Source organism: Vipera ursinii, assembly GCF_947247035.1.
Source record: "Vipera ursinii genome assembly, chromosome: 1".
Classification (NCBI taxonomy): Eukaryota; Metazoa; Chordata; class Lepidosauria; order Squamata; family Viperidae; genus Vipera; species Vipera ursinii.
In genome coordinates, this window is record NC_139512.1 from 97,158,600 (window position 1) to 97,446,957 (window position 288,358).

The 288,358-nt window shown below is 40.2% G+C and overlaps 2 protein-coding genes across 7 annotated transcripts; one reads left to right on the forward strand and one right to left on the reverse strand.

The window, feature by feature from the left end:
- The first annotated feature begins 5,303 nt into the window (after window positions 1-5,303).
- DKK3 (dickkopf WNT signaling pathway inhibitor 3) lies at window positions 5,304-111,457 on the forward strand. Of its 2 annotated transcripts, none has more exons than XM_083355865.1 (8): window positions 5,304-5,371; window positions 69,388-69,624; window positions 84,000-84,134; window positions 85,172-85,252; window positions 95,762-95,854; window positions 99,144-99,288; window positions 105,457-105,613; window positions 110,027-111,457. In XM_083355865.1, the coding sequence occupies exons 1-8, from the start codon at window positions 5,309-5,311 to the stop codon at window positions 110,250-110,252; spliced, it is 1,137 nt and encodes a 378-aa protein (XP_083211991.1). In that variant the 5' UTR covers window positions 5,304-5,308; the 3' UTR covers window positions 110,253-111,457. The 2 variants fall into 2 exon arrangements, with proteins under 2 accessions (XP_083211991.1, XP_083211992.1); XM_083355866.1 differs by lacking the exon at window positions 5,304-5,371 and adding an exon at window positions 65,516-65,728.
- Window positions 111,319-177,230, reverse strand: USP47 (ubiquitin specific peptidase 47). 5 transcript variants are annotated; one of them, XM_083355782.1, is made up of 29 exons: window positions 176,939-177,230; window positions 164,291-164,350; window positions 153,416-153,619; window positions 152,681-152,794; window positions 151,517-151,655; window positions 150,202-150,298; window positions 149,377-149,522; window positions 148,482-148,561; window positions 143,723-143,872; window positions 134,065-134,160; window positions 133,817-133,969; window positions 133,134-133,301; window positions 131,551-131,682; window positions 130,273-130,349; window positions 129,378-129,433; window positions 128,406-128,518; window positions 127,368-127,472; window positions 126,585-126,792; window positions 124,667-124,782; window positions 124,461-124,580; window positions 123,512-124,292; window positions 121,712-121,887; window positions 120,352-120,432; window positions 118,252-118,367; window positions 117,647-117,765; window positions 116,981-117,111; window positions 114,884-114,931; window positions 114,058-114,188; window positions 111,319-112,781 (listed from the first exon to the last, which is right to left on the reverse strand). In XM_083355782.1, the coding sequence occupies exons 1-29, from the start codon at window positions 176,975-176,977 to the stop codon at window positions 112,607-112,609; spliced, it is 4,131 nt and encodes a 1,376-aa protein (XP_083211908.1). In that variant the 5' UTR covers window positions 176,978-177,230; the 3' UTR covers window positions 111,319-112,606. The 5 variants fall into 5 exon arrangements, with proteins under 5 accessions (XP_083211908.1, XP_083211911.1, XP_083211910.1 ...); XM_083355785.1 differs by lacking the exon at window positions 176,939-177,230 and having other exon boundaries at window positions 123,512-124,004; window positions 124,134-124,292; XM_083355784.1 differs by lacking the exon at window positions 176,939-177,230 and having other exon boundaries at window positions 123,512-124,007; window positions 124,134-124,292.
- Window positions 177,231-288,358: the final 111,128 nt, after the last annotated feature.

Sequence of the window (288,358 nt, forward strand, 5' to 3'; positions counted from 1 at the left end):
ATTACAAACCAGGGATATTCTGCAGGTCAAGCATTATAACAATTATGATATTGAGAAAAAAATATAAAACAATCCGCATCAGACCTTTTTGAGGAAAAGCTAGAAAATGAAAGAATGTTTTATTAAATTTTTTTAAATTCAGAGTTGTTGTGTCTGTATATATTTTTATATATAAATTTAATTATTTGATTTTGTTTACAGTATGTATAAAACATTGTTTGGAATGATTCAGTTTTTATGTAAATAATTTCAAATGACTAACAAGTAACCCGACACACAAAATTTATTTGGAAGTTAGAGCCATTTCATTACCTCCTCTTTCCTCCTTTCACCATAACTTAATGCTATGCCTTGAGTTATTTGTAAAAATAATAAAGTCGGGATATAAACAGACAAAGAAACAGAAATCTTAACAGTATTTCAAACTATTCTTTAAACAAAGATTTTGGGTTTTGCTAAAAGTGTCTTTAGAACATGGAACAACCACCATTTCTGGTTAGCTATAATTAAAATTTAAAACCAAATTTAATGACAACTCAAGCTGTAGTTGAAGAGCCACATAGGTCAGGGATGAGTATTTAGCTGTATTGTGTGAATATAGTGCCCAAGTAAAATGTTTTAAAGGAAGAAAATGTGCTAGTAATAAGCACATGGCTTCTACTGTAATTCAGTTGAATTGTGATGGATGCATAAGCTCATGATGAGCCAATGTTTAAAATTTCACAAAGATTTCTGATCAGATAAATGGATAAATAATGATATAAATTCCCATAAAGTTTTATAAAGTTAAAAGATGGTCTTTCTTTAACTTATAGATTAAAGCACAAAGTAAGAATAGCAAAAGTCCAACTGAGGAAGAAATAGTCATATAATTTATAAATGATTCACAATATGTACCAAATATATTTTATATAATACTGCATTCTTAGGCACATTATCCTGAAAGTAAAATCTGTTGAAAACAATGGACCATTCAAGTCAAAACTTCTACCTTAAATATGTTAAGATATTGTCACACACCTACAAAATGCATATTTGTTACCAGATATTGAAACCTTTTTCAGCTGCACTAATGGCCTTTTTTTTGTTTAGTGTAATGAGAAGTATTAAACACTGACAAAACATTCAGTTTTTTTTCAAAACACCTTTCTGTCATATCTATGCTACGAGCTATGTGGCTCTTTGTATATGTTCACCTTCCATAGTTATAAATGGATTATTACAATCTATTTAATATCATATTCTCTGTGTCACCATGAGATCTGAACTTTATAGTTTAAGATTTTATATATACTTTGAACTTCTCATAATGTACCTGGAAGTTCAGAGTTTATTTTTTTAAAATTTTTATTTTATTTTATTTTATTCAAATACAAATACCGTAATACAAACATAACACATATAAATGTAAATAAAAACAATATAAAAAACTACAAATACTACAGTACACCCACACACCTGGAGACCATTTTTATTACCTATATTTCTTCTCATATATATCAAGTAACAATATACAATATATTTCAATTGTGCCCTTATCCTCTCCAAAATAGCATATATTCTTGAGCAGAGTTTAATTATTAAGCACTTGCTTTCTAAGGAAGGTGACTCCGCAGCTATACCTGTATATGCAGGATAAATGCAACACAAAAGAGTTTGTTTGTTTGTTTGTTTTTATCAAGGAGGTGATAAATAGTCTAGTCTAAATGCCATTGCCACTCTTCGTAGCAAGTTCTAATTAGTACTGTTCTTGACAGGTTCTCAAAAATATTGAGCTTAGCAGTGATGGCTATTAGGCAGGGACCGATCTTTGGAAGCCAGCTACCATAAAAGCATATTGTAGCTCTTATGTTTGATGCCATGCTGCAATTTACAATAGTGGAGTTGTAATGAAGAGAAGTGGGCAGCTATATAGGAGCGGTGGTGGTGTAGTGCTTAGAGTGCAGTATTGCAGGCTAACTCTGCCCACAGTGAGGAGTTTGATCCTGACAGGCTCAAAGTTAACTCAGTCTTCCATCTTTCCGAGGTCCTCAAAATTGTTGGGGGAAATATGCTGACATGGTAAACCACTCAGAGAATGCTGTAAAGCACAGTGTGGTGGCATATAAGCCTAAATGCTATTGCTATTACTATTACAATATTAGTTTGATGAAATGTCGTTTACATTGTTATTACTTACATTTCCAATAATCTATTAAAAATGTCCTTCAGGATTATTTCAGACAGCTCAAATTTTAGCTCATTATACTTACACTCTTAATCTCATGAACTTAATTCTTTTTCTTAATTGTGGCTTATTCTCAGGGATTATATTGTCAAAATAATTTCTAGCTTATGTGTGGTCTCACAGCAACATTGCAGCTGAAGCAGTTGTAATCTTGCATTGGGAAAAACATAGTTTAAAACTCATAAAGATGCTTCTAATAAATAGAGGAAAAGTCCATGGAAATTCAGATTTATAGTTAGTATTAATCTCAGTTTTCTTTGGAACTGCAAAGAGCATAACTGTTAAGAAAGAGCCAGATGAAAGCTTCCCAAATGACCACTTCCTTTTCTTTCTGTAGGCAAATAACAGCTCCATGGAGACATTAGACTTTTTCTTTCTTATCATTAAGAAAGCAATGATGTATTCATGTCTGCTGGCTCAGTCTGACTGTTACAAGTTGCAAACAACTGATTAGTTTAAATTAAATGTGTCATTCAGCTGCAGAATACACGCTACTTCTGTATTCAGAAAAAAACACACTACTTCTGTAATCAGAAAAACATAAATTGCATTATATTTGTTCAAGGCTATGTTTTCTGGTTAGTTCAGATGAGAACTAAGCCATATTCTGCATTTGGGCTAAACATGAAATCCAAAATTAAAGGTTCCCAGCTTGGATGTCTTTTAGATATGTGACCTTTAATTTCACCAAGGGCATTGCCTGAATTGTAGTTAAGTCCAATGATTACTCGTCCCAGCTTCTGCCAACCTAGCAGTTTGAAAGCATGTAAGTAGAAAAATAGGGACCACTACCGTGGGAAGGTAACAGCGTTCTGTGCGCCTTTGGCGTCTAGTCATGCTGGCCACATGACCACGGAGACATCTTCGGACAAGCACTGGCACTTCGGCTTTGAAACGGAGATGAGCACTGGCCCCTAGAGTCAGAAACGACTAGCACGCATGTGCGGGGGAACCTTTACCTTTACCTTTTACCAATGATTTGGATGACGCCAAGACTGAGAAAACCTGCTCTGTACTCATGATTATTTTATTTTGTTCAGTTTTTAAGTTACAGAATAACTCAAAGCTACACACAGAAAGTTAATAACAACCAAATCAAACCAAAACACCATACCAGCGACATACAAACCATACAAAAGAATTGAAGGGCAAGATCACAAAATGCTCTGCCATATTTTTAGAACCAGTTTTGTTAAAAAAAAAAAGAGATCTCCAAATGGACCTTGGGCAGCAGTCTTAAATGAGGAAGTACAATTCATCCAAGATTAAAGACTGAGATAGCAAAAGAGATCTGTGGGTCCCTGATATCAACAGCTGCTTACATCATGAGAGATGTATTGGATTTCAGTTTTATTTTATTTATTTATTTTATTTTATTAGATTTATATACCGCCCCTCTCCAAGGACTCGGGGCGGTGTACAGGGCAATTAAAACGCTAACAACACGCAAGGTATAAAAATTAAAATAAGATTAAATCAATAGCCCTAAGTAATAAATACAATCTAAAATTTAAAATTTTTAAAATTTAAACACTAAAATCCAATCCCTCAGTCCAGGCCAGCCTTTTCAAACAACCAAGTCTTCAGGTCGCAGCGAAACAAGCGAAGGTCGGGAGCCATCCAGAGCTCAACCGGAAGCTGATTCCAGAGGGCAGGCGCACCCACAGAGAATGCTCTCCCCCTGGGGGCCACCAGTCAACATTCCTTGACCGATGGCACCCTGAGGAGGCCCTCTCTGTGGGAGCGCACAGGACGATGGGAGGTTAACGCCGGCAAAAGGTGTTCCTGTAAATAACCCGGACCCATGCCATTTAGGGCTTTATAGGTCATCACCAGCACCTTGAAAACAGTGCCATGTGTGCCTACGTAATACAGAATACATATGGGTCCAGATGGGGAAAGTAGTTCTACTCGTTTAGCAGGAAGGAAGCTCTGTTGTGTATAAATGGGATGCCCCTCAGTACAAACTTTTGCTCTGATCAAAGGCATTGTCCAGTTGTAAGTATGGGAGAACGATATTGCTTCTTGAAAGAGGATGGAATTTCAGTATATGTCTTTTTGTTTTCAGTAATTAGTATTAAGAGAATAAATTTTGCAAAAAAAAATACTTGTGATGTATAGGTGTGAAAACTAATCTTAGACTCCCAGGTGACAATTCCATACTCTTTGTATCATCTGGCCCTTCCTGAGCATCCTGTTTTCTTTCTGTCACAAGTGGCATTTCTTCTCTAGACTTTTCCCTAATTGGGAGAAATATAATGGGCACTGGGAAAAAAAGAGAGAACAGGCTCAGGTGAGGATGAATTGCACTCACCCTTCAAAATCTGAACTGGGTTTCTCACACAATCAAGCCACCTGGCTTGATTTCCTGTCTCCAGTGAGCTCAAAAACGTATCCTGGGAAGCATCCGGTTCTCACTTGTGACTGCAATCCAAAGGGACAAGCAGAAATGACAGATAAACTGTCTCTCAGGAAGCTCAGCCCTATGACGAGTTTTCCCTCTTGATGTATTTTTTTTAAAAAAGTCTTTATAGCCTGCCCCTCTCCAGAGGAACTCGTGTCAAGCTTACAATCCATAGAAATAAAATAAAATGTAAATGCAGCTCAGTTAATTAATAAATTTTAAAAGCCCTGCAGTTTCAAATACAAAATAATAGTTTATGCAGGCACTTCAGGGGCAAACAAGATGGGCGGGCTCTGAATGATAAATTCTAAATCTGGGAGTAAATGGTCAGAGTAGCAAAAGAGAGTTTGTACCAACAACAGCCTGGCCCCCAGGAAGGGGGCATTCTAAAGCCAGGATGCCACAGGAGGCAAGGCCCTCTCCAACAGTCCCACACAATGAACTTCTCTCTGTCATAGGGTGCCAAAGATCTTAACACAGGATGCCTGTGGATCTTAATGTGCTGAGAGATCTGAACAACAATTTTCCTGCAGGTACTGTGTTTCTAAACTGCTAATGATTTTAATTGCCATTATGGAAATCTTGAAGTTATGCAGTTTCTGACAGGAGCCTCACTCCCTCATTCTGTAATAAGCTACAATTCCTCTGTTATAGGGTACAGAAGATCTTAACACAGGATGCCTACAATTTCTAAGTCCTCTTTGAGGATGGGGTTTGTTCTTAATGCACTGACTATTTGGGTAAGCAGTGCTGGCATTGATTGATTGATTATGTGTCATCAAGTCATTTTAAACTCTAGTGATCACATGAAGAGATTTTCTCAAGGATATCCTGGCATAGCTGGCTGAATGTAACCCAAGCTACTAATGCCACATGGGGTGAAGTCACTTTCGTCCCACTGAAATATTTTTTTCCTATTTATGCAGTCACAAACTCCAGATACAAGGTACAATCTCTCACATATGTTGGGTTGATGAAGAATTAAGAGAACTGTATAATGATCAGTGTCCAGTCCCATGCTAGCCTCATCAAAATGAGGTCTCAGCATGGACATTCATAAAACATCTGAGACTATCTCATCTGCTCAATACATGCTAGAACTGTAGGGTTTTCATACAAGAACAAGAACATCTCAACAGATAATAAACATTGGTCTACGTAGTCCAGAGCTTTTCAACCAGTGGTATGGGTACCACCTGTGGTACATTGGCACCTGGCAGGTGGTACGCAACCATCCTAGAAAAGTAGTGGGGGAGGGGAATGAGCTGAACTGGTGGCAGCACCGCAGAAGCCTGAGTGAGAGACGACTGGAGCTGCAGGGCTGTCAGGGCTTAGTGGAAGCGCCAGGATCAGCGCCAGGCTCCAGCTGGAGCTCGGCGCTGATCCTGGCACTTCTGAGCCCAGAAGAAGCGCCAATCAGCTGGAATGTTGCAGCATCTCCAGGGTCTTGTGATTTACATTCAGATGCTTGGCAACTGATTCATATTTATGATGGTCACAGTGTCCCAGGGTCATGTGAAGTGACCAAAACCTGCTGCAACCACCCAGCAGACGGGGGGAATAAAATCCAAACACCCTACACCCCACCCCCGCTGCCAATCTTCAACAGAAATGCTCACAACAATGAAAACCTCGGACAGGAGGAAGAGCGCTGCCGGGCAGTCAGGCAGGTGTCTTGCTCGGCTGTGGCTTGGGGGGCACTTTTTTCAGTGCCATTGTAACTTCGAACAGTCACTAAGCAAACTGTTGTAAGTTGAGGACTACCTGTACTTCATCATTTTTATTTTTATTTGGTCATCACGTTTTTGACACCTTGCTAGGCAACTGGTTGTACTCAGATGTTGCCATATCCTAAAAGTGGTACAATGGGTGAAAAGGTTGAAAAGCCCTGACGTAGTCTACACATAGAAAGAATAGGTGAGATCAACTTCAAAACTCTCTCACCTAGACTTTAGTAATAGAAGTAGTTCAACCCTCTGATCTAGGAGACTGCTTCCAAACTGTCCTAGCATTTGAAAGTAACACTGTACAACCAGAAGGCAAACTGGCCTGGAAAACCTAACCTTGACAGGGACCAAAATATAAGATACTTTTGAGGTTTTCTTAACTTTTTGCCTAGCCTCTCTCCACTGCCATAGTTCTCTTCCTAAATTCAGATCAATAAATATACCCTCAATATATTGAGATTAATAAACTAAAAGATAATTGTCATGTTACAAATAAATATAGTTTAAAATATAAGGTGAAGAACAGTGAATCTATACAGTAATAAATTAAGATCCTAGCTTTGTTGTTTGAGGGTTTTCTAGTTCTTCCTGTTGAGGCGGGCAGGTGTCCATATTCAGAACATGCCAAGGTCTCTACAATCTTCATCAAACCACTAGCCAAATACCAGAGCAAAGTGACGGATCAGATGGTGAAGGCCAACTCCTTACGTTATCTGTTTGGAAATAATCTGGGATGGTAAAGGTCCAAGTAGGGGAGTCTGGTAAATGTCACAGATAAATGCTTGAAATTCCTTGAACCAAGGACAAAGAACCTGACATACAAAAAGGGTACATATAATCTTCCCTCAATGGAAGCAGAGATAAGCAGCTTGGGAAATGGTGTAAGCAATCTAGCTTACTGTATAACCTAAACCTACCAAGAAAGCATTTCCTTGGAAGCTTTAAGATTACTGCAAAGAACCAAGCATAGTCATTGGGTCATGTGGACAGGAGAGTCTTAGACTATCTGCAAATGTAATAATGTTAGCAAAGCATGTTAGTAAAGCAATTCTAGATAAACTTACTTCTTAAAATTTTATGATACATTTGTTGAGTGTGTCAGCACTTTGAGGTAAGCCAGCCTTTGAAATCAAGGATATGAATATTAAAACATCTTTAATTATAGGATTACAGTATCAGAATCTTGCATATCTGAAAGCACCACTCCCCTACTGCCTTTATCTACAAATGAAGTAGGGAGGTCTTTTCTCAAATTACATTTGTTTTGGACTCACATTTCTTTAATCTGACCCTTGTTTTTGTTGTGTATGTAAATAGTTATTAACAAGGCAAGTAAGAGATTGCAAACACATTGCAGCTTAGCAAGGTTCAGAGCGGGAAATTAAGGTGCATTCATTGGACGCCACAACCTAGGAGCGGGAAAAGAGACTCCATTGATTGGTTACAGTTCAAAGGCTTTCTCTATAAAAGGGTTGCAACATTTGACAGTTGACAGTTGACTTTGTGTATTCAATAAACTCGTTCATTGTTAAACCACTCTGAGTCCTCGTCAATTAGAACCAAACAACTGGCGACGAAGGTGGGATTGACAGAAGACCAGAGAATTGGCGGAATTGTCGCGAAAGGCGGCAAATTCAGAGCGAGTCACAGTCAACCGAGCGGCCGCGGCAGAATAAGAAAAAATTCTCCGAATGGCGCAAATCGGGTCATTGAAGGAATTCGACCCAAACTTCCCCGAAGATTGGGAAGAATACATCGGTCAAGTCGAAGGGTTCCTGTTAGTGAACGGAATCACAGACGACCGTAAAAAAGCGGCGGCATTATTGACGATCTGCGGCACACCGGTCTACAGAGTCGCTGTCGGACTGTGTCAACCGCAACCAGTCTCTAGCGTGCCTTATGCCGACCTCCTCGCTAAATTAAAGGTCCACTTTACACCCCGAAGGTCCGAACTCTTTTGGCGGCGCATCTTCGAAAAGAGGAATCAGAGACCGGGAGAGTCCATACAAAAATTTGTCGCTGCCGTCAGGGAAGCCGCAGTACGATGTAAATACGATAATTTAGAAATAAGAATTCGGGACAGAGTAGTACTGGGCTTGCGTGATGAACAACTACAAAACAGAATAATCGCCAAACCCACCGGCGATTTGCAGGAAGTGCTCGACGAACTTCTAACTTACGAGTCAACCGGGTATCGCGACCCCCCCCCGCAGTAGCATGGCAGCAGCGCCCGAGATCAACCAAGCGGGCTATGTGGACTGCGGGGAGGTGGACCAGCAGTGGGAGGAAGAGATCGCCGAAGTCTCCAGGCGATTTGGGAAGATGGCACCTAGACAACCCAGAAGCGAGGGGCCCGAACCTGGCCGCCGTCAACAACCCGCAACTCCGCAAAGACAACCGACCGGGGCACAACGACCGTGGCGGGACACCGCAACCAGACCGCGCGACAACGATAGCCAGAACCGATGCGGCAGCTGCGGCGGCAACCATCCCCACGCATCCTGCCGATTCCGTACCGCCAAGTGCAGGGCATGCGGCAAGACCGGCCACATCCAGGCCATCTGCAGAAACCGCGCTCGCGACAACCGTCTGAACGAAGTCGATGTGTGGCCTGAGGGTAAGGTAACCCCTAATGCTAGTGGCAAGGAGACCCCTAAAAACCGGGTTAAAATTCCAAATCTAGGGGAGGTGGCGCGAATCAATAGGAGAAGGCTGGGAAGTGGTCACAATTTTCCGGATGGAAAATTAAAAATCACAGTCCTTCTGCAAGGGGTCCCTTGCAGAATGGAAATTGACTCAGGGGCTTCAGTGTCGATAATTTCCACTGAAACCCTTGAGAGAATTGAACAAATAGTGGAAAAAGAATTCCACTTAGTCCAACAAATATTCAATTAACGGACTTTCAAAAAAGTCCAATAAAAGTAAAAGGAAAGACCAGCCTTAGTGTAAAATTTAAGGGGTTCAAGGGGGTCTTAGAACTAATAGTTACAGAGGGGAATAGGACTAGCTTAATCGGACTTAATTGGTTCCCTGCCCTGGGAATTTGGATCGGGGGAATAAATTCGGTGATTAAAAATAAGACCCTCGAATCCGTCTGCAATGAATTTGCAGACGTATTCGATGGATCTCTGGGCAAGTACAAAGGGCCCCCCATTAACTTCAACCTAGACCCCTCAGTAAAACCAATCAGGCTTAAAGCCTGAAGGGTACCTTTCGCCTTAAAGGGAAAAATCGAGGCCGAGCTCGACCGGCTTGTAGGCCAAGGAGTATTAGAACCTGTTGAGGGCGGTTTGTGGGAAACGCCGATTGTCACACCCCTCAAACCCAATGGGGATGTGAGAATCTGCGCTGACTACAAAGCCACCCTCAACATTGGAATGAAAAAGCATGCTTACCCGGTCCCGACGGTGAAGCAGGTCCTCGCCACGATCCAGGACGCCGCCATTTTCGCCAAGCTAGACTTGGCGCATGCGTACTTACAGTTGACTGTTTCTAAAGAGGCTGCAGAGGCACAGACGATCGTTACCCACAAGGGGGCGTTCCGAGTCCACAGACTGCAATTTGGAATTGCAGCAGCTCCAGGCATCTTCCAAGAAGTGATGGAGAGGACCTTAAAGGGCATACCTGGAGTATGCCCTTACTTCGATGATGTCCTAATAGCTGGAAAGGATGAAGGAATGTTAGTAGAGCGGCTGGAACAGGTACTGGGTAGATTTAGGAAGGCTGGATTGAAACTAAAGAAGGAAAAATGTAGCATAGGGGTTAAATCCACTGATTTTTTGGGGTTCAGGATTGACAAAAGTGGAATCCACCCTACCCCTGAAAAAATTAAAGCAATCAAAGGGGCCCCAGAACCAAGGAACAAGGCGGAACTACAGGCCTTCCTTGGCTTGGTAAATTTTTACCACACGTTTGTGCCACATAAGGCTGCCATTGCAGAACCCTTACACAGACTCTTAGATAAGAAGACCCCTTGGCAATGGCAGAACAAGCACAAAGTGAGTTTCCAAACTTTAAAAGACATCCTTTCCAGTAATTCAACTGTAACCCACTTTATAGAAAACAAACCAATCTACCTGGCGTGCGATGCTTCGCCATATGGCGTAGGGGCTGTGATCAGTCACTTAGACAACCAAGGAATACAAAGACCCATTGCATACTACTCCCGCACACTAACCAAGGCAGAGCGGAACTATGCGCAAATAGACAGGGAGGCATTAGCCATAGTGGCAGGAGTTAAAAAGTTCCACGACTACCTGTATGGTAGGAACTTTACTATACTGACGGACCACAAACCCTTGCTGGGACTGTTTACCACAGATAAACAGACTCCCCAAATTATGTCACCCAGGATGCTGAGGTGGTCCATTTTCCTCTCAGCATACTCATTTTCCCTCCAATACAGACCAGGTAAGGACATGGGTCATGCAGACGCTCTTAGCAGATTGCCCCTAAGCACAACAGAGGAGGACCCTGCCCCAGTGGGACAAATAATGTCCCTACAGGACATTCCTGATTTGCCCTTAACTGCAAAAGACATTGCTGAGGCAACCAATAAGGACCTCACCTTAAGGAGAGTAATGGCCTGGGTCATGAGCGGTTGGCCTAACACCAAACCGGACGAAATATACAGTCCATATTTCAGAAGGAAAGATGAACTGTCAGTTCATTTGGGATGCTTACTCTGGGGAACTCGTGTAGTTATTCCAGGAATCCACAAATCAGCTATTCTACTAGAATTGCATGAGGGACATCCTGGAATAGTAAGGATGAAGGCGTTGGCTAGGAGTCACTTGTGGTGGCCAGGACTGGACAACGACATTGAGGAATGTGTTGCCAATTGCCATCTGTGCCAACGTTCCAGGCCTGAACAACAACATATCCGCACACATAAATGGGAACAAGCTAGGAATCCTTGGTCCAGGATTCATATTGACTTTGCTGGACCCTTCCAAGGGTTAACGTTCCTAGTAGTGGTTGACAGCTACTCTAGATGGCTAGAGGTAGTACCGGTCAGTTCAGTAACTTCAGGCAGAACCATACAGGCATTAAGGGGCCTCTTTGCCACTCACGGGTTGCCGGATTTAATTGTGTCTGATAATGGGCCACAATTCACATCTATTGAATTTCAGGATTTCCTCAAGGCCAACTCGATTAAGCACAAGACTTCAGCACCCTTCCACCCCTCCACCAACGGATTGGCTGAAAGAAATGTGAGGACCACGAAGGACGCTTTAAAAAGAATTATTCGAGGTGACTGGCATCAGAGACTGGCAGAGTTCTTGTTGGCTCAGCACACGACCCCATGTTCTGCTACAGGGAAAAGTCCAGCTGAAATGAGGTGGGGCAGGAGACTATCCACCAAATTGGACAGATTGCACCCTGACAGACTGCAAACAAACATTGAATTAGACATTCCTAACAGAACATTTAAAGTGGGGGATTTGATCTGGGCCAGAAACTATGCCCAAGGGGACAAATGGATTCCAGGGGTGGTGACTGAAATCTTAGGTCCCCTGTCGTACACTATTGAGGGGGAAGGGAACAGGATCTGTAAAAGACACATAGACCAGCTGAGGAAAAGATCTAGTGGTTGTGTGCCAGTTGAGGGGGACCAAAGCATAGTAGGGGGAAACAGTACAGATAACAACAGGCCAGAGAGTGGCGTAGAGGAGGGGCAAAATGACTCATCCCCTCGTACCCAACAACAACAATTCAGTCAAATTGAATGGGAAATACCCCTGCGAAGTAGGCCAGTGACCACTGAATTACAAACACAAACTAATACACAAGACAGCACATCTGAAGCCAGTAACCCAGAGCCCAGGCCCAGCAGTGACAAGCTGCCAAGCAGTCAACCAGGAAGAGGGGTCCCTAGCAGCCAAAGTAACAGATACCCTTCTAGAATACATAGGCCACCAAAATACCTAAAGGATTTTGTAAAGAAATAACATCAACTGGGGGGTAAGGGGTGTTGTGTATGTAAATAGTTATTAACAAGGCAAGTAAGAGATTGCAAACACATTGCAGCTTAGCAAGGTTCAGAGCGGGAAATTAAGGTGCATTCATTGGACGCCACAACCTAGGAGCGGGAAAAGAGACTCCATTGATTGGTTACAGTTCAAAGGCTTTCTCTATAAAAGGGTTGCAACATTTGACAGTTGACAGTTGACTTTGTGTATTCAATAAACTCGTTCATTGTTAAACCACTCTGAGTCCTCGTCAATTAGAACCAAACAGTTTTGGTTGCAGCTTTTCCTTCTGTTCTTCAAGTTCATTCTTACAACTCATTACAAGTGTAGGCTTAAACACAGAAATGAAATAGATCACTCTGATAATTTCTCCCAGCTGTTTTTATTTCATGATTCTTTTTAATTCCCCAGTTCTGATTCTTAATTATCAAGTGATGCTTTTGTTTTGTTTTTGTTTTCACATTTTGATGTTTTTGGCTATTTGTTTTTAGACCAGTACATTATTAGACTAATATTGTGAAGGATTCCAGAAGCTTGTGGATTTCATTAAATCCCCCCCTCTCCATTTAAAATATGCTGTCAACTTTTTCTGGTAGGTGGGTAACTCTTGAGGTGCACTTCCGACATCTTGTTTGGTTGTAAGAAGAGAGGGAACAGCATAAGAGAGAGAGAGAGAGAGAGAGAGAGAGAGAGAGAGAGAGAGAGAGAGAGAGAGAGAGAGAGAGAGAGAGCTTACATGAAGCCTATATAAGTAGTGAGTTCTAAAAACTCAAATTAAAAATCATGTTTTTTTCTGTTACAAAAAATACTCATTCAACACTGAAACACTCTTTGAAATTCTGACATACACACGATTTAACTGCCAAATTTAATTAGACAAAACCTGACCTATGACATCTTTCCCTTTATTATTCTCTTGGTTTTTTTACATACAAATGGTATAAGGCAGGGCAGTGCTTTTTTTGTAAAAGAAAAAGGTGCCGGAACTCACACATGTCATACAACCCGCCTTGCCTACCCTACAAGGTTCCATCCAAAAAAGGTGCCGGAACTCCGTTCTGAGCGTTCTATGAGAAAAAAAGCCGTGAGGCAGGGGTGTTAAACTGCCGGCCCATGGGCCGGATACGTCATGCCGAAACCATGCCCACCCCATTGCTGGCAGTGGAGAAAAAGTCACGATATGTCACAACACACCATGTGACATTGCAAGTTTGACACCCCTGGTATAAGGAAACCACAGATAAAACATTTTAAAACAACTATCCCAGTTGTTCCTCAATGAATAGTGTTATATCATCATGGAAAAGTATCAAGTACTTGTTTGTCTTGGAAGACAAAGCCTTTATTTTTGGCATATCCTTTGTTGGGTGGAGTATTCAATTTTGGGTGGGGGGGAGGTCCTACTGAAACAAGGTTGTGAAATAATCCAAATTATCTTATTTATTTAATTAGTTCTGATGCCAACTCTATTCAAAGTTATCTAAGCAGATTATCTAGTTTAACACAAATTAAGTTATAGAATAAGAGTTGAAATAATTCACATGTGAATATTATTTTTCCACACTAAGAAGGAAAAATTCCATCTCTGTTGATCTCCATTCTTACAATCAGGAATTGCTAAACTCATATGGATATCTAATCACTTGTAAGCTTCAGAGTTCCTCCTCCTGCAAGACCAATGAAAATACTGTCCCCTTAACTAACTGATGATAATTTACATTTACATATCAATCAGATTCATAGATATTCCAAACAATGGTTTGATTTAACTACAGTTTATTGAACAAAGTACAATCATCTCTAAGCAAAATACTAAACCAAAATTAATAAGTGAAGCCGGCCTATATACTGGAGCATATGGAACTTTGTATGTTATGTTCCCTTTTGCTGTCAAAAGATTTTGCCAACCTTATTAAAAGAGGATTTACTTATTGTTCTGTGCCTGCTAATACTGATTTTACCACAGAACCTACTGGAATACCGAAGTTACATTGCTGTGACTAGGCAAGCAAGAAAACACTATCCTTTCGAGATTTATAAATTGAATATTTAAATAAATAAAATCATAAATAATAACTAGCTGCAGTTGATATTCCCTTGGAATGAACTGCTAGACTGTTTTCAATTATCCTGAAACAAATGAGTGAAGCTGTTTTTTTCCCTTTCTTTTTCACATTTTCTAAAACGTCAAAACTATAGTTGGAACCATATACACAGCTCTGGATCTCAAGTTTACGGAAACTGATGAGTATGCTAAAAAAAATATCTTATTTTTGTAACCTGGGTTGTCTTCTGTACTACATCCAAGTATTAACTATAAACAAGCAAATAGGGATTGAAATCAAAAGCTATAGGACTGTGCCCCAGTGAATCTCCCAGCATTTAGTGTTCTAATTTCAAGAAATGCAAGTAAATTTGAACTAACTGCCCTTCCTCCTATTGCCACTGAGAAATATTATATTCAAATGGAAGTCATCTCTTACCAATCTACCACAAAAGAAAGCTCTGAGGCAGTTGCTACTATCTTACTACATTTTATTTATTTATTTATAAAATTTATAGGGCACCCATCTTATCTTAAGGTACCATCAACATCAATTGACCGGATGATCAAAATATCTGGCTCCTGTATCTATAATGCATATGTACAAAAAGAACATTAATAAGGGCAATTTTTCTCATCTTCTCTTGACTAATTTCCTCCGTACATGGCTTATTTCTTGAAAAAAGGCTTCCTGTGGGTTATGCCATCCTAGTAATGGTCAGTTGGTGATGTTCACTTACGTATAGTAATGAAGTAGCACAGGACAATATTATTATTTTAACAGGTGCATATATTACTGCTACAGGTCCATGTCCATGGTTTAAAAACTCTTTAAAAAAGGAATGCATAGCAATGCAGGACTTTGGCTCATGCATAATTCTACAAGAATGGGCTTCAAAAATATCTTCCCAGCAATATTGAGGGAGAGAAGGTGAAGGCCAATTTGCCAAAATGCATGCATCTTAAAAGCATGCACTCACTATAGTGTGGAAGATTGTATTAGTACTGAAATCTGATGAAAGGAAAACTTCCATTTGTTTGTTTGTTATTTTAATATAATTTCTGGTTTCAATTCTGGTAACTATTCTTGCTAAAAGCTTGTAAAAATCTGCTCCTCTAGGGGAAAATAATCATCAACACGTGTTATTTATAGGCTTGTCTCTGAAGCCTTTTGCAATCTACTTCCTATTTAGGCAGATGGTTACTCATCAGAAAGTGGCTCAAGAATATATCCTGTTCCTGATTTTTTTTGATGAGAAATTTTTCCCCTCAAAATTACTGCCTACTGTATATTGCTAGATGTATTCTCTAAGCCCAGGGGGCCAGTAGGCAGCTCAGCTGTAAATAGAAATTCAGGTGAAGTTCAAGCTGAACAAGAAAAGTCTATTTCCTTATGGAAACCAGTTTAGAATTGCTGGTATTCTTTTTGGTGCATTTTTATTTTGTATTAAAAAGGTAAAGGTTCCCCCGCACATGCGTGCTAGTCGTTTCCGACTCTAGGGGCTGGTGCTCATCTCCGTTTCAAAGCCGAAGAGCCAGCGCTTATCTGAGAACGTCTCCATGGTCATGTGGCCGGCATGACTAGATGCCAAAGGCGCACGAAGCGCTGTTACCTTCCCACCGTAGTGGTCCCTATTTTTCTACTGGCATTTTTATGTGCTTTCAAACTGCTAGGTTGGCAGAAGCTGGGACGAGTAACAGGTGCTCACTCTGTTACGCAGCACTCGGGATTCGACCCGCCAAACTGCCAACCTTCTGATCGACAAGCTCAGCGTCCTAACCCACTGAGCCACCGCGTCCCTGTTTATTTTGTATTACTGTATCCTAAAATAATGGTCTGACTCAGTTTTCTCCAGCTTGCTGACCTCCGGAAACTTTAAACTGTTCCTTCCATCATCCCTGCTCTTGACCAACCTGACTAAGAGTAGCAGCTGTAAATAATCACATTTATGCTCATGTCTATAATGATTTTCTCCTGGAACTATTTCCTTTCAATGGTCATGCATTGTGTTTATGAATCATGAGTATTCTCCAAGACACTGTGCCGTTTACAGTTGTGGATCACTTGCTTTTGTCTTCCACCAAATTGATCATATGATATTTCACCATGAACCACATCACAGATAGGTTTTCTGAAGCCAAGTGTCCAAAAATGGGATGAAGAAAAAATAATCCTTAGGCTTATAGGGTAACTTTCAAAAGATTTGTTCTTTCCAACCACAGACCTTGGTCTAGAAATTAGCAGTACACATTGTTCTGGACCTCCTTCATATTTGCAATAGTGGCGAATATCTGTAGCTCAGGTGTAGGATGAGGGTGAAGGTTTACTCTCCGAGCTTGTGAGTTGATTTCTGAACGTTTCATTACCAGGCTAGCTGACATCCCCTAAACTCAGCAGAGTTTAGGGGATGTCAGTGTCAGTGTTCTTCTGTTTATAAGTGCTTCAAGTGAGGGTCTTGTGATGGGTCAGGTGTGAGTCATCAGTGAGTCTTGTGAACAGCACCAGTTCAACTGGAGCAACACAAAAATCATCGGCCATGCTACCACCCGCCACGCTCACGAGTTCATCAAAGCCTGGCACTCCACAAGCAATTCCGTCAACTGACACATTGACCTACAACCAGCCTACAAACCTGTCAGAATCCAAATCAGCTGCACAGGCAACCAGAAACAGCATTGACCCTCAACCAACCCATGCAAGCCCACCTCCCCCACCAGCAGTTCACCTCCCAATGATCTTGAACTGACGTGACCTCCCCATCACAAGACTCACTGATAACTCACACCTGACCCATCACAAGACCCTCACTCAACACATCCACACCTGAAGCCCTTATAAACAGAAGAACACTGACACTGACATCTCCTAAACTCTTCTGAAGATGTTACCTAGCCTGGTAACGAAACGTTCAGAAATCAACCCACAAGCTCGGAGAACAAACTTTCACCCTCCTCCTTCATATTCCCCATGTTTCTTCCTATCATAGGACTTTACACTGGTTTCCCATTAGGGCCAGAGTCCAATTTAAGCTCTTGGTGGCAGAATTCAAGGCCCTCAGGTTAGCCATTCTTACTCTCTGTCCCAGCTCCTACCTTGGGATGATCTTCTTGTACTGCAGCATCAGAACATAGACTTTCCATTCCCTTTTCACATTGCTGCATCTTGTTCATGTGAATTGATAACCCATTCTATTCTGGAATTTGAAACCCATGCAACTTAAGAGTTGCCATGGTTGAGAAACATTGATCTAGACCAGGGGTCAGCAACCTGAAACAGTGAAAGAGCCACTCGGAACTGGTTCCCTCACAAAAGGAAAAACTGGGAGCCGCAAAAAATGTGTGCGCATGTGTGTACAGGCGTACATGCGCAGAACAGGGTTTGACTGAAGAGTGGAGCCAAGGCGAGATATGCACCTACCCTGCATATTTGAATTGATTGGTTGAACTTTTTTAGTCCCACTTTTTTTTTTGGACTGCACATGGCAGAGGACTGGGAGCCGCAGGAGACGGCTGAAAGAGCCACATGCGGCTCTGGAGCTGCGGGTTGCAGACCTGTGATCTAGACTAAGTAGTCTGGGATCAGGGATTTCTCACTCAAAAACATTATTCGTGTTATTACATTACAGCAGGATACGCCAGAAAATGTGTAATCAATGTATTTTGGAAAGAATTTCAAATTTCCCTTGCACAGACACATGTCGACTTGAGACCTACAACATCAACAACAGTCATTTTTTTGAGCACGGGTGGTCTCCATTGAAAAGAGTGGTTCCAAGACCCTAACCAGATCGTTTGCATTTTTGCCTTTCTTGAAAAGAATGTTAGATTCTTAGCTAATTGTTATGGGACTTCCCGCCCCCTTTTTCTCATTTTATATGTGGATGATTGGCCGTGTATAGTGCTTTAATTAATTACTGGATTTTTAAAATCTAAATTTACCAATATTCCTCCTGTCCATGGAAAAACAAAGAGTTTTGGAAAAGTCAAGAGTTAGATAGAAAGAAAACAGCATTTTCCTTGGTCACTATGTTCATCAGAAAGCACCTATCACCTAATTCACATATGAATACAGCTGATGTAATTTCTGCTGTCATCACATCTTATATTGCTCTTTGCTGAGCCTCAGCGTCAGGACTTTGGACCTGACATGGTGATTAAACACCCTCCCTATTCCACATTCGCAAATGACTGCTAGAAGGTTAGATAAGTAGATTCCTTGCAGAGATACATAAGCTCTTCCTTATCAGCATCCTAGAATCTTATTTCTGGTACAATATATATTACTCCTTAGATTTAAATATGGAACCTTTTCCTCCCACATTTTCAAATGCCTGGCCAAGTGTTGCTTGTTTCTCAGACTTGAAGGTCTGCCATCAGTCTTACCAACTTTACAAAAGAACTTTCGCTGCCATTAAAAAAAAACAAATTCTAGCCTCACCAGTTCTCATCCCTTCACTTGGTCTGAGCTTAAAAGTGTTGCGTGAATCACTGCATGCCTTTTGATCCCATTTATTACAATGTCATCTAGGTCAAGTATATCACCAATAGCTAGCAAGCGATTTCTCTATTGCAATCAATGCTAAGGACAGCAACTGGAACTGTTCATTTTGCAGCATTCTTGGACTGACCTCCTACCCATAAAATCAGTTCTCAGTCATGGCCTCTCTGGAACTCCCTTTCCCAGTGAGTCTTTAATTCCTTCATTCCCAATAGGACAAAAACCATTGCAGCTGCCCAGAATCTTTAACCCAGCCTTGCCTAGCATGAGATACAATCTCCAGAAACTCTAGTAAGCAGCGTCAACAGGTCTAGAGGATCCCGTTGGGAAATTTGGGTTAACCCCTCATTTCTGCCAATTTTCTCCGTGATCTATTCAAAAGAATATTGAATAGAATATTCAGTATTCTCACCTAAGCTTTCTGAAAGAGATGAAAGAGTAAGGGTAGAGTTTGATCTAAATGCCGTACAGTCTATTAGGATTTTGCAAATTCATTAAAAGCCATTCAATATGAGTTCAGGGGTGGGGAGAAACTGGGTTTCCAGTCTACAATTTTTTCCCCCTTCAAATATTCTCTTTAAAATTTGGAGGAAAAAAGTATGAAATAAACTGTTTGGATGTTCATATGAATTTCTGTCTATTGTGTGTAGTTGTTGGCAAGGTACTATCTTTCACTTTCCATCAAGATTATTATGATAATCCTCAGCTGTCTATATGTATCCGTAAGAGTTTTTGTGTTTTTATGGTTTTAATTGTGGTCATATTTTTTGCCCCCCAGAATCAATTGGATTGAGATGGACAACTATAGAAATTGAGCAAATAAATAAAATAAGATCCTTTTGTGTGGTGCTTTCTGGAATGAGGCATATGATTGCATGCTGAATGTCTCAGGAAGATGTTAGTAATTAGCTTCAGCTTTCCTTTCCTGGCCTATAGTTGGACTGACATTGGGCTCCTATACATTCAAGGCAGTTTCCCTCAGGTTGAGCTCAAATCTGCACAAAAAGTTGATTGCTTTGGAATTTTTTTTTCTTGGCTCGTCCATTTAGCCAGTAGTTTGTTATTTCTCCTATATCCAAATATGGTTAGATTTTTTTTCAAGAATGGCAAGGTGGGATACATACTTGGTAAAATGTCAATGTCCCATCTCCGTTCCCATCCTTATTCCTCGTCCTTTAAAAGTAGGCTAAACTATAGGCATTACATTTCCTACTAAAAGTATTTGCCTTCTGGAATTTATTTTTATATAAACTTCATTAAATTTCTAGACCAAAAATAATCCTAAAAATGCAATACATAAATGTAAACCTACAAGTACAAAACTAAACAGCTAACTTAAAAAAACACTTTTCTCACAGATCCATTAATCATATCTTATACATTTATACAGTTGTAATCACTATTTAAACTTTCTGTTATCTCTCCTTATTAAATCTATAGAATCCTTTATCATCAAGCTATTCCTTTCTACTTTAACATCAAGATTTTTTCCTCCACTTTTGTAATAAAGACTCCAGACTTTAATAAATCCTCTGCGGATTTCACCCTCATTAGACACATCAGTTTTTCATTTCTGCCAAGTTCATAACTTTAAATATCCAATTCTTCAACATGTGACATTTATTTTTTTCCATTTTTGCAAATATAATAATCTTGTCTCAGTGACCATATTTTTTTTTTTTTTACTGAGCATGCCCAAGATGGCGGACGTGCTCGGCTAAGCTCCGTTTGGAGCTCCAGCAATGTGACGACCCTGGGAGCCTCACAGGAACATTCTTTTCTGTGAAGGACTTGGATGGGGGACGAGGACGAGGTGAGCCTCTGTACTGTTGTCTTTTGGCCCCGTGAGCCCTGAACTCTCCGAGGTTTTTCCATCTGAGCCCGGAAGAGTTTTAGAGGCCTTAGAGGATGCGGAGGAGCTGAGCAGCGCTCTGTGCTGCATGATCAGCTGTTCGTCGGACCAGCTGTTTGTCGGGAGGCTTGCGGACTTGCGAACTCTAATGGAGGCTGCTGGAGTGCCTGGAAGACCCAGATATTCTGCGGAGCTCTACTCTACGCGGTGCCGACCAGCTGACTGCGGATCCGGGAGGCATTCTCGAAGCCTGTGGAGCCCGGGACATCTTTTTAGAGCTTGGCGGTGTTCCGGAGCGCCCTTCAGCTGCTTGGGGGAGCCGCGTGTTGACTGATTAACTATGAATCGCGGCTTGGAGCAGCGTTGGCGTGGAAATGTTGAAGTGTTTGTCGGCTTTTTGGAGGGCCCCGGCTGCTCGGAGGAAGTTTGGGAGAGCCGTGTGGGCCCGGAAGATCTGATTGAGCCCCGTGTTGAATTTCTCGGCGCCGACCAGCTGACTGTGCTCCGCGGTGCCGACCAGCTGTCTGTCGGCTTTCCGGAGGGTCCCGGCTGTTTGGAGGATTTTGGGGAGAGCCGTGCAGGCCCGGAAGAACTGGCAGAGCCTTGTGCTGTGCTTTTTTGGCTCCGACCAGCTGTCTGTGCCCCGCGGTGCCGATCAGCTGTTGTCGGAGCCCGGAACAACTTGACGGAGCCGGTGACCTTGAGGAGAACCTTCCAGTTGCTCAGGAGCCGGATGCTGGTTGAGTTACAACTGCCATTATGAACTACGGTTTGGAGCAGCATCAGCGTTTTAAGCTGGAGTGGTGGAGACGGCCCTGGTTGGCGTCTGAGATGGTTGGCGGTGAGGGGGTTGGAGTGCCGCGACCGTCTTGGTACGGTGACTATGGCTGGGTGGAGTATGGACTTTTATGCCTGGACATCTGGAGGCATGGACTATTATGCCTGGACATCTGGAGGCATGGACTATTATGCCTGGACATCTGGAGGCATGGACTATTATAGTCCTACTATTATTATATCACTGGACCATATCCTTGAGCCCCACTCCGTGACTTTATGGGTTTTTTACCCTAATCCATCTCGCTGACTGGTTTCCCCTATTGTCCTCCCTTTTTCCTTTCCCCCTGGGCTGTGGAAGGTGCCGGGTGTATAACCACTGTGAGAGAGTGGTTAAGAGTTAAGAGTTCCATCTATTCCGTCTTAGAGGTGAGAGCTCTAGGCGGTATCTCTCTCCCCGGCTGTATATCTCAGGCTGCTCCCCGGTTCTGACCGTTGTGAGAGAACGGGGATTGTCCCGGGGTTACCCAGCTCTAGTGGCAGAAGAGCTGGGTTTGCAGTCTGGATACTCTCCTTCCATTTTTAAGATCCTCCCTTTTTATTTATTCGATCTGGGTCTGTTTTTGCTGTATTACCCAATTTTACCATGGCTTTGAGGTACTCCAGCACGGTTTTACTCGCTCTCAGGGGTGCCCCCCCATCCTGGGAGCGACCCGCCTTACCTTTTAATTTACCTCTTGATGACGGGTCCGACTGTTGGGACCCTGAGAGATGGCCGGGCAGAAACAGGGGCCTAAGATATAAATTTAATAAGAGGCCCCTGATTACTTTTTTAGCCAAATTTTTTGTAGGGTTAGGGAGGGGGGAGGGTTGTGGTTGGTTGGAGAGGGGGGGCAATCTGCCAACTGCTGTTCAGACCAGGCCTAGGATAGATCGCGTTGGGGGGGAGCCGGGGTCGGTCATCTCTGGAGCTCCGGAGCGGGTCGTGGGATTGCCAATTCCCACGACGATAGGGAATGGCAGCAGGTGTAAGATCAGAGGGCCGTATCGGTCTCCGGGAGGGCCTCTCCGCTACCTACAAGCGGTGAGGCGCTCCGACCCTCTGCTTTCGACCCAAGGTTCTGGGAGCGGGGATGTGCAGCCACCTGAGCTCCGACTGGTGTACTTGAATGCCAGGTCCGTTGCTAATAAGGCTCCCCTCGTCCGGGATCTAGTCGAGGGTGAGCAAGCAGACCTGGCTTGCATCACGGAAACCTGGTTGGGCCCAGAGGGTGGTATCCCCCTGGTTGATCTTTGCCCACCAGGCTTCCGGGTGCTACACCGGCCTCGGACTCAGGGTAGGGGTGGGGGAGTGGCTGTGGTTATGAGGGAGACCTTATGTCCGCAGGAGGCCACCGTTCCTCAGATAGTCGGGTGTGAATCTCTCTTATTGAGGTTTGGTCCTAGGGCGCAGTTGGGCTTGCTGCTCGCGTACCTTTCGCCTAGTCGCGTAGCAGCAGTCCTGCCTGAGCTTCTCGATATCCTCTCAGGGCTGGTGATTGAGTTTCCCAAACTTATGGTTCTGGGAGACTTCAATCTACCATCCCTGGGAGGAGCATCTGAGTTAGCTCGGGAGTTCATGGCTTCCATGACGGCCATGGACCTGACGCAGGTAATTCATGGACCGACCCATGAGGGAGGCCACACCCTTGACTTGGTTTTCTTATCTGGTCGGTGGTTAGATGATCTTGGTGGGGGCTCCCCAATTGTTATGCCCCTGTCATGGACCGATCATCATCTCCTGCGGCTGGTCTTCCGTTTTGCCACTCCCCACCGTGGGGTTGCTGAGCCAATTAGATGGTTCCACCCCAGGCGCTTAATGGACCCTGAGAGGTTTCAGGCAGCGCTGGGGTCCCCACCTGCCTCCTCAGCTCACAGCTCGGCAGATGCCTTAGTGGAAGCCTGGGAAAGGACGGCCACGGAGGCACTTGACCGAGTTGTACCCCTGTGGCCCCTGACCCGGCGCAGATCCCAATGGGCTCCATGGTTCTCTGCGGAGCTCCGGGTGATGAAGCGTCGGAGACGGGGCCTAGAGAGCGTTTGGAGGTCCAGCCGATCTGAATCCGACCGATTGCGACTAAGAACCCATATTAGGTCTTATCTCGCAGCGATGAGGGTAGCGAGATCTAACTATTACGCTGCCCTCATCGCGTCCACAGATAATCGCCCGGCCGCCCTGTTTAGGGTGACCCGCTCCCTCCTTAACCAGGAGGTTAGTGAGGAACCCTTGCAGGGGCGTGCCAAGGAATTTAGTCAACATCTGTCGGACAAAATCGCTCGGATTCGGACCGGTTTGGACTCCGACTGGGCAGTATCGGACGATCAGGACACGAGTGATCTTGTCAATGTCACCTGGGAGGAGTTCGATCCTGTGACTCCGGAGGAAGTGGACAGGATCATGGGGAGGCTGAGCTCCACCACATGTTTATTGGACCCGTGCCCTTCCTGGCTGGTTTATGCAGCCCGGGAGGGGACACGAGGCTGGTTCCAGGCGGTTATATCTGCTTCTTTGAGTGAGGGTAGTTTTCCCGCCGCCTTGAAAGAGGCGGTGGTGAGACCTCTCCTCAAGAAGCCTGCCTTGGACCCGGCTGTTTTGAATAACTTTCGTCCGGTCTCCAACCTTCGCTTTCTTGTGAAGGTTGTTGAGAGTGTGGTGGCGCATCAGCTCCCTCTGGTCCTGGATGAAGCGGATTATCTAGACCTGTACCAATCGGGCTTCAGACCCGGGTACAGCACGGAGACGGCATTGGTTGCGCTGGTGAATGATCTCTGGAGGGCTCGGGACAGAGGATACTCCTCTGTTCTAGTCCTATTAGACCTCTCAGCGGCTTTCGATACCATCGACCATGGTATCTTGCTGCGGCGTCTCAGGGGATTGGGAGTGGGAGGCACGGTTTTTCAGTGGTTCTCCTCCTATCTCCTGGGACGCTCGCAGTCGGTGTTGGCAGGGGGGCAGAGGTCGACCGCGAGGCCTCTCGCTTGTGGAGTCCCTCAGTGGTCGGTCCTCTTGCCCCTTCTGTTTAACATCTACATGAAACCGCTGGGTGAGATCATTCGTGGTTTTGGAGTTGGGTATCATCAGTATGCTGATGATACCCAACTATTCATTTCGACCCCAAACCACCCGTGATGCCCTCGACGTGATGTCCCGGTGCCTGGAGGCGGTCCGGGTCTGGATGGGGAGGAACAGGCTTCGTCTCAACCCTGACAAGACGGAGTGGCTGTGCATACCGGCATCTCGGGACATTCAGGATATCCCACCCCTCATTATGGGGGTTGAGTCATTATCTCCTGTAGATAGGGCTCGCAACTTGGGAGTCCTCCTAGATTCACAACTCTCCTTAGAAGATCATATTGTAGCTGTGACTAGGGGGGCGTTCGCCCAGGTTCACCTGGTGCGCCAGTTGCGGCCCTATCTAGACCGGGATGCCTTGCGCACGGTCACTCATGCGCTCGTGACCTCTCGTCTTGATTACTGCAACGCTCTCTACATGGGGCTACCCTTGAAGACCACTCGGAGGCTCCAACTGGTACAGAATGCAGCCGCGAGAGTTGTATTGGGAGTTTCCCGATACTCCCGTGTTACACCTTTGCTCCGCGAGCTGCATTGGTTACCAGTTGTCTTCCGGGTGAGGTTCAAGGTGTTGGTAATGACCTACAAAGCCCTTCATGGCATGGGTCCAGAATACCTTGGGGAGCACCTGCAGCCGGCGTCAACTTCCCTCCGCCCAGTACGCTCCCACAGAGAGGGCCTCCTCAGGGTGCCGCCGGTCAAAGAATGCCGACTGGTGGCCCCCAGGGGGAGAGCGTTCTCTGTGGGTGCACCGGATTTATGGAACCATCTTCCGGTTGAGCTCCGGATGGCGCCCGATCTCCGCTCCTTCCGGCGCGACCTTAAAACCCATCTTTTTAAACAAGCGGGCCTGGCCTGATGGGACGGGTTGGGATTTTTATTAATAACTTCAATTTTAAATTTGTATCATTTATGGGCATTGTTTAATCATGTTTTAATAATTTTAATTTTAATTTTTGTATTTAACTTTTATGTATTGCCCTGTTCACCGCCCTGAGTCTCTTGAGAGAAGGGCGGTATATAAATTAAATTAATAAATAAATAATATACAACAATAAGACACCAGGCTTTTTACTCAGGTTTTCTCCTAAACACTAATGAGTACAGCTTTGGTTTCTTCTGAAAAGGAATTCCTTTTATTTTCACCAACCTCTTGTGGATCATCAAACAAAAATTTCTGGCCACTTCACAAGTCCACCACATATGCTAATAGCTTCCTTTTTTGTACATTTAAGTGTCAAAAGCCATCTAAATATCATTTTATTTAAAAAAAGTTCTCTTAAATTATTTCACAAGATAAATTTAACATTTCTCATTCACATTTTCCCTAAATATCCATGCCAATACTATGCCCAAAATATAGCATTGTCTAATATTACATTCTTTAACCTGCTCAGCCTCTGTATCATATTTTAACAGCAATTTATAAATTCTTTTTGTCATCTTTGCATAATTCTATTTCAAATTCATTATTACTCCCTCCTTTACTTCCTTGTTGTAACCCTTTTCAAATTGTGTCTTTATTTTTATATAGGCAAACCAAGTCAAGTTTATACCTTCTGTATTTAACTACACTCCAGTCTTAAGTGTAGGTTTGCAAATATAAATAGCAGCAAGTAATTATAATTTAACCTTTTTTCTTGGCCTGTTGCTGTGAAAACTTCTTTAGCTGAAGTGTATCCTGACAATTTCTGGGGCAACCTTTTCTTAAAGGGCATCTCTGACATAGTGATTTTTAACTCAACATTTACTTTAATCTTGTCATACCAGATGTTAAATAGTGGGTTCTTGGTGCAGGAATGACAACACGAGGCTGAGTACAGGATAACTCATAATTTTATTTCTTGCTGGACTGTACTGAAGCAAGGGCTGCAACCAGCCGCAATATATAGTCTAGCCTCCTAGGCAGTAGCCAATAGGTTTGAACCAACCATTGCCGCCTGGGGCTAGCCAATTGCAGGACAGGAGATAGTTAGTCTGGGTTGCTGGAGAGCCGTTAGCTGCTCCAGCAACCCACGTGGTGTATCACAAGAGCCCAGTACATAACTCCAGAGGCACCCATGTAGACCATATCTGAGTTTGTGCACCGCCAAATTTAATAACTCTCTTCTTCTGAACAAGATCCACTCCTATAACCATAACAGACAGCTTGCTGCAAAATATAATTTCAAATTAGGTACTGCCAAACCTCTTCTTTAGCACAGCTGTGCAGGTTCTGAGGTTTTGCTTCATAAAAAATACAGGAAACCAAGAAGTTGCCTTCAAGCTTTACATTTTTATTCTGCTGAACAAAGACGGGCTTCTCTAAAAAAGAGAAAAGGCCCCAAATATCAGAAAAGCCCTTATTTGTATACCTCCTTTGAATACATAAGCAATTCACCCAGCAAAGCTGACACACATAAGATAAAGACATCGCCCTTTAAGGCTGGCACACTATAGATAAAAAGGAAGAAACCAGAAGTAGCTAAAAATGTTCCCTTTTGGGTGTTTCCACCCCAAGACACCATATGTTCCCTTTGGGGTGGTTTAGGTGTTTCCCTAAGACAGCATATGTTCCTGGGTGGGTTAGGATATTGGGTGTTTCCTTTGCTGTCCTTTTATGACCTTGCATTCATGGTTCTGCAAGTGGCCAGAGATAGTGGGGCCATCTGCATGTATTCACAATTGATACTGTCCCCTAAGTCCGGGTCAACAGCATCTTCTAATACTTTAATTTTAAGTTGTGTTTTTCCGCTTCGCCATATGAATTTACTGAGATCTTTTTGCCATTGGGTACATCATTTTCCAAGATTTTGGCCTATTTCTCAACATTAGAGACAAATGATTTTTTTTGTACCTAGCAAGACAGCTAGAGACAGAAAATTATTGACAGAGTAGTTGTAGAGGAATCATTCTTAGAAGTCTAAACAAGGGGCAGAAAGCATCTAGATCAGGCATGTCCAACCCACAGCGCATGGGCTACATGCAGCCCTGGACAGTTAGTAATGTGGCCCCACAGGTTTATAAACTTTTAATGTTATTGTATTATTTATATACATTAAGCATGTTATATACTTTATATGCTGTCTAAAGACAATTCCTCTTCATTCAATGAGACCCAGGCAAGCCAAAAGGTTTAGAGTATGGTCTACGACGGGGGTCCCCAAACACGGTAATTTTAAGACTTGTGGACTTCAACAGTTTAGCAGTATTCCAATATTATTATTATTATTATTATTATTATTATTATTATTATTATTATTATTAATAATAATAATAATTAATAATAATAATAATATTTTAATTCCATTTATATCCTGCCCTTCTCCGAAGACTCAGGGCGGCTTACAAGCTTAGCAGTAGCCTTCATTCTATGTATATGCCTGCTTATTAGGGCTTTCACACACACACCCAAGCAGCATTATTACAAAGTCAGCTTTAATAATAATAATAATAATAATAATAATAATAATAATAATAATAATAAGAAGAAGAAGAAGAAGAAGAAGAAGAAGAAGAAGAAGAAGAAGAAGAAGAAGAAGAAGAAGTTGGAAGGGACCTTGGAGGTCATCTAGTCCAACCCCCTGCTCAGGCAGGAAACCTTATACCATTTCAGACAAATGGCTGTCCAGTCTCTTCTTAAAAACTTCCAGTGTTGGAGCATTCACAGCTTCTGGAGGCAGGTTGTTCCACTGGTTAATTGTTCTAACTGTCAGGAAGTTTCTCCTTAGTTCTAGGTTGCTTCTCTCCTTGATTAGTTTCCATCACAAAGAAGAGGGGGTCAACTTATTTTCCAAAGCACCAGAGGGCAGAACAAGAAACAATGGATGGAAACTAATCAAGGAGAGAAGCAGCCTGGAAACTTCCTACCAGTGGGAACAATTACCGTGTGGAATGGCTTGCATTCAAAAATTGTGGGTGCTTCATCACTGGAGGTTTTTAAGAAGAGACTGGACAGCCACTTGCCTGAAATGATATAGGGTCTCCTGCTTGAGCAGGGGGTTGGAATAGAAGACCTCCAAGGTCCCTTCCAGCTCTATTCTGACTTTGACTTAAACTCCCAGAATTCCTCAGTCAGCAATGCTAGCTGGGAAATTCTGGGAGTTGAAGTCCACAAGTCTTAAAATTGCCAAAGTTGGACACCTCTGATCTACAGGGTGGCCACCTGAACTCTTTTCAAAACCTTGACCAGCAGTGACCATAGAAGCCATCTGAACATTCTTCTGGGTAATGAAGTACTGTAACATACTGTGTGTGTGTGTGCGAGCGCACGCTTGTGCACACACACACACAAACATTTATGCATCTGTATGTCTTCTAGGTTTTTTTCTCTGTGTTACTTTTGAGTGTCTTTGTATCTACACAAATACTGGGGAATGTGAGTGGAAAGAATCAGTAGCTTGTTGAGTCTGCCTAAATGGCTCTCCTGTAAGGAACTATTGCAAAATTTCTTTTTCCAGGTAATTTTCCCCCCTCAGATCTTTACTGGATCCTTCCATTTTACTTGTTCTTTCTTTTACCAACTTTTCCAGCCAATTAAATTGATTCCTGTTTTGTTCAGTTTTCAGAGAGTTATCCCGCTAGCAGACAGAGTTTGAAGCTCCTTTACATAATTTCTTTCCCATATATTCCATTTGAAAAGAAGGAAGGCGATATTGACAAGGCCTTTACAACAGAGGTCCCTAACCTTTTGGGCACCAGGGATCGGTTACGTGGAGAGAGGTTTTTCCATGGACTGGAGGGAGCATGGTTTTGTGTGCTGTCTGCATCCTGTAAATGGGGCCTTCCTTGTTTGTGCGGACCGGTTGTTGGCATGTCATGGCCCGGTACTGGTCCACGGCCCGGGGGTTGGGGACCCCTGCTTTACAACATTCTTGTCCTTAAAATGAGCAGGAAAATTGTCCATTCACTGACAAAGCAGGAGTGCTAGCCACATGGAAACTTTTATTTACATTCAAGTGAACTCAATTAGAAGCTCTCTTTGGACCTTGAATAGATGGGGACAGGTATCTTGGGTGTTGCATACCTCATACAAACAATTGGAGAGCCTGCATGATGTCTAACTAAATAAGGACACTTTTTGCTACCTTATGTAAACTTGGATACAGCTTTAGATAGCTTTAAAGATAGATTAAACTCATTCATGCAGATAAAGCATATTTTCCCAAGGTCAGGCAGCAATAGCATAAGCTGCTGTGTGAGGTCAGAAAAAAACAACAATTGCTTTAAGGTGTAGCCGACATGTTCTATGCATGCCAGCACATGCTCTGAATCATATTTTGCCCTTTGAAGTGATACTGTATTATGCACACTTGCTGAAGAGCTACAGGGGTGAGGACCAATATTTTGCTGTTTTGCTTCCCATAGGCATCAAGTCAGATATTGTACATAATAGATGCTGGATTTTTACCTAAGCTTTTCATATGTTGTTTTAAAAGATTACCAGAGTTCTGTATAGATTCAGAACAACATTGTGCTAAAAGTCTCCTGCAATTTTCATTTGATGGAAAAATAATTCAGTTATACAGTACATAAACACATACTCATTTCGGGCAGAATCTCATAAATAGGGTGTGAGGTTGAGAGCCTTTATCTTAGTTATAGGGTGATGGTCTGTCTGAGTGTCACTGTGTGTAGAGAGAATAGAGAATGGCCTTAAAGGACAGGAAGAGAGCTGCTAGCAAGGCAACAATCAGACAATCACAGCTTGAGTCCATTCCAAGAAACTGGTTTGAGAAACATCTTTGACAGGATCTGCCCTAACTCACAGTAAGATAAAATGAAGGTGGGGGGGGAGCACATTTTAGCTGTTATGATTGTAGTTATTTGTATCCCACCTCTATTATTTTTACAAAGAACTCAAGGCAAACCTATACAAATATACATTTCTCCTCCTATTTTCCCCACAACAACAGCTCTGTGAGGTGGGTTGGGCTGAGGGAGAGTGAGTCGCCTAAAGTCACCCAGCTGGCTTTCATTGCTAAGGCGGAACTTGAACTCATGATCTCCTGCTTTCTAGATATAATATGATATCTGACCTGTATGGCATTGGTTTCTTAGTCTGGTCTGCCTTATGGAAGTGATACTGTGCGTGTATCTCTCTAACCATTTGCAGCCTTCCAGGCTTCGCCCACTTCAAATAGATTCCAGGAATTCCCTTCATGGACTTTGGGATAAACAGGGAGGCTTCAAAACAGCAGAGATGTGTGAAAAGCAGCAGCAGCTCCTGCTACTTGAAAGCATGAAAAAAAGCTCCAAATGAGCGTGCCTGGCTGAGGAATTCTGGGAGTTGAAGTCCACAAGTCATAAAAGGGCCAAGTTTGAAGACCCCTGATCTAGAAAATCAAGTCACTCTCAAAGCAGGAATTTCAGATGAGAAATTTCAAAACAGATGAGTTCATAATACTATTCTGTCCATGACAGTAGCTAAGACATAACGCCAATACGTTCCATGTGTGCTTTTTAAGGCCATTTCATCACTAGTGATTAATACCACTTTATGGCACCACCTAGCTATCTTTGTATGGTATCAGCAGAACAAGGCTTGGATGATGTTGTAAGGCTATTTAAATCACTGCTGTAAATCTGTATTTGCTGCTCTAGCATGGGATAAAAGCAGAGTTTCAAGATCAGGACTCAGTGATGAAATTTTCTCACTCTATAAAGCCCTTCATTAATCTTTTCTGAGCCTATCCTTAAAGGCAAGAGTAACAGAACACAGACTACAAACAAGAGACATTCACTGAAAACTGTACAGCTACCAGATTTGAGTTGCGAAAATTCATGGGGACCATTACAAGGCAGCAAAGTTATACAAACTCCGAGTTGTTGTCATCTAGTGGCCATTTGGATATTTGTCGTTTAACTGTCTGTAATCCTAGAGGTCTGTTTCTATGAGATATTAAATCTGAAGATTCTGGAAGCATCTTTTGAGACCAATTTTATTATAAAGAATATGCTTTCATACCCTATAGTTTATAGCCTTGTAATAAAAATGGTTAGCCTTAAAAGGTGCTTCTAAGATCTTTTGATTTTTGGCTACATGGGCTAATACAGCTTTTCTCCTGCAGTACAAATACAGAAGGAACTTTAAAAAGTACAAATTGTGCAGTCTGTGATATTCTGAGCTTGGTTGTTTGCTTACAGATGTTCCATTATTCAATTAGACCAGGGGTCCTCAACCTGTGGTCTGCGGCCCACTACAGAGGGCTGGCTTGCGTGCGCTTACACACAAGTGTGCAAGGGTCACCACAAGCGTCATGGGCATTCATGGCCCCACTTGCACAAGCATCATGGGTGTTTGCGGCCCCACTTATGCAAACATTGCCAGAAGCATCACTGGTGTTTGCGACCCCATTGACGCGAATGCCGCTGTGAGCATTGCAGGTGTTTGCAGCCCCACGCATGAGTGCTCACGTCACTGCATCGCCGGTTCTCACAGCCCCACTCACACGAGCAACGTTTGTGTGTAGGTGCGCATGTGTGCATGCAGGCATTTACCCCCCTCCCACAAAATCATGCCCCTCCCCGGGGCATCAAGTAGACAATATCATTTGTGCTAGTAAGTGTGGGTTTTGCTCTCTGTCTATATACAGTAGCTTGGGATCACCACTCTCAAGGTAATAGCAGAGATTGTAATGCAGCATCTAGAAAAACTATAGCACTTCCATGCATCAACCAGACGTATGGATCCAGAATATGCATGACATCATCATAATAAAAAATAGGGAAGACACATGAACAGCATCTTGAAAGGAAAACTGCACCCCCACCAACACTGGCAGGGCAAGCTACTGTGTATAAACTAAGAACAAACCCACTCCTTACTACTAGCACTGACGATGCTGCCTAGTTGGGTGATAAAACATATGCAAGCAAACAACCAAGGTCAGAGAGCACCAAAAACTTCATAGTTTAAACCAGGAGTAGGCAACCTCGGCTCTTTTATGACTCATGGACTTCAACTCCCAGAATTCCTGAGTCTCAGGAATTCTGGGAGTTGAAGTCCATGAGTCATAAAAGAGCTGAGGTTGCCTACCCCTGGTTTAAACCCTGAGCTACCAGTATCATCTTCTAAAGCAGGGCCTTTCAACCAGTGGTATGGGTACCACCTGTGGTACATTGCCACCTGGCAGGTGGTACGCGACCATCCTAGAAAAGTGGTAGCGGGGGAGGGGAATGATCTGAACCAGTGGCAGCACCGCACAAGCCTAAGCGAGAGACAGCTAGAGCTAGGCGACTGGTGGTACTCGGAGGTTGCCATATCCTAAAAGTGGTACAATGGGTGAAAAGGTTGAAAAGCCCTGTTCTAAAGTATACATTACCAAATCCAGTAATAATGTCATACCAGGAGGAGACTGGTTGCACCTTTTCCAATTAACATATTTTATTAAAAGGGCTCAGCTTTTCTGAATGACATATCACTGACTGCATAAGGTATTACTGGATTTCTAATGTTTTGCTGACACAGAGCAACCCAATTCTCCTTCCATCCCACCCTTCCACATGGAACGGTTACAGTGGATGTTAACATCAAAGCTAATTTAATCCATCAAATTTCAAAGTCAGCTTTGGAAAATATGAAGTAATAAAAGCATAAGGACACTAGAATGCCTTTTTTTCTGGCTACTGATCTCACCACATGCACTTCCCACACATTGGCTGCCTATGACTTCAGGTCAGAAAAGATTATTCCCAAACAGAGGCGTTTCATTTTCACTGTGAAGCACTTCACCCTTTGATCACTATTTCACTTAGCTTGCCAACTTCTTAAGAGATGCTGCTGTATTTCCTTTAGGAATTCCAAGGTAGCATGTTATTATTAACAAACAGCCACTGTTATCTGCTGCTTTATTTTTATTTTATTTTATTTTATTTTTGATATATTGGTATGTTGGAAGCTAGTATGATGGTTTGCTAAATCTTGTTTAGAGACCTCAGTCACATAAGTGTAATGTGATATAGGTAATCCTCGGCTTACAACCACAACTGACCCCCAACATTTCTCTTGCTGAATGAGTCAGTTGTTAAGTGAGTTTGAGGCCATTTTACGAACTTCCTTGCCACAGTTGTGAATGGCTGCAGTTGTTTGTAACACGCTTGTTATGTGAATCTGGCTTCCCCCTTGACTTTGCTTGTCAGAAGGTCACAAAAGATGTTCACATGACTCCGGGACACTGCAACCGTCATAAATGTGAGCCATTTGCCAAGCGTCCAAATTTTGATCATAAGACCAGGGGGAATGTTTCAACAGTCATAAATGTGAAAAATGGTCATAAGTAACTTTTTCAGGACTGTTGTAACTTCAAATAGTCACTAAACAAAAGGTTGTAAGTCGAGGATTACTTGTACCTAATTCTGCCTTAGCTTGTGGGTGAACTGTGAGCCATGATTTAGCATGTGTGAATCCAGCTGACTGTGGTTTATTCAATCAACAATGATCTGCCAAATAATGGTTTAGTATGATCAGAATCAGAGTCTTCTCACTGATTGCAATGAAAAATAACATAAAATGACCTAACCATTTCACCTTCACTTATTATGTGACTGTAATTAGTTGGAGGGGTTCATATGTCACATTAAATCATGATGTGCCATGATAATCTTTCTATCATCTGTCCTCCTTCATAACCTTCAGTAATTAAATGAATTAAATCACAGATTCTTGCTGTACCCAAACCAGGAAATTATGATCACATCCCTGCATCATAGCCTAGGATTTACTTAATCATTATAATCTGATGAATTATTATTATTAAATGCCCAGAGTTTCTGGGAGTCGGGCAGCATATAAATGTAATAAATAAATTTGCTGAATAAACTATAATTAGCAGAAATTCATATCACACACTAGCCATAAACCTAGATATGCAATTCATAGACTGCATTCATACAGCACACCGAGACACTAAAACAAACTTGTTTTGGTGGTATGAATTCTAACTGTGTCTTACAAACTGGAGCTGTAAATTATAATTTAATCATTGTTTGCAAACTCTTCACTTTAAATCACAGTATGCCAATCCCCTTGTAAGGGTAAATTTTAGTTTGCACATAGTAGGAAGTAATTAATTTGAAATGAAACTATGAGCACTGGATTCATTTCCATAATTTCAAACACAATTATATTTACAGTTGTGATTACAGTACATTAAGCTTTTGACACAGAATGTCTTAGGAAACGAGCAAGATACAATTTATATAGAAAAGTCCTTTATAAAGGTATGGCTTAGTACAACCTTTCCTATACCCTGCACCCCTAGAACGCTTCTGATATATTCTCGCACCCTTACTAAAAGTTCAAAATAATGGCAATGAATTATGCATATACACTACAATTTTGAAAACACAAGTTTTCGCACCCCCTGGAATATCGTCTCGCACCCCTGGGTGGGAACCCCTGGCTTAGTACAAGGGTGAACCTGACCACCATTTGGCTTGTCTTATACAGGTAAATGGCCAAAAGACACCTGCCTGTCAATGACCTTATTAACCTCTGTAGATGATTTCAGATGTCACAGGCAGTTCAGCAGCAGCAGACAGGGCGAACAGATAGTTCTCTCATTCTTCCAAAATACGAAAGAAAAAGGGCAGATGCCCCATACAGTGAAGTAATGCATAGCAAAATGCAAAAGTTATTCCAGGTAAATCCTCTGAGAGGGTTGGTTTTTTTTTGTTTTGCTAAGCATTTTGGTAACATTACCTTTCCATTGCAGCAAAGCTCTTACATGCACAGAGGAAAGATTTGAGTTTACTCACAATGGACGAATGGATGGTAAAGATGATAGAACTTGCTGAGATGGTCAAAACTGATAGGTTTTTTTTAAAAAAAAATTAGAGATAAGGCATTGTTCAACTTTAATGTTGATTAAATTGGCTTTTTGAGTGAAACAGAAAAAAACCCGCTGAAATTATGATGCGTGGTTTTGATGGTTAGAAAAATTGATTATAGAAAAAAGTAAGAAATGCTATAACCATAGAGAAAAGGCCTAATTTAGATTTATACTTATAAGTGCTGTAAAAAAATGGAAGTATTTTTTATTTTTTGTTTTGCACTTTTGGCTTAGTTCTTATTTCCTTCTTTTTTATTTTCTCTTCATTCTAAATATTAGTTCTTGTTAGTTATTTTTCATCTTAAAAATTTAATACAATATGTTAATAAGTAACATTATGTTTCTGAAACTGTATTTAAGAAAGCCCAGTAATTCAAATTGTTTTTAATTGAAAAAAAGAAAAATGCCTTGGGTTTCACCATAAAAACAAAGAACTGGGAACGTGGCTGTTTAAAAATATAACTAAAAATAAACACAAAGTAAAATAGAAAGATTTGAATAGGTACACGCACTAATTATACTGTAAGTAGTCATAAATTTCTTTTTTGTGGGCTTAGAAGTGGAAAAAATGCCCCCCAAACCGTTGAAAGTACTTACTTTCAGCTATAAAGACCACTCCTCTCAGTATGTCATATCAGCACATAAGGTAAGGGTAAGGGTTCCCTCGCACATGCGTGCTAGTCGTTTCCAACTCTAGGGGCCAGTGCTCATGTCCGTTTCAAAGCCGAAGAGCCAGCGCTTGTCCGAGGACGTCTCCGTGGTCATGTGGCCAGCATGACTAGATGCCAAAGGCGCACGGAACGTTGTTACCTTCCCACCGTAGTGGTCCCTATTTTTCTACTTGCATTTTTACGTGCTTTTGAACTGCTAGGTTGGCAGAAGCTGGGACGAGTAACAGGTGCTCACTCTGTTACGCAGCACTCGGGATTCGACCCTCCAAACTGCCAACTATCTGATCGACGAGCTCAGCATCCTAACCCACTGAGCCAAAAACTCAGGAACGTATATATTACTTACTGACCTAAAGAAGCTTGAGATTCCAGCCCAGAAGTAGAGAGTTAGATCCTTTTCAGTACCATGAAAAACAAGTGCTTGTGAACTTTTTCCATAAATGGCAAAATAAAATACTGTAAAACTATTTCAAATATTTGAAATCAATTCTCAGATGAGTAAGGACCAAATTATGAACACATTCTGAGCCAGGCAGGATATAAGTAGCTGCAGCAGTTATTCCAAATAAATGAAGACTCACTTTGGATTCTAATATTATATTTAGCAGGGATGACTACCATTATTCCTTTCCTCCCATTATGAGTAACAACAAGATCTGTTCTATCAAGAGGCACACAGAGCATCGTTACAGACTACTTGTTATTAAAAAAGAGGGCATCACAAACTGAATTGCCTGCTTGCATAGTAGTTTATGTGGATTAAAGTAGTATTTACACAGCATTGGCTAAAAAAAAATAGGATGCTTACTTTCATTTTGTTATATCACATGGATTCTATTCTGAAATACTATGATGCACAAAATCAGGATATTTACCAAACGATGCAGAAGAACACAACATTCCATCTATTTTTTATTTCATTTTTTTGCCTAGAAAACTTTTATGCCTTTGACCAATTCTATCAGAACCCTAGAGAGAAGCTGGCAAATTCACTCCAATTCAGGAGTTGATCCTAGCTTGCCCACAAGCAGTCTGTGCTTGGCAATATTTTCTTGTTTTTCCCATTGAGCTTTATATGGGCTTGTCTCTAAAGACTATATAAAAGATTTACCTGGTTCAAGATACATCGTCTTGCCTACTTGAAGGGAAACACAATGTTACTTGGATGATAAAAGGGCTTATGCTAAAATATCAAGTAATTTTGATTGTTTTCGATTAGTGAATTGTTCATTTGCATACCTTTATTTTGGAAAACGTGGCTAATGGCTCTATCTAATTATAATTTATCAAATTAATTGACCCGTCCAGATGCCAACAAAGGTTATATAACCGAACAGAAACCAAGGCTGTTTCTGTCTCATTGGCCAGACCTGAAACCTGACTAGAAAGGATCCAAATAATCCATGACTGTCTGAAGTTGAATTGACATCAACCTTCCTCCAAAAGGTTGCAGGCAAACAGAGACCGCCACCAAGGCTCTTTTCAACACTTCAAGGCCACCTTCTCTGCAGTGGGGTCTCTCTGTTGCAACTGGAGGCTTGGAGGTCCAGAGGATTTTCTGCTCTCTTTTCCATGATCACCAGTTTTGCAGCTGCCAATTCCTCAATAGCAGCAGTGATGAAATCTCTGGAAAATTCATGCAGCAGCTCAACATCTTACTTGTCTCGTGATGATTTTCAAGGATGAGAAGTTTCCTCTGGGTGTGATCACAACTAATAGCGCTGGATCTGACCAAGTCTCTTCCCTTTGCCATCCACTCTTTGTCCAATTGCTTCCACTCCTGTCTTCATTAATTCAGGAACTATTGTTTTTCGTATACATTCACACATCCACTTCCCTTTGTCTCTTCCCTAATTAACCACACTTGAACCCTCTCACTTCCATTACTCCTCTTACCATTCTCCTGTCTTTTAAAAACAGACAAATGCTAAACCTGCTTTGTTACTCCAATATTCTCAGGAACTAAATTACTAACTGTAACTATTGCTCCCCCTCACCAAGAGAAATATCTCACGAGAAATATCCTGAGATAGAGATATATACAAATCCAGGATAATAGTGATAATACAAAAACAACAACAACAAAAGTCCAGAAACAAAATGGTAATTACCTTCTTAATAGTGATAATTACAAAATGGGTGAAATTTTTCAATGGTGAACTGATGAAAATATATCTCTATTCAATCAATGGGAAATAGCACAGAGCCTCTCTATGTATTCTAGCTGAGCTGTTTGGGTTTTTTTTTTAAATTAAGCTGGCTTTTTTCTTTCTCCTATGCTTAGTTTTAATATCTTGCAAATAAGCATGTGGGCGTCATTTGGAATGCTTGTAATTTAGGCCAAGTTGTCTCCAGTAGCACACAGGCCATTAATCCTAGCACTGGGTTGCACTGCATCAGAGAGCAAGCAGAGGCTCGGCTATTGGGTACTCCTCAGTACATTATTGTCCCCCATCTTTCTTTGTAGAGGAAAGTGGTTAGGTGAAACATGAACCTGGCAGAGCTGCTGGCACTGATCTCCCTCTGGAATACCTCTTAGAGCAGGGATGGTGAACCTTTTAGAGACCGAGTGCCCAAAATCCTCTCCTGCCCTGCCTGCCCGCAGGGCCACCCACCGCCTCCACGGACCACCACAGCAGATCCCCCAGGCAGCCCAGCAGCACCATGGTGGCTGCGCGCTCCGCCTGCGTCCCACAGCATCATCTATGCACGACGGGACGCAAGGGAAGAGTCTTGTCCTTGCTGCTCGGCTGCCATGTCCTTGGCTGCACTGCTCTGCGCAGGCCGCATCCGGGGATGACTTTCCTCTGGGGGGGCTGCTGGTGAGGAGAGGGCTGTAGGGGGAGGCGGGGCTGGGGCAATGGTGCGTGTGCCCACAGAGAGAGCTCTGAGTGCCCCCTCTGGCACATGTGCCATAGGTTCGCCACCACTGTCTTAGAGGGCTATGAATTTAGAGCTTCATCTTAGAATGGACATGGCTCTCCAGAATGGCTCACTGACTCTGGTTCTTCACAGAGAAGATCCAGAGGGTGGCAATAAGGCAACCCAGTGAGCAGGGGGTGAAAATAAGACTGCTTTCCACTCAGTTTCAATTTCTTTATCTACCACCTCAAAATGGTACTTGTGTCTATGTTGATTCATATTGTGGCAACCAACAGGAGCCAGGTAACCAACTCCATTGCTATTCAGAATAGAAAAGCAGGATACTTTGGAAGCTCTGGTAAGAAGCAAAGCTTGCTGTGTAAAAATATAGTCCTGTGGAAATATTTGCTGACCTGTTAGATCTGATGGGAATTTAAAACCAATTAGATATAAATAGGTTGAATCTCTATGCAACGTCTCCGAAGTTTTAAGCACAAAGCGTACTCATACCTAGTCTAGTTTTCTTTATTTTTTTTTAAACTAGCTTTGACTGTGGGTTAAGTATTATTTAAGTATGTGATCATATTTAATCTGTATATATACGTATATTTTATACAATGATATACAGTGTTGTGGAAGCAAGCTGGAATAAAAGAGTTAGCCAAGGAACTGTCATACAATACCTAATAGTGTTATATTCAGAATGGAGAAATTACTGCATCTCTTTACGCCAAAGCAACACTTTGAAATTTGTTATGTTACTACTTAAATTGCGCACTTAAAATTTCTAACAATGTAAATTTAAAATCCATCTACTTCTCTTTCTGTAAATACAAACAGTTGTTTTAATCCTACATCCCACAAATTCAGTCAATGTTAAAGAATAACACAAGCATTGCATAAGAGCTTTAAGCTCTTTTTATAGGTTGGTGTACTGTGCAGTTTGTAAAATTTAGATTGTGAAATACAAACTGTTTCACAGTACCACATGCCTGCTATCGGAAAATTGCCTCAACAGCAAACACCATAGCTAAAAACATGCTCTGCTTTTCACTCTCTAGATTAATTTCACGGCTGTGACCCAAGCAGACTCGGTAGCTTTTTACAGAGGAGTTGATGGATTGTGTGACTAAATGTGGCCTCATCCTTCCAAGTGCAAACTCTGGATGATATGGCAACAAGAGAGATACATAATGTGTTTTTTTTTCAAAGCAAATATGTAAAATAAGGTTGTGGACTATAGGAAGAATATAATTTGTGAAGTGCGAGAGAGAAAACAGTTTATTTATCAGGTATGTAGCAACAGCTGCTGAGACCAAATAAAAAAATGGTAAACTATTTGCTCCGGATTCAGTGACAAGAAAATTACTATGTACTCTTTTGATTGATAATTTATGAAGCACTTAGCTTTAAATGTATCACATTTTTCACTGGAAAATTTGTATGATATCTTGTACAGTGTTGGATTTTTTTCACTTTTTTCTCCATATTTTAGTTAATACTAAAGATGTAGATCAGGGCTCTTCGAACTTGGCCCTTTTATGACTTGTGGACTTCAACTCCCAGAATTCCTCAGCCAGGCACGCTGGCTGAGGAATTCTAGGAATTGAAGTTCACAAGTCATAAAAGGGCCAAGTTTGAAGAGCCCTGATGTAGATTAACAGTTGGAAAGAAATGTTAGAAAGTTTTAAAACTAGCTAAGTAAAACTTCTTCTTGCCCTAGTCTTATCAGATGAAAGATGAATGGTCTTTACATTCCTTGCTGCAAGTTTATACCAATGAGACTTTGCCCCCGGTGCCTAAGATGTCAATGGGAATGCTCATAACATAACCAGACACCACTATTATGATCTGAGCTGTATCATCTGTTGCTTACAGGTAGTCCTCAATTTACAATGGTTCATTTAGTGACCATTCAAAGTTACAACGGCACTGAAAAATGTGACTTATGATCATTTTTCATAATTATGACCTTTGCAGCATCCCCATAATCGTGTAACCAAAATTCAGATGTTTGGCAACAGGTTTGTTTTTATGACCTTTGCTGTGTCCCAAGTGATCACCTTTTGCGACCTTCTGACAAGTAAAGTCAATGGGGAGGTCAGATTCACTTAACCACCATGTTGTTAACTTAACAACTGCAGTGATTCACTTTACAACTGTGGCAAGAAAGATCATAAAATCGGGCAAAATTCACTTAACAAATGTCTCGCTGAGCAACAGAAGTTTGGGGCTCAGTTGTGGTCGTACGTTGAAGACTACCCATTGGTGGAATTCAGCGGTTCCCACCACTTTGGCAGAACCGGTAGCTAATTTTTTTGTTGCCCAGGCCCAGAATGGACTTCTGGAAGCGGCATCCACACACAGAACCGGTTGTTCACATATTTGAATCCCACCACTGGGACTACCTGTACTTTTCTTGGAGACAAAAAAAATAGAAATCATACTCAGATTTTATCAACAAAATCTATGAAATTTTTGCATTTATGTTAATGCAGGTCCCATCCTGTAATATTATTTCTATTTGGCTCTGTAATGTGTGGATGAAATGGTTGTGCTTCTGTGCATAATATATGAGCATAAGAGAGAGAGGATAACATGGCAGATTTTTATCAAGCTATATTGAGTTTTTTAATACACAGAAGACGGGCTGTTTTCAGTGATCAGAACCATCAGCTTCTCTTACCTGAATGTTGGGTTTATTTTATTTTTCTTAATTTTAATTCCATTTATATCCCGCCCTTCTCTGAAGACTCAGGGCGGCTTACAAGCTTAGCAGTAGCCTTCATTCTATGTATATGCCTGCTTATTAGGGCTTTCACACACACCCCTAGGCGGCATTATTACAAAGTCAGCTTATTGCCCCCAACAATCTGGGTCCTCATTTTACCTACCTCGGAAGGATGGAAGGCTGAGTCAACCTTGAGCCTGGTGGGACTCGAACCTGCACTAATTGCAGGCAGCTGGTGTTACTTAAGGAGGCATCAGCCCACTGCTCCACCAAGGCTTAAAACTTGTCTCATTTTTTACCAAACATGAGCACAAATAACACACTCAAACCTAACTGATGGATATAATCTAAATGATAAAGGGTTAATACATAGGCACTTCTACAAATGTAGTGAAAATAAAAGACTGCTTGATTCAAAATAAAGCTTATCTTAATAACTAGCAAAAAGCTTGTTATGAACAGCATGATGCCTCTGCTACCTAGCTATGGTTAAAGAAAAGGTAGATTAAAAGATAGTTCATTAAATACAATGACTTATAGCAAAAGAATCATAGAGTGAACAAACCGATTGTAATGGGAAGGAAACTTGGCAAAAAGACTGGAAACTAGAATGAGAATGAATTTGAAGAAGCACTTAGACTGGATTTACACATTACCTTAAGACAAATCTGTTTACACTACAAACAGCTGGATTCTCATACTGCAGGACTGAGCAAAGCACATTTTCCTATAGCATCACATATGAACTGAATTATGTCAAGCTCAGATGACAAGCCAGTTGATCAGTTTAGTTAATTTAGTTTAGTTTCTTAGACTTATATACCACCCTTCTCCCGTAGGACTCAGGGTGGTTCACAAGGTTTTTTTTTAAAGAAAACAATACAACAATTACAAAAATTAAAAACAATTAAAATGATTACATTAACCTTGAATATAAAAATCCCAATTAAAATCCAATTAAAACCCCAATTAATACTCTCAGTCCAGGCCAGAAAGCTCGAAGAGCCAGGTCTTCAGGTCCCGGCGGAATGAACGGAGGTCAGGGGCAGTTCTAAGCTCTACAGGCAGCAGGTTCCAAAGGGCCGGCACACCCGCAGAGAAGGCCCTCCCCCTGGGTATTGTCCGCCGGCAATCTTTTACCGGTGGTACCCTGAGAAGACCATCCCTGTGGGAGCGCACAGGACTATTGTATAGTGGGTCCGACGCAAGAGAGACGCCAGCCGGTGTGTGAGTTCAGCTCTTTATTGGAAGGGGAAGTGAACTGAGGAATGAGGGCTACCTGGCCTCCTTATATACCTGGCCAGGTAAGCTAACAGCCAATGGGGTTGGCCCTAGGTTTCCCGCCGAAACTGTCCAGGCCAACGCCCCCTGAGGGCTGTTGCTATGCAAATGCCTGCATACATAACAGGACGAAGGGAGCTTGATGCCGGCAGCAGGTGCTCCCTCAGTTGTTTGCACAAGCAACAGGTTACATTTGGTTGACCCAATAAAGTGGATCCTGCACCTCCAGGGAAAAAAAAACCTAGTGCTCACAAAAGTTATTCAGATATTTCTATTTAAGTGAGACAGTTAACAAAAAAAAACGAGTAGCAAAGCATCAAATAAGAATCAACTCTTTAAGCATTATAACTAGACAGCTGCTGATAAATTTATCCCTGTGAGTGGAAGACAGACTTCAGTTATTCAGCTTTTCCCTGTCCCTCCCTCGGTCCCTTCCCACCCCCTCTTCAAAAAAAAGTGAAGATGAAATACTTTGCAGATAATTTCTGAATCTTTTGGAAGTATTCAAGACAGCTGTGGAAGGGACCGGATTCAATTCTACTTTCAAGAGAATCCCACTTCACTTTGAAAAACACAAATTCCCTCTAAAGTGAGAGATTCAGCTGGGACCATCCCTACCATCCCATCCCAACAAGAACGAGGTGTGGGGAAAATTCTCTCCCCTCATTTTCGAAAAGATGTGCCGCCAAATGATGGAAAGAATATTATGTCATCTTGTTTCCACCCTGTAGAAAGAGTATATAGCACTGTTGTTGTTCTTAGCTAGTAATTGCATGTTTTTTTATTCATGCTAATGTCAAGCAATAATGTGAGGTCAAATTAGGATAAGATTATACAACAGCATCCAAAAGGAACTTCATCAAGTAAACATTCATAATTTCCACCAAATGCAACAATCACACACATTATTGATGAAATATGTTTGGCAGGTCCACCTTCTGTGTTAGCTTTATTCTTGAAGAACCAACTATCTGCCTTCAGAAGTGGGGAATGCTCCAACACTGGAAGTTTTTAAGAAGTGACTGGACAGCCATTTGTTTGAAATGGTATAGGGTTTCCTGCCTTAGCAGGGGGTTGGACTAGATGACCTCCAAGGTTCCTTCCAACTTCTTCTTCTTCTTCTTCTTCTTCTTTCTTCTTCTTCTTCTTCTTCTTCTTCTTCTTCTTCTTCTTCTTATTATTATTATTATTATTATTATTATTATTATTATTATTATTAATATTATTATTATTATTATTATTAATATTATTATTAATATTATTAATATTATTATTATTCTACAAGGAACCTGGCTGCAGTCATCTTTGTTGTTCTAGGTTGCCACAAGAGGGGGAGGGGGAACAAGGTATTTTTGCTAGTCTAAAAATGAATAGATCCTATGGGAACCAAGGTTATTCCCACACCGTAGTGGAGAGGGAGGGACAACTTGCCAGAAAACCTGCCCAAGTAGTTCTATTGGAGAATGTGATTTATGCCTAAATGGTGTTTGTGTGAGAATTATTACATTGATTTACTCTGATCTTTTGGAGGGGATTTTAGATTTGATTTCATTTTTGACCGTACCGACATCATGTATCCAATAAACATGTTCTTTGAGGAATTCTCGTCCCTCAGAGTTTTGTTTTATTTGGTTCCATTGGTCGGAACCTTGACACCATCATGTCAGCACGGCTCAAGTCTCAATCAAGAGAAATCACTTCTCGCCCTGACGCTGCACCCTAGACTCTTGGGTTTGGTTTATTCTTTGCCTGTCTGAAAACAGGTAATTTAGAAGTTCCATCTGACCTGTTTTTGTCCCAGCAAAGGGCAAGCATGGCGTAATATTCCAAGCAATCTAATCTTACTCTGGAAAACATTAAGTCAGGGGCCGGTTGCTGCCTGGGAGGTGGGATTGAATGACCTTTATAAAATTATCACACCTGTGATCAGGCACCATTGGAAAGACAGGAACGGAGCCAATGCTCTTTTTCCTATAGATAGTCAGACCTTCCCTGCTGCCAGAAAGAAGCTCTCCCACTCCACATTGTCAAAAACATTGCTGAAAGCCCAGCCTTCAAAAGAGTAAAGGCTGTCCCTTTCACCCTTTATCAGCAAAGACCAGTGGTTTTTTTTGTCAAAGAAAAAGGTGCCGGAACTCACACACGTCATACAACCTGCCTTGCCTACAAGGTTGCATCCAAAAAAGGTGCCGGAACTCCGTTCTGAGCGTTCTATGAGAAAAAAAGCCCTGAAGACTAATTGAAAACAAAGAAAATGATGCACGTGTTTTGTAAACGAAGATGCCTAAGAGAAATTGTGCTTAGGATTAAGTGTCATTCAACCCAGTTGTATTTATGTAATTGGAATCCCCAATCCTTAATGCACACTTTTCTAACTAAATTAATTTCCCTTATTTATGTGTAAAATAACGCTATAAATCTTCTCAATGCTACAGCAGAGGAATGCAAGGTAAAGCTATTCAGTATTTATTTAAATACTGCTTCATATCAGGCCAAATATATATTGCATTGGCACGTATTGTGAAGGGTAATATAATTCATACAGCTTTACCATATGTATATGAAATACTGTAAATCCTGTATGATACCCAATCAGAATAAAACATTTTAACTCTTTGAGCAGAATATTCTTAAAAACCTTTAAACAATAAGTAATAGAAAGTTCACAATTTATCATATGCTAAGCAAAGACAAAATAATCCAACGCTCCAGGTTTTTGAAGGTGAAGAACCTGGGTGTAATTACTGTAAAACTAAATGCAGAATTTTATATTTGCTTTCACGTACCTTTGAAGAAGAGAAAATTTAACTTTTCATTCTACTGTTTGGCACCACCCACTGGATTTTTGTAGAATTATAAGGCTAGAATTTTATTCTTTTTAACTTGAAATGTGCTGGCAAAAAATCCTTTGGAGGTTTTCAGATCGATATGTTGCTGATCTTTGGTGTTAAAGTAACAGTTATACACACTGTACAAAGTTGAAATACTTAACGATCCTCAATCATTGGGTTGAATTCTATTGTTAAATTTGAATATCCAAAATTGCTAATTATCTTTCTGTAGTCTTGTTTCAATGTCTAAGTAGTCCTCAACTTACAACCACATTTGGGACCATAATTTTTGTTGCTAAGCAAGGGGGCTATTAAGTGCTTTGTACTTGGTTTTGTGGCTTTTGCCATGGTTAACTGAATTACTGCAGTTGTTAAGTAAATCACAAAGTCATAAAGCAAATCTGGTTTTTCCCATTCACTTTGCTTATTGGAAGCCAGCTAGGAAGGTTGCAGAAACCAATCCCACGACTGTGCAATGCTACAACCATTGTAAATGCACACCAGTTGCCAAGTGTCTGAATTCTGATCACATGACATGTGTTGGCTGTAGGTGCTGGGACTAAACGTAAGTCATTTTTTTTCCAGTGCTGTTGTAACTTTGAATGGTGGCTAAATGAACGGTTGTAAGCTGAGGACTACCTGCCCCAGAATGGATGGGCAAAGACTCAGAATGATGCTAAGGGCTCCATTCTAAACCTTGTTCCCTCCTGGTCAGATGTGCCAAAGCAGTGAATGCAGTCTGTTCTGTCCTTCCCAGTACACACATACACACAATGTGTATATGTGTGTGTGTGTGTGGGGGGGAGACAGAGCATAAACATCCCCATATGTTACTTAGATACACAAATAAAATGCAGACTCCTCCCACAGCCCTACTGATATAGACTTTGTGAAGAATTCCAGAAACCATGCTTTGCAGATTTTACCCACCATGTTTCCTTTGGGTTTATGTGATACTTCTTGCATTTTTGTGTTTTTGCAGCCTTAGTGAAAATGCTTTTCATCCTTTTCAGGAGCCCCTTCTGACTCTGGGAGTTGAAAATTGCAAGTAATCCCCTGCCATTTTAAAGTGTGTTACAAATGAAAAATTATAGTGTGAACCCTTAAACTAGTGTATTGGGAAAAACAGCTTAAAAGTGAAAAACCTGATGGCGGTGACAAGAAGTACTTGCAAATTAATAAAAATAAAAATGGACGCCACTGCCTCCCACAGCCTCAGTTAAATTTGGCTTTTGCTCAGAACAGTTATCCACTCCTGTGCTAAGCCATAATTGTTTCATGATCATTGGTTAAAAAAACATAATGGCCTGATCCACATGATATGCTGTGGATGTATACTATGATGTATAAACCCTCGGGTGTTGGAATCACAATTTCATTCAGTCAAAGGATGTTGTGTGAACCTAATTGTGTAATGAAACATTTGTACTAGTAGTGTTAGAGCAGGGGTGTCAAACTCGCAACATCACGTGATGTGTCATGGTATATCGTGACTTTTTTTCCGTTGCCGGCAATGGGGTGGGCGCACTTTCGCCATAACGCATCTGGCCCAGAGGCCGGCAATTTGACACCCCTATGCTAGAGGATAGCACGCTGAACTTGCAGACTGAACAATAAATTTATCTAAAAAGTTATAGGGTTTCCTGAGCAGGGGGTTGGACTAGAAGACCTCCAAGATCCCTTCCAACTCTGTCAGTCTATTATTCTGTTAAGTTAATCTGAAAATCTGTGTTAATTCCACTCTTGCTTGAAAGAATCATCTTTCATCTTGCTTGAGTCATTTTGCTTGAAAGAGTCACCTCTAAATATATTTCTGCTAGGTGGTTTTGCCCCACTTCATTTTTGGGATGTAGGTTAGATTGTCCATCAGCCCCACATGGATCTGGGTTGGCTTTACACCTGGGACTGGTATAGCCACTACACCATCAATGGAAAGAAATTGTATCCTGATGATCTTATTACAGCTACCAGCAGCATTTGTGTTATAATCATTTGATCATGAGCTGTTGGTGACAACTTCAGGCAGAACAGCTGTTTGCACAACTGCTATGGAAAGATACTCCTTATTAATAGGCAGGATGGCCTTCTCAACCTAGATCTGTGGTGGTTTGTGACCCCCTACAGATGTCTCTTATTTGAACCGAAGGATTTTCCTTTGTTCCTGTTTGGTGAATAACAACAAAGGAAAATGAGATGCCGGATCACATAAATAAAAGCAGCTCCTTCATTGCACGTAACCTCCTGCATCACTAGATTTATGAGGCATCTCTCTGCTTTGAGCATTTGCTTAAAGTTAAGGAGTCATAATATTAATTCACTTGGCTAAAGATTTGCAAAATGTTCTAGGCACGGAGTGTTCCAGGCAGGGATCAGGCAGTATCGAGCAGGTTTAGCCCAACAGCAGTACATGTGTCTTATCTCTATACAGGGCACATTTATATGCCCACCCATCTCACCAGAGGCAACTCTCAGTGGTAAATGGATAAAATAGATGAAAATAGAAGCAAAAATATAAAATCCATTTTTAGAAATATTATAAAAGCGAGATATGCAAAGCCCAGGTGAGAGAAGGTTAAAAATGGCCACCTCATCAGTGAAGCCAGCTGAGCAAGTCTGTGGTTGTTTGGAAGCCTCACGACTGAGAAGGTAGCCAGTTTTTAAAGGCTTTTTGGAATATCAAAGTGGATGGAGTTGATCTAATTTGGGGGAAAGAACATTCCTTAAAGGTATTGCAGCACAGAAGGCATGTTTTTAAGGACCTACCAAATTAAGGTCCCTAACTGATGGTACTTGCAACATGCCTATTCTGCCAGATTTGATGGGGCAGGCTGAGGTAACAAGGGAGAGCCCACATAACCTCAGATAACCCCGTTCTATGCCATGTTTTATACATGGATGTGGAGCATATCTATTTCAACAGGGATATTATAGGGTTGGAGACAGCGGGAGAAACAAATGGCTGATGGCAGATGTTAACAGAAAGGCCGAATGGATGCATGGAAGAAGTGGGGAAACAGAAGTGGGGAAACAGAAGTAGTGAGGTAGGGTGGGTGGGTTGGGATATATGATAAAAGCGTGCACAGTAATTATAGTATTAAAATATGTGCCATGCTTGAATAGTGGTGGTTTGGGAGAGACAAGGGAGAAGGTATTGGGAATATTGGCAGGCAGGCTGGCAACAAGACATATAGAGGAAGATGGGGGGATTTTTTTTTAATCCCATTTATATCCCACCCTTCTCCGAAGACTCAGGGCGGCTTACAATCTAAAGCACAAATCAATGTGCTTAGCAGTAGCCTTCATTCTATGTATATGCCTGCTTATTAGGGCTTTTGCCCCCCCCCCAGCAGCATTTTTACAAAGTCAGCTTATTGCCCCCAACAATCTGGGTCCTCATTTTACCTACCTCGGAAGGATGGAAGGCTGAGTCAACCTTGAGCCTGGTGGGATGTGAACCTGCACTAATTGCAGGCAGCTGGTGTTACTTAAGGAGGCATTAGCCCACTGCTCCACCAAGGCTCTTGCTAGTCTTGTTTCATTTTCCCCAAAGTGTTCTTCAGATAGACTTCCATTAAAACCCAGATCACCCTCAGAGAACTAGGTTTCACTTTGAGTAGACCTGACTGAATGGTCCCATTGAATTTTTGAGATTCAGCGTGTTTGGTCTATGTAAAATAAAGCACATTTTTTTTCACTCTGTGCACATTCCTACTTGATATTATTGTGATCCTCCATGAATCAATATCCACTTATCGTATACTTTCCTATCAGGAAAGGCACCAAGCTACAACATTCTTGCTTCGTTACCAGGAAGAGGAAAATACCTTTTTCTATGATATATTGTCGTCTTTTTTGGAGGTGGGTGGTGATTCATGTGCTCAGCTGGAGGAAGCACGACCCACCAAAGTGGGGAAATTAAAAAACAAACAAAACAAAACACAAAGCAGAGTGCGGGTAATTGAAAGTAGTACAACAGTCCCTTGTGCTTTGGAAGTAAAGTGAAGCATCATTTGACTTTCTGAACTCTGATTCAAACAGATGGAAACTTTGCTTGTGTGTCAGCACAATTTTTAGATATGTACTGGCTTTGCAGTATGCTGCTGCTGATGGTGTCATTTGAAGATGTGTAAAGGGCCAGCCCTCGCAGTTATTTCTGGTCTGGCAACAGGGTTTGTGATCTTTGGAAGAAGTGACAGAGGAAGGCAGAGGCTGCATAGCACACATGCCAGAGATTGACGATAATATGCTTTGGCAAGACAGAGATGAAAAACGTGGCACCTGTCCACTGCATAGGACCCTCTCTGTTTCATATCCACAGCTTAACATTCTAGGAGGCAATTAGAAACTACACCTCCACTAACAAATTTCTCCCACTTTCATATAACCTCGGATACAGAAGTCCATAAAGAAGTTTTACCTCTTTATGTAACAGGGTTTTCTGTCCAATTAAAGGTATAGTGACCATATTTTCTTGGATTTTTTTTTAAATCCCCTCCCCAAAAGGGACAAATCTGAACTAAGTGCAGGAAAAAACACGTCATTGTTTATAACTTTGCTTTACAAAGGAAAATTCAAGAGCGAAACCAAGAAAAACTGTACAAAACATATAATCTACTAAAAATACATGGAATCAAACAGTATACGTAAGTGTATTTAAAAAAGACAATTCGTTTTCTCTATTTTTCACATGTGAATGTGAAAGACTGCAAGGTAGTCCTCGGCTTATGACCGTAATGGAGCCCAGAATTTTTGTTGCTAAGTGAGAAATTTGTTAAGTGAGATTTGTCCCACTTGATGACTTTTCTTGCCAGATTTGTTAAGCGAATCACTGCAGTTGTTCAATTAGTAACATGGTTGTTAATCTGGATTCTCCTTTGATTTTGCTTGTCAGATGGTCACAAAAGATGGTCACGTGACCCTTGGACACTGCTACCATCATAAATATGAACCAGCTGTCAAGCATCCAAATGTAAATCACGTGATCCTGGGGATGCCGCAACCATCATAAGGGTGAAAATGGTCATAAGGTTTTTTTTCAGTACCATTGTATCTTTCAATGGTCACTAAATGAAGTATTATAAGTCGAGGACCACCTGTATTAAGTGGTCCCACTTAAATGAACATAATAAAGGAGAAAATGATTTTTAAAAAAATAAAAATAAAACAAAACTAAAGGACATCTTTTTGAGATAAAGGATTGTCCTTTATAATAAAAGATGTATGGTCACCGGATTTATAAGACAAAACAAAGCTAAGTTCCAAGAACTTTGCATTTTTTCTTAAAGGTCTCTGTACCTGTGGATTTATACAAATGCCTAAAAAGTGAACAGATTTCTTTGTAGAAACAGGACATTAAATTTCTTCATAAGCATTTAATTTTAATCGAATAAATTAGACAAGATGTTTAAGGTTTGCAAATTATTAAACTATATAATAAGCTCACAACTTATAATTTGGTATAAAATTATGTTATTTCCTGCAGTAAGATGATTTAAGCTCATGATCCTGATACAAGAATACTTACCGTACATCTTTATGCTAGCAAGATCCATTTTAGAGTGTCAATATATATGTCTTGTGCTGTAAACAATAGTGATGCAATTATATGGCATGTGAACAGAATTCATATGTTCAAATGCATTGTTTTCCTAAATGAGCTTGCGATGTTTTTCTGTAGACAGATATCTGAAAAGTTGCTTTCCAATTAAACTGTATAATCATTATTTTCTGCTGCTGTTACATATTTATGCAGATCCATGACTGAAATAAAAAAATGATTTTATTTGACATTCTACGGATGTAAACTCATTAGCTACTCCATTTTGACATTTTGCAAATGGCACAAAGAGTAGTAAGGAAAAGAAATTAGATGGACATAGGGGAAAAGAATTAATTAGTTTACACCTCTCTGTATCTCTTTGTATCCTTGCAAACTATCCTTGTTTCTACTTATGTCTACCTTGTCTTCTGTTCTGTAAATTTCTCGCCTCTCACCTTGGTGAGAAGGGCTGAGTTGGTACTGCTGTAGATTCAGTTGGGTTTTTTTTTGTAATTGCTAATCACAACCCAAGTGATAAGATTAAAATTAGTTGCCATTAAAGTATTTTGATTATTTTGACAATCTTGGGGACTGAGTTGGAAGGATCTAGAAATAAGAAAAGGCAATAAATACTGCCAGAGCTTGACAGCTCAAAGATTAGCAAGCAACTAAAATTAGATTACACAGTGTGGCTTTCCTAACAATTTCTCACCTCATCCAACTATAATTCCCTTTCAGTCTACTCAGTCTTCTGTAAGGCATTTGTTCTGTAATTCAATTTTCATTCATTGTCTTTATATAACCAAACCACCTCAGTGTGCTCAATCACTTATGCATTCAGTTCACATTCATTCATGTAATGTGGGCCCTATCTCTTGTTGTTTTCCTTCACTGAAGTATTCAGTGCATTTGTTTGTTTACCCGACATACCCAACTCTCATTTACAAATAATAAAGACAGAAGCACACTTATATACACAACTCCTTTTAATTTCATATAATTCAATCATTCATCCATCATATGGGTAAACAGGAAGTGGTGATTAAATGGCATCAAAACCTTGTACATAGAATCCACCAGATGGCACTGTGTTGTAGTTTTAATACTTTCTGGGTGCTTTTCCTTTTTTTTTTTTTTTTTTTAAAAAGACTGCTTTTATGAATTGAATACCAAGAAAAAAAATACTGTAACTGTTGTGTAGTGAGTTCTTTGGAGGCAGGAAGCAAGACGAGAGGGTTCAAACAGGAACATTTCTTTATTGAGGCAAATAGGAACAGAACTGAATCAGAGGCTTCTGCACAGCTACTTATACGGTTGGCCACTAGGCGGTGGCCAAATCATCCAATGATCTTCTTGGAGACTGCATGTCTGGCAAGTCAGCAACTGTTACACAGACACCTTACTTAAGCAACCTTAAGCAGCATTCAAAAGACACGTGAAAGCAGTTAAAGTAAAATCCCAATACATTACACCCCTCCCCCCTAGAATGTACACACATTATTAAAATTATTTGAGTATAAAGTCTTGCAAATATGGTGGTGGTCTGCGTGACCTTGCAGACTGCCTGGGGGATCCAGGCAACTTTCGGTCTACCAGTTTGCCTGCTGGGTTGGGTAGACCAGGACTCATGAGTTCACGAGAGTCAGATTGACTCGAGTCCCTTTGGCTGGCCTTTCCAGGTTGGCCCAGACGAAAGTCCAATGAAGAAGCAGAGTTAGCACAGCGGCTGTCTTGTTCGGGTTGACTTTCCCCATCAGGGGACTCATGCTGCACTGCCAGGCTTTGCACATCTACAACCACCTCCCCGTTGTACTGACTGGTTGAGTCCTCAGAGCATGTGAACTGCCCTGCTTGGCTGCCGGTTTCTGGCTCTCTCTGCGGACCTGCGATAAGGTGCTTGCTTAGTGGCCTTTCTGCAAAACGCTTCCGCAGCTGAACAATATGGTGGCAAACAACTTGCCCCCCCCCCCCAGCCAGAGCCACCTAGTAGGAAAGTGGTCTCAAAATTTTGACAATTTTACCCGGCACCCACTAGTTCCCATGCCCATAATTTTGGGCCCATACCCCATCACCCACTTGCAACCCCCTTGGAGCTTTTGGGCAAGAGGTGTCTGCTGCCATCCAGTCAGGGTACAACCTGTCCAGTTTCGTGATGAGCCTTCTTCCCCAGCAAAGCTCTGCTGGGCTCTTGCCTGTTGATGTACAAGGCGTAGTATGCTGACAAAGGAAGAAATCAGCCAGCCTATGGTGCCAATCTCCAGTCACTATGCGCTTGAGTGACTCCTTTGTTGTGCGTGCCATGCGTTCGGCTTGCCCGTTAGTCGAGGGGTGAAAGGGAGCCAATGTTGCAAGCCTTATGAGGTTAGTCCTCAAGAAGGCTTGAAACTCTGCAACTGTGAACTGGGACTCATTGTCTGAGACGATGATATCTGGTAGGCCATGTGTGGCAAAAAGCTTTCTAAGCACCTGGATGGTCCTATCAGTAGTCATAGTTGCAATAGGAATTACTTCCAACCATTTAGAGTGGCTGTCGACCACTATCAAAAATAGCTGTCCCTGAAAGGGCCCAGTAAGGTCAATATGAATCCTTGACCACAGTGTACGAGTTTCCTCCCATCTGTGGACAGGAGCAGGTGGCATTTCTGGCCGGGACTGTTGACACGTGTAATACCCGTGTACTTGGGCCTCGATAGCCTTGTCTAACGGTGGCCACCATAGGTAGCTTTATGCCAATGCCTTCATCTGGACTATGCCCGGATGTCACTCATGCAGAGACTGAAGTACACGGTGCCTCAATGAACTGGGGACAATAACCCTGCTCCCCCATAATATGCAGCCATGTCTACCTGTGAAGTAGCTCTGGAACTCAGGTCCAGGGCTATTTTCAAGCCACCCAGTGTGAATCCATGCCAAAACTCTACTTAAAACCTTGTCTGCAGCAGTTTCTGCAGCCACATCTCCAGCATGGAGGGGAAACTCAGGCAAATCCTGAATTGACAAAATGCAAGCTGCTGGAGCCGGATCTAGCTCCACCTGTGGCAATGGCAACCTGCTAAGGCTGTCTGCATGGCCCATGTCTTTGCCGGGTTTGTGAACCACCCTGGAGCTGTAGGCTGACATGAAAATGGACCATCTTAACATCGTAGGAGACAAAATCTGAGGTGTCTGTCTATCTGTAGTAAATAGCCACAACAGTGGCTTGTGGTCAGTGAAGACCGTGAATTCCCTGCCATACAAATAATCATGGAATTTCTTCACCCCAGCCACAATGGCCAAGGCCTCTTTGTCAATTTGAGTGAAATTGCACTCAACTGAGGACAATGTCCTTGAATAATAGATGATTGGGACTTGGGGCCCATCACTTTCCAAATGGCTTAAAACAGCCCTATTTATGGTGCACTTGTAATCAGCGCAAATTCTGACTTCCCCGTTGGCCTTAAGTGGCGTGACAATTGGGGTTTCCCATTCACCCCCATCTATGGGCTGTAGTACCCCCTGGCTGACTAACGTATCCAGCTCTGCATCAATTTTATGTTTAAGCGCAAATGGCACTCTACGGGGTTTGATCCCCATGCGCATTATGGCAGGATCAAGTTTAAAGGCTATCGGAGGGCACTTGTACTCCCAGGTTTGTGTCAAAAATGTCCGTGAACTCCTCGCATACTGACACCAAGTTTGCCCCTTGTGTCCGGTGGATTCTGGTGACTTGGATGCCCAGAGCATCAAACCAATCAAACCCAATTAAGCTCGTTCTCTGGCTCTCCACCATAATCACATCCAGGGCCCCCGAAAACCCCTTGAACCTGACGGCCAAGATGGTCTCACCTTTGATGGCAACTCAGGAGTTTTGGAAGTCAGTCAGGATGATGTTGGATGGCCTAAGCTTGACGCACCTCTTGCTACGGTTGCAGATGAACCAGAAAGTCTCCAGAGAAATGATGGACACCGCTAAACCCGTGTCCAATTCCATCCTGCAAGGGATGCCTTGCAGCTTGATTTGAAGCCGAAGTTTGGGCTTAAGGGGACGGCGACTCCTGTGCGGCAAATGCTCCGACGGCTGGAGCAAAACCCTACACTATGCTGCCCCGGGGCCCCGGTACCTCTCCTGATCAGAATGTCCAATTGGCGGTCCTTCTGGCGACCTCTGCAGACTGATGCGATGTGGCCTATCTTCCCACAGGCCTGACACATGGCTGTCCGGAACCTGCAGTCCGCTCGTTGGTGGCGGCCACCACAGCCCGAACACTGAGGGAAAGGAACTGCCTTGTAAGGAATCTTCAGTTCCTTGTTGTGGTGCCATTGGATCTTGTTAACTTCATGGTCGAAGTCGACGTCTTCTGGAAGTTCAGCGTCCTCATGGTGGACGGCTTCCTTGTGCTGAGTGCTTTTGATGGGCCGCATGGCCTTTACGGCTCCAGCGGCGGCTTCGTCTGCCATGATTTCTTTTAAGGCTTCCTGGAGCGAGAGACTCTTTTGCAAAGAGTTTCTGTTGCAGCTCTCTGCTCCGTAATCCACAGATGAGTCGGTCTTGAAGCCTTTCTTCCAAGTCCAAAAATTGGAACAGGCGGGAAGCTTGTCTCAACACCACGATGAATTCCACTGCTGTCTCTCCGGGTTGTTGAACTCATTGTTCAAAGGCGTGCCTCCATGCTATCACTGACAACTTGGGCTGGAAATGGTCACCAAGCCATTTCTTCAGGTCCACGTAAGTAACGGACTCCAGCTGCGCTGGTGCAACCAAGTTCTTCACAATATCGAAGGTTGCAGGCCTGCAGACACAGAGGAGTGTTGCGGCCTTCAGGCCATCTTTGGTGACTTGGTTGGTGCAGAGGTAGTTTTCGACTCTCGAGATTTAGGATGCCCATCTCTGTGGGTGACTAACATCAAACTCCTCAAGCCTTCCGACTTTCGCCATCTTCGGGAAGTCTTCGCGGCTTGGGCCTCTCGTTGCCTCGTCCTGCTTCTTCTATAGGCCCTGGGACTAGTCCGCAGGGCGGGGTGGTTGCTAGCATGGCTTGCTAGGCTGACCATGGGGGGGGGAACGCATTCCCTGCCAGGCGCTTTGCTGGCCTCACCCCCTAGTGACTTTCAGCTCTTCTGAAGAAGCAGCATCCCACCTTTGTCACCAGTGTTGCGTAGTGAGGTCTTTGGAGGCAGGAAGCAAGATGAGAGGGTTCAAACAGGAATATTTCTTTATTGAGGCAAACAGGAACAGAACTGAATCAGAGGCTTCTGCACAGCTACTTATACGGTTGGCCACTAGGCGGCGGCCAATAGGTTTAAAGGAGCCCATTCCCACCCCAAATAATCCTATGATCTTCTTGGAGACTGCATGTCTGGCAAGTCAGCGACTGTCACACAGACACCCTAATTGAGCAACCTTAAGCACCATTCATGTAGCATTTGAATAAGTCTTCTTTCTTTTTTTTTCTATTTTGGTTTTTCTATATATATATAATATTACTAAGGTTTGTTTTATCCTATATAAGCTAGAGAGTGATGGATTTTAGAGTTTATGGTTGTTAGTATATGGTTGTTTATGATTTTTTTTTATATATACCTTGTATTTAGCTCTGGGAAGTCGGGGGGGAGGGGGGGAGGGGGGAGAGGGAGGGGGGAGGGAGAAGGGAGGGGGAGGGGGGATTTCTAAAGAAAAAATTGTATGTTAAAACTTTTCAATAAAATAAAAAAAAAGAACTGAATCAGAGGCTTCTGCACAGCTACTTATACGGTTGGCCACTAGGCGGCGGCCAATAGGTTTAAAGGAGCCCATTCCCACCCCAAATAATCCTATGATCTTCTTGGAGACTGCATGTCTGGCAAGTCAGCGACTGTCACATAGACACCCTAATTGAGCAACCTTAAGCACCATTCAAAAGACACGTGAAAGCAGTTAAAGTAAAATCCCAATACATTACAGTAACAATACAGAAAGTTATAAAGAAAAGAGGAAGAAAAGGGAAAAAAAGAAAGAAACCAAAAGAGAGGACAGCTAGTTTGGTGTAATGGTTAAAGGTACCATGCTAGAAAATGGGAAATTCTGAGTTCTAGTTTGCCATGAATTATTGTCCTATTTCAATATTATCATACATAGTTCATTTACATCGATAATGATTCATTTATATATAGCTAATAGCATTCTTCTACAAACCAAGAGCAAGTCTTTGTACTGTGAATAGGGTATTGAGAATCTGCTTCCTTTGTCCATTATTATCTCAATAATGCATTCCTGAGGGGGGGGAAGCATGCATGTCTGTATATTCTGTATGTTGTTCTAAATCAGACATGTCAAACTCGCAACGTCATGTGACGTCGTGCAACATATCAGAGCTTTTTCTCCATTGCTGGCAATGGGGTGGGCGCGGTTTCCTGGTGACACGTCCGGCCCACAGGTCGGCAGTTTGACACCCCTGTTCTAAATGCATTAAACCACCAAGGGGATATCATACTTCCTTGTAATACATCCTGATCAGCTAACCATTTGCTAAGTATTGCATTTATTTTGTTTATCAAAATTATATAGCTACCCATCTCATTGATGTAATTTTTGGCAGCACGCAACAAAAACAGAATAAAACACATTTTAAAATAACCTATAAAATGATTATATTGGCTTTACTTCCATCATAATCATCTTACTGCACTTATAAATTAATTTTTTCATAAGCATGCAGGACATTCTATAATTCAAGCCTATTCATTTTGATAGGCATCCAGTAAACTTTCTCGCATTCATCCATTGCTAAGATCTCCTGAAGATCTAAGATCTTCACAATCCCTGACTGGCATGAAGCCACACCATACTTTCCATCCTTTACTCATTGTTACTACACATACTCTTCAGATCAGAATTCTTCCAAACTCTTTTCAGGCATTTTTAACAAGCTAGTCCTCATGCCATTTTTGCACTCACTCTTGCTATTTTGTACACTGTTAGAGGATCAATAATCTTATTCTTCCAATTGTCAGACACAACTGTAACCTTAAAAAGCTGCATGGGTCTTCCATAAACATTCATAATTTAATGCTTCTACAGTTATATCAGTTATACCTACAGTCTTAAAATATTTTCAGTAAAATGCTATTATTTTGTGGTTTTAATTCAGGTCACCCAGAACTGTAGGAACAGATGAAGTCCTTGGGCTACCCCACTATGTGATCAAGTGGGAGGTGCATTTCCAGTTATACATGAGAGATCTACATTCCTTTTGCATTCATGAAAACTCTAAAGAATTAAAGTATGACCAGACAGTTTTTAAAATGGAATTACTAATCACAGGACACACTATGTCATTGTCTTAATGTAATTCAGAAGGACTGTTCCTATTAGGGTATTGTGGAGCAGCCATTCTGGATTATCATACTATTTATTAATATCCTTTCTGCTTCACTATTTTTAACTTCAAAGATAAGAAATGAAGTGCTTGGCTCCCTCTGTTTTCACTGGCTTTACAACGAGAGAGATGTTACCAATGACACTTTCATCAGTGAAACTTTTGCTAATCCAGAGATCAGGCATCAAGCATGACACTGCCTGATCATTACTTCCTGTTTACTTGAATGTGGCAGGTTTTGGAAAAATTTTTTTTCTCATTTTAATTCCATTTATATCCCGCCCTTCTCCGAAGACTCAGGGCAGCTTACAAGCTTAGCAGTAGCCTTCATTCTATGTATATGCCTGCTTATTAGGGCTTTCACACACATCCCCCAAGCGGCATTATTACAAAGTCAGCTTATTGCCCCCAACAATCTGGGTCCTCATTTTACCTACCTCGGAAGGATGGAAGGCTGAGTCTGAAGTCAGAACTTGTGCGTTGACTTTGTGGTAATTCTTCATTTATCTAGTGTCTCAGTCATTTTAATATTTTTATCTGATCATTTTTAAATATCCCCTTGATATTCTAAAACAGCAATGAACTCTTTAAATGAGTACAAAGATTCAGACTCACAGTACATGATTACAAAATACATGTAGAACAGAAAACCTTCCTCTCACTTCCCATATTGGTCACAGTTCAACAGAAGCTCAGAATGTTTTGGTTGTTCCAGGTTTTGACTGAAACAAAATTGGGCAGACCCCTGTGAGATTTGCTGGACAAATAGGGACGATTAGTGTGTTCCAACCCCTTTCCCACATCTACGGGGACACAGTCGTGCAGAGACTTAATGATGCTGGATGTGTTGAGAAATTGCCAGCACTTTGGTGGTTCGAGTCCAGATCCGCAGGACAGAGTGAGCTCCCATCTTTTTTCTAGCTCCTGCTCACCCAGCAATTTGAAAGCATTGTTTGCAAGTCGATAAGTTAAGTATGGCCATTTTGGCGGTGGGAAACTGCTGGCTGCACTCTGTGCAGGGAGTTGGAGCCAGTGCTGAATCTGCCTGGACACAATCGGCAGAGGAGCATGGAAGAAAGTCCCAGATGAGTTCCCTCTGAGAATGTTGCAGCCCAGCTGGTGTGAAGCTACTTCGCCCTCTTGTGGTGCACCGGTGCAACAAACAAGATTAATAATTTGGCTGCCAGGACTTCTACTGTGTGCATAACATTGTAGCTTCCTTGGTCTCATATGCCATTCGCTAAATAAATAAATCCCACAATCCCTTTGGCCTGCCTGCATGCCAACCCCATTTCCCAACACATTCTCTGCCTTCCCTTCTCTGCTCCATTCTGACACCCAAGTCCCAGTGCAGCATATCCCATGACTTGTTCCTCCTGGATCTACCGGCATCTTTTCTTCCCTCTCTCCCCTCAGTTGCCCAAGTCCAACTGCAGCATATTCCACCCTTTCTGAACCTTCCCAATTTCCTGCCTCTCTCTACCAATTAACCAGCCTGCGTACCTCCCCCTTTACCAGAGGTTCCCAGCATGGCATGTCCCATCAACTCACCTGCCTCCTGCTTTCTTGTGTTCATTTTTCCACTGATGCTGTACGACACTGCAACACAGTTGGCCTTTCCAATTCTCTCATGTTTGTTTTCTGTTGTGTCCACTCAGTTGCCACACTGATGGCTGTGCACACAATTGCCAAAGAATATTGATCACTCCTTGCTCTTTATCTTCTCCAAAAATGTTTCTGTCCAGAACCACAATGAAGTCCTGCATTTTTTTCATACTGTAGATCAAAACATCCAAACCATGCAATTTTTAGTTAGAGCACAGATTATTCTAACCTAGTTGCTTATACATGGAATGTATTTGCATTCATGCATTGCATTTATACAGTTGCCCATCCCAAAACAATGACTCTAGGGAGTAACGGAAGAGTACATAAAAAAACCCAGAATACAATATAAAATACAATACTGTATTGCTTTTGAAGCTTGTTATCTTTTCAAGAAAAACTAGAAGACATTTAAGGGTATGAACTGTAAACATACTACTCATACTCTTAAAAGGATAACAGCAATGCGCTCTACATAGGGCTGCCCCTGAAGAGTATCTGGAAGCTCCAGTTGGTGCAAAATGCAGCAGCCTGCATTGGTTTTGTGCAGACTTCGGTGTGCACGTTTATCACCCCTCCTGCAGGAACTGCATTGGTTGCCAATTGGCTTCCAGGTGGAATTCAAGGTGCTGGTTTTCACCTTTAAAATCTTTTATGGCTTGGGACCAGGTTATCTGAGGGACCGTCTCTTGCGGGTCACATCTACCCGGCCCACTAGAGTGGGGAGCCAATGAATGTTGCATGTCCTGTCCCCTAAGAAGACACATCTAGTGGGGCCCAGAAGAACGGCCTTCTCTGTGGTGGCTCCCTCCCTCTGGAACATCATCCCTCCAGAAATTAGACTGGCCCCCACTCTGATACTCTTTTGGAAGGCCCTGAAGACATGATTCTGCCAGCGGGCCTGAGGAGCCCAGAGTGGGATGGAGCCCATTAAATGGCTGGTATGAGTGTAAGTTGTTGTTGGTTTTGGGGGGGTTATTATATTATTTTTCTTATTATTTTTACTTCTTTTATATGGTGTTTTTGTATCCTTGTAAGCCACATGAGCTTAAATGGACTCCAGAAGATGGCAGAGGACCGGAAAGCCTGGAGGAACATTGTCCATAGGGTCGCGATGGGTCGGACACGACTTCGCAACTAACAACAACAACAACAAGCCACCTTGAGTCACCATGTGTGAGTAGGCAGCAGTATAAATTTTCTAAATAAATAAATGAATAAATAAATAAATTTTAGCTTTTGATACAGCAACAGGGGTACTTTATGCCAAAAATGTTTTAAGGAGCACTTCCACCACATATAACAATACACTTTTAGCTGACATGGAATTTCAGCACATATGTGTTGCTTATAGTAAGAAAGGAAGAATCTACTTATTCCTGAACCATGCCACTTGCTATGGCTCAGAATAGGACACAATGGTATATGCTAGAAATATTTGGGGGAAACTGCATTTTCAGTGGAATTAGCATGAAAATATGTGAGCATCAAAATATCACAGCAGCACTGTGGTACTAGAGATTATGTATATCAAGAAAGAAATACAGAGTTACATGGGTAGCAAATGTTTTCAGTATAATTTTATATATTTTTGTAGAAGTACAGGTAAAAGTAGAACAAAAAGGGGTTGACCAAATTATAAATACAATTCAACCGGTTCAACAAAAGCTAGTAAAAAAAATAAACCACATTAATATAAGCTAGTTACTAAAATAGTTTAAAAAATAAAAGAAAAAATAAGAGTGTAATATATAAAGTATAATAATATATAAACACTCTATATTGTTAGAATACAATTTTTTTAATATTTTTTTCTTTGTGTTAGAAGTACCTTCAAATTATAAACAGTTAACATCCAACACTGAACAAATAAGATACATTAAAAAACACCACTTTTTGGTCTAATAAGTTAATGCAAGATAATACAGATCAACTTTTAAGCAACAAATGAAATCTAGAGCATACAGAATTCTATTATTCAATCTTTCTTTTTTATCAAATTTCCTTTAGAAGGTTCCTTTAGAATGTTTAATTCTTCTGAGTGCATAGTAATTTTCCGCAATTCATCCACAATATATCTGAGATACCTGAGAGATGAATTCCATATTTGGAGATATAATTTAATCAATATTAAAAACTTCCTACCAAGAACATATAGGCAGTCCTTGGTTACCAACCACTTGTTCAGCAATTGTTCAGTTATGACAGCTAATGGTCCTTGACATTGCAGCTGTCAGTGCCCCCATGATCACAATTCAGGTGTTTGGCACCAGCATGCAATTATGAGTCACAGCATCCTGCAGTCATGTGATCGTCAAGAAGTCAGTAGGGAAGCCGGCAGGAAATTGCAAGTTGAGATCATGTTTGCCCTTAAAAATTCACAATGATTTGTTTAATGACTGCGGTTATTGTTATAACTTGTGCAGGATCATATGATTTTTCACTTTATAACTGCTTTGCAGTTATAAAACAATTGCCAATCCAAATTATGGTCAGTAAGTGAGAACTATCTGTAATTCACCACAGCATTAATGCCCAAGCAATAAGGAACTAAGGAAGTAGGGATGCATGATTACGTTGTGCTTCTCTATCTGGTTCCCCTCACTACCCAGAGTAAGAACCAGATACGATGATGGCCTGCAGCAATTAGTATCCTCATCCAGTTTCTTCCTGTTCATCCAAGTCACTTACTGCAGCTGTGCATATCTGCATCTATGCCCCCTCTTACCTTTCATCCCTTATCATAAAAAATAAGTAGTACACTTCAATACATTTTTCTAGTTCAGGTAAAGCAGAGGTCCCCAACCTTTTGGGCACCAGGACTGGTTCTGTGGAGAGGTTTTTCCGCGGACCGGATGGGGTGTGGTTGTGTGTGCTGCCTGCATTCCGCGGATGAGGCTTTGCTTGTTTGTGCAGACCAGTTGTTGGCATGCCACGGGTACTGGTCCATGGACCGGGGGTTGTGGACCCCTGAGATAAAGGATATATTTCCCGGAAAAGAGCAGCCGGCCTCAAGGTGAATTTTGAACAACAGACATTCCTAATAGTAAAAATCAGTGTATTACAATTGGAATTTTGTCTATAAAATTTTTGGATCCATAAAATTATTGATTCTATATTTTGAATGGTTCAAACTTGGCTATCATCAAATTTCTTCCATATCTAAAAAAAATCATCATGAAAAGAGTCACAATTTCCTATGACCATATTCCAGCTGCCAGGTTTCCATGGTTTGGCAGCCAGATAATTATTCCAAGAGAAGTTTAATATTTCTTCTCAGTATGTACATGTGGCTCACAATTCTGAATTTAGGCTTAGCTGAGAGGAAAAAAAGTGGAACAAAAATCTCCTTCAGGAATTTCAGCTGATTTTGCAACTGTCTAGAGCAGGGGTATCAAACTGCAGGCTGGTTGCATCATGCAGAGGCCACACCTACACCAGCTCCGGCAATGTGAAAAAAGTCACGATAAGTCACTTGATGCCGTGAGTTTGACATCTGTGGGCTAGAGTGATTAAAAATGTGGAAATTAATTCTTCTGGGTCACTTGGAAGATACAGATTACAGAAAGATTGGTGCAAAATGTTCATTGTCTACGCATTAATGCTCAGCATAAAGAAAATGAACAAGATGAGTTTGAGCTCTTAAATACAACAATCTTATTTAATAGATAAAACAAAGACCTGGTAGGAAAACTCCCATGACTGGACTACAACAATGAAAAATGCAATTTTTTTCAAAACACACAGAACCAATTTTTTTCATTTCAGTTTCCGTTTCCAAGTTAATAAAGTCCGTTTCCAATTTAATAACTGAGCTCCATAAATGTTGTTTGCTATTCTCTTGACATGTTGTGCAAACAGAAGAAGGGTGGCAATTTTCTCAAAGACAAAGCCATTAGGTAGGGTGTGAGTTTATGGGTGTGTGCCTACATACACAATGCAAACTATTGCAAATTTATATTAGTCCCTTATTCATAGCTTTCCTCAACCTGGTGTCCTTTAAATGAGTTGGACCACAATTCTTGGCATCGCCTGTAGGTTGCTCAAGCCTTGTGTTTTCAATAGATCTATCATCTATCTATCTATCTATCTATCTATCTATCTATCTATCTATCTATCTATCATCTATCACCTATCTATCATCTATCAATCTATCTATCTATCTATCTATCTATCATCTATCTATCTATCATCTATCTGTCTGTCTATCTATCTATCATCTATCTATCCTCTATATATCAGTCTATCTATCTATCATCTATCTATCTACCATCTATCTATCTATCTGTCTGTCTGTCTATCTATCTATCTGTCTGTCTATCTATCTATCTATCATCTATCTATCTATCTATCTATCTATCTATCTATCTATCTATCTATCTATCTATCCTGAATTAGGTTAGTACTTAACAAGAGATTTCCTGCCCTGAGCCTCCTTTAGGAGCGTTTTTATTCAAAAAAGTTAAAAATAAGAAATGTCCTTAAATCATGGTTAGTCTGGCAGTCACAATAGCCTGTGGCAAAGGAAAAAAAAATACTAATAAATGTATTCTGCCATAAGCTTCAGCGTGCCTCGGCTTACAAAGAACACTCTGCCTTTAAGTGTAGAACTGATGAAATGTTACTTTAAGTCTACATCCCTTTGGAAAAAAGCAAGGACCACGCTTGTTCCAGAGTCGGATCACTTTCCAGCTCCTCTTCGAGAAAGCGGCATTTTTAACCGAACTTGTTCAAAAGTAAGCCTCATTAAAATCGACGTTTCCCCCCCCCCGTACAAAAAAACAAACCCCGATCCCTCTCCCGCCCTTCCCGTCTTTCTAATCTAAGCGCTCCCGTTTTTATACCACGCAAAAGAAACGTGGTTTATGGCAAAGGGGGGGTGGTGGTGGTGGTGGTGGTGGAACAACCTCGCAAGCCCGTCCAAGTCCTGGCAACTCATCGCTTTCCTCGCGTCGCCATCCTTCTCGGGATGCAGCCCCGCAAAGACAACACCTTCCGCTCCCAGGGAGCTAATTAAAGTGGCGGGCGGGGGAGGGGGCTGCGTAGGGACGGGCTGCTCATTGGCTCTTTCCTTCACCAGCAGTTTTCCCCCCCTAATCCCGTCCACCTCCTGGGGCTTGGCGCGTAGGTCTCTTTGCCCGGGCAGCCAATAGCCGTGAACGCGCGCGGGAGTTGCTGGAGCCGCCGCCGCTGCTTTTTTTTCCCCCAGGCTTGGCGCGAGCTTCCCCAAAGGCTTTTTCCTCGTCCTCTCCCGAGGGCGGGTGGCCCAGCCAGTCGGCGAAGAGGAGGAGGAGGTGCGGAGGTGCCAACGCATCCCTCGCTCAGGCGCACCAGGGAGAGCGGCTGCAGAGACCCGGCGAGGCAGGCCTAGGAGGAGCTGAGCGCGCTTTTTCCAGAGCCAGGAGCTGGGCGGAGGGCAAAAAAAGACCGGTTTCTTCTAAGGCTGGCGGGTAGGCACGCAGGGCTGTGGGAAACCGGGCTAGGGTTGGGCGATGGGGCAAAAAAAAAAAAAAGCTCTTTATTTACTCATCGGTCCTACGTCTAAGCTCTCGCCCTGTGCGCTCGGCGAAGGCGTCCCCTGTCGGGTCGGCGGCGAGTCCCGAGAGGAGTGGGAGGACCGGGGGTCAAGGAGCTTTTGGTCTCCACTCTGCTTAGGGCCGGGATTTGGGGGAGGCTTCTTCGAGGCTCAACCTGAGCCTGTCTGGGTTAGCCTGCATCCTTCTCGCCGCCTCGGTAATCTGTTCTTGGCGCGGCTGAGGCTGCTCAAGACGGGTCCGCGCTGGGAGCCTTCGGGCCGCTGTGTGTGTGTGTTTGTGTGTGTGTGTGTGTGTGTCTCGATGGAAGGTGCCTTTTTGCAAGAGCGGCTGGCCCGTTCATTTTCTGCCCGCTTAGGAAATGGGTTGTAACGGTGAAAGAGGCTGTGGCTGCAACCTCAGGGCAACTGGGTCAAAGAGCCGCTTCCTGGACTTGGACTCTTTTCTCCTTAAACTTTTTCAAGGCTACTCTTTTTTTTTAAAATGATTTTAGTGGTATAGTTAGTAGTTAAGTGCTGACTCTAGTCTAGAATTTTAGTCCCGTCTGCAAGCATGAAAGCCAGGTGATGATTCTGGTCAGTCAGTGTCTCTCGCCCCAATCCACCTCGCAGGGTTGTTATTATGGGGAAATTAGGAGGTGGGAGTAACTCACCTTGAGTTGCTAATAAAGAGTAATGAATAAACTCTTTACCATCTAAAGAGTTGAATGAATAAATAAATTCACTCCAGTAAGAATTCTTGGGCTTAATATCTGGGGGAGGAACAGATTGAGGCCCCAAACTGCCCCAGAAGCTTTTCCTGGTCTGTAATACAGTGTATGTAACTATGTGGATGAATTACGCATATGCGGTGCACAGTAAACTAGTAATGCATCCTGAAAATGTTCTTCATGCAAAACGGGAGGGGGGTCACTTTGAATTAATGTGTACCCCTGCTGACTGCTTGGGCAAGTCTCTGTAACTTGACAGCATTTTTCCAGAAATGATTTTCCATTGCCTCCTTCATAGGGCTAAGAGACATTGACTGGCTCAAAGTTAGGTCAGGTGTTGGGAGAGAGACTGAGACTGGCTGAGGGGGGGGGGGGAGAAGTCAAATGGGGAAATAGTCTGGAATTCCTATGTGAATGCAGTTGAATCTTATCTAGTCTTACCCAACTATCAGTCTGAGAAGATTCCTGGGTATAGGCATCATCAATAAACCAGCTATTTGAATTCTTCATCTGTGCATCTGGTTGTTCACACCTGGTGCCTTAATCACTATGCCTAATTGACTTTCTCTTCATACATATGAGGATAAATGACTGATTATCTATCTATCTATCTATCTATCTATCTATCATCTATCTATCTATCTATCTATCTATCTATCTATCTATCTATCTATCTATCTATCTTTATGAGAAAACTCTAAAGGGAAGGTAAAAAAGACAGCAGCCATCTCAGAAGATTGCTTATTTGGACTTCCATCCCCAAAACTGTGCCCTGGAAAATATCATAAATGCTTTCTATTTACTTTTAAATAATATTGAGCACATTATTCTTTATACTGCTTATAAGTCCCTTTGGGAGAATATAAGATATGAATAATTATAAAAATGAATAAATAAATTATCCATCTGTATCAGGTACTGTTGAAATTCCCCTAAATTGCTTGTGGTACTTGAATCTGTTCACCATATATTTTGGATTAAAAACTTTAGTACTGATATTCGGGACAAATTAAATCCTTCACTAGTGGGTCAGAATTCAAGTATGAATTAAATTTGTCATGTATATGGGGAATGGTTGTATGGCTAGAGTTGTCCATAGAAAGACAATGGTTCTTGAGCTAGAAATGTGACTAACATGGATTCAAAAACAGATACATCTGGAATATTTTCTATTTGCCCTGATTGCAGAGATCACTGGAGTTCTTTGTAGCCAATTCTACATACTGTTACTTCCGTGGAGATGGAAATTGGAGAATATCCATATATAGAAAATGTACAGTACATAAGAAATTAGCTTTTAGGATAGGGCAGTATCTCTGCCCTTTTGTTTTCATTTAGCAATTAAAATGCTAAACAAAATGTCAGCAGGCAGCAAAACTGTAGAGCAGACATGTCAAACACAAGGCCCGGGGGCCAGATCCGGCCCACGAAGTGGTTTCATGCGGCCCGCGAAGCCATCCTGGAAACAGTGAGGGAACGGCCCCCACTGCCTTGGCCCTGGCCCAGAGACCCTCCTTCTGCCAGAGACCCACAGATCTGTCCCACTCCTGCCCAGGCCCCCATAGGCACCCTTGATGCGAACGTTGTAGAGCTGGCCACGCCCACCCAGTAGGCCATATGCACTCTAACCACGCCCACCCAGTAGGCCACGCCCACCCTGGCCATGCCCACCCTGCCCCTTGAGGGCAACCGCAATGCTGATGCGGCCCTCAATGAAATTGAGTTTGACACCCCTGCTGTAGAGGAATACTTCTAAGCATTTATAATTTAAAAAAAGAACATTTGGTACATTTTAAATACTTAAATACTGTTCAATTGTCCTCTATATTTGTGGATCAGTGTGATAAATCAACCATGCAGTCTGAAGCCGCAGGAGCTACTCATTTCCTCAAAAGAAATAAGAATTCGTTCTTATGTAGCCAAATTGGCACCATTCACTCAAAGTTGGCTAGGCTTTATCTTAAGAAGGTACTTCATAATGTAAAGATGATGTAGTTTTCCTTAACAAGGGACTTACCATCATTTCCACCTCAAAATCTATCTGGCCTTGTATGTGCTAGTATAGGCTGAAACCTCTTCTAGTTAATGGAACTCAGAAGCTTGGGGAATCTAACAAGCTGGTTTGCTGTTAGAAGAGAGGTTGTGTACAGAAAGTTGTATACTAGCAATTAAAGTGGGGACTGGCAACTCAGTTGTTAAGCAAAGCAGTTGCCAGGTGAAACTGCAGATGTGTTTATGATCTTACTTTTAGTGTTCCTTTGCTTGCAGACCTGCAAAGCAAGGACTGGTCATAAAGTTACTTTTTTCATTACTGTTGAAACTCTGAGCAGTCATTAAATGAGCCAGTCAGTAAACAAGGACTACCTGTAGATATTGCTTCGTGCAACAACTTTAAAACTCTACTATCCATGCAAAAGGATGGTATTATAGGCTTGGGAAAACACCAGGGTTTGCAGAAATCACCAAAAGAATCAAGGAAGGCAAGAAACCTATAGGGCAATTATCCTCTGAAAGAATTTAATGTTGAGTGGCAAACTTCTGCGATAGATATTATATGTATCCAGGTGTGAGAAAAGAGAGATGGGAAAGAGAAAAGATATTTGAGTACTTTGTCACAGCTGGAATTCTGGAAAAAAAATCAGTGTTGCAGCATTTTTGAAGGTTACTCTTAATGTAATGAGCAGAAGATCCAGCTTTTGAAGAAAAAACTCGATTCATATTCATAGAACTTGAATGTGTCATTTCTTGGCTTTCAGTACTGATCATCTAATATGTGTAATTAGGATCTGGAAGTTCTTTTAAGACGTGTTCTCACTGGGGAAAAAAAGATTGAGGTTTTTGTTCTGTTTTGTTTCTTTGCCTATAGAGACTTATTTCAACAGCTCTGAGGATGTTTCTGCGTGGCTCGACAAGGCTGCTGTTCTTGCCGGCTCTTCTTGGCCTGGTCTTTTCAGCTCCTGCTTCCGACACTAAAAAAAGGGAGCAACCCCAGGAGATAGTTCTAAGCTTTCCAAAGGATGAAACTAGCCTGAATGAAATGCTCCAGGAAGTTGAGGAATTGATGGAAGACACTCAGTATAAGCTGACCAATGCAGTCAAAGAGGTAAGACTTTGCCCCAAGAGTTGGGGAAAGAATTTAATGTTTAAAACTGATCGAGAACTTTACTACACTATGCTTTTTAAGGGGTTTAGGGGTTTAGATTAACAACAATAAAATTAAAATATAACATACCAGTGCTCCTGAAATGATTACCATTTTAACTGAATACCTGAAGCAAAGGTATGTGTATGTGTAGTGAGAATAATGTAATAAAATGGTGGAAAATCTACCTGCTCAGCCTAGTATGGTTGCATAGATTAATTTGAGTGACTTGTCTAGACCAGAGGCCGCCAACCTTTTGGTCACCAGGGACCGGTTCCATCGAGAGAGGTTTTTCCGTGGACCGGAGGGGGGCATGGTTTTGTGTGCTGCCTGCATCCCATGGATGGGGCTTTGCTTGTTTGGGTGGACCAGTTTCTGGCATGCCGTGGCCTAGTACCTGTCCACGGACTGGGGGTTGGGGACCTCTGGCCTAGACAATGAGCAAGACAGAGTGTGAAATGTTAGGGGAGTGAACTCCAGACTGCCCCTGACCTTCGTTCATTTCGCCGGGACCTAAAAACCTGGCTCTTTGAGCTATCTGGTCTGGACTGAGGGGTTTAATGTTTTTAAATTGTGATTTTATTTTTTTGCGGCTAGACTTAATTTAATTTTATTTTAATTTTATATTGTATTGTTTTTAAATTTTGCCTTGTAAACCGCCCTGAGTCCTTTGGGAGTAGGGCGGTATATAAACCGAATAAATAAATAAATAAATAAATAAATGTTTTATTTAAGTACCACCATTATCACCATTATTTTTATTCCACTAATACCGGTATTTATAAAGTTTTAGACCTCCAAGAGTTATTTCATACTTTAGGGCATGCTTTATAGTTGCTGTGTATTTCTGAAGGACTGAAATGTAACAGCATTTTCTAATCTGATCGTTGTCAAGCGAATTAATAAATGTCAAAGGCAAAGAGGAGAGAATGAGGCAGAATACAGAATATCTGTAACTCTAAAATACACACCAAAAGAATTTATTCACATTTCTGTAGAAATTTAATTGCAAATCTCTTACAAAGAAGAAATTAATTTTTGATCCTCATTTATACCTAATCTTGTTTTCTTATCTATGCTTTTGTTTTATATAAAAAGAAAAAAAATTAATGCAGAGTTTTCGAGCATTTTACGTGTTGAAAAATGGAGAGATTTAATTTGGCACATTTTCCTGTTGCTGATCTTCTAATGTTAAATCAGTAACTGTGGAAGAAAGTCCATCTGCTTCATTAAATATTACTGGCAGGTTTGTTGCTTTACAGACTAATTAAATATACATATATATAATTTTGGAAATGTCTTTGTGTTTTCCCCCCTTTACTGATATAGGAGATATTTATTGTCTAATAATCTTGTATCTCATATTCCCCCCCCCCCACAATACCCTTCCACAAATATTCTGAATGTGCCATTTTGGAAAGAAATGATATTATTTCTTGCCAACCTACGATTTATGCATGGACCGGACTGGAAGCATAAATTCTGGTTTACAAAACACAGTGGTTTGTTCATACAATCCACATCTAAATAAACTAAACTGACATAGCATAATGTGCACATCAAGCTAATGAGTTCCAATCCCATTTGATTTGATTTGGAGCCTTATCCTTTTCACACTAGTCAAGCTCCGAAAAATAAGCTGCATACCAAACACTCTTCGAAGAAGTAAATCCTGTTAAATAGACACTTTATAAAATAGTTACATTTCTAGTTGTTGCCTAAGTATGTCTTTTTAAATGCTTTTTTTTTACTTCTGAATGCTTGTTGTTAGTTGCAAAGTTCTGTCCGACCCATCGCAACCCCATGGACAACGTTCCTCCAGGCCTTCCTGTCCTCTACCGTCTTCTGGAGTCCATTTAGGCTCATGCGTACTGCTTCAGTGACTCCATCCAGCCACCTCATTCTCTGTCTTCCCCTTCTTCTCTTGCCCTCAATCTTTCCCAGCATTAGGCTCTTCTCCAGTGAGTCCTTCCTTCTCATTAGGTGGCCAAATTATTCATCTTCATGGGGCAGCAAGGGGGAAGGGCGGGGGGGGGGGGCTTAGCTCATTGTGTCCTTAAGCTGCTCCTGTCAGGTGCTCATGCCAACCTCTCTTGGGTAGCCAAGAAAATTCTATCTGGGCTGAGATGCTTGGGCAACAGCTTGCAAGGTATTCAGTCCAAATGGCAGGGTACCACATTGTCCCACTCTTCTACCCCTTGGAATTAATTATTGGAGCGTAGCTGCTAAGAAAATAATAGTTGAGGCATAAGTTGAAACAACAGCTTGGAAGAGACCTAGGTCTGGCTTCAGAATGGTTTAGATGCTACTGTTTTATAAAATTCATAGCAGCCTACGTGACCCATGGAATTCAGTTAAACTTTTTTTTAGTAATTTTTGTATTAGTTCAACAACCTGCTAACCAATTGTTCTTATGCAATAACGTTTTATGTAATTGGTCCAAATAATTAAGTCATTTTCTTGAATCTCAAAAACATGGCACAACTGCAGCATGATAGAAGGTTTTCTGGATTTTCTTATTTATTTGAAACGTCTGTATGCCACTTCTCATTTAAAAACAAACCAAGCTCTCCCCCACCCCCCTTTGATGTGGTTTTGGATAAATTCCAACAATTCAAATATGTTAAAAATAACTGCAAATATATACTAAAACATTATATTAAACACATAAAAGCAAAGTAGTGAAAATAATAAAATAATAATTATGCAGAGTAAAAACATCAGTAAGGAAGTAAGGTTGTAATGCTGGGAAAGAGATGAGGAGCTCAACCAGCAGCAAGGTGGCTGAACTCAGTTACAGGGGCAATGAATGCACCATTGAGAAACTTGAAAGAACAGATTAGGGATAGATCTTCATGGATCTATCTATATGGTTTCTAGATGTCAAAAGTAAAAACAAAACATTGAGGAAGTTAAAATGTCACACAGCACTAAAACGTTATTCAAAAGCCTGAAAAAATAAATGTTTCTTTGCCTGACACTGAAAAGAGAGAGTTTCTAGGGCATAACCTGCTTGGAATGGTATTCCTTAAAGCTGGGGTCCCCAATCCCCTGTCCGTGGACTGGTACCAGGCCGCAGAATGCCAGCAACCGGGCCGCACAAATAAGCAAAGCCCCATCCGCGGGATGCAGGCAGCACACAAAACCACGCCCCCTCTGGTCTGTGGGAAAATGTCTCTCCACAGAACCGGTCCCTGGTGCCCACAAGGTTGGGGACCTCTGCCTTAAAGTAAGGCTTTATAGGTAAAACCAGCAGCTTGCCTTGGGATTGAAACCAGACTGGGAGGCAGTGAAGATCACATAGAAATTGCCTGGCACATTCATACTGATTCCAGACAGTATTGTAGCCTAAATAGAATAGCCATGGATATTAAGATGCCAATGTTCCAATATCTAATGGGATGCCACAGAGAAGAAGGGGCCAACCTATTTTGAAGGCAGAACAAGAAGAAATAGATGGAAACTAATCGAGGTGAGCACCAACCTAGAACTAAGGAGAAATTTCCTGACAGAACAATCAATCAGTGGAACAACCTGCCTCCAGAAGTTGTGGTTTCTCCAATACTGGAGGTTTTTAAGAAGAGATTGGACAACCATTTGTCTGAAATGGTATATGGTCTCCTGCTTGAGCAGGGAGTTGGACTAGAAGACCTCCAAGGTCCCTTCCAACTGTGTTATTCTATTATTTGTTTCTTTAGAAATCAGCTAGAGGGGTTGTTGCTGAATATCTCTCTTGGACATATCATCTCCTACTAATTTGTGCACTATTTATGATCCTTGGGTAGGAAACTCATTCTCTTCTGTTTTTGAGTGTCATGATCTATGCTTCCCTGGTTCGTTTGTTCATTCTTCATTGTGAATTATGTATCTGCCAGTCAGCTTGACTGTTTATGTCTGGGCTTCTGAAAAGAAGTATTTGTTCTGATGATCCTGAATCTCAAAGCAAATTTGTATCTATTATCCATTTTCTTTTTCCCTGCCCTCCCCTTGGCCACGCTCTGGGGGAAAATACTTTCATGGCTCATGTTTTTAGGGAATGGAGACAAGACAAAACAAGATTCTGTGGTGTAAAATCAAAGGTTTTTTTTTAAAGAATAATTTGCTCATGGATTTATTCCTCTCGCTCTCTCCCGACACACTCATTTATTCTGATCAAAAAAGCTGTTAAAGTCTGTCTTCAGTATCCTTGATATTCTTGGTGTAGCCCAGCTTTTATTTACATAGCTGAAAGTGATTCAGCTGTTTTGAATTTGCTTTCCTGACAGGCTGAAAAGAATGTACTTGTGGTTTCCTTTGTTCTGAGATCTAGTACTTTGTACTTTCACAGTTAACTCTTCTCCCTAATATTCTGTATATATAACTTTATGTTGTGCTTGAACCTGCAGTTTGTCTCCGGGCCTAGAGTCAAGGCTTAGATTTGGTGGACAGTGAGTGCTGTTGATTAAGAGCAGAGTGTCCTCTCACTTGCAGATGGAAACAGTGGCTGAGGCGGGCATCTGGGATGAAGCAAAAACAGCTTCCTATCAGAAGACGTGTCTGGGCACGGGTGGTGCCGGTGCTTCAACATTAGAGATTAAGCATAGCCTGTTTATAAAACAATCTCGTGTTTTTCTGGGATACAGCCAGCCTTGGTGTGATTCTGCTTCTGATTTCTGTCACTGGCACATTGTGCTTCTTGGACAAATGTCACTGGAATCAATGTACTTTCTTTATATTGACGTGTTGAGAATTTTTAATTGCTGTAGAGAGCTAGAATTGCATTGATGTACTTCTCCCACCTTCCTTTCTATCTTATGATAAGCAGCAACAGCAAGAATAAAACCTTTCATGTCGGATAGACTTATAATAAAGGGGATCTCTGTACTAATACAGGTGTTCTCACTAAACTATAAATTAGAACATAATGGTTTGATTTAATGGGTCCTTGGTGCTCTCTGATCTTTCTTGTTTTCTTGCAAAGGTTTCATTACCCTAACTAGGTAATATTATCAATGCTTGTCACTAGCACTGATGATGTTACCCTTCATTTCAATCCTGAGCTACAAATATTCAATATTCAACTATAATGAGCCCTGGTGGAGCAGTGGGCTAATGCCTCCTTAAGTAACACCAGCTGCCTGCAATTAGTGCAGGTTCGAGTCCCACCAGGCTCAAGGTTGACTCAGCCTTCCATCCTTCCGAGGTAGGTAAAATGAGGACCCAGATTGTTGGGGGCAATAAGCTGACTTTGTAATAATGCCGCTTGGGGGGAGGGGGGCGAAAGCCCTAATAAGCAGGCATATACATAGAATGAAGGCTATTGCTAAGCACATTGATTTGTGCTTTAGATTGTAAGCCGCCCTGAGTCTTCGGAGAAGGGCGGGATATAAAGGGATTAAACAAAATATTCTCCTTCATTGGTTTGATTTAAACTTCTGGAAATTATACCTCTAATTAATTACGCTGGTCCTGATCATATAGTTTTGTGTCAGTGCATAATGTTACGTGTTGATTCTTATAGATCAAGTAGTAATTCAAGTATTAAAGCGGAACTGTGGGTGCTAGTCAAAGTTCTTATTTTGTTTGCCAACTGTAAAATGAAAGTGAAACCTGACTGCCTAAGAGCCTTAAAATGATTTGCCCATTGCCTGTCATAAGAATGTGCTGTGGGATAAGCCCAAAGCTGAAAATTAACGCTGCAGTTAGGGAAAGATGGGACAGTTCTCTTAAGAACAAAGTTTGACTGGTATTTGGCAGAATGATCTATGTTGCCAATAAGATCTGGCCTGGAGTGTGCCATTTGTATTCAGATTTGATCCTTCATTTTATGATAATTTTGTTTTTCCTTCCCAACAATTTTATTCCTCTGTGATTGGTTAAATTGTAAATCTTTAGCTGTGAGTACAGTGAGAATAAATAATTGTGGTAACTTGTTTATTTATTTGCAAAATTTCAAAATGATACCTGGCAGATCACAGTGAAAATTTTTTTTTAATCTCTTGAAAGGAAATATGAGCAAATAGGACAGGCCAGTTCTCCTTACAGGAGATGGTCTTGGACAGGGCTTTTCAACCTTTTCACCCATTGTACCACTTTTAGGATAAGGCAATGTCCGAGTACCACCAGTCGCCCAGCAAGGTGTCAAAAGCGTGACCAAAAAAAAAAGGGAAAAAATGATAAAAGTACAGGTAGTCCTCAACTTACAATTCTCTTAGTGACTGTTCAAAGTTACGACAGCACTGAAAAAAGTGAATTATGACCATTTTTCACACTTATGACTGTTGCAGCATCCCCAGAGTCAAATGATTTACATTCGGATGCTTGGCAATCGATTCATATTTATGACGGTCACATTGTTCCAGGGTCATGTGATCGCCTTTTGCAACCTTCTGACAAGCAAAGTTAGTGGGGAAACCAGATTCACTTAACAATCATGTTACTAATTTAATTTCTCTCTCTTCCTCTCTTTCTCTCCCTCTTTCTCCCCTCTCTCTTTCTCTCCCTCCCTCTTTCTCTCTTCTCTCTCCCTCTTTCTCTCTTTCTCTCTTTCCCTCTCTCTATTTCTCCCTCTTTCTCTCTCTCACTCTATTTCCCTCTTTCTTTCTCCTCTCTCCTTCTTTCTCTCTCCCTCTCTTTCTCTCCCTCTCTCTTTCCCTCTCTCTCTTTCTCCCTTTCTCTCCCTCTATTTCCCTTTCTTTCTCCTTCTCTCCCTATTTATCTCTCTCTATATATATTTCTTTTTCTCCTTCCCTATTTCTTTCTCCTCTCTCTTTCTCTCTCTTTCTCTCCCTCTCTTTTTCTCTCTCCCTCTTTCTCTTTCTCTCCCTCTCTCTATTTTTCTCTCTCCCTCCCTCCCTCTCTCCCATTGTCCCTTCCTTCTTTCCTTCCTTCCTTCCTTCCCTCCCTCCCATTGTCATTTCTTTCTTCCTTCCAAATCCATTTTTTACCAAGAAAACTGATGCCCACTTAACTCTTTATAAAGCACCGGAGGAAAGTTGGGGAAGATCTATCAATGATACTTGGAGGTTGCTAGCTCATTTAATAAACTTTATTCCAGCAACAGAAACACCTCGTATTTGCTCAGAGTCAATCCACACACGCCAACAATGCTGCTGTGGACTGTGGGGCAGGAAGGTTCCCTTCACATGGGAGGGATGGAAGACGCACCAAAGCACCCTTCGCCCCGCTTGTCTTCTGCAGACGTGGCTGGAGTCCTGGGTGGGGGGGAGATCCGGGGCTGAGGTGCACTCAGGGAAGCGCATGCTGGCAAATCACAACCAGCTGCTTTTGGGGGACGGAGGCACAAAGCCAGCCAGACAAGACTCGGAGCGGTTAACCGTCCCAGACTACAGCTGTGCTTTCATCTTTCCCAGAGCGGCCCCCACAGTGGAGCGCAGGGCAGGGCACCAGCATGCCCCACTGCCACAGAAGCGGTCTGCCAGAGCAGACCCGACTCCACCCCTGACAGGCCCTCGTCCCGGAGCCTCCCACTGCTGGAAACATGTGGCAACCGCATAGCAGCGCTTGTGAAAAGCGGGGCAGGTGGCGGTGGTTGCTCCTGGTGCCAACTAAGGGCAAGCAGGGCAAGGCCGCTCCTGCTCGAAAGCCAGGATTTGGCGGCCAGCGAGCCACTCGCGCGGGGCTCTCCCGGGGCTGGCGGGCCGAATGGGGACCAGCCTCTCCCTCTCTGCGCTAGATCAGCACCCGCGGAGGCGGCCCTGCAGCCTGGCTTTCTCTTGCAGAAAGCAAGCTGAAACCGAGCGAGGGAGATTGCCAGGAACGCGAATCAGTGCATGCTGAGAAACGCCGATCTCGCGCTGCTGCAATCTCCCTCGCATGGTTTCAGCTTGCCTTGCTGAAAGAGAAAGCAAGCTGAAACCGAGTGAGGGAGATTGTAGCAGCGCGAGATCAGCCGATTCGCGTTCCTGGCAATCTACCTCCCTCCGTTTTAGCTTGCTTTCTCTTGCAGCAAGGCAAGCTGAAACCGAGCGAGAGAGATTGCAGCAGCGTGAGATCAGTGTTTCTCAGCACGCGCCAATTCGTTCTCCTGGCAATCTCCCTCGCTTTCCACTTGCAGAGATTGGGGCTGGCCATACGGATTAGCTGGTGATTCCATACGGCCGTCCCCGACCTCCGACAATGGGATCCAGTCGGCGGAGGTCAGGGCCAGCTGTACGGAGTTGACAACAGGGGAGGAGGGAGTCGGGCGCATTTTTCCCTCCACACCTGTGTTCTGATGTCTTCACTTGCCCTGGTGTGCATCAGGAAAACAAACGTGGGTCTCAATTCCCACCTGCTGCCACAGGATGGATCCTTGGGGAGGGTGCGCACCGTCTGGCCACTTTGCTTTCCCATTTGCATTGCACATCGGGAAGAGGAGAGGGGGAAATCTCTCGAGCCCCGGGAGGGAGGCAATGTGAGGGCCGTGAGGGGTATCGCAACCTCACGGGGGGGGGGGGGAGGAAAAGAAGATGGACGCGAGTGGATGCAAACACCTACCTGCCGAGGGAGTGGATGGCTCTGTCCCCTTCAGGCTCATGCTTGCTTCTGGGGGAAGGACAACATGGTTGCTGCACATTGAGTCCCAGGGGAGGGTGGGGCCTTACTTTGCGCCTGTGCTCTTCGCGCAGCCTGGTAGGTTTCTGCAGCAGCATGTTTTCCGGCAGCAAGTAAGCTGGGAAGGAGCAGGGGGGAGAGGGGGGAGGCAGGGGGAGGAAGGCGATGCCGCGGACCACCAGCCAGGTGCTCGCATACCACCAGTGGTACACGTACCACCGGTTGAAAAGCCCTGGTCTTGGACATAGCTAGAAGGCAAGCCATGAAGAGCTTTTTAGATGAGTGTTTGGTAATAGATTATAGATGGATAGTAAACTCCTTAGGTTACCGTGTGGCTGTGTTCCTGCCTCAGATAGCTCAAAATAAGCAGCACCAGATTTTTCCTGTTGAAGAGTAGTTATTCCTGAATATCTTTAAGCAGCTCTTTTTTCTTGATTGGCTTTCTGCGTATTTGCTAAAGGCAAACACGATATGTTCATTTGCTCTTTGGGTTAGGGCAGGTATTCAAAATTTAAAAGAAGGTGTGGACTAATTTGTCCTAGAGTTCAAATAACAAGCATTGCCAGCTGTTCCTTTTCAAAGATTGAATAAGATAGCAGAGAGGACAAGTAATTTTATATTTTTTCTTTACTGTCTTTCACGAATCAACATTTATTTAACTCCACGTCGAATGTGTTTTCCTCCTATGATAAAAAGTATAAACTGCAGTATTTTTAGTTTTATCATGATCATTATTGAAGTAGTAATATAAATACCGTATATACTTGAGTATAAGCCGAATTTTTCAGCCCACTTTTTGGGCTGAAAAATTCCACTTCGGCTTATACTCCAGTCAACAAAAAAAACTTACCGAGGACTTGTGCGCGGCCGAGGCTTTGGTGCTTCCGGGATCGCCCGCACCTCTCCCAAGCCACCGCCGTCCGAGACCTGCCGAAGTTTGGGGAGGTTTGGGGAGGTGCGCGCGCACCTCCCCAAACTCCGCGCCTTGCCTGCCTGCTTCTTTCCGCAGCGGAAAGAAGCAGGCAGGCAGGGCGCGGAGGAACAGAGACTTGCCGACGTTTGGGGAGGTTTGGGCGCCTCCCCAAACCTCGGCAGGTCTCCGTTCCTCCGCGCAGACCTGCCGACGTTTGGGGAGGTTTGGGCGCCTCCCCAAACCTCCCCAAACCTCGGCAGGTCTCCGTTCCTCCTGCCGACCTTTGGGGAGGTTTGGGCGCCTCCCCAAACCTCCCCAAACCTCGGCAGGTCTCCGTTCCTCCTGCCGACCTTTGGGGAGGTTTGGGCGCCTCCCCAAACCTCGGCAGGTCTCCGTTCCTCCGCGCAGACCTGCCGACGTTTGGGAAGGTTTGGGCGCCTCCCCAAACCTCCCCAGGTCTCCGTTCCTGTTTGGGGAGGTTTGGGCGCCTCCCCAAACCTCCCCAAACCTCGGCAGGTCTCCGTTCCTGTTTGGGGAGGTTTGGGCGCCTCCCCAAACCTCCCCAAACCTCCCCAAACCTCGGCAGGTCTCCGTTCCTCCTGCCGACCTTTGGGGAGGTTTGGGCGCCTCCCCAAACCTCCCCAAACCTCGGCAGGTCTCCGTTCCTCCTGCCGACCTTTGGGGAGGTTTGGGCGCCTCCCCAAACCTCGGCAGGTCTCCGTTCCTCCGCGCAGACCTGCCGACGTTTGGGAAGGTTTGGGCGCCTCCCCAAACCTCCCCAGGTCTCCGTTCCTGTTTGGGGAGGTTTGGGCGCCTCCCCAAACCTCCCCAAACCTCGGCAGGTCTCCGTTCCTGTTTGGGGAGGTTTGGGCGCCTCCCCAAACCTCCCCAAACCTCGGCAGGTCTCCGTTCCTCCGCGCAGACCTGCCGACCTTTGGGGAGGTTTGGGCGCCTCCCCAAACGTCCCCAAACCTCGGCAGGTCTCCGTTCCTGTTTGGGGAGGTTTGGGCGCCTCCCCAAACGTCCCCAAACCTCGGCAGGTCTCCGTTCCTCCGCGCAGACCTGCCGACCTTTGGGGAGGTTTGGGCGCCTCCCCAAACGTCCCCAAACCTCGGCAGGTCTCCGTTCCTGTTTGGGGAGCTTTGGGCGCCTCCCCAAACCTCCCCAAACCTCGGCAGGTCTCCGTTCCTCCGCGCAGACCTGCCGACCTTTGGGGAGGTTTGGGCGCCTCCCCAAACCTCGGCAGGTCTCCGTTCCTGTTTGGGGAGGTTTGGGCGCCTCCCCAAACCTCCCCAAACCTCGGCAGGTCTCCGTTCCTCCGCGCAGACCTGCCCACCTTTGGGGAGGTTTGGGCGCCTCCCCAAACCTCCCCAAACCTCGGCAGGTCTCCGTTCCTGTTTGGGGAGGTTTGGGCGCCTCCCCAAACCTCCCCAAACCTCGGCAGGTCTCCGTTCCTCCGCGCAGACCTGCCGACCTTTGGGGAGGTTTGGGCGCCTCCCCAAACCTCCCCAAACCTCGGCAGGTCTCCGTTCCTGTTTGGGGAGGTTTGGGCGCCTCCCCAAACGTCCCCAAACCTCGGCAGGTCTCCGTTCCTCCGCGCAGACCTGCCGACCTTTGGGGAGGTTTGGGCGCCTCCCCAAACGTCCCCAAACCTCGGCAGGTCTCCGTTCCTGTTTGGGGAGGTTTGGGCGCCTCCCCAAACCTCCCCAAACCTCGGCAGGTCTCCGTTCCTCCGTGCAGACCTGCCGACCTTTGGGGAGGTTTGGGCGCCTCCCCAAACGTCCCCAAACCTCGGCAGGTCTCCGTTCCTCCGCACAGACCTGCCGACCTTTGGGGAGGTTTGGGCGCCTCCCCAAACGTCCCCAAACCTCGGCAGGTCTCCGTTCCTGTTTGGGGAGCTTTGGGCGCCTCCCCAAACCTCCCCAAACCTCGGCAGGTCTCCGTTCCTCCGCGCAGACCTGCCGACCTTTGGGGAGGTTTGGGCGCCTCCCCAAACGTCCCCAAACCTCGGCAGGTCTCCGTTCCTCCGCGCAGACCTGCCGACCTTTGGGGAGGTTTGGGCGCCTCCCCAAACGTCCCCAAACCTCGGCAGGTCTCCGTTCCTGTTTGGGGAGCTTTGGGCGCCTCCCCAAACCTCCCCAAACCTCGGCAGGTCTCCGTTCCTCCGTGCAGACCTGCCGACCTTTGGGGAGGTTTGGGCGCCTCCCCAAACGTCCCCAAACCTCGGCAGGTCTCCGTTCCTCCGCGCAGACCTGCCGACCTTTGGGGAGGTTTGGGCGCCTCCCCAAACCTCCCCAAACCTCGGCAGGTCTCCGTTCCTCCGTGCAGACCTGCCGACCTTTGGGGAGGTTTGGGCGCCTCCCCAAACGTCCCCAAACCTCGGCAGGTCTCCGTTCCTGTTTGGGGAGGTTTGGGCGCCTCCCCAAACCTCCCCAAACCTCGGCAGGTCTCCGTTCCTCCGCGCAGACCTGCCGACGTTTGGGGAGGTTTGGGCGCCTCCCCAAACCTCCCCAAACCTCGGCAGGTCTCCGTTCCTGTTTGGGGAGGTTTGGGCGCCTCCCCAAACCTCCCCAAACCTCGGCAGGTCTCCGTTCCTCCGCGCAGACCTGCCGACCTTTGGGGAGGTTTGGGCGCCTCCCCAAACCTCCCCAAACCTCGGCAGGTCTGCGCGGAGGAACGGAGACCTGCCGAGGTTTGGGGAGGTTTGGGGAGGTTTGGGGAGGCGCCCAAACCTCCCCAAACAGGAACGGAGACCTGCCGAGGTTTGGGGAGGTTTGGGGAGGCGCCCAAACCTCCCCAAAGGTCGGCAGGTCTGTGCGGAGGAACGGAGACCTGCCGAGGTTTGGGGAGGCGCCCAAACCTCCCCAAATGTCGGCAGGAGGAACGGAGACCTGCCGAGGTTTGGGGACGTTTGGGGAGGCGCCCAAACCTCCCCAAAGGTCAGCAGGAGGAACGGAGACCTGCCGAGGTTTGGGGAGGCGCCCAAACCTCCCCAAAGGTCGGCAGGAGGAACGGAGACCTGCCGAGGTTTGGGGAGGCGCCCAAACCTCCCCAAATGTCGGCAGGAGGAACGGAGACCTGCCGAGGTTTGGGGAGGTTTGGGGAGGCGCCCAAACCTCCCCAAAGGTCGGCAGGAGGAACGGAGACCTGCCGAGGTTTGGGGAGGCGCCCAAACCTCCCCAAAGGTCGGCAGGAGGAACGGAGACCTGCCGAGGTTTGGGGAGGCGCCCAAACCTCCCCAAAGGTCGGCAGGAGGAACGGAGACCTGCCGAGGTTTGGGGAGGTTTGGGGAGGCGCCCAAACCTCCCCAAAGGTCGGCAGGAGGAACGGAGACCTGCCGAGGTTTGGGGAGGTTTGGGGAGGCGCCCAAACCTCCCCAAAGGTCGGCAGGTCTGCGCGGAGGAACGGAGACCTGCCGAGGTTTGGGGAGGCGCCCAAACCTCCCCAAAGGTCGGCAGGAGGAACGGAGACCTGCCGAGGTTTGGGGAGGTTTGGGGAGGCGCCCAAACCTCCCCAAAGGTCGGCAGGAGGAACGGAGACCTGCCGAGGTTTGGGGAGGCGCCCAAACCTCCCCAAAGGTCGGCAGGAGGAACGGAGACCTGCCGAGGTTTGGGGAGGTTTGGGGAGGCGCCCAAACCTCCCCAAAGGTCGGCAGGAGGAACGGAGACCTGCCGAGGTTTGGGGAGGTTTGGGGAGGCGCCCAAACCTCCCCAAAGGTCGGCAGGTCTGCGCGGAGGAACGGAGACCTGCAGAGGTTTGGGGAGGTTTGGGGAGGCGCCCAAACCTCCCCAAAGGTCGGCAGGAGGAACGGAGACCTGCCGAGGTTTGGGGAGGTTTGGGGAGGCGCCCAAACCTCCCCAAAGGTCGGCAGGAGGAACGGAGACCTGCCGAGGTTTGGGGAGGCGCCCAAACCTCCCCAAAGGTCGGCAGGTCTGTGCGGAGGAACGGAGACCTGCCGAGGTTTGGGGAGGTTTGGGGAGGCGCCCAAACCTCCCCAAAGTTCGGCAGGAGGAACGGAGACCTGCCGAGGTTTGGGGAGGCGCCCAAACCTCCCCAAAGGTCGGCAGGAGGAACGGAGACCTGCCGACGAGCCGCGGCCACACAGGGTATTCCTGTGTATTCAGGCTTGCAAAATGGCGGATCGAGCCTCTGCTGGCGGCAGAGGCTTGCAGAACGGCGGATCGGCTTATACTCGAGTCAATAACTTTTTCCAGTTTTTGGGGGTGAAATTGGGGGTCTCGGCTTATACTCGAGTCGGCTTATACTCAAGTATATACGGTATGTATTTCATATTCTTGGGTTTACCTCAAATATCTTACATGAAAGAATATTCATACACATTAATTTTTGGTATAAAGGCTGGAGAGCAACTTTTGATTATATCTATTCATATTCGTAAGAATAACATAGCTCTGTAATTTTACTAAATTGGTAATATAGCATCAGGAAATTGAAGTTTAATTAGTAATTACCATGGAAGTAGCATAGAAGCTCAGAATACTGGACAAAGAACTGCAGTTTCCAGAGAAAATAATTAGGAATAGAATCTTAAGAAAAAATTGCTTCTGGTTTGAAATTTCCTATTGCTGCCAACTTGTTCTTCTTTTCCAAAAGATCACCTTTCACCTTCAAAAGGATATTCCATATCCTCTGCCATCAAAGCTGCATAACAAACTTCTCTGTATTGGAAAATAAATATTCTGCAGTTTCAGACATGGCAGACAGTACCACAAATAGTAAAGTTTTGAATGAGGTTTGTGTATGTTTACATTGCTCTAAATTTAATAACTTTGCATTGTTCTTTGCATAGCTGAGTCTATCTGGAAATATATATTTAGTGATGTAAATGTTTACATAGTATTTGTAACTTTAAATATAATTTTTCTAGATGGAAGCAGAAGAAGGCTCTAAAAAGATAATGGGAATTGAATTTCAGAAGCTTCCAGCCAATTACCATAATGAATCCTACACAGATACAAAAGTTGGAAATAAAACTATACATAGACATCAAGAAATTGATAAGGTGAAATGTTTTTATTTATGCATTTGTATATGTATTTCATATAGTCTTCACTGATTTTCTTCAACTTAGTGTTCACCAGATGCATTGGTAGTATAAATTTCAGAAAGCACCCATCTGTAGTTTTTTTAAAGATATGTTTGGTTTAAGAAGTTGAAGAGTTTGGAGTCTTATTTTATCATAAATTTTGAAGCACCTTTTTGCCTTCAAATCTAAACTATTGCATAACTAATAAAATTTTGTGACTTGGCCCTCCAGTTTCTGGTGAGATCTCTAGAAGCTATTTTAAAGCAACTGTGGGCAACATTTTTTAACTGACTGCATACTTGCTGGAATGGCTCCAAAAGTTGTATAGGAGAAAGGTTTATTAAAGGTAGTGGTGGGGATATTGGGGCCACTTTGACAAATTTTAAGGGTAAAAGTGAAATGTTTTTCCTCTGAGGCCTAATGTACTGATTCCGGCTTTATTTTTTTCCCCAAAAAATAGTAGAAAGTTGCACAGCTAAACCTTGGCCATTTTTCCTCTAGAAATATAGATTAGAGATATTTCATAGCTTCTGCAGGCTGCTCTAAAAACCCTCTCCAGTTGAAGCAGACCACTGCCTATAAGGGTTGACCAGCATTAAGCAGCACATCTAAAGGGCACTATTAACTCCTTTTCAACAACATTAAACAAGTAAAAAATAGTCTTGGATTGCCACAGATCCCTCTCTGTAGTAAAATCAGTTTCATGACAGATTAGTCTTTTTTCTTTTGCAAATAGTGGTTATGTTTGTAACTTCATTAACATGTAATTCCTTCAGATTTTTTATATATAATACTTTGTCTAGGGATACTGGATGGTGTTTTGTGAGAGACTAAGGTCAAGTCCCATCTTCTACTCCAAACTCAAATTCCACCAGTTTCATGACACAATTCAAAAGTGTCTGATTCATAATAATTATAAAGTGATAGCTCTGTTCATAGAGCTAAATAAAAAAACAGCACTGGAACATTATTTAAAATCATTGCTTTGCTGTGTACCTGTTTTACTCTCTTAGGTAACGGATAATAAAACTGGATCTACTAGCTACTCTGAGACTATTATTACATCAATACAAGAAGACAGAAAGAGAAATCATGTAAGTAATTCTTGTTTTGTAAAACAACTTATCAATAAATTTGTTGAGTAAAAGTTGTCAAAACCTATATGGCATAACTAAAACAGGATTGTTTGAGTCCATTATAATATACATTATTTATATTTATAGGCTACTCTGGTGACTGTAATTTGTCAGTGATTGTAAGACAAGCCATTTTTCCAGCCATTTTGTCATACATTTTAAAGTAATTATCACTAAATTCTCTAAATTATTAGGATGCTTGGTTTTGCAAATTGAAGATACTTGGAGGGAAAATTGCAATATAATTAATATTGATTTTAGCTTTCTTGTGGCTTTGATATGTAATTTCCGATTGTATGGATATGAACTCTTTAGTGCAAACAGTATTGCTTAAAGCAATATGGAATAATATTAATATAATAACTTAATACAAGACACAGACGTGATCAGAAATTAGATTTGTACTCCTTGCTTCTGATTACAAAATAACCAGTAAGCTTTTCTCTGGGTTCCCTGATAAGCAGAGAAAATATAGAATAACCACCCATCCTTAAATCTATAACTTGTGTAACTTTCATTCACATGTTTGGAATTCTCTTGAATTTATTTGCTTTTGGTGTCAGTAGACAACTGTTTAGACAACTATCTTTGCGATGTTTGAGAAAACCTGTATCGTATCTTATGTTTCTGCATATACTGATAAAATTGGTGAATCGGACATCTGCCACCTTTTTATAATTTCAAAAATACACTTTTTAGGGCCTATTAAAAATGAAGTATATTTCATTACATGTGAGAAGATCAGTCACCAGAAAAATTACGGTATTAGAAATGATTTTGATGAAATAACTTGAGAGACTTACCTCAAGAAACTAAATTATATGTACCTTAGGCTTTAATTTACTTGAGAGATGTTATTTTTTCTTAAAATAATTTAAAATAGGAAAATTGTACTAGATTTTATGAGAATTATTTTTTTCAGTCTAATCTGCCTTTCTTGGGGAGATTCATCTTTAACTCAGGTCCATTTTTCTTTCAAATAAATAGGTAAATATCCACGAATAAATTAGGAGTGTAGTGGTTTATGAATTCCTGGGAACTATTAACTTATGTATGGTATTAAAACTGATGGAAAAAAGCACTAAAGTTTTCATGCATTTATCGCTTACTGCTTACCTCAAATTTGATTTCAAATCTGCAGGTATAAACAATTTTGAAAACTGCAGCTGCTGTAGTCCAGAAAAAATAATGCTATCACACTAAAATGTTTTATTACTTGCTGTTTTCACTTTAATAAGAAGCCAAGTCTGCTGTAATATGCTCTCAATGTAATTAACAAATCAGTGCTGAAACAGAAGCAATAGAAACTAAAAGCAGCAAATTAAAACCATACATCCATGTATTTTTTAGAAAGATGCATGTTTGAATGTAATTAAGATGGATAGCACATGGAGGACAAATTAAAAAAAACCAGAGTTCTTGCCATGGAAAAAATAATTGTAGCCGATTGTACCATCCTTTGACTGTCACTAGAGGATTTTAAATTTCACTTCCATGAAGCATTGAAGATATTACCTAGTCAGGTAATGAAATGTCTGCAAGAAAACAACCCAGTTCAGAGAGCAGCAAATACTCCATCAGCCTCTGATTAAGCCACAGTGATACCACATTAGTAGCATGTGCATGTTACTGTCACTGTAGAAGTGGCCCAGTTATATATTTTATTTTTAGTATGTGACAGCAGTTCACAAGTCATGTCATTTCTCTGATGATGTCATGATGCACATGTCATCATTGTCTGCCCACTAGCTTTCATTACCAAACAGGAAACTTTTAAATTACTTTCAGTATGATAAAGGTGTACTGTAAAAGGGTTAAATAACATCTCACTTGGTTTCTTTGTATTTCTTTACCATACAGTTAAAAAGTAGTTTGTTCTGTCATACATTTTTTATATAAACATAATCCATATTCCCTGAAATAGGCTTATTTCTCAGTTATGTTTAGAATCATCTTTGCCTGCTCCTCTTGTATGTCGGAACTAATCTTTTTTATATGATTTCATTTTGCACTGTTACTTATTTCTGTCCTCGTATTTTCCAAATTACATAGGAAGAGCTTGGGGGGAATTTGAAAGGATTATTTTGTTGACTGAATGCAGTCTGCTATATTATATCCTGTTCTTCACTAAAAGAAAAGTTTCTACTATTTCTGCAAGTCACCCTGTGTTGAATTAAAATACAAAGCTTTGGATTGGAATACTATACTCAAGTGATTTCCAAACATTGCTGAACTAAAATCTCAATAACTTTTTTCATCTTTTGTTACTGTTTTAACTTATTTTTGCCACTAAAAATACTGAGAAGTTGTTTGTCCTTGTTTGTATTTTCTTTCTTCCAATAATGGTTTCATTCCCCATTTTATGATAAGAAAAGAAATTAATAATGGGGGCTTACTATTACTTTTGCATTTCTGCCCTACCTTGTTTGTAAGGATATGTCTTAATTTTCCTTTAAATAGTGTTTTCAGTAAAAACAAAAATTATTTCTCAATAATTTCTCACCATACCTCAATTTTTGTGTTGAGTTTAGGAATGTGATAATGAGGTTTTTAACAGAGGAAAGCATGTAAATCATAATAACAGGGTTGCATGGGTAATGCATGTGTAGAAAAAAAGCCTTTACACTTTAAAGGTTTAGATCAGATGTTATAAATATGCTCTGGTGTCACATGGATTCCATTTTATATCTGTTGAAGGATATCTCTTGAGGGCCCCAAATTCTTATTGACTACAGGGTCTGCTATTAATTGCCTGCAGATACTGTCATATTTGTTCCATAGAGCAGTTCAACAGAATGGATTTCTCTGAGACAAATGATTCTATTTATGATTCTATCTCTGATTCTATTTATGATTCATTGTTGCTTAATGAGTGCTCTTTCTATGACTATTGTGTGCATATTGTGTATCTGAGCAGAAAAAACTGGTGTGTTGATTTTTAAAAAAATGTTTTTGAGTTAGACTGGACCAGATATTTAGGATTTTATGACAAACATCTCATCTACTAGATGAGAAGAGGGAGTCAAGCTATTCTCCAAAGCGCCTGAAGGCAGGACATGAAGCAACAGATGGAAACTAATCAAAGAGAGAAGCAACCTAGAACTAAGGAGAAATTTCCTGACAGTCAGAACAATTAATCAGTGGAACAACCTGCCTCCAGAAGTTGTGAATGCTCCAACACTGAAAGTTTTTAAGAAGAGACTGGACAGCCATTTGTCTGAAATGGTATAGGGTCTCCTATACCAGGAGGTTGGACTAGAAGACTTCCAAAGTCCCTTCCAACTCTATTACTATTATTACTGTTATTGTTATTATTTACTATGATTCTGTCTTACAAATTTTAGTGTTTGTAAGGAGGGTGTCTTTTCTTCTGATCTAAGAAATAAGTTGGAAACCTCTTTTTAGACATTTAACCTATACTGAAGGGAAGTAAGGGCCAGCTTTTCGACATAACAAAAACATGTATTCACTTTAATGGTTGAGAGAAAAGAACTCTGGTCTTATTGGTTAAACAGTATATCACTTTGTTAATAACTCCACATTTGGCTTTATTGTCACTAACTTAGCAAAGCTAAACAGACATAACTTTTTGGTGTATCTTTATAGGAAAAAGGATTTTTTATTCATTCTAAGAGGCACTCTCCACACCTGGATTCTGCGACATGCTGCTATAAATATAATCAGCATAATGAGCAACATGTTTATGCAGCCCAGCAGTTGAACAAAAAAAGATGAAGTAATAAAATATGGAAATATTCTTCATGTTCTATATTTCAGGGAATGTAGCATTGCAAGGATCTAAAAAGTCAACTTCTTATTTTTAACCAGAACATAAAATATTTGGGACAATTCATTTTTAAAAAAGTCATCATTTTCATTGCTTTCCTTTTCTGGAAGGGATAACTCACAACTGGATGACAACCACTAACATAGTTGTGTCTCACTTGTGGAACTGCATTGAATTAAGCACAGTTGATAGAAGGAGACCAGGTTTTTATTGGTTTCTAGATTGTGACTAGCATGTTTGTTTTGTCCATCCATTTATCCATCCATCCATCCAGGTTGGATCAAGCCACAGTAATTGCACTTGTAATTTGATCAATACTGCATTTTCCTGAAAGTAAGTCCCGGTCTTATTTTGCCTCCAAAAGAGGCATTAGGTCTTATTTTCAGAGGGTGTCTTATAATTTTCATGACACCTGTCTTGCCTCGAGGTGGCGGCACCAACAGCCCCATCCAGCAGGAGCCCGCATGGCTGCTGGCCCACTTCTGTGTGGCTCCTCGTGGCAGGAGGCCGTGTGGCATATTGCACCACTGGTGCCACAATGAGGCAAGGCAGATGGGGGAGGGGCTGGAGCTGCCCCATGCACCCTGCACCCTCTTCCTTTAGGGTTCCCCCAGTGACCTTCCCTTTCATTCCCTTCCCAAGCCGGACTGTCATTTTGGAGCCGGGGTGTGTGTGTGTGACAGCGAAAGACTACGCTGCCGCTATCTGCTGCTGGAGGGGCTTTCTTCATGCTTAACCCCACAGATCACCTGCCTGGCGGCAGCTGCCACCTCCTCCACCAACTCTCCCGTGGCTTGTGCCATGACTGGGTGACACAAGCCTCCGCCGACACCTCCCTCCACCAGCCCTCTATCACCGCCATTAGAGAGAATTGAGAACGGGGAGCAGAGCGGCTCTGTGCAGTGATGCAGAGCAGAGAAGAGCACTTGCTTGCCGCCCTGCATCGTTCCACATCACCCTGGAAATGGCAGCCCTGTTTTCTGCTGATTCTCCTCCCAAAAGCAAAAAATTTCAACACTAACCTGCTTTCCAAGTCTGGCACATTTCTCTCCTGCTGCAGGGAAACGGAGCTTGTGGGACTAAAAGTAGTTCAGTCACACTGTCCAACTTCTCGCAAGATCTTTTTTTCCCCTGAGGAAAAAACCCCTCCCCCCTGGCTCTGAAATGGCATAGGGGACCAGGCCTAGCCTGCCCATCCTCCATAGCATGGCAGCCTGGCTTGGGAGGGAAATGAAAGGGAAGGTCACCGAGCAAGGAAGGCCTGCCTGGGGGAACCTTGAAGGAAGTGGGTGCGGGGCTCATGGGACAGCTCTACCCCATCTGCCTCGCCATTGTGGTGGCAGCAGCGCGATGTGGCGGCAGCGGTGTAATGTGCCGTGCGGCCTCCTGCCCCATTGCAGCAGCAAGGTGGGACAGAGTGGGTGGGGTCCTAATTGTCTTATTTTTGGAGTAGGGCTTATATTAGGCTCACCCCCCAAAATCAGAGTAGGTCTTTTTTTGGGGGGGTGGGGCTTATTTTCGGGGAAACACAGTAGTAGCAACTATGCTGCCTCAGCAGGTAGCAACCGCTACCTGAGCTCAAATGATCTTAGAAACTAAGTAGGAATCAGCCCTGGTTAGCATTTGGGTGAAGGATGCCAGGAATTTTAGTGGAGTTAACCAATTTGGGAAGTTGTAGAAACCTTTTAGAAGAAGGCTGTGGTGAATCTTTTCTGTGGATGCTGTCTTCAGGAGATAAGCTTGATTTGAGGGTGTCTTTACTTTTGCTTCTTTTAGTGAACGCATTTGACTTTTATCCATGCATGCAGTTCTTATGCTCGCTACATAGTTAGTAGATTTCTCCATGGAGAGTTGCTGAAACCCTGCCTTTCTTTAAAAGGTCTTGCAGCTAAAGTTCTTTTTTGATTCTTACATGAAACACAGCATATTTTCATATTCAATCCATATTCAAATGTTCAAGATAGTGCCTTAAAAAAATAAATCAGAGAAGAAAAGGCAGGGGGAAAAACAGGTTAAATATTTAGTCTTCAGATTAGCCAAGCAGAATAAATGGAAAACTTAATAGCTATCAGCAGGAGACTTTTGGACAAGAAGAAGCTGCTGCAAAGAATTAAAATAGACGTGATTGCTTTTTTTTCCTGTCAGAAGAGAGCTACCTATTGAGACCGACAACATGAATGCTGGCCATCGAGCCAACATCAGGAATATAAATCAGACTTTATGGGAGGAGGGCTTTTGGAAGTAACTACTACTTTGTGGAAGCATGGCTAGGAAAGCCATAGATACTCAAGCATGCCTAAATAAGGCTAATAGTAATAGGAGTAAAAGTTTAAAAGGAGAGCCAAACAGGGAAGCCACTCTTCAATAGGATAAAGCCTTGTTTTACCCAGAACTGTTGGGCTTCAGTTCTCATACCACTTTGTCACAGGGATTGCCAAATGTAAACGTATTTGCACAGCCTGACTTTGTTCATAATAAGGATGCAGGAAATAGGTGGAGAGGCTCACTCTTTATTTATAATAAAATCCAAGACACCTTGGCTCTGGCTAATCCATTATTTCCTTGGTGTGTCTTTAGGGTTCAATCTTCAGTTTATGCAACAATAAATCAATAACCATGAATCAATAACTTTGATTGCTCAGTGAAATTCTTGATCAAATTTAAATCGTTTCACCTTTTTGGTATAATTTGGAAGTTTAATCACTAAATCAGTGTTAGGGAAAATTTTCTTCAGTACAATAAGTTACTGTGGAATGTATTTGCTATGTGCATATAGTTCTTAACTTTTGAGCCTTGAATTTCGGACTAAGTTGTTGCAATAGTAAAGTTGAGGCACCATGTGATTGGACTTGTTATGTGAATCACATGGCTGTTAAGCAAATCAATTTTCTGAATGGGCAGTTTTTGCATTGCAAATCACGGTGTCATGGTTCCAACAGACAGAGACAAATAAAGCAGAACTCTGGAGGCGTGCAAGTTTATTAATACAAAGTATCAGCACGTCAAAAGTGAAACCAAGTCTGAATAGACACGTAACAATCCCCAATACAAAGTTAAGAAATCCCACCCTAAAACTATGCAAGCTACTATGTTCCCCAATACAACTTCTTGGCGGGCTTTTCATGAAACGCCCAGCCTGCAGTTCCAGGAGCAGCCGATGACCTTCGTTCCCATGGGAGAAAATCTGTTTAGTCTAGCGATGCACCCGGTAACCCCCCCCTCCGTGCTGTGTGTCAACCGAAAATAAGTAGGAAAATGGCTGCAGCCACACTCATTTTCAAAGTTGACACATAGTTATGTACCGTATTTTCCGGCGTATAAGACGGCTTTTTAACCCCTGAAAATCACCTCAAAAGTTGGGGGGGTCGTCTTATACGCCGGGTCGTCTTGTACGCCGGAAAAAAAACCAAATCAGTCGAGCGTCCCCATTCTTGCAAAGCCGGGCCGCCGCACGCAACTGAGCTATCTCCGGCGTGGCTCCGGGACACGGCTTGGCGGGAGCGTCGGGCGGCTCTCCCCACGGGAAGGCGGCGCTGCCTGTCGGCTCTTGTCCGTCGCAGAGGAGGCGAAGGCCCGACTGGCCCCGCTGGCCCTCCCGCTGCTCCCGCGCTTCTGCCGGCCCCCGAGGCGCAGCGTTTCCTGGGCGGCAGGCAGCACCGGAGGGCAGCCGCCGCCACGGCCGGCGCCCCTCCTGCTTCCCCCCCCAGGCCTTGAACTTCTCCCATTCGGCGCAGGCGGGGCAGCTCCGCCCGCAGCCTCTTTTTCATGTGCCGCTTCCCTCTCACCGTCAGCCGAGGCGTGCTCGGCCCGGGCTCCCGGTCCCTCTTCCCGGCCGGCTTCCCGCCCTGCCCCTCATGGAGCTGGGCTGGGCGTGCAGCCTCTCGGTGTGGCTGCTTTTCCTGGGCAGCCTGGCGGTGCGGCTCCTGCGCTTGGAGCTGTTGCTGAGCCGGGGGCTGCTGCTGCGCGTGGGGCTGCTGGCCGTCCTGCAGGCGCTGGGCCGTCCTGCCGCTGCCCCTCAGCGCCGCGCTCACGGCGGCTGCCTGCTGGCTCGTCTCGGCCAGCACCGCCCAGCGGAAGCTGGTCACAGGTGAGTCCGGTGGGCGCGAGGCCCTCCCCTCGGGCAGTGGCAGGACGGCCCAGCGCCTGCAGGACGGCCAGCAGCCCCACGCGCAGCAGCAGCCGCAGCGAGAGCTGCAAACGCAGGAATAATGCGTTTGCATTCCCTTCCCCCGTTTCACAGAGCCGAAAACCCCGTGCCCCTCCTGTTTAAAAAGTTTTGATCTTTGCAAATGACCTTAGCAAAACTTCTGCGCAGCAGATGTGGGAACAGCGGGGGCGTCTCATCTTTCCTCCCGCTCCGGATTGATCCCCGTCCCGCCGCCCCTCTTTTTCCAATTTGAGGCCGAAGCCAGTTTCTGAACCAAGAAAGGGGAGTTCAGTGCAAGGCGCCCCAGGATCGAGCTAAATTGCCGGTTAATGGAGAACGGAGAAGACGGGAAAAGTTCCCCAAGAGTTAGAGCAGGAAAGGCGAGGCAACCACTGTCCAAGGGGATGGAAATCGTCCGAATCCACGCAAGCGCTCCTCGCAACTGCTTCTTGCCCTGCTTCACCCTCCCCAAATGAAATTAAAACAACCTCTTACCGCCTCACCTGAGACGCAGGCTGATAAGGCGACGGCGAGCACCATCCACACGTTCCACATTATTCCTGCGTTTTGCAGCTCTCGCTGCGGCTGCTGCTGCGCGTGGGGCTGCTGGCCGTCCTGCAGGTGCTGGGCCGTCCTGCCGCTGCCCCTCAGCGCCACGCTCATGGCAGCTGCCTGCTGGCTCGTCTCGGCCAGCACCGCCCAGCGGAAGCTGGTCACAGTTGAGTCTGGTGGGCATGAGGCCCTCCCCTTGGGCAGCGGCAGGGCGGCCCAGCGCCTACAGGATGGCCAGCAGCCCCACGCGCAGCAGCAGCCGCAGCGAGAGCTGCAAAACGCAGGAATAATGTGGAACGTGTGGATGGTGCTCGCCGTCGCCTTATCGGCCTGCGTCTCGGGTGAGGCGGTAAGAGGTTGTTTTAATTTAATTTGGGGAGGGTGAAGCAGGGCAAGAAGCAGTTGCGAGGAGCGCTTGCGTGGATTCGGACAATTTCCATCCCCTTGGTCAGTGGTTGCCTCGCCTTTCCTGCTCTAACTCTTGGGGAACTTTTCCCGTCTTCTCCGTTCTGCATTAACCGGCAATTTAGCTCGATCCTGGGGCGCCTTGCACTGAACTCCACTTTCTTGGTTCAGAAACTGGCTTTGGCCTCAAATTGGAAAAAGAGGGGCGGCGGGACGGGGATCAATCCGGAGCGGGAGGAAGGATGAGACGCCCCCGCTGTTCCCACATCTGCTGCGCAGAAGTTTTGCTAAGGTCATTTGCAAAGATCAAAACTTTTTAAACAGGAGGGGCACGGGGTTTTCGGCTCTGCTTAATGGTATGTGAAACGGGGGAAGGGAAGAGGAGAGAGCCATTATATTTTTATTTGACGGGTAGAAAATGTTTTTTTCCTGCTGGGATTTTTTTTTTTGGTGGGGGGAGCAGACTTCTGAACTCGAGGGGCCTTAGTTTTTTGTAAAGACTATCGATAACTCTTGGGATACGTTTTTTATTTAAACAAAAAGCTGTCCGAAAATTGCAGATGGAAAGAGATGGGATAAGAACATCGAAAGACAGGACCATGAAAACAATCCTTTGAAAGGGGGGGGGCGCGTGAGTGTTAGAGTGGTGATTTAACACTCCAGTTAAAACTGTCTAGCATATTTTTCATTCAAACCTCTCCTTAATTACTTCAGTCTGTTGAATTCAATGGAGGACTCTAGGAGAACATGATACCATGGTGATTCTGAATGTGACAGTTTTGGATCTGTTTGCAAATCCAGTCTGGCATCACTGAGTTGTGTTTGATTGATCCAAACGGAATTTTGGATTATGACGGACAGGGAGGGCAGGGCATGTAAGTATTTTCCGGCGTATAAGACAAAAAACCTTGAAAAACTTCTTAAAAGTAGGGGGTCGTCTTATACGCCGGGTCGTCTTATACGCCGGAAAATACGGTAACTACAGGTCACTGTAAATGTAAGCCAGTTGCCTAGTGCCCCCCCATCACATGACTGCAGATGAGGGGGAGCTGTAGTTCTAACTTTGAGGATGAGTTGTAAGTAGCTTTTTAAAAGTTTGTAACTTCAACCAGTTGTTAGACTGCCTGTATTTTTTTATTTATTTGATGTATGTATTGAAAAAAGTGTAGACTCTTTTTGTGTTGTTGGAATGTTTGATTTTATATGATTAAATAAATTAGTCCAGTACAATGTTAGGCAATCAGTCAGGGAGAGCCATATACACAAACCAGTTTTTCTTGTTTTCATGATGGAAGAAATGTGCACTTTCTATGTATTTGGTCTGTAGTCTGGGGCATGTAATTTAGAGAAAACTCATCAAAGAGATAGCCTAACGCACTTTGAAACACTAGGACCAGATGGGCTATATAGAAACACTGTATATAATTCATTGTTTTATTACTCTTGTTATGTAATGCAATATTGAGACACTGCTATCCTAGGTGCCTTTGGAGCAAAAATGCATCTTTGGTTGCATGCAGTTTTACTGAATAACCACACTTTTCTTTTACTGAAGATTTGTTATTCTTTTTCTCAGGAGTGCATTATAGATGAAGACTGTGAAATTGGAAAATACTGTGCATTCTCTGATTTGATGTACAACTGTCACATTTGCAAACCTCAACGCGCAGTGAGCATTTCATCTTTATCCACTTTTTTTCTATCTATAAGCTGACCCTAAGTTAGGGTTAAATTTTAGAAGATTGAATATCAGGCTATGTTTGTTGCATTATGCCTACACATAATGTCTCACCTGAAGGTTCCAGGACCTGACAATTTTGTGCATAAACAAGAAAGTTTCTAAAGTTGGAAAAACATGGATAAAATGGTTTCTGAATACTTGCACTTTATTGCCCAATTCTGTAAAATGTAAAATATGTTCTAGATCAGTGATTCTCAAACGTTTTGGTTGCAGGACATCTTTATATTATTAAAAATTATTCAAGACTCCAAAGAGATTTGGTTTATGTGGATTATATCTAATAATATTTTCTTTATTAGAAATTAAAGCTGAGAAATTTTAAAATATTTATTTATTTGACTTCATGGATTTCATGAAATGGTCTCCCAGGACAATTTGAGAACTGATGTTCTAGATCAATCACCAAATTTTGATGCCTTCCAGGTATATAGTCTTATAAAATTCTCAGGAATCCCTATGCTGATAGTGGAAATCCATGCATCTACAGAATATGCAGATTGGGAAACTGTATGTCTGTTTTAATTCAATGTTTAATAAATTGGGGACTTTTCAGATAAAATGAAGCTTCTAGGACACAAGGAGAAGTATTCTTTATTCTGGTTTAAACTAGCTGGTGTTTTATCTAGTGACACTCAAGAGGAACTGTAATTATAGTTATAGGAACTTTAATTACTTTCATATGCTTTCATATACAGCCCATGGTCTAGTTTTCATTTTCTAGCTAGAATTTTGATACAATTATCTTATCTTCTTAAGTAGATTAAAGGGTTTGAAAAACCCAACAAGTCCTTTTAAAATTTTAAATTGAATTGGCCTAAAATGATTATTAGAATATGATTCATGAAGATATCTTGTTAGTCTTATTTAAGAACTGATAGTTCAAATTGCACTGAAATAGTCTGAAAAATATTTTAGAAGATATTTATTGACAGAATAGCTAGCCTAGGATCTAGAAGGGAAAACTCAATATTTTTTGTCACAAATACTATTCTTTATTATAGTCAGAGCCTGCAAAGATGAAGTGAGGAATGCTAAGGCTCAAAATGAACTAAGGCTTGTGACAAAAGAAAAAAATAACAAAAAAGCTTTTTTCAACATATAAAAAACAAGAAAAAAGTTAAGGAAATGATTGGTCCATTAGTGGGAGAAAGTGGCAAGAAGGTGACAAGCAACAGGGGGAAAGCAGAACTATTTAGCTCATTTTTTCATCCGTCTTTACACAAAGAGAAAGTATTAGAAACAAGTTAAGATCAGCAAGAAAATGGTAAGTGAGTACCTGTCCACCCTAGATAAGTTCAAGTCACCCAGGATCAGATGGATTACACCCCAGGGTTCTGAAGGAACTGGCAGATGTTATCTCAGAATCACTGAACTATATCTTTCAAAGATCGTGGAGCACTGGGGAACTACCAGAGGACTGGAAAAGAGCTGATATAGTTCCCATCTTCAAAAAAGGGAAAAAATAGATCCAGGAAACTAGAGATCTATCAGTCTGACCTCAATACCTGGGAAGATTCTGGAAAACATAAGCAACAGAGAACACCTAGAGGCAAACAAAGTCATTACCAAAAGCCAACATGGGTTTGTCAAAAACATCATGCCAGACAAATCTTACTGCATTCTTTGACCAAGTGACAAAATTAGTGGACCAGAGGAATGCTGTGGATATAATTTACTTAGACTTCAGTAAGGCATTTGATAAAGTAGATCACAACCTACTACTTGATCAAGATAGAAAAATGTGGGTTAGACAGCATCACCACCAGATGGATTCATAGCTGGCTGACCGGCCGAACTCAGCGTGTGGTCCTCAATGGAACTGCATCTACATGGAGGGAAGTGTGTAGTGAGGTGTCCCAGGGCTCTGTTCTGGGCCCAGTGCTCTTCAACATCTTCATCAATGATTTGAATGAGGGTATAGATGGGGAACTCATCAAAATTGCAGATGACACCAAGCTGGTAGGAATAGCCAACACTCCAGAGGATAAGCTTAAGATACAGAAGGATCTGGACAGACTTGAACATTGGGCGCTATCTAACAAAATGAAATTCAATGGTGAAAAAAGTAAGGTTATACATTTAAGCAAGAAAAACCAAATGCACAGGTATAGTATAGGTGGTAGCTTGCTCAATAGTAGTAACTGAGAGGGATCTTGGAGTCCTAGTGGACAATCACTTAAATATGAGCCTGCTGTGTGCTGCAGCTGCCAAAAAAAGCCAACACAGTCCTAGGCTGTATTAACAGAGATAGAATCAAGATCACGTGAACTATTAATACCACTTTACAATGCCTTGGTAAGGCCACACTTGGAATACTGCATCCAGTTTTGGTCACCATGGTGTAAAAAAGATGTCGAGACTCTAGAAAGAGTACAGAGAAGAGCAACAAAGATGATTAGGGGACTGGAGGCTAAAACATATAAGGAACGGTTGCTGGAATTGGGTATTTTTAGTTTAATGAAGAGAAGGATGAGGGGTGACATGATAGTAGTGTTCCAATATCACAGGGGCTGCCACAAAGAAGAGGGAGTCAAGCTATTCTCCAAAGAACCTGAAGGCAAGACAAGAAGCAACGGATGGAAACTAACCAAAGAGAGAAGCAACCTAGAACTAAGGAGAAATTTCCTGACTTAGAAAAAATAACCAGTGGAACAAACTGCCTCCAGAAGCTGTGAATGCACCAACACTGGAAGGTTTTAAGAAGAGACTGGACAGCGATTTGTTTGAAATGGTACAGGGTTTCCTGCTTGAGCAGGGGGTTGGACTAGATGACCTCCAAAGTCCCTTACTACTACTTCTACTTCTTCTTCTTCTTCTTCTTCTTCTTCTTCTTCTTCTTCTTCTTCTTCTTCTTCTTCTTCTTCTTATTATTATTATTATTATTATTATTATTATTATTATTATTATTATTATTATTATTATTATTATTATTATATTATTATTATATCATCATTCTTGTTTGCTTGAAATTCTTCAAAAATAACTTGCTTTCCATTTTGCACAGGTGTCTTGTACTATAGTGAATGTTTACATCAGTTTAGCAATTAAAATAGCATATTACATTAATTCACTGGAGTATATTTTCTTTGGGTATTATTTAAGAACATTTTTTCACTTACTTAAATCCCACCACTGCTGTAGATCCTTATTAGATCAGATCAGAATGCTTCCAGTAAGTTGTTCCTGTGGGCTTTTTCTTTTCTTTTCTTTTTTTAAGCACTGTTCTCGGGATGTGGAGTGTTGTGGACAACAGCTCTGTGTATGGGGTGAGTGCATGAAAGCTGTCTCAAAAGGAGAAAATGGAACAATTTGTGAAAATCAACATGACTGCAATCCGGGTTTGTGCTGTGCATTTACAAAAGGTCAGACACTTATATTCTTTAATTTTTTTTCTCTTGTTTCCTCTAGATAATTAGCAGAACAAGCTACAGCACCTGCATATGTGTTTGTATTTCTGTTAAGATATTAAATGTTAATATTTAAGTACTGCTTTGTATCAAAGAGAGATGGCCTAATGTAAGATTTCCTTTCAGCGAAGAACAGATTCCTTGCTTAGGGAATTCAGCAGGGGAATTTAAGAGGATTCTGTCACAATCAAGAATTTGTGCTTAACCTGAGAAAAGGACAAGAACGAATAGTATACAGGCAGTAGAAAGGTTTTTAAGAAGATGGACAGAAATTCCATTTTGACCCACATTTTGCTCACATCATATTTTGCTGCCTGAAAAAAAAACAAACCTGGCATATATTTGCATCAAATCATGCTTGTTGCTTTCCTTGAAATAAAAAGTCCAAGAATTGGATCGATGAGAGATAATATTTCACTTGTAAAAATGTGAAGTGGATTTATCAGTTCAAAGAAAAGTTCCATGGCAGAAATGTATAATGGAAGCATTCCTCCATAAAAAAGGCAGATAAATAGAGCTCCATAGTGCAGTAAATGAAAGTAACAGGCAGAAGCAAGAGACAGATGGTCTATTCTTCACTATTGGAAATCAGGAATGGCTTTCAGGTCCTCGTATGAAATAGACTGAATGTTCAGAGGGAGAAAAAGACAATAGAAGAAGAGGAGGATCATAAATCTCCAAAGGATAGCTATGTCCTAAACTAAGATAAAGGCAAGAGTTGTGATAGCTGGTGATTTACTATTGTAAGAAATTGTATGGCATTTGGGGCCATTGGCTTGTGAAATTATTGTCTGCCAGAGCAAGAATAAAAGTATAGATAGAATATTTTTCAAATCTTATCAAGTCTGGTGACAGTTATTTTTTCCTGCTGACATATGTGAGGACAAGAGATACTGCAAAGAACAGGCACAGCTATATTACTCTAGAGTTCTTGGGAGAAAGTATAGGATATTGAGTTTCTTACTATCCTTCCAGTCCATTGAAGATGCCCAGAAAGAGAAACCTGGGTAAGCAAATTGTGTCAACCACAGTAGTCTTTGTTTATTGATGATAATTGAGCTCGGAATTTTGGTTGAAAGTTGTTGCGGTCGTTAAGATATCCACATGACCACTTCATTTAACAATTGCAATCCCAGCTCCCCCAGTTGTGGTTAAGCAACCATGTGGGTTATTGAGGGGATGGAGTGAAACAAATGCTTGCCAAAGGAGGGCAGCTCTTTCTCTCTGGCACAGAAGGGAACCCCTTGTGTTGGCAAGCTGAATGGGGATTGGATTTTTGGGATCCAAGTTTAGTTGGTCCAGAACTGGAGTCCCCTCCCCACACTCTCAGTGCAGAGAAGGATCTGTTTAGCCAGCGTACTTGACAGCAAAAGCATTGCCTTCCAGATTAATTTGGCCCTGGGCAGGTGGACTCTCTGCCAAGTAGCCCTTTCACTTTCAAAAGAGGCTGGCTGAAAAAGGTCTGCCTATACTCTAAGCAAAAATCCAAACTTGAGTTTCAGGGTGGACATTCTTCAGCCAGCCTCCAGGAACCAGTCAGATGGCAGTCGCTTACAACCTTGCCTAACAGATGAAGCTGTCAGGGAAGATTGCAAATGGTGACCACATGATTGCAGGATTCTCGGCAACCTATCAGAAGTGTGAAGTGTTGTCAAACACTCAGATTGCAATCATGTGATAATGGGGATGGGGTGGGGACGAATGCTGCAACAGTTGTAAATTTGGACATGGATCATAAGCCCATTCAGTGCTGTGATAATTTTTAATGGCCACTGAACAGATGGTCATTTAGCAAAGAGTTATATTGCACGTTTGAATATCCATCCTTGCTAAGCAGTCTAAGTGAATTAATTTGGCAATGTTATAAACCTATCCAACCAAGGTGAACACAAGGATGATAGCCTCCAAACACAAATCGCAGATAGTTCAAAGATTCAGGAAGGAAGGAAGCTGAAACTGATTAGAGCCAAACATAATCTTGGACCTAAAAAAAAAAAGCAGATGGAAATTCCTAAACAAGGAAGTGGCTACTCACAAAGCTTAGTGAAGCTTGAAAACAAGAATGCAGAAAGAGGGATAGATCACAAAGCAGGTCACATGGGCCAGCATAGCGGAGCTGCTGTCAGCATATGAAAACTCGAGAGATTAGCAAAAGATTATAATAATTAAAAAAGGTTTTGTGGGAAGACAATAATCATTGACTTTGTAATAATGCCGCTTGGGGTGTGTGTGTGAAAGCCCTAATAAGCAGGCATATACATAGAATGAAGGCTGCTGCTAAGCTTGTAAGCCGCCCTGAGTCTTCGGAGAAGGGCGGGATATAAATGGAATTAAAATAAATAAATAAATAAATAAATTGATTCCATTTATCACTCATGTCATCCGCATACAGCTTAGCTTTAAAACCACGGGCAAGGCGAGAGAGAATTGAACTCTGCATAGCATGGGACTCAGGTTGCGGTCAGGGTTAAATCACTCTGTGGATCTGAGGAAATTTCAGCCAATAAACTGGGTGGCAGTTAGGTGAACGAATGAAAATAAAAGGCTTTTACATTGTGAGTAGTTATAGCCTTGCCAGCAGCAGCTGAGCATGCCAAATGGGGAACAGCTTAATCAGTAGATTCAGCTTACACAAGGCTCCGGCTGGGACCAGCCAAATCACACCTGCTGATGGTGAGAGAAGCTCAACTAAAGTAAACAGCCACCAGTACAGTCCAACAGCCTTCCAGTCCTGCTGAGCAACTGGGAGCATCCACTGACAAGTGATAAAGAAAGGGATATTGAAGGGAAATAGAGAGCTTCAAGAAGTCCCACGTTGTAGATCTCTGATTATAGTAGTACTGTACATGAGAAGGAATAAGGCTAGAGAAGAAAAGAAATACATACATAGGTACTAGCTTGGAGAAAGCCAACTTCTAAAAATCGGGGGCTCACACCAGTGGTGGCAGTTGGGCAGGCACCACCCTTCAAGAAGGAAAGAGAACTCTCTTAGTCCAAAAGTTCAGGGGGCAAGAACTTCCTGAAGTGGCAGGTTAGTTGTCTCCATACAAGTATCCAGTGGAATTAGGCAAGCTATCTGCAAGAGGATATCCTGGTTAAGTTCTTCATCCTTCATGAATAGGAGTAAAGCTTAGCTTCTCAGTAAGAAATGCAGTCCGGGAAAACAGCCAAAAGTGAAATAGCCCAGATAGAGTTGGAACAGGTGCAAGTTTGGAACAGTTCCCAGAAAGTTCATTCAAAATGGAAATGGAAAGTCAAAAGCATTCTTCATGTCTATAACAACAGAGGAGAAAATTTAACCTAGAGCTGGTCTTGTGTATTGCCTGAATTTTTGTACCATCCTGAATCTGTGACAAGCTTGTCGTCAGAATAAAAGGAAAAGAATTAATAGACTAGCTGCTCAGCAAGAAAAACAAAATGCTAACAAGTAACAAAGGAAAAATAGATCTAGATTCTAGTCAATTCTTATTTTGGTTCAGTTTTCTTTGTGTTCCACAAGGCAATGTGAAGGGCAGGAGGAAAGAAGAAAGAATCATAGAAATATGATTAGGAAGTGTGTCTTCTGAGTGAAGTCCATTCTCAGGGACCACATGAATTGCATACTAGGTTACTGGAGGAACTAACAGACTATCCTTGAGAAGTCCTGAAGAACTGATGAAAAGCCAGATAACCAAAGGAGAGTATGTATTTATAAAGATTATCTTATCTTATTTCTATCACCAAAAAAGGGGAAAAGAATGATCCAATGAACTGCACAGTAATTAATCTGACATCGATATCTGGGAAGAATCTAGAGGAGATATAAAGATTTTGTTCTGTAACCACCTTGCCAATCTGGTGGTAATTAACCAGAAGTCATCATTATGGATTTGTCAATAACGTACCTTGCTAGATTAATCTTGTCATAATTTTGAGATTTATTTCTGAAATAACTCTCAGAAAGCTGTAGGCATAGCAGAGTTCAGTAAAGCATTTCATCGAGTCAGCTGTGTCATGAAACTTAGCAAACTATTTAAGCATGTACTTGATTGGATAGATAGTTAAGCAGGTAGAGGCTAACCTGAAAATTGTACAGGTTGTCCTCAACTTATGGCCATAATGCAGCCTGCCCTTTATGGTTGCAAGTGGTGATGGCTATTAAGGCTGGATGGGAAGTAGGCCTAGCCCTATAGAACCTGACTCTTCCATGTGCTGATAGCTTCTGGCAACCAGCTTTAGGCTTCCTTGTATGGCTTAATGGCCAGGTTGGGAGCAGGTGGGATGAGTGGGGGAAATAGGGGGGCTGCAGCATTCCTGCATTGAGTCATAAGTTTAAACAAAGATGGGGCGGCACTACAGTGGCCGTAACTTTAAAACCAGATGATAAATATCTTTTGGGCAATCTATTGTAACTTCAAACAGTCACTAAGCAACCAATTATAAGTCGAGAACTATTTGTATTCACTGAATACTTAACAGTGGCTCATTATCAATCTAAACAGACATAGCAAATAGGTCCCATAAAGATCAGCCATGGATCCTTGATACTTTATTAAGATTTGGATGAAGAGGTAATACAAATGCTTATCAAATTTACAGATGATACTGAATTGGATGGGATAGTGAATACTGTAGATGAGTTCAAAATGTTCCTAATAGATTGGAGCAATGTGTTATGAAGAACTGCTTTGGTTAGATTCCACTTCAAATACTGTGTTCACTTTTGGGCACCACATTTGAAGCGGAATTCCAAGAATTCAGAGAACTGCAGTGAATATGATTGGGAACTGGAAACTAAATCCTGCAAAGAAAGATCAAAGGATCAGGATGTCTGTAGCTTGTGAACAAATGATTGAAGGGGGAACACCTCTTCAAGTAGATCAGGGGTGTCAAACTCAATTTCGTTGAGGGCCGTATCAGCATTGCGGTTGCCCTCAGGGGGCCGGGTGGGTGTGGCCAGGGTGGGCGTGGCTAGAGTGTGTATGGCCTACTGGGTGGGCATGGCCAGCTCTATATCGTTCACATCAAGGGTGCCTATGGGGGCCTGGGCAGGAGTGGGACAGGTCTGGGGGTCTCTGGCAGAAGGAGGGTCTCTGGGCCAGGGCCAAGGCAGTGGGGGCCGTTCCCTCACTGTTTCCAGGATGGCTTCACGGGCCACATGAAACCACTTCGTGGGCCGGATCTGGCCCCCGGGCCTTGTGTTTGACATGTCTGAAGTAGATGAAAGGAAAGCTATGTTCTATTTTTACTCATTTCACAGTGTGGGATAGAGAATTCCATATTTTAAGTCAGAGAGAGGCATCTTCCAGTTTAATGTTAGAAAAAGCTTTCTAAGAGTGGGAAATTGACAAAGGAACCTAAACAGCGGTAGATACTATTTCATTGGAATGTTCAAACAGAAGCTTAAAATTCCCGCACTGAGCAGGGGTTGGATTTAATGGTTTAAAGAGCAGCTTCCAATTCTCTGATTCAGATAAGTTTGTTTATAAAAGGAACATTATCAGCATCTAAGGCTGCATAGCAGTTGTGAAGCTAAGTATGTGTGTATGTGTCAGTGGCACTTCGGGGCAAGATTTGTTTTGAGCTTCCTTGTCATAAATATTGTATTGTATTCATAGCTCAAGTAAACTCGAAATCTTTTTCTGAAATTAATAATAGTCGGATAAAATATCTCCCATTAATTTGCAGTTATAGGTTGTTATGGTGTAATCTTAAAAGTGATATAAATAAGGAATAAAGAAATTACGATAAGGCCTTAGTAATATAGTAATACTGACACACATACGCACAAACCATCTTCCATCATGCAAAATGGAAGAAATTAGAAGCATAGTTCTCCCAGTGCTTCAGGAGCAAGATACTACTGAAGTTTTTTAGGATTATTATAGTAAAGAAATCCTTAAAGAGTGGTTTTGCATAATGTTCTTTTAAGCTTCCCTTTCATAATACTGTTTTTGATGTTTAGCATTTTGGATAGAATGTTTATTATTAGGGAAAATAACAAAGACTAGTATTTATAAGCCAGTTTGGGGAGAGGGCTTGAAAACTTGAAAAGTGGCCCAAATTAAGTAACATGAATAATATAAGTAATTCAGCTTTTGCATGTAATAAAAAATAACCAGGCTGTTCAACTTTTCTCGGCAGATCTTCTGTTCCCCATATGCACCCCCTTTCCTGGTGAAAGAGAACCTTGCCATAATCCTTCAGATGGGCTTCTCAACCTAATTACTTGGGAGCTGGAACCAGATGGAGCTTTTGATCGTTGCCCATGTGCTCATGGGTTGATTTGTCAGAAGCAGAGGTAAAATTTCAGATTAAAAAGAATTAAACTCTTCCCAGAACATCATTGGAAAATTAAGATCAGACTAGATATTTTAGTTTTGAGGAACACCTTGGTGCCTCTTAATTTAGCGTTTTGCGTTAAGACTGCACAAGTGTATTGGAAGCTGGCAGTCAAGGCAAAGCAGAAATCAGACTTACTCCTTACTAGCTGCAAACATAAAACAATTAAAATGCTATGGGGAATTAATCAAGGTAAATTAAATTACTCAAAAGGTAAGGTAAATGTCCGTAAGAAATACAGTTTAAATTGCCTGTAGCAGTCAATGAAATACTATCTTTTGGTAGAAGTTCTGTTTTCTTATTTGAGGGTGATAGAAGTTGGTAGTAGATGAAATATTTTAGAATAGCTCAACAAAACCGTGATGTGACTAGGCCACGCATATTTGAAATGTTTCCTTAAGGGCTTCAGATCTAGTTGTTCCCAACTACAAGCATTAAGGCTGTGTTAGGTTTTGGAAGAATACAGTGGACACACACAAACTTGTAACTAGCAGTAATCAAGAGCAGTTTTGTATAGTTTGAATTTGAGTTTGTAATAGAACAAGACATTTAATTCTTTGCCCTGCCACTTTCTAAGTTCTTTCTTTGTATTTCAAGGAAAGTTTTCATTAATGTTGATTTTCAGGAGAAACATAAGTATGAAGACAAAAACAGAAAGCATTGAAGCTACATAGAAATACACTCTGGTTAAATATTAGGCGTTTCCAATGGTGAAAGCTGTAACCAAAGGCATAGGGCGCCTCATGGAGGTCTTCAGAGGATGGAGAGCCATCTGTAAAAAATGTTGACTTGGATATCTGACCTTCCACTTTTATGAGTCTGCAAAATGGGAAAAATAAAAGGAAAATACCCTTTTTCTATTTACATAGTCCTAAACCTACCTAGATTGTTGTTATATAACAGAGGTGCACATATTTGTCACATTTGTAGTTTGCAGTCTGATAGTAGGATGGTCAAAGAGGTTTAAGGATCTGCCAAAATACAATGTGATCATTGTCTTTTTGTGAGTGTCTCATTGTGTTTTACTTAGGGGTTTTTTGTGCCAGCCTGGACTAGTTCTGCAGTTTTCTTGATAAGGTTTTTCAGAATTGGTTTATCATTGCAGCCTTCTTCCTAGAGCTGAGAGTGAGTGACGGGCCCAAGGTCACCTACTGACTCCATGTCAGGGTGAGAGTGGAACTCTCTCCTAGTTTCTAGTTTTGTGCCTTTAACCACTGCACCAAACCAGCTTGCTTTGCTTAGGAACTATAGAAATATTTCATTGAAAGGTAGTTGATACCCAGTTAATCTAATTCAGGAATATAGAAGCATTTTATAACCATGGGGATTAGCACTCTTAGCCTGTTCATGTTGTTATGCCTGTACTGAATGCCCTTGGGGAACTGAGATGGAGATGTACTGCAGGGTTTAGCCTGCTAGATAAGCCTGTTTTCAGTTCATGATATGGCCTGCCGTTTCCCTCCTGGCTGGTCTATGCTTCTTGGGAGGTTACACGAGGCTGGCTCCTAGCAGTTATTAATGCCTCACTAAGTGAAGGGTACTTCCCTGCCGCCTTGAAAGAGGCGGTGGTAAGGCCCCTCCTCAAGAAACCTGCATCGGATCCAGCTATTTTAAATAACTTTCGTCCTGTCTCCAACCTTCGCTTTCTTGCGAAGGTTATTGAGACCTTGGTGGCACGGCAGCTCCCTTTGGTCCTGGAGGAAACTGAGTATCTGGATCCATACCAATCGGGTTTCAGGCCCAGGTATAGCACGGAGACGGCATTGGTTGCGCTGGTGAATGATCTCTGGTGGGCCCGAGATAGGGGTTATTCCTCTGTCCTGGTCCTATTAGATCTCTCAGCAGCTTTTGATACCATCGACCACGGTATCTTGCTGCGTCGTCTTGAGGGGTTAGGAGTGGGAGGCACCATTTTATGGTGGTTCTCCTACCTCTCGGACTGTTCGCAGACGGTGTTGGCAGGGGGGCAGAGGTCAACCCCTAGGCCCCTTAGCTGTGGGGTGCCTCAGGGGTCGGTACTCTCGCCTCTCCTGCTCAACATCTATATGAGGCCGCTGGGTGAGATCATCTGTGGCTTCGGGGTGAGGTATCATCAATATGCTGATGATACCCAGCTTTTCATCTCCACCCCGAACCAACCCAGTGATGCCCTCGATGTGATGTCCCGTTGCCTGGAAGCGGTACAGATTTGGATGGGGACGAACAGGCTCCGGCTCAACCCGGCCAAGACTGAGTGGCTTTATGTACCGGCATCTTGTTTAGACCAAGAGGTTCCATCTTTGGTTATAGGAGGAGAGATCTTACCTCCCGTTGATAGAGCACGCAATCTAGGCGTCCTGGATTCACGACTCAATTTTGAAGATCATATTGGAGTCGTGGCTAGGGGGGGCATTTGCCCAGGTTCGCCTGGTACGCCCCTTTCTGGACCGAGATGCCTTACGTACAGTCACCCACGCACTCGTTACCTCCTGTATAGATTACTGCAATGCTCTCTACATGGGGCTGCCCTTAAAGACCACCCGGAGGCTTCAGCTGGTTCAGAGTGTGGCCGCGCGGGTAGTGATGGGAGCACCCTGATACTCCCATATTACACCCCTCCTGCGTGAGCTGCATTGGTTACCGGTTGTCCTCCGGGTGAGATTTAAGGTGCTGGTACTTACCTTTAAAGCCCTACATGGCTTAGGCCTGGGATACTTGCAGGACCATCTGCTGCCGGGAACGACTTCCCATTGCCCAGTACGCTCACACAGAGAAGGCCTCCTCAGGGTACTGTCGGCTAGACAATGTCGGCTGGCAACCCCCAGGGGGAGAGTCTTCTCTGTGGGAGCGCCAACCCTATGGAACCAGCTCCCCCCTGAGCTTCGGATGGCCCCAGATCTCCAGTCCTTTCGCCGCGGCCTCAAAACACTCCTTTTCCACCTGGACTGACAGGGATTTTAATTTATGTTTTTAATTTTTAACTCTAATTTTTAATTTATTTTAATTTTAATTTATTCTACAGGGGCCATTAATTTAATTTTTATTTTAACTTCTGTATTACTGTATGTTATTGTTGTTAGCCACCCTGAGTCCTTTGGGAGATAGGGCGGCATATAAGTCCCAATAATAAATAAATAAAAACAAGAAGGTTTCAAGAAGAGTGCAGCAGAGACTGGAGATTTCTTTCCTTCTTGTTAAAAATGAGGCATTGCCTGTTATCCTGTGAAGTAAACAGATCAGTCTGAGTTGTTGCACTGAGATTTACTAAGGACCATAATTGATGGATGTAGTTTTCATTTGGGTAGCTATTGTCATGCAATTCAGCTTTTCAGGATGGGTTATTTGCAGATATGGGTTGTCAAGACAGGGATGAAGTGGGCCATGTAAGACTAAAAGCTGCCAAATTAAAAAATCTGAAGTCCCCCCAATTCATCCTTTAGAGAGAAGCACATGGTCAGAATATGTTAGACTCCTTAGTTACAGTAGTGGCCAAAATTGTGGAAACCTTTTGGGAAAAGCGTATAGGAGAAATGCCACCTTTGGCTAAGTTTCCACCAATTTTTGTTCTAATTTCTTTTTAACTGTAGCCTTGTTCACTTAATAATACTATTTTACATCATTTTCTGGGTAACAGTCAACTCTTTGCACCATTACTTTATTACATTTTACAAGCTCACCAGATGAAAGAAAAAAAACACACCAACCAACTTGATAGCGATCACATAACACAGACAAATGTCCTCCTCTCAGCTTCAGTACATGACCTCAATAACTGAATCCTACTGTGATCTGATTGGCTCATTGCCAAAACAAGATGACACCTGATTGGCTCTCTAAACAGTCATGCTCATTGGCTACAATCAGATGAGGAAGTTGTGCTTTTTCTGGTTATTTGGCTATAATTTTTCATAGAATACAGTACAGATAATTGAACAAACTATGTTGCATTACACTCTTGATTATCTTTCCATTGTTATATAATTATATGTTACTACTCCAAAAAAATAGTGTTATTAGCCAACAAACCTCAAAAATATTTTCCCAAAAGGTTTCCACAATTTTGGCCACTACTGTACATGAACCAAAGCAGAGCTTTTAAGAGGCTGGAAAGAATTCCAAAAACTAGGTTCTCTGTGTTGCTTCCTTTCTATGCTTTAAATCATAACACAACCAGTCCAATTGCTAATTCATGTTCAGGTTTCATTGACATGTACCCACGATTAAAAGGTTGATGTCTGATCTGTAAAAAGAACATTTGAAGGACATAAGCCAGTGTAAATGTTGTCAGATTGTTTAAATGTAGGTACATTGAAACATGTAATTTTAATCATATACATATTTGTCCAACTAATACTAATATATGATGCTGAAACTTGGAATTTGTTTTTTCCAGTCATAGCAGCGAATCTCTTTGTGAATTATCGTTGAACAAGACCCAAAGTGAGGACAAAAACCAATTACTAGCAGATGAATTATCACATCTGGACTTTGTAACCCAAGATATTCCTGATGAATACGAAGAGAGACTGATCAAAGAAGTGCAGAAAGAACTGGAAGATGAAGTGGCTGATTTAGGGAAATTAGCTATGGGTAGTGACTTTTTTGGAGAGGAAATATAAGTCCAGCAAGTTAACTGATCATACATGCACTATTATTGCTGTTTCAAGTTATCATACACACATGGTATACCTGGACCTCCTCTTTGCTGCATAGAAATGCAGTTAACTCCACTGCATAGATTCATAATGGGTAGAGATCCCTACATTTTAAGTACTGTTTTGAGCTGGCTAAGAATTAGGGTTCAATTTAATTAAGACTGGTGGTTTGAGTTATGTATTTCTTGTATATATTGCTCCTTTAAAAAAATCCAGCTATTTTTTGCTTCTTAGTTCAACAATAATGAAGGATGCTATGTATTTTGTGACTAGAACCTGCAGGAGATTGGTATGTGTGTGTGTGTGTATACACATATACACAAATATAAAAAAATGTTCATAGAGTGTTTTAGGATGTATGACTTTTCCACAGTATTCTCAAATTTAAGTGTAGCTCCACGAAGGGGAAAATGCAGTTATAGTAGGTCTTTTTTTGGGTGTGTGTGTCTGAATACTGGAAGATTGGAGCTCTTGATTTTCTTTTAAATAACCATCTTACTATGCCATATAAATCTATTTTTAACTCTTACATTTTTAGCAGCATTGTGTAATCCTTAAAAATATATTGGAGTTCTGGTCAAAATTTTGTCAGAGTGACAGTTTCAAACATTGTAGGAATGAATGTGCATACTGGCCTTCTCTACCACATCTGTTGTCTATTCCCCAACCTTTGGTTGTTATCTCAAAGGCCTCACTATGAACTACTCATGTTTTCCCTGAAAAATTGTGTGTGTTTTTGTGTGTGTATGTATGTATGTACCTTGGTTCTGGATCCCTCATGAATTGGAAAGGAAATTAATCAAACTCTTCTAATCTTATGCAGCACTAACATCTATGCAGAATAAATCTTCACATATTCAAATACCTGTGACATCCTTCCACAATTAGCTGCAAGAATTCATGGCAATTTAAGATCCACCAGCAAAGAAACATTTGGAAGTCAATTCAAAAGGCTTTTCTTCCATCTACATAAGAATTTCTCACAAAACAATCCTGTATTTTGACTATTACAATAAATTTCAAAGTGTGATTAAAGTAACAACAGAATGAACAAATGTTTTATTTGCACGTTCATGGTTGTAAACAGCATCTGGCATGGAAAGTTTACCAAAACCTTTGACTGATATAAATTAGATAGCATTTTCAAAAAAAAGAAAAAAGAAAAGAAACCCCTCTATGGTATTGTTTGTAATTGCTCTTACGTAGCAAATTAAAACTCATATATGCTTTGCAATGAAATCATATGTACTGCATCAATCTGTACCACATGTTGAACTACTGCAAACTATACTGGGAGGTGTTAAATGAAGGCCATTCATTTTAAAAAAGCTACATATAAAAACTGAATCAACTCCAAAAGTGTGATTTGCATTGATGCTAGAAAAAGCAAACTCTAAAGAATCCCAGTCCAAAAATGTACAAAAATAAGTAGCTAACCAAACAAAAAACCCTGGAACTCATTAACAAGGAAACATTACAAATCTACCCAACGTTGCCCCCCCAAAACAAAAGGGATACAAATTTAAATAGCCAGCTATACTCTTAAATGTACACAGTGAATATTGATATGTGAAAAGAAATACCATAGTAAGCAGTTGAAATGTATTTCTGCTAACTCAGCAGAGCAAAATAGTATTTACACACTGAGCAGAAGTGACACTGCCATTATTCATAATCTAACTAAAAAAAAATCAGTTACAACACTTCTGCAAAATAAACACCACCTGCTGGCAATGGTAACTTACTAAAAATACTTTTTTCTCCATGTGTCTTGCTTCATGGAAGATGAATCCAATGAGACTTAAGTTAAACCTGTAAGCTTTAAGGGATGAGTTTTGCCAATTTTATCACATTTTTAGTCCATTTCCACAACTTTGCTTTTATAAAAACCACTGTCACATTTACTTCAGAAGTCAATGAGGTAATGTGTGTATCAGTGAAAAAACCAAAAATCATTCATGGCCTTTGCACAGCTTTTATTAAGCTATGAATATCCTATCTGGCTAGTTGACTAGCTACTGCTATGTGCACATTTATCTCCAATTTTTGCCAATTGCCCTCCCCACCATGCTTTTCTGTGTTTTTATTTGCACATCCCTTTTCTCTTTACAGTACATTTGACTACAGTGCACAACATGATTGATTCCAAGTCAAACGGGGACTTGACAGGGCACTGAACTGGACTGGGCTGTCCTTTACCAATCAGTGGCGGTTCCTTTTCTTTATACCTAATGTCTTACCTTAATGGCACTACACAGTAGTTGTGTACCTTTTTCACACTTAAGAAAAATTTCCCAGAGAAAATGCTGAAATAAATATCAGTCTTGAGTCAAATCTTTATTTGGCGCTCCATCAAGATATATTTTTAGTGCTTTTTCTTTACGAGGGGAGTAGGTCACACGATGTCCAGTTTTCTGAAGTCTACTGCTTTCTTTTTTCATGAGTTCATTTCTCTGTTCTTCAGTTAGTTCCACCATTTCTTCGGTTTTATCCCTTATATTAAAAAAAAGGATTTAAATTCTACAACAAACACAAATTTACACATTTTTAATTGGGCAATATCAATATCAATACATTTGATGTCCTAACACCTTCTGAACAAGATGAAATCACCCGTATTCCCATAAGTCACAGCTTTTAATGCCAACTCAACGCACAGAATGTACTTCAGAGCAGCCAATTCATAGAAGATGAGAAAATGGAAAAGATGCAAAAGGAGCAGGTTAGCAAACTAATAACTGGCCATTTTTAAACTACATTATTCCTGTCAATAATGTAAAGTGGTTGATCCCACAAATGCTATATAATAATGTGCACATATTTGTAAAAATATAGGCAGCTTTTAAAATTATTTTAGTACAGCAGGCTTATAACCTGGAGGTTTTCTAGGATTCACAGCTCCTGCTTGAACAGCGTATGGAGGCCATGGCTAGTAGGGCCTTTGTATAATTATATCTAAAGTACTATTGCTGCAGCGGGGAACATTGTACACAATTTCCAGTGCCCCCCATCACATTGTGGCTGGCCTGTTGCAATATATTATTCAGTAGGACTCTGCTCAATACTATTTGGAAGCTTCAGCTGGTACTGCATATGGTACCTAGGATAATTAATGGCCACCCTAGATTGGCCCATGTGGCACCAGTACAACAGGAGCCACCTTGGCTGACAATCTGCTTCTGGGTGAATTAGAGAAGCTGGTCATCGCCTTGAAAACCCTCCCAAGGGTCAGACCCTGGATACCTTTGAGATCATCTGCACTGAGCTGAGTCTTCCTGTCCAGTAAAAGCTATGAGGGGCTTGTTAAAAATCCCTTCTCTGAGAGTATAGCATTTACTAGGACCTTGCAGTCAGGCACATACATCTCTTGCATACTGATTAAATTTATATTAAACATTATTTCTGTATTACTTTGTTTAGCTTCAAATCTACTGGCAGGCATAAAACCTAAATTACTTTAGATTGTGCTAGCCTACAGCTACAAGAATCTTGAAAACATTAAGAGTAAAATGTTTTATTCTTAAAATTTTCACTCCTAAAGAGTGAAATGTTTATGCTCTGTTTATCTAAGTAAGCAGCTGAAATGCAAAATTCTGACAATAGAGAATCAAAACTTATGCAGTCAGAAAATGTACAATATATGGTTTCTTCCCGAGACATTTCTCATTCCTGATTTATTTAAAGCACTTTTCTACAATTAGTTTTTTCATATTGGAAATTTATGCAGGGTTTTTCAATATATAGGAGGTAATGACCTAAAAGGATATACCTATAAAATATCACTGCTCCATCATCACAGATGTAGAGAGGCCATACATTCAGTGTGGAAACCTTCGGATTCCAGTCCAAATCTTGATGTATCTCTAGAACGGAGATCTCGCATGGAAATGTCCCTCTACCCTAGAAAGGAAAACAGAGCATCTTAGTAAAATGTGCATATATACCTATTTATTTGATTTATATGGTCACCTATCTCACTAATGGCAATTCTTGGTGGCATACAATAATCATACCTATATACGTTATGGCCCAACACAATTATATGTACTCAAAATGTAAGTGTGATATGATCATAATCAACACTGTTTTTCATGTCTCTTATTTCCAAATCAATCATTTCTCAAATACATGACTTGATTACATTTTTCAGTTAAGTGTAACAAATCCATTCCTCAATCTCCCTCAGTCCTCCTAGAAGCCAATTTGTCACTTCTCCGTTCAGTCAGGCTTCTGTATTGTAAAAGAGTGCAGTTTTGAACTTCAAAGAGATGTATGTGATCAGCCAGGTCTTGGTTACATTTACTAATGCTATATGAAATTAAAAATTAAATCAAATGGACTAGCCAATTGATGGGTGTTTTTACCCACTTAAAGAGACAAGGACTTTCAGTCTACTTGGAAGAGAGAAAATTGATAGAAGACAATGTCTTTTCCTCTTCCCCTGCCCAAATTCACCAATATCCCCTTCAGAGGATTCAGGTATTATAGCAGAAAAAGGGGATATCCATTAGTATTTGATCAGCATTTTCTGAACAAATCTCAGCTGAGAGGAAATCTGAACCACTTTCAGCAGCTTGAAGAAATAAATAACTTACCTTTGCAAATTCAATATTTTCTGAGGGGATTCCACTTATTGCGTTAAGCTGTAAAAATATGTATCAAAAATTGAGTTTGTTTCCAAAAGGTAAGGTATATGAAGTTTCATATATTCTTGCTGGTTGTTTCCCAGTTTATGTTCTGGGTTATGTGCAAAAATTGGTATCTCAACTGATACAGATTCCTAGATTTTTATTATTTTTATATAATTTAAAAATCACTTTTAGTTCAACTAGTAGTCTCCAAACAAAGGCTAGATGCCATCTTTGATAGATGCTTTTTATACTTATTTTAATGCTTTTAAAATAACAGAAAAAAGCAAAAGGAACAAAACACACAAAAAAATATACATTATTCAAACAAACAAAACATAAAATGTTTAAAGAATAAGTAGTAGATGCTTTAGCAGATTCTGAAATGAACAGGGCTTGAACTAGATGGCCTTTAAATCCTTCTCACTCTGACTTACATTTTTATAAGAAATGTTTTAAAAGTAAGCAGAACTGTATTTATCTAATTTATATAGCATAGTAAGAGTTCCAACAATTTGAGATAACAGCTTTTGCTTCTTTTGCTCAAATTCTGTCATTTAGCTCTTGCCATCCTACCACCTTGGGTATTATAATCTATATATTACTAAAACTCGTGTCTGTTTGTAATCCTCAAGTAGCCCAAACATTTTTTAATCAAGGTATCTCAAATCCACTGACTTAAAAGAATTTGTGCAAAATCCAGGACCCATTTATTCCCATGTAATTGAAATTTCAAGGATCTTCACATTGATGTTATTCACAAAGCTGTGCTTACTGCAGTGTCATCATGATTAGCTGCAATCATGTGATTGTAATTTCCAACATTCCCTGCCAGCTTCCCTAAAGCAAAATCAATGGGGAAGCCAGCAGGAAGTTGGAAATTGTTCCTGTTCCCATTGCTTTTTTGCCTGCCCAAGGTCAATCTATTGCTGTTTAGGTAAGGAAATGTCTATAAAAGGATGACTCAACAGGGGATGGGTTATGAAGTGTACTTTTAAAGTAGAACATTTAACTTTACTGCCTAAAGTGTAACAGATATAATTCTTTATAATCAAATAAACCCCAGACTGAGGGGTTTTGATTTAATTTAATTGGGTTTTAGTTTAACTTCAGGGACTGTAATTTAATTAATAGTTTTAATTGATTTTAATTTGTATACTATGTATTTTAATTTCCCTGTAAACCGCCCTGAGTCCTACAGGAATAGGGCAGTATATAAATTTAAATAATAAATAAATAAATAAATAAATAAATAAATAAATAAATAAATAAATAAATAAATAAATAAAGTGTAGAATATTGAATAAAATATATACTGAAAGCACTTTGGAACATACTGTTTTCTCATAAACAATAGCAATTGTATCGTTCATTCTTGAACTCATTCGTGGTAAATCTTTAATTACACCTAATACAGATAGAAATGAGACATTGTCATATGGCTATCTAAGCCATAGTCCTCAGCTGAATTTCTTCATCTATTTAGGCTACAATTCCCACTTGCACTGCCCGCTAGGGCTGCTGTGAATTGCAATTTAAAACATGGGAAAAATTAAGCTGGAAAAATGTTTATTTAGACTTGCTTCCTTAAATTATGTGAAGTAGAAGTGATGTACTCTAAAAACCTAACATATCTTTTCAGGAATAAATTAAGCAGATATTTTATATGACCAAAGATAATTGGTTCATACATTCTGCTGGAACATAGTTTAATCATTGTTTATGAATAACCCACATGTGAATCAATTTATAGTAGAGGATAAGTCAAAATCAAACTGCATTATGGCACAGCATAGCAAATGAACAGACTTTAAATACCAGAATTCTCAGAAGTTGCTACACTGGTTAGAGAATTATATATATATGTTACTCAAAGTTCGGGAAAGTTGGCTTTGCATATTGTATAATTCTTGCTACACTATGGCACAGCATAATGTTTGAACCCCAAAATGTTCTTTTAATGATCACTGTGACTCTGTTTAGAAGCTTTTAAGAGTTTCACAAAAGAAAGTTAACTATGAATTCTGTAAGGCAGGGATATTTATATAAATGAGGTTAATTTACCTTTTCTTTTAATTCATCAACACTGCTGCTCTCTAAAACTACTTCTTGAAAAGGATCTAGCTTCATCTCTGATGGCCTCCATCTTCTTGATAGAACAGCAAGTTGTGACATCGATTTCATTTGCTCTGCTCCTAAAAGTCATTTGGAACGTAAGAGTGTTCAATATAATATTTCAGGAAGAGCTACTTAAATGTTTATTTACAGCATTTTCTTTAAGAGGGAAAAATGTCTGGTTAATTGTGATTGTATAAACTAAATATATAGAAAAAAAATAAACATTTGTAGAACAAAAATGCAATTAGAAAAACTTAATTGGTGTTTTATGGAAAATAATGCTTAAAATCTAGTTCTTGGATAATGCTGTATTTTTTACTCAATTCATATCCTTAGTTTAAGGCATTCTACATGAAGCCAAGTGCTTTCATAAAGCCTCTCAACTTTACATTCTGAGCTACAATAAAATTTTAGAAACACACTCTGTTGCTTTACTAAATCTAGCCCTAACATTTGTCATCAGGCTTTGGATTTATTTTTCACTACATGTATATGGAATTGCACTGTAATTTTTTTTTAAAAAAGTATTTTTAAGACAACATGGTTAATTTTTATATAATTTAAAAACACTGTAAAGCTTAATTAAAATAATTGATTTCGAAGTATTGATACCTTCAAGAATTTCTAGGAAAACCTCCCAGTTACTTGAAATATTAATATCCTCTTCATAGACATGATAATCCAGAAACACAGTTCCTGGGTTTTTCCAGGTCTTTTTTCTTAGGCGGAATCTATTGAAAAAACAGTAGTTAAAAGTATTAATATATGTTTATAAACTAATGTATAAAACCTAGTCACAACCACATTTAATTTTGATAGTGTTTTCCTGAAATAGGTATAAAGTATGTTTTTATCAGAAGAACTTAAGAAGCCAGAGCTAAAAGCAACAAATTAAAATTTTCAGTCACGTTCCTTCACTTTATAAGGAAAAAAACCCCAAAGGAATTATTGGTTGTTCAAAACTAAAAGTTTGGTGCAAGGATTACTACGATGTGTACATATTAGAAAGTGTCAATAAATGCCGGCTCATTTCAGTTATGAAATACAAACATAGCAAAATCAATAAAATAAAGCATGATTACAATGATTTACTTGTGGCAACAAACCAAAAGAAAATAAATGTATGACTCTTTTTTAAACATGGTAAACTCAACAATTCTTAACTCTTTTTCAATTGTCAAAATAAGAATTTTGAGATTCATTTTAATAATGTTTACCTGTCCACAGTCAAATTCAGCCCACATTGCTCCCTGAGCTGAGGAAGTAACTCCTCTTTTGATTGCCGCACGGTCATTCCCTTAGCAAAAACTGAATCTATAAGAAACTTGCAGGGCTGTGAAAACACATTTTAAATGGATAACTGTTAGAAAGCTTTTATATTCTGAGTATCCCTGCTTTCTCTTTGCACAAAATATATCAAAGATTTTTTGCCTGCAAGCAGCACTGAATTTTGTGGTGTCCATGTGCGTTTGAAGGGGAAAGGAATGCAATGTATCAGGACACAAAAAAGAAGTAAATGTGGACTACTTATTTGACTAGTAAATCTCCTTATTCCAGATCAGTACAACATACAATATAATAAAAAACCATTAAAAACTGAAGCTATAATATTAAGGAGAAACTTTCTGAAAGTGAGGACAATTAACCAGTGGAACAGCTTACCTCCAGAAATTGTGGGCTCTCCACCACTGAAGATTTTTAAGAAGAGACTAGACAAGTCACTTGTCTGAGATGGTATAGGTTCTCCTGCTTGAGCAGGGGGCTGGACTAGAAGACCTCCAAGGTCCCTTCCAGCTCTATTCCTATTCCTATTCCATTCCTAGTGTGGCTATTTTTCTAGTTATTGCATCATCAAAGGCCTTCTAGAAAACACCGTTTTTAATTATTTCATTAATCTCTGAAAGGCGCCGAGTCTGGGGGAAGGCATTCTTTTCTTGTGGTAAACTGTTTCAAAAGAAGAGAGCATCCACCAAGAATACCTACCTCTGCATTGCTTGGCATCACATTTCAAGAGATGCTCCCTATTTAGCCAGATTGAGGAACCGAATATACCTTATATTAGAGCCCTCTAAAATATCCAGGTATTGAACCACGTAAGGCTTCCAGGTAATCAAAAAGAGTCTTAAACTGTCCTCAGAAACAGACTGTAACAGGTTGAAGTTTTCAAGTGTCCATGTACAGCAAATCTCAAAAATACAGGCTCAATACTCCTGTGGATCAGATGTCCTTTAACAATGATTTTGTATAGCCGGTAAATATTAACAAGGATGACCTGATATTTAAATCAAATATCAAAAAACCTGATAGTCTGGATGCCTTCTGATTCAAATAACTGCAACTTCCTTTCTTTAAAATACCGTACATTTTATTCTGATCACTTAGTTAGAAATAATTATTTATTTTGCAAACATTTTATTCTACCAACTAGTTTTATGTTTGAATTCATGCAGACATATACATCTTTTTTTAACTTAAAAATGCTTTCCAATTATTGCTTTAATTAACATCCACTCCTATTTTCTCCCACAGAATTCTTTAAATATCCTCACAAGCAAGTGGGGAGAACTTCGGAATATCAGAATATCCTCCTCATATGAGGCTAACAAAAATCAGATGAAAATGGGATGCCCCTTACTTTTCGTACAGTTGTCAGAAGTTTCCTTTGGCAACTAAAACAACAGTTTTCTGCTACTTTAAAGAATCATGTCCCATCAGAACAATACATATACATATAGGAAAAATTGTGCATTTGAGCATAAGAGTATATTTCCCAGAGAACCTATTTTGTTAACTGCTTCTAAAACTTGCTAGCAACATGATGCCCATATTGGAGCTGTGGAGCTTTTGCTAAATCTTAAAGGTAAAGGTAAAGGTTCCCCCGCACATGCGTGCTAGTCGTTTCCGACTCTAGGGGCCGGTGCTCATCTCCGTTTCAAAGCCGAAGAGCCAGCGCTTGTCCGAGGACGTCTCCGTGGTCATGTGGCCGGCTTGACTAGACGCCAAAGGCGCACGGAACGCTGTTACCTTCCCACCGTAGTGGTCCCTATTTTTCTACTTGCATTTTTACGTGCTTTCGAACTGCTAGGTTGGCAGAAGCTGGGACGAGTAACAGGTGCTCACTCTGTTACGCGGCACTCGGGATTCGACCCGCCAAACTGCCGACCTTCTGATCGACAAGCTCAGAGTCCTAACCCACTGAGCCACCGCATCCCTTGCTAAATCTTACTTCTCAGCTATTGGCTATACTGGATGCAGAAGGGTCACTTTTTAATAGTTACATTGTTCAAGATGTTTTAGGAGTTTCACATCTTACTTACCTCTGGATCATTCACCAAAAGTTGGAAAACCTTGACTCTGTATTCCCCTTTCTTCAGTGCTCTTCCAAACCTAATCGTTATCTTTAAATTAAAAAGAAAAAAAATAATAAAAAGCTTGCAAGAGATTACCTGTCTCTTATCCTTACCACAGAATGCTGGCAGTTAAACAATCAGTAAATGTTTGTGTCTAATAATGTAATGCACTTCAAAATTCAATGATCAAATTTGAGCAAACTGGATGTCTTTATGGATAAGCATCTCAGAAATTGTCAGCATAAGCATTTATACACTTCTGTTCCTATAAAAGTATTGCATTACTCTTGAATGAAGACGAAAACTTTACAGGAAAAAGAATGAGATGCAGGCAAGGACAAATGTTAACTAAATTCATACAATATTGATTACTTTTAACCACCTTCCCACCACCCCTCTACAATTTGACAACACTCTCCTAAAGTGTTTTCAGTGTCAAGAGAACCATTAGAAGGTGAGTAATAGGGTGAGAAACCAGTGAGACAGTATTTTGGTTTGACTAGAAATGAAAAAAACAACAACAAACACCTCCAGGTTCAAATAGTTGAACAGCACGACTATGGAAGAGTTCAAAAAAGATAGTTCAAAATGCAGGGATTAGGAAAGCAGCATCTACTGGCCTCTCATTAAAATGGGATATGGGACTTTTTTATTACATATCCAAATTTCGATGATGCAATTATAATGAAGAACAGTTTAAACTCTGCAGTAAGTATTCCGTAACTGCAGTGCACTGGGAAGATTTTAAAAATATACAGGTAGTTCTCACTTACCAATGGTGATTGGGACCTTTGCAAAGACTTACAATAGCAGTTCTGGCAATCCCAATTGCTGTTGTTAGGTGAATCCTTCAAAGTTTCAGTGTCCCATCATCACATGATTGCTATTTGCAACCTCTTGCTGGCTTCTCTATTGAATTTGTTTGTCAGAAGCTAGAAGTGAGGATCACAAATAGTGATCATGTGACTGTGGGACAATGCAACAGTTGTAATTGTGAGCCAGTTACCGACTGCCCAAATCACAATCATATGACCATGGGAATGCCATGATGGCTGCAACTAAAAGGACCCATCATAAGTATCCTTGTTCAGCACCATTGTGACTTTGAACAGTCACTGAACAAGTGGCTGTTAAATGAGGACTGCCTTGTATACAAAATATTAAATATTGAGTTGCAGGTGGTAGATTTTTAAAAAGATAAATACTATCTTTTATATTAATGCAAGTAATGCAATTAATGCAACAAAACATTCCCTTGAAAAATAATTGGGCCAATCATTACATTCTAAATGCTTTCCACTAGTATTCAATAGCATATTTTGCTAACCTTGTTATCATCTGAGAAGGATGAAAGAGTTTCATTCAATCGGACACTCTCAAATTCTTGATTGCTGGCATAAATTCGAAAAACCTTAAACTGAGAAGATGGAACTCCAACAAATGGCTCCAAGAGTTGTTTGAAGGCAGAGAGTGTAATTCTTTTATCAACAAGAATCAACAACCCTAAACGAAGAAAAAAAATAACTTGAAAAATGCCACATATATAATCGCCAATACCATTTCATTTGTGTAATTAATAGATACACATATTCCCTTTTCTTGTTTTCAAGTTATAAGACTTCAAGTGATCAGAGACATTTATCATATCCATTAACACTGTATTCTGTGTAACTTCACATATAAGGAAATTATACAGCAGATGATTGGGGAATGTGTGACATTATAAACAATAATTTACTAAGCTATACTACTTAATATTTTGAAAAGAAGGTCCATCCAAGAAAAAGTAAATTTTAAAAGTATGCATTAGTTAAATTGCATCTTGAAACTGCCTTCTTCTTAACATTAGTTTATACTCAATGCTGTTATACATTTTCAGAAAGTATCATGTTTAGCAACTGCACATGGTGTGTTACAGATGCACAATGGAATTGTTAACAATTTATTGGCAAAAATCTATCTTCTCTCACAACAAATATATTGCCAAAGAGTTAATTTGCCTTAACGGTTATTGATTTATACTCTGCATTTCATTTAGTTCCCCAAAGTGGTCATATGATCACATGTGTGTTTGGCAACCAGCTCACATGTACAACGGTTGCAGCACCCTGTGGTCATGTGATCATGATCCCTGACCTTCCCAGTCATCTTCCAACAAGTAAACCCAGTGGGGGAAGCAGGATTTGTTTACTGACTGCATGATTCATTTAATAAACAAATTATTCACTTAACATCCACATTATTTAATTAATAACTGCATCACTTAACAACTTAAATTCCGGTTCGAGTTGTGGTGGTAAATTGAGGAGTACCTACATCTAGAACAGGGCTTTTCAACCAGTGGTACGGGTACCACCTGTGGTACATGGGCACCTGGCAGGTGGTATGTGACCATCCTAGAAAAGTGGTAGCGGGGGAGGGGAATGAGCTGAACCAGTGGCAGCAACGCACAAGCCTGAGCGAGAGACGGCTGGAGCTGCAGGGCTGTCAGGGCTCGGCGGAAGCGCCAGGATCAGTGCCAGGCTCCAGCTGGAGCTTGGCGCTGATCCTGGCACTTCTGCTGAGCCCAGAAGAAGTGCCAATCAGCTGGAATGTTGCAGCAACTCCAGGGTCTTGTGATTTACATTCAGATGCTTGGCAACTGATTCATATTTATGACAGTCACAGTGTCCCAGGGTCACGTGAAGTGACCAAAGCCTGCTGCAAACACCCAGCAGATGGAGGGGGGAATAAAAAACAAACACCCACCCCACCCCACCGCCAATGTCTTGGGGGACACTTTTTTCAGTGCCACTGTAACTTCGAACAGTCACTAAGTGAACTGTTGTAAGTCGAGGACTACCTGTACTTCATCACTTTTTCCCCTTTTTTTCCCCCCTCATCAAGTTTTTGACCTTGCTAGGCGACTGGTGGTACTCAGATGTTGCCATATGCTAAAAGTGGTACAATGGGTGAAAAGGTTGAAAAGCCCTGATCTAGAACCATCTTTCATTTCATGCAAACAAACAGCAAGCCTGCATATATAAATGTATTTTGCGGGAATGTATACAACATATATAAATATAAATAAACAATCAATCTACATTTCTAGAAAAATACCTTGCACGTTACCATATTTCATACATACATTTCTGCCCCTCTCCTGAACCTTCTTCTGCGATGTAGGGCTCTGCCTTGAAGTACATAAACTGCGCTTCTGCCCTGCTTTTCCCACTTTCGTCATATTCACTGTCGGTTCCAGAATCCTCTTCAGCCGTATCCCATGTTTCCTTTTTCCCTTCATTGGCTTTGGATCGCCTGCTGCTTGTTATGCTGTGTGAGTCAAGTCCATTCGCCAAGGTTATAGCGGCATTATCGACATTGCATAACGTGTCACTGCTGTGGCTGGAACTAAGAATATCACTGTCCACTGAACTTGTGCTCCTGTCGTTGTTCAAATCGGAATCTGACCGCTCTTCTGACTGGAAATTTTCTGTGTCAGACACCTGAATTTGGTTTTCAAGTTCCTGGTTTTCTGTTGATGCTGATGAATCTGCCTCATTGGAAGGTGATTCGATAGTTTCAAAGTCACTGGCCTCTGTGCTCCTGCTGCTGTCACCATTATCTCCTTCCTGCTGCTGCTGCTGTAAGGACAAGGTTTTAAGTTTTTCAGTGCTCTCTTCTAGGATAGCTTCTACAGATTTTGTATTAAGTAAAGATCCTTTCCCTGCTTCACAAATTGCATCTAAATTGCCTGAATCTCCACTCGCCTTTTGAAATATTGTCCTCCTGAACACTGATCCAGGAGACTGTTCTGGTAATGAAACATACAGTCTGATTGTATTTGCATGGCGGTCTAGGAGTTTCCATAACTGAGAGTCTGTAAATGGCAGCTGTCTATCTTGAGAATCTGAACTTTCAACGAATACCTAAAATGTAAAACAGAATAAATACACAAGGATTTAAGCACATAAACACAGAAAAAATGTGACATCTGTAAATCAGGAAATTCCTATTGAACAAATAAATTATATTAACTCTTACTGTCTGACATATAGTAAACTTTGAAAGTAAAACTAGGAGAATAAATATCTTACTTTATTGCTCCTAAAAAAGCCTTCAGCTTTAAGTGTTTTGTTGGCCACACCGAGAAGACGCAAATCATTATAGCAACGTTCCAAAACAACACGCATTGTTTCAGCAGGTAAATGTACAGCCTAAGGTAACAGGAGAAGCAAGATAAAATGAATGCTTTTAATACACTAAAGAGAGAGAAAAAAAGAACAAGGTGCAAATTATTTACCTTTGAAATGAGATACTTGAACTCTGTAACTGTCTGGTTCAAATAAGCACGGACACTAACTGGAGGAGCCACTGTGTCCTGTTTTAGGTCGACAACATGAACCTTTACCATGACTTCTGTCAAAATAATAAATATAACTCATGAAGAAGATATAACAAACAAACAGCAAAAAAGATTAAAAAGAATACTTGCCTTATAAATACTCAATTTAAAGATAATATACTTACTATAAGTATACAAATATAATAATTAAATTAAATTAAATTAAATAAGATACGTGCTATAATGTACAGGGAGTGCAGAATTATTAGGCAAATGAGTATTTTGACCACATCATCCTCTTTATGCATGTTGTCTTACTCCAAGCTGTATAGGCTCGAAAACCTACTACCAATTAAGCATATTAGGTGATGTGCATCTCTGTAATGAGAAGGGGTGTGGTCTAATGACATCAACACCCTGTATCAGGTGTGCATAATTATTAGGCAACTTCCTTTCCTTTGGCAAAATGGGTCAAAAGAAGGACTTGACAGGCTCAGAAAAGTCAAAAATAGTGAGATATCTTGCAGAGGGATGCAGCACTCTTAAAATTGCAAAGCTTCTGAAGCGTGATCATCGAACAATCAAGCGTTTCATTCAAAATAGTCAACAGGGTCGCAAGAAGCGTGTGGAGAAACCAAGGCGCAAAATAACTGCCCATGAACTGAGAAAAGTCAAGCGTGCAGCTGCCAAGATGCCACTTGCCACCAGTTTGGCCATATTTCAGAGCTGCAACATCACTGGAGTGCCCAAAAGCACAAGGTGTGCAATACTCAGAGACATGGCCAAGGTAAGAAAGGCTGAAAGATGACCACCACTGAACAAGACACACAAGCTGAAACGTCAAGACTGGGCCAAGAAATATCTCAAGACTGATTTTTCTAAGGTTTTATGGACTGATGAAATGAGAGTGAGTCTTGATGGGCCAGATGGATGGGCCCGTGGCTGGATTGGTAAAGGGCAGAGAGCTCCAGTCCGACTCAGATGCCAGCAAGGTGGAGGTGGAGTACTGGTTTGGGCTGGTATCATCAAAGATGAGCTTGTGGGGCCTTTTCGGGTTGAGGATGGAGTCAAGCTCAACTCCCAGTCCTACTGCCAGTTTCTGGAAGTCACCTTCTTCAAGCAGTGGTACAGGAAGAAGTCTGCATCCTTCAAGAAAAACATGATTTTCATGCAGGACAATGCTCCATCACACGCGTCCAAGTACTCCACAGCGTGGCTGGCAAGAAAGGGTATAAAAGAAGGAAATCTAATGACATGGCCTCCTTGTTCACCTGATCTGAACCCCATTGAGAACCTGTGGTCCATCATCAAATGTGAGATTTACAAGGAGAGAAAACAGTACACCTCTCTGAACAGTGTCTGGGAGGCTGTGGTTGCTGCTGCACGCAATGTTGATGGTGAACAGATCAAAACACTGACAGAATCCATGGATGGCAGGCTTTTGAGTGTCCTTGCAAAGAAAGGTGGCTATATTGGTCACTGATTTGTTTTTGTTATGTTTTTGAATGACAGAAATGTATATTTGTGAATGTTGAGATGTTATATTGGTTTCACTGGTAAAAATAAATAATTGAAATGGGTATATATTTGTTTTTTGTTAAGTTGCCTAATAATTATGCACAGTAATAGTCACCTGCACACACAGATATCCCCCTAAAATAGCTATAACTAAAAACAAACTAAAAACTACTTCCAAAAATATTCAGCTTTGATATTAATGAGTTTTTTGGGTTCATTGAGAACATGGTTGTTGTTCAATAATAAAATTAATCCTCAAAAATACAACTTGCCTAATAATTCTGCACTCCCTGTATGATTATCAAAAATAATTTTCTTGTGCATACATAAAATCACAATTTTATAAAGTGTCACTTACCACCAGGTTTGTAACATTGGAAAGACTGATCAGGTTGCCTGGTTTCCAGAAGAAGATCAAACATGTATGTTGATTTAACACCACCAAGCAAGATTCCCATTGCAGTGTCATCTTCTCCTTCATAGGATCGCTCCAGATAATCATGGAACTCATCATATTTAACAAGACGGCAGCAATTCAAAGGAACTGCCTCTTCTAAATCCATTATCTATAACCCATAGAAAAGAGAAAAATAGTGTTATTGAAATGCTGTTCAAGTGTTCAGTCAAAACTGAAGAAAAACATTCTAATTTCAACTTCTCCAGACATGTCATGTTTGTTAACAAAAATAAAAAGTCTCAAGAACTACATTCCCACTAATCTAAAAATAATACCAATATTATGTTTATTGTCCATTAATATATGACCTGGCAAGATTCTTTGGCACGATTGCCACAAATGTAATAATTTTGTTATAGCTGTATCCCCCTTTCCCTCTATGAGTCCAAATACTAATCCAATACTTTAATTGTTACACCACAATGGGTTTGTTATGGCTTTCAATTAATAAAGAATACTAACAATAGCTACAGTAAGATTAAATACTGAAAAATATTTATTTAATGATTTTTATAACTGCCCTATACTTGGCTCATGACTCAAATAACCAATTATTGTCCAGTGGAAACAGAAAGTCAACAATTAGCAGACAAATGGCATCAAAAGAACCCGATGTATACACTGAGTTTCATGTAGCTCTTGAGATCTTGATCAATTTAACAATTAACCTGTAAAGCATTGTACCTTATAAGCCATCTCCACAGCTTCCTTCAAAGTCTTATCTTTATGAACTTCCAGTTTATTTTCCATCATTATTTGTTTTACAGGATGCATACAGAATAATTTTATCTGTAATTGCCATTAACAGAAAAAAGTGTCAAACCGATTTTTCAATGTACTTGATAGTTCTAATTTAATAAAAGAATTACAATGTTCTGTGCATGAACGCTTTTGTTAGAAAAGAGATATTCAACAAAAGAAAAAAAATCTGGAAAACAATCATCTTATATACTTTTACATTTCAAAGATTCTTTCAAAAACAACAAATTATATCTCACAGCTAATATTATATCAATGAACATGTTTCTGTTCAAATTGTCATGAAGAAATGAAATACAGTGTTAGCAAAATTCCAAGACTATGTATTAAGTTAGTTTACCTAGATTCTAAAAGTACGTATTTTCAAAATTTCAAAACTACATCAAGAACGTAAGCCAAGTGTAAAAAAAATATTTTTAAATTCATATCAAGTGAAATATGATACGAAAGAATATTTATTGGCTGTGTTATATCAACGCAGCATATAATCATAACCAGACTAATGCTGAAAGTCAGAAACTTAATATTCTCCACCCAGTTTAGAATAAACCTTGTTTAATAAACAGTTTTCTCTAGCTTGCTCTACCTTTAAGCTAGGTTTTCAACTTAAGTTTGCTAGAAACCTTAAATCAATTTGAATGTCATGTAAAAGTCCAGATTACAAAGCCAAGTTTGGGAACATAAGGGTATGAAAATATACAAGTATGTAACTTGATCCTGGCTGCTGTTTTATCAAGCTTAGATCATTCAAACTTAACTGATCCATTATCAAACAGAGGGTAAAAATTTCGATCAATTTCTGTTAACAATGGATTCCTAGAAACAAACAACCTAGGATTAATTTGTAGGCACTGTGCCAAGTAAGAATATGCAAATGATTCTGATACATCTATCAATATGTACAAAATCATCTGTTCATTTTGTTCAAAGCAAACATTTGAGGTGGGATGTGCCAAAACATACCTTGCAAGTATTGCGTTCTATTTCACGCTGCCTCTTTTCTTGTTCTTCCAGTTCCTTTTCTTTTTCTACTAATCGTTTAATATGCTCTGGATATTCATTGACCTCTAGGAACTCTATCAATGCAATAAGAATGTGAGCTTTTTTTAAAAAAAATCTTGGTTTTGCAGTATTTTGTTATTTTGTAACCTAACCTTGCTTTAAATTACGCATACAACTTTATGTATACTCCTTAAGGCAGGAGTCCTCAACCTGAGCCATGGACCACTTCTGGGCCACGGCCTATTGAGAAATGGGCTGCTGAAGCAGCGGGTGAGCATGCAAAGCTTCATTTGTAAATGTGCAGTATTTAAGTTGCAGGAGTGAAACCATTCCCCCTCTGCTGCCCACCACCACTAGTCTGTGGAACCAAAACATTTGGGGACCCCCTGCCTTAAGGAATACTGTCTAGGAATATTTGTGAAATGGACCCACTGCTAAAATGGACCCACTTATTCAGTTTTACACACACACACACACACACACACACACACACACACACACACTGAAACTTTATGCATAGTCTATGTAATATGCATTTTCATGCATATTAAACTACTTATTGTATAAATATGCACTGCACATATCAAACAATAACATCTTTAGCTTAGTGCAAGAGATTTAGTAAATAAAACACTGCTTTACTCTTTCTTCAGAAGCAGCTAATCTGAACTAAAATATACTTCCAACAGTTATTTTACCAGCATTCCAAATCCATGTTCATAAAAACTATTTCCTGCAGCATGCTATCAAATTCACAGACAGGAAAAAAATCTATACATGTCTTCTCATTAATTTGGATTAATATTTCTCCTCTCATGAATTGGAGAAAAGAAAAGCAATCTAGCTAGATTTTATAGAAGCGGGGAGATTCAATCACAACAGAAATATCATTAAAACCATAATCACCCTACGAATAATGGAATGTGTACTTACTTGCATTTCTAGTTGTATCCTTTAATCTATATATAAGCATATACGCATTTGTCGAGCTATTGGAGTGATATAAAAAAAATTATATCTTGCATGTTAAAATACATGTGAGTTTAATAGCACAAACTAAAATGCATAATTACATCTTAGTAAAAGTAATTATATGCATTCAACCATTATAATCAAAGGATCAAACAGTACCCTATTCAAATCCAGAAGCATTTCTATAGCCCTCAAAGAGTAAGTCTTAAAGGTACAAGATTCCTCTGCTTCAAATGAACTACATCCCATTTGTCAAGGCAAAAGATCTGGAGCCTCACTTTTCACAGAATGATAAAAATGCAGCTGCTATTTCAGAAGTGCCAAATAATCAAGGATAATGCTGGAAATGAAAACAGAAGTGCACTTATAAGTGCTACACCAGATAGCTTATAAATGCAGCTGGGCTAGTCTTGGCCACAATATATACATGCTTCTTAAGGCTGACTTCCTGACTTCCATCGCCCATGGGTTGGTATAGCTGGAGCTCTACAATTGCCATTCTGGTCACAGCTGCCAGGACGAAACCTGCTTTTCTCAAAGCCTGTCAATCTGCTGTAGGACTTCAGAATGGAAGCTCCCCAACCTTGTGCTATGGACTGAACGTTGCTTTCAACTTGCTGAGATACTTTCTATTCCTCATTTTGAACAAAAGTCAAGGTATTTATGGATTTTATGTTGCTAGTCTTTAAATGGCTATAAGTATGGTTTTAAAGATTTATATATTTGCACTGTAAACCAACCAGAATCATTTGTGAATGTGCAACATATAAGCCAACTAATTATTTACTAAAACAAATAACTGTATTAATCCATTAAAAGGGTAAAGTTAATCAGCTACAAAAGTACAAACTGCTACCTTGCAAAAGCACTGGAGTAGTAGCCACGGCTTCCAGATGTTCCACCATACGTTTTCTTAATGTCTTCATGAGTTATCTAATTGGAAAATTAAGGTGATACACATTTAATGTAATTAAATGCATTGCATATTAAATATATAATATTCCAGGAAACATAACCAAGTCCTTCATGGAAGTCATATCTCTCTGTGAACCACCGTGTTCCCCCCAAAATAAGCCCCTCCCCTAAACTAAGACCTACCCTGATTTTTTTTGGGGGGGGGCTAATATAAGCCCTACCACAAAAATAAGCCCTAGTTAGGACCTCACCCACTCCGTCTCACTTCGCTGCCGCAATGGGGCAGGAGGCCGCGTGACACATAGCACTGCTGCCGCCACAACAAGGTGAGGCAGGTGGGGGAGGGGTGGAACTGCCCCATGCACCCCACACCCACTCATCTGTACTTCAGGTCCCCCCTGCCCAGGGGGGGAGGTTTGAAATACTGGTAAGCGGCTGCAAGGTGCGTGGGGCAGCTCCAGACCGTCCCCCACCTGCCTCGCCTTGTTGTGGCGTCAGCGGTGCAATGTGCCACATGGCCTCCTGCTGCGAGTGGCCGCAGAAGTGGCCATGCGGGCTGCTCGGCGGGGTTGTTGGTGCCGCCACTGCAAGGCGAGGCAAATATCACAAAAAATATAAGACACCCCCAAATTTAAGACCTGATGCCTGTTTTGGACACATAAATAATATAAGAAAGGGTCTTACTTTTGGGGAAACATGGTAATAACTTGAGAATCATATTCCCTTTTCCCCATCCTTTCCTTCAGCAGATAATTAACATGTTTTGTTCTCAATCTGCCTGCTTATTTTTTTCTCTCTTCCTAATGATGTTCTTAGCTTGTGTAAATCTTGAGTTTTCTTTAGCCATGCTAAAGCCACAAAGATGAGTCTGGTGAAACTATGCAGTGACTGTTACAAATATATGTCTTTATCCCCAGAAAATAAAGAAAACATTAAGAAGAAATACAAACTGGCTCTAAACTCCCTGGAGTATAAGAAGGAGGAAAAGGAACATGTAGTCAGGGCTTCAAGATTCTGTTATTACAGCCTATCTCAATAAAAGCCAAGTTTCTGCCATTGTCAAGGGAACTGTTTCCTGACCTGGCCTACTTTGAAGAGCTGAGATGCCGATGCCACTTTTTAAATCTGCATGCAATTTAAATTTAAATCTAAATCTATATGCTGTTTTGTTTCATTATAGGCATTCAGGATCTTTGTTGAGATCACTATAATAACTTACCTTGCTAACATGTTGATCATTGAAACTATACCACTGATCATCATTAAAGGATTTTATGCATGCATAATAGTGACCGCCAGCTGCACTTCCCGAATGAACCATAACAGAAAATAATTCATATAGTAATGAATTCTGTATGATAGAGAAAATAGCAAACACAGATTGGTCAGAAAATATTTGTATCGTTTGAGTTACTTAATTTTCTAAAAATTCTTAAAAAGTATTTTATTTTTCATGCTATTCACATCTCATTTCCTTTGTTTTGTACTTAAAACCTCAAATGTTAATACTAACAATTAAAAGGACACTCATGTTCCTCGTCCCATTAATATGAGAGTATATTCAATGCAGTCACATTTTGTGAGATATCTAGCTCATCTGACAAGAAACAAAACAAATCTGAACATTTATAAGAATATTGCATAACAAATTTTATAAAAATTAAATATTAAATTATCCCCCCAAATTACTCTAATATTTCCTGCTCATTTTATTACTTATATTATTACTTCTAATAATATCTGTTCATTTTTATTTCTTGACATCTTATTTGTATTTTAAGCAGCATCTTGCTATGGTACCCTCACCAATAATATTCTGGCAATAGAATGCATTTCAGCAAGTTGGTATGGCCATAAAAGTCAACATTCCATATTATCCTTTTCTTTCTTCCCTTGCTGGGAATTGTTGGCTAATACTATTTTCCTTTTTCTGCAATAGGCAAAATAACTGCTACTATTTTAGAAAGTTTTCCTACCGATGAGATCAGCTATTGACATTCATTATTATAAAATCATGTAATTCATGTTCTCATTATGGTATTGGTAAAATGTCTCTTGTATGATAGATAGACAGATAGATAGATAGACAGACAATTGACATAAGGCTATTTCTACTACAGGTAGTCCTTGAGTTACGACCACAATTGAGCCCAAAATTTATGTTGCTAATTGAAACATTTGTTATAAGTGAGTTTGTCCTGTTTTATGGCTTTTCTTGCCACAGTTGTTAAGTGAATCATTGCATTTATTAAGTTAGTAATGCAGTTATTAATTGAATCTGTCTTCCCCATTGACTCTGCTTGTGAGAAGGTCACAAAAGCTGATCACATGACCCTGGGACACTGCAACCATCATAAATATGAACCAGTTGCCAAGCACTTGAATTTTGATCATGTGACCATGCTGCAATGGTCGTAAGTGTGAAATATAGTCATAATTCACTTTTTTCGGTGCCGTTGTAATTTTGAACAGTCACTAAATGAACTGTTTATAAGTTGAGGACTACCTGTATATGGGAGTATAAAAGGCTAAAGACATATAAAATTTACCAAAATTGATATACTAAAACATATTTGTCTGTTGAGGACTACCTGTATATGGCCATGGGGTTGTTCTGAACTTTAGTGGCCTCCCCTCAGGTTGTTTTGCAATTAACTGGAAAACCAGCTAACAGTGCGCTATCAATTTACTGACAAATTTTGGTAAGGCAAACAATATTTTGTTTTACTTTGTACAATACATAATAATAATCCTAATAATGTAAATATGCAATAATTTCAATACGCATATTATATAAGGTACCTTTTCACTAACAACTTTTGAAATTCTTTCAGCAGCACTATTGTTTTCAAGACATATTCCTTCATCAATGCCATCGTCATTAGAAAAGTCATTACTCATCTGATCACTGTGACAACTGCCTTCATTCTCTGCTCCACTATCAGTGCAGCTCTCTGTTTGAGGAGACTTCTTAAAACAAGTCATAAGGATTAGTTTATAAACAATAAAGATTTGTCCATCTTACAAAATCATTGAAATTGTAAAGCGGAGTCAACAGTGCATACCTGTGTACGACATGAGAATTAAATTCCTTTCTAAAAATATTATACAGCCTCTTTTTTAGTTCAGCTATTGATGGATTCACATGTTCTCTCTTATTACACACTAATACCTAGAGATGAGCACATTTTATAAATGCACAACAGCAAGGAGGCATTTCAGGAAATGTAAGGCCTGCATCTTCCACCCTATTGATTGGTTACCTTGCACTACTGCACGTGTGTCTGTATGTATGCATAGCAGTCACAACCAAAATCTAGATTTTATATTTAAAAAGTTTGAAAGGTGAAAGAAAGGACAATACACAGCAGCTGATCCTGATTCTGTGAATAAATTTCAAATTAATCTGATGTGAAATAAGTTTATAATTTAGAGTCAACTAAGGTATTTTTTAAAACATAATCCAGGTACATACTGATTATTACCTCATCTTCAATATCAATGAATGAGCCCATATCTAGCTGTTCCGGAAATGTCATACGGTCGTTAAGTTTTATCCTATGCATAGTGGTATAATCAAAATCAAATCTTTTTAACTGCAAGGTCAGCAAATAAGGAAAATGCAAGAATCGCAATCCCTGCAAGACACAAAGGGAAACCAATTGTCAATGATGAACTGCATTTCATATATGTTAATACACCCACCTCATTATTTAGGTTAAAATGTGTTTACCTTTCTTGCATCACATTTCTTCTTGCATCGTTCACAGAAATACTGATTGGCACCATCAAGAATCTCAGGCTGAATGAAAGCATGTAGGGCTTCCTCCTAATCAGAAATTTTTAAAAGACCAGCTTTACACACTATGGAATAACTTAACATAAAAGATTCTTGAAGTTTATAACACAAGTCCGTGAAGAAAAGCACATAACAAGTTTCAACTTTTTTATATTTTCCCTTCAGTAAGCAGCCAAATCATGATCCGTAAAACATTATTTATTAAATAACTGATGGTTCCAATGTTTAGATATTGTAAATAATCCAAAGCAAAATCTGTTACCTTGCACATCACATTAAATCACAGTGGCACAGGCAAAATCATCCATCCATCAGTTCCATATCTCAGCCACTTGATTTAAAGCTGGCTTTATTTACAGTATATTTTAATTACTAAAATTCTATCTACACTAGGGAATATTTCCACATTAATCTGAAAACTTAGCATTTAAGTGCTTAAATGTATCTCTCTTTACAAGTTTCTTTAAACACAACTGGTTTCCCATAAAATATGACTTGAGAATATCTCTTGCTCTTACCAAAATAATTTGATTCATTTCTTATTCAAGGTCTTAGTACTTTTCTATAAAATCCTACCCAACTTGAGACCCAGCTACATGCAGAGGTCTATTTAGCATGTCAATTATCCTGATGTCCCCTTTAGAACATCCATGCTATCTAACAAGACATAAGTGATGAGGCAAGGGAAGAAAAAAAAATTCTATCAACTCAACTATATCTTCAGAAACCCAAAGAGTTAATAATAGAACAAGACAAGATTATGGTTTCAGTTGATGTCACAGAACATTTTATAGACACAGAACTAGTGAAAACAATCCATGGCAGCAGTACCACACAACACAGCCAACCTAATCAAATATATTAAGATTGAAATAGCCAGGATCATGGACTTTGTCAACCTCTGCCTCATTTCCTATTTTCAATCTGATGGACAAATATAGCCAACAAATCAGAGGCACACCAATGGAATCACCACTTACAGGACTCATAATAGAAACTGCAGCATCTAGAAATTACACCATTTCCAACAAAAATATGAATCCACTATGTAGACGGCATCTTTTCATAATAAAAAAGGACAAAGGGACACATGAAACAATCAACAGCATCTTCCAAGAAATAAAACTCACAAAGGAAGAAGAAAACAATACACTACCTTTCTTAGATATCCTTATCAGCAGAGGAAATAATGGCAAATTAGAAGCAGAAGTCTAACAAAAAAAACCATCCACACTAACCAAGTGCTCAAATATCAAAGTAACAACCCCAACCTTCCATAAGAGGAGCTGTGGGACAAGCACAAATGCACTGCAACAACCTAGAATTCTAGAAAAGGAAAAAGAGTGCCTACACAACATCTTCCAAGAAAATGGATACCCATGAAACCTTATCAGTCTGACCCTTCAATCCATTACAACACAGCCAATACAAGCTATAAAAAGGGTAATACTGCATACATCAAAAACATCTCAGAAACAACCAACAGACTATTTACAACCACATGGCATCATAACACACAAGCCAACTAAAGCCCTGCAAAATATCTTAAGTATATCAAAAGACACACTATGTTGGACAAGCAGGTAGAAGACTAGCAGAGTATACATGAACACCAACTAGCAATCAGACATCATGATGAAATCTCCTTAATTTCACAACACATGGCCAATTTATCCACAGTTTCTTAGACAAAGCTAAATCCAAACACACTAGGGGAATTCTGAGAAGCCTGGCATTCAGACAAATCAGCCATCAATAAGCACATAAACAAGTTAAGCAAGTTCTGCATACGGTTCAAGGAAGAGAAATGCTAAAAAAGGGGAAAAAATCAGAACACCTCCTTGCCAGCAATCAAACCCTAGATAAACAGGGATTAACCCCAGGATTAATATCAGGATTAATGCCAGACCAATAAGCAGTAAACAACAGTCTAAGGAGAAAATAACATCCCCAACAACACTGAGAAGTCAAGGGTATATAAATAGGCAGCAAACCCCATTCCCTTCTAGCACTGCTGCGAGAGACAGAGGGAGACAGGGAGAGGGAGAGAGACAGAGAGAGAAAGAGACTGAACCAGATTACTGTGAAAGAGGAAACCAGATTCACAACCTACTTAAAGTGAAAACAGACACATTAGCCTGCTATCACTGTGTAATTTCAAGGCAAATGGTTTTTTTTAAAAAAAAATAAAATCCTGTGATTCATTCTCATTACCAGTTGTTCTCTGGTGTCTAAATAAATAAAAGGGGGCTTAGATGGTCAGAGGACTCACCAATTGCAAAATGACTGGTGCACAGCTTATAAGATTACTATCTAAAGCATGTTGTTTGATGGATCCCACTTTGGGAGGAGATCAAGGATAGGGGAAGGTCTTCAAAAAGCCTCCAATTCACCCCTTCTCCCTCCATTTCTGAGAGCTCAGAGAAGCACTAAGAACAAACAAAACAAAAGATTTACAGCCCTCACTTTTTCACATGGATAAGAATTCTGTCACTGCTGAAACACAAGACACTTTTTAAAAAAGCTCCTAACTCCAATGGTGGAGCAGAGGTGGGATGGCGGTCATGAGGCTGAAGAAAAAAGCAACATGCTGCTATGATTTTCTAAGATTGCTCTTCAAAACCAAACAAAAAATCTAGAAAATGCATGCTTTATTTAAAAACCATGGAATAAAAAAACACTTTGCAAAACAAAATTTTTATCAGAATGGGTTGCTACTGAAAATTCTAAAAGGCATGTCAATTTGAAGTTTGACCTACATGATACACATTAATAATCTAAAGCCAACATGCACATTTCTTATACGTACTGTAGAAATTTTGATAGTAACTGTGGCTTAAATATTTTTAGAGAAAATTTGCTAACTACAATTCTGAAGTTGTGCATACAATAACATTTCCTAGAAATATTGAGATAGATAAACAAAAGCTATATCTCTTTAAGAAGTAAATGACACATGAATGGCTGAAAAAATAGGCATGTGAAATTTATGTAAGCTCTGTGTGATGTGCAAGTCAACAAGGAACCATACTGGGCTATATTTATATACAGACAAAAAAAGAAGTGATGTTCCTAAAGAACTTCTAAAACTAGATAAAAATTCATGAAAGGTAATGCATTATTTAATGGCTTTATTGCTTACCAAGGAGAAAATTATGCTTAAACCAAGTACTTTAATCTTTTACAGATCACCTGTATATTTACATAGTTCTTAATAATCTTATATTTCATTCTGGTATTTTTTATTTCTTGAAGCTTTGTAATTTTATAATAGTGTAGTTTTTTTTAAAATTCTTTTAGTTTTATATTCTTAATTGTGCATGAAACCATCTCTATAAATATACAGTCAGGACCAGTATTTACTTCCTTAAAATCAAGTGCAATCAGTCAGATCCACCTTGCTATACTGCTCTCACCTCCAGATCGTATTAGTTGAAATTTGAAAACCAGCAGAATTAGTGGCAGACGTAATACCACTCAAATTTAATGGGAAACAATATTCAAATAACACCGATGATGATTTAGTTAAAAGAGCATCTTTAACAGTCTTTATTGTCTTATAATAGAATTACACAAACTCTGTAATGTAATAAATAGGTCAATGCAAAAGTGTTGTGATAGTTGGACTTTTTTTAAAAAAAGTATTACAGCATCTATATTCTCCAAAGTCAGTGTGTGCCAACCCTAGACCAGACTAAGAAACAGATACCATGTAGACCTAAAACCTATTGCTCTTAGGATAGCTATACTGTATTTGGAGAATCTTATAAGTTTAAATGTGCTTCTCTTCCTCCTTTTATCTTAACAGTCTTTGCCTGGACTTATGCCTTATTTATCTGATCAATGTCTCGGTGGCAGATCTTTCCTCTGCCCTCTTTTATACTCAGTACAACTGTTGCTGCTTCAAAAACTTTCTTTCTCTCTTCCTTCCTCCCCCCCCCTCCACTCCCTCATCCATGTATGTAACATAACTGGGATGAGAGAAAAGTAAGCTGGCTTTGGAGGACTTTAAAACTTTCAGGACAGATCTTTTCTGAAACATCTCTTTGAAATGCTTTAAACAACCATACTGTTAAAGTATAAAGCAAGCATTATGTAGAAAGTAATCATCATGTGTTCAACAAACTAAAATTTACATATTTTGGCTTAACATTGTTATAAATCTTATCTTGTTATATAAGATTTACCACTGCAATTTCATCTTAGTTCTACCATTTTTATATGATATTCAAAGTGCCACTTCAAAAGTCTAGTCACTCTCCTTTTAGATTAGATCTAAATATGCTTAACAATGTGTACTTAGAGCAATTACAAATAGTTCTTGACTTAGGACCATTGTTTAAAGACTTTTCAAAGTTATGACAGTGCTGGAAAAAGTGAGTTACGACTAATTCTTCCACTTACAACCACCACAGCATCTCTGCAATTGTGTGATCAAAATTCAGGTGCTTGGCAACTGGCATTTATGACAATTGCAGTTTCCCAAAGTCACATGATCACTGTTTTTGATTGTCACAGGGGGCTTCCAACAAATGGGGGAAGCCAGATTTACTTAACAATCATGTAATTCTCTTAAAAACCATGGCAAAAAAGATTGTAAAATTGAGCACGATTGTTTTAATGATTGCATTGCTTAGTGAAAGAGGTTCCGATGCCAATTGTGGTCATAGGTCAAGGACTATAATATTTTAAAATATTTACAAAAATATATTTCCAAAACTGGAAAGTTGTTTGTAACCTTTGTTCTAGGTAAACTTTTAGTCAAGTATTTAGATTGTTGTTTAGTACCTGTCTGATTCAATGCTTATACGTGGCTAACCTTAGTCATAGATCAACAACTCTTGTTGCCTATTCTGTAGCCGATTAATTCTTATTTGTGTGTGAAATGTAACCATTTAGGCTATTATTTTATGTAACACAAAAACAAGATGTAGTAAAATGACCTTGGTTGTACTTTGGTTTAACCTGAATATTATCAACATGATTAAAAGACTTTTAATGTGGACCTTTACACCCTCCTAGATTATTCTTTTCTATGAAGCTGAGTTTTTTATGGCTTCTACTGGTCTAAAAAGGGCATTGTAAACTCCTATTGATCAGAATAATTATTAAATATTAATTAGCAAAAAACAAGGTCTTTTCAAAAATGACATTTAAATACAAATGACAAATAGATGTATTTCAATGCTACATTGAGGATTAAATGTACATTTAAGATTAAAGAAAGCTAGAGCAAGTTAACTTAAACATCTGGAAGGTTATTCTTCAAGTTCAAGGATAAAATATTCAAATTAAATATGTAGGTAAGAATATTTAATGCAGCAGAGCTACTATTTTAAAACAGAAAAAGTTTGATGTATTTCTTTTGCAGCTAAGGTATTCGAGGCAAAAATAATGATCAGTTGCTGAATGACTGCCAGATATATTTTACAAGGGTTCTGGCTCATTAAAGATGGCTTAGGCTACATTTTTAGAATATTATTTGAAATTCCTCGTGTTTAATACAATTTGCAGTCTGTGATGGGAAAACTGATGCTTGAGCTTGCATTTGTGTGGGATTTAATTTTTCCCCCACATTCAACTTTTTTGGACCATTTTCAAACAACCTAGAACTAAAAGAAAAATATACGGTAACATAGGTTCTTCCTTGAGCAGTTTTCATTGGCATTTCATATAGCAGAATGCAATTTCAGACATCACATTTGGAATTTTGTGTAAAACTTCAAAATGGTTCAAATGTGGTTTCTAAAAATCTCAGCGGGACCAAGGATGAGTTTTGTGGTTTATGTCATTGTTGTTGTTGTTGTTTTAAGCTACAAAGCAGCAATGCAGTCTACAAAGAGCCTTGAGTCTGGTTCTTTTCATCATCTTGTCAGCAGTCTTAAAAACAGGTATCAAAATATTCCATTTTATGAGTACATGGGTCCTTGGGGATCATACTTAAAAAAAAAACCCAAGATATATTTTGAAGAGTCAGCAGGAAACTGACTAAATAAATAAAATTAATTATTAAAAAATCCTTTAAAATACTACTACAAATTGTAAATATTTATAACAATTAGAAACAATGAACAGATTGGCTTTTGGGAAAGGGCAACACAGAATAACATTCATTATATTTTAAAAAAACAGAAAATCACTTACCTCTAACTAGAGTTCTTTCAAGGTAGTATCCTCCATAGACCCTCTATTTTGGATAGTGACGTCTGTGGCAAGTCCCCTCAGAAACACACTAGCAAGTTCAAAAGAGCTTTACATTCCCTTCCACAAGACCTATTAGCGCATGTGTCAATCTCCTTATGATTATTTTGTTGAGTCAAATTCTTATTTACCCTTTTTAACGGAGGATCAATGGAGGATATTACCTTCAGACAAATCCATTTAGAAGCAGGTGACTTTTCCTTTCTCCAAAAGCAAGTATCCTCCATAGTTCCCAAATACTGAAAACTACAACTAAAGTTTTTCTAAATAGAGGATCAGTTTTGCGATATAATGTAGGAAAAATCTAATATTTCAGACGAATCGATTATTAACACAGTAGGTAAGGCAGTCTGTTTGGATAATCGTAAGAAAAATAGGCAATACTCTCTGAACAGGAATAATACAGGTGCTCCTTGATTTGTAACCACAATTGGGAGTGGAACTTCTGTCGCTAACAATGCAGTAATAAAAAGTGTGATGTCATGTGACCTCACTGCTTAGTAACAGAAATCTCACTACTCCTGGCTGCCATTGTTAACTGAAAATTGTTGGTTGTTAAGTGAGTACCCACTGCAATCCCAGCTATTCTAGGTGTGGTCTCTCCCACTCCTGAGCCTTGGTAAGTGCCCCATCTTCAAACCTGCCTATCTCCTCCCCCCCCCACACACACATCTCTGTTCCTTTGGCTGCCCTACTCCCGTCTTGCAGGCCCAGCTGATCTTAGCCATCTTCTTGCTCCTGATGCTGACAAGGTTTGTCCAGCCTGGCCCTTTGTGAGGCAACTATTGGCCACACAAGAATATCTTCCCCTTGTGAGGAAACAGCCATGAGTGACCTTGTGCAGCCAGCAGCTGCTTACAAAGGGCCAAGTCAGACATACTTGGCCAGCAGAGGCAGCAGGGGCTGCTGACTATAAGGAACCAAAAAGTGGGGGGAAATAGATGGGTGGGGGCTCCTGCAACTGTAACTGTAGGCATGCTGCCAAGTGCCCAGAGGTGCTACAATGGCCATAATTTCAGGGACCTATTTTAAATTCTTTCATTCAGCTCCACCAAAACCTCAAATGGTCATAAGTCGAGGACTGTCCGTAAGGTAGCAGGCAATTTTTTCCTTAGTTAGAATATATGTAGAAAAAAAAGAACCCTGTGTTATTTAACAAAACTGCTTCTTTGTCGAGGTACCAGCCCTTAATATTTTACCAACAGAAAGACAACACCGACATTTTATTCAACTAGCTCCCGTTATCCAAGGGAATTTTCCATTAAAAACAAACTAATCAGAATATGAAGGCCTTAAATATCCTATTTATAAGAATATTTTATAGTGATGTTATATACATAAAAATGTAGCATCTGCTAAGTTGCATAGCATATAAAACTTAATAAAGCATAAAGGTTTCTACATAGCGTTTATTTAAAATCAGAACGATTATCACACTCCACTGGCTAACAACTGATTAGTTAGTAAAGAGTATTTCAAGGTGACCTTGGCTTCTGGTGTTATCATGGTGTTATCATGGACTAGTCAGTGTCATTTGCTTGGCTGCAGTACAGAAATGATTGCCCTTGTCTTCTTCAAGGATATTTTTCAGCTTCCTGTCTAGCTTACAAGTTTGCTATCTCTTGGCTGTCTGGCATGGAATCTGCCTAAATGAATCTCCCAGTGCATATCCATTAGGGTAGTTTAGGTTTAGCCTGGCAAGATTCTGTCTATATGGTATGTGCAAATAAAGAACTGAACTTTGGCTGGATTGTTTTATGTCAGGGGTTCCCAACTGGGGGTTCTCATACCTCCTAGGGGTGCAAAATGATATTCCAGGGGTGTGAAAACTTGAGTTTTCAAAATTATAATGTATGCATAATTTGTTGCCGTTATTTTGAACTTTTGTAAGGGGTGCAAGAATATATCAGAAGCATTCTCGGGGTGCGGGGTGTAGAAAAGTTTTGGAGCTGCTGTTTTACGTCATGTTTTGGCTAGGCCTAACACTGTCTTTAAAATAGTAACTCTACTTTAAAACAGCTGTAACTCTAACTGTTCAAGATCAGCAAAAGTGGGTTAGGAGCAAAAGCCTAATTAGGCAAGAAGTTAGCATTTGCTTAAATTGAAATTCTTAGGAAAAAAAAGTCTGGGTAATATGAACCTACTAGAACATGTTAATAAGCATCTATGTCTGTATATATCTATCTTGTATCTTAACTGAGATTATAAAATATACACTCTTTTTTTTTAAATGCAACTGGAAGATCAGACAACCAAAGAAATTCTAGGTTTATTTGTTCAACAGACTACATCACTGAAATCAGTGTAATCATTTAAATAATAATTAAATTCCCTTGTTTTTAAAGCTGTCTATAAAGCCTTATTTTGAAACCTTAACCTTAACCATACAATTTTTACAAATTGTTATAAAAATAAAATTTAAGTTATACACTGTAAAAAGCATCAATTTAGGAATATAATTAAAAATTTACAATTCAGAAAGGCAGATAGGGAAGTGTACCAGCTCTCTTGGAGACAAAGACATCTAATGACTTTGGCCAGTCACTCTTTCTCAGTTCTAGGAATACTGGAATGGCAAAATTCTGAAAATGCTGACAGAAAACTGCATGGATCTGGCAATATTTTCAACAGGAATCAGGGTTGATTCAAAGAAACATGAGTTTTTCCTAAAAAAAAAAATCCATCCTTTGTTGCCTACATAGTGCCATGATGGAAAGGTAGTTAAGAAAGCTGGAGTGATCAGCATGTCTATTTTCAATTCAAAGCCAGCCTTCCCATCTCACTTATATTAGTCAGTATGAGTCGCCCTTATAAACATATAATCACTAGTTATCGCAATCTAAGCATCCTGAATAAAGCAAGATGGCTAGTATGAGAGGTTGGAGGGAACTAGGGTCCAGTCAGAGAGAATTTGGTCTCAAACTCCGTGCGCAATAGTTTATTGGGACTTTAGTGAATATTCCAGAGACATCTAAATACTGCCAATTTAAAGTTATCCTTCCGTAATACAATCAAAAGCCTATCTGGAATTCCAAATAGGAATTCCTTTCCTATCTGCTGTAATATTTACCAAGTTTCACAATAATTAATTCACATAAACCCCATATTATGTTTAAAAAGTACATTTTTCTACAAGAAAGGCAGAACATGTGTTGTTTTATTGCATCTGGAATGTTAAGATTTCACATGTCGATTGACTGCTTTTCCTTTTCCCAAACATGCACTAGTAGGACTCATTGAAGGGTGTTCTAAAGCTTGCTAGCTGGTCTACTGCACAAAGACGGACAACCCAAGATGGAGTTTCCAGGATGATGCTTACCTTTAAAGAAGTCACAGTACTGTGGCATTATTATATAGAAAGACACAGTAGCATTCAGTTTAACATACACACCACACTAGCAAAGGCCTGATTGGCGCCATAAGGTCGAATAACCAATGGAATATCCAGGTAAGTATCAATTCTCCAGCTCTCATAGCCACATTCCAAGCATCTTACATAGTCCTTCAGCTTGCCTTGGTAGAGCTGATTTATGAGATCAGCCTGCATTTAAGGAAAAAAATATTACAAAAACAAATTTGTTAACCTTTATGAAGCATTATTTCCTGAAGAATTTAATTTTAGCTGGCTAACATATTCTAAACTGCAAAAAATTACTTCATAATAGTTCAGGATATGTATTCTAAATTGTGCCTTTCATCCTTAAGCTTATAAATAGCATTCTTTAAACTAAACAAATAAAAAATATATAAAATATATTTAAAATTCACAGCTAGCTATTAATTAATTAATTAATTAATTAATTAATTAATTTTTGGGACTTATATGCCGCCCTATCTCCCGAAGGACTCAGGGCGGCTAACAATAACATACAATAAATACAGAAGTTAAAATAAAAATTAAAATTAAAGGCCCCTGTACAATAAATTAAAATTAAAATTAAAATAAATTAAAAATTAGAGTTAAAAATTAAAAACATAAATTAAAATCCCTGTCAGTCCAGGTCAGCCAGGTGGAAAAGGAGTGTTTTGAGGCCGCGGCGAAAGGACTGGAGATCTGGGGCCATCCGAAGCTCAAGGGGGAGCTGGTTCCATAGGGCTGGCGCTCCCACAGAGAAGGCTCTCCCCCTGGGGGTCGCCAGCCGACATTGTCTAGCCGACGGTACCCTGAGGAGGCCTTCTCTGTGTGAGCGTACTGGGCGATGGGAAGTCGTTCCCGGCAGCAGATGGTCCTGCAAGTATCCCGGGCCTAAGCCATGTAGGGCTTTAAAGGTAAGTACCAGCACCTTAAATCTCACCCGGAGGGCAACCGGTAACCAATGCAGTTCACACAGGAGGGGTGTAATATGGGAGTATCGGGGTGCTGCCATCACTACCCGTGCAGCTGCACTCAGCACCAGCTGAAGCCTCCGGGTGGTCTTTAAGGGCAGCCCCATGTAGAGAGCATTGCAGTAATCTATACGGGAGGTAAAGAGTGCGTGGGTGACTATACGTAGGGCATCTCGGTCCAGAAAGGGGCACAACTGGCGTACCAGGCGAATCTGGCAAATGCCCCCCTAGCCACGACTCCAATATGATCTTCAAAACTGAGTCGTGAATCCAGGAGGACACCTAGATTGCGTGCTCTATCAACGGGAGGTAACATCTCTCCTCCTATAATCAAAGCTGGAACCTCTTGGACTAAACGAGATGCCAGTACGTAAAGCCACTCAGTCTTGGCCGGGTTGAGCCGGAGCCTGTTCTTTCCCATCCAAATCTGTACCGCTTCCAGGCAACGGGACATCACATCAAGGGCATCACTGGGTTGGTTCGGGGTGGAGATGAAAAGCTCTGCTATTCATTTTATCAGCCTATTTTCAGTTACTTTTTAAAGTGAAAATAGAATTGAACAAAAATTTCATGGCAGATATTTATTTATCCAATTTGTCTTAATCATATTTAATGAGAATTATGCTGATTTCCATTCCAATTAAAAATAAATACCTACCGTAATTCCCCTGAAAGCCCATATCAATTTCATATATATTCATAAATACATATGATGTTCATATTTTAAGTCCTTTACAGTTCATATTCATATATAAAATGATTTTAGTGTACTTTTAATTGAAATGCACATGCAAATATATTTTACTCAAATGTATACATTTCAAAATGTTCTCTGGTACATTCTTGAGCTGGACAAGAAACAATGGACAATTAGTAAAGATTGGCGTAATGGATATATACAAGAATGGAAAAGGGAATAGCAGGAGTCATGTGATCCAGGTTCAATGCTGAATTGCCACAAAGAATCTAGACCCGTCTCCAGTCACTTTTTTCAGTGCTGTTGTTACTCTGAATAGTAGCTAAACAAATGGTTGTAAGTCAAGAACTACCCGTATACAGATTTCATGAACATAAAGGACTCACAATAGCTTTTTAAGGAATTTCTGCTTAGTAGCCAAATATCAGTCTACTGACTGGTTCAGACACCTTCGCCCAGGTTCGCCTGGTGCGCCAGTTGCGGCCCTATCTTAGCCGGGATGATTTGTGCACGGTCACTCATGCGCTCGTGTCCTCTCGTCTGGACTACTGCAACGCTCTCTACATGGGGCTGCCCTTGAGGACCACCCGGAAGCTCCAACTGGTACAGAATGCAGCCGCGAGAGTGGTGTTGGGAGTCTCCCGATACTCCCACGTTACACCTCTGCTCCGTGAGCTGCATTGGTTGCCAGTTGTCTTCCGGGTGAGATTCAAGGTACTGGTAACGGTGTTTAAAGCCCTCCATGGCATGGGGCCGGAGTACCTCAGGGAACATCTGCTGCCGGCATCAAGCTCCCTGCGCCCTGTGCGTTCCCACAGAGAGGGCCTCCTCAGGGTGCCACCGATCAGAGAATGTCGATTGGTGGCCCCCAGGGGGAGATCCTTCTCTGTGGGCGCTCCGGAGCTGTGGAATCAGCTACCAGTAGAGCTCCGGATGGCGCCCGATCTTCGCTCCTTTCGTCGCGATCTCAAGACATTTTTGTTTGTACAAGCTGGCCTAGCCTGATGGGGATCGGTGGGGTTGTTTTATTTTTGGTCTTTTAATTTTATCTCGGGGTTTTTTAGAACTGTACTTCTATTGTTTTTAATTAGGGCAATTGTTTAATCATCTTTTAATGTTTGTATTTGCTATTTTATTCTGCCCTGTGAACCGCCCTGAGTCCTCAGGGAGAAGGGCGGTATATAAATGTTATTAAAATTAAATTAAAAAAAAAAATAAAGAGCAGAGACCACTTTGTGCAGAGTCCATATTATGATTTAAGATGTGGTAGAAGATATTGCAGGAGATATTGCAAGATCTCCTTTGGATAACAGGTTTGACACTATTTTGCATTTGTAGAAGTCTAAATATGTTAAATGGAAATCATCTATCTGAAGCACAACATGATGGAGACAGTGCTGAACAGCACAGACCACCAGTTTTCTGTGAGCAATATCACAACTGAATTGAATTGCCCAATAGTGCTCAATTGATGTTATCGTTTCCTCCAGCAACAATGCTTGCTTTCACATTAAGTACTGAGACTTCATATCTGAAAACTGATGGTAGTGGTATGTATTTAGCAATCTAAAATTTACACAAATATGAGCTGTCACTGTTGTGACTACTGCCTGTCGATGGCCTTCGGTTAGGCTGAAACAGGAAATAAAGATTTGTCTCATGTCCCATACACACACACACACACACACACACACACACACACACACAAACACATATATATAAAATAAGATTTGTCCCATGCTTGGGACCTAAGCAAGCGCATTCTAAATACTTAAAAAACATTTAACACATATCTCCCTTGCTTCTCAGCTAACAAAGAGAGAGAACGAGCCTGTGGCCTAGGGGTTAAAACAACTGCTTAAGATGCAGTCAGCCCAGGTTCGAATCTCAGAAGGGTATGGCTGACTGATGAGAACAAATAAGTTTGAAATGATCATATCTGTCTCCCTTTATTTATTAGCAAGCCAAAAAATTTACATACATACATACATACATACGTACGTACGTACATACATACATACATATATATATAGAGAGAGAGAGAGGGACACGGTGGCTCAGTGGGTTAGGATGCTGAGCCTGTCGATCAGAAGGTCGGCAGTTTGGTGGGTCGAATCCTGAGTGCCGCGTAGCAGAGTGAGCGCCTGTTACTCGTCCCAGCTTCTGCCAGCCTAGCAGTTCGAAAGCACGTAAAAAAGCAAGTAGAAAAATAGGGACCACTACGGTGGGAAGGTAACAGCGTTCCGTGCGCCTTTGGCGTCTAGTCATGCCGGCCACATGACCACGGAGAGGTCCTCGGACAAGCGCTGGCTCTTCGGCTATGAAACGGAGATGAGCACCGGCCCATAGAGTCGGAAACGACTAGCACGCATGTGCGGGGGAACCTTTACCTTATATATACTGTATATATATCGGAATGGGAGAGATCTCTAGTTACTTTAGGCCAGACATGCCAAACTTGTGACATCATGTGATGTTGCGCAACATATTGGAGCTTTTTCTCCATTGCCGGCAATGGAGTGGGTGCGGTTTTGGCATGACGCATCTTGCCTGCGGGCCAGCAGTTTGACACCCCTGCTTTAGGCATATATATACAGAAACACTATGAGACTCATAGGAACAAGTCTGGAAGTAGCAAGTTGCAACTTTTGGCAAAATAGAAAAAAAGGAATAACTAAGTTATTTCTATATATTTGTTGTATCTTTTTTAGAAGATAGACTGAATTTCAAAGGCTGTGAGGGAAAAAAAGATAATCACAAAAGAATTAGGATGGCTCCTGAGTAAAGGAGATTTTACCAGGAGACTTCAACTTGAAGAAAGGAAATAAGATACAAGTTCCAGAAGGATCACATAACTCTTGCTTTCCCTTGATACAAAGAGATTACAATCCACTTAAAGATGCCTCTCAAGAGTATTATATTGCAAAACTATGACACTTCATATAAAATGCATACAGAATGAATTCCTCAAATTTCAACAGTTCTGAGTAAACAATGCACTATTTCTCCATTTTACCTCAGTGTTTAAAACTAGCCTTTAAATCTAGGATTAGTATAGCACTGTTTTATTAACCATTCTAATTATTTGTTATTTCTTGTGATCTCAACAAACCCAAAAATATTATACCTGCTCCGTTTGTTTCCATTTTTGTTCCAAAGCATCAAACATGACTCTACAGAGTTCCTGCACATCATGCTGCTGCCATGCTATTGTAAAACAAAAGTGACTTTATTTAATTAATACAGGCATACATCCCATCACAGCAATCTGTTAGCCCAGTTACAAAAGCACATTTCACTAAATTTATTTTACTGCTAGTTTTGGAACTGAAATTTCTCTACCTATCTCATTTGGCTGACCTCAAAATTATTTTCAAACATTATTTTTTTAAAAAAAACAACAGGGACTCACAACTGTAGTTTAATATTTTTGTCATGATATACTGAACTTTAAGCAAACTAAATAACAGAACCAAGAAATTAGGCCATCAACTCTGCTTGCTTAATGCAGGAAAACATATTAAACCATCCTGAAGAAAACGTCTTCCAACCTGCTTAGAGAAAGCAAAAGTCCACCATCTTGATAGTCTATTCTTGGACAACTCTTACTGTAAAGTAATCTTTTCTAATATTAAACTATAAATTATCTTCCTATTCTTTTATTATTCTGTTACCGTAAACTGAGAATTTTGGCTAGTAGTTTGTAATAATAATTTATTAAACTTTATTAAATTGATCGATTCTCAACAGCTATATAAATAAGGGTAAATGCAGAAGCCAGTTTTAAGCTATTGATATCCTTACTTTTTAAATGTTATTAATCAGGGATTTTTGAGATATGACAGCGTAATAGATATGTGGCTTTTTTCTTACTCCAGTTATACAGGAATGCTAATATGTGACCAAGTAGGAATCATGCACATCCAGACCAAGTACATAACTGATAATCAGAACACAGACAATGTCAGTCAATATATGTCCTAATATAATTATAATTTAACCAAGTATTTGGTTAGCATTACCCTCACTACTATCCCATCCAAAGCTTCGTGTAACATCTGTAGTTTCAATTGCTCTCTTTTTGCTGGTCTGCAATAAAACAAACAATCTTTGAAGCTGATAAGGGATGCTTGTTACTGGATCTTCTTCAGAGTCTTCAAATTCCCATCTATTAAAAAAATACAAACATTAGTACTAACAGACAAAATAAATTATTTTAGAGCATCCTGTTGAAAATGAAACGTTCCTAACATTCATTTGTAGTAAAAAGCAGTATCTGAAAGGAAAGTTGATATGGAAATATTTCTTCAAAATACAATTTGAAAAAAAGCTGAAAACCAAATATATGATCTTTACAGCCCAATATCAAAACTTTTTAGAAGAGATAACCTTCCATGCTTGAATATTCAAGTATTCCATATCAGAACATTTTCTAGTATAAATATTATGACATGCCATCAAATCATACTGAACTCTTGAGATATTCTTGCAAAAGTTAACACTATCTATATTCCCAAAGGTGCTTTTTCAAAAGGCAACTGGACTTTGTTTTTGGAAAAACGAAGTTCAGTTGCCTTTTGAAAAAGCACCTCTAGAACAACCATGACCTGGATGACTGAGAATCTCCATAGACATACTTCCATTTCTACATTCCAAAATATAGCTACATAATATATATATGGAGCTATTCTCAACAACAATAATTAACATTAGAACACTGAATAGATTGCAAATAGCTATGTAGGTAGGAAAATATTTTGTAAGTGCATTAGTCTCTCAGGTGTTTAGTGAGACTTTCATAACTCAAGAAAAGGCAATAACAAAATTAATCAAATCCATCTGCTTACCTATATAATGCATTTCTAAATTCAGGAGTCATGTAAAGAGTTTGTAGAAGACTGTTCAAATAACAGGTCATTGCCTGATTTACTAGACCCACATATCCTAAAAAACAGTATAACGTTAGCAATAATGTTCATCTTAAAAAGCAATAAGACTTAAGAGGAATTAACATTACATTATTGGGCATATTGATTATTTCTATTGCAAATTTTCAAAATTAAATTTTTTGCTAATAATATCTACTCAGAACAACAGTAATTTAAAGCTTTATTGGGTATTCAAAAAACAAATTTCTTCAGAATTCTGAAACACATAGGTAAAAACGGCTTAAACAGGACCTGAATAAACTACAGTGCTGGCTTAGGATAACATATTAAACCGTTTGTAATTTAGCACAGTATGATGTGTCACTTCAATGCTAATTAATTATCTTTACTTGCACTGCAAACTTAGAAAAAATACTAGATACTAGCAAATTTCATTTCCTTCTAGTATGATTTCATTTTTAAGAGTATTAGTTATTAGAATCTAATTATTAGATTCACAATAGTAAAGGTGAACTGCATAGGGGAATATGAAAATGGATTTCTTCTAAGTAAGGACTATTTCCCTATTAGTTAAATATTGAAAAGTAATTTTTTGCTCAATTGTTTTTATCAGAAATACACCTGCATTTCACTAAGTGGAACAAAGTTTTACCCATGACCAAGAGTGAAGAGGGTTTTTTTGTTTAATAAAAAAAATCCCTAATAGTTACAATAAGGATTGGGGTTTTAGAGGTAAAAGCAAATCACAAGGTTGTTAAGCAAATCCAATCAGCAAAAATTGCTGGAAACTGGTAAAAAAAATTGCAAAACATGTTCATGTGACTGTGGGGCATTGCAACCAGTTGTAAATGCAAGCTGGTTGTCAAGCACCCAAAATGCAATCATGTTACTGGTGTGTGTGTGTGTGTGTGATGATGCAGTGAAAGTTACAACTTCTAGAGTGAGTTATTAACTTTTAAAAAGCCTATTGTAACTTTAAATGATCATTAAATCAAAGATTACTTGTAACAATCTGTATGAATTAAAAATAAATGACATCCCTGCCTAGGAGTTATTTTGTCTCCTTACACATCTGCAACTATAGTTGACAGCAACTATAGTACCACCAGTTCTGCAACTGTTATTCCTCATTCAAAATCTTATATGAACAGTGGGATTTACAACTCGTTTTGCCTATACTTAAAACTGTTTGAAGATAATATCATAATTTGTTTGAAGATAGTATTATAATATTGCTATATCCAGTGGAAAAGGACAAAAGACATCTCCATACCTGTTTCTGATTTGTTCAGAATTGATGAATAGGAATAATTCTGAGTGACGTAATCATTGGAACAGCCAACTGAACCTTCTTTTGGTAGAGGACCTATAAACCTATCAGGATTGTGGTCGTCTGATCCACCAGGCTCCTCCTAAAACATTGGACACATCTATTAAAATGTATCTTCAAGTTTACAGTTAACTAATGAAAAATAGCTTATTAAAGAAAGCCCATGTTCTCACAAGACATTTCACATTTCCCATCCTTGGTATTACAAGTAGTTTCACAAAAGACACAAAAAGGAAATGAGTTACAGAAGAAGATGGGGAGCTGAAAATAGAGTGAATCTAAGTAAGAATTGCAAGAAGTGTGTATACTAGTTTTGCTATCTATAGAACTCTAAACACATGAGATAAAAAAGTTGGTATTTTTTTTAACAGAGCGATTAAGCTTAAGATTTCAAAAGGCAAAACAGGTGCGAGGAGAATGCCAACAGAATTGCACATTCTTGGTCTAGCTCTAAAATGCAGTACATAGCCAAAGTGTGCAAAAACATTGAAATTCTTGAACATCCTGACCCTGGAAACTCCTGTTTCAAGGTCAGAACAAGCAGCTCCTATTTAAGGAGCTCAGTCTGAAGACACATAATGCTGTTCCAACTGTATTAGAAATGTCTGCTTTGCAGTGCATGTTTGAGAACGAGACCAGTTTTGTTTCTTAGAAAGGATTTACTTACTGGCTATAAAAATCACTATAAAAAAGTGAGAGCCTTGGTGGAGCAGTGGGCTAATGCCTCCTTAAGTAACACCAGCTGCCTGCAATTAGTGCAGGTTCGCATCCCACCAGGCTCAAGGTTGACTCAGCCTTCCATCCTTCCAAGGTAGGTAAAATGAGGACCCAGATTGTTGGGGGCAATTAAGCTGACTTTGTAATAATGCCGCTTGGTGTGTGTGTGTAAGCCCTAATAAGCAGGCATATACATAGAATGAAGGCTACTGCTACGCTTGTAAGCCGCCCTGAGTCTTCGGAGAAGGGCGGGATATAAATGGAATAAAAATAAAAATAAAATAAAAATAAAAATAAAAATCAAAGATAAACATTAGAACACTCAGAACAAAAAGAAAAAAAAATCTTAACATGGTAAGACATAGAAGCCACAACTGACTATATCATTACCACTACTACTTGAGGTTGGTCTCCATCTTTATCTGTCAAATGCAGAAAATTCTTTTTCCCAGGCTCAAAACCAGCATCAACAACAGATTTATCACTCGAAGGATCCAGTGGTGTCTACAGTAAATAAAATAAAATTGTTTATTTCATAGAATTGTGATTATACATTTTCCAAATTCAGATATTAGAAGAATGTTACTGACATAGACTGACTGACTCTGGGTATGGAACAGGTAAATTTAATAATTGGCAGAAACACATTTTAAAAGATATTTTCAATAGAGTTTACCAACTATTTTTAATGTCTTGATTTAAAAAATACTTTCTAACAAACAGCACTGCTTGCTCCTTCAAGCAAAACTACTACAGGATTATAAAAATTTAGTTGTGTTTATACCCACATTAATGCAAAGCATAATATTTTTAAGATATCAAAAAAAATTGGGGCAGAAAACAGTTAAGTCAGAAAATAAAAATGAATTAAAGAAATAATTTAAAATAAATATTTTATCTGTTATCTTTTGTGCTATGATTTTATGAAAAAATGGCATTAAAATCTTTTTCTATATCACTTCCAACCACAAAAAACAAAAGGAGGCAATCTTGACCAAAAAAGGATTATTAAGGGAAAACAAGGTAATATGAGAAATGCCATGAAAATGAACAAAAATATTGTACATCAGCCATTTAAAAGTATTCTCCCCAAATGCCTAAAAGTAATAGATTTTTATTTTTTACCGTATTAGCAACACTGACTCCATTTCCCCAAATTAAATCAAAGGTTCCATTAACATAGCCCACTTTGGAGGCTATATCTTCAAATAGTTTTTTTACTGGTGTGGAAGCTGGCAAATTCAATGTGATGCGCTCATTCACTGTCTTAACGTTAGTAGTATCTTGTATTATACAAAGTACTCTGAGTTCATCAGCAGCACTTTCAATCTGAAATGAAAGGAACAAACAGATAACAGAAGTATGTTCTATTTTAGAAAGTCATTTCTCTTAACTGTGCAATTTCAGTTTTTAACACAGATGGTACACTGTAATTTAAGAAATCTAAACAAAATAATATGAACAATTTTAAAAATTGGATATCAACAGGTTCCCTTGAATGCAGCTTTTTGGTCCTAGTTGTCCTTGTTAAAACTACATCATCCAAGCTCTACAGCTTCAATCAGAATATCTGTTAACAATTTTATATATCATCAATTCTTATAAAACCAAAATTATGCACTGATTATATTCAAAGACAGTTAGGAAATGGTGACTGGAACAGTATGCAGCTGCTTCAATGCTTACTAAATATAGACACTATGACATAGAATCTGCATAGCTTATACTATCAAAACATATCTAGATTCAAATGAAAATGTAAATGAATTCTTATTTTATGTAGTTTTTTCTGCACCCAGAATTATTATAAGGGAATCACATACAAATATATTAAGAAGACACAAGCTAGAAATCACTGCTGAACAAACTACAAAGTCATGCCTGACTGAAGCATAAACTCAGTTCATGACTATGACATGTTCAAATGTAGCACAGATATTCTATACTAAAACTCCATGCAGGATTAAGCTTCTAATTCAAAGAAAGATACTGCATAAGTTCCAAAACCATAGTAGTTGTGAGTGGAAAGTATTTTCTAACTGCCATGCCCATACTCTAAAAAACTGTTTTGTTGCTTTGTTAAAGCAATTATTTAAACAAAGCAATGAAAGTCTTTTAGATTTTTTGTTAGATTTAGATTAGCATCTGTATTTATGTCTTACAGCAGTTTAAAAAAATACAACCATTCTGATCCATTTTTTTAGCATAACCACATTTTGACATAGTGTAAATGAACTTAATTTTTTTTTTATTGAAAAGTTTTAAAAAATACAATTTTCCTTTAAGAAACCCCCCTTCCCCCTCCCTCCTCCCCTCCCTACCTCCCCCCTATCTCCCCCCCTCCCCCTCTCCCTCCTCCCTCCCCTGCCTCCCCCCCTCTACTTCCCCTCCTCCCCCCCTCCCCCCCCTCTGACTTCCCAGAGCAAAATACAAGGTATATATCTAAAAAGCAATCATAAACAATCATATACTAACAATTATAAACTCTAAAATCCATCACTCTCTAGCTTATATAGAGTAAACCAATCCTTAACAATACTAAATATATATAAAGAACTAAAATAAAAGAAAACTAGCATCATTCCCATCTATGTTCTTCCACATTTCCCTATTACCTAAACATATTCTCATTTACACATAACAAACACCTATCCCTATTAACCTCTCTAGCCAAAATAGACTATAATAGATAGTTCTTACACAAATTAACCCGCATTAACCCACAAAACTTTCTTCCTCTTCCTCTGTAATAAATTGTCCATTAATTCCAAATTAAAGATTCTGTTACCATACATATCATCCCAAAACTTTTAAAAACGCAACTACCACTTGTCTATAAGTATATTGTGGAAGTTCCATAGATTTCTGCTGGTCTTATTTTTTTGTCTTTTTTGAGCGTTTTAAGGCAGCACGCGTCACCCTCTGTTCTCTAATATCATCCAAAAGAGTTGCAGCTTGAACTCCTCCTGTACCCTTCTCGTCTATCTGTCCATCTTCATCCTCTTGATGTTCTCCTTCTCCAGATCCCTCTGCAGCTTCCAGAAGTGTTGATGGGGTTACATTTAAAACATTGTTGTAAAAGTCATGCGCTTGCTTCACATTACCCAAACAGTACCTTTTGCCATCATACATGAAGCTCAACCCAGCTGGGATCTCCCATCTGAACCTTATATCTCTTTGCTTGAGCTCATGCACAAGAAAAATAAAATCCTTCCTTCTCTTTAAAATCTTTGGAGGAATTTCTTTTAGAACCAAAACTTCTTGACCAGCAATCACAACTTTGGTATCATAGGCAGCTTGTATAACTTCATCTCTAATTTCCCTTTTTACAAAATAAACCACCACATCTCTAGGCAACTTTCTCTGTTTAGCAATCCACGAATTCACACGAAACACTTTGTCCATGCCTTGTTTTATTTCAGATGCTGGATGATTCAATACCCCCTCAAAAGCCTCAGAAACCAGCTGCTTTAAATCTTCCTTAATATTCTCTTTTAGGCCTCTAATTCTCACAGCAAACTGCATCTGGTAAAATTGGGCCAGACTCTGTTCACTATCCATTTTGTCTTTTAAATCTTCAATTTCCAAAACTTTTGCTTCTAATATAGCATTCTTTTTTTTTTTTAATTTTTTTTTTTATTAAATTTATTATTTAAAAACATTGGACACAGTACCAGCGAGCTGACAAACCTTTTTGTCTACAATGTTTAAATATATATATATATACATGTATATATGTACATCAAAAATACACTTAAATACACTTAGATTACAAATCGGTGAGATACCACAATATTTAAAACAGTGAGCTAGTCTGTAAAACCTAATAGAGACCTTTCTTTTTATCCATCCAAAGATACAATTTGTTCCAAATTCTATAATAGTCTGATTGATCTTTATTCTTTAATTCCAAAGTTAATTTGTCCATTTCAGCGCAATCCCAAATTTTCCTAATAACCTCTTTTTGTCCTGGGATCTCATTCTTTTTCCATTTTTGCGCAAATGATATTCTAGCTGCTGTGATAATATGGATCGTTAAGTATAGCACATCTTTAGGATATTTCTCTTTCGTGATTCCCAACAAGAAAAGTTCTGGACTAAACTCCAGATCTTGTTTCAATATTTCTTTCAGCCAAATCCAAATCATTCTCCAAAATTTTTGTGTTTTACTGCAAGACCACCACGTGTGGAAGTATGTGCCTATCTCTTCAGAACACTTCCAACATTTGGGAGATGCTGTTGTGTACATTTTTGCTAAGCGGGCTGGGGGAAGATGCCATCGGGACCAAAGCTATTGGAAGAATTATCTAAATATGGTGAGGTTGCCGGACTGCGAATAAATAGAAATAAGACCAAGATGATTGTTAAAAATATGACCAATAAACAAAAAGGTAATCTGGCCGAAATCACGGATATAGAAATAGTCAAGAAAATAAAATATTTAGGGATTAACATTACGGCTAGATGCACTTCACTCAAAAAGGATAATTATGATAGTGTAGTGAATCAAATAAAAGGTGACCTGGAAAGATGGGGAAACCTAAAACTCTCATTATTGGGAAGAATCGCTGTCATTAAGATGAATATTCTGCCTAAAATCCTGTTTCTGTTTCAGAATATCCCAATTCAACTCGACTCTAAATTTTTTCGAAATTTGGATAAATTATCACTAAATTTTATTTGGCAGGGGAAAAAACCAAGAATTAAATTGAAATATTTACAAGACACGAAGGAAAATGGGGGTTTTGGATTGCCAGACTGGGAATTATATTACCACGCCGCGGCCCTGAGCTGGATTAGAGAATGGGTAATCTTGAGAAATAGAAGACTATTAACTTTAGAGGGTCACGATTTGCAATATGGCTGGCATGCTTTCCTATGGACGGAGAAACAAGGTCTTTTCTCGCATTTTCAAAGACACCGGATCAGGCAAGCGCTACTCAATACTTGGAAAAAAATTAGACCTCACAATTACACCAAAATACCGGTCTGGCTATCCACCCTTGAAGCGATAGTTTACCCAAATCTGTTTGATTTGGGTAACATAATCTCATACAAGGATATTCTGAATGAGGAGGGGGAATTGAAACTTAGGAATGAACTAGAATTACAAGGTATAAAACTCGATTGGTGGGCCTACTTACAAATCCAATCGAGATTTAGGAAGGATAAAAATGAATGGGGGATATATACCTCTAATATAGCATTCTTTTGAGTCAAGTCTTGCACTTGGTCATCCAGCACCTCCACACATTTAGCAACTTTATGCACTGAGGACAAAATGTCTGCCTTCATCTCTCTAAGTTTCTGTTCCATCCTTTCTTCCATTCTCTGCTCCAATTTCTCCAATTTCTCCTCCATCTGTGCAAATTTAGCACCCATTGACTCCAGAATTAACTGGGTATGTTTTTCAAGATCCTTCAATGTCAATACATCGGGAGAATGCAACGCCTGCAGTAATGATTGTTGTTGCACCGGAGAATTTCCAGCACTCCGAAAAGTTCTAGGGGGAGGTTTAGCCGCCATCTTTTACTTACAATTGTGACGCACTTTCACTTTAAGTTTTAAGCAAAGTCCATCAAGCTTGAGAGTAAAATAAAATAATCTTCTTCATCTCTTCATCTTTCCCTCTTGTACTGCTCTGCCTGCTCTTTTCCTTTCATAGTCTCTCCTTCAAGCAGGGATGGTCGCAGACGCCTGGCTCTGCTCCATAAAGTCCGGAGCAGAGACGCTAGTCAGCTGGGAGCAGCCCAGGCTACGGGGGAGTTCAATCCTTCAGCCGCCCAAGCTCCAAGCTCAGGCGGCCCCGGAGAACTCAACCCCCACCTGGGGGCTCACCCCCTCCTCTTCTCCCGAGGAGGGGGCTTCAAATTCGCCCGAACAGCTGATCGGCGCTGTTTCGGGCGAAAAATCACACAGCTGAGCTGCGGGCAGCCCGGGAAGGCTGTCTCCGGCGCCGCGGAGCCACCAGAAAGTGTAAATGAACTTAATATCTATCACCCATGTTGTTGTCTAAGCAACTCTAGGCAATATCAAAACTTACCCATACTCATATATTTTAACATAAGCCAGGCTTGCAGTTTAAACAAACCTGAGCCTAGCTAGACTGTTACCTAATTACAATCCATTAATAGGCTTATGCCAATAGAATTTCTGGTTTTGCAGCCTATCTGACAGTATTATGGATTGTGGACCAAACTTTACAAGCCTTACTTTACCTCTTAATATTTTGTTAGTTCAAAACTGCTTGAAGTGGCTTGGATATCCCAAGACTCATAGCGCCTAGAGACAAAATCAACCAATATTTTTCTCTCCTTACTTCTAAACTTTCAATTTTGTGAATATTTCTTGTAGCTATTATTAATTATTCCATAACAAAGCGAAAATGGAAAAATAGTGATGAAAGTTAGCTCTGTTAGGTATCTCTTGTTAAAGATATTTTACATGAATTCAAAGAAGTAATGCTATTGATGGTCCTTAATTTTTAAAAATATGGCCAAATTTACAAAAATTATTAGAAATGACATCTTGATCTAAATCACGGGTGTCAAACTCTATCATGTCACGGGCTGCCTGCTTGACATCCCTAATCTAAATGAATCAATTCACCAATTACTGAGTCTATTTGCAATTAGTTGAATAAAAATTTAAAATCTTTAAAAGAGAAGTAAAAATCTGTTGCAAAATTTTATAGGGACTAGGAATTACAATAATTATTGTTTCCAATTTAGAAAGTAAAAACTATTTATCAAATGATTATATAATCTCTATATTAATAGTATTGTACTAAGAATGAATTAGAGCAGAGATGTCAAATTCGCAATGTCACGTGACGTGTCGTGATGCATTGCAACTTTTTCCCCCCATTTTTGGCAATGGGGTGGGCATAGTTTCTGCATGACGCATCCTGCCCATGAGCAGGCAGTCTGACACCCCTGAATTAGAGCTTTATCTTATTACCTGGCTTTTTAACAATTTATTATATTTGCAAACAAAAGCCTAAAGTCTTTTTTAATAAGGAAACACACCAATTCTGGTTGCTATATATATATATATATATTTTACCATGTTTTAAATGAGAAAATTATATGAAGTACTCAAAATACTGTAAATGATACAGGAGGTTGTTAAAAAGGTGGCTAAAGATTGTAAAGGTAACCTTTATTGTTATTTTTTTTACTATGGGTACAACAGCATACATAAAAAATGAAATTTAGTTGCCCGCTCTCAAAGTAGAACACATACATGACACATACCTAACCATACTATATACACATATGTATAGACCCACACCTGCGTATACATAACAAATAAGTATTAAATACTGTCCATCTTGAATATATAATGGAAGGAGGAAGCTTGAGAGTTCACAAGGTTAATGCTGTATGGAATGAAGCTATGGCTGAATCTGGATGTTCTGCTACGGATACCATGAAGCCTCCTCCCAGAAGGTAACAAGGAAAACAGGTTGTGAAGAGGATGTGTAGTGTCCCAGATAATCTTACGGACCCTGTTTAAACAACGCTTCTGTGCTACGTCCTGGATGGAGGGGAGGGAACTGTCAATGATCTTTTCGGCCATTCTCACCACTCTCTGCACCACCTTCCTGTCTGAAGCAGTGATGCTTCCAAACCAGAATGTGATGCTGTATGACAGGATGCTCTCGATCGTGGTCAGGACAGGGGAAGGAAGATGTGCTTTTCTCATGCGACGCAGAAAATGCAGGCATTGCTGTGCCCGCTTCACCAGTTTCTCACTGTTGAGCGACCAAGCTAGCCTACTTGTTAGCTGCACACCCAGGAATTTGATGCTGATAACCATCTCCACAGGTGAATCATTTATGCACAGATAACTGTTGTTATCATCTGCAAACTTCACAATATGGTTGGTGGCAAACCTAGCACAAGAGTTATGGGTCAACAGGGTGAACAGCAGCAGACTTAGGAAAACCTGTGCTCAAGAAAATGGTATTAGAGGTAGTTGTTCCAACTTGCACATATTGGGGCCTCTTGGTAAGAAAAGCAAGACTCCAGTTGCACAAAGGAGTGTTTAAGCCTAAAAGGCCGTTTGTCTACTAGATGCTGGGGAATGAAACGCCGAACTAGTCTGCAGGTGATTAATCAACCTAACTTAGGGGTAACACATTGTTTCAGAAATATAAGCTTGTTTCTAGGTCTCCATTCCATCTATCTCCCAAAGAGTGGGGACATGCAGCTTGTCCTTTCTGCTGACTATATTAGGCAGGCACATTCTATATGGCAGACATGTCAAACTCGTGACGTCACGTGATGTCGCGCAACGCATCAGAACTTTTTCCCATTGCTGGCAATGGGATGGGCGCGGTTTCTCCATGACGCTCTGGCCCGCTGGCCGGCAGTTTGACACCCCTGCTATATGGATATATGTCTCAAAAATACCCAAGACTCAAATCATAACCCTAACCCTAACCCTGCAAACAAAGTGGCAGCCATAAAGTTGCTGAAATAATATAACCTGGCTCTAATGGGTCTCACCTTCAAGCAGGCAGTTGCATTTTCTACCACATGAAGTTTTTGAGATGTCTTTAAAGGCAGTTCATGTAGAAGGAATTGCAAATATGCAACCAACAGAAAACATGAGGCTAAATGAACATACCTAACTCATCCCATTCCAAGAGTAGTGCAGCTAGCACACTAGCCAAAGTGGAACAAACATGGTCTCTTGATCACAACTTCCACTTGCCACTGTAGCAGGAGCTACAAGACAAGAAGGGGAGGAGAAACCCTTGGTTGTAATGGAAACTGATTCTCCTCCCCCTGCAGAAGCCGATTTGCAATATGGGTAAACTGTGCAGGGATGAGAAAGTATCTCAACCAACTGCCATTTCATCTCACTGGAATGAGATTTTTCCACATCTAGTCCTTGAAGCCTCTAAACCACCCAGTCAAGATTTTTACCCAGGGAGATATAGGAGATAACCTACATCAGAGGTGTCAAACTTGCAACATCATGTGACGTGTTGCGACTTTTTTTCCATTGCTGGCAATGGGGTAAGTGTGGTTTTGGCATGATGCATCTGGCCCACGGGCTGGCAGTTGACACCCTTAACCCTTTTGATACCTTACATATGCCAAGTTTCCATAAGTTTCATACAGAGGTCAATATAAGGGAGGGGGTGGAACTAGGAGCTCACCACAATGAAATGGCCAATTATTTCATCTCTCATTCCCCTTACCTCCTGCTCAGTGACCAGGGGACCAACCCTTCAGAACAGCACTTCTAAACCCTAACCAATGCTGACAACTGAGAAGATTACCAATTTTCCACCCATGCCCAAATCTTAAATGGATCCAAGTACTTTGCATCTATGTCATTCTGAAGAAAGAGAATCACTTTATTTGACATCTATTCTAAAAAGGAAAGATGAGGCAGAGGTGGTTCAAGATGGCTGGATGGAATGGCAGCCTCTTAAGAAAGGAGCATACCACTGCCTCTTTGAAGAGTGTTCCATTTGAGAGACATTCACCATCCTTTAATCCATCTTCTTGTGTCCTCTTTGGTTGAGCTAACAGGGGCAAGGATCCAACTCACACAAGGTACGATATTCCATTTCATCAAAACCCAGGTTGTTTTGAATAAAGCTGCTGGACAGTAGTGTAATACCTCGGGGATCACCTGCTGCCGGCGTCAACTCCCCTCCGCCCAGTGCGTTCCCACAGAGAGGGCCTCCTCAGGGTGCCTCCGGTCAGAGAATGTCGGCTGGTGGCCCCCAGGGGGAGGGCCTTCTCTGTGGGCGCCCCGGCTTTGTGGAATCAGCTGCCGGTGGAGCTCCGGATGGCACCGGATCTCCGCTCCTTCCGGCGCGGGTTAAAGACCCACCTATTTGAACAAGCTGGCCTGGCCTGATGGGGAATTAATTTGGGTTTTAAATATTGCTATATTTTATTGTTTTATCGTGGGCATTAATTTAATTCTATTTTAACTTTTGTAGTTTTGTATTTTTATTATATGCCCTGTACACCGCCCTGAGTCCCTTGGGAGAAGGGCGGTATAAAAATTTAATTAAATAAATAAATAAATAAAATAAAGATGTAATAAGGATTGGGTAATAACAATGTTCTTCTGCCCTAACCACCATCATGTAAGGCACAGATCTGGATTGATTTCTTGTTCATGTTCATTTGTTCTTTGTTCTCTGGTAACACCATTCTAGGCATTTATTTTGTTGTTTCATATCTCGGACCTCCCCATCTTATCAAGGAGAAAGACCAAGATCAATGAAAGCCAAGATTCGATGAACCATTTGAATTTAGAATAGAATAGAATAGAGCTGGAAGGGACTTCCAGGAGTTCCTATACCATCTGAGTCAGATAACTGTCGTCTCTTTTTAAAAACTTCCAGTGATGGAGCGAGGTTGACTAGGTACATAATCAAGCTGTCCATTAAATCATGGGGAAATTCCCTAAGCCTTCTCTGAAAATCAGAAGAATTTATAAGGAGGACCACCTTAAAAGTGCTTTTTTTTTGCAGAGAGGAATGGTGCCTATAATAAAAAATGCTATTTGTCAATAACTTAATATAGTATCAGAAACTAATTATTAAAAATTAAAAAGAAAACGAGAAACCCAAAGGCAAGACATCATATTTTTAGATTTTTCAGAACTAAGCAAGTGTACTTCTAAGTAAGTCAAATAATATATTTTCACTTTTAGGCTGGGCTTAGAAATGGAAAAAAATTAACTGAGACTTAATATTACTATGTCCTTTCTAAAAAAAGTAACACATCTAGAAAAAAGCTGTTTTTGCCCAAAATTGCATGTTGTTTTATAATGATCAAGGAAGGCATTACAAAGTTTTCTCTGAGAGTCTAATGCTATTAATGTAATTAGATTATCAAAATGGTCACTTTGAAAACAAAGATAATTATATGTACAGACTTGCTTCACTTTGGGGGGAAAAATAGTACTTTCCTAGGCCCCTTTCTGTTTTGTTCTTTCTGATGAATTATACAAAGACCAGAGGGAATTAAAAATTAAAGTGCATATTTATTAAAAATTGATCATATGGATTACTTTTCAGAATGGGTAATTCCAGGATTACGTTCATCCTCATACTTCATTTTTTTCTAATTTGAAATACTATGCAATGACATATTCAAACTATTAACCCTGCAGTAAAAGCATCTCATTATGTAGTCTTTGTTTAGTGACTGTTCAGTTATGACAGTGATGGAAAAGTAACCTTACAACTATTCCTCACATTTACAACTTCCAAAAAGCAGAGAAAAGTTGAAATGAGACCATAAGCAGTTTCAATTTCACTTAGCAAACACTTTGCTTAATGAGACAATTGCTATTCCGAATTGTGGTTGTTAAATGAGGACTATCTGTAAAATAGTCCAATCATTAAAAAATAGCACAGAAGACATTCAAGAAGCTAATAAGAGAGTTGCTATTTTTAAAAATATATCACGTTTATTCTATTGGTAGAAAAGTCCTGTACCCAACAGAAAGAGCAAAAGTATTTCTATACTGAAATATAAGTATGACCACTATAACCTTTGGGAAAAGTAGAAATAAAACACACAAGGTACTTTTGTCAACTATTTCATACTTCACATTTGTTGTTTAACTGAAATACAACATAATATAAAAAACAAAGCAAGCTGTTGTGACTAGAATTCCAAAAACAGTATTAGAGCAATACCTTTACTAAATGAATTAAAAAATGATAATTTCAGAATACCTTCAGTTAGTATAGGTTTTGAAACTATAACTTTCAAAATTGAAATCATGCAAATTATCATTTATTAGAAGTTTCAAAACCATGCTTTTGATTTTTGTAGATATTAAAATGAAATCTTAAGAGTTTCATATAAGAGATGCCAAATCACCTTCCACTCTTAGAAATTGTATTAAAAATTAGTACTCTAATGCATTTGCAAACCATTTTATTCGTGCAGTGCTAATTTCATGCTATCCAAACTGAACTGTTTTAAACATTCACTTCAAACTAACTACCTGTGAAAATTTCTTCTTCATTTCATCAAATATATTCTGTCTGCATCTCCAAAGCATCTCCTAAGATATATAAACACAAAATAGTATGATTATGCTATCAAATATTTCACTAAAAATTCACCTTTTAAAAAAACTAATGTAAGTCAATGTAAAATTCATTTTCTTACACAAATGAACATTTAATATCCAAGAAAAAGGAGAATGGTTTAATTCTACAAAAAAGTTCAGGTAGTCCTCAACTTATGACCACAACTGAGCCCAAAATTTTGATTGTTAAGCAAGATATTTATTAAATGAGTTTTGCCAGTTGAATCACTGCAGTTGTTAAATTAGTAACATGGTTGTTAAGTGAATCTGACTTTCCCACTGACTTTGCTATTCAGAAGGTTGCAAAAGGTGGTCACATGATCCCAGAACACTGCAACCATCATAAATATAAGTCAGTTGCCAAGTTTATGCATTTTGTTCACAGGACCGTGGGGATGCTGCAATGGTCATAAGTGTGAAAAACGGTCCTAAGTCACTTTTTCAGTGCTGTTGTAACTTTGAACTGTTGGAAGTCGAGGACTACCCATATATGGGAGTTTAATATAAGACTAAAAGACTAAGGACATACAAAATTTACCAAAATTGATATACTAAAATATATTTGTCTAAGAGAAGAAACTGGAATTCCATCTGAAGTACTAAACCTCCTAAAATACTTTTGTATATCTCCAAAATGGGTCAGAAAAAGCCCAAAATATAATAGCAACCCCAGTATTCTATACCTTTGAAAGAGTGTGGACAGCTTTCTGAACAATACAGGCAGTTCTTGCTTGCAAGCAGCAGTTCATTCATTTTTCACCATCATCATAACTGCATGATCACTAAACAAGCCAACAAGCAGTCCGTTTGGAATAACCTTAAACCCCCTCTGGAACCCAACCAGATCCACTAGTTGTCTGGGATGGACTAATATAAATAAAAGGTCGCTCCAGCCTCCCTATATGGAGGGGTGGGTGACACCAGAGAACTGCAAGTTCAGAACTATGATTGACTATGACAGGGGAGAAACCAGCATCTCCCCAATTCTGAACAACTTGCCACTACTCAGGCAGAAATAAAAGGTCACAAACATGATTATTATTATATATTGGCCATGTATGACTTGCTATAGGCCCATGAACTCTCAAGTCCATCCCTGAAGAAGGCAAGTTGAAGTCCTTCAAGACCATAAATTAGAGGAACTCCACCACTAATCTGGAGTTAAGGAAATCAGAAAAGAATATTGCCACGCAGCAAGGAAACTGGGAGAATAACAATAATCCCAACTGAATCCTAGAGCCCAACATAATAAATAGGGTCTCGCATCCAATAATCTATTGGATAGTGCCACTGAATGTCTCTCAAGTATTTTGAATGATCACTGCCACTGCACCACCTCTATCCTAGGGTCTCAGCTGATGCCACACTCCAAACTCAACAGGGCATATCTCAGAAAGGGGAACCTCCCATTTTGGTCCTCCTATCTTGATTTCAGTGAAATATACCAGGTCAGTTCTTTCATTCATACATCAAGTCATGGATAAGGGTGGCCTTATTATAGACAAATCTAGGATTCAGCAGCAGCAAACAACAACTCAAGAGTCTTGGAGATCTGCCAAATGTGGCTTGGGAATGAGAGTGGGTATACGTTGGAAGGCACCTAGGAACAATATTCTTGTGGCACGGTCCCCAACAGCAGCCCACCCCATATCCCATCATATTTCCCCTTGCTTGTCACTAGATGTTATAGCCCACACTTACCCCACCAGAAACTTTCCCCCCATCCCCTGCCCAATTTGGTCCATACCCAGGCCATCTGCACCTTACACAACCAATAATTAAACATAGGACTTTACTCTTAGAAAGTCAAATCAATTAGTATTTGCAAACTGGGTGTAAGTTTCTCTTCTTAGAAAATTTTAGAAGTTATGCCTAAGTTTGACAACCCTTCTTCAGTTAAATGTTTTCACTCAAGAAATACATCTTGAGGACTGCCACCAAGAAGGAATTAATAACATGCAAAGTAGACCCCCTCCCCCTCCAAATCAAATCATAACTGAGCTAGTGATTTCAGATCACCTACAAACCCTTCAGTTTGCCCCGATATCAGGTGAATCTCCTGAAGCACTCTTAGAAAATTCTAACACCCTTACCTAAGAGCTCCACCATCATCTAACTCATAGTAACAATGCGCCCTTGAAGCAAAAATAGCACTACTCAAACCATGGTTTAACAACGATGATGATGATGATGATGTTGGAAGGGACCTTGGAGGTCATCTAGACCAACCCCCTGCTCAGGCAGGAAACCCTATACCATTTCAGACAAATGGCTGTCCAGTCTCTTAAAAACTTCCAGTGTTGGAGCATTCACCACCTCTGGAGGCAGGTTGTTCCACTGGTTAACTGTTCCAACGGTCAGGAAGTTTCTCCTTAGTTCTAGGTTGCTTCTCTCCTTGACTAGTTTTCATCCATTGCTTCTTGTCCTGCCTTCAGGTGCTTGACTCCCTCTTCTTTGTGGAAGCCCCTGAGATATTGGAACACTGCTATCACGTCACCCTTTGCCCTTCTCTTCATTAAACTACACATACCCAATTCCAGCAACATATAGTTTTAGTCTCCAGTCCCCTAATCATTTTTGTTGCTCTTCTCTGTACTCTTTCTAGAGTCTCAACATCTTTTTTTGCATTGTGGTGACGAAAACTGGATGCAGTATTACCAAGGCATTATAAAGTGGTATTAATAGTTCACGTGATCTTGATTCTATCCCTCTGTTAATGCAGCCTAGCACCGTGTTGGCTTTTTTGGCAGCTGCAGCACACTGCTGGCTCATATTGAAGCGATTGTCCACTAGGACTCCGAGATCCCTCTGTTACTACTATTGAGCAACGTACCCCCTATACTATACCTATGCATTTGGTTTTTCCTGCCTAAATGTAGAACCTTACTTTTTTCACCATTGAATTTCATTTTGTTAGATAGCGCCCAGTGTTCAAGTCTGTCCGAATCCTTCTGTATCTTAAGCCTATCTTCTGGAGTATTGGCTATTCCTGCCAGCTTGGTGTCCTCTGCAAATTTGATGAGTTCCCCATCTATCCCCTCGTCCAAATCGTTGATGAAGATGTTGAAGAGTACTGGGCCCACAACAGAGCCCTGGGGCACCCCACTACACACTTCCTTCCATGTAGATGCAGTTCCATTGAGGACCATGCTGAGTACGGGTGGTCAGCCAGCTACAAATCCATCTGGTGGTGATACTGTCTAACCCACATTTTTCTATCTTATCAAGTAGTAGGTTGTGATCTACTTTATCAAATGCCTTACTGAAGTCCAAGTAAATTATATCCACAGCATTCCTCTGGTCCAGTAATTTTGTCACTTGGTCAAAGAATACAATAAAATTTGTCTGGCATGATCTGTTTTTGACAAACCCATGTTGGCTTTTAGTAATGACTTTGTTTGCCTCTAGGTGTTTGCTGATTCATAATTTGATTATCTTTTCTAGAATCTTCCCAGGTATTGAGGTCAGGTTGATAGGTCTGTAGTTTCCTGGATCTGTTTTTTCCCCTTTTTTGAAGATGGGAACTACATCAGCTGTTTTCCAGTCCTCTGGTAGTTCCCCAGTCCTCCACGATTTTTGAAAGATAAAGTTCAGTGGTTCTGAGATAACATCTGCCAGTTCCTTGAGAACCTTGGGGTGTAATCCATCTGGTCCTGGTGATTTGAACTTGTCTAGGCTTGACAGGTGCTCACTTACCATTTTCTTGCCTATCTTAAGTTGTGTTTCTGTTTTTTATGGCACTGTTTTTGATAGGTTGGACTATTTTTTCCCTTTGTGTAAAGATAGATGCAAAAAATGAGTTAAATAGTTCTGCTTTCTCCCTGTTGCTTGTCACCTTCTTGCCACTTTCCCCCACTAATGGACCAATCATTTCCTTAACTTTTTTCTTGTTTTTTACATGTTGAAAGAAGCTCTTTTTTTGTTATTTTTGACTTTGGTCGCAAGCCTTAGTTCATTTTGAGCCTTAGCATTCCTCACTTCATCTTTGCAGGCACGGGCTATTGATATTCTGCCTTAGTGATGTGCCCCTCTTTCTACTTTTTATCTTTCAATTTATCAGAGAGTTCTTTATGCAGCTATGCTGGTTTCTTTTGAAAGATGTTATTTTTCTTCTTTGTTGGCATTGTGCTAGACTGGGCTTTTATTATCTCAGTTTTCAAAATTTCCCAAGCTTCTTGAGTTTTTTCCCCTTTAGGATTCTCATCCATGGAATTCTTCCCAAGCTCTAAGATTATTGAAGTTAGCTCTTTTAAAGTCTAAGACTCTAGTATGACTGTATTCTATTGCTTGTGCTTCCAGAATGTTGAATTCCAATATTGCACGATCACTTCCCCCCAAGGTTCCTCTGGCTTCAACACCTCCTATAATTTCATCTCTGTTAGTGAGGATTAGATCTAATATGCCTAATCCCCTAGTTCCCTTCTCTCCTTTTTAGGAGACAAAGTTGTCTGCTAGGTTTGTCAGGAATCTGTTTGATCTTTCATTTGGTGCAGAGTTTGTCTCCCAGTTGATGTCAGGGTAATTACTGTCCCCCATTACTATTGTGATGTGCTTCCTACATACTTTAGATGACTAGCAAAAAGTTCATCTATTTCCTCTGTTTGGTTGGGCGGCCAATAGTATACACCTATGGCAATGCCATTCCCCCCCTTTTATATTGACCCCAATGCATTCAAGACAGTTTTCAACAATATTGTGCTCTATTTCTGTAGAGATATAGTTATTTCTTATATAGAGAGCTACTCCACCTCCTCTTTTGTTTGGTCTGTTTCTTTTAAATAATTTAAATCCCTCCAGCTGTGTTCCATTTGTGGGTTTCATCCCACCATGTTTCCGTAATGACAACAATATCATATCTGCCCTCATTTACCTGAATTTCTAATTCACCCTGCTTACTGTTCATACTCTGTGCATTGGTGTATAGACATTTGAGTCCTTTATGACTGACCCTGTGTTTACTTTCTACATAACTTGTGTGGTGCCTGAGTTCCCCTATTTTCTTAGATTGCCGGGGACAGGGATGTTCTGTATCAATTAACTTACTGTCCCTGTTGTTCAGTTTAAATATTCCTCTAGAAAATCTGTGAATTTATTGCCAAGTAACTCAGTCCCTTTCTTGGATGGATGCAAACCATCTCTTTTGTACATTTTTTATTGGACCAGCTACAGACATCGTGACTAATATAACCAAAGCCTTCTCCTTTACACCACTCCTTTAGCCACTGGCCTTTTCCATTTTGCTCCTTACACACTGGTAAAATCTCTGAAAAAGTGAGCCTACAGCCTATTCTGCTGAGTTCCTGCCCCAAGCTCTGGAAATCATTCTGCACAGAGAGTACATCCTTTTGGGACAGATTGTTAGTGCCAAGATGTATAGTGGCATCCACACCACAGTCCTTGCTGGCGTTCTTGACTATTTTAAACATACACTTCTTGTCCCTACTGGCAGTAGCACCTGGAAGACACCTAACCTCTTTTGAAACCTCTATATCCTTTCGTAAATTTAAATCCCTTATAACTGAATCACCAACTAGAACGTGGCTTCTCTTTTAGGATACCTTTCTCTTCTTGCATGACTGATGTGTAATACCTGATTCACACTTCTCCGTGTCAAAAACAAGTTCTTCATCTCAGACCACGGTCCCCTGCTTATTTGAGTTATCATCACAACTACCTTGATCTGTTTCCTTAATGTCCCTATTAAAGTCAGCAAGGGCACTGTATGTGTTATGCAGGCACACAGCGAAAGCTTTGTGTTTATGGTTCACAGCTTTCACCCTGCCAGATCCCACGGTTGTCCACACTGTCCTTCTCCTGCAGGATCTTTGTGGTAGAGGGGGCTGATAGTGCGGAGGCTCAAAAGAGTAGAAGGGCTGAACTGGACACCTAATTTCTGCCTGAAGAGCACAGATTACAGACCCAAAATAATCTGTCCTTGTAGACTAATGATTTGTGTACAGATAGGAGTTTCCCAGTTTGAAGAGTGCTGTAAAAGACAGCTGCAAAACAAGTGTTGCACTGAAGTAAGCCAGACATTCTGAAGTGAAAGGAATCTCGGATGCACTTGCCCTGAATGTACCACCGCTGTTTTTGATTTTTACTTTACTCTTCCACCCACCTCCTCAACTCACAGTTTTGTAGCTTTTTTCAGCAACCTCTGACAATGGAGGTCCAATCAGCAGAGGCTTAGTCTGATGACTGTGTTAATGCCAAAAACCTCTTGTTAACATTACAGGTGTATGCATCCAATATTATGTTGACAACTGCAGTGGACCTCTTCCAGGAGAAGAGATACTACAAGCAACGTTTGGCATATAACAAAAAAGAAGCCAATAAAATATAACTGGGCTCAATTCATTTTGGCATGTCACATCAGGCTTCCAAAGAAATGGCCATTCTATAGTGGACTGTCACATCCCCCTGTGGGACCAGGGAGGTATATTTTCAGAAATTCTACATAGCATCTCTGTTGGAAGTAGACATCCTTAATGAAACTAAGAAAATGTGCCAATGTGGGCACCAGTCACAATGACGGAGATCAAGAATCTTGATGCGTAACTAAGAGTAGAGAAGGTCTTAGAAGATCTAATCTCTTCAGAATCCATTAAAAACAACTTGAGCTTCTATTCCCCACTCTGGCTTCACTTTTACCTGCATTGACCTCTATAGCTGAATCACAAAGGATTGGAGATTTTTGATTATTTCTCTCTATATAAAAAAGAGAAAAGGATAATCTTGCTAATTATAAATGGATCAGCCTCTTAAATACAATCAGCTAAGTCTATGCAAAACACATACAATGAAAATTCCAAGATTGGTTGGGACAGGAAAACATAGTTATAGAAAAGCAAGCCAGCTTTAGGGAAGACCCATCCACTATTTATTACTGCCTAGTATTCCTACATCTACTTGAAAAATATCCTCCTGCAATACCTCTCTTGATGCCGCCTTCACGAACTTCAAAGTAGCTTTTGATTTTGTATTTTGAGCTAAACTATGGGAAAAACTGAAGGCAATCTTCAATGCCTGATGTTTATTATATCTAATACATGTTATATAAAGGGACCACACTGCAATTAGAACTGAGAAGGCATAAAGCAAGGCTGCATATTGCCCGCACTATTATTCAATTTCTATATTAACTTCACAGTAGGCTATTTCAACACAACTTTCACTCTCCAACATTTGCTGGAAGACACTCTGTTCTACTCTATGTAGACAATGATCTGCCATCCTTAAATTTCTCAAAACATATACCTGCAGCATTCATATTATTTGAAGCCAAGCCAACTGGATAGCTTCTTTATGTCCTCTTCACCACTTTTGCACTATTAGAGCTTGTTCAATCCAAATTTCTAAGACTGGCTCTTCAAGTCCCAAAAGGTGTCTATAATGCCACTCTGAGACTAGAGATAGATTTCATCAAAGTGGAGGTTAGTGTGTGGGTGTACTCTTATCTGATAACCCAGGTGTTCTACAAAGCATGGGATGTTCTACAAAGCATGGGATGTTATCAAGCCAAAGCACTCATTAAACAGCTCAAAGCAGTCAAAGAGCACCATTTTGATATAGACAAGTTTCAAATTTCTTTATTGCCAGTGAATCCAACAGATACTTTGCTTCCCTTATGACATATTTAACTAAACTCTAAGTACCACACAAAATCAGATCTTTACCCTGGCATGATGCCATGCCCTCCCTTCAGCTATCCTTGAAGGCCAATAGTAAGATTTCCTACCCAGAGAGATAATGTCTGTGTAACTGGACACACAGAAACAAGAAATCATGTGCTTCTCCAGGGTCTATTTTATAGACATTCATACTAGCCTCATTTCACCATTACTGCATAAATGCATAGGACATACAGGAGAATTCTACACCACCCTGGTGCTTTCAGATAGAAACCCTGCTACAACATATGATAGTTACTAGTTATATCAAGGTCTCTTTTTCTTAATATATAGGTGTATTTCTTCTGCTACCTCAGGATTAGTTAAACTTCAAAAAGAAATCAGTAATTTGTTTTCAATCATGTTGTGAAACAGGTATTCTAAGTTTAATACATGGACTCTGAACGAATGCTTAAGTATTAATTACACATGAATATATTAAATAAAAGCATTCTTGGTTGTTATGAAGTTTTTACCATGTTTCTTAAGCAATCATTAAAGGGAGAAGGTATCACACTCCATGTTTTTCCTGTCATTATCATTATACAAATATGGAATACTGTATTCTTCTATTTTCCTATATATAAAAATACTTTTAATAGCAGCCTGTGTTCATAAACACACACTTTAAAATGAGCTCTGCTGAATTTAAAAATGTTTTTTTATAATTTGGCTATGAATTTATAATTCATACATTCTGATGTTATTTCTCAATAAACATACATGGGATTAATTTCAAAGGAGGATTACCTCAAATTAAGAAAACAAGAAAGATAAAATTACGAAACACTACAAAGTATTTTTTCCCCTTTATATTATTTATAGATAGAAGTAACTGATTTCTTCAAAATCTATGATGTGGGAAAATTACTATTTCCTGTTTTCTCCAGAATCCCTTTCCCAAAAAAAGGGAAAGCATTTGAAATCCTCATGCTTCATGCTGTTTAAATTGATGGCCTAAATGCTATCTTTTATAACAAGAAGCACAATGATCACAGCCAGACTCTGCCATTAATCATTCCAGCCTAGGCGAGTTATCTATAATTACTGCCAAACAATCCCTTTGCTTCTTGGACACCAAGTAATGCTTTAACTATTATTCGTTTCTCTCTCATTCAGTATATATCTGTGATCTATGTATGTCTAGGTAATTATTACATATTATTAAGGTTTTAAACTTTATAGGCAGAGCTGTCCATTACTTTGAAAAATAAAAGTGCTGCCAAAATAATGTCCTTGCTATCATTTAGTACACCATTACCCAAGTTGGGCACTTTCCAGATGGGTGGACTTCAATTCTCTGAAGTCCCTGGCTAGGATGGTCACTGCTGAAAGTTCTAGAAACTGAAGTGCATACACCTGGAACGAATCATAGTTGGAGAAGTTTGATTTAATACCAATGTATTGAATTAAGGTATAAGACAGAAAAAATGCTGAATAATGCTAAAAGGTAAAGATAAAGGTTCCCTCGCACATGCGTGCTAGTCGTTTCTGACTCTATGGGCCGGTGCTCATCTCCGTTTCAAAGCTGAAGAGCCAGCGCTTGTCCGAGGACGTCTCCGTGGTCTTGTGGCTGGCATGACTAGACGCCAAAGGCGCACGGAACACTGTTACCTTCCCACTGTAGTGGTCCCTATTTTTCTACTTGCATTTTTACGTGCTTTCGAACTGCTAGGTTGGCAGAAGCTGGGACAAGTAACAGGCGCTCACTCTGTTACACGGCACTCGGGATTTGACCCACCAAACTGCCGACCTTCTGATCGACAAGCTCAGCGTCCTAACCCACTGAGCCACCGCATCCCTTTAATGCTGACTAGAGTTTAAGAAATACAATACTACAACATCAAGATAAACAAGATGTAACAATATTATAGTGGATACGATGGAACTACAGGAAACTACTGTTTACCGGAACAGCTACTTTATATGCTTTTTATGAAATTATGTCATTACATTAATGCCATAAAAAGATGTAGTTTACTGAATATGTTAATAAGTTTGGAATCAGGATTCCAGTAATGAACTGTAATTATATGCTGTGTCACCATCTAAATATTAAATATCCTTCCATTCTCTCTAGTATCAAAATAATTAAATATGACACTATATTTACAGTAAAATTCACTTGTTATATTAAGCTGTCACACATCTAAAAGTTGCTTCAATATCAAAACCTAAGATTTCTGCAATTTGTCCCAATATGCTATCATGCAAGGGTATTGACAGTACTTCTGTATACTTAACCTACATTTTCTTTTAAAGTGGCAACATATTTAGTCTGATGTACAAGTGACATCTACAGATGATTACGCCATTTTAAACTATGCCATTTTCTTTCTTTGAAATGTGCTTATGGGAACCAGGACTTATGAATAACAAAAATTATTTATCAAATTTCTACACCACACATCTTACCTAAGTGACTCTTGGCAGTTTACAAATAAAAAATATTAAATCAGCTTTCTGAGAATTATTACATTTTCTATAACAAGCCGGCCTGGCCTAATGGCTCATGGGTTTAGATTTTAATATTTTTTTAATGTATTTTAATTCATTGTTCTTAGTTTCTGGGCACCTGTTTAATCTCTTTTAATGTTTGTATTCTTGTATTTTTATATGTTTGCCCTGTTCACCGCCCTGAGTACTTTGGGAGAAGGGCGGTATACAAATAAAATTATTATTATTATTATTATCTGCTTTTTTTCCTATATGAGAAGGAATGTACCGTAAACTGAGACTCTGTTTGATATAGTGGTTAAGGTGCTGTTTTAGGAGATTATGAGCTCTAGGCCTCCCTTTGGCCTTCTGGGTCAATCTTCTCTAAGCCCTTCATAGAAAATAGGAGGCAAGTAATTTAGGTATGTTTGTCATTCTAAAATGATCAAATATATTGTATATCGAAAAGATAAAAATGTAATAATAATGTTGTTCACTGTTATGTTCAATTCTTCGCAAATCCATGGACCATAGCATTTCTTGTCCTCCACTGTTTCCCAGAATTTGCCCAAATTCATATTCATTGTCTTAATGACACTATCCAACCATCTCTTAATAATAAATATTACATGTCAAACTGATAAAGTCTTGGAGCATAACACACCAGATTTAATTATGGTTGAAAAATAGAAAGTGTGGATAATACCAAAGGATGTAGAATAGAGGAGAGAGAATTGGAGAAGATCACAACATATCAAGATCTGAAAAATCAAAGTTTAAAGATTATGGCATAAATTGGCAGTGGTGGTTCTAGTGGTTATCAGGAACTGGGTGCCATATCAATAAGGTTGGACAGCACCTAGAAAATCTGTGCATTGAGAAAATTTCCATTTTTCAATTACAAAAGGTCACTTTGCTTGGGATTGCATATATGTTAGGCCAGTACATTATGACATCTTAGGTTCCTGGGAAGAATTCAAAGTGAACTTGAAGCCAACACTGGCTAAAGAACTGGCAGCTGTGATTTCACATTGTTGCATATAATATTGTCTTCTCAAATGAACTTTCAATCACAAGGGACAAATATGAGATCCACTAAGCCTAATTGCAACTCACTAAGCAGACATTCCATAGGCCACTGAATAAATCACAGTATCCTTTACTATGCATAGTGATTCTATGGCAGACAAATTGAATAGATAAGATCCCTTCAAAAGATAAAATTTGACAGCTACAGTTCTATGTGGAACACTGTCGCTATTGCTGCTGCTTCTACTACTACAGTTCTGTTGTTATGGTCTATCAAGTCTGATTCCCAGTGACTACAGGAACAAGTCCATGCAGTTTTTCTGGCAACATTATCAGAAATGGCTCACCAGTATCTTCTTCCTAGGGCTGAAAGAGGTAAGTCTGGCTCAAAGACATCTAGTTGGCTTCTGTGCCTAAAACAGGATGAAAACTCAAGGCTTCCGTGGTCTCTCAATCCATTCCCTTAACCAATCTGACTCCAATACTATTTACACCATCGAATTGTCAATAAAACTATCAGGGATAAAATCAATAATCTTAATAATGATACTCACAAAAATAAGTGCAATTTATAAGGCAATTAAAATAGCTTAAAGCTCATTTTAATAGATGTGGTAGCAATTGCAAGTGTGTGTGTGTATGTATACACACACACACACACTATCCACTGTAATTCACAAAATTTAGTTCTTAAAACTGTAACTGAAAAAGAAGCTCCTCTTTCAACTGTTATCCACACCTGCAAACACCAAGAGAGCAAACCCGTGGCCTTGTTTTTTTCGGAGTTCTCACTAACCATAATTGTCTTCAACTCTTCCAAGGATGCTTTTCTATCTCTCTGGGGCGAACGCAAAGCCAGCAAACGACTCTGCGTTTTAACTGCTTTCTCTCTCATCAAAGCTGCCCTTGAGGAGAAAAACGGAAAGCCTCCCAAAGGTCTTCCTTACCTCCCTAGCCGGAATGACAACCCCTCAATCTCTGTCTGCTCACCCACGGCTGACAGCTGACAGCTTCCCCTACCCCCGACCCCTAAACCCTCCGGCCCTCTGGCGATAATGTTCTCTCAAGCGTCCTTTTTCCCAGCGCATTGCCGTAGGGCCTCTCCGGGCGGCTGGCTAGGCCTTTCCTAAGATGCCGCTCCGCTGGAACCCAGCCGCTTCTCTCCGCCCGACGGCCAGGCTTCTTCGCAGCGAGTCCGCTTCCACCACTCGCCAGCTCGCTTGCGGTGAGGGGATTCTCCGCCAAGCCGCCTGACACTCCTTTACCTAACCCCCCCCCGCCCCAAGCAGGCCTTCCCTCGCGCGCCTCTTCGCTCTCCGCCCGGCTTCTCCGGCGCGGCAGAGGCGTCGCTTGGCCTCCCCTCTTTCCTTCGCCGCCCGCAGGCGCGCGGCCCGTCCCGAAGAAGCGTGCGCGAAGGAGCGCTCACCTCTTTAGGGACCAGCTGGTTGTCTTCGCTGGGCACCATGGCCAGTGGCGCAGCAGCCTGGGGCCGGCGGGGGGGGGGAGTCGGGCGGCGAGTCGTCGTCAGCAAGAGGAGCCTCCGGAGGAGGAGGAAGAGGAGGAGATGGAGGGAGAAGGCGGCGAAGGGTGTCGCGGGAGACTCATCCTCACGTTCCTCCCTCCGCTTGTCTCTTCCTAACCGCCGTCCTCCCCCCCTGCCTGGCCCCTACCCTTCCACTCAGCGAAGGCACCCTCCCCCTCGCCGTCTGCGCCAATCAATGGCAAAATGGCCGACGACAGCTTTCTCGCGAGAAGTCGCCGGAGTCGTCCCTCACGGCGGTCCCGGTTCTGCCTCTCGCGACCTGTTTCTCCCCGCTCTTCCGCCCCCCTCCCCGCGCCCCTCAGCGTGGTAGCTGAGGCTCCGAACCGTCCCTGCTTCTCCGGAGTGCGGCTAGTTCCGCCGCCGTGGGTGACGGGGCGGCGTGCGCGCTCTCTGGAAAAACACGGGCAAGCTAGCCTCGTTTGCTAATTTAAATAGCCAGGATGACGTCTAAGCCCTCTCAGGCGAACAAGCGTAGTCTTATTTATTTATTTGTTTGTTTGTTGAAGTTTATTTCCCTCTCACGTTAGGAAACCTACCAACGCTTCCGTGTTTCGCTGCCCTCAAAGAAAAGCACTATGCAGGTCTTCAATGTGTTGCAGTTGCCATTAGGGAGCTCAAATTGTAGCTGTACACGCGCGCGCACAAACACATTTTTCGAGTGCGAGTAATGGGAGACCACTTTATTTAGCGTTAACTGTTTAAAATGATATTATGCATGTTACTCTTCCTGCACGTTATTAAAAGTCAAGTCTGGTCCTTTTAAAAAACAATTGAGATAATGTTGTGGTTGCCAAACAGAAAATGTTTTGCAAGTTTTAGCGGACTTGTATTTGTTTAATCGCGTCGTTATCTCACCTTTAGTTCAGACCTGCCAAGAAGGTAAAGGGAGTCTTCTCCCAGACAGCCTTCAAGTACCTGCCTTTTTTTCTTTTCTATAAATGGGCTATGTAACATGCCAAATCATAATAATTTGTCCAGTCTTGATTGTATGATCCCAACAATTGTGGTTTGTGAAGCACTGTTTTACATATTGTGCAAGCCAGCTAATACAGATTTTTATTGTATAAACTATTGTTAAGCACACTGTGTTTTTATTTGTTGCCCTATTGTTGTGGCAAATTGTTGGAAATAAAACGCAAAGCTATATACAACAAAGGGAGCCAAGCTACATTTTAACCATTTTACATACATTAAGATATGCACGTTTGTGAGGATTACATACACTTACATGAACGGATATAATGAATGGATGCATATTTTTATATTTGCTGTTCTTCTGTACACAGTAAATACTGTATAAAGTGTATAAATTATAGGATTGCCCATAAATCATAGCTTCTCTTCCAAATGATGAGTAGAAGGAATTTCTTGTTTCAGTAGCATTTACAGGTGTAAATGCATTAAATGCATTTAATAGATGTATCACAATGAAAAGTAGCCATCACAAATAAGACCAAGGTTGAAATTTTGGTACTGTACTTAAAATGAAAAGGATAGAGAAGAGTTTCAAAAGGATTTTTCAACACTAGAGAATTATCATTACAATCAAAGGTGTCAGTCAAACTAACAGAACTTGAAATTAAATCAATAGGTTTTAAACTGATCTTATGGCTCCAGAAAGCAATTTACGATTTGGCAATTGTAAGCAGTGCAGAAAAGCAGATAATGATTGTGCTTGCATATTTTTAGGTTAAAAATGAGTAAGAAGGGACCCAATAAAACTACAAAATAATTCATGATTGTTGTTGTTAGCTGCGAAGTCGTGTCAGACCCATCGTGACCTTATGGACAATGTTCCTCCAGGCCTTCCTGTCCTCTACCATCTTCTGGAGTCCATTTAAGCTCATGCCTACTGCTTCAGTGACTCCAGGCACCTCATTCTCTGTCGTCCCCTTCTTCTCTTGCCCTCAATCTTTCCCAGCATTAGGCTCTTCTCCAGTGAGTCCTTTCTTCTCATTAGGTGGCCAAAGTATTTGAGTTTTAGCTTCAGGATCTGGCCTTCTAAAGAGCAGTCAGGGTTGATCTCCTCTAGGACTGACTGGTTTGATCGCCTTGCAGTCCAAGGGACTCGCAGGAGTCTTCTCCAGCACCATAGTTCAAAGGCCTCAATTCTTTGGAGCCTTTTTTATGGTCCAATTTTCACTGCCATACATTGCAACTGGGAAGACCGTAGCCTTTACTATACGTACTTTTGTTGATAGGGTGATGTCTCTGCTTTTTAGTGTGCTGTCTAGATTTACCATGGCTTTCCTCCCGAGGAGCAAGCGTCTTTTAATTTCTTGACTACAGTCCCCATCTGCAGTGATCTTGGAGCCCAGGAAAATAAAATCTGTCACTACCTCCATTTCTTCCTCATCTATTTGCCAGGAATTGAGAGGGCCGGATGCCATGATCTTGGTTTTCTTAATGTTAAGTTTCAACCCAGGTTTTGCACTCTCCTTCACCCGCAACAAGAGGCTCTTTAGTTCTTCAATTCATGATACCAAGAAAATTAACAGGGTTCTGCAATGTGACTGAAATTAGGGAAATTCAGGTCAAATAGAAGTACTTTAAAACAACAAAATCATTCATGCTGGATTAGACATTCCTTTTGGTTTAATCTAGAGCAAGTGTTTGTACATCTTGAAAGAAAAAAATGATTTGTTTCTACATAAAAAATTAAGACTTATTGTATATTCTTTAAATATTTCTTCTGCTTCTCAACTGCAAACAGTACTACATAGTGCTCATTCATTATATCTTCTCTTGGAGGACTTGATCAGGCATTGTTGTCATAGAAGTCAATCAATAATTGATTCTGTATAATGCATACAAAAAGGTATAAATTTCTTTCTTTGTAACTGAATGATGCATAGCAAAGTGTGAACTTTCTTAGTACTTAGTTCATAAACAATAAAGGTCCTTGTTTTCCAAGTCTAATAAGAGAAAGCTCAAGTAATTGGAGAAGGGAAGGGTGAACATAATCTCTCAGACAAGAGTACATAGAACAAACAGAGAAGATTACTGGTAAGTTGTTTTTGATCCATAGAGTGGAATATTTCCCTTTAGGCAGAGTTGTTGAAGCCAAATTCCTCTACAGTGCTTTAATCAGAATAAAAATCAAGAGGCCTACCTACAAACAAAAGAGCTAGTGGTGAGTAGCAAAGCTGATGCTAGTGCTTTGAGCCTATCCAGACCAATATAATTTCTATAATTTTACCTGTGTGTTTAGACAGCTCAGTCTCACACTATCCCTCATATTCACAAACATATGCACATACGTTCCCCTTAGAAATGTTCTGGGCATGGCCATCGATACAAAAAACATCTTTGCAAGACCGATGGAGCTGTTATGGCACAGTGGGAATGAGTTATGAAACTAATTCTGCCCTACGTGTTCAACATTTTCCCCAATGCTACAACTCTCATTACATTTGTTTGTGACCCCCAAGTAGGTCATGACCAACAGTTTAAGAAGCCTGCACCTCCTACATTTTGTGCCAAGGTAACTCCCTTCCCCACATTATAAGACTTGTGTCTCTTCATTAGGGCATATCCTCTGGCATGACAGGTTGGCATTTGGCCACTTCCCCACTCCTCATATTTAAATACTGAGATGTGGGAAGGGCAAGCATTCTCTCCAATGAATATATAGGGCAGGGGTCAGCAACCTGAAAAAGCAAAAGAGCCACTGGGAACCGGTTCCATCACACATAAAAAAAAGTGGGAGCCGCGTGCGTGTGTCCATGCACGCGCATGCGCAAAAACGTTTTGCGCATGCACAAAACGTTTTGTTTCTTGCGCGTGCGCAGATGCGCGCACACGGTTGCCACTTTATGTGTGATAGAACCGGTTGCGCGGCGGCGATGGCCCGTTTGCAGAGCCGACATTAATCTGGCACCCAGTCAAACGGTCACCTCCTTATTGTGATGCCATCTTTCAACCACCTGCATAAAATTTTCTGGCAAAGCTTCCGTAATCTTAGAAGTACAGGGAGAAAGAAAAGCAACATGGGGAAAGGCAACTTTTTTCCCCCAGCTCCGCAAACGAAAAGCGCCACGCGCCTGAGTCTCAGAGCACGCCTGAAGGGGAAGTGAGAATCCAGGCGACAGGGAGGCCGAGTGTGTGTGTGTGGGGGGGGTTCATTCTCCCCATTTCTCACAACCAGGTCGCAAGGGGTTTTGCCCTCGTTGCCTGTGGACGTGCAGGACAAGTCCTCCGTCCCAGCCACGCTAAAAAAAAAAAGTTCCTCCTTAGCCGAGCGCCTTGGGAAACAGCATCGGCGGCAAAGATGGGCAAAGAGGAGAGACGTTTCCCCTCACGTAAAACGCCTAGTGTTATACTGTGTTCCTTTCGGGGGGCGAGGTGGGGGGTGGAAGGAGGGGAAGGGGAATCCATTTTATTTTATTTTAAAGGAAATGTAAGCTTGTTTGTCATCAACATCAGACCGCGACAAGCCTGACTGGCTTCTTTTAATCCCCTGGCGGAGGGCTGCAATCAATGCCTTAATCATGGCTTTTAGCATTTCCCTTGCAAATCTGCGCCGTTTGGACTTGTCACTGGGCACGTGGATGGTGCCAAAGACACCACATTCAAGGCTTTCCAGGAAATAGTTGCAAGCTGAACAATAGCGCTTCAAAGCGTAGGGCACTCACCATCACCAACACCCCCGCGCGCGCGCCCCTGCAGGTATAGAGAAGTTATGCGAGGGATACCGACGTGCGCAGGCCCAGGTCAGTTTCCTTAGAAACTGGCAAGTTATGTGTGCTTTGCAATATGTAGAGTTTAGTAACGGGCCGCGGCAACTTTCCATTCGGAGAGGTACACGCGCAGCTCTCCAAAGGTTTGGAGAGCTGCGCGCACACCTCCACCCATTCGGAGAGGTGCGCGCGCGGCGCCACCCATTTACAGACCTGCTGCTGCGGCCCGTTTGCAGAGCTACTGCCTTCCTCTGAAGGCGGCAGCTCTGCAAACGGGCCGCAGCTGCTTTCCCAAAGAGCGGCGCCACTGCCCGTTCGGGCAGAGGTGCGCGTGCACCTCCGCCTGTTCAGAGAGGTGCGCACGCACCTCTTGGAACGGGCAGTGGCGCCGTCCGTCAGGAAAGCTGCCGCGGCCCGTTTGCAGGCTACCGCTTCTTTCCCGACAAGCGGCACCACTGCCCGTTCGGGTGGAGGTGCACGCGCAGGTGCACGCGCACCTCCACCCGTTCGAAGAGGTGCGCGTGCACCTCCGCCCTTTCGAAGAGGTGTGCGCGCACCACTGCCCGTTCGAAGAGGTGCGCACGCACTGGGTGACTGGGAGCTGCAGGAGACGGCTCAAAGAGCCGCATGTGGCTCCGGAGCTGCGGGTTGCCGACCTGTGATATAGGGGATCCCACTTAATACTACCATACTTTTACAGCAGAACGTATTTGGTTGTAATTTGCTCAAAACTTCTAAACTGCCGAAAGAAGGTGCCCAGGCATGGAGCAAATTGCTTAGTGATGATGAAAATGATATAATGAAGGGTTCTGTTGATGTAATATGCCCCCATCTGAAACAGTTCAATGACTTGCTGTTCAGAATAAAGGCTAGTAACATTTTGATTAAGCAGTGTATTTTGTGAATATTGTATTCAATTTCAAAATAACGTAATGACCTTAATGACTCCTAAAATTTTAAGGAAATTGAAATTGACAGAGGGACTCGAGATTTTTAAGAAAACAAAGTAGCCCTCCTATCCCCTGACTCCAATTATCTTAGGAAAAAAACATGATTTATCATACTTTCTAAAAACAGTACATTAGGTGGATTATCTTCTACAAAAGTGCAAAAAAATGTTTAAGGCTAACTGATACCACTTCTTTCTAACATAATGTATTCATAGTACTATGATGTATTTTGCCTGATCAATATAAAATATTCCTCCTTTAAAATTGCTGTAATTGCTAAAATGTTGATTTCTTATTCACTTTTATGAATCTGTAAGAATGCTAAAAATTGACAAGATTTAGATATTTTCTCCCAATGCATTCTGAGATTTGTCAACTTCCTGAGATCTGGGCATTTATTTTTATTTTTTTTAAAAAATAATGTTTTATTTTAAGAGTTAATAAATGACAAGCCTATTCACATCTCACTTGGCACTTCCCAGGCCTTGCTCCCTATTTTTTGAAAGACACTTTTAATTTAAAATAATAATCGTGAAAGCTGTAATGATACAAAGAAAATTGCCAGCCTCTAGCATCATTTTTATTTACAAAGATGCCTCTAGGTATCCGCAGACTTCAAACACAGTCTTACAGACTGCTACTAAAACTTTTACCTTTGAGAGACAGTTAATTATAAGAGGCTTTCTTGAGGAAAGGGCTAAAGAATTAGGAAGGAATATATTGTGTAGTGGATTCTTGGGAAGCAGGAGGCGAGATGAGAGGGTTCAAACAGGAACATTACTTTATTGTAGTAATAGGAACACAGAACTGAGAACAGAGGCTTCTAAGCAGCTACTTACACAGTGGCCAATAGGTTTAAAGGAACCTATTCCCACCCCAGAGCCAACCAATGATCGTCCTGGAGACTGCATGTCTGGCAGCCACTCTAATTAAGCAATCTCAAGCAGCATTCAAAGACATATGAAAACAGTTCAAGTAAAAGGCCCAATACATTACACCCCTCCCTCCTAGAATGTACAAACATTATTAAAATTATTTGAAAATAAAGTCTTGTAAATATGGTGGTGGTCTGTGTGACCTTGCAGATCGCCTGGGGGATCCAGGCAACTCCCAGTCTACCAGCTTGCCCACTGGGCTGGGTAGACCAGGACTCATGAGTTCATGAGAGTCATTCCAGGTCGGCTCAGACCAAAGTCCAATGAAGAAGCAGAGTTAGCACAGTGGCTGTCTTGATCGGGTTGACTTTCCCCATCAGGGGACCCATGTTGCGCTCCCGGGCTTCGCCCATCTACAACCACCTCCCCGTTGTACTGACTGGTAGAGTCCTCAGAGCATGTGAACTGCCCTGCTTGGCTGCCGGTTTCTGGCTCTAGGAGTGGACCCGTTGTGAGGCCCTTGCTTTGTGGCCATTCTGCGAACCACTTCCACAGCTGATCAATATGGCAGCGAACGACTTGCCCCCCATCCACAGCCACCTCATACGAGAGAGGGCCTGAGACTTTGACAATTTTACCCGGCACCCACAAGTTCCCATGCCCATAGTTCCAGGCCCATACCCCATCACCCACTTGCAATACCCTTTGGCTTTGGGCGAGAGGTGTCTGCTGCCACCCGGTCTGGATGCAATCTCTCCAGTTTTGTGATGAGCCTTTTTCCCCAGCGAAGCTCTGCTGGGCTCTTGCTTGTTGCTGTGCAAGGTGTAGTATTCTGGCAAAGCAAGAAATCATCCAGTCTATGGTGCCAATCTCCAGTCACTATGTGCTTGAGTGACTCCTTTGTAGTACACACCATATGTTTGGCCTGCCCGTTAGTCAAGGGGTGAAAGGGAGCCAATGTTGCATGCCTTATGAGGTTAGTCCTCAAGAAGGCTTGAAACACTGCCGCTGTAAACTGGGCCCTGTTGTCCGATACTACGACGTCCGGTAGCCCGTGTGTGGCAAACAGCTTTCTAAGTACCTGGATGGTCCTAACAGTAATCATGGTTGAAACTGGAATTACTTCCAGCCATTTAGAGTGGCTGTTGACCACTATCAAGAATAGCTGTCCCTGAAAGGGCCCAACGAAGTCGATGTGAATCCTTGACCACGGTGTATGAGTTTCCTCCCATCTGTGGACAGGAGCATGTGGCATTTCTGGTCTGGACTGTTGACACGTGTAACACCCGTGTACTTGGGCCTCGATAACCTTATCTAACACTAGCCACCATAGGTAACTTCATGCCAATGCCTTCATCCGGACTATGCCCGGATGTCCCTCATGCAGAGATGAAGTACATGGTTTCTTAATGAACTGGGGACAATAACCCTGTTCCCCCATAATATGCAGCCTTTGTGAGCTGAAAGCTCATGTCTCTGTGTGAAGTAGCTCTGGAACTCAGGTCCAGGGCTATGTTCAAGCCACTCAGTGTGAATCCATGCCAAAACTCTACTTAAAACCTTGTCTGCAGCAGTTTCTGTAGCCACATCCCCAGCATGGAGGGGAAATTCGGGCGAATCCTGAATTGACAAAATGTGAGCTGCTGGAGCCGGATCTGGCTCTACCTGTGGTAATGGCAATCTGCTAAGGCCATCTGCATGGCCCATGTCTTTGCCGGGTTTGTGAACCAGCCTGTAGATGTATGCTGACATAAAAATAGACCATCTTAACATCCTTGGGGACAGAAATTGAGGCATCTGTCTATCTGAAGTAAATAGCCCCAACAGTGGCTTGTGGTCAGTGAAGACCATGAATTCCCTGCCATACAAGTAATCATGGAATTTCTTCATCCCAGCCACAATGGCCAAGGCCTCTTTGTCAATCTGAGCATAATTGTGCTCAGCTGAGGACAATGTCCTTGAATAATAGATTATTGGGACTTGGGTCCCATCACTTTACAAATGGCTTAAAACAGCCCCCACCCCATAAGGGGATGCGTCACATGCAGTGCATACAGGCAATGATTCTTTAAAGTGTGTAAGCACTGAATTGGAGGACAATAGTGACTTTACTGCCTTAAAGCTGTTTTTGTGAACCTTGGTCCACTTCCATGGGGTGTTTTTGTCTAAGAGCAGGTGTAACGGCTCTGCCACTGTGGCCTTGTTAGGAAGGAATGCATGGTAAAAATTAAGGAAACCCAGGAATGCCTGAAGCTCTCCTTTTGACCTGGGGCTAGGTGTCAGCTGAATGGCCTTCAGCTTGGACTCAGAAGGGTGGATGCCTTCAGCATCAATACGGAATCCCAGGAACTCAGTAGAAGAGACCCCAATGTTACACGTATTTCTTTTCAATTTAAGGCCCGCTTCACGAAACCATTGAAGGACGGCTTTGAGCCTCCTTGCAAGCACCTCAGTGGACTCACTGGTGATGAGCACATCGTCAAAATAGGGGCAAACCCCTGGAATGCCCTTGAGCGTATGCTCCATAACTCCTTGAAAAATCCCAGGGGCTACGCTAACCCTGAATTGGAGGCGCTTGACTTTAAAAGCCCCCCTGTGTGTTACAATGGTTTGTACAGCTGCTGTGGCCTTGTCCACAAGTAACTGCTGATAGGCCTGTGCCAAATCTAATTTAGCGAACATGGTCCCCCCTTGCAGCGATGCCAAGATGTGGCTAACAACTGGCACCGGGTACGCATGCTGCTTAAGTGCCCTATTTATGTTGCACTTGTAATTGGTGCAAATTCTGACCTCCTCGTTGGCCTTTAGTGGTGTGACAATTGGGGTTTCCCATTCACCCCCATCTACAGGCTGTAGTACCCCCTGGCTGACTAACTGATCCAGCTCTGCATCAATTTTATGTTTAAGCACAAATGGCACTCTACAGGGTTTGATCCTGATGGGCATTATGGCAGGATCAAGTTTAAAGGCTATTGGAGGGCCCTTGTACTCTCCCAGGTTTGTGTCAAAAACATCCGTGAACTCCTTGCATACTGACTCCAAGTTTGCCGCTTGTGTCCGATGGATTCCGGTGACTTGGATGCCCAGAGCATCAAACCAATCAAGCCCTATTAAGTTCGTTCTCTGGCCCTCCACCACAATCACATCCAGGGCCCCCAAAAACCCCTTGAACATGATGGCCAAAGTGGCCTCACCTTTGATGGCAACTCTGGAGTTTTGGAAATCAGTCAGGATGATGTCGGATGGCCTAGGCTTGGCCCACCTCTTGCTACGGTTGCAGATGAAACAGAAGGTTTCGAGGGAAATGATGGACACAGCTGAACCAGTGTCCAGTTCCATCCTGCAAGGAACACCTTGCAGCTTGACTTGAAGTTGCAGTTTGGGCTTAAGAGGGCGGTAAGCTCCTGTGCGGCAAACGCTCCGATGGCTGGAGCAAAACCCTACACTAAGCTGCCCTAGAGCCCCGGTACCTCTCCTGATCAGAACGTTTGATTGGCGGTCCTTCTGGTGACCTCTACAGACTGATGCGATATGGCCTGTCTTCCTGCAGGCCTGACACATGGCTGTTTGTAACCTGCAGTCTTCTCATTGGTGGCGGCCACCACAGCCCGGACACCAAGGGAAAGGAATGGCCTTGTAAGGAGTCTTCGGTTCTTTGTCATGGTGCCATTGGATCTTGTCAACTGCATGCTCTAAGTCAACATCTTACGGAAGTTTGGTGTCCTCATGGTAGATGGCTTCCTCATGCTGAGTGCTTTTGGTGGACTGCATGGTTTTCACAGCTCTGCCAGGGACTTCATCTGCCATGATTTCTTTTAATGCTTCCTGGAGCAAGAGAGTCTCTTTTGCAAAGAGTTTCTGTTGTAGCTCTCTGCTCTGAAGTCCACAAACGAGCCGGTCTCGAAGCCGTTCTTCTAAGTCTGAAAATTGGCACAGGTGCAAAGCTTCTCTCAACACTGCGATGAATTCCATTGCCATCTCTCCGGGTTGTTGAACTCGTTGTTCAAAGGCATGCCTCCACGCTATCACCAATAATTTGGGCTGTAAATGGTCACCGAGCCGTTTCTTCAGGTCCGTGTAAGTAACGGACTCCAGCTACACCAGTGTGACCAAGTTCTCCACGATATCAAAGGTTGCAGACCCGCAGACACAGAGGAGTGTTGTGGCCTTCAGGCCATCTTTGGTGACTTGGTTGGCATGGAGGTAGTTTTTGACCCTCGAGATGTAGGATGCCCATCTCTCTGAGTGAGTAACATCAAACTCCTCAAGCTTTCTGACTTTCACCATCCTCGGGAAGTCTTCATGGCTTGGGCCTCTCGTTGCCTCGTCCTACTTCTTCTGTAGGCCCTGGGACTGGTCCGCAGGGCGGGTGGTCACTAGCATGGCTTGCTAAACTGACCGGGGGGGGAAACACATTCCCTACCAGGCGGCCTCACTCCCTAGTGACTTTCAGCTCTTCCGAAGAAGCAGGATCCCATCCTCATCGCCAGTGCTGTGTAGTGGATTCTTGGGAAGCAGGAGGCGAGATGAGAGGGTTCAAACAGGAACATTGCTTTATTGTAGTAACAGGAACACAGAACTGAGAACAGAGGCTTCTACACAGCGGCCAATAGGTTTAAAGGAACCTATTCTCACCCCAGAGCCAACCAATGATCATCCTGGAGACTGCATGTCTGGCAGCCAGCAACCATTACACAGACACCCTAATTAAGCAATCTCAAGCAGCATTCAAAGACACGTGAAAACAGTTCAAGTAAAAGGCCCAATACATTACAGAATAATCTCCCTTCTTTACCTTTTGTTAAATGAATGCTTTGCCATTGACCTCACTCAGTAAAGCCCAGCGCCAGAAGCTATTTTTTTTAAGAATACCTACAGTATGTTCTAAAAATTCCAAATATTCTCAGCAGCTGAAAAATGTTGTATATCAGCCTAAGGTTCGACAGACCAATTTCCACACAATAAAATTAATAAAATGTTATCGTAGATTGGGGATGAAAAGAATAAAATAGCAATGTGAGAATTTGTTAAATCAAAACATTCTCATGAACACTACTTTATATTTTTGCAGAGGTTTTTCCATCTGCAAAATATAACCAAAAAAAGGCAGATATGGCTTCAAAAGGAAGCAAAGAAGACATTCCTTCCAACCATCACATGTACCAGTAATGGAAAGCAGCATGTTCCAGGGTTACAAATGCCTTCTGCTGGGTGGGGTGGGGGGTGTGTGTGAGAGACCACATGGAGGCACAAAAAGAGTTGCTTGGACAGTTGTCAAACTTAGCAACCACAACAGCAACACCTGTTTTTGCACAGCAGATCCTCAGATGGGCATCGTGAATCTCCCCAGCAAGTTGGGGGCTCTGTGCACCCACTTGGATGTTAAGAGTATTGTTCTTATTGGAAGGAGACACTTGTTTACCAGAGTGGCTGCCCTAATAAATGTGTTTGGTTTTTCAGAGGATTATAGGACTTTGTTAGAATTCTTTTGAAACAAGCAACAAAAGGTAAAGCCAGTGCTATATCCTAAGACTAAAAAAGACTTGCATTATTTTCAGGCTAGTTCTTTATTTTACTAACCTGTGAATTATACAGATGAAATGTAAAAATATTGGGATGGTGCACATGAATGAAAAGGTTGGATATTTAAAGGTTATTAACTTTGAGAAAATTATGACTGATAAGAATGGTTTGAATACAGAGGGGAAATTAAGCTTAAATAAAAATCTTGAAAACAGAACATACAGTATAGTAATCTAACAAGATGACTTTTATAAACACAATTGAAATATAAACTGATAAGAAAAGATGCTATATGCTGATGTTACTGTTATTTGTATAAACACAAGAAAAAGATTTATATTTAACTTTATATGTATTGAAATATTTGCTTAATCTTGGCAAAAGGAGAATACTATTGGATGAAGAGAAGATCAAAGAAATATATTATTAATTAATGTATTGATTATGGAACTATAGAAATTAAGTGTTGATTGTTTTTTAAACATATGAACCCAGACAACATGCTGTTTACTAAGTACTAAAGAATGTTATTGTAAAAAATTAATAAATATATTTTTTTAAAAAGTCATTCAGCTTTCTCCCTTTTAGGATCATGTTATTGTATATAGGGCCATTTAATCCAGGCTACAAAAATCTGCAGGACTTCCATCTAAAGGTAATTCAAGTGGAACCCAATTGTTTACTATGTTTCATTTATTTAATATTTATTTGCAATATTTATAGTCTTCCCAATGAACAAGGACTGGGCAGAGTACAACCAAGTTATTAAAATATACTGCTCAAAAAAATAAAGGGAACCCTTAAACAACACCATGTCCTGTATTTAATAGTAGGATGTCTTATCTTATGTTCCCTTTATTTATTTTTTTGAGCACTATACAATGCACAAATATTTTAAAAGTAAACAATGAAAACCCCACAGGCACCCAATAAATTATATTGGATAGAGGTCATCTGTACTTTCAGGGTGAAAATGTTTCATAAAGTGGGGTACCACTGAGAAGGCCTGATATTTGTGGTAAAATGCCTAGTACCTTTTGAGGTAGGGCAGGCCTCTAAATGCCTGGATTGCATGGTGGATTCAAGTCAGGCAAGGTACTACTCAATATATCCTGCTGCAGTGTTGTACAGTACTTTAGGCTAATAAAGTTTGATTTAGAGCCAGAAATTTACTAGCAAGATTGCAGCTACTACAGGTTCAGTATTAATCTAATTTCACGGAATTATCTGAGAGTCTGTCTACTGTAGCAAAAGTCAGTTGTAACTTCCAGATCAACCCCCAAGTTGGCTATGTAAAGCATATTGCAGTTATCAAACCCTTCATAAAGGTGGGTGGTTATTGTGTTATCAATCTTTAAAGTAAGGAAACATAAAAATGGAATAGTTTCAGTTGATAGCATGTTGAGTCCTTCCTTTTGTCAGTTTGACCCTGTGTTTTGAGCTTCTTGGATATGGGGTTAGTTTTTGGGAAGACAGTCAGTATGCTTTACTAATCCTGAATATACCATCTCAAAAATCATATCCAAGCATTTTTAGCCTCCTCAGTGTTGGTGAAATAGATCTTAATTCTCATTTTTTAAAAAAAAAATTATTCAATTTATGTATAGTCATGTACCCAGATTTGCTAACACATAAAATGTGAAAGGTGGATTTCTTTCAATGATAATTAGGTGCATAACCATAACTGCTAGGCATCAGGCAATATGTCTTGACATTATGTGCATTTTTTGGAAACACTGATGGTGATATTAAATAGCTAAGAATATGGAGTTTTTTTCTTGTAAGATTATTTGATATGAGGCTAAGGAGGCTAAAGTTAGACTTCTGTGCCTGGGTGGAAGCTATCTTGATTATTTGGAAACACAGGCAGAAGAACATAGGCAGAAGTCAAAAGCATCAAAAGCTCAGAAGTCTGTAACTTTGATAAGAAAATGTGCTTCAGTGTGGAAGAACCATAAATAACCCATTTCGTAGAGTAGATTTCTTCAGATAAGTGAAAATCATGTAGAGGAGTCAAACTACTTGAACCATGCTAACAAAGAGATTTGTAAGAAACCCATCTCCTCAATCATAGATTTTTTTTATTAAAAAGGAGAGCAAAAAATAAAGACAGCTCATCATCCTAAATTTACTGATGATTATAAAAAAGATTCCACAAAAGCACAGAAGTATAGCTTCAGAATCAGAATAGAGCTGGAAGGGACATTGGAGGTCTTCTAGTCCAGCCCCCTGCTCAAGCAAGAGAATCTATACCATCTCAGACAAGTGACTGTCCAGTCTCTTCTTAAAAAACTCCAGTGATGAAGCACCCACAAGGTCTGAAGGCAAGCTGTTCCACTGGTTAATTGTCCTCGCTGTTAGGAAATTTCTCCTTAATTCTAGATTGCTTCTCTCCTTGATTATTTCCACCCATTGTTTCTTGTCCTGCCCTTTGGTGCTTTGGAAAATAAATTGACCCCCTCCTCTTTGTGGCAGCCTCTCAAATACCAGAATACTGCTGTTATGTCCCCCTTAGTTCTTCTTTTCTCTAGACTAGCCAAACCCAAATTCTGCATCAGTTCTTCATATGTTTTAGTCTCTAGGCCAGGGGTGTCAAACTCAATTTCATTGAAGGCCACATCAGCATTACAGTTGCCCTTGGCGGGCCAGGTGGGTGTGGCCAGGGTGGGTGTGGCCTACTGGGTGGGCGTGGCCAGCTCTACATCATTCACATCAAGGGTGCCAATGGGAGCCTGGGCAGGAGTGGGACCGATCTGAGGGTCTCTGGCAGAAGAAAATGGGACCGGGGCAAGTGCCAAGGCATGGTCCACTGGAGGAGCCTCACTGTTACTCTCAGTCCTTGGGGGGGGGGTTGGACAGTGGCATGGAGGTCAAATGCCCAGCCCAGCTGTCAAGAACCCACGGCACTAAGCCCAGCTCCACTTCCCCAAGGTGGCACGCCTAGCTGCACTTACCTCCTCCTCAAGGCTGCTGCTGCTGTGCTTGCTCTCCTTAGCCAGGTTGCTCATGATGGGTACGAGGGCAAAGTCAAGAGGGAGGCCCACTCCCTCTCCATGTGAGGAGACCTGGCTTTGTATCCAAAGCTTCCTTAGCAATAGGATGGGAGACCCCCCCAGGATAGGCCAGGAGGAGGGAGCAAGGGGATGGTGAAAGAGCAGCAGGGCAGGACTAAGGCAGGACTTCCCTCAGACCCTCCCTCTCTCTCCTTCCTTCCTTCCTTCCCTCCCTCCCTCCCTCCCTCCTTCCTTCCTTCCCTCCCTCCCTCCTTCCTTCCTTCCAAGAACAGAGTGGCGGGAAAATATTTGAGATGAGGGAGGGAGAAAAACAGGCAAGAAATGCAGCTGGGGAAGTGTCATCCTTCGTGAGGAATGAAGGAATTTACCATCACCTGGAAGTGGCCAGCACATGGCCCTCACCTACTTCACATATCTGGCTTGGTGGGCTCTGGGGGAGGGGATGCCATGAGCAGCATGAGAGTCGATGTTACCTGCACAATGCTGCCTAGCCCCCAGCCTGCCTGGTTTTGGCAGGCAGTGGGGCACTTTCCTGACAGTGCCGAGAGGCTGGCACGAATCTGAAGAGAAGTGCAACGTTGCCCAGGTCCTAACCTGCCCAAAGTAGGCAGGGCCATGTGCTGGCCACTTCCAGGTGATGGTGAATTTCTTCGTTCCTCACAAAGGGTGATACCTCCCCAGCGTGCGCCCAGGAGGCAGTGCCGATGCAGCATGGGCCGGTCCTTCACTGTTTCCAGCCGGCCTTGTGGAGCTAAGACTGAATGTATTTCAGCATAGATGACCACCACGAAATTGTACATTGGCTTCCAGCTGGCCTGGGCCGGGGCCAAGGCAGCGGGGGCCGTTCCCTCACTGTTTCCAGGATGGCTTCGTGGGCCACATGAAACCACTTTGCGGGCCAGATTCGGCCCCCGGGCCTTGTGTTTGACATGTCTGCTCTAGGCCTTTAATAATCTTAGTTACCCTTCTTTGTACTTTTTCAAAAGTCTCAACATGTTTTTTGTAATGTGGTGACCAAAACTGGATGGAGTATTCCAAGTGTGCTCTTACTAAGGCTTTGTAAAGCGGTACTGTTGTGTATGTAAATAGTTATTAACAAGGCACTTAATAGATTGCAAACAGATTGCAGCATAGTAAGGTTTAGAGCGGGAAATTAAGGTGCAATCATTGGACGCCATAACCTAGGAGCGGGAAAAGAGACTCCATTGATTGGTTACAGTTCTAACGCTTTCTCTATAAAAGGGTTGCAACATTTGACAGTTGACAGTTGACTTTGTGTATTCAATAAACTCATTCATTGTTAAACCACTCTGAGTCCTCGTCTATTAGAACCAAACAACTGGCGACGAGGGTGGGATAGACAGAAGACCAGAGAATTGGCGGAATTGTCGCGAAAGGCGGCAAATTCAGAACGAGTCACAGTCAACCGAGCGGCCGCGGAAGAATAAGGAAAAAAAATTCTCCGAATGGCGCAAATCGGGTCATTGAAGGAATTCGTCCCAAACTTCCCCGAAGATTGGGAAGAATACATTGGACAAGTCGAAGGGTTCCTGTTAGTGAACGGAATCACCGACGACCGTAAAAAAGCGGCTGCATTACTGACGATCTGCGGGACACCGGTCTACCGAGTCGCTGTCGGACTGTGTCAACCGCAACCAGTCTCAAGCGTGCCTTACGCCGACCTCCTTGCCAAATTAAAGGTCCACTTTACTCCCCGAAGATCTGAACTCTTTTGGCGGCGCATCTTCGAAAAGAGGAACCAGAGACCGGGAGAATCCATTCAAAAATTTGTCGCTGCCGTCAGGGAAGCCGCAGTACGATGTAAATACGATAATTTAGAAATAAGAATTCGGGACCGAGTAGTACTGGGCTTACGTGATGAACAACTACAAAACAGAATAATCGCCAAACCCACCGGCGATTTGCAGGAAGTGCTTGACGAACTTTTAACTTACGAGTCAACCAGGTATCGCGACCCCCCCCGCAGTAGCATGGCAGCGGCGCCCGAGATCAACCAAGAGGGCTATGTGGACTGCGGGGAGGTGGACCAGCAGTGGGAGGAAGAAATCGCCAAAGTCTCCAGGTGATTTGGAAAATTGGCGCCAAGACAACCCAGAAGCGAAGGGCCTGAACCTGGCCGCCGTCAACAAACCGCAACTCTGCAAAGACAACCGACCGGGACACAACGACCTTGGCGGGACACCGCAACCAGACCGCGCGACATTGACACCCAGAACCGGTGCGGCAGCTGCGGCGGCAACCATCCCCGCGCCTCATGCCGATTCCGTTCCGCAAGGTGCCGGGCATGCGGCAAGACCGGCCACATCCAGGCCATCTGCAGGAACCGTGCTCGCGACAACCGCCTTAACGAAGTCGATGTGTGGCCTGAGGGTAAGGTAACCCCTAAGTCCAGTGGCAAGGAGACCCCTAAACCCCGGGTTAAAATCCCAAAGCTAGGGGAGGTGGCGCGAGTCAATGGGAGGAGGCTGGGAAAAGGTCACAATTTTCCAGTTGGAAAATTAAAAATCACAGTCCTCCTGCAAGGGGTCCCTTGCAGAATGGAAATAGACTCAGGGGCTTCAGTGTCAATAATTTCCACTGAAACCCTTGAGAGAATTGAACAAATAAGTGGAAAGAGAATTCCACTTAGTCCAACAAATATTCAATTAACGGACTTTCAAAAAAGTCCAATAAAAGTAAAAGGAAAGACCAGCCTTAGCGTAAAATTTAAGGGATTTAAGGGGGTCTTAGAATTAATTGTGACAGAGGGAAATAGGACCAGCTTAATCGGACTTAACTGGTTCCCTGCCCTGGGAATTTGGATCGGGGGAATAAATTCAGTGATTAAAAATAAGACCCTCGAATCAGTCTGCAGTGAATTTGCAGACGTATTCGATGGATCTCTGGGCAAGTACAAAGGGCCCCCCATTAACTTTAACTTAGACCCCTCAGTAAAACCAATCAGGCTTAAGGCCTGAAGGGTACCTTTTGCCTTAAAGGGAAAAATCGAGGCCGAGCTCGACCGGCTTGTAGGCCAGGGCGTATTAGAACCTGTTGAGGGTGGTTTGTGGGAAACGCCGATTGTCACACCCCTCAAACCTAACGGGGATGTGAGAATCTGCGCTGACTACAAGGCCACCCTGAACATTGGAATGAAAAAGCATGCTTTCCCGGTCCCGACGGTGAAGCAGGTCCTCGCCACGATCCAGGACGGCGCCATGTTTGCCAAGCTAGACTTGGCGCATGCGTACTTACAGTTGACTGTTTCTAAAGAGGCTGCAGAGGCACAGACGATTGTTACCCACAAGGGGGCGTTCCGAGTCCACAGACTGCAATTTGGAATTGCAGCAGCTCCAGGCATCTTCCAAGAAGTGATGGAGAGGACCTTAAAGGGCATACCTGGAGTATGCCCTTACTTTGATGATGTCCTAATAGCAGGAAAGGATGAGGAGATGTTAGTAGAGCGGCTGGAACAGGTACTGGGTAGATTTAGGAAGGCTGGATTGAAACTTAAAAAGGAAAAATGTAGCATAGGGGTTAAATCCACTGATTTTTTGGGGTTCAGGATTGACAAAAGTGGAATCCACCCTACCCCTGACAAAATTAAAGCAATTAAATGGGCCCCAGAACCAAGGAACAAGGCGGAACTACAGGCCTTCCTTGGCTTGGTAAACTTTTACCACACGTTTGTGCCACACAAGGCTGCCATTGCAGAACCCCTCCACAGACTCTTAGATAAGAAGTCCCCTTGGCAATGGCAGAACAAACACAAAGTGAGTTTCCAAACTTTAAAGGACATCCTTTCCAGTAAATCAACTGTAACCCACTTTATAGAAAACAAACCAATTTACCTGGCGTGCGATGCTTCGCCCTATGGCGTAGGGGCCGTGATCAGCCACTTAGACAACCAAGGAATACAAAGACCCATTGCATATTATTCCCGAACACTAACCAAGGCAGAGCGCAATTATGCTCAAATAGACAGAGAGGCATTAGCTATAGTGGCAGGAGTTAAAAAGTTCCACGACTACCTTTATGGTAGGAACTTTACCATACTGACTGACCACAAACCCCTGCTGGGACTGTTTACAACAGATAAACAGACTCCCCAAATCATGTCGCCCAGAATGCTGAGGTGGTCCATTTTCCTCTCAGCATACTCATTTTCCCTCCAATACAGACCAGGCAAGGACATGGGACACGCTGACGCTCTTAGCAGATTGCCCCTAAGCATAACAGAGGAGGACCCTGCACCTGTGGGACAAATAATGTCCCTACAGGACATTCCGGATTTGCCCCTAACTGCTAAAGACATAGCCGAGGCAACTAATAAGGACCTCACCTTAAAGAGAGTAATGGTCTGGGTCATGAGTGGTTGGCCTAACGCCAAACCGGACGAAAAATACAGTCCCTATTTCAGAAGGAAAGATGAACTGTCAGTTCATTTGGGATGCTTACTCTGGGGAACTCGTGTAGTTATTCCAGGAATCCACAAATCAGCTATTCTACTAGAATTACATGAGGGACATCCTGGAATAGTACGGATGAAGGCGTTGGCTAGGAGTCACTTGTGGTGGCCAGGACTGGACAATGACATTGAGGAATGTGTTGCCAATCGCCATCTGTGCCAACGTTCCAGGCCTGAACAACAACACATCCGTACGCATAAGTGGGAACTAGCTAGGAATCCTTGGTCCAGGATTCATATTGACTTTGCTGGACCTTTCCAAGGGTTAACGTTCCTAGTAGTGGTTGACAGCTACTCTAGATGGCTAGAGGTAGTACCAGTCAGTTCAGTAACTTCAGGTAGAACAATACAGGCATTAAGGGGCCTCTTTGCCACTCATGGGTTGCCGGATTTAATTGTGTCTGATAATGGGCCACAATTCACATCTATTGAATTTCAGGATTTCCTCATGGCCAACTCGATTAAGCACAAGACTTCAGCACCCTTCCACCCCTCCACCAACGGCTTGGCTGAACGAAATGTGAGGACCACGAAGGACGCTTTAAAAAGAATCATTCAAGGTGACTGGCATCAGAGACTGGCCGAGTTCTTGTTGGCCCAACACACGACCCCTTGTTCTGCTACAGGGAAAAGTCCAGCTGAAATGAGGTGGGGCAGGAGACTAACCACCAAATTGGACAGATTACACCCTGACAGACTTCAACCAAACATTGAATTGGACATTCCTAACAGAACATTTAAAGTGGGGGATTTGATCTGGGCCAGAAACTATGCCCAAGGGGACAAATGGATTCCTGGGGTGGTGACTGAAATCTTAGGTCCCCTGTCGTACACTATTGAGGGGGAAGGGAATAGGATCTGTAAAAGACACATAGACCAGCTGAGGAAAAGATCTAGTGGATGTGTGCCAGTAGAGGGGGACCAAAGCATACTAGGGGGAAACAGTACATCCAGGTTCAGCGATAACAACAGGCCAGAGAGTGGCGTAGAGGAAAGGCAAAATGACCCATCCCCTGGTACCCAACAACAACAGTTCAGTCAAATTGAATGGGAAATACCCCTGCGAAGTAGGCCAGTGACCACTGATTTCCAAACACAAACTAATACACAAGACAGCAACAGGGAAACATCTGAGTCCAGTAACCCAGAGCCCAGGTCCAGCAGTGACAAGCAGCCAAGCAGTCAATCAGGAAGAGGGGTCCCTAGCAGCCAAGGTAACAGATACCCTTCTAGAATACATAGGCCACCAAAATACTTAAAGGATTTTGTAAAGAAATAACATCAACTGGGGGGTAAGGGGTGTTGTGTATGTAAATAGTTATTAACAAGGCACTTAATAGATTGCAAACAGATTGCAGCATAGTAAGGTTTAGAGCGGGAAATTAAGGTGCAATCATTGGACGCCATAACCTAGGAGCGGGAAAAGAGACTCCATTGATTGGTTACAGTTCTAACGCTTTCTCTATAAAAGGGTTGCAACATTTGACAGTTGACAGTTGACTTTGTGTATTCAATAAACTCATTCATTGTTAAACCACTCTGAGTCCTCGTCTATTAGAACCAAACAGGTACCAATACTTCACATGATTTTGTTTCTATGCCTCTGTTTATACAACCAAGGTTTGTATTAGCTTTTTTGGCGGCTGCTGCTGCACACTGCTGACTCATGTTTAAGTGATCATCCACTAGGACTCCAAGGTTCTTCTCACAGTTATTGTTTTTGAGCCAGGTTTTGCCTAATCTGTATTTGTACCTTTGTTTTTTCCTACCCAGGTGTAAAACCTTGCTTTTCTCCACATTAAATTTTATTTTGTTGGATAGGGCCCATTGTTCAAGTCTGTCAAGATCTTTTTGGATCCTGAGATTGTCTTCTGGGCAGTTGGCTATTAGCTTCAACCCCCTTACAAGAAAAAAGTCCACATTATTAGCTATTTAACTCTAAAACAAAAATAATGTTATAAAACATGGAAGGCAGCTCCAAAGAATCAACATACATAGAGGGAACTGAGTTTTCCCTTTCTGCCAAATCTTTGTTTAAAAGGCAGAGGTGACAAGAAAGGATTAAATGAAAGAGCAACTTGATGATTTCTGGTACCTTTTCAAAGAGCAAGCCTGGACTCTACAATCTATGACTTTGTAGCTTCATAAAAAGCTTTAAACAGAACATGTGGCCCTGCAAAAAACATTTCCTACGGAGGTAGTGCTAGCAGTACAGAACCCCTTTTGTCCATGGGACTTAAACTTTGAGATGTCAACAAATTCCATGTGGGAGAGCAAAGGTATGAAAGGCCTTCTTCTGTGGCTTCAGATCTTGAAGTAATAGATAGGAATTTTAATATTCAAAAACTCTTCATAACTGGAATGCTGCTCTTCTCTGCAGCTACTTGCCTCTTCAGCTATCCAGCAATAACCAAGAGAGCTTCCACAGTAGTAGCACTGACACCCCAGAGAATTCACAGGGGTCTGAAAAAAGAGAATTGTTTGAGATGCGCCTATAGCTGAGTCCATGTCCTTTGATCTCAGGTAAGAGTAAAGAACCCTTTTCAGTTGAGAATGTGCAATTCAGAGAGAAAATGTCTTCAGCTCCTCAGCAGGATCTTCCTTTTGAAGGAAAATTTCAGACTGTTGCGAGCAACCTCTGGTTCTTAGCTCAGAGAAGCGCTAAGAATCTGTCCCTGACATCAGTTTTTGTCCCTCAGTCCAAGGAGATCCAGCCCTAACCCCAATCCTAACCCCAATCCTAACCCTAGTTTAATTTTCATTGGCAGTAGGATTTATCCATGGAATTTACTGTGGTCCACAAACAAGTCTGAATGAAAACCTTTCATATTGCATTTACTTTGAAAACCTCTAAGAATCTAACCCCTGGTACCAGTTTTTCAGCCCTGAGTCTAAGGACACCTAACCCTAATCCTAACCCCACCCTAACCCTACCCTTACTTTAATTTTTGTTGGTAACTGGATTTCCCCACGTATTTTATTGAGGTCCACAAACAAATACAGGGTTAGTATTAATGTTAGGGTTAGGATTAGGATTAGGTCTCCAGAGCCAAAAACTGGTGTCATGGACAAATTCTTAGGGGTTGTCTAACAAAGCAGTGGTGACAGCTTTTTGTAGACACTTCTTTGTGGACCCCAGTGAAATACATGGGAAAATCCCATTCCTAATGAAAATTTAATTAGTATTAGGGTTAGGGTTAGGTCTCTTTATAGCCCTGGCCAAAATCTGATGTCAGGGATAGATTGTTCATGTTTCTATAAGGAAAGCGACAGTGACCATTTTTCTTTCAGACTTGTTAGTGGAGCCCGTTAAAATACATGCTGTGTTTCTTTTGTAATTCTCCTGTGTCTTTTCACTCTCTCTCTGTTTGTCTCTTCTTTTCTCACCATCTCTTCTTCTCTTTCTTCGAAATAGAAAAAGATTGATTAATAGTGAAAAAATAATGAAAATGCCTTTCTACCGATAAGATTAGTAGCCCTTTATCTGAGTGAGCATTTTAACTGAAACCAGTTTTTCATGACATAGCAGCCGTGTTCACATATCTTAAGCTATGGTTCATGTAATATTCATTTATTGAAGAAACCAATAATATTTGTGTTTGGTACTACAACAAATCTACCAGCTGCAATTTGCATTTCCTACGTTCAGTTAATTTTGTGCTTAGTTTATTGTATTGCCTAAACCTGAGCCATAAGTTAAACTGAAGGGAGGGCCAGTTTAAGTACAGAATGTAACTAAACACTCCAAGTTACAGGAAATTTACCCAGGTTATAGTGAACCTGGGATAATTGACCTGTGTTTTTCTCCCTTTCCCTGAATGTAAACAAAAGTCCTAGAGGACAGGGGAGCCACAAAATGTCTCTGTCATAACACCAGAATAGCTGCTACTACTGTAGTTACCCACCCTGGAGGGCCTCATGGTTGAAATGGGGACAGAAGGGATGTGGTGGTAGCTCATTCTCTCTTCTCCTGTCACAGGGGTAGGCAACCTCGGCTCTTTTATGACTCATGGACTTCAATTCCCAGAATTCCTGAGCCAGCTGGCTCAGGAATTCTGGGAGTTGAAGTCCATGAGTCATAAAAGAGCCGAGGTTGCCTGCCCCTGTCCTATCACAAGGTTTATAATTTTTTTTGAACTTTTATTTTGAAATGAACAACATGGGCTGTCTATTGATTTACACAAAGTTTTCTATATTGCATATTTCCGTTCTGAAGACTCAGAGGAGCTAGGATTATCAATCAAAAGGGAGGCTAATCTTTAGTTCACTATTTCAAATTTGGCTTGGCAAGTTGTGCAAACAGGCTCTGAGTTTGAACGATTATTCAGTCTGGATTTAGGTTAATAAGAGTATATAAGAATGCTAGGGAAATTTGCCTACTATATTTAATCGTGCAACGTTTAAATCATAGTTACATCTTGGTCTGGTCTCTATATAATTACTATGTTATAGACAGAGCTTACAAACCATAATGGCTGAGTTCCCGCATCATACAAACCGAAAGTACACAGTATCTATAACAGTGCACAATGTGTGAATGCAACTCTTCCTTGTGGGTTTTTCCTCATCTACTTCCTCAGCTTATTTGTCTCCTCAGGCTCAATTAAGATGACAGCTGCTCCTGATTTTTACACAGTATGACTGAATAAAATAGCATCCCAAAAGAATCAACTCATTTATTGTATTTTGCTGGGCTGAATAGAGGCAGACTACTCTGACAGATCAATAGGCAGATGCTCTCGCTTGAAACAATACTGGCTGAAACAATATAGTTTCAGACAAGAGAAACTAAGATGATCCAAGGCCTGGAGACTAAAACATATGAAGAACGGCTGCAGGACTTGGGTTTGGCTAATCTAAAGAGAAGAAGAAACAGGGATGACATGGTAGCAGTATTCCAGTATTTGAAAGGCTGCCACAATGAAGAGGGGGTCAAATTATTCTCCAAAGCACCAGAGGGCAGGACAAGAAATAATGGTTGCAAACTGATCAAAGAGAGAAGCAACCTGGAATTAAGGAGAAAGTTCCTAACAGTGGGGACAATTAACCAGTTGGAACAGCTTGCCTTCAGAAATCTGGGCGCTCCATTACTGGAGTTTTTTAAGAAGAGACTGGACAATCACTTGTCTGAGATGGTATAGAATAGATTCTCCTGCTTGAGCAGGGGGCTGGACTAGAAGACCTCCAAGGTCCCTTCCAGCTCTATTCTATTCTATTCTATTCTATTCTATTCTATTCTATTCTATTCTATTCTATTCTATTCTATTCTATTCTATTCTATTCTATTCTATTCTATTCTATTCTATTCTATTCTATTCTATTCTATTCAGGAAGGGCTGATGACCAGTTATGAAGAAACATATCTTAAGCATGGATCTAGTTTCCACTTCAGGTATCCACTGACTGGGAGCCTACTTTCTGAAAATCTTTTTTTTTTATAACTATAAATCAGGATTTAGTGGAGATCACTGTATTTGAATGAATGGTATCAATTTTAGTTTGAAAAACGTGTAATTAGTTTTATTTAAATGTTGGATCTAGAACAAAAATGTACAAGCCAGGATCATCCGTCTGATTAAGCTCTTGGTTCTGGCAAGATTTCAGATAAAATTAAATTTGATTTAAAAGTAATTAAAGATTGCATTATGTAATTAGAGATTACATTTAATTAATTGTAATCTATTTATATGGCTATACCTCATACTTAATGACTCCCCCCTTTTAGCATTAAGCATTTAAATAGGCAGCAACTTTGGAGGGATTCTGAAGGCCTCAACAAACACTTCCAGTGGGCTCCAGATATCTTAACTGTGGAGTGACTTCAGGTGGCTATCAAGTCCTTTTATTCCCAGGAAACAAATAGATCAACCAGTACACATAATCAATATACATAACAAACTAAACTTACAGGTATCTATCTGCTGACTAACGTAATATAAATTACATTATATTATTGTATATTATTTTATTTTTCCTCTTGTTATTTTATTTTTTTACAGGGTGTTTTTTTTAATTGATGTAAGCTGCCTTGAGACCATGTGTGAGTAGGAGGCAATACAAATTTTCTAAATAAAATAAATAAATAAAATAACTTTAAGTAAAAACAATAATAATAGTATGACACAAAAGCAGCTGTTTGCATTTCAAAGTGGACATGATTCCTCTGTTGTAGATCAACTCTACAAACTGCCTTTGAGTAAGTGCAAAACTGGAAAGTATGACCAGCCTTCAATGATCTGCACAATGATCTTGCAGGGATATTCAAATAGATTTGCAATTAGCTGAGTGTATAATATTGCATCCTTGAGACTGGCTGTGCAATTTCCTCATGTTCAGACAAATAATGTTCTATTACTGTGTGTTAAAAAATGTAAATGATCCAAACTATTTTTGAGTTGCTGTATTTTCCCAAAAGGAAAAACAAAACAAAACCCACAGCAAATAATTAAAGCCTTACTAAATACTAAATACTTTAAATGATTTGGAAGTCGAATTGTTTTATTCAGCAATTCCTAATAGCTGTTCTTTACTGTAGTTCAGTATTTCTTAACCTTGGCAACTTTAAAATATATAGACTTTGACTCCCATAACTCCCTACTCAGCAGTTATGGGAGTTGGGGTCCACACATCTTAAAGCTGCTGAGGTTGAGAAATATTGCTCTAGTTTGTTGAGGTTAGTCCTATACTCTCTGTAAAGGTTACGCTATTTGTTTGCAAAGTTTAACTATTTCTGATTTTCAGTTTGTTTTTCTAAATATTTTATTTATTTGTTTATATCCCACCTTTTTATATATGAGGGACGTGGTGGCTCGGTGGGTTAGGACGCTGAGCTTGTTGATCAGAAGGTTGGCAGTTTGGTGGGTCGAATCCTGAGTGCCGCGTAACAGAGTGAGCGCCTGTTACTCGTCCCAGCTTCTGCCAACCTAGCAGTTCGAAAGCACGTAAAAATGCAAATAAAAAAATAGGGACCACTACGGTGGGAAGGTAACAGTGTTCCGTGCCCCTTTGGCGTCCAGTCATGCCGGCCACATGACCACGGAGACGTCCTCAGACAAGCGCTGGCTCTTCGGCTTTGAAACGGAGATGAGCACCGGCCCCTAGAGTTGGAAACGACTAGCATGCATGTGCGGGGGAACCTTTACCTTTACCTTTTATATATATATATGGTGGTGAAACATACATAATACTTTCCTCCTATTTTCCCCCACAAACAAAACTTGTGAAGTGGACTGGGCTGAGAGTGACTGCCTCAAAGTCACGCAGATGGTTTTAATGCCTAGTAAGGTGGGACAAGAACTCACAGACTCATGGTTTCTGGCCCAATGCCTTAACCAGTTGACCAAACTACTAATTTATTTCCATATTTCTTATTAGCTGATTATTTTCAGGGGAATGCCATAAGATGATTGACTCTGTCTTGTGAAGATAAAGCTGTTGAACTGTTAATTCATGCAGGTTTTAAAATAGCTTTTATAGAGATACACAACTAGATGTATTCCTCATCAAATTCAATTCTATAAAAAACTTTTTAGATAGTTTATTACCTCATGCAAACAGAAAGTCTTTAGATCAGCTTGTACAAATTCACTAAAAGATTTATTTGGGCTTTACTGCTTTTTCTTTCATTTTTAATTCCATCGTAAGTTCATTTTCCTTCATTTAAGCAGTATTCTGCCTAGCAATTTTCATGCTTTTTTCATTTTTAAATAATTAATTCATATCGTCTATTTTCCATCTTATTTAAATTTTGAATATCTTTTGTTTTGTTTCTTTAATGTCCTTAGATTTTTTCTTTTATTTTTCATTACTTAGTCATACTCTGCAGGTAAAGGTAATTTTATTTGTTTTTGCATTTTGCAACAGGCTTATGCCTATGCAATCAAGTTATCAATAATTTAATGCATTTCTTAGCAGCCATTTATAGTGCCTTTCCAGTATATGACTGCCATATATGATTATCATTATTGTGACTCCTTGGCTTCTGTTAAAATTAAGTGAAAACATCTCATGAAATTTTGGAGAGCACAGATTCATAATTCCTGCTCTGTTTTTCTTTCCAACTAGTCAAGGAATTTGGGCTTTTGTCTTGTTTATATTTTTACCTGAGTAAAATTCTTTGAAGTAAATGACTTTTATTTCTGATTAGGTTTGTATTTTTGTTAACACTGGTTTCTCCTGCATTCCAGGAATGAATCACAACATGGCAATAATTTTTATTTAATTTTATGCATGGATGTATAGAAACAAAATACACTCTCAGGAATGAAAAGTGTACCCATTTATTTTAGGCAAACATGCAAATTATATCTTGATTTTCTGGCAATATTTAATAGTAATTTATTATTGTTCAAATTCCTAATATACTACTGCTATTTCTCTGCATGCATTTACTAAAAATATTTCTTATGCCTTCATTATTAAATTCCCTGGCTTTTTTTGGAGGGGTGGGGAAGATATAAATTAAATATATAAATAAACAAATCCAGATTGGCTATCATTACACATTTTTATTACATCTCTGTACTTGCTTCTCATTTTATGGATAAAAAAAGATTGTTATTACAACCTGTCCAATTACTGAAGGTCTGTAGATCAACTACACAGTTACTTAGGGGAGGAAAACAGTAAATAAAATAGCTAAATAACTAGGAAAGACTTTTAAAACATGAAAGCCACTATCCAGTACAGCATGAACACATACTGTAAAATCAGAACTAAATATAAAAAAACCTGTATTTCATAATTCTGGTCTATATGTATTATTCGGGACAGCTGAAAAGAATTATAGCAATTGCAAAAGTTATTAAAATTTCCCAAGAGTTCCTGTATATTTGTATGGGCTCAATGAAGCCTACGGAAACCTAAAGGACACTCCATGCAGCAATGATAGCAAGAGGTGGAGACTATTGGCAGGCAAGTGTTGAGAAAAACCTGGTGACTCTGAAGCTCTCAGGTGAGACCACAGAGATGAGCAGGTTGTGTCTTCTCATAGCATGTCCCTCTGGGATGAGATATTGTCACTGTTCTCTATATTTTATGGCACCAAATGGAGGATTTAGCAAACTAATGGTAAAGATGTCCTTTAGGCTCAAATGTTCATTAAATTTGAAAGGGATTTCATACATGGTTGGATGGGTGACCTTATACATTGGATATATAAATAAATTTAATGATAAATGGGTAGGCTGTGCATCACATATTTTATGACTTACGTGTGCTTTGCAGATGCATAAAATGGGAATGGGATTTTATACCTGCTTCAAATGGGAAACAGCTTTCCTCACTGCATCTTAAGACTGCTAAATCAAGGACTGCTAAATTGAGGGTCTACTGCAATAGCTATTGAGTTGTTATGTTCAAGGTAACCATCTATTTCACTGACTTAATGAAACCATGTCTGTCTGACTTCTTTTTCTGTTATGCAAACTAATCTGCCATTTTCACAGTTCAGTTCCTTTCCCCATCACCCAAACAGTTATGATATTGTTTTTTAGAGCATGTGACCATCCAAACAGCCATTTCTTGTTCTTCTAAAAACCTAGTTCATCTATATTTCTGGACTTCAGTACAGTCATATTTTAAAATGTTTTTTTATTCATTAATATAACCGAGAGTTGGATAGCATACACATTTAATAAATCATCATTCTGTGTTTGCTACTATTTCATATTTTGAGTTTTCTGTGATTTGATGTTACCAATTATTGCCATTCATTGATCAACAAAAAATGGCATTTGGATTGCTTCTATAAGTGTTGCAACAGTGCTATCTCTTGCTTTTTAAAGTATCAACTACTTGGAGTCATTTAGACTCAGGCAATATTACATTTGTATTTGTGTTTGTGTGTGTGCATGCGTGTTAGTCACCTGTTCATAAATGGTGCCTTGAAACGTAAATAATGTTTTCAGGCATAGGGACGTAAGCTGAAGCAGAGTGTGAGGGCTTTGTGGATATAATCAGGTCGGTCCATTACGACCGTTGCTCTGCCTTTGTCAGCTGGGAGAATGATGATGGATGTGTCATCCTGTAATTGCTTTAGGGCTTCTTTTTCAGTAACTGATAATGTTTGGCAGCGTCTATGAGTCATAAGTAGGCTTGTGACGCGGTGCCTGATAGACCCCCTGGTCTCTTCATTAATATTCACTTGTTGGATAGCTGATTCAAAGGCTGCCACAAAGTCCACAGGGCGCACATCCATTAGGTTGTAACCTGCATCACGTTGTAACAATTCGAGTTGTTTGTAAGAAAGCGTCTTAGATGATAAATTGTGTACCAAATCATTCTTAGAACCAGGGTTGCTTATTGCACACAGGGACTGCATTTTGCGATGCAGGACCTCAGTCCTGAGTTGCTTGGACTTTTCTGTAGCTTTGCTAATATGGCAAGCGAGAAGCTGATAATGCTGGCCTGCAAGAATTGGTTGGCAACGTTCCTGGCATTCATGGGCTGCCATTGTCATAGTGTGGATCTTTCTAGGATGGTCATTAATCAATGCACGTGTAGTATGGCATTGGAATTGACGAATGGCAAGTCAGCACTCCATGGAATCCACAAGTGGTTTCTTCCAGAGCGACCATCTAACTTCATCAGACAACACAGCAGGCCAGGTGAACCTACCCGCCATGAATGTGAAAACGCCTTAACATCACGGATAACACTGCCTTATATCCATGGTGTATCTGAGGCCACAACACGCATACTAGCCCCTCACAAAGTCAGTGTTGCCCACAGACCTGATCAGACTTTACGAGCTTGTGTCTTGCGCCCTAAAGATCCACTCCCCAATGAAGAAAAATCCTTGGTCGTGTACAAGATGTCATGCCACAATTGCAATTGCAATTACATTGGGGAGACAGCAAAATGACTGAGGACTAGGGTGCATGAACACAAGCTTGCTATTAGAAGACAAGAACAACATTCACAGGTGTGGGCACACATGGCTACACACAACCACATCTTTAATCTAGCAGGGACCGAGGCAATTGTCAGTGACAACACTAAAGGCGGCCGCTTGTATTGTCCAACAAGTTCCATCTCTTTTGATGGGGGGGAGGTATTGCCCCCCTCAGAAAGGGCTCGCAACTTGGGTGTCCTCCTGGATTCATGGCTTAATTTGGAAGATCATCTAACGGCTGTGACCAGGGGGGCCTTCGCACAGGTTCGCCTAGTGCGCCAGTTGCACCCCTTTTTGGACCGAGATGCCCTATGCACGGTTACCCATGCCCTCGTCACTTCTCGCCTGGATTACTGCAATGCTCTTTATATGGGGCTGCCCTTGAAGAGCACCTGGAGGCTTCAAATGGTGCAAAATGCGGCCGTGTGGGTGCTTATGTGAGTATCTCGGTACTCCCATGTTACACCACTCCTGCGTGAGCTGCATTGGCTTCCGGTTACCCTCCAAGTGTGATTCAAGGTGCTGGTAATAACCTTTAAAGCCCTGCATGGCTTAGGTCCGGGGTACTTACGAGACCACCTGCTGCCATTGTCAACCTCCCATCGCCCGGTTCGCTCCCACAGAGTCGGCCTCCTCAGGGTTCTGTCGGCCAGGCAATGCCGGCTGGCGACCCCAAGGGGGAGAGCCTTCTCTGTGGGCGTGCCGACCCTCTGGAATTAACTGCCTCCGGAGCTGCAGATGGCCCCTGACCTTCGGTCCTTCCGCCGTGACCTGAAGACATGGTTGTTCCAAAAAGCGGGCCTGGACTGACTACAATTTTTAATTAGGCTTTTACTGGGTTAAATTGTTTTGTAATTTTGTATTTATTGTTTAATTCTCTTTTAAATTTTTTTACTCTATGTGTTTTTTTAATTTTTATTGTTGTGAGCCGCCCTGAGTCCTCAGGGAGAAGGGCGGCATATAAATTTAATAAAATGAAAAATGAAAATGATTACACCTGGGATTCAAGTATTTAAAATGATCAAAAATATATAAAAATATATAAATGCAGGCAGATATACTATAGTTTTGGTAACCATAGGCTAAGAATGCGCAACAAATACACAGAAATGCCTTGTTTATCCACCTGTTCATATTATAACTATGTGGAGTATACCACTTGGTCTTCTGCTGGTTAGTTGTTGTTGTCCATTGTTATCTTAACTACTTTGTTACTTTTTCCATTGATTATAATTTTTCTTTTGTCAGATTTTGCTGCATTCCTCCTTTAGATTCATGTTATTTGGGGATGGAGATAAAACTGTAGAGTAAAATGAAATTATAAATTGTGCACACAGCATGCATCACTACACCACATCTGTTCCTTTTTCTTACAGGTATGCTTTGTTCTTGAGAATCACGTTTCAGGAAAAGATGCACTACAGTGGTCCTAAGAATGTACTGGTTCATTTTTGCCGACATACTTGTCATAATTAGAAAAACCTCACTTGCTTTTGTCAGGAAAAACCTTCCATATTCTAGAAGAGTCAAACCGTTGTTCCATTTAGTTCTTCAGTACTGTGAACTGAACTATCAGCAGCTATCAAATTTTCACAGTGGATCACCTCCAACGGGAGAGGCCAGGATTTAAAGCTGGCATGTGACAAGCAAAAGCGTAACCATTTAACATTAACCATTTAAACTATTTTTCAAAGCACAAGAAGGCAAGAGAAGAAACAATTGATAGAGGCTAACCAAGGACAGAAGCAACCTAGAATTAAGGAGAAATTTCCTAACAGTGAGAAAAATTACCAGTTGAATGCCTTGCCTTAAGAAGTTGTGGTTGCTTCATCATCGGAGGCTTTTAAGAAGAGATTAGACAGCCACTTGTCCAGAATGGTATAGGATCTCTTCCTAGAGCAGGGGATTGGCCTAGAAGATCTCCAAAGTCTCTTCCAACTTTATTATTCTATATTCTGTAAGTGCCACCCTTCCCTTCATCCAGGAAATATTGATGTGGGCTTTCTTTTAGGAAGAACACTAACATCTGCAAGCTCCATCTTCTCCCATGGGAATGGGGAGAAATGAGCATTGTTGGGTGGGGTTTGGAGTTTAGTTTAGGCTTACCTGTTCTCATCTAAAGTATGTAACATTTACATTCCCTGCTTTTATGGTGCACAAATACCTTTGGAACTGCATGTCTGTTTTGGGAAAGGCACATTTTGTGTCACAACAACAGTAGCAACAACAGTGATGACGACGATGATAATGATGCCAGTTTTGGTGACTGAGCACCCTGCGCAATGTTCTCTACTAGACTGAGAAGCATGAATTTGAGAGGAATTGACCCTCCAATTCGTCTTTTTCTCAGAATAAACCATTGATTAAAAAACTCTTACCAGCAGAAGTTCAAGGGTACTAAGCAGAAGCTGCTATTAATCATGGACGTGGTCAAGGAAAACAAATCAATGCTTAATCCAGATTGGACAGAAGTTCACTTGCTCAGACAAAAAACAAATTTAACTATGCTTAATTGATTTGGGTAACTTTTCTTTTTGGAAGCAGAGTATAAAAATAATATATTAATAAAAATGTTACTTCATTTTCTACTTGATCCAACTTGCTATCCATCCTTAGACTTTGTTCTATCCCAATAAGGAACAGAGAGATTTTTTGCTACAGATTATTCTGCAGTGTATGCAGAAACTTTAATATCTATCAGTCATGGCCACCTGGAATCTGCTGGAGTGATTATGATACAAACTGTTGTAGATAAGTAAATAGTTTTTTTTAATCCCATTTATATCCCGCCCTTCTCCGAAGACTCAGGGCGGCTTACAATCTAAAGCACAATGTGCTTAGCAATAGTTCTTGCTGTCCCTGAATTATTCCCACCCAATATCATCTGTATGCTTTGGGAAGAAAGGGAATCTTCTCCAGAGAGTGCATAAATCAGTAACTGTGAAGATAGTTCATTCTTTAGCTCCTAACACTGAAAATCAGGGTGGAATAATGATTATCCATTTTGTTTTATATCTCCTATAGGGACGCGGTGGCTCAGTGGGTTAGGACGCTGAGCTTGTCGATCAGAAGATCAGCAGTTTGGCGGGTCGAATCCCGAGTGTCACGTAACAGAGTGAGCGCCTGTTACTCGTCCCAGCTTCTGCCAACCTAGCAGTTCGAAAGCACGTAAAAATGCAAGTAGAAAAATAGGGACCACTACGGTGGGAAGGTAACAGCGTTCCATGCACCTTTGGCGTCTAGTCATGCCGGCCACATGACCACAGAGACGTCCTCAGACAAGCGCTGGCTCTTTGGCTTTGAAACAGAGATGAGCACCGGCCCCTAGAGTTGGAAACGACTAGCACGCATGTGCGGGGTATATATGAAGCTTTTGATTTATATATAGAAATGGAATTGTAAGATATGGAGTAACCATGATACCTGAATCATAGTTGGAATGCATTTCAATCTTGAGACTAGTGGTAGCACAGCTTCTCAGTATTTGAGAGATCAGGAGCTAAAGAAATGGATTGTCAAGATCCCTTAAACTGATAGTTTTCCAGATATGGTTCATCCCACAATCCTTGCTAGATAATTTAGATTTCAGACGTAGCTTGCTTTTGGGTTAGCTTGGGAGAAGCTGTAATGAATGTTAATGTATTATAGCTAAAATATCTTCAAGTTGAAATACACAAAGTTGGGACTGCTTTTAAAGAGTTTTGAATGTTGATGTTATCTTGTTAAATATTTTATTATCCACTAGATGGCATCAAAGCTACAGAGAAAGGATTGAGCATGCCATTGAGATAATTCCTTTCATTGGATGGAGTGATACTTGAAATTGTATTACACACATACACATTGAGAAACACAATGGAGTGGGTGTATTGAAACACAGATGTTATTTTCAACATTTGGTGTCCTATCTGGAAAAATATACTCCTGGTAAGCAGAAATAGCTGTAATATACAAACTGTTATTTTTGTGTTCTGTCTCAAAAATGAATTTATTGGAAAACTGGAGTGGCTATGGTCTCTCTGCACGAAAAATACAATAGGATTTCCAACCAAAATATGTGTACATCACATCTAACTTCTTAGTAAGTTCTGGAAGAACCACATGCTCTTTTTCAATTCCCTCTGCCTCACAACCAAAGGACACAACTGCTCCCAATCCACCAAACAGGGTGGTGGTTTGAGCAAAACAGGAGGAAGATGCAGTGGATATCTTTGCCTATTTGAAAAATACTAAAGGTGGGATAGAAACAAACAAACAAACAAACAAATAAATAAATAAATAAATATATTCACTGCTACATTTAAAGATGCATATTATTGGCATTAAGTTACTGGTGGAAAATATTTTAAAAAGTGAGAAATCATAAAGCAGGGGAAAAAGATGGTAAAATGCTTGAAATGTTATAAGCATACTTGGTTTCTTGCTCCTGTTACAAATAAGGCCCTAACCCTGTTCACGTAACTGAAATTAGGTTATTGTGGGAGGGTGTTACATATTCACACACACAACAACCCCCTCACATTTATAAGGGATCCCCGGCAGCCGTTGACAGCCATCAAAAGGCTGCCGCGGCATTCCCCCCCACACACGCGGCTAGCGGCCGATTCTGACAGCTGTCAACTGCCGCGCATGCGCAGTACACTGACAGCTGTCAAACCGACCGACTCTGACAGCTGTCAAACTGCCGCGCATGCGCAGTACACTGACAGCTGTCAAACTTCAGAGAACTGCGCATGCGCAGCTCAGCCGGAGCTGTCAAAGCTGCCAGCTGGCCCCGGCAACAAGCCGCTACAGCCGCGCCTACCTTTAGCCGGTCTCCCTCTTATTGGGCGTCCTTGTTTGACGGGAGAACCCTGCTTGTTTATTGGTTCTTGATGTTGTTGTTGTTGTCCCTGTTCACTATAAATACGGGGGATTCCTGGCGTTGTTTCGCCCGGCACCTCTGCCCAATAAACGTATTGATTTTGGACCGTGCCTGCTGTCTCCTGTCGTCCCTCAAGACAATCCACCTGGCGACGAAGGTGGGATACGGGTCTGCTTGTTAGCTGAAGTCACTAGCTGAAGCCACAAGTGAAGGAGGGAAGCCGTCCCACCAGCTGACACCGCTGAAGTCACTTGCTGGTCGGGAGAGCCCTCCACGCACACCACCCTAAGCAGACCCGTGGTCCTGACAGTATGGCAAATCTTGGGCACGTCCGAGAATTCGATGTCTCCCAGCCTGAGGGCTGGGAATCGCATCTCGGGCAAGTGGAGGGGTACCTCCTCGTCAACAACATTGTCGAGGATTGCCCCAAAGCCGCGGCGCTCCTTTGCCTCAGCGGCCCGGCGGTCTATGATGTCGCCGTAGGGCTCTGCGACCCTGCTCCGGTGGCTTCTGTGCCATACGCCGAGCTGGTCGACCGCCTCAATCGTCATTTTGCACCGAGACGGTCCGAGTTGTACTGGTGCCTGAACTTCGCCCACCAGTACCAACGACCAGGCGAGCCGGCCAAATCATTCATAGCAACGGTCTGACAAGCGGCCCGATGCTGCCGTTTCCCGGACCTCGAGGACCGCATAAGGGACCAGGTCATCGTCGGTCTGAGAAACCTGAAGCTCCAGAAGAAGCTCGTCACTAAGCCGACGATGGACCTGGCCGAATTAACAATTGAAATTATGGCATATGAAGATAGCCATCGGGAAGATGTGCTGCCACCGGGGAATCCCTTCGCAGGGTCAGTCCACCACGACTGCCCTAGATATGCCGACTCAGGAACGGCCGAGCAGAAGACTGAAGTGGACGCCATCCATCCGAGACCCGCCAACCCCCAGGCTCTCCGAGAGGGTGACAAAAGACCAGATCGTCCGGCCGGAGGCCCAAGGGAGACCACCAACCGCTCCAAGTGCGCCAGCTGCAGTGGCAACCATGCCAGGGCATCATGCAAATTTCGAAATGCCAAGTGCCATGGCTGTGGCAAAACTGGCCACATTCGCTCCGCCTGCCGCAGCACCGGCCGTGAGACCCTTCACGACCTGGAGGCGGCCCCGGAAGGTAATATTCCCTTCCCCAAATTGCCAGGGAAGTCCCTATGGTCATCCGTTATGACCACTAGTACGGACCAGGGGCCCTTAACCACCAGCTTTATCCGCCCCAAAATTAAAATTCAGGTCAGGATTCAGGGAATCCCCTGCGAGATGGAGGTGGACTCTGGGTCCTCAGTCTCCATTCTGTCCTGGGACACACTACAAGGGATCGCGCGTCAGTGCAGACGCTGGTTCCCTATTACCCCCTCAAAAATTCTGCTAGCTGATTTCCAGGGCGCCCCTATCAAATTAAAAGGGGAAACGAGGCTCTCTATTAGCTATCAACATTTCCAGGGAGAATTAACAGCCCAGATCGCAACAGGTAAACGAGCCAGCCTCATTGGCCTCGACTGGTTCGAACCCCTGGGGATAAAAATTTCGGGCATGAACCACTTCCAGCCTCACCAATTACAAGCCGTCTGCCAACAATACGCAGACGTTTTTGACGGGTCGCTGGGGAAATTCCATGGCCCCCCCCATCGACCTAAAATTGAACCCAGAGGTCCTACCCATCAGGATTAAGGCAAGAAGAGTCCCTTTCGCTCTGAAATCCAAGATAGAAGCAGAGCTCGACAGGCTAATTGGACTGGGAGTCATAGAACCCACAGAAGGGGGCACTTGGGAAACCCCCATAGTCACCCCTGTCAAGCCTAACGGGGAGGTCCGCCTCTGCGCGGACTATAAAGCCACCCTGAATCGTGTTTTGAACCCCCACGCCTACCCAGTCCCAGCTGTCAGGGACGTGCTTTCTTCTATTCAGGCAGGCACCATATTTGCCAAATTAGACTTAGCCCATGCATTTTTGCAGCTGCCAGTTTCAGAGCAAACGGCCAATGCCCAAACCATAGTCACCCACCGCGGAGCGTTCAGGGTGAATCGCCTGCAGTTCGGGATCGCAGTAGCACCGGGAATATTCCAGGAAATCATGGAGCGAACCCTTAAAGGAATCCCCGGGGTCTGCCCCTACTTCGATGACGTGCTCATCGCAGGGGAATATGAGGAAATACTAGCTGACAGGCTGCGAGAGGTGCTTCAAAGATTTCGCACGGCCGGCCTCAAATTAAAAAAAGAAAAGTGTTCCATTGGAGTTCCTTCTACGGAATTTCTGGGGTACAAAATTGACGCTAATGGAATCCACCCCACGGATTCTAAGGTCAGAGCCATCAGGGCAGCACCACCTCCCAAAAATAAGGCAGAACTACAAGCCTTTTTGGGTCTCATAAACTTCTATCATGCCTTCCTTCCCCACAAAGCTTCTATAGCAGAGCCGCTCCACAGGCTATTAGACAAAGGAGCCCAGTGGCTCTGGACCCAAGCCCACGATGACAGTTTTAACAAATTAAAACAACTCCTTTCAAGCAAATCTACTGTCACCCACTACAAAGAGAAAATGCCCCTCTGTGTCGCTTGCAACGCCTCCCCCTATGGCATAGGCGCCGTCCTCAGCCACCTCCACAGCGATGGAACTCAATCCCCCATCGCATACTACTCCAGGACCTTGTCCAAAGCCGAGCGCAATTACGCACAAATTGACAAGGAGGCCCTAGCATTAGTGGCGAGCGTGAAGAAATTTCACGATTACTTATACGGTCGGCACTTCACAATTTTTACCGACCACAAACCCCTGCTAGGGCTCTTTACCTGGGACAAATTGACCCCGCAAATTTTATCCCCCAGAATGCTTCGCTGGACCACATTCCTAGCAGCATACTCTTTTAAAATTGAATACAAACCAGGCAAGGAAATGGGTCACGCAGACGGCCTTAGTAGACTGCCCCTGCCCAACTTCGACCCAGACCCCGCACCCGCCGGCCAACTCCTGGCTATCCAGGAATTGCCTGACCGCCCCATATCTGCAAAAGAAATAGCTACAGCAACCACCAAGGACAAAATCCTGGGAAGGGTTCTAACCTGGGTCTTAACCGGCTGGCAATCCACCTCCCCGGGTCCAGAATTTCAGCCTTACTTCCTAAGACGCCTTGAACTGTCAGCCCACCTCGGCTGCGTCCTTTGGGGGCAGCCGTGTCAACGTACCCGCCCCGCACAGGCAACAAGCTTTAATCTCCCTTCACGAAGGCCACCCCGGTGTGGTCAAGATGAAATCTCTCGCCCGCAGTTACTTATGGTGGCCAGGGCTCGATGCAGACATCAAAAACTTCGTAGCTACCTGCAACATGTGCCAACAGACCAGGCCACCTCTCCCACACGCCCCTGTCCATAAGTGGGAGGTGACAAAAAACCCCTGGTCCAGAATTCACATCGATTACGCCGGCCCCTTCCAGGGACAAAATTTTCTTATAATAGTGGATAGCTTTTCCAAATGGCTTGAGGTCATCCCAGTAGCCAGCACAACCTCAGCAGCCACAATCAGGGGTTTGAGGAGGGTATTCGCCACCCATGGGTTGCCTGATGTCATCGTATCTGACAACGGGCCCCAATTCACCTCTAATGACTTCCAGGTTTTCATCAGGGCCAACTTGATTAGGCACGCCACCTCTGCGCCCTTCCACCCCTCCACGAACGGTCTCGCAGAGGCCATGGTGAAGGCGACTAAAGAAGCCCTAGAGAAAATCATCTCCGGTGACTGGCACTGCAGACTGGCGAAATACCTCCTGGCCCAACACTCCACACCTTGCACCACCACCGGCAAGTCTCCGGCCGAACTCCGTTGGGGGCGCCGCCTGGTCACAAAACTGGACCGTTTGCACCCCGACAGGGCAGCCGCCGAACCAGCCCATGCACCGACTGTCAAAGTCTTCCCTCCTGGCCAGCCCATTTGGGCAAAGAACTTCGGGGCCGGCAACAAGTGGCTACAGGGCGTGATCTCCGACCAGACTGGCCCAGTCTCCTACCTCATCGACTTAGGAGATGGAAGGCTCATCCGGCGACACGCTGACCAACTGAGGAAGCGGGTGCCGCAGGACTGCAGTTCCCGAGGCCAACCGGGCACACTAATTTCCACAGCGGCACCACCAATGCCACTTAGCCCAGTACCACTCGTCCCAGACACCGCCGATGACCCCCAACCTACAACCCCCGAAATTTTCCCCGCCGAGGAAAGGGAAGACCAGCCCAGCACAAGCCAGCCCAGCCCGAGCCTCCGCCACTCCACCAGACCGCGGAAGGCCCCCTTGTACTTGGCGGACTATGAATGGGCCGGCAGCAGGACTAGTGGAACTGACCCCAGCTAAATTTCCAGGGGCAAGGGGGGAAGGGGTGTTACATATTCACACACACAACCCCCTCACATTTATAAGGGATCCCCGGCAGCCGTTGACAGCCGTCAAAAGGCTGCCGCGGCATTCCCCCCCACACACGCGGCTAGCGGCCGATTCTGACAGCTGTCAACTGCCGCGCATGTGCAGTACACTGACAGCTGTCAAACTGACCGACTCTGACAGCTGTCAAACTGCCGCGCATGCGCAGTACACTGACAGCTGTCAAACTTCAGAGAACCATGCATGCAGAGCTCAGCCGGAGCTGTCAAAGCTGCCAGCTGGCCCTGGCAACAAGCCGCTACAGCCGCGCCTACCTTTAGCCGGTCTCCCTCTTATTGGGCGTCCTTGTTTGGTTCTTGATGTTGTTGTTGTTGTCCCTGTTCACTATAAATACGGGGGATTCCCGGCGTTGTTTCACCCGGCACCTCTGCCCAATAAACGTATTGATTTTGGACCGTGCCTGCTGTCTCCTGTCGTCCCTCAAGACAATCCAGAGTGAAATGCTGGTTGGGTAAAATATCTGTTGAATACATTGGCAAGGGCAAGTTATAGGCAGAAGCTGGGCAAACAGAAGATGAATAAAAGGTTATTTTCCAGAAAGTAAAACAAATAAGAGGATTGGGGATGGGGGGGTGGAATTCTCTGTAACACTCTTAGCAGGAAAGTTTTTTTTTTTAGCAATTCCCACGCTATTACTATTATCTGATTAAAATGCTGATATGATTGGTCTGAAAAGAACTGGCTTTATTAATTTTTTTATTTTATTCAGACAAGAACAAACAGAGTTAAAAATAAAAAAGCCTTAAAAATTAATTGGAATCAAATGCTGGTGTGACAATATACTCCAATATTCTGGCAGGGTAAAGTGGTTTTTCAGAGTACAGAAAAAGGTTCAACGTTGTATTTTAGAAGGGGACTCTTTTTCTTCTTCTTAACTAACATAGAAAAAGTGGCAAAATCATTAACTGCAGGCAAAAGCAACGTCTAATATTAGATACCTTATTAAGATTTTCTGCTTGGCAAAACCCAGTCAAGATGTTACATTAGACACTTTTTGAGCAAAACTGTGCATTTTAAAACTGCCTGAAAAATTATCTTTCCTTTCAGTGAAATAATGGAAATGGACTATTAATTTCAAAATGTAACCCTGTCAATGTGACTGCTACAAATCATTATTATTTGATAAACTATAGTGAAGTAATTTGTGTGTATTGCACGCTACTATACAGTAAAAGTGAAACCATCTTTCTTTCTCTCTCTCTCAATTGTTCTTTGATAAATGAAGATATTTTTTTGCTGCAAAAGTCACAACGAAAAGGCTAGGAAGGAAAGAAATAGCCTAAAACTCACCAACACCCAGGGAAGCAGGAAATAGTACTGGATAAACAATCAGAGAGGTAACAATGCCTTAATCCAGGAAGTATCAAGGAGGAAAGCATACCAAGACTAGCAGAGGAAGCCACTATCTACAACACCTAGCAGATCCCAACCTCCCTCACGCTGATGATGTTACCTAGCTGGGGCATGAAATGACTGCAGGATACCAATCATGCTCAAAGAGTACAAGTTCAGTCCTGAGCTATGAATATTCTCTTCCACTGAAATAAAGTTTTGTTTAAATCATTCCTCATTTATTACATCTAATAGTTAATGCGTATGAACTTTGAAAGTAATGCTATCTCCATTTTTATCAGCTTTTATTAGAACAGCAAACACATAGCAAGAGAGTCAAAAGTATGAGCCAGGCATCTGTGGATCATCAATTATATATTATGTGTAAATTCTGATTTCATATTAAACTCTGATGGGGGAAAATGAATGTCTAAACCTAGCTCAGCAATCATATTCATCTCAACAATGAAACTGTATTTCCGTGCTCTGGCAAATATTGATTTGTGTTAATTAAACTAATAGAAATTGGGTTAACAGTACTAGAAAGCATGACACTGAAAGAAACAGCAAAGATGATCAAAATAAGATTATTATTTTTGCATTGTCATTGAGAACCCACTGCTCTGAAGCCCCACCAACATGTTTCATTTTTAAAATGAAAGTGGACAATCACTTAAAAAAGAGGCAGCAGTGTGTTGCAGTGTGCTGCAGCTGCCAAAAAAGCCAACACAGTGCTAGGCTGCATTAACAGAGGGATAGAATCAAGATCACGTGAAGTATTAATACCACTTTACAATGCCTTGGTAAGGCCACACTGAAATACTGCATCCAGTTTTGGTCACCACGATGTACAAAAGATGTTGAGACTCTAGAAAGAGTACAGAGAAGAGCAACAAAGATGATTAGGGGACTGGAGGCTAAAACATTGCTGAAATTGGGTATGTGTAGTTTAATGAAGAGAAGGATGAGGGGGAACATGATAGCAATGTTCCAATATCTCAGGGGCTGTCAAAAAGAAGAGGGAGTCAAGCTATTCTCCAAAGCAGCTGAATGCAGGACAAGAAGCAAGGGATGGAAACTAAATAAGGAGAGAAGCAACCTAGAACTAAGGAGAAACTTCCTGACAGTTAGAACAATTAACCAGTGGAACAACCTGCCTCCAGAAGTGGTGAATGCTCCAACACCGGAAGTTTTTAAGAAGAGACTGGACAGCCATTTGTCTGAAATGATATAGGGTTTCCTGCCTGAGCAGTGGGTTGGACTATATGACTTCCAAAGTCCCTTCCAACTTTATTATTATTATTATAAAACAGAAGGATTAGACAATACCAACAAAAGAAAAAAGCAACAAGATAAACAATTACCTACCAAACAAAGAGTAGAATCAGATTCTATTAATACAAATTGATGGTCACAAGATTGCAATTTATTTACACAAGATCAATTATATACAGATTTGACTGCAGTGATGTTAAAGTCTTCTTGTGGGACAACTCTCTCTCTCTTTTTTTAGTGTGACTTGGGCATTCTCCTCACATTCTTAACTGTGGCAACAAGAGCAAAAATAAAGCTATCTTCTCCTTACTACAATTCAAGATCAGTTCACAGGAGATCTCTGCTTCTGCTATAGATATAACTCCCTAAAGGAGGTATATATTGGTGTGTACCTCTCTAATGTGAAAATGCACGGAGGAGTTGAGGAGAATGGCTAGATAAGGATTTTTTTTATCATTCCTGATCATTCCTGACTGATTTATTGAAAAAAAGCATTATGGAGCCATGATTGTGAAGATGTCCTCTGTTTCATTTCTGGAAAAAAGGAACATGTGGAAATACTACTTCTGGCAGCAAAAAAAAATGCTGCCCTGATGCATTCCCCATATGCTCTGAATCTCTTTTATTTAACCTCTATTTCATATTAGGATTTGTGCTGTTATTATACAAATTATTCTTTTAAGACATTTGCTGCTGATAAGAGTACACATATATAAAGCTGGGGAGTGGTATCAGAAAATAAGTTCTGAAAAATCTTGCATTATGGTCATGAAAGGTCATGGAAGATTAATTAAAACGTCTTTCACAATCTTGGCACAACCTAAGCTCCCTAGAGCAGGGGTGTCAAACTCACAACGTCACGTGATGTGTTGTGATGTATCATGAGTTTTCCCCCATTGCCAGAGCTGGGGTTGGCGTGGTTTCGGCATGATGGCTCTGGCCTGTAGGCTGGCAGTTTGACACCCCTGCCCTAGAGATAGATCCATATTTGGCTCTTTGGTGCAAATAAAAATGGATGAGTGGCAAAGTTTCATCAAATGCTTCTGCCCATTCCATTATAACACACGTCTTAGAAAAGAAATCAAAACAGAAGCAAATGATATCAAATCTGCTGAGATTCCTTGATCAAAATAAGCATTTAACAACTTTATGCAAAGCATGGTAGCTGTTGGTCTCTAATGTTTTCCATTATGTAAGAAGAGAAATTCTATTTTAATAAAAGTATCGACCTATGATTTCAGTTGTCCTAAATGGTCTATGTCCTTCTGTGATTCTCTTATTAAAGTTTTATGATCGCTTGGCAGACATTTATCTGTAGCAATTTAAAGATCTAGCTGGCTAACATGAAAGAAGAATGAGAAATGTATTATAGGTGTCTTTTCTCCCTGTATTAATAAAAATTCTAATAAATAGCATGACAGTTGAGAGACAGCAGTTATGATACTTTTCACGAACAGCTTATAATTATTTGAAAGTAATGTCTGAAGCTTAGTTCTATTGACTCATTCTAATCTTCATTGAGATAAAGTATTACTTAAACCAATAGTGGTCCTATTTGGCAAACACTAGCAGGAGTATGGCTGTATAGAAATTGAATTTGGCAAGAAGGCTGCCAAGATTCATAACAAACCCATGATGACAGGATACATAAGGGCCCTCTTTAAACAGAAGGTGTGAATGCCTCCAGAATCAAGGGCCATCTATGTCCTACAGTTAACAACTTTGTCACAAATGTTTTCTGAACTTTTTAACAAAGGGACTTTTCCCTTTTCATTTAACCATGGGGCAAATATACGCTCCCAAATTCTTTTTCTTCCCATGACTGACTCTAGGTTCATCTCATATGAGTGAGAGAGGCATAAGCAATTGTTAGCCCTGCTGATATTAAAATAAAGTTTCCCCTTAACCCCAGATTATACAGCAACTACTTCATGGTATTAAAAAAAATGATTATGCTTCACCATCCATTTTTTGGGAGGCAAAGTCAGGTGACTGCTAATGGATAAAAGCAGAGAGGTGCTGATTTGGACTTCTAGGCTGATTTGGCCACAACCTTCCTGTCATAATTCTACTGTTGTCTCTATAAGAGTGGACACAATAATGGATGAAGTGGCAAAAATAAAGTTTGCTGAGTATCACAATAAGAGTGGATCCAGGTGGCAACTAGAATTTGAACTCCCCAGATAGATTAAGTATCAAGATTGAAACAATAAGATGTTGTATCTGCTTTCAAACAAAACACACACACACACACACACACCAATACTGTTTGGAGTTTCTTGGTTTTACTGCTTGTTGTCGTATCTGTGAGGCTTCCTTAACATCTAATATACACTGTTATCTGTGACTGATGTGCCTGCTATGCTGTAAATATGGCTATTTAGTATTACTGAGAAACTCATTTAGCTTGGAGTCACCATTGTATAGACTAGCAAGGTAGGCTTAAAGAATTCCACAGATGAAAGATAAGACCACATCCTTTCATGCTAACAACACAATTACCTCATCTGCTTATATCAAATGTACCATAATTGAATTCTTCTGAAATACTTTGCATATAGTTAAAATCCCTTTCTTATCCTGCAGCCTACCTATAATTGTGGAAAAAATGTTTCCCGAAGGAGTGGCATTTCTGTCGTCACTATGAAAGTTATATGCCAGAGGATCAAACTGCTCAGCTCATTTAACTTGTGCCTAATGACATGCTTCACCTAATCTTGGAGGAAATGAAAACACTTAATAAGACTGCAGAAGTTTGGGAACTGGAAGATTCAGGTCAATTCAATTGTTTATTGCTTCCAATAGCCTTGATATGCTAGGTTACTAGGAACAAGTCAAGATTCATAGAAGGAAAACATTTGGAAATATAATCACCATTTTGTAGTTTTACAGACCTATAAAGAAAAAAGTAGTGCCAGTGGTTCTATACTAGAAGACAACTTATACAACCAGTATTCATTTCAATAGTTTATTAAGGAACATTGTGGGAGCTGTTATTTCCAGACTGACAGATTTGTCTCCTGTCTCAAGGACACCACATTCTTAGTATTATGTGTATATAAGCTCTCAGAATTAATTTTTCAGCATAATTTTTCAAATAATCTCTGTGTCATTGAGTTCATAAATACAACTTATATGTAGTAGAGTTTAAAACAAATGTTCTGTATTTTAACTTGTTCTCAATTTGCTTTCAATTTTTTTTAAAAAAAAAAAGAATTTCAGAAAAACTCTCCATAGTAGAAAATGGTGGTTTTACACCTAGTTCGTTATTAAGTGGCCAAGCATGCCCTTTTCCTTAATCAGAACTACCAGCGGTTTGCAGTCTCTCTGACCATCCATACATCAATTAAATTTATTACATCTTATCTCACAATATCAGTTTCTGGAAAATTAGTGGGAGGGTATTATTATTATTCTAGGCTAGAAAAACCTTGGAAGCAGTCCAGCTGGACTTTTTTTTTAACTGCTGGTTTAAAGGAATACAACACATCTTTCCTTTGGGCTGATTTTGAATAATAACTGAGAAGCTGTAGTTTGTTCAGAATATGACAGCCAGATTGCTCGAAAAGATTTGCCAGTTTTGGATTAAAAGCTTTGGGATCAGGATTTCTGAAAAATCATCTGTTCCAGCATTTATCTATACTTCTTTCTAAGGATCATCAAAGGTATCCTGATTAAAAAGATTTTTTTAGGTAGCATCTAGACATACAGCCTTTTTTGTGACTTGGTCTTGTTTGTGAAATACTCTTCTCATAAACATTCATATGATGCATTCATTAATATTTACCTATAGCTATCTGATTAAGACAATTTCCAGAGCTATTAATGAATAGTTTTTTTTCTTTATCTTTTCCTTAATTTATAATATTGCTAACTATCTTAGGCACCTAGATACCTGAAAGAGGATATACTGATATTTCAAATAAAGTTAACATAAATAATTTCTCATTGAATGATGACATATTTGCTACTGTTGGTTCCAATTAATGCTCATGTCATCAGTGTTATAATAAACCATACAACATTCTGGATTAAAAGCAACAATTAAATAAGAGTCCAAATTAAATTGTACTTAATGTCTTCAAATACTTAAGCCAAGCTTTCTATTAACAAGGCTTAAAGATAAATAGCAATGCTTTTTATGAGAAGAATGAATTGAAGGCAAACAAATGACTGCGCAAACAAACAAACAAACAAACAAACATCTGATGCACAATTGGAAAAAAATAGGAGAATTCTCAATATATATATATTGAGAGACTTGCTGAGAAGACAGGACAGGATTTCAAAGAATGATGCCATGGATTATGGCTCATTAAGAAAGTAAACAAATGATCCATAGACATTTTGTAATGTTTATTCATCTAGAAACAACCCTCAGCTTCTGTATCCAAGTATAAGTAGTCCTCCTTTAATAACTATAATTGGGACCACCAACTCAATCATTATGAAGCAGTTACTAAGTGAAACCACGGCTGTATTTAGGAACTTACTTCACATTTTCTTTACAGACCTATGAAGGTTGTAAACATGAGCATTGGTTGTGAAGTTACCTTTTCATCACTACTGAAATTGCTATTGCTAAATGGGGCAGTTACTAAATGAAGACTACCTGTGACCTGCTCCATAGATCACTTGGCAGAAATTGTTAAGACAGTATAAACTGGGAGAGAAGTATCAGTCCCATTAGATAGACCAGATTCGGAAATTGACTTCACAGCAAGGCTGCAACTACCTTTGTTGAGATTGGCTATAATAACTGAATCTTGCAAGTCAAACCGTGCTGGGCCTTCTCCTCCTTCATAAAGTTCAATGAGTTTTAGAGGCTTTTGCTTTAACTGTCTTTAAAAAAGTGCTTCATACCATGTTTGCCTTGGCAACAGTTTCTTTAATGTCCGTTAAGGTCAACTTTCTTCAGATCTATGGGAGACATGATCGAGGTGCTACTTCCTCACCTATGGAGGTGGTGGTATTCTCCCAAAAGCTCGGTTCAGCCACTTGGAAGGCTTTTTCAGGTTCCAGGGTATAGCAACACTTCCTCTGGAAGATGTAACCACCTCATTGCTTCAAGGAGGGCCATTTCTGTAAGCAGATGTCCCTTACCATGATTTTTCACCATGCCAACAACTGCCAAAGCCATTTCTGTACAGTTAAATAAATGCTTCTTTAATTTGGGATTTTTTACTGACAGGCTAGACCAGGGGTGTCAAACTGCCGGCCCGCGGGCCGGAGCGTCACGGAGAAACTGCATCCATCCCATTTTTGGCAATGGGAAAAAGTTCCGACACGTCGCGCGACGTCATGTGACGTTGCGAGTTTGACATGCCTGGGCTAGGAGAAAATGTATTATGCAACCTGACCTCAATTTGCAAATAATCCAGATATACCAGATTTGAATGTTTATATATATAAAAATATATATATATCCACTTAGCCTTCTGTGTAAAAACTTATCTAAAGTGAAATTTTAATTAATTTCCCAGAGATGCTTTCAGCAGCTACAAAACTGCTTGGTTTAATTAATACTGGTATCTAGGGCAGATGCCTCATTTTGCTGTAAAAGCCTTAAGGATAATTCTCCCCTCCCTCTTTTTTCCCCAGGAAAACCTATCTAATTGTCATAACTCTGCTTTATTTTTGCTTTTTACCAACAGAGTTCTCTGAAAGAACTGCTTGTAAATTTTTGTCTCATCTAATCTGTATAATAGCTGATAACACTAAATCTTAGCTACCAGCTCCAGCCAGCTGTCTCTGGGGAGTTATGATTTTAACACATCCAGATAGCACTAGGCTAGGAAAAGCTGGTCCTGGCTGAGAAGATATCTTTTCCAGTCCATGGGTCAGAAACTGATTACAGGAAATGGGCTCGTGGGTAAAGGGGTTGAGCTTAATACAATGCTGAAATTCAAATTTAGTGCTTGTTGTTACCACCTATTAGGTTTCTTTTACACACTTTCTATTACAATTGTAAGTCATTGTGGTAGTAAGTTGCGGCATCACATGACTGGATTCAATGTTACAAAACCATTTTTTACAATGGTTGTTTTGTGAATGCCAATGGTCATTAAGTGAATCTATCCCCCCCTCCCCAGTGGCCTTACTGGAAGTAAACACTGGAAGCCATCAAAAAAGTCGCCAATCATGATCACTTGATTGTGGGACGCTGCAAATGGTCATAAAGTGTGCTGGTTAGAGGAAACAGTTATTTTAGAAATTAAGAACTGTCCCCTTAAGGGATAGCCTTCTGGGTAATGTAGTTTTAAGTTACTTGGTCACATCTGTGTTTCGGATTGGCCAGTGGGAGGGACTTCCATTTGGATACCGGGGGTTTTCCTGGCTACGTGCAATCCTGCAGGGTTTTTAATGGAGCAAGCCACGGGACCCTTTGTTCTCCTAATGTGGGAGAGATTACTTCTTTTCACACTGCATGATGGGATAAGATTATGAAATGTGCCTCAGAAGAATCTCTTCAGTAACTGTGAGTTATTGTTTAGAGAATACCTGATGAATTAAATTAATCTGCATGAAATCCTTTCCGTGGAGTTTATCTGTCTGAATCATAGCAACAGCAGCCTGCTTGAAACAGAACATAAAGATAACATACAATCATGTGACTGCAAGGACGCCTCTTCAGTCATCATAACTCTGAAAACTCTGGAGAAGTTTATATAACTTTGAACAGTTGTTAAGTGATCATTATAAGTCGAGACTACCTGTATTTACAACAAATGATCTTGCATAGCTAAGTTCTCTTGTCTGAAGAAGAATTAAGTGCACCTCTTATCTTTTCTCAAATACGGCTATGAAAAGTAAAAAAAAAGTACCACTCCTTTGAATATTTCCAAAAATGTGATGGGTAGGATCACAAAACTTCAACATGTTGATAACCATTTCTAATCCCTAAACATGAATATTTTGTGACATTAATTGTCTCAATGAAAGCCAGCTAAAATTTGATTTCTTACAGATAAGGCTCTTTGCTTTTGCCAAAATTTCTGTGGAACTTCTGGAAACCCACTTTGCACAGGGAACCCATTTTCTGGGGCATTACAGTACTGAATGGAGATGGTTGAACATGGTGATGGGGCTCCGTGAATGCCTATGGCCACTGCAAAGCCCGTTGAAAATGCAAACTGGGTTTCAGAAGAATTTGTGGAAGATTTCTTTTCCAGCCTTGATATCAAGTAGCCGCATAGACTACATTTTAGGCTTGCTGGATCATAACATTTCTGGATCGTACTCCAGGGTCCCTGATGAATTAGTTAATATTTGTGAGAAAATGGAAATAGAAATCGAATGTTTCAGAAGAGATCAGAAAAGATTGATTTAGGTCTCATGGCATCAGTTTGGAACCACAGGGTATTATGTTCTACGGTGCTGTAAAAGTAGCAGTGAATAGAAACTGAGAAAAGCTGAGGAAGTAACTAAAATATAAGTAAAACAGAAGAAGATAGTATTGGAAAAATAATAAAATCTGTTTATTTTAACCCAGCCTGAATTTTTGTGCCTTTGAATCATTGTTGATTCATGGAGACTGCCTGGAACAGTCTTGCAGTTTTCTGGGAGCATTTTTGAAAGTGGTTTGCCATGGCCTCCTTCCTAGGGCCAAGAGAGAGTGACTGATGGAAGATGGCTCCATAGAGGCCTAGAACTCAACGTCGCTTATTTTCTAGCCTGGTGCACCACTGCACCAAACTAACTAACTTGAACATACAATAACAATAAAAATCAGCTATTCATACATAGCTCTACACATACCAAATTGAAAAGGGTGATTAAAAATGGAGCACAACATGTCAATTTATTTTAAAATGAGGAGTTGCAGATTAACTCAATTTGTTTGTCTTTATTGTGGCTGGTTATGTGTGAACCAGACTAGAATCTGATTTCTTATATCCTTAATATGCTTAATTTATACTTAAATTTAGAAAAAAGATTTTGTTTGGCAATATTTTACCTAAAAACATAATAATATTTTTATTGTAAATCATCCAGAGTCATACTCATGACATGCACAGCTATGTAAGTTTGATATTAAATAATGAATAAATTTGGTTCTATGAATTAGTTTCTTTAATTCCTTTTTAGATCAATTCAGCATACAAGTCAATGTTTATGAGGCCAAGGAAAATGAAAATAATGTTTGCCAGTGGCTTTAGCAAATCTATGCAGATTATATTAAGTACATTTTGCACTTTTTGAATACCACTGTGTATTCAATAATCTATTTAAATTGTTGATGCACAGTTAAATAAGTATGATACAGTTTCATATTGGAGATGCATTTCCAGATGTATTTTGGAGATCTATTTGCAGAGGTTCAGATCACATCTGAACATATTATATCTCAGCAAATCCATTTGATTGATCCTTTTTTCTGTGTGTCTCTCATTGATTGATCACATGCCATCAAATCAGAGAAGAAAAACAATCTTGCACTTGCTGTTTGCATTATGCCTTCAATGAAATGACTATTTTAATCCATGCAATGATTTTCTGAAAACCAACACTAATTTAAGACAGTATTTCCCTGAGCTTTCCCCCAAATAGAAAAATCCTTCTCAATGTGGAAAATAGAAATAATGGTCTGCCTTAGTTTTAATTAGTCCCATTTTGGCTGATCATCTGATTGGCTGGAAATCATTGAAATTGAGGTCCAACAAATCTAGTGAGAATCATATTGTGGAACAATATCCTAAATCGGTTATTCTCAACCAGGCTATTGAGGCATCCATGATGCCACAGAGATCACCAAGGAGCATCACAACTCTTAAACTCTTACAACCAGGTTTCACTCTTTGTCTTTCTTTCTCCCTCACCATTAAAGCAAAAAAAACCCCACTAATATTACCTGTGAATAATGATGTATTCTTGTAACCCAGAGCACAGATACTTATTTCAGTTGTAAGTATGATTTGGTCAATGAAAAGTCCAGTACCCTTCCATTGGATACCAGAGAAGGCATCTGGAAGAATACACTGTGACTTGACCTAAAAATCATTACAGACATTTTATCAGTAAGAAGGGAAATTATGAAGATGTACGGGCAAAACAAAAAGAAAAGAAATTAAATAAAAAATGTCCCACTACAAATGAAAATTAAGATGATTATAAAAACTAAAATAAATAAATAAATTCTGTTTAGGTAGTTACCTAGCAATGGGATTCACTCATTAGGGGAATGAATTTAACCCTATTTGTATGTGTTGATAAATTCACTAATGAAGCAATGGTACTTAGCAAGCTAAAGAGAAATGTCTCTATAATTCATAATCATTTTGAGGGCAAACCATGATCCATTTTGTGAGATTTTTAAATTCTAGAAAACAATGTAGCTTGAAATGTACTTGTTCTGGTAAAGCTCAAGATACCAAGACACCAGGTTTTTTAAATAGCAGAAGTGATAGCTATAGAACGTCATACAATAGCGTGTTGTGCTTTAGTAAAGTCAGTATATGGAAAATAAGTAGAATTTTTTTATTTAATTTTTTTTCTCTTGGATAGTATCATTAGCAGATGAATTCATGATGTCTCAGGTGATATGGGAAAAAAATTGTACCTCAGTACAAAAAATGAAATGTACAGTATGCATTTCAAGTGGAGGATCAACAGAGATTAGATGGAAAGCTCAATCATATGCTTTCAATTGCCATAGCAATTTTTGTAAAGGATTAGTTTTTATTTTGTAAAAAGTTGAGGAACAACAATAGGCCGAGACTTATCTCGACTAACAAATAGTTGATGTGCCATGGAAACTCCCTGCAGGAATTGATACAGACGGTGTTCTTTTAATGTCTGGATCAATAAAAATGTTTATATCATTAATGAAAAAAGCAAATAATATTATTGCTTTCTTCATCAGGAAGCTGATTGCATAAGCAATCATCCATGATTTGAAAACCATGTTGTGAAGAAGGTAAACTAATTTCAATATAGATTACTAAAGTGTAGGTTAGAATACAGCATTGCAGGCTAACTCTGCTCACTGCCAGGAGTTTGATTCTGCCTGGCTCACGGTTCACTCAGCCTTTTATCGTTCTGAGGTCAGTAAAGCTCAGATTGTTGGAGGCAATATGCTGATTCTGCAAACCACTAAGAGAGTGCTGTAAAGTACTGAGGAACAGTATATTAGTCTAAGTGCTATTTCTATTGTGCTAATTTACCATACTTTGTGAAGAAATTAGAACAAAACATGTCAATCTTTTCCACAAAGAGACTAGAGGAAATTATTGATATAAAAATATAGTGATAAACTGAAAAATGAGATATTTATTTTCCTTATTTTTAACCAATAAAAATATTTTTGTACAATTACTGACAGGTAATGCTTGGTTTACAAAGTTCCCCTGGTGAATATCTTTGATCAATTCTAGCATGAATGCAAAACTGAAAATATGTTACTTTTTTCAGACAAAGTGAATGCTTTCAGAGAGATGTTAAGGACTGGGACTGTGAAAATAAAGGAGGGCACTATTGACAAGTTCCCCAGTGTTGCTGCAACAAGAAATAATTATTCATACTGCAAAATGATGAATTTTCTATGAAAAAGAAAACTCAGAACTGTTTCCAAATATATCCATTCAAACTATGACTGGTTGAGAAATCACTTTATTGAAGCAAAATTAAATCAATCCAGTTTAGTCCCCAAGGAATTTAGTACACATATGTACAATTGCAGTTTGAAATTAATACCCTTAGAGTGAACCACAAATAACCTCAATTTGCAATCAGTGAATCAATCAAAATCCTTGTACAATTTTCAGTGTCTTCATTGTGCAAGTTGGGATGTTATGCATTCAGACACTATGCATTTATAAACATAAAATCTGCAACAATGGATAGATTGCTATTGCGAAAATAAGAGGAAGGATATTATGTATGTTCATTCCCTTGAGCTGCTTATAAACTAATAAAGGCAGGATAAACATTTAATAAATAAATAAATTACAAGTCATACTTCTAGTTGAGATAGAAATGAGAGTGTCCTTGTCTGTTGGTTTGCTTAATATAAAAAAAACTCTATAAATGTCAAGTCCAAGTTTACTACCACTATAGAGGAAAAAAAATGCATTAAATCCCATTAAACTCCCATTTGCTTTATTTCATAGTACATGAGAATTGGGAATAAATGATCATGCAAACATATATAATAATTAAGCAATTTTGAAAGATATAGATTTATTCACAACAATCTCTGTTCAAGGTAAAATTGCAAGAAAGTATTTTTTGATAATAAGCAGTCCTTATAGATCCCATCTGATCCTTAATTTGACTCATAGCTGCAATTTTATGTACCAGTGTGAAATACAACGAGATGACACAGAACATGATATATGAATTCAGGGTCCATCAGCTAAAACAGTTGAAAATCGATATCCTAATTGGATAAAGAACAAGAAAGTAAGAAAGTAGCCCTTCATTTCTGACTTCTAATATTGCTACAAACAGGCACAGAGGAAATAAACAGTTTTTTAAATATATATATATTATTCACTGCTTTTCAAGACTCTTGGGATACAAAACAGCAAAAAATCCTATCAGTCATGAAAGCACTTGATATTCTAGCTAAATTGTGGAAATAGACTACGATGTTATGGAAAACCTCAGAAACCTTGAGATAGCAAATATATTTTAACCCCCCCTTTTAAAAGGAGCCCCAGGAGGAGTCAACCACATGGGTCTCAGAAGGGAAGAGATCATTAAGGTGCAGCAATCTTATTGATCTTATTCATGAGCCACGAAGGAAGACTCTAAAAATATCCATGAAGCATATAAACCAGAAAAATGTATTCAAGTCAACAGCTTGCAAAGGCCTTCTTTGTGTGATCCGTAGATTCCCCAGAGTCATGTATGCCATGATGAGCCTTTGGTCCGCTCAGATTTCTTCATATAATCTCAATATAAAGTAGTACCGTCCTATAGAAGGTCCATGGAAGATGGTATCTAGAGCTCTAACATTGTCATGGAGAACCTGGTGCCTACAAAACCAAAATTTTGATCTCTAGCATAATTGTTAATTTTTAAAGATACCTATGGGGCATACTTAAGTCTCATTGTCAGGTTTAGAATCTAATAATTACAAAAAGTGCAACCCAATGCTTTGTTTGGACAAATACCCACCCAATAGCTTAGGGAAGAAAAGGTAAGTTTGGGCAGTCAGCAATAGAGTGAGAGATTAGGTATACCTCACCTGTTTCCTTTCTGTAAGTAGCCCTTATATGAGGGTTACCATATATTCTTAAAATCCCCAGTGTGCCCACTGACCATTATCTAATCTCAAGAATATAAGGAGTGCCCTAGTGGATCAGATCTCTGGCCCATCAAGCCCACCAGTGTGTTTTTACAGTGGCCAACCAACTGAGCAAGGAAGCTCACTGGTCACTCAGTGGATGGTGTCTACAAGCAGTCACATTGCCCTCAAGGCTAATAGCCACGGATCCCCATGACTTCCATAAATTGGTCCAATCATTTCTTGAAGCAAGCCAAGGTGGTAGCCAGATCTACATCTCATGTTAGCACATTCCAAAGTTGTTCTGTACTGTTGGGTGCTTGGCACTGTTGCTCAATAAGACAATCTTCTCTAACTTCACCTCTCCAAAGCACTGGGACTGCAAGTCTCCCAAAGCTTTGTATCTCAAGCTAATTTTAATTAATAATACTCCATTTAATTTTAATTACAATACTCTATTTAATCTCTTACTAGCTGTTATTTTAACGATTTAAAGCTTCAACGTTTTGAAGTTTGATTGCGGTTTTGATCCATAAATAGATAATGAGTTCTACAATGTTGATTTTCTTTTTTGATTTTTACTAAGGTCTGATTTTAAATAACATGTCACATGACTTAGAGTGTTACATAAATTAGGTCATAGTCTTTCTGTAACAACAGGAGCAAGGGAATCCTAGAAACATCACCAAAATAATACCCCAACCTGAAGTCTACTAACTGTATGAAATGGAGGTAAGGTCTCTGGAGGTGATACTAACTGACTCATTTCACAACAACAACAAAGTTTTCTGTATACTATTTTAAGAGCTAATGAGCAAATGTTAATGAACAAATTCATGGGCATATTGCTATGGAAATACATAGAATTCCATTTTCTTATTTGTTTTGAGATTATCAGCTGTAATGAATCCTTTAGCATGAGAGATATGAAACAAGTTTCCTTGCAGTTTAATAAGATGCTGTGATGGTCAGAAAAAGGAAGGAAAGAGGCTGTAATTAAAAGGCAAATTAAAGAGGCTGTAATTAAAAGGCATTCTGAAACTCCCAAGTTCTCTCTCTCTCTCTCTCTCTCTCTCTCTCTCTCTCTCTCTCTCTCTCTCTCTCTCTCTCTCTCTCTCTGTGTGTGTGTGTGTGTGTGTGTGTGTATACTTGTATGTGGCACTTCTTGATTTCAAAATTGCTTCAACTGAATATCTAGACAACAACTGTGGTCCAAATTAGAAAGATCATTTATTGACAGATGCCTGCTAGTACTCATTAAAATGCCTACATATTCATATCCCAGTAAGACTTGATAACCAAGGACAACTTTCTAACCTGATGTTGACTTACAAGGATGTAAAGCAAGTGGGTATTCCAGCCCTTTTATTATTTAACTTAAGTATTAATGATGTGGTGGAAATACTAAAAAAATTAGAATATCAACTTCCAAACCTTCCCAGTAGACCTACTTCACTATTGCTATATGTAGGTTTGAAGAGAGTCTTAAAACAATTGGTTCCTATTGCGTAGACAACAATTTAATTATTAATTATTAAACCAGCAAAAATTATGATCTTTTAAAAGAATGCTTTTAGATGCATTGATAGGCGTCAAGTAAATAGGATAATTAACAAGTTCTGGCCTTCAAATATCTTGCGATTATTTTCAAACCACCATCTTGTGGGCATCCCAAATTCAGTCTTGAAAAGAGATCAGATGAAGCATAGATGCCCTACTAAGATTTTTATGCACAAAAGAAGGCAATTATATACCTGGTGAACTCATTTGACTCATGCACAGACTGCACTGGGCCTCACAAGCACCTCCCATCTTCCTCAACTCCCATGCAGCCTGCATCTACTGTAGCATTCCAAGCACTTCTCTACTCTCATTCAATTTGTGCATGGCTTATGTTGGGCCTCCCAAGTCTTTTCCTGGCTTCCTTTGACCTGTGTGCAATTTGCATTGGATCTTTCCTCCCCCAGACAACTCCAGTGTGACCAGCACTTAGCCTCTCAAGCTTTGCTCCATTCTCATCAATGGTACCTCCCGTGGTTCTTACTGGGGACCTCCACTGCTTCCCACTTAAAGGCCTGTGATTGGCAGGTGGCAATCAGGATTGCCATAGCTAAATGATATAGTCATGTGATGTCATGCATTATGACCTCATCACTTAATGACAGCAATCCTGCAATCCTGGTTTTGCCATTATACCCTTTCATTTTTTATCCTGGCTAAATTATAATCCAAATTAAACCCTAGTAAGGGCTTCAACACATGGACATCACCAGACGGTCAACACAGAAATCAGATTGACTATATGCTCTGCAGCCAAAGATGGAGAAGCTCTATACAGTCAGTAAAAACAAGACCAGGAGCTGACTGTGGCTCAGACCATGAGTTTCTCGTTGCAAAGTTTAGGCTTAAACTGAAGAAAGTAGGGAAAAGCACTAGGCCACTCAGGTATGAATTAAATCATATCCCTGTTGAATATACAGTAGAGGTGACAAATAGATTTAAGGAATTAGATCTGATAGACAGGGTGCCTGAAGAACTATGGACAGAGGTTCGCAACATTGTACAAGAGGTAGCAACCAAAACCATCCCAAAGAAAAAGAAATGCAAGAAAGCAAAATGGCTGTCTGAGGAAGCTTTGCAAATAGCTGAGGAAAGGAGGGAAGTGAAAGGCAAGGGAGAAAAAGAAAGATACGCCCAATTGAATGCAGAATTCCAGAGAATAGCTAGAAGAGAAAAGAATGCCTTCTTAAATGAACAGTGCAAAGAAATAGAAGAAAACAATAGAATAGGGAGGACCAGAGATCTTTTCAAGAAAATTGGAGAGATGAAGTTCAATGCAAAAATGGGCATGATAAAGGACCAAAATGGCAGGGACCTAACAGAGGCAGAAGAGATTAAGAAGAGATGGCAAAATTACACAGAAGAACTATACAAGAATGAGCTTAACGTCTCTGATAATCACAATGAGGTGGTCACTGACCTCGAGCCAGACATCCTAGAATGTGGAAGTGAAGTGGGCCTTAGAAAAGCTGAGCAAAAACAAATCTAGTGGAGGTGACAGTATTCCAGCTGAGCTATTCAAAACCTTAAAAGACGCAGTAAAATTGCTACACTCAATTTGCCAGCAAATTTGGAAAACTCAACAGTGGCCACAGGATTGGAAAAGATCAGTTTACATTCCAATTCCAAAGAAAGGCAGTGCCAAAGAATGTTCAAACTATCGCACCATTGCACTCATTTCTCATGCTAGTAAAGTTATGCTTAAAATCCTACAAGCTAGACTTCAGCAGTATGTGGATTGAGAACTACCAGAAGGATTTCGAAGAGGCAGAGGAACTAGAGATCAAATTGCCAACATACGCTGGATCATGGAGAAAGCTAGAGAGTTCCAGAAAAACATCTACTTCTGCTTCATTGACTATGCTAAAGCCTTTGATTGTGTGGATCATAACAAACTGTGGCAAGTCCTTAAAGAGATGGGTGTACCAGACCATCTTATTTGTCTCTTGAGAAACCTATATGCGGGCCAAGAAGCAACAGTGAGAACTGGACATGGAACCACTGATTGGTTCAAAATTGGGAAAGGAGTCCGACAAGGCTGTATACTGTCACCTTGCCTATTTAACTTATATGCAGAGCACATCATGAGAAAGGCAGGGCTAGATGAATCAAAAGTTGGAATTAAGATTGCTGGAAGAAATATCAACAACCTAAGATATGCAGATGATACCACTCTAATGGCAGAAAGTGAAGAGGAACTGAAGAGTCTCTTGTTGCAGGTGAAGAAGGAGAGTGCAAAAGTTGGGTTGAAACTAAACATTAAGAAAAGCAAGATCATGGCATCCGGCCTTCTCAATTCCTGGCAAATAGATGGGGAAGAAATGGAGGTAGTGACAGATTTTATTTTCCTGGGCTCCAAGATCACTGCAGATGGGGACTGTAGCCAAGAAATTAAAAGACGCTTGCTCCTGGCGAGGAAAGCCATGGCAAATCTAGACAGCACACTAAAAAGCAGAGACATCACCCTGTCAACAAAAGTGCGTATAGTCAAGGCTATGGTCTTCCCAGTTGCAATGTATGGCAGTGAAAGTTGGACCATAAAAAAGGCTGAGCGCCAAAGAATTGAGGCCTTTGAACTCTGGTGCTGGAGAAGACTCCTGTGAGTCCCTTGGAGTGCAAGGCGATCAAACCAGTCAGTCCTAGAGGAGATCAACCCTGACTGCTCTTTAGAAGGCCAGATCCTGAAGCTAAAACTCAAATACTTTGGCCACCTAATGAGGAAGGACTCACTGGAGAAGAGCCTAATTCTGGGAAAGATTGAGGGCAATAGAAGAAGGGGACAACAGAGAATGAGGTGGCTGGATGGAGTTACTGAAGCAGTAGGCGTGAACTTAAATGGACTCCAGAAGATGGTAGAGGACAGGAAGGCCTGGAGGAACGTTGTCCATAGGGTCTTGATGGGTCGGATACGACTTCGCAACTAACAACAACAACAAAAGGGCTTCAACAAGAAACAGGCTCAAAATAAGTTAGGATAGTTTTACATTCTCCTAGTATCTTAGAGATCCTAGATTTTATGTATCTAGAATTCTCCTTAAGTACAGCATTTAGATTATAAATTGTAATTTTATAGGTTTATCCCTGGTTTTAACCCCTATACTTTATAATTCTACACTAATAATTCTTATTTTTTTCTTTATTTTATTCCATCAATATGATATTTCATTCTTACATCTGCCGTATTTTAAAGTGATAGTTATATTATTTGTCTTATACTAGTCTACAAGGAAAACAATAAACAGACACTCTGAAACCATGTTCTAGAAGACAGCAGTAAACTAGGCTGGCAAAACACATTCGTATGTATTGCATAAAATATAATACACAATTGTATTCATTTAATATTAATGTCGACATCTTCAATGCATTTGCCTGGCCAAACAATAATCTGACTGCATCACTGCACAGGAAGATTGGTTACATGACAGCAAAGACGCCAGCAATTTTTCAGCACAATCTGGCCTTGTAACGGAGCACAGGATCAGTCATCTGAGCACAAGCTGCAGTGTACATTAAGATTTTAGTGGAACCAATGTTTATTTGGGTGAATCCTTGCTTATAATTGCACGGACCATTGTGCTGTATTTGAATTCACACACTAAAGAAAGAATCTGAGCCAGAAAGAGTTGAAAATGCGCTTTTATTTTCCAAACCAACAGTCGGAGGAAAAGGAGCTGCAGATCAACTCAGTCTTAGGTTGAAGGTGTTGTGTTCTTTTGCAAATCATATGTTTCTTTTCAGATCACTAGAAAAACTTGTTTCAGTGCCTGCCATGGCTTTTTATGTCTAATAATTAGGCAACTTTGTTGTAAACAATTATGTTATAATAATTAGGCATACAATCATAGTGGAAAATTAGCCAGCAAGGTATTGTAATGAGCGTAGCAAACGCGTCTGAAAAAAATCCCTTTAAAAAGAATTATGTCAGCTATAATAAATCAGCCCATTATTGGCAGCAAACAATGTGAAAGTGATGTATTTATTATATGGTAGGGCCTGATGCTTAAAAGCTGAAAGCAAGGAAAAGGAAATTATGTTTGGAAAAATCAGAAAGCTGTATTAAACACAGAGGCTGGTTACCTTTTAGGAAAGTTTCAGTACATACGTGTTATCAGGGTGTAAGAACTTTTAAACCCTTACGTTGTGTGACCAATGTGAGATACACTTTGGTATGCATGATATTGATATTATCATAGGATATAAGTGACATGGATGAAAAGTGATGTCAATACTCTAAGAGGATCAACAGTTCTCTCCTTCATAGGCATATAGTATATTTTTTAAAATTAAAAGTCCATTTGTGGCTGGGAGAAGCTTTTTGCCCCCCCCCCAATAAATCAAGAAACAATATAAAACTTATATTATTTTTTCACTTAACTTATTTATGCAAACTTCACAGAGGTTTGTCATTTGTCATTTCACTGTTACTGACTTTCAATGTTCAATGTTCATAGCCATGCATTGATAGTAGAAGACATTGCTTTAATTCTAATAATATTTGTAGTCATTAAATTTTCTTTTCCTTTATCATCTTGTCAAATTTGTTTATTGCTTTCCTCCCAATATCAATCTCCTGTTTACTTCACCACTACACTGTCTATTTTTATTGTTCAGCCCAAGAAAAGAGAACTATCACTTTTGGTATCAATTGTAGGTTGACAAAATATCCTGGTTAATGATAGATTTGTCTTCTTTTTCATTTTTATAAAAAAATGATGTTTTCCATTTTTAGTTTCAAAATAAAATTTCCTTTTTTGACTTTCAACTTATCAAGTGATACTGTCTGCATACATCCAGTATGTCACTCTCTTATACACCACCCAGAATCAGTCTTTGAGCATTACAGGCCATTTTTAAATGTGATATATAAATACATAAAACAAAACATATTCAGTCAATGGATTTAAATTCATTCAATGGATTTAATGTTTTAACGTTCCTGGATAGCCACTAATTCTAATAAATATGATTTTAATATGATTCAACAATTAATAGTCTGAAATGGGGATGCATTTAATGGTGTCCTTTTTTTTTAGCACCATTGACACACTTTTCCTTTGTATGGTCTCATGTGTCCAGCAGTGCACTCCAATTCAAGGTGTCCTATTCTAGTCCTCTCAATCATTTATTCCTAATACATCCAATTTAGAACAGGGCATTTCCAATTTGACAGTTTTATAATTTATCTGTTTCATGCCTCCCACATTCCATATTCTCTTTGCATGTTTCAATGCTGGCATCATCTGTGAATAGTCCTCCTTATGGCTTTGGTCTGACCACCATCATCTCCAATAACAGCTCAGGAACATTTACTGTTCTTCTCAATATGTAAAACAACGTGTTTCAATCTGGGCAACTTGTTTATTGTTTCAGCTATGCTGTCAAGCTATGAAGATTCCTTGCATTAGGACTGCCATGCTGCTTCTAGCTTGCCTACAGTTACAAGGGGGGAGGGGAAGGTTTGGAATGCATACTGTAGGTGGTTTCTATCAGTATGGGAAATGAGGTCACTGGAGAAATGTTGTGGTGAACGGGGACTTTCTTCTCATAACAAATGCTTGAAGACTAATTGGACAATGTGACCTGAATTGTCAGAGACAGGAGGGAATGTTTTACTCTTTTAGTTATATTTTCCCCGCCATATTGCCAGAGCTGGTTTTCTATTCTTTAATGCCGGTATGCTTTGCCCAATAAAGTTTTGCATTAGAGATTGTCAGTGCTTTTTTTGTAAAAGAAAAAGGTGCCGGAACTCACACATGTCATACAGCCCGCCTTGCCTACCCTACAAGGTTCCATCGGAAAAAGGTGCCGGAACTCTGTTCTGAGCATTCTATGAGAAAAAAAGCCCTGGAGATTGTAATGTCTCCATTTTGCTTACTTCGTTGAGTTCTTCAGCCAGAACCTTGATGCATGCCTGTCTATTTTTCATTGCAACAGTAGAGGAGTGACCAACCATAGTCTTCTTTTGGGTTTTAGCATCAGAATTCCTCTTCCTAAATGCTCTTTTCCCTCATGCCTGTTGAACTACATTTGCTCTCACCTCCACTAAAAATTACTCTTAGCTTAATCTCTCTTCTTTTGACTTTACCAGTAGTAGTAACTATTTCAGGAGCTCATATTTTTTCATACAGGATTACTCTTGCCATCACTGAAGTTAATAGTAATCCCTTGGGAAGGAACTTTATTTAATTCTACATTACTGTGATGGAATATGATGCTGAGTGTCTGGAGGATGGGACAATTTTACAAGGAAGTAAGAGACAAATCAGTCTTGAGTCCTTGGGATTCAGAAAGAGAACCAGAAGGGATCATCCCACAACCTTTCATGGGATTTACCTAACAATTATGCACAGTGTGTTCTAGTCTGGCAAGATTCCTGTCTAGAGGTAAACAACAATAAAGAAATAACTCTGAGCAATTCTTTGTTCCTTATGCATGACCATTTCTCTTACGCTATCCTGTTTAATAAGTTGCTTGCCCTTTTCTTCTGAATCCAATCTAAAATGCCATTTTGAGGAGCAAAATTAAGTATTGTTCCTTGCCCTTATAATTGTCCTTATCCTTACTATGGCCATGTGTGGAATGAGGCAATTTTTGTCATGCCTGGCAGATTGAATTTGCAATGGGGCAAATGAGCACCAAGGTTAAAAAATTTGAAACACTGACAGTAGAATTTCTGCTAAGTCCCATAATACATTTCTGTTTCTCCATATTATATAATTTAGTCTGAAACACCACCTGTTTCATGCATTTTCTTACCAAATTAATTTTATCCTTCAAGCCTGAAAACTAGATATTAAACATTTAAGAATATAGGTGCATACTGATTGTTGCCTAGACATTTCCAAGTTAATCTATATTCAAATTATGCCTGACCTATCACGTTATCTCGCACATGGAAGATAACTGCACTCAGGCTCATTAAAACGAATGTTATATAGATGACTCGATAATTATTTTCTATTACTACCTGAAAAAGGACACTGTAAAGGAAAATGGAGGTGACAGAGACTTTGGGGAAGAAAAAAGGCTTAAATATTTTCAAATTAAAATATTTAAAATCTCACAAATGATTCACTGGGAATATATGTATGTTTGTATTACATCTTAAATATTTGAATTATAAATGATGATTCCAAGCTGTGGTTGATATGATGGTGCTGCTTTTCATTTGGAGGTGTTTTTGGATGACAGTAAAATACATGGGAAAAATTCCATTGGCAATGAAAATGAATCTAGGATTAGAATTAGGATTGGGGTTAGGGTTAGGGTTAGGTCTACATGGTGTCCTGGCCAAAAACTAATGCTAGTGATAGATACCAAGAGGTTTTTGAAGGAAAGGAAAGTTGGCACCTTTATGTTTGGAGTTCTGTGGATGACAGTAAAACAGATGGAAACATCCCATTGTCAGTGAAAATAAATCTTGGATTAGGGTTTGAATTGGGGTTAGGCTTAGGTTTAGGCTTACTGCGTTTTGTGGCCAAAACTAACACTAGGGATAGGTTCCTTGAGGTTTTTGAAGGAAAGGAAACTCGACAACCTTTCGTTCAGAGTTTTTTGTGGATGACAGTAAAATACAGGAGAAAATACTATTATCAATTAAAATGAATCTAGGGGTAGAGTAAGAGTTAGGGTTAGGGTTAGGCATATGTTAGCAAAAAACTAACACTAGGGATAGATTTGTAAAGGTTTTTGAAGGAAAAGAAAGTTGAAAGCATTTCTTTCCATATAGTTTTTGGACGACAGTAAAATACATGGGAAAATGCCATTGGCAATTAAAATGAAATTACGATTAGGGTTAGGATTAGTGTTCAGGTTCCAGTTAGATCTTAGTTTCAATGCCAAAAGCTAACAGTAGGGATAGATTCTTATAGGTTTTTGAAAGAAAGAAAAGTTGAGAGCTTTTCTTTCTGTATAGTTTTTGGACGACAGTAAAATACATGGGAAAATCCCATTGGCAATTAAAATGAATCTACGATTAGGGTTACGATTAGAATTGGGGTTAGGGTTAGGTCTACCTGGTTTCACTTTCAAAAACAGGACATGAAAGCTGTTCATTCGGACTCTTTTGTGGGCTGCAGTGAAATACATGGCAAAATCCCATTGACAATGAAAATGAAATCAGAGTTAGGGTTAGGTCCCTTTGGAGTCAGGGCTGAAAATCGGTTTGAGGGCTACATTCTAGGATGTTCTGAAAGGAAAGAGGACATAAAAGTTTTCAATTAGACTCTTTTTTGGGCTGCAGTGTAATACATGGAAAAATCCCATTGACAATGAAAATGAACTAGGGTCATGGTTAGGGCTAGGATTGGGTTTAGATGACTTTGGAGTCAGGGTTGAAAAATGGTTTGAGGGCTACATTCTAGGACGTTCTCAAAGGAAAGAGGACATAAAAGCTTTCCATTGGGACTCTGTTTCGGGCCATACTGAATGAGAAGGGAAAATCCCATTTAGAATGAAAATGAAGCAAGGGTTAGGGTTTAAGTTAGGGTTAGGGTTACATTCCTTTGGATTCAGGGCTGAAAAATGGTGTGAGGGCTACATTCTAGGAAGTTCTCAAATGAAAGAGAACATAACAGCTTCTTGTTCAGAATATTTTGTGGGATGCAGTGAAATACATGGGAAAATCCAATTGAAAATGAAAATGAAACAAGGGTTAGGGTTAGGGTTCAAGATAGTGTTAGGGTTGGTTTCCTTTAGATTGAGGGCTGAAAAATGGTGTGAGGGCTACATTCTAGGAGGTTCCCAAAGGAAAGTGGACATAAAAGCTTTCATTTGGACTGTTTTGTGGGCTGCAGTGAAATACATGGGAAAATCCCACTGACAATGAATTGAAACTAGGATTAGAGTTAGGACTGGGATTAGGGTTAGGGGTAGATCCCTTTGGAGTCAGTGCTGAAAAATGGTGTGAGGGCTACATTCTAGGAGGTTCTCAAGTTAAAGAGAATGTAACATATTTTTGTTTAGACTCTTTTCTGGGTCTCAATAAAATACATGAGAAAATCCTAACTAACACTAGGAACAGATTCTTAAAGGTTTTTGAAGGAAAAGAAAATTGACAGCTTTTTGTTCTGTCTAGTTTTTGAATGACAATAAACTACATGGGAAAAATCCCATTGGCAATTAAAATGAAATTAGGATTAGAGTTAGGATTAGGATTAGGGTTATGATTAGGGTTTGGTCACCTTGGTATCGTGCCCCAAAACTAACATTAGGGATAGAATCTTAAAGATTTTTTGAAAGAAAGGAAAGTTGACAGTTTTTCTTTCTGTCTAGTTTTTGGATGACAAGTAAAATACATGGGAAAATCCCACTGACAATTAAAAAGAAATTAGGGTTAGAGTTAGATTTACTTGGTGTCAATGCCAAAAACAAACACTAGGGATAAATTCTTAAAGGTTATGAAGGAAAGGAAAGTTCACAGCTTTTCTTTAAGTGTATTTTTTGACGACAGTAAAATACATGGGAAAATTCCATTGGCAATTCTATCTACTTTGTGTCAATGCCAAAACTAACAGTAGGGATAGAATTTTAAAGGTTTCGAAGGAAAGGAAAGTTGACAAGTTTTCTTTCCATCTAGTTTTTGGATGACAGTAAAATACATTGGAAAAGCCCATTGGCTTTTTAAAGTAATCTAGGATGGAGGGTTTGTTGTCACTGTGTGTTGGGGGAAGAGAGCATGGGGGAGGCTCAGCTAATCTCAATATACACATGTTGTACTTTGACAATAAAGGTTTATTATTATTATTATTAGGGTTAGGATTGGGGTTAGGGTTAGGTCCACTTGGTTTCATGGCCATAAACTAACATTAGGGAGAGATTCCTAGAAGTTTCTGAAGGAAAGAAAACTTGATAGCTTTTTGTTTGGAGTTCTTTGTATATAACAGTATAATACATGGCAAAATCCCATTGGCAACTAAAATGAATCGAGGGTTACGGTTAGGGTTAGGTCTAGTTGGTGTCATGGCCAAAAACTAACAGTAAGGATAGATTCTTAGAGGTTTTTGAAGCAAATGAAAGTTGACAGTTTTTCATTCAGAATTATTTTTGGGCAACAGTAAAATTCATGAAAAAATCCAATTGCCAATGAAAATGAATGTAGGGTTAGGTTTGTGGTTAGGGTTAGATCTACTTGGTGTCATCTCTGAAAACTAACACCAGGGATAGTTTTCTAAATGTGTTTGAAGGAAAGGGAACTTGACAGGTTTTTGTTTATGACAGTAAAATACATAGAAAAATTCTATTGGCAATGAAAATGAAATTAGGGTTAGGGTTAGCGTTCTGGTTAGGTCTACTTGTTGTCAAATAGGGGAAAGTTTTCATTTAGAGTTCTTTTTGGGCAACAGTAAATTTTTTGGCAAAACCCATTGCCAATGAAAATGAATCCAGTGGTAGAATAAGTGTTAGGGTTAGCGTTAGTGTTAGGCATACATTGTGTCATGTCCCAAAACTTAGAGGTTTTCTAATGAAAGGAAAGTTGACTGTTTTTCATTTGGAGTTGTCGAAGCAGTTGAGCCTTTTTCTATTAAACAATGATCTTCTCTGGCTAATCTCAGAAAGAGGGCATGTCATTTAGTAGGTTAGGAAGAAAAATTCCAGTAAAAAAATAAGTAATTACATTAAGTCATATATCCTCCTATTAAAGATAATTATTTTGAAATATCAAAGTTAAGACTCCCTTGAGTTGAACTTGGTAGTTTCATGGACATATCCAAAATTTTCCTTGACCACAGCCCTTGCCTTCTTTTATGATTTATTTTTTAAATTGCCAAGTCCAGCCTGCAAATGTATTGACTTAATACAGAATGCAGAGTTGAAAGGTACTTGGAAGGTCTTCTAGTCTAACCCTTGCTCAGGCAGGAAGCCCTATCCCATTTCAAATAAGTGATTGTCCAGTTTCTTTTTAAAAACTTCCAGTCTTCGAGCATTCACAACTTTTGGAGGCAAGTTGTTTCACTGATTAATCATTCTAACAGGAAATTTCTCCTTAGTTCTAGGATGCCTCTCTCCTTGATTAGTTTCCATCCATAGTTTTTTCCCTACCTTCAGGTGCTTTGAAGAATAGCTTGACTCCCTCTTCTTTGTGGCAACTCCTTAGACATTGGAACAGTGATATCATGTCACCCCTCACTCTTCTCTTCATTAAACTAGACACACCCAATTCCAGCAACCGTTTCTTATATGTTTTAGCCTCCAGTCCCCTAATCATCTTTGTTGCTCTTCTCTGTACTCTTTCTAGAGTCTCAACATCTTTTTTGCATTGTGGCGATGAAAACTGGATGCTGTATTCCATGTGTGATCTTACTACAGCATTACAGGTTGTATCAGCAATTCATATGATCTTGATTCTATCCCTCTGTTAATGCAGCCTAGAACTGTGTTGGCTTTTTTTGGCAGTTGCAGTAAACTGGTCGATCATGTGTAGATAATTGTCCACTAGGATCCCAAGATCCCTCTCACAGTTACTACTATTGAGCTAGGTACCTATAGTGGTACCTGACTAATTAACAGATCTATATGGCTGTCCATTTCAAATATGACTCTGGGTGGCTAACAATATTAAAAATAATAAAACATACACAAAAACATAAGACCTTCATTATCCTGGCTATATTATATTTTGTATCATCCTGCCTATGCCCCAAGTTCCTCACACTCGTTATGTAGAATTTCCAACGGAGAAGTTTTTATTATTATTATTATTAAAAATGGATGCTACCCTTCCAGATGCAGTTTTCCTTAGGTGGCTTATAAAATATATAAGATCACACACACACACACACAAGTCTTACAGCTAAAATAATACATAGAAATAATAACGTAGCAATGGGAATGCCATGTTTTTAATAAGAATTCCAACCTAACGTTCTGTAATTGTTAATAAGCCGGATGCTTTTTTCCATGCTCTTCCTTTTAAAAATAGGTTAGTTTTATTTTTATTGAATAGTTTTGTTGCATAGAATAAATACCTTACTGGAAACCAGAACAGCCAATTGTTTTTTCCCCCCTGTTCAAACCAAAGAATAAGAGATGCAGATTAACCAAAATAGACTTGTGCAGACAGACAGCATATTTCACTATACAGTAGATCACTGATGGGTTGGGCTTAACCCAACACAGGCCAAGTTTTATGCCCTACAAAGAATCAGAATGCTTTTTTCTAGACATTTCTAGAAAGCTGGTCTTTCAGGAGAAGTAGGAATGAACGTTGTCTTGGAAAAGAGCGTGAAGGAGAACAGGAAACAACATTCCCTGCAGCTGCTAAATCTGCATGGGGTAGGGGAGAGGATAGTTCTGGAGACCCTAGATCAGTGATGGCGAACCTTTTAGAGACCGAGTGCCCAAACTGCAACCCAAAACCCACTTATGTATCATCGGGTGCTGGTTGGGCGTGGCCCATTGGGTGGGCGTGGCCCATTGGGTAGGCATGGCTGCAGTGGTAATGGCAGATGAGGTGGGACTAAAAAGTTCAATCAATCAATTCCAACTTTGTGAGATCTTTTTTTTCCCCACAAGAAGTTGAAATTGATTGATTGATTTAACCTTTTATTTTGCACATGGCGGCAGAGGCCTAAAGCGAAGTTTTATAAAATCCAGCTTGAAGGCCTAGGACTGGGATGATGGTGCGTGTGCCCACAGAGAGCGCTCTGCATGCCACCTGTGGCACACGTGCCATAGGTTCACCACCATGGCCCTAGATCCACGACTGTCCGCTGCCTAGCCCATGTCTTAAAAAAAAAAGCTGGTGGATTTAGAAGCTGCCATTTGAAAGGCCTGCAGGCCCTCACTGCAGTGGGGCAGTGCATGCTATGAATATGATTCAGAAGAACTGTTTCAGGTTTTTCATGAGCACAGCACTCTCAGTTATTTGTTAACCAGTCCTTTTTCCGAGGCTACAGGCATGGCTGAGGAAAGGGGCAGCTATTTGAACCAGCTGATTCATTCATGTTTCCATGACTTTTAAAGCATCCTATCTTTTTTCTCGAGCTCATATGCAAGCATGAAAAATGAAGGGCCATTTTGATGAGTGCCAGGGGTTGCTAAGTGCTTCCTCCTAATTATTTCTGAAGCGTGCACAACCCACAAATAGACTATCCTTTGTATGGCTCCGCCTATCATTTTCCAGTCACATGGGGCTGTCTTAGAGTTTCTGCTGTCCACCATCTGCAAACACATGATATGAAGAAGCCATTAAAGCTGGAATTTATAATCATTCAGACACTTTTAAACAAGTGCAAAAAAAATGTCAGTGGAGTTGACCTTTGGCAACATTTGGCGTCAAGTTTTCTCAAGAGTGACAGACATCAAGGTTTCTCAAGAGTGACAGGTTCAAAATGAAACATCTGTGAAACCTGCTCACTGCATGTGGACTCAAAGATTTCAAAGCTAACATATGCCCATATTACTGCCTTTATAGTGCCTACTGAAATAATGTCATCTATTGGAATGCAAGATTAATTGAATTGGTTGAGGTGGTGGTACATTCATATGAAGATTAACACATAGAATGTAGATACTTATCTAGATACTTCTTTCATTCATTTTTTTTGGAAGGAGTTCTAGTTGAATGAAAGGAGTGAAAAAAGAAGATAATTCCATATATTTCTTTTTGTCAAATTTCTAACTCAAACCTAGAAGCTGAGTTTCTAATAAAAAAAGCTGAATCTATACAGTCAGAATAAGGCAACACTGAATTCACAGAGTTAACTTGTGGGAAACTACTTACACTGGATAGGTTTTATTAGTTGTGGATTTCTTTATTTCGTATATTTGTATTTTATGGTGAATATCTAGAACGAGGATGTTAGTTCCCTTCAGTAAAAACAATAATAAAACAAGACATTTATCATTTGGGGCTTATGGCTTCTCCTTGTGAGGTCCTGCATTTACTAATTTACTACTACCTCATTGGCAGGACCCAATAAATTGTGGGCATCATTATTAATGTAATTCATCAATAGGCTTATTTCTTACTTCTTCCTTGTGTGCTTTCAGTGAAAAATTCCTTGTGGTAGTACTATGTTAGGTCAAATACAAAACAAGTACAGTAAGATGAAAGTGCTCTGCAGACTCCTAGTTTTTCTGTTCTTGATTTGGACATCTGTCAGATTGTGATGTGAATAGAAGTGTTGCTGTGATATATCTCAATCTCTATCATCTGTCTCTATCATCTGTCTCTATCTCTATCATCTCTAGCTCTGTCATTTATCTTTATCATCTATCTCTATCTCTATCTCTATATTGAAAGTCATTCTCTAGTAGTATGACCATTTTTCCTAGCTTAAAAAAAATCCCTTTATTTATGTAACCTTTTTTTCAGTGTAATTTCTTCTGATTTTCATCGTATCTGAAGTTGGACAGTCACCAGGATAGTTCACTGCTAGGTGACTGCTAGACCCAGTGCTTTTTTTGTAAAAGAAAAAGGTGCCGGAACTCACACATGTCATACAACCCGCCTTGCCTACAAGGTTCCATCCAAAAAAGGTGCCAGAACTCCGTTCTGAGCGTTCTATGAGAAAAAATGCCCTGGCTAGACCACTGATTGCACCATGAAAGATATCTCACCCCTATCTCCCTGTAACTTAGAGTAGCTAAGGAAATGCATTGACCTCTGGGATTCTATCAACATTTTCTTCTAGAAGTTTTTTTATACAAGTTATTTCCCATCAAATGGAACAAGAAAGTTTAAAATATGGAAGGAAAAATGGCAAAAAGCTAATTACCATGCCAGAGAGGTATGTGCAAGCATTATAGACCACCCCCCATAGCTGTTGAATTTGTTATATTTATGAAGTAGCATTAAAAGCAAGAAAAAGAAGTTGATAACTCCCATTGCACTATAAAATGCTTGGAATATTGATTTGTACAAACTGCTTCACTGGAGATCTATGGCATAATCCATTTTGTTTTGTTTTTTAATGAAGGAGAATTTATATCTTTAACATTAGAATTACAAATTATATGTCCTGCAGCTTGTAGCCTATTGCTATAAATTAGGGTTTATCACAAAGATATTTCCCATTTATTGCTGAAATAATGTGAGGTTATATGAGATGTATCCAGTCCACCTGCTACTGCATATATCTTCCCCTTTCTTACCTGCTGACAGATCCCCAAGTAGATCAGAGAGGAAACATGACAAGATGAGCCAATTTTATTTTATTGTAAAGACTACATTAACAGAATTTTGGAAGTCTGAAAGTACAAATCTCCTGCTGTCTTTTTTTAACCACCTGATAAGTTAGGGCAGATCCGTTCTAAGTTTCTTTCTCTACCCATTCTGCAGCTCTGGGCTCCCCCCATCTTTTATCTGATTGTACCCTAGTCAGTATCTCTTCCCCTTGTTTCTCAATATCCTACATACCATTATACCTGCCTATGACAAATGTTCTCCAGAAGATCTTTTTTTTGGGGGGGGGGGCTTTTTGGAGAAAATATGTAAGGAGGGAGATTGTAGAGAACTGCAAGAGGAACAAAGGGCTGCTTATTTATCATTGAATGCCATCTTCTTGATCTGTTTGTATATCACTGATATCAGTCATTTAATTGATATAAGAAGTAAAGCCAGTCAGAAGCTTGCTGGAAAAGACCCATAGAAACTAATAATATTTTGGCTTACATATTGGAGTATATGTATGTGTATGTGCATGTGTCTGTCTACCTTAGTATCAATTAAGTTTCATTTAGCCCAGGGCTTTTCAACTAGTGGTAGGAGTACCACCTGTGGTACATTGGCACCTGGCAGGTGGTACATGACCATCCTAGAAAAGTGGTAGCAGGGGAGGGGAATGAGCTGAACCAGTGGCAGCACCACACAAGCCTGAACGAGAGATGGCTGGAGCTGCAGGGCTGTCAGGGCTCAGCGGAAGTGCCAGGATCAGCGGAAGTGCCAGGATCAGCTGGAGCTCAGCACTGATCCTGGCACTTCTGCTGAGCCCAGAAGAAGCACCGATCAGCTGGAATGTTGCAGCATCTCAAGGGTCTTGTGATTTACATTCAGATGCTTGGCAACTGATTCATATTTATGACGGTCACAGTGTCCCAGGGTCATGTGAAGTGACCAAAACCTGCTGCAACCACCAGCAGACAGGAATAAAAACCAAACACCCCCACACTGCCAATCCTCAACAGAAATGCTCACAACAATGAAAACCTTGGATAGGAGGAAGAGCACCACCAGGTGGGCAGGCAGGTGTCTTGCTCGGCTATGGCTTGGGGGGCACTTTTTCAGTGCCATTGTAACTTCAAACAGTCACTAAGTGAACTGTTGTAAGTCGAGGACAACCTGTATTTCCTCACTTTTTTTTTGATCATCAAGTTTTTGACACCTTGCTAGGTGACTGGTGGTACTTGGACGTTGCCATATCCTAAAAGTGGTACAATGGGTGAAAAGGTTGAAAAGCCTGGATTTAGCCAATGATGACAGGTACCTTACTAGGGTCTTAAGAAGGGGTTTTCTCAAATTTGTTCAGAACTTTTTAATCCCATATGTTAGGTGCTCAATCCGTGATTGTCTGCATACAAAATATGTACTTTATTAAGGAGCTATGATAATTTTCTACAGCAGTAAGATTTTCAGCTGGAGCATTAGCGTTCATATTTGAACAATTGAACAACAGTTTGTTTCCCTGTAAAGTAGCAGTCTTCACTGGATGATTTCCAGAGACAGTGATTCAAATTCCTTTAGGGTTGACCTTCCTGTATCCCCTCACCTATTAAAGATAACTTATTAAATCTAAGGGTCATTTAGGAAGAATGTTTGGGAACTGAAGCACCTTGGCATGATTCGTATTGGTTCTGGGGAACTAGCATCTTATTCAGGTAACATCTATACAATTTTCTTTCATGAAAAAATCACTTTGCAAAGAGACAGCAGATGGGGAATGCCCTAAATTTGAATGTAGGTTCAATACTGAAATATTGAATGTTAGTCTTAGACATCTACCATTATATTCTCTTTTCCTCTTTCTATAGAGATTTGTCATATAAAGATGCTGACCTTGATTGTTTTCTTTCTCAATTTTTGTAATACATTTTCCATCAGGCTTCCAAGCTATAACTGTGCATTTCTTATGCATTATGTTTAGATGCTGCTCAGTGTTATATACATTTCAGTGGGACTTGTTCCCATTTTTAGCAAAGATGGGAAATTCAGAGCATTCTAGATATCTATAGAAGTAACTTTTCTATACCTGTAGTGACCCTTTGGAATGATTTTCCTTCCCAATATTTGGTTGGCCCCTACCCTGCTGGCATAGAAAGGCCTTAAAACTTGGCTATTTTCATGGTTGTTGATACTGGGATGAATAAGTGCCCTTTGGGAGAGGGTATGAGGGTGAGTCAGGTCCCTATTATGGTCTACTTTTATTGTTGCTTTTTATCTTAGTTGTTTTCTGTTGTAACTCTCCCGGAATCAAGTTGGGTGGCCCTATGTTTCTTTTAAATAAACTAATAAAATTCCTGTTAGTTATATCCAATATGAGAAGGGGCAAGGAAGTGTGAGAGCTGCAGTTTAAAAAAACATAGAGGATACCAGATTTAATACTGCAGATAATACAAAATTGAGTAGGACTGATAATACTCAAAAAAAGAGAAATAATGCTTAAATTATAATAGGTTAGAGAAATTGTCGGAAAGTAACATTATGAAATTTAGTGAAGTCAATGCAGAGTTCTTCATTTACGAATTAAAAATCAGACATGGAGGCCTAGAATGGGAGATGCTTACTCTGGTGATAGTACTTGTGAAAAAGAGCTTGTTTTTAATAATTTCTTCCCAACTGAGTATGAACTGACAGTGTGATATACCGGTCCCCATCCATCCCCAAAAGAATTAAAGTAATTTTAGGCTACATCAAGAAAAGCATTATTTCTCCATTATTGGACTAAGAATAAGTCCACATTTAGTCAAATCACTTCTCAGAAAGGGCAATGGAGAAACCAAGTAATGTGAATAGAGATTGGGTTTATTGAGGAGCTCTATGTATTGAAATTTTGAGAAAAGGCAACTGTACATAGGATTGGTATATAAAGAGCTCTTTAGGTGAAAGGACATCACTTGAAAAAAAAGTCAAATTCTCTTCTCTTTGATATCAGAATGCAGCACATGGAATAATGGATTTAAATTACAGGAAAAAAGACCCCGAGTGTATGTTAGAAAACCATCCTAGCGGTAAGAGCAGTAAGTTAAACCAATTATTCAGAGGGAGATAACATTCATTGGCAGTATGGAAAAAGTGCCTGGACATCCATCTGTCTGGGATGTTTAAATTTCAATTCTGCATTGAGCAGAACAAGTGATCTAAGCAGTCCCTTTCAACTCTACACTTATCCTGCCCTGGTTCTGAGCATAACTTGCCTAGGGTAAGTGTTCCCAGCTTTAGTGGTTAGAATAATAAGATAGATGCCTATTATTCTTTAGTTGACCTGTGACTCTGGATACTGGCAGTTCATTGAGCCAACAGCAGACTTTATTATCATCAGCTGTTCCCATTCAGACACTTTCATTATAATCCATTTTTATAACTGCTATAATTTCCCCAAATGCGGCTGTGACAAATATGTCTGGGCTTTCATTTCCTGCCACCTTGAATGTGATCTCATGGTAAATTTCCTTCCTTCCTTCCTTCTTTCCTTCCTTCCTTCCTTCCTTCCTTCCTTCCTTCCTTCCTTCCTTCCTTCCTTCCTTCCTTCCTTCCTTCCTTCCTTCCTGTAAACTGAATAACAAAAACAGCAACCCATCCTCTCAGTCTACAGGAGGATTTAGCCATCATCTGTAAAGTGAAGGACAGTGAATATTTGAAGGTGAGGGAGGAAGGATGAGAAAGGAAGATCACTTACTACAACTCCTATATGTATGAAAAGGTACAGGAGTCCTTTAGAACCAGATTTCTGCTAATCTATAGTTCCAGCACATCTGTTAAAGGAACTCAGGAGAAAACCAAATAATGTGAATGGTAGACAGTCTTCTCTGATCTTCTACAAGAAAGCACCACTGGTTCTACCCTGCTCTTATGCCATTGTACTTAATATTAACAGAGAGGTCTAGGCCATGGAACGGAATGACAGTAAGATATAGTACAAATACCTGGCAAAATACAGGAAAGTAAGACTTCCATAGAAACAAATGTGCTGTCATACCTTAAGCAGAAGCAGTTGCTTCTGCTTCTTTCAGAAGGTCTAGAACATGGGTGTCAAACTTGCTGAGTCACGTGACATGTCATGACTTTTTTCACATTGCCGGAGCTGGGGTGGGCACAGCCTCCACATGATGCAACTCGTCCACAGGTTGGCAGTTTGACACTCCTGGTCTAAAGGTAAAGGTAAAGGTTCCCCTGCACATGCAATTATATTAATGAGAAGCGCCTTGTGTAGCGTGACTGATGTTTTACTCAGTGTCAATCTGGCCTCTCTTATCATCAGATTCCCACTGTCATGGTTCCGATAAATGAGACCAGTAAAAACAGAACTCCAAGGCAAGAGGTTTCCTTAAAGAACATATTTATGGGCTGCAAAGAATCGGCACGGTCAAAAGTAAACCCAAAATCCAGATGACCAGGAGATCACATTTTTAAGCGGGAATGAATGACGCAGTTTACTTTGCTCATCACAAATGTAACCAATAGTAATTATACAAGTCTGGCTCAACAGTAAAAATAATTGTTGGATAAGATAAATGCTTAGGGCTCTAAACCAACTGGGAATTCTTCTAAAGGCCATCTGAGATGTGTTCATGTTATTGGTGTCTTGCAATCAGCACCTTGTCTAGGAGCTTAATAAACTTGTGTTATCCCTGCCAAAGCATTTAATGATCTTAAATAAGTGCTGTCAATTCTGTTCATCACGGTCATCTGCAGTGTTAGTTTCTCAGCTGGCAGAACTTCTCTCTCCCTTCTTGAGCACTGGTGCATTGTGACTGTAATTTTTTTCCCCTGAATCTGAAATTTTCCACCAGAAGACTGAGGTCTGAGACAAGACCCCAAATTTACATAAATTGTTGGGATATACAAATAGATATGCTTTAAACTAGCTTTTCCTGTTGTGTGTGTATTTTCCTCCACTGCTTCTGGATTATATAGTCTTGCAGCTTTTAGGGATGAGCAGTTTCTACAATCTAAGGATAGGTGAGTGGCAGGTTCATGACAGTGACACTTTTAGCTCGTCATGGCATTTCAAGCTGTCAGCCAATGGAATGGACTTGAATTCCTCATTATATCACAATATCAGTATAAAGCAATGGCCACAAATGCTTGTTATCCAGTAAATATCCTAATAAAACAATACACCATTTTGCTAATAAGTAACAAGATATCTATAGAAACATGTAAAAATTGTGTTTTGTCTGTTGTTTATATTATATTAAATATGTGGGAATAAATATTTGTAGGAAAATATATTTCTTGGTATTACCTAGTATTTCAATAGAGATTTTATTAAGAAATTAATAGATGGTTGAAAAGACATTTCTCTATCCCTAGAGAGAAAATTAAAAGAAAAGAGGGTTCTTTTTAATGCACAAGAGCATGTACAAAAACCTAACTCCCCTTTGAATCTTTAAAACTGCTGTGTCTTTTTCCATGCAACTACTTTGTATGGTGCTCCTGGCTGTTTACACATCTATTGCATCCTAGCCATTCCCTTTTTCTAGGATTCTTTTTAACCTCCCAATGTACTCTACAGCCCTCAGATCTCCTAGTGGTCTCCCACCAAAATATTTAGCTCATCTCTTTGAGATTAGCTTGCATTATTCATGGCTTAGAATACTACATGAATGGATTTCTTACTAACCCTCATTTAAAATGCATGGCTTAGCATGATCTAGGCACTTGGTCTCTCTCACACACAGCACTTTTCAAAAAATTGCCTTTTCCATTCAAGAGGAACTATGATCAAACCATTATTCAGTACTGATTAAAACATGATAATACTAATGGAAAACAGGTGAAATTAATCTGAAGGATGGCAATCTTCTCTATATCACCGTTAGCCATTTCTGGCTTTTGTTACTTTTAATTTCTAGTGCCATTTCCACTGCTATCAGTATATTAAAATTACGCTTTTCCAAAATTAGAGATAGCCACTTGTGATCTCCCACTTTTTTTCCCCTATGAGTCATAACTGGTTGATTAAAACAAGTGTGGGAAACTTGTGCAAAATTGAACTGGAGCGACTTTTCCAATGACATTTAAAACTCATGCAGGGAAGAGATTCAGCTTTTGAATAGGTATTTCTGTCTATTCAGTGTTTAATGTTCAGGAATTGGAAGCTTATAACATTCTTTCTAAGGGACATTTTATGTATCACTTTCAAATTGAAGAGAAACAGTTTCAGTCTGAAGGTACCAACACAACAGTTCGTAAAGTCGGGTCCTGCTCACTGAGCAGGAAAGGTGTAATAACATGGCAGATGAATCCTAGTTTGGAAACTACACACAAAAGGAGGAAAAAAAATCTGGCTAGCAAAAATAAGAATGTTTCTTATTCCATTTATTTGTTCTTTTCTCTCCTTCGTAACAGGAAAAAGCTTATATCCTACACACCTGAGCAGTTCAATTTTAAACCCATGAAACTATGCCTCAGGTTCAGGCATTGACTGCTTTTCAAAAAAAAGGCATTCTGAAGGTGAATTAGCATTCCTAAAACTCAGACATCAAGTCCTGATGAAAACAGTAATTTTCAGCTTTGCTGCAGCTAGTTAAAAGATAAGGAGGCCATTTTTTTTTTCTTGTTTGCAAGCGGAATGATTTTTTGGCTAGATCCATAAATGGTATGTCCCTTGGTTTTGACTGCTTTAACACCTTAGCCAGGTTCTTACAGAGGATCTTGTCCACATGGCAATTTGTGGGCTATAAAAAGTACCAGAAAACAATAACATCAAGTAAAATAGATAATGACAATAATTTAAAGCATGGCAAACTTAGTAACTTAAATGCTTATGTCTAAAACAGAGAATAAATGGCCAGGACTTCAGCTACCACTAAAGGAAGATAATAAGAGAAGGGCATTTATGAAGCTGGGGGTGCCACAGCAGAAAGCACCTTTCCACATCCTGGCATAACACATCTCTCCTGGCATGTGACCTAGAGGAAGATCTTCCCTGCAGATCATCATGTCCAGACAGGAATATATTGGGAGAGGTAGTCTCCCAAAACATTGCAGGACTAAGCCAGTGCCCTTTCTAAAATCTTGAAATCAGAACTAGTGACATATTATCAGCAAGAGGTTGATGTAATATTCTCTAAAGCACCTGAAGGCAGGAGAAGAAGCAACGGATGGAAACTAGTCAAGGAGAGAAGCAACCTAGAACTAAGTAGAAACTTCCTGACAGTTAGAACAATTAACCAGTGGAACAACCTGCCTCCAGAAGCTGTGAATGCTCCAACACTGGAAGTTTTTAAGAAGAGACTGGACAGCCATTTGTCTGAAATGGTATAGGGTTTCCTGCCTGAGCAGGGAGTTGGGCTAGATGACCTCCAAGATCCCTCCCAATGTTAATAATAATAACAACAACAGCAGCAGCAGCAGCAGCAACAACAACAACAACAACAACAACAACAACAACGTGAAGAGTTCCATATAATAGTCTGGTTGCCAGATTCTGCTCTAGCTGCAACTTTCTAGGTTAGACCAGATACAGCCTGTTGAACTAGACCAAATGGGATGGTACTTTGGACATAATGTCCATACCCCTGTGTCCAGAACCATTATGCCCATCAGATCTGGATGCCAATCCGAGTCTTTAGTGACAGAAATGAATCCAAAAGCAGGTCAAGACCGCATACTTGCTCCATAGTATAATGGGGTGAAATTGTACTAAATATTACTTTTTGACAGACACTGAATGTTTAGCCTGCAGCACATTTTTACAGCAGAGCTATAAACCTGTGAAACAATGTTTCCGTAAAGCGAAGGCAGTGATCTACAATAGCTGAAGGGAGACTTTATCGTTTGAAACATCCTAAAACCACTTTGAATTACTCAGTGCATATTTTATGCACATAAATTTTAAAACTATGCTAAGTTTCTCTGTCTCCTCCAGAGAGACTGCTTCGGGTGACTGAAGACTGGTATTTCAGAAAATCAGAAAAAATGTACTCACTTTTTTTAAAAAAATCACATCTGGATGGCTACATTCAGGGTCACCTGGTAAAGGACAAACTTCTTAAAGAAAATATTTTGTTGGATGCCAATATGTGAGCTGGCTTTTGATTTTTAAAATTAAAAAATTGCAGCTGTACACTTAAAGCAAAGTTATTTTCCTCTCTCCCTCCCTCCCTCCCTCCAGATGAAATTACACAAATATTAAGGTAAAGTTTGTGTTGAGTTTACATTTGGTTTACTTGAAGTTGATTTTGAACTGCCCTGAGAAATAAGTTTCTTTGATGGGCATCTCCCTTGATAACAAAGGCATGGAAAATAACCATCCTGTCTTAGAGCTCTGTCATGGTCTCTCAGACACTTCGATATACAGGAAACTCAGAATTAAAGCATCCCCAAAGGTAGCTGTTTATTCTCTGCTTGAATAAATCTGATAAGGATAAACCTACCATCACTTTAGCTCAAGGATATATAACTTTCTTGCATCTTAGGATGGGTTGCCAGGAGTTTATTCAGTGCTAACATGATATCATGGAGGTAAAGAAGTCTCCTTGAAAGTCTTCTTCAATGTGGACTTGACTTCTGTTGGCTTTATAGATGCAGCTTCCTTGGAAAAAATAGTTTGCCATAGCCTTTTTCTTAGGATATTTTTGAGTATCCAGTCTAGCTATAGTTCTGGAGTCATTCATCATCCAAGTTCTAATGAGGGATCAAACAGTTTAGTATCTGAGCTGACAAGGACATTTGGCCATTTCCTCTGATGAGGTGGGTAGGATTGAAATATTGGTCTATTTTTCACAGATGTGGGGATTTGTTGAACAAAACTAATATCTAAAGAGGCTTAAGCCACCCATTCTGCTCTTTAAGTGTCTCCCACCTTGCAAATAACCTGAATTTATTTTGCAGCACTGGAAATAGAAAGAGTATGATAAGCTTTAGCCCAGTTTTGTCTTGTATCTTCCCCACTACCTCACAATGAAAAAAAAAATAAAAACCTGTGTCCCAGCCAGTCCAGTGGATATTCTTGGGTTGCTTTGAGAGCTACAAAAGGAATTCTGGAAATTATGCATCTTCTGGGTAAATCTTCCTTACATTTGGTGTTATGCCCAAGTCAGGCATTTTGATGTTGACAACTGGTTCCTGCCTTTGCACTTTTCTTTCCTTATGCAGGATATATATTGCTTCCCTGGTATGCATGATATTTCGGGAAGGGTTTCTTATAGTTCATTTTTTACCCTTCCAGTGATCAGCTACAATAATAGAGTTATCTGGTCAAGCAGGCTTCCCCTCACTAAGACATCCAGTTGGAAATTCTCTACTCACTTAGCCCTTCTCTTTCATTTAAAAATAAATAAATTTAGGTACAGTAATATTCTGGATATGTCAAGTAAACATTTTGGATGAATAATGGCGAGACTAGGAAATCATATGAATTTTATTCAAGAGATGGAAACAAGTTTATAATTATCAGCTGAGGCTATATATCATATAGACAATAATATAACTTGTTAGTTTGGGCTTAGCGTATTGTATGAATCCAACTACGGTACTATGGTTTATAACTACAGTTTAGGGTCCAGTCAAGTGTGAGTTAGTACCTGGTGTAAGCATGTAAGTGTAATGCAGAATACTGTGTTTCATCTATGAAGGAATATTATGCTTAGACTTTAGATGAAGTGGTGTTTGTTGTGGAGGATGAAATTTGCAGTGTGAATTTCTTATTAGATTAACAACAACAATAACAACAACAATAAATGCATAGAAAGTCAAAATTGAGATGACAGCAACAGACAGTAAATGCCACCTATGCAAAGAAGCTGAAGAAACCGTGGACCACCTGGTAAGCTGCTGCAAGAAAATCACACAGACTGACTACAAGCAGCGGCATGACAAAGTAGCAACAATGGTGCATTGGAAGATCTGCAAAAAATATCATTTGCCTGTAAGCAAGAACTGGTGGGATCATAAAATAGAGAAAGTCATAAAAATGATAAAATTAAACTGCCCTGGGACTTCAGAATTCAAACAGACAAGCACCTGCAACATAACACCCCGGATTTAACAATTGTTGATAAGAAAGACAAAAAAATCCAGCAACAGTTCCTTTTATGTTTTAGTCTCCAGTCCCCTAATCATCTTTGTTACTCTTCTCTGTACTCTTGTTAGAGACTCAACATTTAATAAGATCTGATTATGTTTATTAGTAACCTGATAGTTTAACAGGATTTTGCTCCCATCTTAGGATGTCCAGAATCTTGCAGCACAGATTTGATACCTCTTTTTGTTCATAAATTTCAATGAGCATTCTTGAACAGGGATGGTTGCCCAACTTTTATTAATATGCTGATACTTGTTCCAGTTACAGGTGGGTGACTGCTATGTGTCATATCCATGGCATTGCCTTTGAAGATGACTCACACCCTGCAGTCAGGAGAAAAATGGGATTGTTTAGTAAATGGAATGGATTTATTTATTTTCTTGTTATGAAATGCATAAAGGCCCATAATCTCAAAGTGCTTTGCGTAGGTATCACTGGTGTGCCACATTTCATACTCTCAGTCTGCTGTGAGCTTGTTCAATGCACTCAGTTTTATTATTTCCAACCCAGTGAAATATTGGAAATAAATGTTGTTAAAGAGGGTCTGGACTCAGTCAACAGGATAACTCTCCAAAAAAAGAAAGGCACCAAATTTGTTTTGGCAGGAGACGTTGGCCAGAAAAAAGAGGGTTGAATTTTAAAATCAGTTAATTCAGGCCAGGGATGTGCAAAAGAAAAAACTTGGTTGAGAAGAATTTCAGAAACCCACCTTGTGCATGCTTTCCTTATCTAACTCCTTTGGGTAGGGCTACCTTAAAAACTATGGTCTCTTTCCCATATCTGCCTGGCTGTTAAGGTCATGTTTGCAAAATGTTTGGAGAGGGGTTTCTTAAGAGGTGATACTGGAAGTGATACTGGGGGGAAAGGTCCTTTTCTAGCATATTCCCAATTTTGCCCAATCTTTCTAAACAGGCTCACTTATAGCTGACTCCTAAGGTCAAATAGCCAGCTATCTGTCAATTCAGCTCTGAATTTTTCATGCTTGATTTTCATCTGATTGTGTGCTTTCCCCCCTATTGCTTCTGCTTTTGTGCTAGCATTCTAGAATATTTTTTGTTTTAGCAATTTTATGACAGCTGCTTAAATAACTAAATAAAATACCCAAAGTCCCCACAGTATGATGTCTCTTTGCAACTTCTGTATTTTGTTTGGGCAAATGCACTTCTAACTTTAATTTTCCTTAAGCTTCTGGATTGCTTGTTGTTGGTCTGCAATTTCCTCAAATGTAGGTTAATTGAAATTTATTCTCAAGGATAAATTTTAGATATTAGTGTACAGAGCAGACATCCCCAGGCCAGCTGAATAGGGTAGCAAATCAATAGTTGCATATTCAAAATTCATTATTTCATGCAAGCTGGGATTCAGAAAATTATGTTAAATTCCTTTGCCTAGAAAAGCAGCTATCAAATGACAGGGAAAAAGAAAGGAAAAAATGTCACATCACATTGGTTATCATATTTCTTTTTGATTAAAATGCTCCTGTAGGCTTCTGTTTCAGAACAAATCTCTTCCAAAACAAGATACTCTTTGACTAAATGTAAATAGTACTATGGAGTGAACTATTGTTCCTCCCTCAACCTATAAGTTTATTGTGGGTGGATGGGAAGGGGTTAATTACTATAGCTGCCCTCACCCATTAGAACAAATTCCAGGAGTAAAATGGACAATCATTTTGTTAATTATCCCTTGTCTTCAGCTGAGATAGGACAAGGACAGTGTCAGTGCCAGTACTGATTTATGATTTTTTAATTTTTTTAAAATTTTGATATTTTTTCAAAGTGTCTGGACAGAACAGTATTTTTCACAATTTGTCTACATCATTTCAAATTCTCAGAAGTGAAGTTGTTCCCAAGATAGAGCTGCTAAACAGTCTGAACTGCTTCCAAGGATTTGCAGAATGGAAATAGCGGCGACATACTGTAGAAGTGCCCTCTCATTCCTCATGGTGGAACAGGGGAATGCTATTATTTAATGCTCTTAGCCAATACCTGTGCATGATCTTTACCTGAGTTTGAGAACTAGTTAAATATGTTCTGTTCTACATGTCTTGGAATAAATGACCAAAAGTGAAACTAGGATTTCAGTACAATCTGTATGAGGAAAAAGATACTTCCAGCTATGGTGTCTAACATATATTGAAGTGAAATCTTTCAGACAAGTATCAGCTGAGATAGTCCAATTAAAGTTAAATATTAGTTCTGATACTGTTGGCAACTAAAACTATAGCTTCATGCTCTTCAGACCTCTGTTCTGGCTGTTTAAAATTACCTGCACACTAGGGAAGAAAATTAGGTTAAAGGATCAAAGCTTGCTTACCTAGAAAGTTTAGCTTCGAAAGTGAGGGGCAAGTCATCAAGTCAGCTTCCATTTATTAATCTATCCTTTTCCTGAATCAGTCCTTACATTTTCTTAATTCTTAAAATGCAATGGACTGAAGTTAAAATTAACTTGACAATAATATATTTTCCCTTAAGCTCTTAAGGATTAAAACTGTTGAATAGTTCAGCAGCTGAAAGCCAATAAAATAAGCAAACAAAACATGTAGGCTCATTCTGTAGTTAATTTTCTAGCCAGCAATAAAATTAATGCCAGAAACTTTCCAAACAAGAGAATGGATTAATGCATTTATTATCTCAATTATAACTCAAATCTCACCAGTACATTTCACTACTGTGTAAAAGTGTCTGACCATTGCACTTTCCCTTACACTTTTTGTTGTTAGCTGCAAAGTCGTGTCTGACCCATCACGACCCTATGGACAACGTTCCTCCAGGCCTTCCTGTCCTCTACCATCTTCTGGAGTCCATTTAAGCTCACACCTACTGCTTCTGTGATTCCATCCAGCCACCTCATTCTCTGTCGTCCCCTTCTTCTATTGCCCTCAATCTTTCCCAGCATTAGGCTCTTCTCCAGTGAGTCTTTCCTTCTCATTAGGTGGCCAAAGTATTTGAGTTTTAGCTTCAGGATCTGGCCTTCTGAAGAGTAGTGAGGGTTATCTCCTCTAGGACTGACCGGTTTGATCACCTTGCAGTTCTCAACTTATGACCAGCTGCTTAATGACCATTTGAAGTTACAACAGGATCGAAAAATGTTATTTGTGACCTGTCCTCAAAGTTACAATTGCTGTATACTATGGTGATGTGATTGCATTTTGGAAACTTGTCAACTAGGTTTCATTTGTGACCAGTTGCAATATATGTGGTCACATGATCATGTTTTGTGATTTTTTCTGCCGTTTTCCAGCAAATGTTGTAAAAAAAAAAAGGTCAATTATATAAGATGGATTTGGATGTACAACCTCATGATCCACTTAGCATCCGTGGTGACTCACTTAACAACTGCTGAGTTTTGTTACATGGTGACTTGGTTTACAACCATAATAACTTGCAACTAAATTCTGGGCTTGGTTGTGGTTTTAAGTTGAGGACCACCTGTATTGGTTGCATGGTTATTGTGAGTTACTTAAGATGGATGACTATATAAACCTTTTAAATAAATAAAAGTTTTTGCAGATTTTACCCATAATCCTGATCCTTTAATTTGCATTAAAGAAGAGCTAGTTATAGATTAATGTCTTTTCGCTCAGAGTTTGGTCACTTTTTATCCTGCTAAACCTACTTTATTGTAAATATTGTTGGACATGCTGGATGAGTCATCTATCATTCATTTTCAACTCATGAATAGATGGAGAAATTATAAATATATTCTAAGGCTAAGATACAGTAAACATGACAGCTAAGTACTAAATGAGCACATGCAAGAGAACATTTCCTCTCTCCCATATGAGTCCGTAATTAGGTACTATTGTGATCCTTCTTGAACTTGTCACTTAGTATCACTGGAGACAAAATTATGTATTTTTAGTCACTTTTACTAAGCATTTTGCTACATTTTATGTGATCTATAAATGGAAGAAATGGAAATTTGATTACAGATATCGTTATATCACAATTTCAAGAAATGTTGTTGAAGTGCATTGGCTGTATTGATTCTGTGCTTTAGTCATAAACTGTACAAAGAATACACCTTTGAGAAACAGAGTTGTATGATGTAGTCGTGGATTCCAAATGGAATCAAATAATCAAGATTTTGTCCTTTCCTCTTTTTGGACTAGTCAGGAAATTATAAACAGAACCTGGTCACAAATATTCTTGGAGACCTCTTTCACAAACTATCACACTGAGTTCAAAGGACCTGCTGTTAGTTTTTGTATTTTTCTGGCTTCATATTATCTTTGAATTCTACTAAATCCTGTCTCATTCTTCTTGTGTGCTATAGACCTTATATATAAAATATACCCAATAATATTCTAGCAGAAACAGTGGACTTAAATGAAAATAGATGGGCTGGGAAGTTCTCCCATGCTAATATGTTGATAAAGTCGTTGGTCCTCCAGCTATGTTCTTTTTTTAGTATGTATGAGTGTACCTTATGAATCAGATCATTCTCTTTTGTATACTGAAAGTGACTGAAAGATTTCAGATTTTACTTGGCATATTTTGAGAGATTGTGAATTGAACAAAGTGTGTTTTCTACCACTGAGCCACTCACTTCAATGTCTAAGAGAAAGACAGCCAGACAAACAGACAGAGGAACTGTCTCTTTTCTGTTAAACATGCATACAAAAAATGTACTTAAGAGTACACTAGGTGAGAAGTAGCCAGAATGTTGGGAAACTGCCAACTAGGATGGATGGAGGAGTCAGGCGAGGGCCTAGTTTGGAATCCTTGCACACCAGCAAGTGACATAAGCTTGATCTCCCGCAAGATACAAGAGCCTTATCCCAGGGGAAGGCAAGCATTCAGGTGAGATTCTTGGAACATAGGTATTAAACAATAAAGTTACTGACTTTATTATTTGGTCTGTTGTAAGCACCAGAGGCTATGATTATTTGTATCTGACACAGAGGGACAATGTATAAAAATGCTTTTTCACTATTTTTCATGGTTAAAATGTGGAAATAGATGGCACAGTTTCCAAAAGGAAAGCATCCTGTTATTTGTTTTAATATAACAAAGTGTCATGTGCCAAGGAAATCAGGGGATCCAGGCAGTTCAAATGGGTATAAAGATTTATTGTAAGCTTAAGCTCTTTACAGGAATCTGAACTATTAATGGCTCAAGCAAATTGGTAGAAGATAAGAGTCACAAGAATTCAAGGTGGGCTGGACTTAGATCCCTTGTGAGTGCAAAGGGACTCATGACAGATGATGCTTTTGATCTCTTCCTCAGGCTCAGCCTGCTCATCTCCTACACAAAGATTACTACTTGACCAAACTATCATGCATCACATCTTAGGGAAGGGATAAGAATTCTACTTGTTGTTGTTAGCTGAGAAGTCGTGTCCAACCCATCGCGACCCTATGAACAACGTTCCTCCAGGCCTTCCTGTCCTCTACCATCTTCTGGAATCCATTTAAGCTCACACTTACTGCTTCAGTGACTCCATCCAGCCACCTCATTCTCTGTCGTCCCCTTCTTCTATTGCCCTCAATCTTTCCCAGCATTAGGCTCTTCTCCAGTGAGTCTTTCCTTCTCATTAGGTGGCCAAAGTATTTGAGTTTTAGCTTCAGGATCTGGCCTTCTAAAGAGCAGTCAGGATTGATCTCCTCTAGGACTGACCGGTTTGATCACCTTGGAAAGATTTGAATTACAAGTTTGTACAGATAGTCCTTGACTTACAGTACAAAAAGATGCTGAGGAGGTAAAAAGATTGCAGACAAGAGCAACAAAGAAGATAAGGGGTCTGGAGGCCAAATCCTATGAATAAGTGCTAAAGGAAAATAGGTTTATTTAGCTTCTCTTAACAAAGAGAAGACATAAGGGACTGACTAATCGCAGTCTTTCAATATTCGAAGGCTTGCCACAGGGATGAGGGCATCGATTTATTCTAGTTTACATAGTTCTGGTCCCACCTTAGCCATGAAAACCAGCTGAGTGATCTTTTATCAGTCACTTTCTCTTAGTCCAACTCACATCACAGGGTTATTGTGAGAAATTTGGAGGACGAAAATACGTTGGATATATTCACTGCCTTAAGTCGTTTGTCAAAAATAATAAAGGCAGGATAAAAAATAAATAAAATATGCAGAGCTATGCACACAGCTCTAGACAGGTACAGGAGTAACAGTATTTTTTTTAATTAGAATTGTTGCACGCACACAACCATTTATTCATTGTGCTTCAACAAAGTAGGAAATAACTACTTCTGAAGGGGGAGAAACTAACTCACACGACTGCTACAATCTAACAGAAGAAACAATAGTAAGGTAAATTTTTGCATGGTACAGGAGATAAAAATGGTTAAGCGTTTGAAGAGTAAGGAAAATAATGAGAGCCTATGTGTTTATCATTACCCTCTGCCAGAACAAGCGGAATGTAATGCACCACACATTATGATTCATCACAGATGGGTAGAAAAATATTATGGATACAAGCTATTCTTTGATGTCTCAACGTTTGACTACAAGTTTAAAACAGAGTAAAAAGTTTATAGTATTAATTGTTGCAGGATCCAATCTGGGTCAGTCATCAGGACCAGAGCTTTTGTCTTCTGAGGTTTTAGACTCATGCTGGAGCCCATCTCTAGCCAGAGAGAAGTTACCTGAGGATGGGCTCCAGCACGAGTCCAAAAGCTAAGAAGACAAAACGTCTGGTCCTGGTGACTGACCCAGATTGGATCCTGTGACATTATTCTGGCACATGTACCATGTTTCCCCCAAAATAAGACCAGGTCTTTTTTCTTTTGCCTCCAAAAGAGGCACCAGGTCTTATTTTCGGGGTAGGCCTTACCTCACCTCTAGCACCGACAACCCCACCTATCCAGTCCACTTCTTCTGGGGCTGAAGTTCTGCAGCTGCATTCGGGCCTGCATTTTGCAGTCAGACCTTTCCAGAAGGCCTAAGCAACTGAGTACCGAGTTATGGATTCAATAGTTTGGTGCTCGGCTGCTGAGGTCTTGCAGAACTGAGCTATGGATTGAATCCATAGCTCAGTTCTTGGCTGCACAGGCCTTCCAAAAGCCCTGTGTCTGAGAAATGCAAACCTGGCTCCAGAATAGGCCTCAGAAGAAGAAGTGGGCCGGCAAGGAGAGGAGACTGGCTGCAAGGTAAGTGGGTGCAGGGTGGGTGGGGCAGCTCCACCCCCCACTCCACCCTAGCATGATTTTTAGGTGTGTGCCTTGCCCCAAAGCTAGGGCTAATTTTTGGGATAGGGCTTATATTATGCCCACCCCAAAAAAACCAAGCTAGGGCTTATTGTTGGTGTAGGCCTTACTTTTGGGGAAACATGGTATATTTGACTTAATTCATGAATATTGTTATCATATGTCCATCTGCATGCAGCATAAGTAATTATTCTGCCTCTCTCTATTGTGAGAGATGGGGAGCCTGCTTTTATTGATTTAATATATGTTCTATATACTTTTAGTTTTCTATAGATGCATGCATAACTGTAAAAAATTCTGCCTTTTAGAATGTTATGTTTAGGAACAATGAGCTGATAAAGGGCATGAGAGTCTTAAATAACATTTACAGTATCTATACTATGTGCAAAAGAAATGAACCTATAAATCCCCCCTTGTTAATATGATCAGGATGCGCTTTCATATACCTACTGAATCAAAAGCTCCAATAGAAAAAAAACACCAAAATCCAAGACCAGAATTCAAGATTGACCTGCAGCATTTCAATGAGCTTCTTTGTGAATTCATTCAACATCTCTCCTCTCCCTTTTTTTTTCTCCAGCAAAGATAGTATAACAATAGCTCATGACCATATTTGTATTCTGCTTTGGAAGAGAGCATATTGGATTTTTCTCACCCATCAGTCATGCCCTGAGGGGTTTCAGATCATTAATGATCAATAGATCAGTTTAGATAAGAATGATAATTCTAGCAAGTGAAAAACTCATAAGCTTCTCCTGATGGGTTTAGGCTCCTGAGAACAAATTAATTAGCTGCCTCATCCTGCTCTAGGTAATAATTTTCCTTAATGACAAAAGGTGTTGTTTGGAACAGCAAACTAAAAACAATAGAAATCTTGGTCTTTACAGGCTCCTATACAACCCCTACAAATAAGCATTGTAAATTTTAGTGGTTTCTGGCAGCCAAAGCTTTTGGGAACATTCAGTGAAAAACTGTGCTGTCTTAATTTTGCATTTTGTGTTCCATAACTTAAGAGGCGCATAGGAGCAAAGTTTTCAGTAGGGAAAAGGAGGGTTTTCCTCATTTTGCTAGCTTATTTCTAATCTGACAAGCAAGAATGAAGCAGAGGAAGCTCAGGGCAGAAGGCAATTTGCAATGAATGAAGACAAGCAGAAAAGAAATTTCAACTATTGCTTCCTGATAGAGACATTCTCTCTCTCTCTCTCTCTCTCTCTCTCTCTCTCTCTCCCTCTCTCTCTCTCTCTCTCTCTCTCTCTCTCTCTTCTTATTACTAAACCAGTTTTGTTTTTTTGTTTTTTTAAATTATACTATTAAGTGTTTTGGACAGCAGACTTTACAAGCCCACCTTGGTCATGTTATTCAGATGCCATCAAGTAGGACTCAGATTGTGCCTATAAAAATAATTGCTTTCCATCTTGTCTTGACTCATATTTCTCATATTCCAGTATGCTCTTTGATTCACCCTTTTCTTCCCCTTCTTTGTCAAGCCTAATATTTTTTCTAAACTCCTAAGTTAAGTTTCTGTCTCAAAGAAGCCCACTTCTATTTGGCCGTTATTTTACTGGTTCTTCTTTTAGTCCGTGATACACTTATTGATGATCTAGAAATCCATAATCCTAAAAGAATTTCTCTCACTTTTTTCAATGTCCAACTCACAGCTGTACTTTACCACTGGATACTGTGTGGTTGAAGATCCACAGTTTATCCACAGAAGGTCCCAGTTTATCCTCTCAAAACAGTCCTGCAGTTCTTGAGAGGTGCCATCAGGCCAGGATTTCATGATCTTTATTGTGGCCAGAGCCCGTTTCCTAAGAGGCGTATATGCTGGTAATAAAAGCATGGATATATGGTCTGACTGACCCATGTGTGGCAGTTGTATAACCCTGTAGCCAAGTTTAACATTGGAATAGGCCTTGTCCTATGAGGCTGGGGTGGGATGCAGAAGTCATACTTCATGATGAAAGTATGCATACCTGATCTGAAATCCAAGTGAATGAGTGTGACAAGGGCTGTAAATTAAAATAACTGGAGGAATGAATAAAATCAATGGTGTCTAGGATCACCTGCCTTGGATTATATTTTCAGAACAAAAGTAAAGATTGTTTAATTAGGCATGAAGTAATAATAATAATAATAATAATAATAATAATAATAATAATAATAATAATAACAACAACAACAACAACAACAACAACAACAACAACAACAACAATAATAGACAAGCCAGTCACTCTGTCTCAGCCCTAGGAAGGAGGAAATGGTACTTCCAGATCCTACCAGTAAAACTGCAGGGAATTGTCTAGGCAGTTTCCAGGACTCACGACTGACTCAAAGGTTGCATGTGTGTACTGCATACATTTTCTCCAGAAGGCAAAGCAAGGCACAAAAGTATCAACTGTTCTTGCATTGATATTAACCAATAATTAAAAGTTAGTCTTGCAAGGGAACATAGCAGATACATTAGGAAAAAGTGATTGTGTAATGCTAGAATTATTGATTTTAAGTTTAACAAAAGTTGAGTATAGATGAATGTATATCTTGGACTTCAGAAAAAATATTTTAATAAACTCAGAATTAGGACAAGTATGATACCATGGCAGGAAATGTTTGTCAGCAGCAGTTTATTTATAGACACATAGGCATTTGGTAAATATAATGTTTAAATTTTTATACAGTATTATATATTAGCAAAACATTTGACAGCATACCTCATGACATTCTAATAAGAAGCTAGATAAGTGTGGGTTGAATGACATGTCAATTCAGTGGAAAGCCAGCTGGCTCAAAGAGGGCTCATTGAAGTTTCCTTGTCAAATTTGAGTGAGCTATTGAGCAAGGGCCCCCAAGTGAGCTGAAGGCTGAAATGATCTTTCCAGTCTGTAGGGCCCTTCCGACTTTCTATGATTCTATGGTTTCCAGTTTTTGAAGTTTTGCCAAAATGAAGATCAGCACGAAACAGGGTACAGTAAATAAAATAATAAAACCACGCAGATATAGCAGTAGACCTTTTTTTCCTGCAATTAACTCTTATAGAACTACATGCTCTTCAAATTCTTGATATTAGGAAGGGAATCATTTCGCTTCATACTGAATTTATGGATAAAAAGATGGAGGGGGGGAGATAAAGATTCTCTTTGGTTGAACGCAACAGGTAGAGAGGTAGTTTTTGCTACCAACAGTATGAAAGGTCAGGACTGAACATGGAGTCCTTGGTACTCTTTGAGCTTGGTTGTTTTCTTGCAGACATTTCAATGTCCAACAATGTAACATCTTCAGTATCAAGTTCAGAAAGGACCAAAGACTCCACAGTATGGAAGTTGTTTAATGTTGCCTTTTTCTAAGATTTTTAGAAATTTTCAGTCTGGTTTATAGCTGTAGGATTTCCTAGTCACATCCTATTCTAGTACTATTTAGGTCCACTCCTGCTTAGCTTTTTGAGAACAGCCCAAATTGCCTAGGTCCTGGGATTTATAGGAGATGAACAATTCCAAATAGCTTCTCAGCAGTAGAGGATATTAAATATACCTGGGAATAGAATAGAATAGAATGGAATGGAATGGAATGGAGTGGAGTGGAGTGGAATGGAACAGAACAGAATAGAGTTGGAAGGAACCTTGGAGGTCTTCTAGTCCACCCCCCTGCTTAAGCAGGAGAAAGCTATACCATTTCAGACAAGTGATGGTCTAGTCTCTTCTTAAAAACCTCGAGTGATGGAGTGTCCATGATTTCTGAAGGCAAGCTGTTCCACTGGTCAATTGTCCTCACTGTTAGGAAGTTTCTCCTTAATTCTAGGTTGCTTTTCTCTTTGGTCAGTTTCCAACCATTGTTCTCCCTGCCCTCTGGTGCTTTGGAGAATAGTTTGATTCCTCTTCTTTGTGGCAGTCCCTCAAATACTGGAATACTGCTATCATGTCTCCCCTATTTCTTCTTTTCTTTAGACTAGCCAAACCCAAGTCCTGCAGCCGTTCTTCATATGTTTTAGACTCCAGGCCTTTGATCCCATATATTTGGAAAATATAAATGTGAAGAATCCAAAATAACAACATGGAAAAATGCACATCTTCAGTAGAAATAAATATTGTTATCCTTTACCCACTCTAAATATTTTCTACAAAAAGGGCAACTTAAATTTTTATAAGTACATTGTAAATTAAATGAAATTCCATAACTAGTAAAATTATCAAGGGATTTCATGTTTCCATATGTGGGGAATTCAGTGGCTTTTCTATAATCCAAGATGAATAGTGCAATTTTCAGCAAGGTCAAAAAGCCATTATTAACTGAATGAAATTTCTGCTTTGGTAGAAGGAGAGTTTGAATATCCCTTAAAATACTGTTTATAATGCCTGTTACTTTCCAAAATGTATCATTCAGCCTTCAAAATTAAACTGCATGTAATCAGTCTCCTTTCTTGTAGTACTTTGGTCTTAATTTTATAGAACTTCAGGTATCTTACTGTTAGTCATCTTAATACTTCAACAGAATAAATATGTCATCATATTTTAGCTTCACCCTAAAGGAAAAGTATGCAGAATACTTGCATTTCAGTTTCAATAGAGCAAGATGATAAAAACAACAGAAAAGTCTGTAAGCTGTCAAATTCAATGAAGGATTCAATTTTTTTTCTACATCTTTTCACCATCTGGAACTAGGTATAAACTGTAGAACTCAAATCTTTCTCAATGAGCTCAATAATATCGATAGTTTTCAATACGCCACCTTGAAAACTAAATAATATATGATCTAAAATTATAATTTTAAATTCAATCTTCAGATAAAAACATTCCCTGTATTCCCATTTTGGATATATAATGCTTTCTTCACTCAGTTCTCCAAGCCATTTAAAACACCCAATCTAAAGTAATGTTGCTTAACATTTAATCTAATATGTTCCCAAGGATTGAAGGTGGAAATGGCTGGCCATGGAAATTGCTTTAACTCACTTGGAACTAAGTGGAATTATCAGAAGGTTAAATGCTTTGGGATTCACTGTCTTGTGGCTGGCACCTATTTTATCAGCATTTCTATTACCTATTAAAGGTTCTACTTCTTATGCTACATTTATGGGGGAGGGTGTTTTAGGTTGCTGATTTTTGTTTGGTCCTCTGTTTTAAGAGGTTCAGATCAGAATCATGCATAAGTGGATGCTGGTTTTAAGAACAAAATTAGAAAAGAGTTGGAATTGAATCAGCAGGCAGAAATCAGAGGACAAGAAAGATATTATGGAACGTTGTGAATCTGGAAGGAGACATGACAGAGAATATATTGTTTGCCATAATCTGAAAGGAAAACTTCCAATTTCTTAGAAATTGTCACGGGGTATTTAAAAAAGTTGTTTGAGAACAAACAAACTATTCTGCCCCCCCCCAAAAAAGAGAGAAGCTAATGCAATTGGAACTTAACTGCCTTAAAAATACTTCTTGTTACTGATGGATTTCACTTTGCCAATAACTTAACAACAGTGTAAATCAGTTAAGTCATTGAAATTCTACTGCACTTGAGTCAGTAGTAAATCAGGACTCATTATATTCTGAGGTAACATGGTTTGATAATGACAAGAGAAACAGGAACATCTACACAAGTGAAATTAGAATGTTAAAAAGCAGAACCACCAACGACAGTTTTCAAACAGCAGCACAGTAGATAACATCCAAGGTTAAAATTGGCAATGTAAAAACTGATGTTGTGTACTACAGAACCAAATTATTGTTTACCTTTAGGTTTACTCAAACAAATTTAAAACATACCCAGCTCAATTTAATAACTCTCCAGAGGAAATCTATAATTTATGTACACAACGTGCTCATTGTGTATTCATTCTTACAAAAATCTTTATTGTAAGCTAGCGAAGTGATTGCTGATTCACTACTGTTTTTCTGTAGCCCACAAAAAGTCAAGTGCTCTGCGTTTTCAGTTCTGCTTCCGTAAGGATGATGAAGATGATGATGGAAGAAGAGAACATATAAAACAGAGAGACTTGACAGTTAAAATAGGGAGATGGAAAAGACCTTGCAAATCATTCCTGTAGTTATTGGTGCAGGAGGCAAAATATCAACAGATGAAACAAAAATTTACAAGAACTTAATATTCTAGCAGTATCATCTGCAGATTTACAGAAAACTGACTTTGCAGAGCACATGTTATGTCTTATGACATTACTTGGATAGTTTCTGGGTTAGAACTTTCCAAAAAATACCAGTCAAATATTTGATTTTTTGTGTGTGTCCTTTGTTATTTCTTGTGAATACAAGATAGAGGAGGAGGAGGAGGAGGAATACAAGCTGATAAACTTTGAGCCCATAATAAACCACGAAACTGCAATACTGTAGTTACAAAGAAACAAGTTTGGGTACTTTGACATTGCAGAAGGATACAGAAAGGTCAATGAGAAAGAACTAGAAAAATGAAAAAAATGAAACATTTGCTCAATCTCTATCTGAAGAACTTTATATTTTCAGATAGAGATTGAGAGAATGTGGAAAACAAAAAGCATGGTAATATCAGTAGTGGTCAGTGTGTTTGGTGCTATACTAAAAGAAGCATTTGAACACAATAAGAATAGAATCTTTGCCTATCCTTTACAAAAAGTTGTAGACCTTGGAACCACAATTTTTTTTATGACAATATTTTTGAATATCACAGGTCCTGGGAAAACAATTTGATAGTTAAAACTAGCAAATCCAGTCAGAACTGTTTAACACGCTGTATGTAAACTAATATAACAATAACAACAAAAGTAACATAGCTATCCTCAACTTTGTTGGGGATTACAACTCCAAACAATCTGAATCAGCATAGCCATAGAATAAAAGGAGAACTGTGGCTGGTATGATATCTGCTCTTTTAAGTTGCTTATTTCTTAGAAGAGAATGACCATCCTATATAAGAGTGCAGAAGTCAAGGGTGAACTCATAAATCCATAAATGATTAGTTTGCAATCCTATAGGCTCATTACATGCAGGGAAAATCCATATATACTGTATGCATAGGAAAATATCCTTCAGTCTAGCTTTAGCCTAGGCTTCAAGGGTATATGCTAGATGTGCTCCCCTGCTAGAATCTTTAAACAAGCTCAGATCTGCTTTTCTGATTGTGAGAATAGACTTTCTGAAACTTGGTTACTCAAAAATACATAAACCCTGAACCAAAGAGAATAGAAGCAACTCATCCGTATTGTCATAATTATCACCTACAATGTAAATCAAAGCAATGTTGGCTTCTTACACATCTTTCTAAAACAAAATATGGAGTCACAATTCAGTCAATTAAAGTCCAGAAATGGAGATCAGACAGCTAATAAGAGGAATGAACAGAAGGCACTAGCAAGAATTAATGCCAAATCTCAGACATTGGGACTCAGAAAATCTGAACGTGAACTTTCCAGTAAGCTGTGGAAGACAACATTGTGACTTCCATGGGGTTAGATGAACATGGATATCAAAGAACCCTGAAAGGGATTTGTAATGGAGGCTGTTTGGGGTGGGTGGGGGAACAAGCAAGAGCCAGACCAGAAACATGATTGTGGTGGGTGCTTTGTATGTGAAATTAAAATTTAGCATATTGGCAGAATTAGATTGTAATTTGAATAAATCAGGCCCTAAAATAGTGCTACCAAATCTGTACAGCAAAAATACAAATGGCTGCCAGATGACTGCAGTGTTAAAGAGGCTTGTCTGCTTTTAAAGAAGCTGTCATCTAGTAGTCATCAGGAGTTTTGCAGTATCTATTGGATAGTGCTAGCCTGAAAGTTAATTAGTTATTAATTGATTGGTTAAATGATTACTTGAAGGCTTATTAGCTGGTAGTAATTCACAGATGAAATATTTGTCTTGTAACTGAGTGTTTGGCTGATTAATAATTCAATAATGTATTGATTTGTAGCTGCTAACATTTCTATTATGAAAAGAAGAAAATGCTTGGATCTGTAAGGTTCTAACACTTTGGGAAGGAGAGAATATCTGTGAAATATGAAGCCTGTTCCACATCGATGGCCATTCCTGCCACTTCCCACCTTTTGAAGTCATTCAAAATCTTGCCTTACCAGCAGAGTTCCATGTAGTCAACTTTAAGAATATTCAAATCAGCAACAGAATGATAATTTGGGGAGATCTGCAGCACAGGGATGAAGCCAATCAGCTGAGCCATTTTCCCAGACACTAAACCCATTCTTCCCCCAACTGAGCCCTGGGGTCTAGGATAGTTCTCCTCTGGGATCTGCCAGATTGTTGGCAGAAGGTGAAAATTTAAGTACCATGTTTTATTTTATATTATGTTATTTAGATTTATATAGGTAAAGTGAGGACCCAGATTGTTGGGGGCAATAAGCTGACTTTGTAATAATGCTGCTTGGGGGGGGGGCGAAAGCCCTAATAAGCAGGCATATACATAGAATGAAGGCTATTGCTAAGCACATTTGATTTGTGCTTAGATTGTAAGCCGCCCTGAGTCTTCGGAGAAGGGCGGGATATAAATGGGATTAAAATAAAATACAAATAAAATATGGATTCCTACTTTACCTACAACAACACTGAGCAGCTCACAGCAATAACGCCTGTGTTTTTTTCCTTTGTTGGAAATACAATAAAAATCATGGCAGGATTGTATCGGATGGTTTGTTATTTATCTTTCTTGTTGAAAACAAAACTTCAGATGAGATTACTGTACTGTTTTGTGGCCTAGTTTTAAAAATGATTTGGGAACTTGTGTAGAATGGACAGCAGTATGAAATTTCCTGACAGTTAGAACAATTAATCAGTGGAACAACCTGCCTCAGAAGCTGTGAATGCTCCAACACTGGAAGTTTTTAAGAAGAGACTGGACAACCATTTGTCTGAAATGGTATAGGGTTTCTTGTGGACTAGATGACCTCCAAGGACTCTTCCAACTTAATAATAATAATAATAATAATAATAATAATAATAATAATAATAATAATAATAATAATAATAATAAAACTTTTATTCATAAAACATGAAACTCAGTCAACTGAACACTCAAACTGACTGGCACTAATGGTTGACACGGGTTGCTGCCAGCATCATAGGTATCAACCAGGTATCTTCTTAAAATGTAAGATGTTCCAAATAGCGCAGTTTTTTGTAGCTTTGCTGGAGTTATTGCAGGAAGCTGCAATTTCTTGATGTATTTTGCAAAGTTTTGGACATAGTTCCCAGTGCTCCAATGACAATGGGTATCACTGTTACACATTTCTTCCATAATCACGCAGTTTCGATGGCCAGGTCGTGGTATTTCGTAATTTTTTCCAGTTCTTTTTCTTTGACTCTGGCATTTCCTGGTACAGCGATATCAATCAACTTTGTAATCAGTTTGCGCGATTTTGCTGCACTCACATATTAAATGTGAAACAGTTTCAACTTTGTTGTTGCAAAGTTGGCAATTTGGATTGTCAGTAGATTTTTGTATCTTCGCTCTCAGGGCATTAGTTTGTAGTGCTTGTGCTTGTTCTCAGCCAGTATTAAGCCTTCCGTTTCTTTCTTGATGGTTCCCATCTTAAGCCATGCCCATGTCAAGTTGTTATCACATTTTACTTCAATGTTTTTCAAATGCTGTCCATCCAAAGCTTTGGTTTTCCATTTTTTATTATTATTATTATTATTATTATTATTATTATTATTATTATTATTTATTATTATTATTACACTTTTATTCATAAAACATGAAACTCAGTCAACTGAACACTCAAATTGACTGGCACTAATGGTTGACATAGGCTGCTGCCAGCATCCTAGGTATCAACCAGGTATCTCCTTAAAACATCAATCAGCTGTACGCTTCAGTTCTCTACAACTGTGATATCTGGCGTGTTGTGTTCCAAATGGCGATCTGTCTGTATTCGGAAGTCCCACAAGATCTTCATTATTATTATTATTATTATTATTATTATTATTATTATTGTTGTTGTTGTTGTTGTTATTATTATTATTATTATTATTATTATTATTATTATTATTATTATTAATCTTTGCACAGTCAGCCAGATGTTCAGACTGGATTTGGCATTTTTGTCTACCTATCGAGTTGTTACCAAGGACCTGGGATTGGCAGATATGGATGTTTGATGGTATTACAGATATCGTCACAGGATGGAAGCACTTCCTAGTAAGGCCGCCTTTTAAAAAAATATTATTATTGTTATTATTATTATTTTCATTGTTTATCAACTGAAACACATTTCATGGCTTTTATGCTTGTTTTACTGGTTGCCTGATGGTTTACAGCATCTATTTAAAGTTTTAGATTTGGTTTTTGTAGTGGACTCAGACAGAGAATGACCTAGATGAGTGACCCCCTTTTCCTATGCATATATGGATTTTTCCCACATGTATTGAGCCTATAGATTGCAAACCAATCATTTAGAAATTTATGGGCTATAGTTTATGGGTTAATGTTAACTTAAATTCTTAATCTCAAGGATATCCATGTGGTATGGAGAATTAGACTATCACATGTGTTTTCTTCATTTATGTATATTCTTTATCTTTAGATTGTCCTTCACATATATACCAGGGCCTCAAAAATGACTGTATCTTTCATTTTCGTATGTGTTCTACTTGCAGTCACTTTAAAAATGATTTGGTAATTGATGTAGAATAGGCCATAAGGAGACTTGCATGTGCTCATCATATTAATTGTTGATATTACAGATGAAAGAAGCATAAGATAATGTTATTATTATTACTTTTATCACATCCTGCAAGATAGTCCAAATCATTCAAAAAACAAAGATAAGCTGATAAATTTGAATAAAGTCTTTTTTCATCTTTATCTAGAACTTAAAGTAGAAGAAACTAGAATTCTACTACCTCATTTTGCATAAGGATCAGATCACCCTTTCCTGAGATTAAGTGTTCTGTAATTGTATTTTTTTCTTACCTTTAATATATATGTGTACATATTTTAATCACCCATCTCAAGTAGTTCTTATTCTGCAATGACAGGATCTGCTTACCAGCAATCTGGCCACTGCATTCTCTACTAGCTACAATGTCCATGTCATAATCAAAGGCTGTGCCACACAGAGCACACTGCAGTAATCCAGTTGTGTGTTCATCATGGAATCAATCACTTTTGCCAAAGACTCTTGACTCCAGGTAAAGATGGATTTGTCAGGGAGTAAATAAAAAAACTCCCTATCAGAGGGTGATGAACCGTGGTTCATTTGATGCATGATGAACATCAGGTAAAACTAAAGAAACCCCGAAGCATATATTCTACTATAAAACTTTTAATTACAAAGAAACTTATAAAAGCACAGAAAGACTCATGACTACATGTCTATCTCACCAGACAGCACAAAGAAAAGGAGAGAAGTAAAAACTTTTTGTCTGGACAAGCGTATATCATAGTAGATCCAGACATGAAAACCAAAACATGGCTGGACATGTGACAATCATCTTGGTTACAATGATAAGAGTACAATACAGCTGGCAGAAAAACAGAGTGAGATGTGCTGAGCTGACAAAACAGAAAAAACGCAGTGACATCCCCTTCTTTGTCGGTAAAGCAGAACTCAAATAAGACACATTTTCTTACACAGATACTCATGCTGGGCTGCAAGAAGTGGCTTGTTCAGCATATCAGCAATCTGATCATGTGTAGGCACATACTGCAATTTTACAAAACCTTGTTTAACTACTTGTCTTATATTTTGATAACGGATGTCAATGTGTCTAGACCCAGAAGCTGTAAATCTATTCTCAAATATGTAAACGCAGTGACAGGATTCCTTTTCACAGCCATAGCACACAGGAGTTCTCAGTCCAACAATATCCTGGACACAGACTGGTCTTTTAGGGGAGTGTGATCCTGTATTTCATAGAAAGCAAAATGTTTATACTTGAACAGCAGCACCATGTTGCTAGGGTTTAGTGTGAGATTATTCCTTTTTGTGTAGATCCCAGCAGCCTTCATGGACCAGTACAAGACTAGTCCAAGCCATGGTGGAGATACAGAATTAAGTATTATCAGTTTACTTACAGAGAATTTGAAAATAAATGGTCCTCTATTGGGCATTAATTTATCCATATTTGAGGAATATTGCCACAGAAGTCAAACAAAGGAGTAAAGAAGGACTAGTGGAAGTTAGTAAAGACTAAGTAAGGATTTTTGGATAGGTAATACTAACATTTAGTAAAGATATTCTTCATTCACAAAGATTCCATCAAGTCTTTAATTTATCTAAAAAGGTTAGTATTATTTCAATGCCACAGTTCCTCCCGCATCTCTGTTCCATAAATCCACCAGTGAGTTGCTTTCAGAACTGATTTAAGTTCGGTATGTCAGGTTCATTGATCATTCTCTTAAGTGCAGTAGTAAACTAGAGTTAGATTATGTGACCATGAGATATCTCACTGGATTGCTCTAGAGCAGTGTTTTTCAACCACTGTTCCGCGGCACACTAGATGTTGCCTGGTGTGCCGTGGGAAAAATTGAAAAAACACTGACCTAGGAGACAGCGGTGAGAGGAGGAGGAGGAGGAGGAGGAACAGCCGCGGGCGGAGCGGCGCTGCAAGACTCTCTGGCGGGGAGCGCTGGGCACCGGAGCCTTGGCTAAGCTGATGGCCCTACTTCGCTGGAAGCAAAAGCCCGGGAAAAGAAGTGGGCTCGACCTCTCTAGGCACCAGGGCTCCACGGCAGCATAGCTCCGCCCCCTTCTCTGGCTTCGGAGGGTCTCTTGCTGAAGAGAGAGAAGCTGGGGAGAGGCGACCGGCTCGCTTATCGGAAGAGGACGGACGGGCGGCCAGCCCGGCTCGCCTGAGCTGTCGCATGGTTGGTTGCCTGCAACGTTCGAAAAAGCTCTTCTTCCCCAGCATGCGCCGCTTACTCCTTACTCCCTGCGCGGCTGAGGATGCGAGACTCCCGCCTGGTCGGCTGCCTGGCTCCGCTTTCTTTGCTCGCCGTGACCCCTCGCCCCAGCCCGAAATAGAGGGATCTGACCGCTTCGCTCTTGGAGGCTTTGCTTGCATCTGAGAAATTAAATGGCTGATTTTTTTTTAACCTGTCCTTTTGATACGCTGCATAATAAAATGTCCTTTGGACCAAAGCAATTAAAAACCTTTGGGGTTTCCCCCCCCCTGGAGTGAAGTGCTTTTGTTGGTAAAGGTGAGAAAGAAAGAAAAAAGGAAGGGAAAAAAGGAGAAAGGGGGAAGGGGAAAAGGGAGGGAGAAAGAAAAAAAAGGAGAATAGAAAAGAAAGAGAGAGAGAGAGAGGAAGGAAGGAAGGAAGGAAGGAAGGAAGGAAGGAAGGAAGGAAGGAAGGAAAAAAAGCAGGAAGAAAAATTAAAAAGAAATGCAAGTAGCTTCCAGTTTCCACAACAGGTAGAAAGCAAGAGAGAGAGAGAGGGAGGGAAAGAAAGTGGGAAAGAGAAAGGCAGGAAAGAAAGGAAGGAAGATAGAAAGAAAGAAAGAGAAAAGAAAGAGAGAAAGAAAGAAAAATAAATGAAGGAGAAAAATGCAGAAAGAAAAATTAAAAAGAAATGCAAGTAGCTTCCAATTTCCACAACAAGTAGAAAGCAAGAAATTGAGAGAGGGAGGGAAAGAAAGTGGGAGAGAGAAAGGAAGGAAGGAAGATAAAGAAAGAAAAGAGAGGGAGGGAAGAGAGGGAAGGAAGAAAGAAAGAAAAGAAGAGAAAAAAGAAAATACAGAAAGATAAATTAAAAAGAAATGCAAGCTTTCCTTTTCCTTCACAGCAAAAATAAACAAAAGCCCCAAAATAAAATAAAATAAAATAAAGATAATAATAATAATAATAATAATAATAATAATAATAATAATAATAATAATAATAATAAGAATAATAATAATAATAATAATAATAAGAAGAAGAAGAAGAAGAAGAAGAAGAAGTTGGAAGGGACCTTGGAGGTCATCTAGTCCAACCCCTTGAGAACACAGGCCATCCTCGACTTACGACCGTTCATGTAGCGACCGTGGGGAGGTCCAACGGTGCGGAAAACGGTGGAGTGCCTCATGATTTTTTTCATGAAACAAGTGTGCCTTTGCCCAAAAAAGGTTGAAAAACACTGCTCTAGAGGAGGAAGAAAATGTCCATAGTAAGTGTCATCTCCCATCTGGAACAAATGATGAAGGGAGAAGTACTGGGAAGTTTGAAGATCAGTTCATAATACAAGAAAGGATGCCATAATTGTTTTAGACGAAGTTAGCAAAATTCTAAAAACACTGAGATATAGGTATAAAACCCAACACCATCATGAATGTTTAAGAAATAAAAAATCAGAAAAGTATAGTCTGATTGTGAGCTTGACTAATTATAACTATAGCCGATCTCTCTTCTTTAAGTTATAAATCTTGCACTTTCTGTTGTTATTCCTGATATCTTGTATTTAAATCCTCATCCTTTGTGTTATGAATGCTCTCTACTTTGTAATAATATTCCCATGTCATTATTTTACTTTGCAGAATTGGTGTCTTGATCAAATGTCAAGTTCTACTCCTGCATCTGGATTTGGCATTTGTGGAGTTTTCAGACTGTGATGAATTTGATCTGGATACAAAGATCTGACTGGGGAGTTCTTGTTGCTCTTTCAGTTTGATTATTCAGTTGCAGACCTTTCATTACCCAACTAGGTAATATCATCAGTTAGCGAGTGTGGGGTTTGTGACCTGTTTATATATAGTAGCTTGCCCTGCAAGTTTTGGTGGGGATGTAGTTTCCTTCTAAGTGGTTTCTTAATTAAAGTGTTGTTTTTTTGCCTCTTTTATTATCTGGTGTTATTTCCTGCTTATTTGAACGCTGCTTGCTGGGGGATATGTGTTCTAGTCTTTTTGTTTCCTTCTTAGGTTTTTTTATTGTCTCTTTGAATGCAATGTTAATGTGGCTTATGCCTATGCATTTATTGATGGTAGATTTGCCTGAATACCAAGCTTCCAGGATTTCTTTGGCATTTTTAGAATTGACATGATCTAAAATGCTAATCATTTCCTGGTTGATACTGTGCTTTATTCTGTCAATACGTTGTGAGTTTAAGGAGTTTTTGTCATGTCTTCTGATTGCTAGTTAATGTTTGTGAATGGGCTTTGCTAGATTTCTGTCTGCCTGTCCTACACAGTATGTTTCATTGTACAGTATGTTTTAGATGACTCCTATTTCATTGTTTCTGAGCTACCAGGTCTTTTGGTTTGGCTTCAGTTGGTTTGTGTGCTGCAGTGATTGTGGTAGTCAGTTAGTTATTTCTGAGATGTTTTTGATGTATGGGAGTGTTATTTTTCATAGGCTATACTACATAGTTGTGCTATGGTGGGTTTTGTAGTAAAGCACTTTTTGATAAAGTTGTCTGGATATCTATTTTGTTGGAAGATGTTGTACAGGTGATCTGTTTTCTTTTTCCAGTGTTCTGGGTTGCTGCAGTGCATTTTTGCTCATCTGAATAATGTTCTTAAACACCTCCTCTTGTGGAAGGTTGGGTTATTGCTTTGGTAGTAGAGCATTTGATTGGTGGAGTTTTTTCTCCAATTGTCTTGGGTTTCTAATTTACCATCATTTCCTCTACTATTGAGGAAGGTCTGATTGCCTATTGATCACCAATGACCCGAATAGGAGATAAGGTTTATAAATGAAACATAGGAAAAGAGATCAAATACTATCTATCAATCTAGATTCCTGTCCCCTTCTTCACTACTCTCAGACTTCACGCCAGGCATGCCAATGTATTGTGACTCTGAAGATACTTAACTCTATAGTCAGGAATTTGCTTACATGAAGTAATCATAGGCATAACAAGACTAGATTAATCACTTTATTGCAGACAAGATGGAAGCTATATTTATGCAGAAAGTTTGCCTACCGCAGAGCATAGAAAGAAGCCTTATGCATATGTAAAGTTTAAATTCTAGTCCTTTCCCTCTCTTTGAGTGAATAGAAATTTGGCTGGCCTTGAGATTTGGGTACATCTACATAGTGTTTACATAATTATTGTGCCTAGCTTAACAACTGCTGCTTCTTGTCTCCCCAACTTCAGTGTTACATTTATGCAGCAAAGTTATACAAGTCTTAAAAAGCAGGGCTTAATCATAATAGGTCATCATGTTCATAGATATGTGAGTGAATTTTAGCTATTCAAGAGCCATTCCACATTACACTTATTTTATGATCAAATGTATCTGTCTGTATATCATAGTCAACCAACCGCTATACCATTCATTACACAGTTACTTAAATAGTACTTAATCACTTTGCAAGAGTCTTAATTTTACCTTTTTCATTAATTATGAGACAGTATGTCCAATTCTTGCAGATATTTCCTTGCTGTGTATTATTTAAACCGTAATTATAGCCATTTTATATTTTACTCTGATAAGACAGTGACTCAGCTTCTGACAGCTTCTTTCAGAGCATTGGTTTTTATGATTTCATTCTTTGAACTGTATCTTTTGAAAAAACATTCTGTATGCAAGTTAGTGTCTTGTGGAAAATGCCTGCTGAATTTGATGTAAAAAGAAGGAGGTGGGGTAAAAGAGGTACCTGTAAAAGGTGGGGGGAAGCTATAAGGGTAAAAAGAAAATGTTTTCAAGTTACAGGGTGAAAAGATATTGTCTTTCCCTCCAAAGGGTTGAAGGCTTGAAACCCTCATTCAGCTTTGCTGTTATCTTAATTTAAGGTTCTTTAGTTGCCTACAATCATTATGAAAACACTAATCTGAAAAGAAAAGTTGATAAAAATATACCAGTGGCTCAAAATGGCTGTGGCTGACTCATCAGGCTGGCTAATCAAATTGCTATGAATCATCACTATAGTAGGAGCATCATTGTCTGATATGCATTCATTAAAAGAAATAATTAGTACAAAAATATAAGTAAACAATGGAGTTGGCTTAAGAATCCTAGAATTTTTATATTTATCTCATTATTAAAATGTTGTGAGCAACATTTCTTTATCTAGCCATTTATCTATCAATCATAGAAAAATCTGTAGCACAAAAAATTTCCTTTCACTTATCTTTTACATTGGCGCCTTATGTCATACTTTCTCAGTTTGATTCTTCCAGTATCAATAAATATTTATAGACCTTGAAGAGTTTACTTAAGTTAGTGTTTTAATAAAATGTATGCTTTAAAAAGCCAGCACCATCATGTTTGTCAGAGGATATTATTTGAAAAGATTATGCAGCACTTTGAGGACAAAAATATTGCCTGTTGCATGCTACAGTGCTCATATCCCATCTGTTTGTAACCCCATAAACCAAATGTATCTTTTCTCAGGTTCAAAATAACTCTGTAGAGGGCTCCAACCTATCCCAGAAAGAGGCAGATACTTTAACTTCATAAACCTCCAAGTGGCCTCAACGACTCTCAGAAAGAATGCTAATAACCAGATGACTGCAAGGAATATAAAACTTTCAATTTACCACCATCCAGACAGAACTGAAGAAGTTTCTTGGATGAGAAGCAAAACATCTTCAAGGAAAAACTAAGTCCATACGCCTTTTGATAAAGCTCCTTTGGGACTGTTAAATAGTGGGTTCTTTGGCACAGGAATGAAGATGCGGAGCTGAGTACAGGGCAACTCATAGTTTATTTCGGGCAGAAACTGTACTGGGGATATGGCTGCAACTAGCCGCAATATATAGTCTAGCCCCTAGGCAGCAGCCAATAGGTCTGAATCAACCATTGGAGATAGCCAATTGCAGCACAGGAGACTTGTAGTCTGGGTTGCTGGAGAGCCGTTAGCTGCTCAAGCAACCCACGTGGTATTCCTCCTCAAGAGCCCAGTGCATAACAGGGACAACCGTGACCTGGATGACTGAGAATCTGCACAATTATTTAAGCTCAAGATGATGCTACATGAGATCCAAAACTCTGCTTATTATCTAATGTTGTCCTTGGTTATTTAATGTTATCCTACAGGAAGCCAAAATCAAGACAAAGAGAGATCTAGCATGTCATGACAAACAAAATGAAAGATTATTTTTAGGACATTTCCTCCTGATCTTGTAAACATGACAGGGATCAGATTCAGTTTTCCCCTTTTTATTATTTTATGTTTTTATTCATTCAATAAATCTGTATAATTCTGTCAGACCCAAAGGGACTATTCCTATCCCTAAACAAGACCCTCTTAAACTCTGACCACATACAGAGGAATATGACTCACCTTAACAAAACAAGTTGAAACTGTCAAAATGTAGCAAGGAATTCAGCCCGTGTAATTGTTCAATCACAGACCTGGTAAAGAAATTGCAGCAATTTAACTAGGCAAATACTGCAGACATTCCATTCCAAACTGAGGACTCATGTCTAAACTTATCATCATTCTATTTCTTGTTAACATAGGTACAATGTACATTTATAACAGCATTGCCACTTCAGAAAAGTGTAGCCTTTCTTAACAACAAATATGACTCTATTTACATAAACAAAAACAATCTTAAGATCCTTAGATCTCCTAAGATCCCCAAAGGCTGTCAATAAATCAGTGGCCTAGAACTTCCTGCTCTACAGTTCACAATTCCTATCAAAGTCCTTATCTTTCTATGATTCCCTGTTCCTCTTATTTTGAAAGGTGAAACCCAACAATCATTGCTTCTGTATAATTTTTCCCCTTGGAGTTGCTATTCATTCTTTGCCATCCCCAACAAGAAAAATATTTCTTCTGATTGTCTCAGAGCTTATAGGGACAGATAAAGTGATGTTCCATCAGGTTTTCATAATTCAGACGTGAATGATAACTCTTTTACCTGCCTTGGCGGCAGATCTTTCTCTTCCTTCAGGTAGTAGCTCTTCCTGGACTGCTCCAATCTTTGTACATAATCAAGTTGGCTTTTCTAACTGTGAAAAAGCTATTTTTTTAATGACAGGGTCCTTGGTTCTGCAGAAACACTTTTAAAATCTAGTTAAAATGAGTTTTGAAAAGGTATGATACAAAGGGTTTCAAATAAAGTACTATAAATTACGACAGAAGTATCTGTAAGAGACATTGCAAGTCTTAAAATACACACACACAAACACAGAGAGACATCACACACACTGGGATCTTCCTTCCCCCCCCTTTTTGAGTCATTTGGCTGTTCAACCATTCTCCATGCTTTCTTAAAGTAATACAAAGGGTTTTGGGCCATATCATCAAGTGGTTCCATATAAAGCCTGTAGTCTTCCAGGTATTGTTGCACAGTGACCTCTATACTTGAGCTAATCCCGAGATAGTTGGGTTTAAGCTCCTCACTATCAGACTAAGGTGGCGAGAATTAAATAAAAGTGTGAAAGCATGAAAAATGTGGTGTGAAGAATGTGTAGCCCGCCAGGTACTGTCAGAGCACAATTTCCAACATCTAATGTCCAGGCTGACTGGCACTGACAGGATTAAAATTCAGCATTGTTTGGAAAGCCACAGGTTCCCTGTCCTTGTTGCAACAGATTCAACAGGATATCATTTATTATTAGCACTAATACATTTTTCCCAATTGGGGAATGAGCTTGCCTGGTTCATCAGCCTGATTTCTTTGTAACAAAAGAAGACATCTGGCAGAAGAGGATGGATACAGTGAATTGAGACCATTTTTAATGCACTGTTTCTCATTCTCAAAAAGATGTTCAACCACAGCTGTCAGAAACCTGCCATATCAGCCTGTGACAGATTCATGCTTACCGCTTTTCTTTGGTTATTCAGAGAACTGAAAAGAGGCAGCACTTTTAAGATGACATTCTAGAAGCAATTTATTTGGGACAGCATCTACTAAAGATATCCATCAATGATAACTGCTTTGTTTTTGGAAAGGATTCTCAGCATTTGTGTTTTTTTCTAGCGAACACTGAATGTTGCGAGTTTAAATCACACTGAAACCTGCCGATCTTTTCAATTCTCTCCCCCTCAAGACTTCTGAGAGATGCTGTGTTGTAGAAAAAGGAGTATCATTAGAACTTGCAATGTTTTTAAAGAGTTTTTCATTCCCAATCTTTCTTTCAAAGCACCCCATCTATAAAACAAATTTAAGCATTCTTCAAATTATGTGGTATAAGTGTGGATGCAAACTTCTCTAGGCATGAAGATGAGAGATCTTTGTTATTTCCAAGCAACCAGGAAAGATGCTGAACAAAACAGAATGCCACTAGGCACCTCTTTATACAGTATCTGTGTTTTTCCAGGATCAGCTCTGCACTCCTGTGATCTCATGCCATTATCTCAGTTGGACAACTGAATCCATTTATTGTTGATTTAGCTGTAGTGCTGCAAAAATCATAAGAGCCTCAATGGAGCAAATCACAGGCTTATCTAACCCACCATTGGCCAACTGGGTGCATTTGCGAAGCTTACAGTTTTGGACAGAAGGGCAATGGCTCTGTTTATTGTCTGTTCCTAGCAAATAGCATTTAAAGCATGCTGCTTATAATTCAGGAGATTTATCATTTAAAACCCTGGAGTCTGTAGATCTGAAAGATGGGCCATTTTTGGCAGAGAATTCCAAGTTTCTGAGCTCTTTCTCTTTCTGTAAAAGTTTAGTCAAAGTGAGAGTGTACTTGAGATGTTGGATTACTCACTTTCAATGGACCAAAAGGATGTTGTTCATGTTGTTAGTCCATTATAATTATACTGATTTTTGTTACATATCATCAAATAAGCAAACACAGTGGGATGGTAGACGTTATATGATGGATACTGGATATAATTTTTACCCTCTTCCATTGATTAGTAAGAAAGAGCTCTGATTGGCTCATGAGGAGTTCTCGAAGCTTCAAAGTTGGCTGTGGTGCTGATTGTCAGAAACAGTTTGGGGAACAGTGCTGTGGAATCAATAAATGGATGGACAGATACAGATTGAGATCAAGACCAAGTGGTTAAGGCATCAGGCTAGGAACTGGGAAACCATGAGTTCTAGTCCCACCTTAGACACAAAGCCAAATGAATGACCTTGGGCCACTCACTATCTCTCAGCTTTAGGAAAGTGGCAATGGCAAACAACTTCTGAAAACTTTGCTAAAAAACCTGCATAGACTTGTCTAGGTAGTCTCCAAGAATTGGACATGATTAAATGGGAAAAAATAGAGATAGACAGACAGATAAGATCAATATATTTAAGGAGTTTATTCCTGGCCTTTTTATTTTTCATAATTGTGTTTCATGTGATTTCCTTAATAGTGAAACTGCAATATAACTCTGAAAAACAACTTCAAGCTGTTTGTCCCAAAGTAGTAAGGAATCTTCCCAAACTGTGTGTCCGATTTCATCCTTGGAACTTCTGGCATGAGTTTGTCATCAAGATCAACTTTCCACAGCAGTGCCTCCCAAGCCTAGGTAAATTACCCATCATTGGATACAATTTTTTTCTTTGCATAACAACACACCCATTACCCAATCACAATGGGGACATTTAAATTGACTTAAAGTGTTTTTCCTATTTTAGGTAAAAAGGACTTTCTGATAAGTAGTTATGGGTAATGAAGGAAAAAGTTTCAGAAGCACTATCTTACATGGAGATAGTAAACAATGCACAAAGATACGCCTGCCTCCTGGAAAACTAGCATTCAGAATTTGCTAATGAAGCAAAAAAATGGCTGATGACCTGTTGTTTTCTTTCTTCTGACAGGACTATCATCATTATTTAATTTATTCATTAAATTAAACATTCTTTAAATATTAAGGCAGAGTTGCCATTCATGTCAGTAAGGTAACCTCTTCAGACAGTTAGTTTAAAGACACAGAAAAAGCATATAATAAACACATTTTTGAACTCTTCCAGTTCAGATGGCAAGACCAGAGCTTCACATTGCAATGTTCTTCTATATGCAGATAAAAACAGCAAATACTCCTCCTCTCTGACATGCTAATTTTTCATGTAAATGAAGACTACTTGCTTGGAGCATTCAAGCATTTCACTTCAGCCTTTGAAGTGGTATGTTCCAGAAACTGTTGAATTGTGCCTTCATTTGAAAGCATGTTTCAAATAATTCTCAAAACAGATAGAAAATGTCTGTGTTTTTCCCCCCAGTTCATTTTAACTATAATAAATATATAGCTATGTTCATGATGACAAATTCATTATTTTTGCACAAGTTACGATGATCAAGAAACTACTAGTTTCCATTTTGAAAAAAAAAACAGTGAAAGAACTTCCATATGTTATTTGTAACTTCTGTTTTGTCCATGCACAAATACAGAAACTTATTCACTGGTTTACTATATCAATCATCCATTTATCCATGTCTAGCATAAAAATCTGTTCCACCAGCTGAAACAAAATACTCATTAAACACTTGTTATGGTATTCTACTGAAAGAACATTTAGCCTGCAATTAAAATAATAAATAAAGTCCAAGCAGCCTCCAGCTGTGACTGCTATGGCAGTGAATACTGATCATATCTTTGGAGGGAGAAGAATAAAATAAATAATCCAAATGTGAGACATTTGGCCCTCTTTGCATTTTGTAAGGACACATTATCTCCCATGATTATCCATGGATTTCCCAGTTCAATTTATTTGTTTTGAGCTGAAATATCCATGATTATTGCTATCTCAGCATTGGAGCTAACGTGAAGTATCATGAAAACAATTTTCCTAAGAGAGTTTTAAATGTTCCATTGCATTTGGACAAAAACAATAACATCAGAAAAGAGCTAAATGTACGAGCCACATCCCAGTTATTATGCTAGTATTATGTCACTGAACAAAATGGTGCCAGAAATCTCTGGTGATTGATAAGCCTGAGTTTAATGTTTTATGATTGGGTCTCATCTTTGCTTGGAAATTAGTGTCTAAATATATGCATACGTATATGGTGCCTAGAGTGTACTATGCACCTTTCTGGCTTTCTATTAGAAAAATGGCTCTAATAGAAA

Coding starts and splice junctions, on each gene's coding strand:
- DKK3 (XM_083355865.1), top strand. CDS start 5,309: ATGCCTACAATTTCTAAGTCCTCTTTGAGGATGGGGTTTGTTCTTAAT. Junction 5,372..69,387: donor TTAATGCACTGACTATTTGG/GTAAGCAGTGCT, acceptor CTTTGCCTATAG/AGACTTATTTCAACAGCTCT. Junction 99,289..105,456: donor GTGCTGTGCATTTACAAAAG/GTCAGACACTTA, acceptor TTTTCTCGGCAG/ATCTTCTGTTCCCCATATGC.
- USP47 (XM_083355782.1), bottom strand. CDS start 176,977: ATGGTGCCCAGCGAAGACAACCAGCTGGTCCCTAAAGAG. Junction 124,581..124,666: donor TCAAGTATCTCATTTCAAAG/GTAAATAATTTG, acceptor CTGTTACCTTAG/GCTGTACATTTACCTGCTGA. Junction 121,888..123,511: donor TTCAGGAGAGGGGCAGAAAT/GTATGTATGAAA, acceptor TTCTTCGTTTAG/GGTTGTTGATTCTTGTTGAT.